The sequence below is a fragment of the Schistocerca nitens genome, chromosome 2, assembly GCF_023898315.1.
Source record: "Schistocerca nitens isolate TAMUIC-IGC-003100 chromosome 2, iqSchNite1.1, whole genome shotgun sequence".
Lineage (NCBI taxonomy): Eukaryota > Metazoa > Arthropoda > Insecta > Orthoptera > Acrididae > Schistocerca > Schistocerca nitens.
The window spans coordinates 1175837911-1176126268 of record NC_064615.1 but is presented as its reverse complement, the minus strand read 5'-3'; the positions used below and the strand labels follow the sequence as shown (position 1 = coordinate 1176126268).

The window sequence follows — 288358 nt, the reverse complement described above, 5'->3', positions numbered from 1 at the left end:
AATCAACTTTTTTTCTGGTTCTTCTTGTTGCTCCAATAGATCTTCATTCTTTTTGAGAAGGCTTGCTTTCGCTCTTCTGACCACTTCGGTCTGTACTGTTTTTGTTTTGGTTGCTCTGGTAAAACTTTCCACTTCTCTACTTTGTGCTTAAAAGTATCTCTGTCTGAAATATCGGTTGCTGTTATATCCGCGTTGGTGAGGTCTTTTCTAACTTCGATCATCCAAGGTGTTGAAGCTTTAAGTGAGGTTACGTAATTTATTAGCTTTCTGGTCAAACGGTTTTCTGGTAATCTGCTAAGATGACCAAAGAATTTCAGTCGCCTTTTCTTAAAATCAATTTCTATGTTTGAAAACTTTTCTGTTGTTTTGATTGTTTGCAGTCTGTAGCCATCTTTAGTCTGTCTCGCTCCTAAAATTTTCCTAATGATTTTTCTCTCTTCTTTTTTGATGTCTTCGAGTTCTCGCTTTCTGTTCAGTACTAGTGTTTCACTTGCATAGAGGACTGTTGGTTTTATGACGGTATTGTAATGCCGAATTTTAGTTTGTCTTGACAAGGATTTCTTGTTGTAGAGGTTGTGGACTAACCAGAATGCTTTTTTGACTTTTTGTAAACGATTTTGCTGTGATACTATTTCTTGGCCTGTTGGTTCAATGTATTCTCCGAGGTACTTAAAATACGGGATTCTATTGATTTTGCCATATTTTGTTTTTAAGCTTGCAATTTCTACTTTTGAACATAGGAATTCAGTTTTTTCAAATGAGATTTGTAGCCCAACTTTCTCAGCACATTCTTTGAGTGTGTCAATCTGTTTAATGGCGGTCTGCTCATCCTCCGCTAGTATTGCTAGATCATCTGCAAAAGCGAGGTATGGAATGTAAAGATTGTTTTTGGAAAAGCCAAGTGAAATTGGTTTCCAACACTCATTTTTCCGTAGTTGTTTCTCCCATTCCTCCATAACTTTGTCAAGAACGATGTTGAACAAAAGAGGAGAGAGTCCATCGCCTTGTCTCACACCTGTCTGAATGCCGAAGGGCTCCGAAATTTCTCCCATGAATTTTATTTTAGACTTCGTGTCAGTTAGTGTTTGTTTTATTAGTTCTCGTGTCTTGTAATCTAATCCCCTTTCTTCTAAAATTTGAAATAATGAGGGTCTATCTATTGAATCGTATGCTTTCTTAAAGTCTACAAATGTGCATACTAATGGCTTTTGTCTGAGAGCTCGCATTTTGACTATGGTTTTGAGGTTAAAAATTTGTTCTGGGCATGACCTGTTTGTTCTAAATCCTGCTTGGTATTCAGATAATTTTGATTCTAGTTGTTCTTGTGTTCTCTTCAGGAGACAGGCTGACAAAATTTTATAGGTGACTGGTAAAAGCGAGATCCCTCTATAGTTGTTCACATCTGATTTGTCACCCTTTTTGTGTAGTGGGTGAATTAGTGCGATCTTCCAGTCATCTGGGATTTTTTCGGTTTGCCAAATATTTTGGATAATGTGTGTGATTTCTCTGAGTGAATTTGGACCTAAATTTTTCAGGAGTTCAGCTACAATTCCATCTTCACCTGATGCTTTGTTATTTTTAAGCTTCTGGATATGTGAATAAATTTCTTCTTTTGTTGGTGGTGCTGAGTTTTCTGATACGGTTTCTGGTTGTATTTTCGGAAACCTCTCCTTAGGTTCTGGACAGTTTAAAAGCTTTGAAAAATATTTCGCTAGTTCTTCACAATTTTCCTTATTTGTTAAGGCCAGTTTACCATTTGATTTTCGGAAGCAGAGGTTCTGTGGACAGTACCCTTTAATGTGGTTTGCAAAGGTTTTATAGAAATCGTGTGTGTTGTAATTTTTAAAGTTGTCTTCTATCGATTTTAGTTGGTCATTTACATATTTCCGTTTGTTTTGCCGTAAAATCTTGGATGCTTGTTTGCGGACTTCAAGGAATTTCTTGTGGGTTTCTTCTGATTTGTTGCAATTGTAATTTTGAAACGCTTTTTTTCTCTCTTCTAGAGCGTCTTCACATTCCTGGTTCCACCATGGGTGTTTTGGTTTTTTACGTAGTGGGATTAGTTCTTTCGCTGTTTTGAGGATTTTAGTTCGAAATTTTGGCCACTCTTCTGCAGGTTGGTCTTCCCATTTTTCTGTGATCCTCGAATCTTTAATTCTGTGTAGGTCGAACTTCGGGATCACGGGTGTTCTCCTGTTACATTTCCTTTTAGGTGTGAATTTAATTTTAATTCTAGTTAAGTAATGGTCTGAATCAACATTTGCGCCTCTGCGCACTTGTACATCATGAATTTCTTTTTGGTACTCATATGATATTGCAATGTGGTCAATCTGGAATTCTCCTAGATGATGGATGGGTGATCGCCATGTTTTTTGTTTTTTGGGTTTTTTTCGTAATGAGGTTGACATAATTTTGAGATTGTTTTGTTGGCATAACTCCACAAATCGTACACCATTTTTATTTGTAAATTTGTGTGCGGGGTAGTCCCCTACTGTCTTCTTATATTTGCGGTCCTTGCCAATTTGTGCATTGAAGTCACCAAGCAAAATTTTCACATCCTCTGTTGGAATTTTTGACATCTCTGTTTCGAGTTCTTCCCAAAATCTTTCCGTTTTTTCGGGCTCTTTTTTGTTGTCCCCATTTGTTGGTGCATGTACATTGATGAAAGTGTAGTTTTTGTTTGCATGTTTAATTCTCATTGTCATAAGACGATTGTTGATGGGTTTTACATCCTTTACTGAATCTAGAACTTTTTTGTCCACAATAAAGGCCATGCCAAATAGTGCTGCTCCTTTACAAATTGTCTTGTTCGTTCCACTTTTGAAAATTCTGTAATTATTATAGTCTACTGTTTCTGAGTCCCTGAAGCGTGTTTCTTGTACGGCGAGGATTTGGATTTTCTGTTTAGTTAATTCTGTCGTGAGGTTGTGCAATTTTCCTGTTTGAATGAGCGTCTGAATGTTAAAGGTGCCAATGTAAGTATGTGTTTTCTGCGGTAGTTTACCAGAGCACTCCGACTTGCTCTCTCGTATAAGTCCAAGCTCCCCAGAATCCGAATGCTTGGTTGCCACTTTGCAGTGGGTGGATTGTCCACCTGGGGTAATTTTGTCTTTACTTGTACGAGTCATGTTTGCTTGTTATTTATTTTCTAGCTTTCGCTAGTGGTTTAGAACCAGGGATTGTAAGTTCCTGGAGCATGTTTCACAAAATAAACATAGTGCGTCCTGACACATGATAACTGTTCTGGAAGGAACCTCGCTGCCGTCCTACCATGCAGCATGAAATAACAACAAAGTCAAAGTGGGGCCACCTCCGGCACCCTAAAGAAAAGTATTTATAGATACGAAAACAAAATTTGAATTACATCCATTTGCTAACTGTGCATGCGTGAGTTTTTCGTAGTTCGTATACTCGCATAGTGTTCTTAGTCGATCACTTTACTTGGTCGGTTTCACAACGAAAGCACCGCCGCTCATCTTTGCGCAACCGGCACACCCCAAGTATATGGCGGGTCCGCAAAAACCGTTACTAGGAAGTTGGCATACCATTCGTTGTACTTTTGTAGCCGTAATAGTTTTGTGTGTCCATCTTGAAAGTATTGCCAGTAATCCAGGACGTTCAGTAAGTTCGTACGTGTGTCTCTATAGATGTAATGGACCGTCATACCTTGATCCACGCCACTGCGTTCGTCTTATGACGCGGAAAATACGTTTCCTCTGGAAAAAATACTATGTGAGAACAGATCGCTGTATAGATAGTGCGCCGCATGAACGCTATTATCTTTCTTGCGAGAGTCCAGACAGCCAATGCCTCGCCGCAGACCAGCCGATGGTCGTCCGTATCCAGCAAGCCGCATTGCTGACACAAGGGCGAATCCGCCAAATGTATTGCGTACTTTTTATCATTTGTAGGGTATTTTCGGTTCATGACAATGTACCATGTTGATCTAACTGTTGTAGGTAGGTGGGGGTGGTGGATCGTGCGCCACAGCACGTGCCAATTAACAGCTGGATGTTTCCGTTCCACCCTATTCCGGGCGACTCTGAGCCACCGAGGACACAGAGGATAGCGCGACTGCAGGGATTTATATCTGGCACGCCCCCCATAAGGGTTCGGGCACTGTTTGTGCATTCGCACAGAAGAAGAAGATGGTCAAGTGGCCGGTGAGCCTTAACTTACGGGAATCGGTTGAAAATGTGGGTTTCGCGAGAGGCGCGCCAGAGATAAATCCCTGCAGTCGCGCTATCCTCTGTGTCCTCGGTGGCCCAGATGGACGCCGGCACGGTAGCTGAGCGAGTTCGGTCAGAGGGTTAGCTGCCCCCTGTAATAAAAAAAAAAAAAAACTGAGTTAATCGATCAACGACGAACTTAAACGGGTGTCTTGCGACGTCCGCCCCGAGCAGATGCAACGAACAAAAGCGAACAAATTGAGATTAAAAAAAAGAAAAGATGAAAAGAAAGATGGATAGAGCGTCTGCCATGTAAGCAGGAGATCCCGGTGTAGGGAAGCAGCCTACTCACGCTGTAGTAAATTCACATCATTGTATGCCAGCCAGTCTGCTGTAACTAGCTCTGACGTCATAAATGTTGCGCAATACCTTAAAAATCAAGCAAATGACCTAAAACTGTTCTATCATGTCAGAACTAATGCTAAATTAATGTGTGTTAAATATCAGTTCGATAACTTAAGCCATTTCCGAGATTTGGACGTTTTTATGCAAAAATAATTGGCGCAACAGAAAAGAGCTAGAGACTTCAAAATTTATATTTAGATTCATCTTTCATAATGATTTAATAAAAACAGTACTTTGGATTTCACAGATTAAGATTTTAGTGGAAATTCATGATTTTGTGGTTTTCGTCTCAAAACTGAAGGAAGCAAGATAGATTAAGTAGGCTAGTAATTAAGGCTAGGATGTTTAGATTTAAATAGGTTGGAGGTCCGCTATGACTATGAAGATGTGTGAAGTTTCTTTTGAATACCTATAAAATTCTAGCAATAGCGGATCTCAAAAGGGACAGTTCAGAGCTCATCTGCTGCGTGCAGTGCAATTAAATTAATTCTCTCGCCCACAATACTTAACTTAGCCACGTCAAAATTTTATTATCAATACTTACTTGCGTGCTGAATGCACATTTAAATTAAGAGCTTATTTGGCCATCAGCAAGAGAAGCTATAATTTATTATGTAACTTGAAGTGGTGCGTTACTAGCCCAGCGGCTAGTCAGGACAGCCGATTTGATCAGGCGTTCCCTCAGCCGTCCGCACCGCGGATTTATATAAAGGAGCGCTGCGCGAGGAAGCAAGGCCCCAGTTCTCTCCAGACGCTGAATGACACGCCATCTGTGTCGGCAGTCGCGTCGCGTCGGTATCACCGCTTCTAACAGCCTCGGATGCCGTATTCAGTTACTCGAGATACGCGTAACCAGGAAATCATTTCATGTGAAGTGTTAATTCTGGGTTGACTTTCATTATCTAGCTTCAGTGTGCGTATTGTCGTATTTTCACGTGCCGTCGCGGGACAGACATTCTACCAATTATTTAGCGTGGCGTTTGATGAAATACTCTCATCAAATTATGGCGAGCATTCTTGTTAACCTTTAATTCGGACATTTGTAGTTGCATCAGCGCATTAGACTCTGAACTGATCTGTTAGGTTGAAAGGATACTTGTGTCAGCCATTTACCAGTGAATTTCAGAATAAATTCAACTATTTTGAAAAATCGTGTTTGATTGGAAATCCCGGACAATCACCTAATTCCTCAGAGCTACAAGCTGCAGCTATAACAGTTTTCTCAGGAGAAGTGGGCACTAGGAACTCTTTTTACAAGCTTCACGTTTTATGAAATCGCTTTCTGGGGGCTAACACGTAAATAGAGAGCCAGTGTTGAGAACGGCGAAAGACAGCTTTAACAAGATTCTAATAGCCAGAAGCTGATTCAACAAACAAACATTTTGTACTGCAATCACATATTTTCCCCATTCTTACTCGGCGCCCCACACCGGGTTCGAGTCCCGGTCGGGGCATACATTTTCATCTGTCCCCATCGACGTATGTCAACGCCTGTAAGCAGCTAAGAGTGTTCATTTCATTGTAATTTCATTCTAACGAGCTGCTTGGTCACCGATGTCTGTTCTTTCGGACATGTCCGAAAGAACAGATACCATCTTAGTAAATACACTCCTGGAAATTGAAATAAGAACACCGTGAATTCATTGTCCCAGGAAGGGGAAACTTTATTGACACATTCCTGGGGTCAGATACATCACATGATCACACTGACAGAACCACAGGCACATAGACACAGGCAACAGAGAATGCACAATGTCGGCACTAGTACAGTGTATATCCACCTTTCGCAGCAATGCAGGCTGCTATTCTCCCATGGAGACGATCGTAGAGATGCTGGATGTAGTCCTGTGGAACGGCTTGCCATGTCATTTCCACCTGGCGCCTCAGTTGGACCAGCGTTCGTGCTGGAAGTGCAGACCGCGTGAGACGACGCTTCATCCAGTCCCAAACATGCTCAATGGGGGACAGATCCGGAGATCTTGCTGGCCAGGGTAGTTGACTTACACCTTCTGAGCACGTTGGGTGGCACGGGATACATGCGGACGTGCATTGTCCTGCTGGAACAGCAAGTTCCCTTGCCGGTCTAGGAATGGTAGAACGATGGGTTCGATGACGGTTTGGATGTACCGTGCACTATTCAGTGTCCCCTCGACGATCACCAGTGGTGTACGGCCAGTGTAGGAGATCGCTCCCCACACCATGATGCCGGGTGTTGGCCCTGTATGCCCACGGTCGTATGCAGTCCTGATTGTGGCGCTCACCTGCACGGCGCCAAACACGCATACGACCATCATTGGCACCAAGGCAGAAGCGACTCTCATCGCTGAAGACGACACGTCTCCATTCGTCCCTCCATTCACGCCTGTCGCGACACCACTGGAGGCGGGCTGCACGATGTTGGGGCGTGAGCGGAAGACGGCCTAACGGTGTGCGGGTCCGTAGCCCAGCTTCATGGAGACGGTTGCGAATGGTCCTCGCCGATACCCCAGGAGCAACAGTGTCCCTAATTTGCTGGGAAGTGGCGGTGCGGTCCCCTACGGCACTGCGTAGGATCCTACGGTCTTGGCGTGCATCCGTGCGTCGCTGCGGTCCGGTCCCAGGTCGACGGGCACGTGCACCTTCCGCCGACCACTGGCGACAACATCGATGTACTGTGGAGACCTCACGCCCCACGTGTTGAGCAATTCGGCGGTACGTCCACCCGGCCTCCCGCATGCCCACTATACGCCCTCGCTCAAAGTCCGTCAACTGCACATACGGTTCACGTCCACGCTGTCGCGGCATGCTACCAGTGTTAAAGACTGCGATGGAGCTCCGTATGCCACGGCAAACTGGCTGACACTGACGGCGGCGGTGCACAAATGCTGCGCAGCTAGCGCAATTCGACGGCCAACACCGCGGTTCCTGGTGTGTCCGCTGTGCCGTGCGTGTGATCATTGCTTGTACAGCCCTCTCGCAGTGTCCGGAGCAAGTATGGTGGGTCTGACACACCGGTGTCAATGTGTTCTTTTTTCCATTTCCAGGAGTGTATATGGTAAATCATTGTTTGTCGGCTGGTGACATTGTTTTAATTCATTCTTATTTCCAGAAACATTCCGATTGTGGACTCAGTTTGAATATCTCGCATTCGGTGTCTAATCTTGGAACTGTTCACTTGAACAGACGTGTTTTACTGTGGAGGAATCAGTTGACCTATGACCCTGCGATCAAATGTTTTCGGTTCCCATTGGAGAGGCACGTCCTTTCGTCTACTAATCGCACGGTTTTGTGGTGCGGTCGCAAAACACAGACACTAAACTTAGTGAACAGAGACGTCAATGAACGAACGGACAGATCGTAACTTTGCGAAAATAAAGAAAGTAAACTTTTCACTCGAGGGAAGACGTGAACCAAGGACCTCTCGTTCCGCTGATACTCACGCTTACCACGGGACCACGGCGCTCCTGAGCTCACATTCTCCTTAATGTTGCCTATATTGCGCATGGACTACTCAGTTCGTATATTTTGCTTATTTTTTTCGTAGTTCCACACAACTTTTTCCTGTTTTTTCGATTGATCTGTGTTCAGTTTTTCAAAGCCTATCCACTGTGCCAACTAATAACTAAATCTGAGGGGGGTGCGATGGGGAGGTTCCCTTGTGAGAGGACGACACGTGGACGACAGCTTCGCAAACAAAATCATCTTCAATGTTGAAGCACACTTCCGCTTAAATGGATTTATGAATAAGTGGAACTGCCATATCTGGGGGCCAGAAAATCCTTGTATGATCGGAGAAAGGAAAACGCATCCACTACCTGTGACAGTTTGGTGCGGCTTTTGTTCGGGCGGCGTCCTCGGCCCTCACGTTTTTGAAGATGAGGCAGGACAAGCTGTGATAGTCAATGGAGATCGAAACCGTATAATGATCGGGGAGTTTTTCTGGGCTCATTTGGATGGAACGGACATTGAAGAGTTGTGGTTTCAGCAAGATTGTGCCACATACCATAATACCCGCGAAAGAGTTCAGTTGCTCTATGAGCAGTTCCCGGATCGCCTCCTGTCGCGCAATGCCGATCATAAGCGGCCACAGATGTTACGCGACTTAACTCCTTGTGACTTTTTTCTCGGGGGTTATCTTAAGTCAATGGTGTGTGGCAATGAACCCCGAAACGTGCATGACTTGGAGGAGGAAAATTTATGAGCAGACAACGAAATGGATGTGGAAACTTCTCGTGCAGTCATACTGAGTTTCATGGACAGAGTTCTTGCATGCCACCGCGGTAGAGGATGTCATATGCCTTATATTTTGTCGTACATGAAATTGGGAGACTAGATGAACATATTTTGTTTGTCTCTTTTGAAAAAATAAGCTTCTTACTTTGATATGTCAAAACCGGCGCTCTGCTTAAACCATCCCATAGAAGCATGAATTATTAATTCAGCACTTCAGTTATCAGTCACAATTAGTGGAATACAGGGTGACAGGGTGAGGCATAATAAAGAGCGATTTTTAAAAGGCTGTTGAGTAAAATCACTTAGTTAAAAATTTTTTAAATTTCATATTCTTAAAATAAGTGAAAAAACATTTTCTGCAGTAGTAAAACATCTGTTATTTTTTGAAGATAACTCCTGTAAGATGGCTTCCGTTTAGTTGCAGACGTTCCTCCAGCCGGACGTTGAAGTAACTCATCATCACATTGCGCAGCACTGCCAGTGGGATTTGAACAACTTCATGTCGGATCTGCTCTTTCAGGTCTTACATTGTTCGAGGAGGGTTATCTTCGTAAACTTTGCTTTTCAGATAACCCTACAAGAAAAAGTCACACGTTGTGAGGTCCGGTGAACGAGAGGATCCCTATTTCGGGAGAGCACATGATTTGGAAACAAACGATTGACTATATTCATGCGTACTCGAGCAGTGTGGGAGGTTGCTCCATCCTGCTGGAAAAACGTCTCACCGTTCACTTTGTTGTGTGCAAGCTGTGGACTAAAAAAGTTTTCCAACATGTCTGCGTATCTCTGGGAAGTCACTGTTACAGCAGTGCCAAGGCCATCTTCAGAAAAGGATGGCCCTATGATCCCTAATGAAGACATGGCGCAGCACACGGTAACTGTTACGGAGTGCAGTGATTGACGATGCAGTTCTCTAGGATTAACGTCACTCCGAAATCGGAAGTTCTGCTTTTTCCCATAACCGGAGATACGTAAGTGAGCTTTATCACTCATCCATAAATTGTTTACATGTCCTCGTGTTGATTAATCGTGTCCAAAAATTCTAAGCAGAACCGGCATCGGCTCACATAATCTGTTTCCTTAAGTGTCTGAACCATTTGCATTTTGCAGGGGTGAAAGTGCAAACCTTGGTGTAAAATTCTTCGTACCGTTCTGTTTGAAATCCCAAGTGTAGCGATGTGCCGACGGGCTGAGCGACGAGGGCTTCTCTCAATGGCGATTCTTACACGTTCGATGTTTTCAGGTGTGCGCACAGTTTTTGGTCTCCAGGTTTCCTTCTTTGTCGATGACGCTGTCTCCTCAATTTGTCAACCCACTTTTTAATCGCATGGTACCGGCCGATTCCGATTAATATTTGAAGTGGTTGCGGAATGTACGACGTGCTAGCTGCTACGGACTACCGTTTTGACAAAATTGCTTTGACAGCGTACGCACGATTCTGTGGAGTCCAGCGTCCCATTGTGACCAAATGCTATTTGGCTCCAAACTGACGCTATCCCCTCTACCTCTCTCCGGCGCAGGCTGATTCGCGTTTTTCAGAATCGCTCGATATTATGCCTCGCCCTGTAACCAAGCAATAAATTTATGTCTTCGGTATTAATAAACCGCTTCAGCTGAATTTAGTTCTTTATTTATAGATCACTACCGGTTCTGTGGCATTAAAAGCCCTATCTTCAGGTGAACATCTGTATAACAATAAATCCAGAAGAAGATCTCCGACATATCCACTGTGATGGTAATTTTCTAAAATTGTTTTAAGATTAAGAAAAGGACTTGAAGCTGTTAATACCGTTTACGTGAGAATATTAAAATATTTGTACTCACACAAGTAAAGCATTAGAAATTAAAAGCTCAGAACTTCGTTCCCAACATTCGTTGTCGGTCAGAGCAACACACCGCTAATAGGCGGTATGTCATTGGAAAGGCAGCCGGACCAATCCAATATGGTGGATGGGTCCTAAGCAAATTATACAATAGTGATCCATTGGTAAACTGAAAATAATGAAAAAGTATTAGGCCCAAATTTGCAGCTAGCGTGAAAAAAGTAGTTGCAACAAAATAGAGGGATATTCTAACTGGACCAAATCCGTCAAGTAAATAGCTGTTGACGGCAAAACTGAACCGGCAGACAGTACTTACCGCTTCTCCGGTCTGTTCGCGGTTGCGTATAGAGCGGTAAGTGCGGTTTTCAGATTCTGCTTTTTCCGTCAATAACTATTTAGTTGACGGATTTGCTTCAGGTACAACATTCTCAAATTTTGTTGCAACCACTTCTTTGTTTTTCATGCTAGCCGCAGATTTCGTCTTAATAATTTTTCATTGATTTTCACCTATGTATGGTATAATTGTTTCGGATCCATCCACCATATTGGGTTGGAATCCGGCTGTAAATTAAAATTAGGTCATGAAGTTGGACTGTTATACCGCTACCCGTCTCTAAATTCACTTGAGATTGACATGCGACACCATCTTTGTATAAAACAGCTGTTCCTTCTTTATTTCTGATCTTGACGAAAGCTTCATAGCCTGTTCTGTCCGCTACTTCAGTTGTTACAATCTCTTGTAACATGGAGTAAAGATAATCTTTCAAACACTGTATCTTTTCCGCGAACATCCGGGAGACATTTACTGTTGCCAGTTTGTAAGTCTACATACAAACGTTTACTTTTGTTCAGTATCTTCCAGCTAAAGCACGCTCAAAACCGGAATTGACGGGGAAGATGCTAACACGGTTGTGTTCATGTGATTGTTTAAGTCCATAGTGATGTCATCATTCTGAATGGGAGCCATTACCCTAATCACATCAGCCACAGCCTGTTCCTTTGTCTGATATTTGTTAAGGATTTCTTTCGTGCGCATCCTTTTCCTGCCTAATTCCTGCCTCTCTTCCTGCCTTTGTATTCCAAGGGGCCGTGTCTTTTGCTTAGGCGAACTTTTTGAATTGCCCTTACTTGACATTGGTCGTTTAATGTTGGGTTGTTTTGGTTTGTGACCTCGTCAACTAGCATGTCGCTGCCTACTGGTAGAACGGGAACATCATCCGTATTGCAGCCTGGCGGTGCCTCAGGATGTTTAACAGTAGTTTCCTTTGCAGGTGTCTTGCTACCATCTAAGGCGTGGGGATTAGTCTACCCTGGGGAATCCTGATTCGAACGTTTTGGTTGGGTAACCACTGCACTCTGTTTGTTCATCAGCAAGCTCCGTGTAGTTGAATCCCGATTCTCTTCATTTTCTTCCTGATGTGATATGTCAGGTCGGTGCCAATTCCCGGTTTCTTGTAATGGGACTGGCAGAGTGAGCAACATGGCGCACTCCTATAGTGAAAACACAATTAAATTAAGTTCGAAGCCGAAATATACATGACGCTGAGCATATGAAGTAGAGAACTTCGTGCGTGATGAACTACATCTAGACCCACAAGACATAGCTGGTATTTACGTAAAGTAAAAAAAAAAAGATCACGGCCAGTGTCGCCAATGTTAAGATGATCAACGAAGAAGCGCGCGCTGCCGGCAAGCTCCAGTTCAGGCACTCATATCGACATACCGGCTCTGTTACTGTTGAACGTGCAGACTTTAGGCATGAGAACCATCCGAGTTTTCGAGCTACCTTCAAATTTTATTGTCAGCTTTTACAAATTGACAGTTGAGACAGTTGGCCAAAGGTGCTATATGAACAAAGTTTCTGTCACAGACAGATATTGTGTTTGGTGTTTAGTTGTACTTTATATGGCTGTTTATGTCTGTAGACTATCTTTGTTTAAGAATTCAATAACATTTTGTGTGAAATGTTTGTTTTAAATCCGTTTGCTCATTTAAAATGTCATTCAGGGCGTTGTACCGTGTGTATGCAGATTTCTGTCTCTTCGTGTGTTCATTGTTAAACCTTTGGTAATATGTGTAAAATTTTCATTCCTAACTTCATTCGTTTTGCAATGTGGTTATCATTCTTTTAGTGATTGGAAACTGTAGAGGGATTATTTTCGCTAATTCTCATGTGCTCTCGGTATCTTATACTGAAGTTACACTCTTTGTGTGCTATGTAAAATTTACTGTAGTTCTAAAGTTCCATTTTCTATATGTCTGGGTTTCTGTATATTAGTAATTTTGTTTTCCCTGATTGAAGTCTATGCTGGACATGATTGTTGGTTCTATACACGAATTGGATATTTGTGTTCTTCGATATTGAGCTTAACTTGTTTGATACTGTACCTAAATATGTTTTAGGTATGTACGTTGGTTAAGTCTTTCTTTGTGTTTCTCTGGAGAATTTTACATCCTTATGAATTTTTGGTTGCGTAGATGTAGTATTTCCTTTGTATATCTGTGTTACTACGTCTGGGTTGAAACATTTGGTTGTGCTGTACATCGCAATGTATCGAGTACTTTTTGTATGCAGCTTCGCTTAATGGTAGGGTTTGTATTTGGAAGTATGTGGGCTTGTGTGCCATTACATAGCATGAACTAGCGTGAATGATGTTGTCTGTTACAATACAAGAGTGACAGAGACCACTGCAGATATATAGAAGTAAGTACCTAATTTGTATATCCGAAAATACGATTAATAAACTAAAGAACATTATGTAACTTTGACAGATGATCTGAAGATGAGAATCTAGTGGAAAGGAATCCACCACAATAAATACATCATTAAACCACCATAGCATCAATCTGGATTCCATTACGTAATGCCTCTAAGAGATATCTTCAACGCTGCTGGCCACTGGATCGTAAATTATCTTAAATATACGAAACAGCTAATTCTACTACATGACAGAAATGAATTAAGCTGTAGTACCAAATGATATCACTGAAACAAGTTTGTCTTTACGTTTGGACGGGTTATGTAATATAGTTTAATTATGAGCGGTAAAAAATGATTGAAGCAGATTTTCTGAAATTGCTTGTAATTACTGACAGTCAAAAAGATCAACAAGAAATTATTGAGAGCTGCACTTCTGTTGATCGACGTATCCACGTAGATACATTTCGGAGTGGAAGTGATGACTTTAGTAACAGATTTTCTTCTCTTCTTTCTCTCAGAGTGGCTGTGGTGATTTAATGTTAAATAATCTATGGTGGTAAATATCATCTCAATACGTCGCCACCACATATTATATCACGCCACATATTTTTCTGCGTGCACCACAACCATACATACTTATCTCCAAAGAACTAGACACCCTCATTGCCAGCAACAGACTGTAACTGTTAGACTCTCTTTCAACTTTGTGTCTTTGGCTTGTTCACTGAACGCTAAGAAAAATCTATGTATATACGAGGGCTATTCCGAAAGTAAGGTCCGATAGGTCGCGAAATGGAAACCACGGTAAAAATCAAAAATGTTTTATTTGCAACAGTTAGATACACCTTGCAGCTACTTATCTCCATAGTCGCCGACCCGACTTAGACGTGTATCGTAGCGTTGTACCAACTTTCCCATACCCTCGCTATAGAAGGCAGCCGCCAGTGCTCTCCGCCAGTTCTCTACGCTGGCCTACGGCTCGTTGTCTTGTGCCGAAATGTTGTCTTCATAACCAGCGATTCATGTGACCAGAGCTGAAACTCAGAGGGAGACAATTACGGGCTGTATTGTGGGTACTCTCACATTTCCATTTGAAAACGATGCAGGAGCATCTTCATTGCCCCTGCAGAATGCGGCTGAGAATTGTCTTGAAGACGAAACAGCACGACAGTTATGTAATGTTAGCTGCATAGCTTCAGGGGAAATTTCTCACCAGGCCCCCGTACTTGGCGGCAGACACTATTTTCTAGACATCTTTACGCACTCACTGCGAGCTCAGAAATGAGAAGAGCGACGTGATGCTAACTGGGGTTATACTAGAGACACTACCCAACACAACTGTGCAAAGCTTTATCGGATTTTCATAGTCGTTTCCATTTCGTGACCGATCGGACCTTACTTTCGGAATAGCCCTCGTATATACTTCATATTATACTATGAATCCTACTGTTCATACGTTATTTAAGCCTTTAAGAAAATGTGTCGTAAAGTTAATAAGAAATAAAACTACAGCTGTGCATAGGCAAAATCAGAGCATTTACACAAAGCGTTCCCCTCGCCACTGACAGGTGGCCCTACTTATTACGTTTACGGAACATCACCGTACATGATAGTTGTTGTGGTCTTTAGTCCAGAGACTGTTTTGATGCAGCTCTCCATGCTACTCTATCCTGTGCAAGCTTCTTCATCTCCCAGTACCAATTGCAACCTACATCCTTCTGAATCTGTTTAGTGTACTCATGCCTTGGTCTCCCTCTACGATTTTTTCCCTCCACTAAATTCGTGATCCCTTGATGCCTCAGAATATGCCCTACCAACCGATCCCTTCTTCTAGTCAAGTTGTGCCACAGATTTCTCTTCTCTCCAATTCTATTCAATACCTCATCATTAGTTATGTGATCTATCCATCTAATCTTCAGCATTCTTCTGTAGCACCACATTTCGAAAGCTTCTATTCTCTTCTTATCCAAACTATTATCGTCCATGTTTCACTTCCATACATGGCTACACTCCATACAAATACTTTCATAAACGACTTCCTGACATTTAAATCTAAACTCGATGTTAACAAATTTCTCTTCTTCAGAAACGCTTTCCTTTCCATTGCCAGCCTACATTTTATATGCTCTCTACTTCGACCATCATCAGTTATTTTGCTCCCCAAATAGCAAAACTCCTTTACTACTTTAAGTGTCTCATTTCCTAATCTAATACCCTCAACATCTCCCGACTTAATTCGACTACATTCCATTATCCTCGTTTTGCTTTTGTTGATGTTCATCTTATATCCTCCTTTCAAGACACTGTTGATTCCGTTCAACTGCTCTTCCAAGTCCTTTGCTGTCTCTGACAGAATTACAATGTCATCGGCGAACCTCAAAGTTTTTATTTCTTCTCCATGGATTTTAATACCTACTCCGAATTTTTCTTTTGTTTCCTTTACTACTTGCTCAATATACAGATTGAATAACATCGGGGAGAGGCTACAACCCTGTCTCACTCCCTTCCCAACCACTGCTTCCCTTTCATGCCCCTCGACTCTTATAACTACCATCTCGTTTCTGTACAAATTGTAAATAGCCTTTCGCTCCCTGTATTTTACCCCTGCCACCTTGAGAATTTGAAAGAGAGTATTCCAGTCAACATTGTCAAAAGCTTTCTCTAAGTCTACAAATGCTAGAAACGTAAGTTTGCCTTTCCTTAATCTTTCTTCTAAGATAAGTCGTGGGGTCAGTATTGCCTCACGTGTTCCAACATTTCTACGGAATCCAAACTGATCTTCCCCGAGGTCGGCTTCTACCAGTTTTTCCATTCGTCTGTAAAGAATTCATGTTAGTATTTTGCAGCCGTGGCTTATTAAACTGATAGTTCGGTAATTTTCACATTTGTCAACACCTGCTTTCTTTGGGATTGGAATTATTATATTCTTCTTGAAGTCTGGGGGTACTTCGCCTGTCTCATACATCTTGCCCACAAAATGGTAGCGATTTGTTAGGTGTACATGATTATACTCACAAAAAAAATAATAAAAGAAAGAAAATTATGTTGCCTATTAATGTCTCGAAACAGAGTGTGTGGCTTGAATGTATGTTAATGTCTTGGATTTACTGTGTCAGAACAATCATTTTAGATCCCCTACCCTAGCAAGGAATGAGGCATTTACTTGCAAAGTGGCGTAGGTTCTGGAAGTGGAATCTTCCAGGGAGGCGGGTTTGCAAGTGATAGCAATGGCGGAATGGATTCGAGCGGGCGGCATCGCGCGTTATTTAGCCATTGCGCTCGCAGGCGAGCGACGTCGTTTCGATGCAGATGTAGCCGCTGCACGATGGTGAATGAGGGCAGACACGCACTGCCGGCGTGGAGCGCCTGGAAGATCCGGAAGGTGTGTCCAGAGGGGCCGTGGAATTATCCGGCAGCCAGTGGACGGACCGAAGTGTTAGTTACACGACGTAACTGAGAACTGTGGGACGCCTGATAAACTGCGAAGAGCCCCCGTGACTGCAGATTTCGAAATCCACATTTTCCTTTGGTATACTTACCTTTTGGCGTCGTTCTTTCCTCCAGAGGGTTCTTTGCATATCTGAGACGTTTTATTTCCATACTGTGTTGCCGATTTTGCCCCAGTAGCTCAATGCAAACGTGTAAATGACACACATAAATACGCTTTGGCTACATTAGTACTGCCATCATAATGTTGTTTCGACTCAAAATGCTCATCTATGACCGATGTCACGCATTGTACGTTAACGTCTCCTTTACGCCCACTCTCGGATACTGCCTACCTTGTTGTCCCTCCTTTCAGCTGTGTCAGCTTCTTTTGAAATGGTGTTATGTTACGTCATTCTTACGAGGTGCTTTCAAGTTATAACATCTCCCACTTTCTTCTCAGGACTGGGAAAGACAGTTTATTTTTCAATGAGCGTACCCTCGTTGTCAGTGTGTGGCTGAGGTGGCAACACTGTGCGGCACACACAACTTTAGCGGTAGTGGCGAGTGTGAGAACTGTTTTTGATACTTGAAATGGCGGCGTTTCTATTACAAGAACGGCGTGAAATCACTTTTTTCTCCACTTGCGTGGTGTAACACTGACTGAATTTCATTTCCAGTTCAGTGAGATATGTGATGATGGTGTCATGGATGTATCTACGATGCGTTTATGGGTGTGACAGATCAAAAACTGTGATAACATACCCAGACAGTCTTAGCTCCTCACGAGTCAGTCTGACGGCGTGATTGAGTGATTGGAGAAAGTTGTTTTGGAGTATCGGCGAATGAGTGTAGAGTACATAACCTCCAAACCTAGAATTTTTGTGGGCTTCTGACGATCCTCCATGACGACGTGAAAACGGGAAAAGTGTTCTCCGGGTGGGTGTCACCAATACTGACGGACGAGCACAAGACCGTGTGTGGTGTGTTGCAGGGCAATGTTGACGTGTAATGACGCCATGAATGGGACATTCTTTTCCTCGATTGTGACAACGGATGAGACATGGATGGCGTTTTCAGTCCTAAAACGAAGGGCCAGTCAGCTCACTGGAGGAACACATGCTCACTGCCACCAAAAGAGTTCCAGGTAAGTGCCAATACTGAAAAAATGGTGGTAGTCATGTTCTGGCTGTGTTCCGAAGGATACTACGGTGGCAAGACGTTCTGAAAAACAAGCTGCTCCCATCATTGCGTGGAAAATGGCCGGAGAAGGCTGCATGCACGATCTTTCAGGAAGACAAAGCACCAGAGTATCAGGCGAACGCGACGCTCCAGTTGCTCTCTGACAACACCTTCGAAGTGATTTCTCGTGCTCCCTATTCACGTGACCTGGCTCCGGCTTTTGGATGCTTTTTAACGATGAAAGACACTCTCCGTGGACGCACATTCACAAGCCGTGCCGCTGTTGTTCCAACGTGTTTCCAGTGGCCAGACTAGATTCCTAAAGAAACGCTCGCACTGACGATATAATAATGGCGTCGCCGTTATGAAAAATATGTACGGCTGCAGGGAGACTACGTTGAAAAGTGACACAGGTTTCACAGTTTTCGTGTGACTGGTTTGTGAGAAAAAAAAAAATTGGTGTAGTAACTTTAATGGGCCTTGTACAGTGTCAACCAGTCATGTTTAATAATGACGACATATTATATAATTCAGTATATATTTTACAGTATTTTAAAGTAAGATGAAGGGCAATATAGTATATGGTTCAGCGCATAATAATAGAAATTGGAGTCCTTACACAAAGAGTCGATTCCATGTGCTTAAAAATCATGTTTACTACACAGTGATTAAAATGAGCTAACATTTAAATAGAAGTATCAAAAACATAAAGCCCAAATTTATAGTTAAACTATCGAAATAAAAATGAAACATAACGATATTTCCATTTATATAAAAGAATAGCATTTGAATTGGAGAATATGAATGTGGCATCTGATTTGGTCAAGTCAGTGCACTTGCAAAGTAATCGAATGTTGTTAATTGGACTTAACTACTAAGGTCATCAGGCCCCTAGAACTTAAGAACTACTTAAACCTAACTAACCTAAGGACATCACACACATCCATGCCCGAAGCAGGGTTCGAACCTGCGACCGTAGCGGTCGCGCGGTTCCAGACTGTAGTGCCTAGAACCGCTCGGCCACCCTGGCCAGCTTTCAAATTATTATCGGGTTCGGGATTTTAAAGTCCAATCTTCAGGTGTACGAAAGAGTAACGTAAGAAGGAGAGGAGAGAAGAAATATAATGCAAAATATATGTGTAAAAACTGCCGAGACTAGGCGACTTACCGGTCGTTGTGGCCGTGCGGTTCTAGGCGCTTGAGTCTGGAACCGCGTGACCGCTACGGTCGCAGGTTCGAATCCTGCCTCGGGCATGGATGTGTGTGATGTCCTTAGGTTAGTTAGGTTTAATTAGTTCTAAGTTCTAGGCGACTAATGACCTCAGAAGTTAAGTCGCATAGTGCTCAGAGCCATTTGAACCATTTTTGAACTAGGCGACTTACTTTTGTATTTGGTAATATATAACATGCGGTCTGGTCAGAGAAAGAGCTCCAATCTCTGCTTGATGGTGGAGCTAGAAAAAAGAAAACAGGGAAAGGCCGAATAATCAAACTGACCAAAAAAGGTAACGTCAGGGATGGTGAGACGAAGTAAGCAGAAGGCGAGAAGAAACAATATCCCCCCACACCGTCCGCCGTCCGGCAACCACACAGCAGGAATGCCAACCACTGGTGCGCGGAGGGCCACCCGGAGGCGCTGACAGTGTACAAGCAGGTAAACTAACGGTATCAGCGATGAGACAGAAAATCCTGACTGCTCCAAGCGCTTAGAGTACTTCATTTAAGAAGATGGAGTATTGTAGTGTTGCGGAACAGTAAAGAGTTGGAAACGTGGAATATCGTCAAAGTTTCGTTGCCTATGCCGAGAGCCAGAGGCAGTAGGTTAGCCAAGAGCTAAGAGGATTGCACATGTATGAAACGTGTCGTCACGCAGGGGCAATGGCCTGGTTACACACAGCAGGCGAGAGAGAATTGCTTAGCACGCGGGTTTGTGTTAGACGGAGACTTTCGTAGAGTGCAAGACAGAGGTGTAGCGTCAGCTGTACTGCATTTCACAACTTCGCGTAAGTCTGTAAGAACACCTAAGGGGCGAGTACGACAGATGAATCAGCAGTATAAGTGGAACGAATGCGGTCATTAGAAATGAGCATGACGTCAGGACGTCGCTCCTGCTTCCTTTAAATACGCCAGCTTTGATAGCAACAAGGCACTTACAGTTAGACTTGCAGTTAGGTGTGTATTGGGTCACTGCGTAGCGCTCAGCTCGGTGATCGACATGTTAATCTTTATTAAGGAGATGTTGCAGTAAGGGCGGCCCATCCAGCAGCAGACGTGAGGGGACAGTACCAGCTCTGGTCCTCTCTGCTGCCATTGTCAATCATCAACCCAGGATCAGCAGACATCGCGGCAGACTCGCTCGCCCCCAATGCTGACCACATCAGTGAGCCGTCGTCGAGATCGTGCGGGGCCTAGGCCCTGTGAATCCGCCGTCACAACCGGGTGAGCCGACGACGCTGGGGCATTGCAGCCCGTTCCGCCCGTCCACCGCAGACGAGCCACCAGGAGGAGCAGGGAAGAAGGCGGGGTGGGATAGAGTACACTCCGCACTACGAGAATGCTTCTGGTGCCGACAGCGCCGGGGACTCCAACCCGGAGCCACCTACTGTTCGCCGTCGAGCCGGCCGGCCAGCCGGGCGCCGCCAACCACGCGCGGCCGAAGTAAGGGCATTGCTCCGCTACGTCACAGCACGCGGCGCTGCGCTAGCAAGACTTCGCGGCCCGGATCTGGTGTCATCGCTATGAGTCAGCGAGGAGTCGGGAAGGCCGTTGATATCACCAAGCCACATTGTACTCGGCAGGAATAAAGGTGTTATGAATTAATAATGTTTCTTTGGCGTTTCTGACGCTTCTGCAGCCATTTCCTAGCATCCTGACAGCTGGAGAGGTCACCGCTCGTCCATCCAGTCCACCGTAGGCGACCGGGACTCCGGGGCGCCTACAGTATGAACGAGCTGTGGTATCCCAATAGGCTAAATAACTCTCAAGCATTTGACAATATATGACGTATTTAGGCAGCAAGGGCATGTGAGTGTAGTAATGTAAGTATCGAAATAAGACACAAAAACAATCGGGCTGGGCGCCTACATTAAACAAAGGAATAATGGTATGTTAATATGGCTAACTGAACTCTAAGCCTAATATCACATGCATCAAAAATTCTCATAAACATAGTTCTGAAGAGAATTGAAGAGAAGGTGGAGGATATGCTGAGTGAAGATCAGTTTGGTTTCAGAAGGGGATTGGGAACAAGAGAGGCGATTCTGGCACTGAGACTCGTTATCTAAAAGCAATTACAGAATAATAAACCAAGTTATATTGCCTTTGTAGACATGGAAAAGGCGTTTGATAACGTTATCTGGCAAGAGATGTTCAGAGTGCTGAGGAAAAGTGGAATAAAGTACAAAGACATCCGTGTGATACTCAGTTTCTATAAGAAAAAGTGATTAAGAACTGTCACCATGAACAAGAAGCAAATATTAGAAAAGGGGTAAGGCAAGGATGTGCTCTCTCTCCTCTTATATTCAATGTTTACGTCCAGGAAGCTATAGACCAAGTTCGAGAAACTACTGAGGTGGGGATCAAAATTAATGGGCAGAAGATAGATATGCTACATTATCCAGATGATATTGCTATAGTCACGGAGACAAAAGAAAATCTAGAGGAAGTCCTCAGGACAATGGAAAAAATTCTATGCAATCGCTATGGAATAAGAATAAACAAGAAAAAGACTAAAGTGATGGTATGCAGTACAGGAGCAGAATATGAACCTCCGAGAATGAGAATTGGAAGAGAGGAGCTGGAAGTGATAGAGGAATTTGCTTACCTGGGAAGCAAAATCACAAGAGATGGTAGAAGCCGGAAAGAAATTGCGACCAGAATACAAAAGGCAAAAATTGCATTTAATCGGAGAAGGAACTTACTCACCAGCAACAACATCAGTCTGAAAATAAGAAAACGTATCGTGAAAGGTTTCGTTTGGAGTGTGGCCCTATACGTATGTGAAACTTGAACAATTGGAAGAGAGAAGACGGCTAGAGGCCCTGGAGATGTGGTGCTATAGAAGGATGATGAAGATCAGTTGGAGAGACAAATGAAGAAGTGCTTAGAAGAGTACAGGAAACCAGATCTCTGTGGAGGCACATTCAAACGAGAAGAGACAAACTTGTAGGGCACACACTACAACACAACAACATCATTGGAACAATAGCAGAAGGAGCTATTGAGGGAAGGAATCGGCGGGGGCGACCAAGGATATCATACATGCAACAGATCATGAGTGACGTTGGATGTAACACATACCTGGAAATGCAGAGGAAGGCAGACAGAAGAGAGGAATGGCGCTCTGCTGCAAACCAACCTCAGGGTTGAACACTATAAAAGAAAAGAAAAAGAATATGGCTAACAGGGGAAGCAACTAAACGAATGGGAGAAACAGTAAGTCTGAACCACAGAGACTAGTAAAAATATGTGCTGTAATACGCAACAAGGCAATGGTAGATAGGCTAAATGAATGAAGAGGTGAGTATACAGTATTGTGTCTGTCTCGGCTTCTGTTTACTTCGTCCAACGCGACCGGACATTGCATTTTTACGTTTGTTTGATCATTGAGCCATCTCCTTTTTTTTCTAGTTCCGCCAACATGCAATGACTGCACTGACTAGACCGATCACGCGTAATGTTTTACCAAATACAATAATTAAATCGCCTTGTTTCGTCAGTCTGCTCTTTAGGTTTCTACACGTATGTTGCATTGTATTTCTTCCCTCCTCTCGTTTGTATGTTATATTTTCATACACCTGAAGATGGGTTTTTAAATCCCGAAGCCCTTTTGAATAAAGATTAGCACAACTGAAGCGGATCTCCCTAAAGTAATTATCATGCCCGTCAGTCGCGGAAGACCTACGCACCAAATCTTGTGAGATATGCTGTTATTGATATCTCAAGAACTTCATATTAATTAAAACTTCATGTGACTCGAGAGATTCCGACCTGCTGCTTGAACTGCGTTAGGTCAGGTGCTTCTGAACGCTGTTTTTAAAAATGGAAATAGACGTTCTTGTCGTAGGGAAGGAACTGAAATAGTTGACATCAAGCCGCCAGGTCTTCAGCTTCGGTTGTTCCTCAGTGTTTCCATCCCACAATCACATTACGAACAGGCGACTATGGAGTTGAAAAGTCCCTAATGGGTCTACTACTGTAGTATCGCGGAATAGTAAAGAGTTGGAAACGTGGAATATTGTCAAAGTTTCGTTGCCTATACCGAGAGCCAGAGGCAGTAGGATTGCACATGTATCGGAATGTTTCGTCACGCAGGGGCAATGGCCTGGTTACACACAACAGGCGAGAGAAAATTGCTTAGCACGCGGGTTTGTGTTAGACGGAGACTTTCGTAGAGTGCAAGACAGAGGTATAGCGTCAGCTGTACTGCATTTCACAACTTCGCGTACGTCTGTCGTAACAACACGTAACTCTGTCGCAAGAACACCTAAGGGGCGAGTACGACAGATAAGTCAGCAGTATAGGTAGCACGAATGCGTTCATCACAAACGAACGTGACGTCAGGACGTCGCTCGTGCTTCCTTTAAATACGCCAGCTTTGATAGCAACAAAGCACTCACGGTTAGGCTTGCAGTTAGATGTGTACTGGGTCACTGCGTGGCGCTCAGCTCGGTGATCGACATGTTAATCTTTATTAAGGAGATGTTGCAGTAAGGGCGGCCCATCTAGCAGCAGACGTGAGGGGACAGTACCAGCTCTGGTCCTCTCTGCTGCTGCTGTCAATCATCAACTCAGGATTAGCAGACATCGCGGCAGACTCGCTCGCCGCCAATGCTGACCACATCAGTGAGCCGTCGTCGAGATCGTGCGGGGCCTAGGCCCTGTGCATCCGCCGTCACAACCGGGTGAGCCGACGACGCTGGGGCATTGCAGCCCGTTCCGCCCGTCCACCGCAGACGAGCCACTAGGAGGAGCAGGGAAGAATACGGGGTGGGAAAGAGCACACTCCGCACTACGAGAATGCTTCTGGTGCCGACAGCGCCGGGGACTCCAACCCGGAGCCACCTGCTGTCCGCCGTCGAGCCGGCCGGCCAGCCGGGCGCCGCCAACCACGCGCGGCCGAAGTAAGGGCATTCCTCCGCTACGTCACAGCACGCGGTGCTGCGCTAGCAAGATTTCGCGGCCCGGATCTGGTGTCATCGCTATGAGTCAGCGAGGAGTCGGGGAAGGCCGTTGATATCACCAAGCCACATTGTACTCGGCAGGAATAAAGGTGTTATGGATCAATAATGTTTCTTTGGCGTTTCTGACGCGTCCACAGTCATATCCTAACATCCTGACAACTGGAGGGGTCACCGTTCGTCCATCCAGTCCACCGTAGGCGACCGGGACCACCGGGTCGCCTACATTACTCATGTGACGTACAATGACTCATTCTCGGAGTCGATCAGCTCTCCCGATCGACCCATTCTCCCGTTATCGCGCCCCTACTGCTAAATAATATTCCTCGCCTCCTTTTACACCGGCGGGTCCGCCCCTCGTGACACGTGTCGGCCAGTTCAGTGTCACACAGTAATGTTGACCAGAGAGTGTACGTCATGCGGCGGTAGAGTGAGTCGAGCACTGCGGTGCTGCGTGACGGGCGCTCACGCTGTGTTCCTTTGTTTATGTATTCGGCAGGTGAGCGTGCAGGCGGGCAGCGCTTCGGTGCGCGGCCGGCTGTCGCTGGCGGCGGTGCGGCCGGAGGACGGCGGCGCCTACGAGTGCGTCGCCAGCAACGCGGTGGGCGCCGCCTCCCACGCCGCCCCCCTGCACGTGCTGGGCCCGCCACACGTGCGCCCCATGCCGGACCGCCGGGTCGTCGCCCACACCGATGCCGCCTTCCACTGCCGCGTCACCGGCTACCCCATCAGCGAGATACGCTGGGAGAAGGAGGGTCAGTTGCTTACACATCTCTGTATACCGTGTAAGAAAAACGCAGGAACACACTTCGAGGGGTTGTACAGCGTGTCCTAAGGAACAAATGAGTATAATTATCGAGGTCCAGGAAGTCACAAATGTACCCAGACCGTCGAAGTTACAAGGTAAAACCTCTACGTCTAGACCATCCTTAGACATTTAGAACCCAGTACGTCATTCCCGACGGCGAATGTCTATCAGAGACAAGAGTATCGTCAGGAATGCCCTTGAGGAGGGTGGAATAGGACTGCTACACTACTGACCATTAAAAATGCTACCCCAAGAAGAAATACAGGTGATAAACGGGTATTCATTGGACAAATATACTAGAACTGACATGTGAGTACATATTCACGCAATTTAGGTGCATAGATCCTGACAAATCAGTATCCAGAACAACCAACTCTGGACGTAATAACGGCCTTGATACGCCTCGCCATTGAGTCAAACAGAGCTTGGATGGCGTGTACAGGGACAGCTGCCCATGCAGCTTCAACACGATACCACAGTTCATCAAGAGTAGTGACTGGAGTATTGTGATGAACCAGTTGCCCGGCCACCATTGACCACACATTTTCAATTGGTGAGAGATCTAGAGAATGTGCTGGCCAGGGCAGCTGTCGAACATTTCTGTATGCAGAAACGCCCGTACAGGACCTGCAACATGCGGTAGTGCATTATCCTGCTGAAATGTAGGGTTTCGCAGGGATCGAATGAAGGGTAGAGCCACGGGTCGCAACACATCTGAAATGTAACGCCCACTGTTCAAAGTGCCATCAATGCGAACAAGAGGTGACCGAGACGTGTAACCAATGACACCCCATACCATCACGCCGGGTGATAGGCCAGTATGGCGATGACGAATACATCCTTCCAATGTGCGTTCACCGCGATGTCGCCAAAAACGGATGCGACCATCATGATACTACAAACAGAACCTGCATTCATCCGAAAAAATGACGTTTTGCCATTCGTCCACCCACGTTCGTCGTTGAGTACACCATCGCAGGCGCTCCAGTCTGTGATACAGCGTCAATGGTAACCGCAGCCTTGGTCTCCGAGCTGATAGTCCATGCTGCTGCAAACGTCGTCGAACTGTTCGTGCAGATGGTTGTTGTCTTGCAAACGTCCCCATCTGTTGACTCAGGGATCGAGACGTGGCTGCACGATCCGTTACAGCCATGCGGATAGGATGCCTGTCATCTCGACTGCTCGTGATACGAGGCCGTTGGGATCCAGCACTGCGTTCCGTATTACCCTCCTGAACCCACCGATTCCATATTCTCCTAACAGTCATTGGATCTCGACCAGCGCGAGCAGCAATGTCGCGATACGATAAACCGCAATCGCGATAGGCTACAATCTGACCTTTATCAAAGTAGGAAACGTGATAGTACGCATTTCTCCTCCTTACACGAGGCATCATAACCAGGCAACGCCGGTCAACTGCTGTTTGTGTATGAGAAATCGTTTGGAAACTTTCCTCATGTCAGCACGTTGTAGGTGTCGCCACCGATGCCAATCTTGTGTAAATGCTCTGAAAAGCTAATCATTTGCATATCACAGCATCTTCTTCCTGTCGGTTAAATTTCGCGTCTGTAGCACGTCATCTTCGCGGTGTAGCAATTTTAATGGCCAGTAGTGTATTATTTTTTATATACGAGGGGCATCCCATAAATAATGCACATTAATTTTTTTCTTATTTACACATTTATTTATTTTCTTCAATATCTCTTTACCGTCCTTCAATATAGTCTCCATGCTTCTCTGTGACTGAATCCCAATGTCTTGGAAGTCCTATCATTGCATCCAGGACGCCACTTCTCTTCACTTGTCCAGTAGCTCGGGCAACAGTGGTAGAAAGCTCCTCCAGAGAAACATAACGAAGTCCATGCATTGGTTGTTTCAACTTCGGGGACAAGTGGAAGTCTGGGGCTGCAGGAAGGATGTGGCAACACTTCCCATCCGTACTCGCGCAGTTTTCGGGTTACAAAATTATCTATATACGGGCGAGCATTGTCGTAGAGAATGAGTGTCCCAGCCTCGAGCATCTGAGGTCGGGTTTTGTGTATTTTTCTGCACAGTTTTTGCATGAAATTGCGATAATACACGTCTGTCATGATGATTCCTTGGCGATCATAAGCAAAAATCATCATTTGCTTGAGATTTGATTAAGCACGTCGAAATTTTTCGGACGTGGAGAATCTGAAGCTCTCCACTCATTGGACTGTGATTTCAACACCGGTTCAAAGTCTCTAACCCATGTTTCATCAATAGAGACAATGTGACACAAGAATCCTTGACCTTCACAGTGAAATCGTTGTTCGAGTAATGTTGCAATCTCCAGGCATCTCTGCTTCTTTTCAGCAGTCAAACAATGTTGGGCCTATCTCGCAGAAATTTTTCTCTTCTTCAAATCAAATTTTCAAAATACGGAATACTGACGTTGGGGGAAATCCCGTAGCTTCAGAGAGTTCCTCACAAGGCGCTCTGAGATTTTCTTCAAGAGCATCTGCCACAAGTTTCGCGCTTCGTTCTTCTGTTGCTGTTTTTGGCCCACCTGGTCTTGGGTTGTCGTCTATGCTCGTAGAGCCACAAAAAAAAAGAACGATTAACCTGACGTGAAACTGTATTACGGTCCACTGTAAAATCACCACCAACTTCATTTAACACACTGTGGATTCCTGTCGGGCTTTTTCCGCATAAAGTTTCGATCTTGATGTAGGACCTCTGGTCTTCAACAGTCACAGTACCTGAGACGCCTCCAGGATCCATTACTACCTCTAGTCAATTTTATGTTACACAGCGAAAAAACAAAAACACGAGTTTCTTCCTCAAGCTCCCAACTATATCTGACGTAATTTTCATTTTGTTGCATCAAAAAATGCACAGTAATACCAACTTGTGCATTATCTGTGAAATGTCCCTGGTACATAAATGATCTGGCGTACAGGGTGGGTAGCAATGTGTGATTGTTCGTACTAGAAGGTGCCGAAATTAAGTGAATGTAGCAGGACAGAAGATGACGGGCAACATTTTTTGTTGGTGTGATGAATGGCAGCTAGTTCTGAATGTAGAAAAGTGTAAGTTGATGAGTATGAAAAAAAAAAACTCGTTATTTTCGGATACAGCACTAGTAACGTCCTGCAGAAGAACGAGGTGCGGAATTTGTGCAGATGCTCTTGAAGAAGATCACGATGCAACTTGTGAGAACTCTGTGGAGCTACAGCAATTCCCCCAACATCAGTATTCCGTATTCTGCAGATGACTGTGTCAAATTGTTTAAATATCTGGGCGTAGCATTGCAAAGAGGTATTAAATGGAACGAACATGTAAATATTGTGATAGGCAAGGCGAACGGTAAACTTCAATTTACTGGAAGAATTTTAGGAAAGTGTAAAGTTTTGTTCATCTGTAAAAGAGACCGATTATAGGATGCTTTTGCGACCTCTTATTGAGTACTGCTCTGGTGTTCGAGATCCGCGCCAGGTGGGATTAAAGGAAGATATCGAAGAAGTTCAAAGGTGGACTGTTAGGTTTCTTACTGGTAGGTTAGTACAACACAAAACTGTTATGAAGATGCTTCGGGAATTAAAATTTGGATCCCTGGAGGAAGGAAATGTTCTTTTCCAGGAACACTACTGAGAAGAGAGAACTGGTGTCTGAAGCTGACTACAGAACGATTCTACTGTCGCCAACATACATTTCACGTAAGGACCATGAAGATAAGATGCGAGACATTAACAGCTTATACGCAGGCATGTATACAATCTTTTTCATCGTTCTCTTTGCAAGTGGAAGAGGAAAGGAAATGATTAGTAGTGCTACAACGTACGCTCTGCCACGCACTGTATGGTGGCTTGTAGAGTATGTATCTAATCACCACCATTCTTGTGTGGCACTACATTTCAGACACATCTGTACTGATTACCATCCCCGTTTCACTTCCAAATACACGATAAGCAGTTTAGACAGGGATAGACTAAAAGTGCATCAAGTCACTGTATTGAAACCATGGCCAACAATAAACACAGGCCTTAGATTACCTCTCTAATGTCAGGAAATGTAGTGTTACTTCCGCCCGACACAAACACATGAAATGCGAGGCCTGTCTTACACCATAAAATTAGACTGTATTTGGGGATTTTTAGATGACTTTTCTGAAAATCAGCAGAATGCGTCAAAATAACTGCCAAACACATAATGGGATAAAAATTTACAACAAAGATTTTCAGGACATTATGAAAACATATAATATAATTGAATCCCCATTTTTCAAAATTTGCTTGAAGTGTTCCAGTTAAATATAAAACAGGTAAAAATGTTTCAGAGGCTTTTGAGAAAAATTGTTACAAGAATTCCAAGAGACTGCCAAAATAACGGTATTTCATGAAAATGTTAGATTTTGTAAGCAAATAAAATGCAAAAGACATGGATGAAGAAAAATACACTTTTTAACAACAATTTTTACTGTTTTTTACACCAAATTAATTAGTTCTTCAAGCAATTTTTACTGTTTCTCAAACATTTTTCTCAGGTTCACCTGAATCTCGTAGTGCCACTATCCCCAGGGGCAGGATTCAAATATGCCACTTGGTGGGTCAAAGCCATGCCTATTATGGATATTTCTGCAGATAAAGTTGCAAGGACTTTCCTGACAACATGGATTTTGACGTTTGGGTGCTGAACAAATGTGACAACAGATCAACGCCAACTATTTGAGTCCTCTTTGTTGAACGAATCAGTTGCTTCTTGTGGGTTCACTCATCATCATTCTATGATCTACTATCCAGCAAGCAATGGCATGACAGAATACTGGCACAGAGAACTCAAGCCAGGATTAATGTGTCACAAGGTTGACAGCATTGCCACTGGTGTTATTCAGGCTGTGGATTGCTCCACTTCAACAGTAAAAATGTTATACAGAAAAATCCCAAAACTCCCGTCAGATATTTTTCCACACAACAAGGAAATGAACCACCTCATTTGATGCTACAAATGAGGTACTGCATCACAATTCAATGGTGTTCATGAAAAACTAGTATGTTGCACATTATTTTTCACAGTTCAGAATAACGTAAAAGACTCGAGATTACTAGTTACTTGAGCAGCACTTTCAACATTTAATAGTTCGCTTTTGACACTGGTCTTTTTCATGGCAATCTATAACTTTACCAAGTTCGTACAGTACATACATGTAAGAAATATATCTATTTCTTGAAAACATTTATATATAGCTATGAATACAGTTCCCCTTTGCAGTAGGTCAGACAAAATTTGGAAGTCCATAGGAAAAGTAGCTGACATCTAGGATCACAGTATCATGTGCCAGAAAATTTTAGCAGAAAACACAAGGACAAAAAAATGGACCATCAAAAGAAGATCCACTGGATTTATTTTGACAGGCATCATGCACCAGCAGACATCAGTTTTGCCAACACCACTGTTATAAAAATTGCAAAATTATTAGGTTCACAAAAAGGTATAACTCGTCTGGTTATGTTGTACCCCAAGCAAGCTTGGTGAAAACATATGCCGACTTGCTACCAGTCTCCTGTAACTTTATGTACCAATCTGCTATGTTTCAAATCTGTGAATAACTGACCTCATTGTATTGCACTACATTGTAATGTTTCTGCCTTAGCAAATACAGAAAAATTATATTTATGGCCAAAAGTGTCAGCCACAAGAATAAACACATAAGACAAACCAATTTCCTGAAGGCAACTGCTCCATATCACTGGAAGTACACTTCCCTATTATACTTTGATTATACAGACATTCACTTATCTTCTTCAGGTTGTTCCAAAGTTCATTTAGGTTTGTTCCCAGTTAAAAAATATGCGATAATCTGCTTCCAGTGCACTGTTAAACCTTACACCACAAAACTAAAGCATGACTGGCAAGCTGTACCACTTAATACAGTTTTCCTTGCACACCTTCAGACAGTGGCTTCACACCTAACCACTTAACAATATCATGCCAAAAACCAAGTGCAAATTTGCAGGCTTCAATCCCCTTCCTCAGTTTTCTTGTTCATGGCATTGGATAATTAGTGCTCATCAGAAATTCATAACCCTTTGTATCAACAGTACCTTTCACTTTTAGAGCAAATCTTACAGTTTCATTTGACCATTTCTAATTCAGAAATTCTTTCCACATACTTTATCTGGTCTGGGTGTAAATATGTCTTAAGCTTGCTCTCCATTGCAGTTATCTTTTACATTGTTCATTTGTGAAGAGAGAATATTTTATATAGGCCTATCAGCCAAACAAATGTGAGTGATAATTACTATAATACATTTCCTATCAGTAGATTTTATTAATGATAAAGTGGCATCAACATAAAATACCTCACCTCTGATTTCATTCTCTTTTTCTGCAATGTACTGCATGTCTCCTGTCCCTGTTAACACATTTCTTCCTCAAAAACTTCAGTGGCTGAAAATATAATTGCGAAACTCCATTATTTCACAACTAAAAATGTTCCAATAAAGGCTATAGTTGAAGCAGCCTTTTCAGTAGCCATTTTACCAATATTAAACCTATGCTGGCTTCAACAAATCTACACATCAGCTGATCTCAAGTGTTACAGTTGAAATTATTTCATTTTATAAATAACAATTTAACAAGGGGTGTACACTCAGCTATGAAACCTAGTTTGCTTTCTACGACATTTCTGATCACAGAATTAAACTTGCAGCTATAGCACTTGCGCATCATTATTACTGTGTCAGGTGTGTCCACAATTTAATTCAGGGCACAATTTGCTCACCCTAACTTGGTACCATGATACACTAGTATCATTGCAGGCTATAGAAGTAGTGGCTTACATTTAACAATCTAAAATAAAGTTAACAATTGTGTTCTGTTGGAAACATGGATACATGAAAACTGGGAAACGTTGATGGATATCTCATCATCATTAACGCCTGCTTTTGTCATTGTTCTTGCTTTGTGATACTTCAGTTTAGAAGAACTGAGCTCCATTTTAAGTCTTTTTCCATCAAGTCCCTTAAACTCAAATAGTGAATCCTCAAAGTGATGCTTAAAGAAATCAGAGACATACAAACGATACTGTGTAGAAAACACATTATATTTCATCTGTAATTCTTTTAACTGGTTAATTTACTTACCTCACACAACTTGGAATATGTTGTTGGTTTCCATTGTCTTTCCTACAGTTCTGTAAGCATTTAGCCCTCTTATCTTTGTCTGTAGGAAATCTGAATAACCTGATCCAACAATTCAGTGCATGATGACAATTCAATTCTAATGACTACCACTTTCTGTTAACAAGCACTATACAAATACAGTCTGCTACAGTCGAGTTACAGACCCAAAATGGCAGCTATTACAAAGGATCATGGTAGCATGACCGGACCTGTCACTTACAGACCCTGGTACACAGATGCAATAGGGGCTTAACTGACGGTGCGCAAATACCTAGAATATATTTATTCAGTATTTTAGAATGAGAGCACTAAGCGACTTCCAAGAAAATTTTCACATTATTTCAAACGTTTAAGAAACGTTCTCCTGATGACATCCCTCATAAAATGATGAACGGAAAAAATTTTACCACTTACTTCCTTTTGCGCTGTTAACAAAAGTTAACTTCAGCATCAGACACAATGTTTTAATTGATTACTTCTTTACTCCTGACTCTCTTCACAACACTGTTTGCAGGCAGTATCCACATATACCTGTGAATGTATCTGCAGAATTTGTCATTGTACTACCCATAACTCAGTAGGTAGGTCATAGGATGAGAGTGGGAACCAATGAAGTTAAAAGAAGGTGTACAACTTTGGATCGATATTCATATACTTCGAGTTGCTACCAAGTTTATCCCAGCATATATGCAGTTTAAGCTGGTACTATCGTCTTCATTCAGTGTTGTCTTCGCTGTGCTGAATGTTGTCTTTGCTGTGCTTAGTTTTATTTCATGTATCGTTAACTCTACGTGTTACATCTACTTTCATCTACAAAATCATAGACCTACAATATATCATCTGCTAATGAATTGAGGCTATGTTGGCAGCGGTGGAAAATTGTTGGTGCCGGTTGAGAGCTAAAAATCGATTTGTGCATTTGCGTCTATTCTGCTTTGTGTCATACTGTGTTTAGTAATGTGTAACTCAGTCTCTCCCATCTACTCAATCTCCCACTTCCAGCTCCACTCCCTCCAAAACCTCAAAATTCCAATCAACACAATCTGGTACCACAACACCCTAATTCAGTAGTTAACCTTTCCTCCAAACCTCTCTCCCAATCCGAAACCTCTGTCCTATCCAAAGGCCTCACCTTCAGCCCCACTCCCGGATTCAACCAAAAAGCCCTCCTCAAAGATTTACTGTCCTACACTCGTGCTCTCTGCTGGAAGTATCACTTTGCCACGAAGAAAAATGATCCTAATCCTACCCCTAATGATCCAACTCCCCAAGACACTATCCAAATTGAACCCTGCCTGGAACAGTTCCGTCCTCCATCACAGCGGGACCCACCTCCTCTTCCTCAAAATCACCCTCTCCAAACCTTCCAGGAATTTCTGACTTCCAGCCTTGCCTCTCAATCCTTCTTAAAAAACCTTAATCCTACTCCCAACATCACCACTGCTGAAGCCCAGACTATCCGTGATCTGAAGACTGACTGGTCCATCGTCATTCTTCCGGCGGACAAGGGTTCCACGACCGTGGTACTTGATCGTCGGGAGTGTGTGGCTGAGGGACTGTGTCAGCTTTCAGACAACACGACATACAAAGTTTGCCAAGGTAATCCCATTCCTGATGTCCAGGCGGAGCTTCAAGGAATCCTCAGAACCTTAGGCCCCCTACAAAACCTTTCACCTGACTCCATCAACCTCCTGACCTCACCGACACCCCGCACCCCTACCTTCTACCTTCTTCCTAAAATTCACAAAACCAATCATCCCGGCCGCCCCATTGTAGCTGGTTACCAAGCCCCCACAGAATGTATCTCTGCCTACGTAGATCAACACCTTCAACCCATTACATGCAGTCTCCCATCCTTCATCAAAGACACCAACCACTTTCTCGAATGCCTGGAATCCTTACCCAATCCGTTATCCCCGGAAACCATCCTTGTAACCATTGATGCCACTTCCTTATACACAAATATTCTGCACGTCCAGGGCCTCGCTGCGATGGAGCACTTCCTTTCACGCCGATCACCTGCCACCCTACCTAAAACCCCTTTCCTCTTTACCTTAGCCAGCTTCATCCTGACCCACAACTTCTTCACTTTTGAAGACCAGACATACCAACAATTAAAGGGAACAGCCATGGGTACCAGGATGGCCCCTTCGTACGCCAACCTATTTATGGGTCGCTTAGAGGAAGCCTTCTTGGTTACCCAGGCCTGCCAACCCAAAGTTTGGTACAGATTTATTGATGACATCTTCATGATCTGGACTCACAGTGAAGAAGAACTCCAGAATTTCCTCCCCAACCTCAACTCCTTTGGTTCCATCAGATTCACCTGGTCCTACTCCAAATCCCATGCCACTTTCCTTGATGTTGAGCTCCACCTGTCCAATGACCAGCTTCACACGTCCGTCCACATCAAACCCACCAACAAGCAACAGTAATTACCTCCATTATGACAGCTGCCACCCATTCCACATCAAACGGTCCCTTCCCTACAGCCTAGGTCTTCGTGGCAAACGAATCTGCTCCAGTCCGGAATCCCTGAACCATTACACCAACAACCTGACAACAGCTTTCGCATCCCGTAACTACCCTCCCGACCTGGCACAGAAGCAAATAACCAGAGCCACTTCCTCATCCCCTCAAACCCAGAACCTCCCACAGAAGAACCACAAAAGTGCCCCACTTTTGACAGGATACTTTCCGGGACTGGATCAGACTCTGAATGTGGCTCTCCAGCAGGGATACAACTTCCTCAAATCCTGCCCTGAAATTAGATCCATCCTTCATGAAATCCTCCCCACTCCACCAAGAGTGTCTTTCCGTCGTCCACCTAACCTTCATAACCTGTTAGTTCATCCCTATGAAATCCCCAAACCACCTTCCCTACCCTCTGGCTCCTACCCTTGTAACCGCCCCCAGTGTAAAACCTGTCCCATGCACCCTCCCACCACCACTTACTCCAGTCCTGTAACCCGTAAGGTGTTCATGATCAAAGGCAGAGCCACGTGTGAAAGCACCCACGTGATCTACCAACTGACCTGCCTACTCTGTGACGCATTCTATGTGGGAATGACCAGCGACAAACTGTCCATTCGCATGAATGGACACAGGCAGACAGTGTTTGTTGGTAATGAGGATCACCCTGTGGCTAAACATGCCTTGGTGCACGGCCAGCACATCTTGGCACAGTGTTACACTGTCTGGGTTATCTGGATACTTCCCACTAACACCAACCCATCCGAACTCCGGAGATGGGAACTTGCTCTTCAATATATCCTCTCTTCCTGTTATCCACCAGGCCTCAATCTCCGCTAATTTCAATTTGCCGCCACTCATACCTCACCTGTCATTCAACAACATCTTTGCCTCTGCACTTCCGCCTTGACTGACATCTCTGCCCAAACTCTTTGCCTCTGTATATGTCTGCTTGTGTCTGTACATGTGTGGATGGATATGTGTGTGTGTGTGCGAGTGTATACCTGTCCTTTTTTCCCCCTAAGGTAAGTCTTTCCGCTTCCGGGATTGGAATGACTCCTTACCCTCTCCCTTAAAACCCAAATCCTTTCATCTTTCCCTCTCCTTCCCTCTTTCCTAACGAGGCAACCGTTGGTTGCGAAAGCTTGAATTTTGTGTGTATGTTTGTGTGTCTATCGACGTGCCAGCACTTTCGTTTGGTAAGTCACATCATCTTTGTTTTTTTATATATATATATATATATATATATATATATATATATATATATATATATATATATATATATGCTGAATAAATGAAAATATGTATGTATAATGATTTTCAATAATATGAAAAAGTAAGTAGTTTACTTTGTGCTATGAAACAATAATTTTCAGGAAGATCGCTACCAGTGAATCATCGCCAACTGGTTTTCCCAAATGGAACATTGGTGATTCAGGAAATTCAGAAACAAGCTGATGAAGGTGGCTATGTTTGTATAGCCACGAATCCAGACGGACACACATCTAGGAGCAAGCTGAATATTCAAATTCTTGGTAAGAACTCTCATTTTATTATTTATGTTTTTAACTTTATGTGTTATATTATGCCCGCAAATAATATATTAAAAGTTTTCCTACTGAAATAAAAGAAAAAATTGCAGGACACATTGAGGTGTGCAAATGACTGAGAATCTACAGAACAAAAAAACTGTTCAATATTTTCTTTTCAATAAACAACTGACATGTGAAGACATCTCTTTCTTTGTGCTTCATAGTTTACTGCAAGATTTTGTTAGTTTTCTTGCAGGAAATTACACTGAGGTGACACAATTCATGGGATACCTTCAAATATCGAGCCAGATCTCCTTTGTCAGGTGTAGCACAGCAACTCGATATGGCATGAACTCAATAAGTCACTGGAAGTCCCCTGCAAAAGTATTGAGCCACACTGCCTCTATTGTGTCCTCAATTGTGAAAGTGTTGACAATGTAGAATTTTGTTCATGAAATCACCTCTCGATCATGTTCAATAAATCTTCAATAGGAGTGATAACAGGCTGTCCAGGTGACCAAACCATTCACTCTAAGAGTTTAGATGATCTTCAAACCAGTCACAAACAACAGAAGCCAGGTAACATCATGCGTAGTCATCCATAAAAATTCCGTGATTGTTTAGGAATATGAAGTTTATGAATGGCTGCAAATGGTCTTCAAGTAGTGGAACATAATCAAGGATGCATGTAAACACAGACCACACTATTATGGAGCCACCACCAGCTTCCACATTGCTGGTTGATAAAAAGAGTCTATGGCTTCATGAGGTCTGCACCACTCTCCAACCCCGCCATCAGCTATTACCAACTGGAATCGGGACTCGTCTGAACAGGCCACAGTTTCCCAGTGGTCTAGGGTCCAACCAATATGGTCACGAGCCCAAGAGAGGGACTGTAGGTGATGATGTGCTGTTAGCAAAGGCACTCGCCTCGGTCATCTGCTGCCATACCCCATTAACACCAGATTTTGCCATACTGTCCTAACCAAAATGTTTCTTGTATTCCCACATTGATTTTTGTGGTTATTTCATGAATAGTTGATTGTCTTTCGGCACTAACAACTCTATACAAATGCCATTGCTCTCGATCATAAAGTGAAGGCCATCAGCCACCGTGCTGCCCATGGTAAGTGACAATGGTTCAAATATGGTATTCTTGGTACACTCTTAGATCTTGAAATATCGAATCCTGTAACGATTTTGGAAATAGAATCTCCCACGTGTCTAGTTCCAACTATCATTCCGTGTTCAAAGTTTGTTAATTCCCATCGTGCAGCCATAATCATGCCAGAAATATTTTCGCATGAATCAGCTGAGTACAAATGACAGCTCCAGATGCTGATGCTCCACTGGCGAGCATTTCCTCGCTCAACATGTTGTCCAGTGTAAGCATAAATATGCTGTTCCTGCTGTTCCTATAGGAAGGAAAGAAAAAAAAAACCTTACCTATACGAAACAGCCTTTGGTGATGTGGTGACGATTTAGTGTGTATGATACGAGAAAAATTATTCTTGCAGCAGGTCAGGCCATGCCCTGCAGGAGCGGGATGCCAGTGTTTCCATGTAGCAGAGGAGTGGAGTATTCCCTCAGAGGAGACGAAGCTATCTTCAGGGCTTGGTTCTCGACCATTTGCAGCGTTGTGATGAGTGTATCTGTGGCGTTTCCCCTCACCACGTCTGCATACTCGAACACTGGTGGAACCAGTGTTAGGTAGTTTGTAACAGTGCAGTGGCAGCATTGACTGTGGGTTGAACCGTGGATACAGAGCTCGAAGGCGCCCTATGGCTCTGGTTCCAATGTCACGAATGTGGGGTACCCAGGAAGTTTTTTTCCTAGGATGACCTCTTCGTACTTCACCATCCTGCTCCCTGGGATGGGTGCTCCCAGGATCTCAACTGGCGGTAGGTCTGGCAGCAGCATTCTTTGGGTGAAGATAATTGTCTGACTCTTTGCTGTGTTGAATTTCAGCTGCACCAGAGATGGTGGTGATTCCTCATCATTTGCACATGCATACTGATGGTAAACACTGGTGTATCGTCGACATAAAGCGCTAACTCGTGTGACACCCACAGAATGTCAGCAGTGTACAAGGAGTATAGCAGGGGGCTGAGTACCGATCTTTGTGGTGCAGAAGGTTCGCTGAGATAGTTACGGTCTGAGAATAACTCCAGGTGACATTGCGAGTACAAATGCTTGCATAGGAGGTCGTTGTTCCAAAGGGAAGTGAAGGGCCTAGACACAATGAGGAACACTGTCCCAAGATATTCCCTAGTTTCCAATGCTCTCGTCAAAGGCTCTACCAGTCACGGAAACTAGCACAGGAAGAAATGAGAGGTTGAATGACCACTTCAAAAGCCGAGCTGCTCGTGGGGTAATGAGACCTTCCTGAGTGTCATGTTCCATCAGCATTTTCACCTAGAGCCTTTCGAAAAATTCTGATAGAGATGGGAGAAGGTGATGGGTCAGTAACTGCTTATCTGCCATGGAACTTTGCCAGTCTTTGGGATAGTCACAATCTCTTCAGGTTTTATATATATATATATATATATATATATATATGTTTGTGTGTTTTTTTGCGTTTTTGTGTGTTTGTTTGTGTTAGTTTGTGTGTCTAGCGACCTGCCAGCACTTCGTTTGGTAAGTCACATCATCTTTGTTTTTGGATATATATCTATCCAATATATATATCCAATTGTCCTACGTGGAATGTTTCCCTCTATATACAAAGATGATGTGACTTACCAAACGAAAGCGCTGGCACGTCAATAGACACACAAACAAACACAAACATACACACAAAATTCAAGCTTTCGCAACAAACTGTTGCCTCATCAGGAAAGAGGGAAGGAGAGGGAAAGGCAAAAGGATGTGGGTTTTAAGGGAGAGGGTAAGGAGTCATTCCAATCCCGGGAGCGGAAAGACTTACCTTAGGGGGAAAAAAAGGATGGGTATACACTCGCACACACACACACATATCCATCCACACATATACAGACACAAGCATGTTCTGTTACTTACTTTTACTCTTTGACATTTGTCGCATTTTGATATTTCATTCGTCACCTTTACCAAGTTATAAAAATAGATGTTTTCTTGTAACTTTTGTTCACATTTCTGTATTCCACAGTGACCATACCTTGCACGGGTGTACTTTATTAACTTGTCTGCCTCACACTCTGGCCAACATAGCTTTCAATTGTCAGAGTCCACATCTGTTCTTCTAAAGAGTGTTCCTTTAAAGACCTTGTAGTATTTGTCAAGCTTATCATACCCTCTTTTGCCTAAACAGTCCTTAACCAATTTCCAATTAGGATCATTATGTTGTCACCTCCTGATGTTATTGCAAAGTGTCCTTATGAGCTTTTCATCTTGGATTCCCTTCATGTATCTTAATTTAAATTCTGTTTCTTCCTCTTGATCAAAGATTTCCTCATCTCCTCCTATTGGTAACCTGGATAAAGCATCAGCTACTACATTTTCTGACCCCTTAATATATTGAATTTCATAGTCAAAATGTTGCATGAATATTACCCACTTGGTTAATCTATTATGATATAGTCTACACTCCTGTAAATAACTGAAAGCTTTGTGGTCTGAATACACTTTTGTCTTGTGTCCTAACAGGTATGTTTTAAATTTTGTAAATGCGCAGTGTACCATGTGTAATTCTTTTTCTGTGACTGTGTAAGTTCTCTCCTGTTTAAGTAATATTCTACTGGCAAATGCAATAGTACAATGAAGATTTTTTCCATTCACAACTTTCTCCTGAAATACACTCCTGGAAATTGAAATAAGAACACCGTGAATTCATTGTCCCAGGAAGGGGAAACTTTATTGACACATTCCTGGGGTCAGATACATCACATGATCACACTGACAGAACCACAGGCACATAGACACAGGCAACAGAGCATGCACAATGTCGGCACTAGTACAGTGTATATCCACCTTTCGCAGCAATGCAGGCTGCTATTCTCCCATGGAGACGATCGTAGAGATGCTGGATGTAGTCCTGTGGAACGGCTTGCCATGCCATTTCCACCTGGCGCCTCAGTTGGACCAGCGTTCGTGCTGGACGTGCAGACCGCGTGAGACGACGCTTCATCCAGTCCCAAACATGCTCAATGGGGGACAGATCCGGAGATCTTGCTGGCCAGGGTAGTTGACTTACACCTTCTAGAGCACGTTGGGTGGCACGGGATACATGCGGACGTGCATTGTCCTGTTGGAACAGCAAGTTCCCTTGCCAGTCTAGGAATGGTAGAACGATGGGTTCGATGACGGTTTGGATGTACTGTGCACTATTCAGTGTCCCCTCGACGATCACCAGTGGTGTACGGCCAGTGTAGGATATCGCTCCCCACACCATGATGGCGGGTGTTGGCCCTGTGTGCCTCGGTCGTATGCAGTCCTGATTGTGGCGCTCACCTGCACAGCGCCAAACACGCATACGACCATCATTGGCACCAAGGCAGAAGCGACTCTCATCGCTGAAGACGACACGTCTCCATTCGTCCCTCCATTCACGCCTGTGGCGACACCACTGGAGGCGGGCTGCACGATGTTGGGGCGTGAGCGGAAGACGGCCTAACGGTGTGCGGGACCGTAGCCCAGCTTCATGGAGACGGTTGCGAATGGTCCTCGCCGATACCCCAGGAGCAACAGTGTCCCTAATTTGCTGGGAAGTGGCGGTGCGGTCCCCTACGGCACTGCGTAGGATCCTACAGTCTTGGCGTGCATCCGTGCGTCGTTGCGGTCCGGTCCCAGGTCGACGGGCACGTGCACCTTCCGCCGACCACTGGCGACAACATCGATGTACTGTGGAGACCTCACGCCCCACGTGTTGAGCAATTCGGCAGTACGTCCACCCGGCCTCCCGCATGCCCACTATACGCCCTCGCTCAAAGTCCGTCAACTGCACATACGGTTCACGTCCACGCTGTCGCGGCATGCTACCAGTGTTAAAGACTGCGATGGAGCTCCGTATGCCACGGCAAACTGGCTGACACTGACGGCGGCGGTGCACAAATGCTGCACAGCTAGCGCCATTCGACGGCCAACACCGCGGTTCCTGGTGTGTCCGCTGTGCCGTGCGTGTGATCATTGCTTGTACAGCCCTCTCGCAGTGTCCGGAGCAAGTATGGTGGGTCTGACACACCGGTGTCAATGTGTTCTTTTTTCCATTTCCAGGAGTGTAATTCTGCTCCTAGTCCATAATCACTACTGTCAGTGTGAAGACAAAATTGCAAATTAAAATCTTGTCTGTGTAAAAGATTGTTCTTACAAAGTTCATTCTTAATTTTCTCGAATGCTTTCTGACACTCTTCAGAGCATTTCCATTTAGTGTTTTTTTTTTAAGTAAGTTGCTTAAACATGTTAACATTAAGGCATTGTCCATTTATATATTTTCGATAGAACCCACAGATTCAGTAGAAAGATTCCAATTGTTTTCAGTTTCTAGGAGATGGAAAGTTTATGATAGATTTTATTTTCTCATGGTCTGCAGTTATCCCTTCCTTAGTAATGACATGACCTAAGAATTTAAGTTCTGACACACCAAATTTACATTTTTCTAGTTTTAATGTCATTCCCCCTCTTCTGAGTTCCTCACACATGTGTTAAAATAACTTCAAATGATCCTCCCAACTTTGATTTGACACTAATATATCATCTACATAAATGGTTAATTATGACACAACTTCTTGGCCAAGTGCTCTTATATATCCTGTGACTGATGAGTTTAATCCGAAAGGAACTACACAATATTGGTAACATCTCCCATTATATAAGAAAGCAGTGTACTTTCGAGAACTAATAGAAAGAGGTACTTGATGGAAACCCGAAGTTAGGTCAAGGCTTGACATAATTTGGATATTTTTAAATTTATATTACAACTCATCAATGCTCTCCAGGTGGTCAGTTTCTCTGTATAAACATTTGTTTAACTGTCTGGAATCTAGTACTAATCTGACTTGTCCATTAGATTTATTTACAATGACCAAGGAATTGTTATAAGGGCTTATACTCCTCTCGATGACTTCACACACATCCACTTTTTGTAATTCTTTCTCCACTGCTACCCTTTTGGAGACTGGAATACCATATGGTTTTACTTGTGCATTCAGCACACATGTAAGTATTGATAATAAAATTTTGACGTGGCTAAGTTAAATATTTTGGGTGAGAGAATTAATTTAATTACACTGCATGCAGTAGATGAGCTCTGAACTGGCCCTTTGGAGATACGCTATCGCTATTGTTTTATAGGTATTCAAATGAAACTTTTCACATCTTCATAGTTATAGCGGATCTCCAACCTATTTAAATCTAAACATCCTAGCCTTATATATTACCCTACTTAATCTATCTTGCTTCCTTAAGTTTTGAGACGAAAACCAGAAAATCATGAATTTCTACTAAAATTTTAATTTGTGAAAGCCAAAGTACTGTTTTTATTAAATTATTATAAAAGATGAATTTAAATATAAATTTTGAAGTCTCTAGCTCTTTTCTGTTGCGCCGATGATTTTTACAGAAAACGTCCAAATTTCGAAAATGGCTTACGTTATCGAACTGATATTCAACACATATTAATTTAGTATTACTCCTGACATGCTAGAAATGTTTTAGGTTATTTGCTTGATTTTTAAAGTATTGCGCAACATTTATGACGTCAGAGCTAGTTACAGCGGACTGGCTGGCACACAATGGAAAGACTGATGTGGATTTACTACAGCGTGAGTAGGCTGCTTCCCTACAAGTGCCTCCCAGTAGCACCTCTTATTTTAATTTCCACTACAGTTTCTCAACATAATCCTTATTATTTTTCAGTTTTTTACTTAATGATTCTGATATCCCAGATACTTGACTTCCCGTGTCCACTAAACACTTTCCTTTCCATGTCCTATCTGTACATCAATAAATGGACTGGTTATTAATATTCTCATGTAATAAGTCATCTTCAGTTTCACTAAATCCATATCCCTTTCTAGTGTCCTTACCTGTATCATTACTACCAGAATTATATGCTGTTATTACCCTAATTGCATTTTCTGTGGCCTGATTACTATTCCTGAACGTTTCATTAATCCAACTACATTCACTTGTGCTATTGTGTGTCTCTCCTTTATATTTATCTCTTAACATTTGTGCAATGTGGTACTCAGTTCTATGCCCCCATTCTGTATACAAAGTTTCACATATATCAAGTGTCACCTTTCTGAAATTTTCATCATTCTTAATGGCACTACTGTTAATCCACAAGTTAAACAAAAATTTCTCCCTATCTGACATTTCGTCTAATCTACTCCCCTAATGCTGCTAAGATTACCTGCTGTCAATTCCCTCTCATTGTTTTTCTTACATGTATTAAGATCAAATAGCTCATTGACTACAATTCTGACATTCTTATCATTCAAATTGTCAATTGAGTTCATGTGTACCTCACTAACTTCTTTACTATCCCCTTTTATGTTAGTAATCCCTAAAGCTTCCAACTCCTCACTTACACCAATAAAACATGTTTCTTCACTACTATCCTCAATCTCCTTTTCTTCTCAATCAACATCACAAAATTTATCCTCTTGATCCTCTGCACCCTTACATTCAGTATGCAGATACACATTTAAATCATCTTTACTTGGTGCAATTTTCATTCCTAGCCCACCAGACTCTTCCATAAGTTCTCTAATTCCTAACACACTTGGATCATTTGAACAACTATTTTCCAGAAAGGTGTCCCTCACAGCCCACTCATAGAATAAATCTAAGTTTAATTCTTCTTCACGGTTCTCTAAGCAATCAGTGTCTTCAAATAACTTACCTTTTGCTTCTGGTTTATTTGTATGACATATATTGTAACAGATACCACATTAATGGGATAACACTTCTCTTTAAAATAATTACTCATTATGTGACTGGTATTTTTCTGTTTATTTTGACAGTTTGGGTTGGCCCTTTCCACTTATGTACAAGTAGCACCTACCTTGCTTACTGTCAGTGGAGCCCTATTCAGTTTTCTAACTCCTGTATAGTTTCCTGTTCAGTCCTCCCCATACCATTATGACTATGCCACTCCTTTCATTTATTTCCAAAGTGTCTGTTACCAAATTGATTATGATTATTTCCATATTGACACTTGTAATGGAAATTGTTTCCTTGTGATCCCTTGAAGTTGTACTGGTGATTTCTCTGATGAGAATCATTACTTCCAAAATTGTATGGTTCCTTTTATTGTGTTGTGTGTTTCCCCAGTTTGCATGTCCTGTCTTTTGAAAATGGTTTTAACTATGATGTGGTGGTTTACCCATTTTCTCAATAATTCTGTCTAGTTTGTCTACATACTTCAAAAACTGATATCTTGGGTCATCAGGTCCATAAGCTAACTCCCACTGTAATTCATACGGTAGCCTTCTTTTTAGTGCATCGATTTGAGGGAGTTCATCAAAAGGTTTGCTTAGGTTAGTGAGTTTCCTTAACTGATTTTTGCAGAATTGCTTCACGCTACCAAACTCAAGTTTATAAACAGGTTCATTCAAGAATTCACTTTTTATTCTAGCTTGTTCATCTCTGACCAGAATTTACTTAATAACCTCTCTTCAAACTCTGCAAAAGTCATTCCCTCAATAGGATAATGATTAGCCCATGACAATGCTTCATCTTCTAGAAATCTTTTTAAAAATTTAATTTTCAAATTATCATTCATATTTGGAAAAAAAGTTATCTTTCCAATGTTGCAGGAAATCTACCAGATGCATACTACTCTCATCTGAAAAGTATTTTACTGGAATGTTGCACCACATAGTGCCAATATTGTTCGCCAAACTATTGGTAACCATATTGCTACTACCACTTTCAAGTTTCTTAGTGATGTCACTAATACTATTTTCTAAACTCTTGACTTCCTCTTTGCTTGTTTGCTTATTTACATAATTTTTTTCAGTAATCATTCATATCTTTTGTTCAAATTTGCCTTCTACTTGAAAAGTTTTATCGTCTACAGTAGAAATACGGTCAGATACTGTATTTTCTACATGTTTGTATCTGCATGCACAACTTTATAAAACACATTATGGATTTTCTCTCTACCTGTGCTAATTTCAAGTTTTCAGATTTTTTACTTTCTCCTGACGTAATTGACCTTACCTGTGATCTTAACCATATTACGATTCAAACTGGAAATTTTTGCTTCTACTTTTTGAAAGTGATCGTCATTTTTCTTTTCATATTCCTTGAACTGTTTTTCAAATCTATCACTGATGTCCTTAAGATTCTGGTCTAACTGAGCTGCATTGTTTTGCTCCATTTAATTAAAACAAATCTCATTATTTTTCTCCATTTGTTCCAAACAAATCTCATTAACAATGAGTTTGTCTTTAATATTTCCTAACCACTCCCCGTTTGGTCTGTTATTGTCATCAAATGCCTTAAATTTTCCCCCCATATAATTCATTATTGTCGATAACATGTCTGTAACTTCATCCTGTCTTTCCGTATGAGTTTCAACTTTCTCTACTAGATCCAGACTATTCCTGTTGCATTCACTTTCGCATGATTAATTTACATCAGTACTAGCATTGGCGATACTGTAGTCAATACTCTCCTCTTTTACAATCATCATCTTTTTACACAGAAATAAACAAACACAATAAATTTATCTTTGCTAAAGGATACTAAATTATCTTACTCACAGTTTACTGATTTTCTTATCTTATAACACCTTCTTTGTTGATATGTGCCTGATGGAATTCACAACACTGAAACACTACACTTATATGAATATTGCTTCTTTCTTGCACAACACTTTACACTTTTTTCTTCTTTCTTGACTTACTGCACCATTATTCTTGCTCCAGTAACTGTATTCCATTGTCTTGAAGGTATCAGCATATGACTTTCTTGAACATTTTCATCCAGGATGTATGAATTCTGTCATTGTCTTCACAATCTCAATGGTAATTTATTTCGATAATTTTTTCAACAATCCCGGATGACGCCACCATATTGTACTGGTTATTATATTATTCGTTTCTTAGATAACTGAAAAACTGTTTGTAGAATGTGACCAGTCGCAGCGCAATTTCAGCACGAATTTTTTTTTAGTAGTTGCTGAAGGATTAAACACCCAATAACTGCAGATTTCATTTCTCTAGGGGGTTTCATGGATTTCTTTGTTTGCAAAATAATCATTCCAACATCAAGCATGGCCTGTGTTTTCTTCTGTTTAAATAAACTCCAACGGGTTGGAAATACTTTCAGCTAAAAATTATATTTATTCATAGTTTTTATTAGGATCTACACCATTTTCACTATCAACATTGCTAATCTAAATCCATTATACTTCACTTGTCACAAAAGCACGTCCATCTTCCTCCAAGAATGAAAAAGAAGTGGTGGGCAAGCCAACGTGTCCGGAAGTTGCAGATATTCTCGCTTCCTAGCTTCTTTGGTCTGCTGACCTTATAAACTCCAAAGATATATAACATCTTTAACAAGTTCATTATTTATTATAAAGGAAACATAATATAATCATGAAATTACCTCAACTCTTAACTATGGGCATCACACTTTTCACTTCAGATAAACCTTATCTCCGACGGTCGATTATTTTACAGCGTTTACCATGGGTTTGAGTGAGGTGTGCTGCACAAGACAAATATCAACATCCTCACCCCATAGGAATTGGCAAAATTCGCCCTGCTGTGGACATACTCCATTTGCACTGAATGTACAGATGCTTAGGCCATGGATATGGGCATCATCCATGGTGAGCTGGTTCTTCACAGATCTGGTCTGGAGGGTTGCCGTAATTGCATCGACAAGTGTAGATAGTTGATGCATAAGCTGACTCAGTGTTGGCAAAACCGTACTGTTTTGCTGGCGTCTTCTCCTGTGGCTGTGACATTACTCCTCAATGCTGGTATGGTTTCCACTGACTGCTGCATGTGTTCTGCACACCGGGAGGCTCTGTTTGATGCCCATGTCCTGCAGCCTGTGGCACAGTTAGCAGTGCAGGCATGGAGGTCTTTACTGTCCCAAGTGGTGCCTTCCCCTTGGCAGCATCGGTGAAACTGCATCCTGGCACTATGTGTCTGGCAACTGTTCTGCAGCAGAGAGCATTGTAGCCCCTGTAGCTTGCCAGATGTGTGTCACTACAGTTACAGCAAGTTGGTGGATCCTCCTCCTCCTTCTAACACTCCTTGGTCTGGTATGAACCAGCACATTTGGCACAAGTGACAGTAGTATGCCACATGGTCCATGCCTTGGCAGGAGTAGCACTGAGCAAGCCTACCTTTCACTCAAAGGAGCTCCATCCTCTCTGAGATGTTGACGACTTTGTCCACCTGGAAAATTTTCTAGTTTCGATTTTGTCAGCAAGGCCAACTAGAAACAAGGCTGTCCCTCTGCATCCTAGGTAACTTTATCAAGCAAACTGGGGCTGTGAGCTGGTGCCGCAGGAACAACCATCTAGCCACCAGATGGTGACTTTTGGTTGGTGAGGCGATTCCTTTACCTGTGGCAGTGTAGTTCCATCCACTTCAACTGCTCCATACTGGTTTGAAGTCTCCAAAGCTACCGGTTGCACTTGCTGGAGCTCAACAACTCTGACCGTGTGCTTCCAATCAGGGACAATGAAGCCATCCTCCTCTGACTTATGCAGAGATGAAGCAGACGTTCTATGCCCTCTCTTCTTTTGTTCCACACTGCACACAGCAGCCTGGGTGGGGGAGGATTACTCTACGGCTGTGGCACATTGCTTCCATGAGGTCTGAATCACCTACATGGCCTCACCCTGAGTGGGTGGGTTAATTCCACCCATCTTCGGTGCATCAGTCATTGTCTCATTGGATGGACTTGTGGTCATTACTGTTGACTCACCATGGACCACATCAGCTGCGACAATCTGCTGAGATGTCTTGTCAGCAAGGATGGCGGCAGTAGTCTGAGGCATAGTGGCAGTGTTTACTGGGGTGTAAACTGAACACATGTACAAAACACTGGTCTCATCCCTCTCATGTGGGTAGATATTTCCACCAGTAACAGTGTAGACCATACTAACCATCATGTCTGCAGACCCCACCGACTGAGTTCAGTCTCAGTGCTGTGTTCTCACTGCTTCTGTGGGATGACCTCATGAGCTATTCGCAGTTTCCATCTCCAGATATGCAGCACTGAGATTTTCTGCCAACAAGTGTTTTCTTCTCCTTTCTAGGGAGTAGATGCAGTGTTAATCTCTGACCAGATGAGAATGTCCATCTCATTGCCCATCTCAAGGTCTGCATCTGTCATAAGTTTGGGGGGCCAGAAGGGGCTGCTGGAAGAAAAACTGCAGCCAGATGGTGACTCAACACTCCCTTTGCCTTAGCACCACAACAAACCCTGGTCAGACGCTCTGATATGCCAAGATTCTGAGCACAACACTTTGCCTCAAAAGCACACTATACCATCCATAAAAATTCTATTGTTGTTTGAGAATGTGAAGTCCGTGAATGGCTACAGGTTGTCTCCAAGTACTCGAGCATGAATGTTTTGGTTAATTATTAGTTCAATTACATGCAAACACAGCACAACATATTATGGAGCCACCACCAGCTTGCCCAGTGCCTTGTTGACTGCTTGAGTCTATGGCTTCATCAGGTCTGTGCCACACTCTAACCATACCATCAGCTATTACCAACTGAAATCGGGACTCGTCTGACCAGGCCATGGTTTCCCAGTCATCTAGGATCCAACCGATGCGATTGTGAGCCCAGGAGAGGTGCTGTAGGTGACACCATGATGTTAGCAAAGGCACATGCATCAGTTGTCTACTGCCATAGCCCATTAATGCAAAATTTCCCAACACTGTCCTAGTAAATATCTTCAGTGTATCCCCCACATTGATTTCTGTGGTTATTTCACACAGTGTTGTTAGCACTGACAACTCTACACATACACTGCTACCATCGGTCACTAAGCAAAAGCTGTTGGCCACTGTCTTGTGCATGATGGGAGGTAATGCCTGAAATCTGGTGTTCTCTGCACACTCTTGACACTGTGAAACTCAGAATATTGAATTCCCTAAGAATTTCCAAATGACATGTCTCATATGTCTAGCTCTATCACTCTGTGTTCAAAATCTGCTAATTCTAATTGTGTGGCCATAGTCACATCAGAAATATTTTCACATGAATCACCTGAGTACAAATGACAGCTCTGTGTATGTGCGTATCACTATCCCATGGCTTTTGTCTCCTCGGTGTAGACTATTTTATGTTCTTTTGTTAGGTTTGGGATTTTTATTAATCTATAATAACTATATGCATGTAAAATATAGGCCTAGGTATAGGAAAATACCTTAGACATGTACATCCTGTGGAGTTTGTTGTTTCTGAACTATTCCTGCATTTTCCTGTACTAATAGCAAATCTTCTTTCTCATTCGAAATTAATTTTTAAAAGTGAGACTTATTTACCTCTCGCCATAGGTGTCCTCAAAAAAGGTCGGGGCGGTGAGGGAGGGGGGGAGGGTTAGAAGAGCAAGGGGGGACTTGAGCACAATACATTTGTGATATACAATATGCTGTTTTGACCAATTATCATGGCAACATGCCAATAAGCATAAATCATTGCACTCCTTCTTATTTATCTTCAACCATTACACTAGTACCTGAACAACACAGCAGAAATATTTGTTCTCAACATAGTACAATCCTCTCTTACTACCGCAAAACACTGTCATGCTCTCTAAATCACTTTGGTATAAAGGGACCTAACTTTTGAACAATATTTCTCAAAATATGAGAGAAATTAAAATCCTTACAAACTTCAAATGGCTCTTCTCCTTTCACAGCAGCCATTTCTTCCACATACTTTTCTGCAGTACCCTTTTGTTAGCCATCCCTCCCCCACCAATTTTCCCTCCCCTTGTGTACAGAGTTCTTTACTGAAATTCTCATCTTCCTTTACAGCCATTGTCACTTTCATTTCAATCTTCTCCTGTTTCATTACCCCTTTCATTTCTCCCAACACCAAACAATGCTTCAAAAGTACTAAGCTAATCAGAATCATCCTCAGTGCCTCCATTTTATTGTTATTATTATTATTTTTATTATTACATTACTGTTATTACTATTACTACCAATTATTAATTTCATTAATCATGCAAATTAGTATTATTGAGTTTGTTACGTAATAACTAATCAGTGCCACTCTTAATGCCTCCATCATTTTATCATCATTATAGTTGTTACTATTATTACTGTTATTATTATTATTGCTAATTATTATTTCTATTAATAAGGAAGATTTTTTTTTAAAAAAGAGTCATTCCTGGTCACATGTAAGAGAGGAATTTAAGGCCCTAATCTAGTCATCCTAAATAAGCAATAAATAAATTATAATTAAAAAAGGTAGGATATCTGTTACTGCATCACTCTAGTTGACAGCTTTTTACACATTGTGAATGATGTTTACATTCATGTTACCTGTGCTATGTCAATTCCCCATTAATCATATGATGTACCACACATTAAATGTATCAGCCGGTATGAAAAATACGAGGGTCACTACAAAAGAAATGCACACAATTTTTTTTAAATCCACTTTTATTCTACATGTTTGAAAGTTTTACAGTGTGTAGATACATCCTTTAGGAACAATATTTTCATTTCTCCACATAATTTCCATCCCTCTCAACTGCCTTACGCCATCTTGGAACCAGTGCCTGTGTGCCCGCATGGTAAAACTCTGGACCAACGTGTTGGAGCCACTGTTTGGCAGCATGCACAATGTAGTCATCATCTTCAAACCTTGTTCCACGAAGAGAGTCTTTCAGATTTCCAAAGAGATGATAGTCACATGGAGCCAGGTCAGGACTGTAATGCGTGTGTTTCAGTGTTGTCCATCCGAGTTTTGTGATCGCTTCCATTGTTTTTTGACTGACAAGTGGCCATGCACTGTCGTGCAACAGCAAACCATCCTGCTTTTTGCCGATGTGGTCGAACACGAACATAGCGTGACAATTCGTTCAGTGTGATGCGTTTGTTAGCAGTCACCAATTCATTAACTCTCTGCACATTGTCTGGAGCATGTGCAGTACGAGGCCTGCCACTGTGAGGACAATCCTCAATATTGCCGTGGCCCCTTTCATCACAAAATCTGCTTGCCCACTGACTAACTGTACTGTGATTGACAGCAGCATCTCCATACACCTTTTTCAACCTTTTGTGGATGTTTCCCACTGCCTCCACAGCACAGGAATTCTATGACAGCACATTGTTTATGATGAATGTCAAGTGTAGCAGCCAACTTGAAGATGTGCTGTGACGGTGCCACTCACGGGAACAGGTTGAACTAAGTTTGAAAACAAGCAGGAAGGATGTATCTACATGCTGTGAAACTTTCACACATGCAGAATGAAAACTGTATTTTTACAAAAATAGTGTGCATTTCTTTGGGAGTGACCCTCGTATTATACTCATAAAATCTTCTTTACATTGAGCTCCACAGCTTTTATAAAATACATTTTTATGTATACCATTACAGATCTGTTAAAATCTTCATTATGCTTCAGGTAGTTTCAGCAAGTTATGTCATCTGCTATAGGTGGATATAATACATAATAAGAGCATATGTTTTTTAAGGAAAAGACGTAAGTAATACTACAGGCTGTTCCAAAATTCCTGTTACAAACTTATAGGGCTTGTAGAGGGGAGTGACTACATAATATTTTGAATAGGAACCCATCTCCAGAAAGGTACCATTTCCATTCTGTGATGGTTTCAGTTCAGATGTTTGTCATCCCCTTCTGCTTGAGGAACTGAATTGGAACTACACAGTATATTTATTAGGTGACAATTTGAAAGAAAACACAATGAAACATACATTTATCACTTAAGCACACTTGTTTGTATTAACACTTGAACATTACTTTCTTTACAGACAGTATGCTGGGTAATTTTTAGTTTTGGAACAGCGTAAACACATCATATTTAAGTGTTAATACAAACAAATATGCTTAAGTGATAAATGAGCATTTTCTTCTGCTTCCTTTCGAATTGTTATTTAATAATTGTACTGTTTCATGCTGCTTCAGTTCATCAACAGAAGTGGATGAGTTAAACATCTGAACTGAAAATATATTAGAATGGAGAAAGTATGTTTCCAGACATGGTTTCCTATTCAAAACAGTATGTACTCACTCCCCTCTAAAAGTTCTAGAGGATTGTAATGAGTATTTCCAGATACCCTCATTAACTACATATGTTAAGAGTTGGTGTACACCACAGGTCCATTATGTTGAAATAGTTAGATAGTCGATGAACCATGAATCCTGCCAAAGTGAAATGTCTTACTTGCCTCAATGATACAGGTAGCCATACCATGTGTGCAACCATGTGATAATGGTTTCTGCGGTGGGGCTAGACACACACATTGTTCCTCAAGAGGGGCTGCAGGCTTTTCAATAGTTACAGGGGGAGCAGTCTCGATAACTGACAGATCTGGCCTTATTATGTTTAGCCAGCAGGGACTTCCTATGTTGGTACTGCTAACAGTTGAAGGTGTGCAGCTGCACTGAATAATAATAATAATAATAATAATAATAATAATAATACAGATCACAAGTATACACAACATTTATTACCAGATACCCAGAATTAAAATTTTTAACAGAACAACGTCTAGCTGATCAGATTCATGTAATAATAAAAAATAACAGGATACCCCAGTCAGAATTAGAAAACATCAAACAACAAGTACAACAAATACTGGAACAAAATAATGTGCAATTAGAAGAAGAAGAAAATACAGTAATGGACTCAAACATCCCAGAGCAAACAAACAAAGAACAACACACATCAATTAAACAATCAGAGGAAAATGAAATTTTAAGACAGCCACCAGCACAAGCACAAATAGAACACGAAGTGACACACATGTTAGATATAGAAGAAAAATTTCAGTTGACATATATAGAATACAAAGACACAAATACAGACATTAGACCATTCTTGCATAGACCACCAAATAGCCCACAAGTCGAAACAACAATAAAAACTATCAACACAATCATACACAACAAAATAAATGAATACACAACTATGGAAGAGTTACAACTACTGGTTTATATAGGAGCACTCACTACACTAAATATACACACTAGACAGAGATCAGAACCAACCAACACACAGAAGAAACCCACAAAACCAGCATGGCAACACAGGCTACAGATCAGAATAGAAAAACTGAGAAAAGACATCGGACAGTTAACACAATTTATAAGAAATGAAATATCAGACAAAAAACGAAAAAGGTTAGGTAAAATCTCACAACAAGAAGCAATAGAGCAATTAGATGAAAAGAAGCAAAAATTACAAGCTTTGGCGAAACGACTTAGAAGATACAAAAAAAGTGAAAATAGAAGGAAACAAAACCAAACATTCAACACAAACCAAAAGAAATTTTACCAGACAATAGATAACACACACATTAAAATAGACAATCCACCAAACATAAGAGACATGGAACACTTCTGGAGCAGCATATGGTCAAACCCGGTACAACATAACAGGCATGCACAGTGGATACAAGCAGAAACAGATACATACAAGATGATACCACAAATGCCTGAAGTGATAATTTTGCAACATGAAGTCACCCGAGCAATTAATTCTATGCACAATTGGAAAGCCCCTGGAAATGATAAAATAGCAAATTTCTGGCTAAAGAAGTTCACCTCAACACATTCACATCTAACTAAATTATTTAACAGTTACATTGCAGACCCATACATATTCCCTGATACACTTACACATGGAATAACTTATCTGAAACCTAAAGATCAAGCAGACACAGCAAACCCAGCTAAATATCGCCCCATAACATGCCTACCAACAATCTACAAAATATTAACTTCAGTCATTACACAGAAATTAATGACACATACAACACAGAACAAAATTATAAATGAAGAACAAAAAGGCTGCTGCAAAGGAGCACGAGGATGTAAAGAGCAACTGATAATAGATGCAGAGGTGACATATCAAGCTAAAACTAAACAAAGGTCTCTACACTACGCATACATTGATTACCAAAAAGCTTTTGATAGTGTACCCCACTCATGGTTACTACAAATATTGGAAATATACAAAGTAGATCCTAAATTGATACAGTTCCTGAATATAGTAATGAAAAACTGGAAAACCACACTTAATATCCAAACAAATTCAGATAATATCACATCACAGCCAATACAGATTAAGCGTGGAATATACCAAGGAGACTCATTAAGTCCTTTCTGGTTCTGCCTTGCTCTGAACCCACTATCCAACATGCTAAATAATACAAATTATGGATACAATATTACTGGAACATACCCACACAAAATCACACATTTGCTATACATGGATGATCTAAAACTACTGGCAGCAACAAATCAACAACTCAACCAATTACTAAAGATAACAGAAGTATTCAGCAATGATATAAGTATGGCGTTTGGAACAGACAAATGTAAGAAAAATAGCATAGTCAAGGGAAAACACACTAAACAAGAAGATTACATATTGGTTAACCACAGCGACTGCATAGAAGCGATGGAAAAAACAGATGTCTATAAATATCTAGGATACAGACAAAAAATAGGAATAGATAATACAAATATTAAAGAAGAACTAAAAGAAAAATATAGACAAAGACTAACAAAAATACTGAAAACAGAATTGACAGCAAGAAACAAGACAAAAGCTATAAATACTTATGCCATACCAATATTGACCTACTCATTTGGAGTAGTGAAATGGAGTAACACAGACCTAGAAGCACTCAATACACTTACACGATCACAATGCCACAAATATAGAATACATCACATACATTCAGCAACAGAAAGATTCACATTAAGCAGAAAGGAAGGAGGAAGGGGATTTATCGACATAAAAAACCTACACTATGGACAGGTAGACAATTTAAGAAAATTCTTTCTAGAACGAGCAGAAACTAGCAAAATACACAAGGCAATCACTCATATAAATACATCGGCTACACCACTGCAACTTCATAACCACTTCTACAACCCTTTAGATCACATAACATCAACAAATACGAAGAAAGTAAATTGGAAAAAGAAAACACTACATGGCAAGCACCCGTATCATCTAACACAGCCACACATCGATCAAGACGCATCCAACACATGGCTAAGAAAAGGCAATATATACAGTGAGACAGAAGGATTCATGATTGCAATACAGGATCAAACAATAAACACCAGGTATTACAGCAAGCATATTATTAAAGATCCCAATACCACAACAGATAAATGCAGACTTTGTAAACAACAAATAGAAACAGTAGATCACATCACAAGCGGATGTACAATACTAGCAAATACAGAATACCCCAGAAGACATGACAATGTCGCAAAAATAATACATCAACAGCTTGCCTTACAACATAAACTTATAAAACAACACGTTCCTACATACAAGTATGCACCACAAAATGTACTGGAGAATGATGAATACAAATTATACTGGAACAGAACCATTATAACAGATAAAACAACGCCACATAACAAACCTGACATCATACTCACCAATAAAAAGAAGAAATTAACACAATTAATCGAAATATCCATACCCAATACAACAAATATACAAAAGAAAACAGGAGAAAAAATTGAAAAATACATCCAACTGGCTGAGGAAGTCAAAGACATGTGGCATCAGGATAAAGTTGACATCATACCAATTATACTATCAACTACAGGAGTCATACCACACAATATCCACCAATACATCAATGCAATACAGCTACATCCAAACATATGTATACAATTACAGAAATCCGTAATTATTGATACATGTTCAATTACCCGAAAGTTCCTAAATGCAATATAACATGTACCGTACAGCAAAAAGGAAGTGACGCTTGATAAAGGTCCGCGTCACTCCATTCTTAACCAGACTTTTAAAAAGTCTGAGAAAGTAAAGAAATAATAATAATTTTATTGTCTTTAAGCCATTACAGCAATAGACAAAGTCATACATATAATACAATACAGTACAGTACATGCTCTAGAAGGACAGAATTGTTAAGAACTTTACAGTTTAATATCACAGGTCATGAAATCCTTTACATTGTAGAATGGGTTTACAACTAACCAGTCATAAAGTGTTTGTTTGTATTGTTTCTCTGGTAAATTTTGTATACCTTGTGGAAGTTTGTTAAATAATTTGTGGCCCATAAGTTCATAGCTGTTAACTGATTTTGACAGTCTGTGGTAGGGCGTATAGATAGAGCTGTTTGTCTTAGTGCTGTAACAATGTATATTTGCCCTGCGTTTTACTTTACGTAAGTTCTTTTTTGTGTAGATTAAAACATAATAAATATATAGGTTTATTACTGTCATGATTATTTGTTGAGTAGACAAAGGTTTACAATGAGGCTTGTATGGTGAGCCTGTAATTATCCTAATAGCTTTCTTTTGCAGCAATAGTATATCATGCACACAAGTGGAGTTTCCCCATAAAATAATGCCATAGGACATGATGCTTTGGAAAAATGAGTAGTAAGATACTCTAACATAATTTTTAGGTACACAGTGCATTAATCGCCTTAACAAATAGATTACCCTAGACAATTTACCGCTAATATACTTAATATGTGGATTCCAAGAAAGTTTATCATCCAAATATACCCCCAAAAATTTAACACAACTAGGATCATCTGATGGAAACTTGTCTTTTAAACTAAATACCATCTGCTGGGTTTTGCATTCATTAAGCAAGAACCCATTTGCTTTAAACCAGAGTGAAGCTTGCTCAATTGTCTCTGTAACACATGTTTTAAGGCTATTAAGATCATTACTGCTGTTCAGAAATGTTGTATCATCAGCATAGAGTACTGTTCTGGATTTGATAAATGATGGCAGGTCATTTATCATTATTAGGAAAAGGAAAGGGCCCAGCACGGATCCCTGCGGAACACCTACCTCAACTTGTTCTATACTGGACATTTCTTTCCCAACACAGACGGCTTGCTTACGGTTTTGTAAATATGATCTTAATAGCTTAAGGCTGTTACCTTTAACACCATAAAAGTCCATTTTTTCGAGTAGTAGTGTATGTTCTACACACTCAAAGGCTTTGCTTAGGTCACAAAAAGTCACTTGGGCAAAGCATTTATCTTCAAATACTTGATGGATGTATTTAACAACATTGTCTGTGGCATCAATGGTTGACAGGTTTTTCCTAAAGCCATACTGTGATCCACTTATTAATCCTATGTTATCAAAGTAAACAGATAATTGTTGGTAAATTATGCATTCTAGAACTTTTGAGAAAACTGGGACTATGGATATTGGCCTGTAACTTGAGACAGAATTTTTATCTCCTTTTTTATGTACTGGAACTACCCTAGACAGTTTAAGCTCATCAGGGAAAATCCCTCTAGTATACACTTGTTTATACAATATGTTAGAGGGTACACTATACAGTCTATTACTTTCTTAAGCATGTTACAAGACAGGTCATATATGTCTACACTGTCTGATGATTTTAACTGCTTCACTATTCTTAACACAAAACCAGGTGAGACCTCAGAAAAATTGAAGGTACTTGTGTTTGTTGATGACCTAGCAATATTTTTTGACAGTAACTGTGATGAACTGATTTCAGGTTTAATTATAGCACTTCCTACTTCCTCAACTGATATAATAATAAAAAAGTCATTAAATTCCTGGGGAGAGATACTAATTTTGTCACTTCTTTTATCTTTGGCGACACTATTTATTAGAGTCCATGCTGCTTTGCACTTATTGGTGGATTTCTCAATACTTCTGAGATTGTGTGCTTGTTTGGCTTCCACAATTGCTTTTTTGTGCTCATTCCTAGATCTAACATAGGCTAGTTTAGCATGGTTGGTTTTCAGATTTTTATAAATATTGTACAACAACATAACTTGATTTTTCATAGTAGACATGATGATGATATCCTCTTGTGTAAAATATTCCAGAGGTAAAATGATCCCTTATTAGGATCTCCAGGCTGAGAATATTTCAAAGGAAATCATCATAAAGATGAACAGAATCAGTATAAAAGTTGCAGAATGCAATGTTAGATCCCTTAATCAGTTAATTGTCCAACAGATGTTTGTTCTCTTACTGTTTGTGGTTAAACTTATCACATTCAGTGTACATTTTGTACTTCAATCAGGAAGTCATTCCGTTGCTTTTTTGCTTATGGCTTGTTTATTCTATAAATGAAAGTTTTGTTAACTATTTGGAACATACCAATACCAGGAAGCCAGATTTGCTTAGAACTACCTGTACTATCTACTACCCAACTAATCCAGATATTTGATAACTATTTTACTATGTTTTTAAAATAACTGTTCCTAGTGAACAAGGATCTCTATTCGTCACATTATTTTTAGACTATCCTGTTGTTTGTAGATTGATAGTGTGTCATCATGATTGTGTGTAAAATAACTAACTCAATACTTCCGCAGACATAACTGATTCTTGATCAGACACAATATTTTTTAATCTTGTCTCCTACCTTTTTTACTGAAATTAATAAACCAGTTAGTAATTTATATCAAAGGCTGTGCTTCTATTTCTGGAAAGTTCATTACATTTATTTTTCATTGGTTTCAAATTTTGAATTCAAGAAGCTGGAAAAAGGCCAATTTTGTGAGGAATATCACCAGTTGCAAAACAGTGAAGAAAATAAAAAGGCATTTAATGAAGATATCAGGTCTCAATCTTTTCCATTAATTTAATTAGTTTGTTACTTTTTGAAACACATACAATTAGAGAACATTTGGTTAAGGTATGCAAATATGAATATTCACCAATGGGTTAATCATTTTTTTTCTGTTTGTAGAAGCACCTGAAATTGAACCAATAGCTGTGAAATCAGATTTACAACAGGGAATGAGAATGCACCTTACTTGTGTTGTGAGAAAGGGTGATCTTCCAATCAGCATTCATTGGATGAAAGATGGCAGTGCTATCCCTCAGGATCAGGACATGTCTGCAAAGCCATATGATGAGTACTCCAACATCCTCAGCTTCACCAGTCTTGCTGTCAGACATACTGGGAACTATACCTGTCAGGCAGCTAACTCTGCTGCTATAACAAATTATACAGTAGAGATAATTGTGAATGGTAACTATTTTAAGTAAATAAGTCTTAGCATATATTTTATAAATTAATACACATGCCTCCTGGTACATAAATCGAAGAAAAAGTTTATACTGTAACACTGTAATGGGATTTGGTAAATTGAACATAAAAATATTGCATATTTGATATTCCACTGAATATTTGTATGCTGTACTGTGAGAGAGTACAAAAGGACAAGGGATATCTGGAAAGTAAGGTTACAAGATTTTTTACACAAACACAGATGTGTACATTTCAGTGAAACATACAGGACCAGTATCCCAGTATCATTAGTATTAGAGTACTGTGCTTCAGTCTGTAAAAACAAAACCCTCGTAGGATCATCTGTCTGACTGACTCTTAAGAACTCTATTTCCCAGGAACAGGTAGATGTATCAAGTTCAAGTATGTGTCACATATTAAGGTCTATGGTCCCTTGGTAGTATAAAAATTTTAAGCTTCTAAGTAATTCAGTCAAAAGACATGGCCATTTATGTCACATATTCCAGAAAAAACTCGAAAACTCACTCATCAAAATGTGTTACGTACTTCCTGTTTTCCAAGAACCATGAAATTTGGCAAGAAACAAGGTATCATAGCAAAGGTAAAGGGAAACAGAAAATTGTTAATTTATAATCACATGACACGAAAAAATATTTTTTTGTCATTTTTCATCTGTTACGACCTCTTTTTCTTTTGAAAAACAAGGCATATAAAGTTCAAATTTATAATACATAATAAGGACTGTGGCCCATTGACCATGTAAAAAGTTTAGTCTCCGAAGTCGACGCAGTGAATAGATATGGCCATTGATGTCACATATTTTGATAGTCAAAAACACTCACATTGAAATCTATAGGGTGCTTGCTGTTGGCTTAAAATTATTAAATTTGGTTTGAATCAACGTTTCACAGTACAAGTAAGATAAAAAATATCAGCAGATTGTTAAATTATAATTATGTCATGGAAAAAATTACTTTTTGCCATTAGAACAAACACTGCATTCATTGTCAGCCAAAATCATTATACACAAATATTAGACTACTGCATGCAAACATAAAATGTACGTCATAGTCATATTTTAGTAACAAAATAAAAAATGTTGTATTAAATTTTCTGTATCACATATATAATCTGAAGTTCCCTGTTACCTTCTTTTTGTATGTCCACGCTTGTGTGTCACATTACTGTAGAGATTTTGAAATGGTCTTGGAATTTCTGGCAGTGATATCTTGCTAGTATTCACAACAAAAACAGGCAAAAATCATTGAGATTCTCAAGTCCCAGCCGGGATGGTGTGTGTGTGCACGCGTGGCACCACATCTGCACACCTGCTTCTGGTAAATTTCAGGGAAGGGGGCAATGAGCTCTGATACTACATTAAATCACATCCCAGAGGTTTTAGACTGGTTTCAGATGTGGTGAGTTGGAGGAGCAATCACATCAATTGGAACTCACAACTGTGTTCCTTGAACCACTCTATCACACTTCGGGCCTTGTGACATGGTGCATTATCTTGCTGAAAAATGCTACTGTCTTTGTGACACGTGGTTGCCATGAAGGGGTGTATTAAGTTTGCAAGAACTCACAGTGCACAAGCCCTGCTTGCACTTGGCCACATTTTCCTCATCATCATGATTTACTGCACTGCATTTTATGAGTGAAAACACACACAACATTCGTGTAATAAAGTAGAATATCACACCAATGTTGTGATTGTTTTCATTCACAATGTATAAAATATTCTACCAAGAACCAATGGAACAATCAGTCAATCAATCAATGCATTTTGTCAACCATGGGATGAGTTTTTTAATTTCCGCATCACAGTTGTCTCCTGCTAGCTACTTAAACCACTTCTCCACTTTGATTTTCACCTTCTCATCATCATAAAGGCTTTTTCACTCACATATTCCTTCAATTTAGGAAAGTTGACAACTCTTGCATTTATCATGTGGAGTGTGTCCTAGCATTGTCACGAACGAGGCACTCTCTCTTTGTCAGTATTCCACAACATTTGTCCTGTGTCGCACTGCAGAGTTTCTTGAGGATTCGCAGTGTCATGAACAGTTGACTGTTTCACCTCTTGGCAAGAATTTGACCAGCAGGACCCCTTTCCTGTCCCAGAAAACAGCTGCCATGACTTTTTGAGCTCATGTCTAGGTCTTCAAGTTTTTGTTGAAAAGTCTTTGTGTCACTCACAAAACTATTAAGAAACTTTTACACAGCCTTGAAACTTTTGTGTTAGCAGACGAGCCAACACCATGTTACGAGTGGAGGCCGAAATGCACGCGTTTTAGCTCACGCAGGCTGGCATGAGGAGGGAAGAACTATACTGACGTGAGGTCTGGAACATGACAAGGAATGAGAATTCAGAAAGGGGACGTAATTAGTTTGATACTTAACTTTAACCCATTAATGATGAATGTTGCTCTTGATGGTACATGAGTCACAATATTATATGTTCAGAATACATTCTTGAAGATATTGCTTATAGTAACTGAATATGGCGCCTTGCTAGATCATAGTAAATGATGTAGTTGAAGGCTATGCTAAACTGTCGTCTCTGCAAATGAGAGTGTATGTAGACAGTGAACCATCGCTAGCAAAGTTAGCTGTACAACTGGGGTGAGTGCTAGGGAGTCTCTCTAGACTATACCTACCGTGTGGCAGTCCTCGGTCTGCAATCACTGATAGTGGTGACACGCGGGTCCGACATATACTAACAGACTGCGGCCGATTTAAAGGCTACCAACTAGCAAATGTGGTGTCTGATGGTGACACCACAGAAACTATTGATTTTGTGTTCTGCAATAAGCATCTGTGGAATACATCATGCACACAACTTGTGATATCCTAGTTGGTGACTCGTGATTTCATGAACAACAGTTCAAGAAACTTCAGGACACAGTCCATGCAGGTCATTAATGATCCCATGGTGATCAAAAAGAATATGCTCTTCAAGTTTTTGTGCTGTATCATCAGTCTGCATAGACAGGCATCCATTTCACTCTTCACTGTGGATTTCCATTCTTCTAAAGGCGAAATTCTGCACCCATTTTTTCACATGTTGCTATGACATAACCTTCTCCCCAAAAACTAAGCACACTGGACTCACATTCGGGAGGACGACGGTTCAATCCCGTCTCCAGCCATCCTGATTTAGGTTTTCCGTGATTTCCCTAAATCGTTTCAGGCAAATGCCGGGATGGTTCCTTTGAAAGGGCACGGCCGATTTCCTTCCCAAACCTTCCCTAACCCGAGCTTGCGCTCCGTCTCTAATGACCTCACTGTCAACGGGACGTTAAACACTAACCACCACCACCACCCAAAAACTAACATAGTTTTGTGATGAAATGTGGTGGCACTCATGCCCCTGGAATTAAGGGAGCATGTTACAGTGTGCACTTTGCACTAGTCAGGAAACAGAATGGGAGTGTTCATCTTTAATGGTCACTACACTGGGATATTACTGATGGCAGTTACCACTCATTCGTTTCTGTGTGCATTACCATACACAACAGTGGTACTAAATATGAAAAAATCAGTTACTTGGTAGAACTAAGGGTCTTAATAGCTTACTTTCCAGATATTCCTCATACTTATATTAAACAAAAACCATGAGAAATCTTGAAACCAGAAATCCATAGCAAACTTTTGAAACTGATGTACATATAATTATGTAGTTGTAATACTTTTCACAAGCATTTGCTAGAGGTTGATCAGATGTGGTTATTAAATTTATGTACAAATATGGAAGTGGACCCTATTACCCTCCAAAATTATGCATTAGGAATCCTACAACTACTAAATGAGGAAAAGATTGCAATTACTTTGATATATTCTGATAAAGCTTTGCATAAACAATTGACAAACAATAAAAATACTAATATAAACCACCTTGGTGTATCTGAAAAATGGGGTGGTGGGAAGGTTCTAATAATCATTCAATTGAACTAACTGCAATTGAAAATTGCACAATGACTGACAAGATTTTAATTAAAATGCAAATAGTACTACAGAATTGAATATATCATACTTATGTTCAGAGTTGAGAGCTGACTGTTCATTAAAAGTCTTCAAAGTGCAATTTGAAGTGGATGAAATCTTATAAAGTGACTTTAATTTTGCCACACATTGTCTCAAAGTTGCAGCTCAATCTCACCATAGTGTTGTAGGTGGAGACTGAAGTGGCTGCAGAATCATTCATTGGCAGCACCAATGACCATCACCAATGGCAAAATGCAGATCAGCCAGAATTTTCTCTAAATCCCTACATCAGCTGTGATGGCAGTGTCTCTTGGAAGATGAAGATGCCGATGATGTAGATGCAGATGGAGAAGATGAAATAATTTCTGATTGAATGTTTTCTATCAGGAAACCTCACTTTGCTGTGTTTCGCATGTCATGCTTTATTCAGACTGGCTGTGCTTTGGATCTTCCAAATGCTAACTGATCAAATTACTCCTTAGAACATGCTAGTTCCCTTCCCTGGACTATCCTCTCTTTGGTTAACCAGTAACATGCATTCTAACATCTTACACATAAGAACTCATCTGACTCTCTCTCTCTCTCTCTCTCTCTCTCTTTAACCAATGAGGTGATCCCCATTGGCAAAGCCAAACTTCTCTGTCCAGCCTCTTGTTTGTTTACATGAACCAACCCCTGTGATTCTCATATCAAGTGAACATTCAGTTTTTGTTTTGTCAACATGTCCAGTGGTGTCTGTTTCAAAAGCTCAAAGCTGCTAGTCTCATTCCATTTTTGAGACTTCAATCTGCAGAATCTGATACTTGGCAGAGAAAAATGTGGCTTTCTAGTTTTGTGTACAATAGTGCCTTCTGCCAAAATGTTTCTCCTCCTCCCACTCTCTGGGGTTGTAAACAGTTTCACAGCAGGGGGCTCCTGTACCACAGGAGATGCTATCTGTGTTCATACATGATGCTTGGATGTGCCAGTGCAACAAATACAAAGAGCTGTCCAACCCATGGACTATTGACCTGCACCTCCCTCAGGTGTCCTTCCACAAAACTTCTTGGAGTTAGGTGGCCTACTTTTCCAGCTCTGGCAGCCTGTGAACTTCTGCATTGTTTGGAGTGCTTTCAATGTCCTGTCATTTATGTAAGGCACACAAATCTGAATCAAGAGTAACTGAAGAGTGAGCTTACATTAATCTGTTGCCGACAATCACTAGTACTGTTGTTTATCATAGTCTTTAATGTTGATTAAATCATCTAATGAAATGTGTCTTTCATTGTGAATTTACAAACTTTACATGACTGTTTTCAAAAAACAGTCACATAACACAATGAGAATGCCTTTAATTTCAATATAAATGTGAGTGTGCAACTACTGACAACAACAAATGAAAGGATAGTCATATTAAACAATAGTATCAGATCAGTATACATTCAACTTATTTTTTTAAATTTTGCTTCACAATTCATTAGTGCTCAAGTATGGATATCACATTGAGAATTATTGCACCAGATTCCGATCTGCATCATAGCTTCATACAATGATACTAAGTTGATGTGACTGCTGTTCTTATAATTGATATTGTAGTATACTTAATTCAATTTTTTTATTATCCACAAATGTCAATTAATAGTAAATTTACTGTCACATATGTGTTAAAATACAAAGGTGTTTGGTGGTCTTCAACATAAAGCCAGACAATTAGAGAAAGTTTGACCAAACACTTAAAAAAGTTTCGTAGTTCACAACCAATAACTTCTTTAATACTTCGTTATTACAACCAGTTTCAGTCTTCAGATTATCATTAGGTATCCTGTATGCCAAAGGAGAGAATACATGAAATGCATTTCATATTTAACTCCCAATATAATATGACAGTATCTAGTGTAGGTGCAAATGAAAACTCGCATAATAAAGTACCACATCCTCACATAAGACTTTTTAAACAGCTTACATGGTGACATAAAACTTGTGGCATCAAATAGCATAAAATCCATTATAAGTCACTGAAGATAAAAGTATGGCATATGAAGTAATTGGACTAACTGTGTTCATACATATAATGAAATACTGAAGTGTGATGCATTGATGCAGTGATATCTGGTGTCATGAACTAAAATGTATTAAATTACCGATAATAAAATTACCAAATACTGACAGTCTTCCTTCGTTATATACAGTTTGGTTCTAATATTTTGTGTGGAAGCACTTAGCATACCAACAACTCATTAATTTTTACAAGTTGAACTAAATATGCATATGTATACATTGATATTTACACTACAATTCCAGTAATGTCATTATGATTGCAGATATTGTGTAAAATATGAACTAAGAGTATTTTTGACAGTCATATATAAAAATTCAGCTATGTACACATTGTATGCAATCACTTATTATGCAAATTAGAATAATATTACCAGTGACAGTAATGAAGTGCAAATCAGTCACAACTTGCGCCATAGGGTGGTGGGGTTTCGGGTTCCGCTGGATAGGTCAGGAGTCCACTACACGCAGCAAGCGGCTACACGGGTAGCAGGGGTTGTGTGGCGTGGACTGGTCGGTTTTTTAGGTTAGATGGCCTCGGGCAAGTACAGAAAGGGCAACAGCCTCAAAGGGTGCGGAGCAAAGTCAGGGCATGTGGGGACCAAGCAGCAATCGGTATTGTAATTGTAAACTGTCGAAGCTGCGTTGGTAAAGTACCGGAACTTCAAGCGCTGATAGAAAGCACCAAAGCTGAAATCGTTATAGGTACAGAGAGCTGGCTTAAGCCAGAGATAAATTCTGCCGAAATTTTTACAAAGGTACAGACGGTGTTTAGGAAGGATAGATTGCATGCAACCGGTGGTGGAGTGTTTGTCGCTGTTAGTAGTAGTTTATCCTGTAGTGAAGTAGAAGTGGATAGTTCCTGTGAATTATTATGGGTGGAGGTTACACTCAACAACCGAGCTGGGTTAATAATTGGCTCCTTTTACCGACCTCCCGACTCAGCAGCGTTAGTGGCAGAACAACTGAGAGAAAATTTGGAATACATTTCACATAAATTTCCTCAGCATGTTATAGTCTTAGGTGGAGATTTCAATTTACCAGATATAGACTGGGACACTCAGATGTTTAGGACGGGTGGTAGGGACAGAGCATCGAGTGACATTATACTGAGTGCACTATCCGAAAATTACCTCGAGCAATTAAACAGAGAACCGACTCGTAGAGATAACATCTTGGACCTACTGATAACAAACAGACCCGAACTTTTCGACTCTGTAAGTGCAGAACAGGGAATCAGTGATCATAAGGCCGTTGTAGCATCCCTGAATATGGAAGTTAATAGGAATATAAAAAAAGGGAGGAAGGTTTATCTGTTTAGCAAGAGTAATAGAAGGCAGATTTCAGACTACCTAACAGCTCAAAACGAAAATTTCTGTTCCGACACTGACAATGTTGAGTGTTTATGGAAAAAGTTCAAGGCAATCGTAAAATGCGTTTTAGACAGGTACGTGCCGAGTAAAACTGTGAGGGACGGGAAAAACCCACCGTGGTACAACAACAAAGTTAGGAAACTACTGCGAAAGCAAAGAGAGCTTCACTCCAAGTTTAAACGCAGCCAAAACCTCTCAGACAAACAGAAGCTAAGCGATGTCAAAGTTAGCGTAAGGAGGGCTATGCGAGAAGCGTTCAGTGAATTCAAAAGTAAAATTCTATGTACAGACTTGACAGAAAATCCTAGGAAGTTCTGGTCTTACGTTAAATCAGTAAGTGGCTCGAAACAGCATATCCAGACACTCCGGGATGATGATGGCATTGAAACAGAGGATGACACGCGTAAAGCTGAAATACTAAACACCTTTTTCCAAAGCTGTTTCACAGAGGAAGACCGCACTGCAGTTCCTTCTCTAAATCCTCGCACAAACGAAAAAATGGCTGACATCGAAATAAGTGTCCAAGGAATAGAAAAGCAACGGGAATCACTCAACAGAGGAAAGTCCACTGGACCTGACGGGATACCAATTCGATTCTACACAGAGTACGCGAAAGAACTTGCCCCCCTTCTAACAGCCGTGTACCGCAAGTCTCTAGAGGAACGGAGGGTTCCAAATGATTGGAAAAGAGCACAGGTAGTCCCAGTCTTCAAGAAGGGTCATCGAGCAGATGCGCAAAACTATAGACCTATATCTCTGACGTCGATCTGTTGTAGAATTTTAGAACATGTTTTTTGCTCGAGTATCATGTCGTTTTTGGAAACCCAGAATCTACTATGTAGGAATCAACATGGATTCCGGAAACAGCGATCGTGTGAGACCCAACTCGCGTTATTTGTTCATGAGACCCAGAAAATATTAGATACAGGCTCCCAGGTAGATGCTATATTTCTTGACTTCCGGAAGGCGTTCGATACAGTTCTGCACTGTCGCCTGATAAACAAAGTAAGAGCCTACGGAATATCAGACCAGCTGTGTGGCTGGATTGAAGAGTTTTTAGCAAACAGAACACAGCATGTTGTTATCAATGGAGAGACGTCTACAGACGTTAAGGTAACCTCTGGCGTGCCACAGGGGAGTGTTATGGGACCATTGCTTTTCACAATATATATAAATGACCTAGTAGATAGTGTCAGAAGTTCCATGCGGCTTTTCATGGTATACAGAGAAGTTGCAGCATTAGAAAATTGTAGCGAAATGCAAGAAGATCTGCAGCGGATAGGCACTTGGTGCAGGGAGTGGCAACTGTCCCTTAACATAGACAAATGTAATGTATTGCGAATACATAGAAAGAAGGATCCTTTATTGTATGATTATATGATAGCGGAACAAACACTGGTAGCAGTTACTTCTGTAAAATATCTGGGAGTAAGTGTGCGGAACGATTTGAAGTGGAATGATCATATAAAATTAATTGTTGGTAAGGCGGGTACCAGGTTGAGATTCATTGGGAGAGTGCTTAGAAAATGTGGTCCAGCAACAAAGGAGGTGGCTTACAAAACACTCGTTCGACCTATACTTGAGTATTGCTCATCAGTGTGGGATCCGTACCAGATCGGGTTGACGGAGGAGATAGAGAAGATCCAAAGAAGAGCGGCGCGTTTTGTCACAGGGTTATTTGGTAACCGTGATAGCGTTACGGAGATGTTTAATAAACTCAAGTGGCAGACTCTGCAAGAGAGGCGCTCTGCATCGCGGTGTAGCTTGCTCGCCAGGTTTCGAGAGGGTGCGTTTCTGGATGAGGTATCGAGTATATTGCTTCCCCCTACTTATACCTCCCGAGGAGATCATGAATGTAAAATTAGAGAGATTAGAGCGCGCACGGAGGCTTTCAGACAGTCGTTCTTCCCGCGAACCATACGCAACTGGAACAGGAAAGGGAGGTAATGACAGTGGCGCGTAAGGTGCCCTCCGCCACACACCGTTGGGTGGCTTGCGAAGTATGAATGTAGATGTAGATGTAGAACTTATATTTATGCATTTTTGTGTTTATGAAATAATCTAAACCTAGCATTTTGTATGGATTCATTTTACAGCAACTTTTGAGGGATACAGTACAGTACAGTTCAGTTTTAATGCAAGTGAAGTACAAAAAAGTGCATTTATGTGTATGAGATGTTGCTGGCTTGATGTAATATGGAGCTGCATTAACTGTTAGATTTTAATTCCTTAAGGGAAATATTAACCATTGTGAACCTGTAATATGTAAGCTCATGAAATGTACGAATATAGTTACATGCATAGTATGTTATTAATGACAATAGGCTGATAATAGACACAAACCTAGGAAATTACTACAATAAGTGAGATCTCAAGAGGTGACTTTGTGTGTGTGTGTGTGTGTGTGTGTGTGCGTGTGTGTGTGTGTGTGTGTGTGTGTGTGTGCGCATGTGTGCGCACATTCAGAAATACATACATTGGTTAAGTTTTCCCATTTCCTTATTGACAGATCCTCCTTCATGGAGAGTACAGCCTGATGATACAGAAACAGTAGCAGGCAAATCTGTTGTGTTACCATGTGCTGCTGAAGGATCCCCCTCACCAAGGATATTGTGGAAGAAAAATACTGGTGCTGTGCCTCCTCTTTATCAAGAACTAAGCAGTTTGATGGAGAACTACAAGTAAGTTACTCAAAGCACATAAAAACTGTTTGAAAAGAATTGCAGCTTCAGTGTAATGTACACATGTATGATCAGGTATGTCTATGATACACCTGCAAAGAATCCATTACTTGTTCTCAGATGGCACAAATGTGAAGGAGTTACAACGTGCTGTGTGCACAGTGCAGCAATCCTCCCTTATCATCATCAGATGTAGATTACGGGAACCTTGACAACAAGCATGCCTGTTCTCATGTACCCGAGCAGTCCAACATCAGGCCACTGTCACATCTGAAAGCTTTGCAAATCTGGATAATATACAGTTTGACCAACTGGCCAAATGGAGACCCACAACAAAGAGGCTCCTTCCCAATTCTGTCAGGTCCTGATAGTGCTGTCTCACATGGGCAACTGGTATCTCCATGTCCTTCACACTGGTCATTCGGCTTCTGACACAGCTGATGACCCTTATACACCCTACCATGCCTGGTAACAAGACTAAACATGAACAACACTAATGGTCTCTAGTGGCCGTTGTACCTGTTGCAGAGAATCTCATCCATAATCATTTACATACATCCCCTCGCTACTTCATATTCCAGTCCAGTCAGAGATATCACTTATCCCATCAAAGTATAGGCTACCTGTGAGAGAAGTCATGTGATCTACAAACCAAGCTGAAACCACTGTGCTATTTTCTACCGAGCGAGACAACCAACAAGCCGTTTTTCATCCACATGAATGCCCACTGACAAACTGTGGCCAAGAGACAGCTGGACCTTCCAGTTGCTAAACATGCTGCCCAACAATGAACTTCACTTCCTTGACTACTTCACAGCCTATGCCATCTGCATCCTTTCTAGCAACATCAGCTTTTCTAAACTGCACACTTTCTGGAATTTATCATATGTTTCTGTTAACCCACTGGCCTGAGCCTTCACTAGACCCTGTTCTTCACCTGGCTATCCCCTTCCCTGCTCCCACTCTGGCAGTACACAACTTCCTATGCCATCAACACACCCACTTCTCTCCTTTTCTTCCCCCCCCCCCCCTCCCCCCAAACCTCCCAACTGCACATATCAGCCCTAGCCTATCCTATCCACACCACATCCTTGAATCTTTCCATAGAAAGCATTGCACCTCCATCCATCCCTACCCTGCCTTCCCTCCTCCTCTCCACCCCAGCCTCCTGCTTATCCCCACCACCCACAGATTGCTTCTCCCATCAGACACAGTCACCGTTCACAGTCCAGTCTCAGTGGCCAGAGACAGTGATCATGTGGGTGTGAGTTGTGCTTGTGTGAATGTTGCATGTTATCTATGTCAGTAAAAGGCCTCTTTGCCAAAAGCTCAGATGTACAGCAGTCCTCTTGCTGTGCCCCTCTACAACTCAACATCTTCTCAATACGGTGATTAGCAATTGATCCTTTCAATAATATTGTTGATAAATATAATACATTTTTCATCCAACCTTAGATTATAGTAGCAGTTCTAGAGCCAATACTTATTTATAACATCTGTAAGGAAATTGGTTCATATTGACTGACTACATCAGTCAGTAGTCATAGTGGATAATATCAATGATTGGTGGTTCACTGTTTACTGTTGACCCTTTAATTCACAGTATGCTTAATTATAACACTTCTGTTGATATACATGGTGGTCAGAAACAGTCTGGAAAGGTTGCAAAGGTCTTGGAGGGTAGGTTGTGCTGAGAAATAAACATTAAGAAAAAAGTTCGACATGTTGTGCCATTACTGAGTTAAATAGCATTGAAGTTCGCCAATCAGGCCATTGTGCATGCAAATTAATGCTGCCTGCCAGAGATGGTGTTGCCACATGTGTTCTTCATTTCATTTTCTGAAACAGAACAAGAGAGCAGTACAAGAATTGGAGATGGGTCAGTAGTATGGATGGAACCCAAGCTAAAGGCTGAGCAGTCTCAAGCACTGTCATCTACACTATGAGAACAACTGACATTATTGTATCTAGAGGACCACTCAAATCTATGCATGCAATAGCCTGATGGCTAACTTCACTGCTAATTCATTCTGAAATGACACAAAGTATCATACTTCTTCTTAACAGTTATTTAACAGTACAACCTTTGCTGCAACACCCTTATAAGCAATCCAGATTATTTCTGACCATCCTCTATAACAGTAAACATAAGATAAAGTATAAGGAATGTTTTTTATCTGTCTAACTGAACCACTGACTAGATAACCACAAATTGTGTAGTTCATTTAATCTCACATCCACTAGTGGAGTACATTTTGCAATAGCATAACTGCAATTGGAAAAAATTTGAAAATGAGATATAAAATGAATCCTTGAAAAGATCATTTTTCAGAGACATCAGCAGATGCACAATTGACAGTCACCAACTAAAAATATAATAAAAATAAAAACAAATCTCATTTATTCAATAATAATCAATAATGCAAAATATCTGTTTTAACTACCAAAATGTTAACAGAGGAGATAGAGGGTTACAAATGTATCTAAACTTTATAATTACTAAAATTGCCATACTTTTTATTGTCCATATAATAATTCACTTAACCTGCACAGCTTTTTAACATCACTTTACTGTACTCAGTAGGTTTTTACTTGAAATACGAGAAAAATTTATAGATGTATTCACTTGTTAAGTAGTTGACAGTCTTGAAAAAATTCCATAGCTAAATCATTTTCAAAAAGTTGGTGGAAAAAAAGAAAAAACAACGTAGTTACAGATGACGTTGTGTGAAGAAGGAATACTGTTCAATGTTTTCTACATGATGGAGCCAAGATACTCACATGATTTATTGGCAGGAAAGTGAATAGCTGTGCTACATCAGATTTATTCATCCATTTGCAATGGAGCAGGCATTGTGATGACTACAGCCCTTATGAAATCCATAAAATTTATTCATAGTTCCAAATAAGAACAACCATCAGCTCTATGATAACAGTGACAATTTGTGCCAGACTGGTAACCTGAATTTCCCATTTTATGTGTGTGACTGCCTTAACTGCTTTTGTTACCATGGCCAGGTCCTTATGTCTGTATGCCATCATTCCTGGTCACAACATGTAATACACATTTTATGTAATTCTTGTACAGAGGAGGACGACTTAATTGAAAGTCACTACCTGGTATCAACAGACATGAATGTACTTAAAGGCTCATACAAGGTAGTGAATTTCAATTAAAAAGTCCTCCCCTATTTGGTGATTACATAATATGTGTGTAAATACAGGCTGTGATGCAGGAATAATGACATATGTGAGTTTGGGTTTCACGGTGAATTGCACATGGATAGCCAAAGCAGTTAAGACAATTCCTTTTGTAGAGTGGGAAATACAGGTTTGAGTCCCAGTCTGGCTCAAATCATTATCATTCCCTTATACAGCTGGTGGTTGTTCATATTTGCAACTATGAATACATTTTATGTGTTTTATAAAGGCTGTAGTTACTGCAGTGATGTAGCACAGTTATTCATTTTCGTGCCAATAAATCATGTGAGCGTTTTGGCTCCAGTGTATAGAAAGCATTGAACAGTATTCCTTCTTTATGCTACACCATTTTTCATACACCACACACTAATGTCTCCCTGTAGTCCACATTTTAGGTCCATTCACTTTGTCCTACTTTTTTTCAATGAATAGATTCCACCTCTGAAATGTGATTACAAAAAGTCGATGCACTACCCATCTATAGTCCCAGTATACTTTGGCATCAAAACATTTCCCAGCCATAATTTTTAAATAAGTGAGAACAAGCAAACAGCTGTGAGCAGCAAGTAAGGTGAATAAGTTAGATGCTGAAGTTCCTTTCTACTTATTATTTTTTTTTAAATCTACATATGCCAGAAGTCTTCTATGGTATAACACCTTTTACCAGGTAATCAGTCAAAGAAATCCTTTTCATATCCCAACTGTAAACCACAATAACTGTGAATGGAGGCATTCAATTGGAAAAGATTTGAAAAAATGTTTGAAACAAAAGTTATTAACATTTTATTAATAATGCAACTAGTGTTTACTGTACAGTGCTTGAAGCATGCAAATCAAATGAAAAATAATAAAAACTTTAAATTAATGATGTACAGATGTTTATACACTCCTGGAAATTGAAATAAGAACACCGTGAATTCATTGTCCCAGGAAGAGGAAACTTTATTGACAGAACCACAGGCACATAGACACAGGCAACAGAGCATGCACAATGTCGGCACTAGTACAGTGTATATCCACCTTTCGCAGCAATGCAGGCTGCTATTCTCCCATGGAGACGATCGTAGAGATGCTGGATGTAGTCCTGTGGAACGGCTTGCCATGCCATTTCCACCTGGCACCTCAGTTGGACCAGCGTTCGTGCTGGACGTGCAGACCGCGTGAGACGACGCTTCATCCAGTCCCAAACATGCTCAATGGGGGACAGATCCGGAGATCTTGCTGGCCAGGGTAGTTGACTTACACCTTCTAGAGCACGTTGGGTGGCACGGGGTACATGCGGACGTGCATTGTCCTGTTGGAACAGCAAGTTCCCTTGCCGGTCTAGGAATGGTAGAACGATGGGTTCGATGACGGTTTGGATGTACTGTGCACTATTCAGTGTCCCCTCGACGATCACCAGTGGTGTACGGCCAGTGTAGGAGATCGCTCCCCACACCATGATGCCGGGTGTTGGCCCTGTGTGCCTCGGTCGTATGCAGTCCTGATTGTGGCGCTCACCTGCACGGCGCCAAACACGCATACGACCATCATTGGCACCAAGGCAGAAGCGACTCTCATCGCTGAAGACGACACGTCTCCATTCGTCCCTCCATTCACGCCTGTCGCGACACCACTGGAGGCGGGCTGCACGATGTTGGGGCATGAGCGGAAGACGGCCTAACGGTGTGCGGGACCGTACCCCAGCTTCATGGAGACGGTTGCGAATGGTCCTCGCCGATACCCCAGGAGCAACAGTGTCCCTAATTTGCTGGGAAGTGGCGGTGCGGTCCCCTACGGCACTGCGTAGGATCCTACGGTCTTGGCGTGCATCCGTGCGTCGCTGCGGTCCGGTCCCAGGTCGACGGGCACGTGCACCTTCCGCCGACCACTGGCGACAACATCGATGTACTGTGGAGACCTCACGCCCCACGTGTTGAGCAATTCGGCGGTACGTCCACCCGGCCTCCCGCATGCCCACTATACGCCCTCGCTCAAAGTCCGTCAACTGCACATACGGTTCACGTCCACGCTGTCGCGCCATGCTACCAGTGTTAAAGACTACGATGGAGCTCTGTATGCCACGGCAAACTGGCTGACACTGACGGCGGCGGTGCACAAATGCTGCGCAGCGAGCGCCATTCGACGGCCAACACCGCGGTTCCTGGTGTGTCCGCTGTGCCGTGCGTGTGATCATTGCTTGTACAGCCCTCTCGCAGTGTCCGGAGCAAGTATGGTGGGTCTGACACACTGGTGTCAATGTGTTCTTTTTTCCATTTCCAGGAGTGTATTTTCCTAGGAATGGTGAACATATTTTGTGGCGAGCATCTGTTTTCCTGCAACTGATACAAAAATGCCAAATGTTCTCACAACTTGTCTGCAGATGCATCTACATACTTATCATCAGATGTAGATGCCTATTTAGTTTTATAGTCCTGTAGGAGTTGTAATAAGTAGGAGGTATCCACTTCAGTACAGAATTGAAGCCTTGTTTCTTCATTGGAAGTGACCTGTAAAACTTCTTTCAAAGACCTTGTAAGATTTAAGCATGGCCTCGTTTGTAAATTTCTTTTCTGCCAACTTTCCCCATGAAAAGTATTCGATACTAACATGATCTCTGGCTCACCTGCAGTGAAGATGTACCATACAGCATCTTGCAGTAACACCTTGAGCCTTTCTTCTAAAATATTTGTCTGAATAAATTCAGATCTCTTGTCACTGCAGCATACAAAATGTTATCATGACATAACATGGAAAAAATTGTCTCATTTGGCCACACTTCTTCAAGATGTCCATCGAGTCATTAGAGGCATATACAAACCACACATGTTGGTGAACATACTTCTCCACAACACTGAAGTCTTGATCACTTGGCAACATGGAATGTCCGGGGATTGGGGAGTGGCACTCAACAGTGAAAAATCTTCCTTTTGCCATAAGCAGCATCCAAGCACACACTAAGTTCCAGCTCCTGTTTTGCCCAGAGCAGTTGCCTGAAATTGCAATCAACTGATTCCCCTGTACACTGAAGTGACGAAAGTCATGGGATAGCAATTTACAGATTTACAGATGGTGGTAGTATAGAATACACATGGTATAAAAGAGCAGTGCATTAACAGATCTGTCATTTGTATGCAGGTGATTCATGAAAGGGTTTCCAATGCAATTATGTCTGCAAGACAGGAATTAACACACCTTGAATGCAAGATGGTAGTTGGGGCTGGATGCATGCGACATACCATTTCATAAATTATTGGGGAATTCAGTATTGTGAGATCCACAGTATCAGAGTGTACTGAGAACACCAGATTTCTGGCATTACCTCTCACCATGGAAAAGGCAGTAGCTGATGATCTTCACTTAATGACTGAGAGCAGTAGTATTTGTTTAGAGTTGTCTGTGCTAACAAACAAGCAACACTCTGTGAAATAACCACTGAAATCAATGTGGGATGTACAAGGAATGTATCAGATAGGACAGTGTAGCAAAATTTGGCATTAATGGACTACGACAGCAGACATCTGACACAAGTGCCTTTGCTGGCAGCACAACATTGTCTGCAGTGCCTCTCCTGGGCTTGTGACCATATCGGTAGGACCCTAGACAACTGGATAACAATGGCCTTGTCAGATGAGTCCTGATTTCAGCTGGTAAGAGCTCATGGTATAGTTCAAGTATGGTGCAGCTCCCATGAAGCCATGGACTCAAGTTGTCAAGGCACTATAAAGCTGTGGTATATTTTCCTATACCTTTTTACATATTCTATAAAATCAGTATCTGCACACTCCCTCAACTCTGAATTGAGTTTTTTTTCTTCATGTTTTCACATGATTTCTTAATGCCAAGAGTCATCCAAGAACTTGACTTTGTGTCCAGTAGACTTGATTCTGGTCAGTTTCTTTGGAAAACACATCTCAAAGTTCATCATATAAATCGATGCAAATACACTATATGCCTCATCTGTACTTGTTTGTTTCATAACATCTAACCAAATTTCATTTTCTAAGATGCTTATGAACTGATGACAGCTGTCCACAGAGAAGTTTCTTTTGTAAATATTGTTTACACCTTTATCTTCCTTTGACCTTAAAGGGATTTTGATGGTGAGAGCATTGTGGTCAGACCATCCTAAATCTATGTTTGTTACCTACATGTCAGTTGTAGACATATTTGAGAAAATGTTATCTATGAGACTATTGGAGGGGTTTGTTATTCGAGTTGAATTGTTTGTGTGTGGTGACATGTTGAAACTCTTTAATATGTCCAAAAATTGCCTTTTTTGTTGACTTTCAACTAGAAGATTAATATTGAAATCACAGCAAAGAATAATAAGAGTTTATTTTTTGTAAAAGTGTTAAGCAACAATTCTAATTTATCAAAAAAAAAAAAAAAAAAAGACGCCTATGTTTCCACATGGTGACCTATACACTGTTATAACTATGACTTTTTTCATCAGGCCATATAGCTGGACAGCACCTGCCTCAAAGAATTTTTCAATACTTAAGTTCTCTGCTTCACATCTCTTTTTAAATTCTAACTCTTGTCTAAGGTAAATACCGACTCCGCCACCTTTTCCAATTTTCCTACTATAATGATTTGCCAGTTTAACTGGATTAATATGAATACTACTAATTTCATGGTCCTTACACCAGTGTTCAGTAATACACAAGACATCAGGTTGGGTGTTACTTACTGCTATTTCAAGTTCACAATATTTGTTCTTGAGGCACTGCACATTTAGAGTCATAATCTTTAGAACCGGGGAGTGAGCATTGATGGTATTTCTCCTTTTGTTTAACACTGTTAACTTGGAGTTTTCATTAAGACCGGATACCAAAAACCCTGTTGTACCACAGGTTTCTTGTTTCTGTTGCTTTTCCTACTTGAAATGGATGATGCTGATTGATTGTTTATACTAGCTGCGGCAGCTGATGACATTTTAATATTAACTATAGCAGATGTTGATGTTTTTAGTGCTTCAGCAAATATTGCTCTTGTTAAGGTTTTCATTTCTTCTGCTTCTGCCCTCATTTGGAGTGGGATTTTAGGGAACTTTTCTATTGATATACAGCTTATTTCTTCTAGTATCTTTTCACCCATCATCTTTTTCCATAATAGTTCCTGTGCTGTCCTTGCCTCATGAAATGATTTCTCTCTGAGCTGTTTGCATCCACAAAAGTTGCACACTTAAAAGCACAGCAGATCTTCCTAAATTTATTATTTGCTGACTTTATTTCTTTGTTTGCACATGAATCCTCAATTAGATCATGTCTATGTGGCACACATACAACGAGAACCTTTAAATTTGGATCTGACAGCTTTTTTAGAGTTGTTTGAAGTGCCCTTATCGCTAGTTGGTTTTCATTTTTGTATATGTCATTTTCTCCACCTATTAGAATACAGCATGTTCCAGTCTTAACTAAGTTTTCACAATTATTTACTACTTCATTAAAGGGAGTGCCAGGTTTGACAATGCCTGTTAATCTAAATTGGGACTGCCGATCATTTATTATTTGTGCCACACCCTTTGCATGACTATCACCTAATACTCAGACTTGATATTAGTTGCTATCCAAGTGCCCTCATTCCGTTGGTTTTACAGTACACTTTGAAGAAACATTTCTCTTGTTAGAACACTGTTGATCTAGTTTCTCTTGTCTTGTTTTTTGAGTTCACATTTCATCCTGTCATGTCTTTATCACCCGTTTTTCTTTGCACTCTATTTATTGTGGATTTCATACTGTCAGAAAGATTTTGTTCACTACAAGCAGAAGTTTTGTTTGAATTGAAAATTGCCGGTATCTTTTCATTACATTCATTTTTTAAATGGCCACCTTTCCTTTGGTTCATCAGTTCCTCTAACTTATTTATGTGTAACGATTTGCCGGCTGGTGTGGTCAAGCGGTTCTAGGCACTTCAGGTCGCAGGTTCGAATCCTGCCTTGGGCATGGATGTGTGTGTTGTCCTTAGGTTAATTATGTTTAAGTAGTTCTAAGTTCTAGGGGACTGATGACCTCAGAAGTTAAGTCCCATAGTGCTCAGAGCCATTTTTGTAACGATTTGCAAGCACAAGGTCTTGCTGAAGCAATGTATAACACTTTCTTATATGCAGTTATCGTATCCTGACAAAGCTGCCATTAGTAGATCATAACATTCCATGCCACAGTCACATTTCGCGTCCCATTCTTCTGTTCCCACGAAAAACTTTGCATGAATCCATTTTTGTGACACTGCACATAACCTGATACCTTTCGCGATGTAATTATTGCACTTCATACAATTTATACTCGATATGTAGCCGTTTTCCATGGAACTATTTATACACACTTCTATACGCGATGCCATCTTTACATTCAGAAACTGTGAGCCCTGAAAGCTTTTCCCTTTTGCGGATTGTGAAGAGGATTTGTAAGCGAAATTCCGAAATCAGTCTGAAAGTGATAGGCATGACTGAATCCCTCGAAAATAAGCGGAAAATTATGAACGGAAAATCTTTCTTTATAGCAATATATATTTAAAGCACTAACATGGCAGACGAGCATAAAATCGAATTCATGCACAACTGTCATTACCGTACTAACACATGTCTGCTGAACACACAAAATAAAAATTTATAATATTGAAAACAACTGTAACTTCTCAAAATCAATAAACTACCTGGCCCTGACAGAATTCCCATTACATTTTGCATTCAATAAACTGGGAAATTGGCGTTTTTAGCTTTTCTTTATTGAGAACACATTGTTGACAGAATACATGTAGCAGAGAAGACATCTTTTTATTAGAAGACGAAATGATCAGATGCATAGACTTAGAGACAAAGTTCTATGAGATCCATGTGCTGCAAGATCTTAGAGCATGTTCTAAGCTCAGACATAATGACACTTCTAATTGGGTAGTCAGCCAAATCTCTCCACCTCCATTCCTATTCCTGTAGTGATAATCTCTGTGTACCAGCATGTAGCATATAGGAGGGAACAGTGAATGACACTGAGAAGTTGAGTTGGGCCAGGAGATCTGCTTGGTTAGTCTGAAATGACAGCTTGTAGAAAACAAAAAACTCTGGTTCAAGCTGAGGTCTTGGCATAAATTTTCAATCATCACTTCAGTTGCATTAATTTGTCTACCATAAACATTATGGTGCTCATGTGAATCTTCAATTTTCTGTTTCATACCTTTATACAGGGTGTTACAAAAAGGTACGGCCAAACTTTCAGGAAACATTCCTCACACACAAATAAAGAAAAGATGTTATGTGGACATGTGTCCGGAAACGCTTAATTTCCATGTTAGAGCTCATTTTAGTTTCGTTCCTCCACCTACGCTCAATGGAGCACGTTATCATGATTTCATACGGGATACTCTACCTGTGCTGCTAGAACATGTGCCTTTACAAGTACGACACAACATGTGGTTCATGCACGATGGAGCTCCTGCACATTTCAGTCGAAGTGTTCGTACGCTTCTCAACAACAGATTCGGTGACTGATGGATTGGTAGAGGCTGACCAATTCCATGGCCTCCACGCTCTCCTGACCTCAACCCTCTTGACTTTCGTTTATGGGGGCATTTGACAGCTCTTGTCTACGCAACCCCGCTACGAAATGTAGAGACTCTTCATGGCCGTATTGTGGATGGCTGTGATACAATATGCCATTCTCCAGGGCTGCATCAGCGCATCAGGGATTTCATGCGATGGAGGGTGGATGCATGTATCCTTGCTAACGGAGCACATTTTGAACACTTCCTGTAACAAAGTGTTTGAAGTCACATTGGTACGTTCTGTTGCTGTGTGTTTCCATTCCATGATTAATGTGATTTGAAGAGAAGTAATAAAATGAGCTCCAACATGGAAAGTAAGCGTTTCCGGACACATGTCCACATAACATATTTTCTTTCTTTGTGTGTGAGGAATGTTTCCTGAAAGTTTGGCCGTACCTTTTTGTAACACCCTGTATATGTAGAATTTGTTACTTATTATTGTGTACTCTGGTTTTCAAATAATGTTAAAGTTGTATGTATAGTAAAGGGAAGGCAACCACTCACCTATGGTTGACTGACAACTGACGACACCCACATCCATGGGTTGAGTGTGTGTGAATGTGTGTACACTTGCTATACAAGGAACAAGAGCTGAAAAGCTAGTGTGAATACTTTTTTCTGTTGCATGTTTCTATGTGCCACACATCAGTTGACTGTAGACAGATGGTTGCAATTTCTTTATTTTTATCTATTATTCTAATCAGGAACTTCTATTGCTTTTGTACATTGTTAAAACAGTGATGGTCTCTAAAGTCTTTAGTTGCTGTGACTACTTTCATTGTCCAGTTCTCTTCTGTTCAGTAACATGTTCACTTTTTGTGACTTTCCTCTACTTTTATTGATGATTTTATTTTTTTATTGCATTAAACCAATCAATACATGTCAGAACATTGTTCATTCACTCATATGAATTTGTGGATATTGCATCTCACTACTCATATTGTCTTATTAATGTTTCCTATAAAGCTTAGCTTGTGGTTAATAAATCCACTGTGGTACAGCTGTATATGGATGTAGGTAGTACTAGAGGTATACCTACTGGAGGTATTTCTTCAACAACTGGTGTGGTTCCTAACTGTTATGAAGATGCCTTTTTCTTTACCTTTCCTATGGTAGATATATATAAATAACCCAGACCTGCAATATTTTACATTCATGAGTAACATTATTGTTTCAGAATTATGCAAAACGGAAGCCTTGTTATTTACAACACTCGTCCAGAAGATTCTGGATATTATATGTGCCAAGCATCCAATGGTGTTGGTGTGGCTCTCAGCAAAGTCATCTACCTCACAGTTCATGGCGAGTATTTACATGATGTTTAATCATCTTAAAGTCTCATTTATACAGATGTAGCTAAGAAATTCACTACTTCTTAAGGGAACAGTAAAGAAGATGATAAGAAAAAGAAGAGAAGACAGCAGCAAGAAATATTTATCTCTGTTGTTGTTTTTGTTGATGCTGAAGCTGTTGTTCATGTAAAAAAATGAAGTATCTGAACCAGAAAGTTTTAAATTTTCAGACTTAGCGTTAAAATATTAGAAAATGGCCATTCTTATATACACTGTTATGCTACTCAATAAGTACTGCACGTAGGTGGGTCCTCCCACTGTAGAGGGAATCAACATGTATTTTGGACAATATTCAGTTTGAAAGCATGTTTTGATGATTTAGTCTCACTTAAGTGGGCAGAAGTATAGTTCAGCAACAAATTATTCATTACTTTCAGACACTTCCTCCCATCAACACATGATCACGTGCCTCAACAGTAATTTGATGTATGAGGGTTGGCTGAAAAGTAATGCCTCCACCTTCGTAGCTCTTCAACTGTTGGCAACATTGGTATGCAGCAGGTACTGGCTTGTTCCGTAGCCTCTTCTCTACAGCTCCAGTTGGCGGGAAGCCTCAGCATTGAACAGTTGTGTTGTTACAGTGTAAAGTATGGAACCCTATGCAAATGGTCAGTCAATGCAATTTAAGCAGGTACTGGCTTGTTCCGCAGCCTCTTCTCTACAGCTCCAGTTGGCAGGAAGCCTTAGCATTGAACGGTTGTGTTGTTACAGTGTGTAAAGTATGGAACCCTGTGCAAACAGTCAGTCAGTGCGATTTCAGCAACGTGTAATCATTGAATTCTTGACAGCAGAAGGTGCCACCCCAAAGGAGATTCATCACAGAATGAAAGCAGTTTATGGCGATTGTGTTGATGTGACTACTGTGCGTTGTTGGGCAAGTAAGTTTAATGATGTTGTGGCGGAAACATCTGACCTGCATGACAAACAAAGAGTTGGACATCCTGTGACAGCAACCACCAAGTTGCACATGCAAAATGTTGACAGAATGATTTGGAATGATTGTCGTATCACTCAGAGTGAAATTGAAAGCACGATCAGCATTTCACAAGAACATGTGGGTCACATTATTGCTTTGCTTGGCTATTGGAAGATCTGTGCATGATGGGTACCTCAGATGCTGACTCCTGAAATGAAAGCGCACAGACTGAAATTTGCCAGGAACTTCTCTCATGGTACAAGAATGAAGGTGACACCTTTCTCCATTCAATTGTGACAGGAGATGAAACATGGGTACACCATCACAACATGGAGACATAACGTCAGTCTATGAAATATTGATATAAAGACTCGTCCCACAAAAGGAAATTCAAGATGCAGACCTCAGCTGGAAAACTCACGGCCACTGTGTTCTGGGATGCAGATGGTGTCATCCATGTTGATTTCCTTGATCATGGAACAACAATAAATTCAGAGCATTATGTCACAATGCTGCGAACTCTGAAATGACGGCTAACAAGTGTCCGAAAGGAAAAGGGAAATGTTTTCCTGCAGCATGACAATGCAAACCCACACACTTCATGTGCCACGACAGCAGAACTTCAGAGATGAATCTCATCACTGTACGGCATCCTCCAGACAGTCCAGATTTAGCACCATCTGACTTCCATCTGTTTCCGATTATGAAAGATGAACAGCGGGGACATCATTGTGCTTCTGATGAAGACGCTGAGAGAACTGTGAGACTGTGGTTGCGGAAACAGTGTGCCAACATGTTCTGTGATGGCTTAAAAAAACTTTTTCGTCGTTGGCAGAAATGTATCTAATTGGCTGGTGATTATGTGAAAAAGTGAATACTGGTAATTAAAGATCACATTCTAAGGATTATTTCTGCATTTGATTTATTAAAATATTCCAGTACAAACTCAATTAATAAAAGTGGAGGCATTATTTTTCACTCAAGCCTCGTATATTAAAAGAAGAAGAAGAGGATGAAATCCTGGATGTTTGGTGTTTGTTTTCTATTGGGTACATATGTTGAACAGCTTGAAGGTTGCTCAGGGAGTTAGAGTAGATGAGTAATTTCTTCCCAGAGTTGTCTCACCTGCCCCAGCATTCTCAAGGTCACATTCAGTTCAGTATCACAGATTATAAAATATTTTGGTAACTGAATGTTGAGGAATAACACAGTATGTATATGACAGTGGAAACAATCAATTATTGATAAAATTATTTAATTGGATAGATAAAAAAACCTACTTACCAAGTGGCGGCAGAATACACTCGTAAAAGGCTGTTGTGATTGTCAAGTTTTTGGAGCCAGTGGCTCCTTCTTCAGGCAGAAGGGTTGAAGGGGAAGGAAGAAGGATGAAGAGAAAGCACTGGAGGTCTAGGAAAAGGGGTAATATGTATTGTATGGTAAGTCTCCCCTACCCATGCTTCTGAATGACTTCCCCAAAATCTACCCCTTTTTCTAGACCTCTCCAGTCCTTTTCCTTCACCTTCTGCCTCAAGAAGGAACCACTGGCTCCAAAAGCTTACCAATCACAACAGTCTTTTATGTGTGTGTTCTACTGCCACTTGGAGAGTAGATTTTTTTTCCTATCCAATTAAATAACATTATGTACATGATGACATAGTTACAATTCTTAGTTGAAATATGGATGAAAAATGATCAGAAACATATTCTGGTGTATTTTTCTTTCTTGTTAGTTTGATATCAACATGGGCCTCCTCACCAGTGAAAATGGTGAACAGTTGTTCACTCAATTATGAACAGGCACTTTATTCAAACCTAACACCATTAATTCATGCATTGCATGTATCCTAACAACCTCGCTGACCTTGCATGACTCTTAACAAAGTTGCTTCATTGGAAGGTGGTAAATGACATGGAAATCTGAAACTTCCTGGCAGATTAAAACTGTGTGCCCAACCGAGACTCGAACTCGGGACCTTTGCCTTTCGCAGGCAAGTGCTCTACCAACTGAGCTACCGAAGCACGACACACGCCTGGTACTCACAGCTTTACTTCTGCCAGTACCTCGTCTCCTACCTTCCAAACTTTACAGAAGCTCTCCTGCAGGAGACTAATTCACCAGGTGTGAGTCGTGCTTCGGTAGCTCAGTTGGTAGAGCACTTGCCCGCGAAAGGCAAAGGTCCCGAGTTCGAGTCTCGGTCGGGCACACAGTTTTAATCTGCCAGGAAGTTTCATATCAGTGCACACTCCGCTGCAGAGTGAAAATCTCATTCTGGAGACATGGAAATCTGGTGAAATGGGATGATAGGATGCTGCATGGTTGACACACTACAAATAGGCTTTGCTTTACAATAAATGGCGATTGACTAATGTAAGAGACTGGGAGTAAGGTTGCTCCTAAAAGCTCATGGTGCTAGCCTGATCTCCACATGCCCAATAGCACCAATAATTATGAGGTATTATTGTCCCAGACTCTGTGTAAAATTGCATCAGACATGCTTTATATACAGTTGAGGCTTTTTTGGATGTTTATTGCCTTGCGGAATTTTACTTTGAGGTGTCTCAGGCGAAGTAACCATGTGAAATTTTCATCACAAGTTATGGGCAGGTACCTTGATGAATATTTGAAACTGGAAACATTACCTCTCACCTGTACTTCAACAGGACTGGAAACATCATACAAATGGCATAAGTCAACCCACACATTTTCTTTGATGAGAGTTTTAGACCTCTATGTTCAACCCATTTGTCAAAACCATAAATCATCAGATAAAAGTAACATGTTATGGTCATTAGGATGAAGAAATAATGGAGAGGGCAAAACTCATCCATAAAAGGTGAAGGTAGAAGTAGATCCTGTGTGATGAATGATAAACTATTAACAACTGTTGTGACCATAGTTACACTTAGAATGGTTCATTGTAGGATGAATTCTCTTGCTCAAAATAGCCAAATACAGTGTGACAAACATGGTACCTAAAGAAGCTACAGAAAGATGTTAAGAGAGTAGGGGCCCATCCTACAAAGTACCATTCATGGATATGTCAGAGGATATTATATCTCTGAGTTGTATCAAGCAGTTTCCATATTTTGAAAGAATCACATTAGGTGTTGTCTGATTAGGAGAGCATTCAGTTGGGTCAGGTTGTCATTCAGTGAAATTATACACTGTGTGATCAAAATTATTCGGAAACCCCCAAAAATGTATGTTATTTGTATTAGGTACATTGTGCTGCCACCTACTGCCAGGTACTCCATACCACCTACCTCAGTAGTCATTAGACATAGTGAGAGAGCAGAATGGGATGCTCTGCGGAACTTACAGACTTCAAACGTGGTCAGGTGATAGGGTGTCACTTGTGTCATATGTCTGTATGCAAGATTTCCACACCCCTAAACATCCCTACGTCCAATGTTTCTGATGTAATAGTGAAGTGGAAATGTGAAGTTATTCATACAGAACAAAAGCATACAGGCCGACCTCGTCTGTTGACTGATTGAGACCGCCAACAGTTGAAGAGGGTTGTAATGTGTAATAGGCAGACATCTATCCAGAACATCACACAGTAATTCCAAACTGCATCAGGATCCACTCCAAGTACTATGACAGTAAGGAAGGAGGTGAGAAAGCCTGGATTTGATGGTTGAGTGGCTGCTCATAAGCCACTCATAATGCTGGTAAATGCCAATTGACGCCTCACTTGGTGTAAGGAGTGTAAACATTGGATGATTGAACAGTCGAAAACATTGTGTGGAGTGATGAATGACGGTACACAATGTGTTGATCTGATGGCAGGGTCTGGGTATTGGAAATGCTTGGTGAACGTCATCTGCATTGTTTTGCAAGACACTATCACAGCACAGGCCTACATTGATGTTTTAAGCACCTTCTTGCTTCCCACTGTTGAAGAGCTATCCGGGATGGCGATTGTATCTTTCAACACGATGGAGCACCTGTTCATAATGCACGGCCTGTGGTGGAGTGGCTACACAACAATAACATCCCTGTAATGGACTCGACTGTGCAGAGTCCTTACTGGAATTCTAGAGAACACCTTTGGGATGTTTTTGAATACTGAGTTTGTGCCAGGTCTCACCAGGTGTCAAGCGATACCTCTCCTCAGTGCAGCACTACCTGGAGAATGGGCTGCCATTCCCCAAGAAACCTTCCAGCACCTGACTGATCATATGCCTGTGAGAGTGGAAGCTGTCATCAAGGCTAAGGGTGGCCAAACACCATATTGAATTCCAGCGGTACTGATGGAGCACACCATGAACTTGTAAGTCATTTTCAGCCAGGTGTCCAAATAGTTTTGATCACATAGTGTATCTTCTGAGCCCATACTGGGAGCAAATCAAGAGATTGTTGATCTCAAGAAGCCATGTTAACAGACAGTTCACTACACATTAGGAAGTCTCTTCCCCCTTTCATGAGGGAAATTAAGATTGTCATCATCCTAAGATACTGTTTTGTCAGCCACAGTTCATTAAATAAGTAGTACCAGGTTCTCTTTGCCCATCTACCAAGGCGCTGCAACATGACACTTTTTCTGGTATTTGTTTTCCTTCTTTTTTGGGGGTGTGGAGGGGGGGGTGGAAGGTGGGGGAGGGGGGTTGCAGCAATCAGTATTCTGACTGATATGATGCAACCCACCATGAATTCCTCTCCTGTACCACCCTCATCATCTCAGAGTAGCACCTGAATCCCAGTGATCTCAATTATTTGTTGGATGCATTCCAATCTATCTTCCTTTATGGTTTTTACCCACCACATCTACCTCAAGTACCACTGAAGCTATTTCCCTAAATCTTAACACATTTCCCATAATCTTGTCTCTTCTCTTGTTTGTCTTTCCCAAGTGTTTCTTTCCTCACCAATTCTGTGGAGAACCTCATCATTCATCTTATGTTATCGGTTTACCTGGTTTTCAACACCCTTTTATAGCACCACATCTCAAATGCTCAGAGCATTTTTCTTTTGCAGTTCTCCCACAATCCATGATACACTTCAATACAGTGCTGTGCTCGAGGTGCATTCCTTGGAAATTTCTTCCTCAAATTAAAGATAATGGTTGGTACTAGCAGTCTTTTCTCTTTGGATATACTTGTCTGCTTTTTATATCCTCCTTGTTTTGACTATGGTACATTGTTTCCCTTCCAAGATATCAGAATTCTTTCACTTCATCTACTGCATGATCCCCAATTTTGACATTAAGTTTCTCATTAATTTTGTTCCTGCTACTCATAACTTTCATCTTTGTTCAGTTCACTCTCAATCCATATTCTGTCCTCAGTAGGCTGTTCATTCCACTTAGCTTATCCCTTAATTCTACCAGGCTTGCACTGAGGCTAACAGTGCCATATGTGAATCTTATCATTGATACTGTTTCAACTTAAATTTGAATCCCTCTCCTGAACCTCTCTTTCACTTCCATCATTGATTCTTCACTGTACAGATTAAATAGTAGAGGAGAAGGACTGCATCCTTGTCGTACACTTTTTTTTCAATCCAAGACCGCTGTTGGTTGTCCATTGTTATTGATCACCCTTGGTTCTTTTACGTATTGTATATCACTCATTTTTACCCGTAACTTAATCTCATTTATCTCAGGTCAACAAATATAATGTAATGTCTTGATTTTCCTTAAGTCTTACTTCCATTATAAAGCACAATCACAGAACTGTATCTGTGGTTCCTATCCCTTTCTGAAAGCCAAACTCACTGTCATCTAATAAATGTCCCCGTAACTTAATCTCATTTATCTCAGGTCAACAAATATAATGTAATGTCTTGATTTTCCTTAAGTCTTACTTCCATTATAAAGCACAATCACAGAACTGTATCTGTGGTTCCTATCCCTTTCTGAAAGCCAAACTCACTGTCATCTAATAAATGTCAGTTTTCTTTTCCATTATTCTGTATATTATTCTTATCAGCAACTTGTATGCATGAGATGTTAAGCTGATTGTGCAATAATTCTCACATTTATCTGCTCTCACTATCTTTGGGATTATGTGGATGATATTTTCCTGAAACTCTGATGGCATGTCTCCAGTCTTACAGTGTCTGCACGCGAACTTGAATAGTCATTTGTCTATCACTTTGTTGAATGATTTCAGAAATTCCAAAGGATTGTCACCTATCCTTGCCTAATTTGACTATATGTCTTCCATAGGTCTGTAATTCTGACTCTACTACTGGATAACCAAAGACTCTCATTTCCTCTTCTGTCACATCACTGAACAAGTCTTCCCCCTCATAGAGCATTTCAGTGTATACTTGCCACTTACCTGCTCTCTCCCCTGCTTTAAACAGTGGAATCCCTGTTGCACACTTCATGACTTTTCTCTCATTTTTAATTTCACTGATGCTTCTTTTGACTTTCATGTATGCTGAATTAGTCTTTTTTGATTCCTCCACATTTTTCGTGCAACAGTATTTATTTCATTCCTAAATGACGTATACTGTTGTATTCCTGTCTTTCCCTAAGCATTTTTGTACCTTCTTCTTCCATCAAACAATTGTGTATTTCTTCTGTTATCCAAGGTTTTTTTTCCATAGTCACCTTCTTTTACCTATGTTTGTCTGTCCAATTTTGTGGTTTCCCTTTTTAGATATATCCATTCTTGTTCAACTGAACTGCCTGCTGCAATATTCTTCACCAGAGTATCTACATCCTTTGGAAATTTCAAATGCTTCTCATTAATTCAGTATCACACTTTTTGTAATGAACCAGTTCATAATGAACCAGTTCATTATGAGGGGCAGTGTCTCGGGGCACTATCAGAGTTGATTCCATCTCACAGCTGTATTGTTCATTATTATTAGAAATGAAATGCCAACTACCTGTCTTGGATATCTCTCAATAGCAACAAACACCTAAAGCTATGAGGCACTAGTGTTTGCATAATCCTCTGTAATTGCCCTAATCATGTCTTCAAAAGCTACATATTTAAATATGTCTGCTTGTGAGATGTCTGCTTGTGTCTGTATATGTGTGGAGGGATATGTGTGTGTGTGCGAGTGTATACCCGTCCTTTTTTCCCCCTAAGGTAAGTCTTTCCACTCCCAGAATTGGAATGACTCCTTACCCTCTCCCTTAAAACCCACATCCTTTCGTCTTTCCCTCTCCTTCCCCCTTTCCTGATGAGGCAACAGTTTGTTGCGAAAGCTTGAATTTTGTGTTTGTGTTTGTTTGTGTGTCTATCGACCTGCCAGCACTTTCGTTCGGTAAGTCACATCATCTTTTTTTTTAGATATATTTTTCCCACGTGGAATGTTTCCCTCTATATATAGAGGGAAAACATTCCACGTTGGAAAAATATATCTAAAAACAAAGATGATGTGACCAAATGAAAGTGCTGGCAGGTCGACAGACACACAAACAAACACAAACATACACACAAAATTCAAGCTTTCGCAACAAACTGTTGCCTCATCAGGAAATAGGGAAGGAGAGGGAAAGACAGGGAGAGGGAAAGACGAAACGATGTGGGTTTTAAGGGAGAGGGTAAGGAGTCATTCCAATCCCGGGAGCGGAAAGACTTACCTTAGGGGGAAAAAAGGACGGGTATACACTCGCACACACACACATATCCATCCACACATATACAGACACAAGCAGACATATTTAAAGACAAAGAATTTGAGCAGAGATGTCAGTCGAGGCGGAAGTGCAGAGGCAAAGATGTTGTTGAATGACAGGTATGAGTGGCGGCAACTTGAAATTAGCGGAGATTGAGGCCTGGTGGGTAATGGGAAGAGAGGATATATTGAAGAGCAAGTTCCCATCTCCGGAGTTCGGATAGGTTGGTGTTGGTGGGAAGTATCCAGATAACCCGGACGGTGTAACACTGTGCCAAGATGTGCTGGCCGTGCACCAAGGCATGTTTAGCCACAGGGTGATCCTCATTACCAACAAACACTGTCTGCCTGTGTCCATTCATGCGAATGGACAGTTTGTTGCTGGTCATTCCCACATAGAATGCATCACAGTGTAGGCAGGTCAGTTGGTAAATCACGTGGGTGCTTTCACACGTGGCTCTGCCTTTGATCGTGTACACCTTCCGGGTTACAGGACTGGAGTAGGTGGTGGTGGGAGGGTGCATGGGACAGATTTTACACCGGGGGCGGTTACAAGGATAGGAGCCAGAGGGTAGGGAAGGTGGTTTGGGGATTTCATAGGGATGAACTAACAGGTTATGAAGGTTAGGTGGACGACGGAAAGACACTCTTGGTGGAGTGGGGAGGATTTCATGAAGGATGGATCTAATTTCAGGGCAGGATTTGAAGAAGTTGTATCCCTGCTGGAGAGCCACATTCAGAGTCTGATCCAGTCCCGGAAAGTATCCTGTCAAAAGTGGGGCACTTTTGTGGTTCTTCTGTGGGAGGTTCTGGGTTTGAGGGGATGAGGAAGTGGCTCTGGTTATTTGCTTCTGTGCCAGGTCGGGAGGGTAGTTACGGGATGCGAAAGCTGTTGTCAAGTTGTTGGCGTAATGGTTCAGGGATTCCGGACTGGAGCAGATTAGTTTGCCACGAAGACCTAGGCTGTAGGGAAGGGTCCGTTTGATGTGGAATGGGTGGCAGCTGTCATAATGCAGGTACTGTTGCTTGTTGGTGGGTTTGATGTGGACGGACGTGTGAAGCTGGCCATTGGGAAGGTGGAGGTCAACGTCAATGAAAGTGGTGTGGGATTGGGAGTAGGACCAGTTGAATCTGATGGAACCAAAGGAGTTGAAGTTGGAGAGGAAATTCTGGAGTCCTTCTTCACTGTGAGTCCAGATCATGAAGATGTCATCAATAAATCTGTACCAAACTTTGGGTTGGCAGGCCTTGGTATCCAAGAAGGATTCCTCTAGGCGACCCATGAATAGGTTGGCATACGAGGGGGCCATCCTGGTACCCATGGCTGTTCCCTTTAATTGTTGGTATGTCTGGCCTTCAAAAGTGAAGAAGTTGTTTGTCAGGATGCAGCTGGCTAAGGTAATGAGGAAAGAGGTTTTAGGTAGGGTGGCAGGTGATCGGCGTGAAAGGAAGTGCTCCATCGCAGCGAGGCCCTGGACGTGCAGAATATTTGTGTAAAAGGAAGTGTCATCAATGGTTACAAGGATGGTTTCCGGGGGTAACAGATTGGGTAAGGATTCCAGGCGTTCGAGAAAGTGGTTGGTGTCTTTGCTGAAGGATGGGAGACTGCATGTAATGGGTTGAAGGTGTTGATCTACGTAGGCAGAGATACGCTCTGTGGGGGCTTGGTAGCCAGCTACAATGGGGCGGCCAGGATGGTTGGGTTTATGAATTTTGGGAAGAAGGTAGAAGGTAGGGGTGCGGGGTCTCGGTGGGGTCAGGAGGTTGATGGAGTCAGGTGAAAGGTTTTGTAGGGGGCCTAAGGTTCTGAGGATTCCTTGAAGCTCTGCCTGGACATCGGGAATGGGATTACCTTGGTAAACTTTGTATGTGGTGGTGTCTGAAAGCTGACGCAGTCCCTCAGCCACATACTCCCGACGATCAAGTACCACGGTCGTGGAACCCTTGTCCGCCGGAAGAATGACGATGGATTGGTCAGCCTTCAGATCACGGATAGCTTGGGCTTCAGCAGTGGTGATGTTGGGAGTAGGAGTAAGGTTTTTTAAGAAGGATTGAGAGGCAATGCTGGAAGTCAGATATTCCTGGAAGGTTTGGAGAGGGTGATTTTGAGGAAGAGGAGGTGGGTCCCGCTGTAACGGAGGACGAAACTGTTCCAGGCAGGGTTCAATTTGGATAGTGTCTTGGGGAGTTGGATCATTAGGTGTTGGATTAGGATCATTTTTCTTCGTGGCAAAGTGATACTTCCAGCAGAGAGTACGAGTGTAGGACAGTAAATCTTTGAGGAGGGCTTTTTGGTTGAATCTGGGAGTGGGGCTGAAGGTAAGGCCTTTGGATAGGACAGAGGTTTCGGATTGGGAGAGAGGTTTGGAGGAAAGGTTAACTACTGAATTAGGGTGTTGTGGTACCAGATTGCGTTGATTGGAATTTTGAGGTTTTGGAGGGAGTGGAGCTGGAAGTGGGAGATTGAGTAGATGGGAGTGACTGGGTTTGTGTGCAATGAGAGGAGGTTGAGGTTTGCTGGAAAGGTTGTGAATGGTGAGTGAGTTGCCTTTCCGGAGGTGGGAAACCAGGATATTGGATAGTTTTTAGAGGTGGTGGGTGGCATGGTGTTCTAATTTGCGGTTGGCATGTAGGAGGATGCTCTGAACAGCCGGTGTGGATGTGGGAGAGGAAAGATTAAGGACTTTTATTAAGGATAGGAGTTGATGTGTAGGTGAAGGATTAGGTGGGTGAGGGCAATGGATTGTTCAGTTTGGAACTGGTATAGGGACTGATGGAAAGAAGGGTTGCAGCCAGAGATGGGAACTTTAAGTGTGAGGCCTTTGGGGGTAATGCCAAATGTCAGACAAGCCTGAGAAAATAGAATATGGGAGCGTAATCTGGCTAGTGCGAGGGCATGTTTGTGGAGGGAATGTAAATAAAACTTAATGTGGTCGTTGTGGGGGTGTTGTGAGGGTGACATGGTATTAGAAGTTGGAAAGTGTAACATGAGGTTGAAATGAAAATGAAAGATAAAAATATATCTCCTTCCCTCTTTCCTGATGAGGCAACAGTTTGTTGCGAAAGCTTGAATTTTGTGTGTATCTTTGTGTGTCTGTCGGCCTGCCAGCACTTTCGTTTGGTAAGTCACATCATCTTTGTTTTTAGATATATTTTTTCCCACGTGGAATGTTGCCTTCTATTATATATGGCAACGTGGGAAAAAATATATCTAAAAACAAAGATGATGTGACTTACCAAACGTAAGTGCTGGCAGGCCGACAGACACACAAAGATACACACAAAATTCAAGCTTTCACAACAAACTGTTGCCTCATCAGGAAAGAGGGAAGGATATATATATAACGAAAGTGCTGGCAGGTCGATAGACACACAAACATACACACGAAATTCAAGCTTTCGCAACAAACTGTTGCCTCATCAGGAAAGAGGGAAGGAGAGGGAAAGATGAAAGGGTGTGGGTTTTAAGGGAGAGGGTAAGGAGTCATTCCAATCCCGGGAGCGGAAAGACTTACCTTAGGGGGAAAAAAGGACAGGTATACACTCACACACACACACACACATATCCATCTGCACCTACACAGACACAAGCAGACATTTGGAAAGGCAAAGAGTTTGGGCAGGGATGTCAGTCGAGGTGGAAGTGCCTTGGTGCACAGCCAGCATATCTTGGCACAGTGTTACACTGTCCGGGTTATCTGGATACTTCCCACTATCACCAACCTGTCAGAACTCCAGAGATGGGAACTTGCCCTGCAGTATATCCTCTCTTCTCGTTATCCGCCAGGCCTCAATCTCCGCTAATTTCAATTTGCCGCCGCTCATACCTCACCTGTCTTTCAACAACATCTTTGCCTCTGTACTTCCGCCTCGACTGGCATCTCTGCCCAAACTCTTTGCCTTTACAAATGTCTGCTTGTGTCTGTGTAGGTGTGGATGGATATGTGTGTGTGTGTGTGTGTGAGTGTATACCTGTCCCTTTTTCCCCCTAAGGTAAGTCTTTCATATATATAAACAAAGATGATGTGACTTACCGAACAAAAGCGCTGGCAGGTCGAAGGTCGATAGACACACAAACAAACACAAACACACACACAAAATTCAAGCTTTCGCAACAAACTGTTGCCTCATCAGGAAAGAGGGAAGGAGAGGGAAAGACGAAAGGGTGTGGGTTTTAAGGGAGAGGGTAAGGAGTCATTCCAATCCCGGGAGCGGAAAGGCTTACCTTAGGGGGAAAAAGGATGGGTATACACTCGCACACACACACATATCCATCCACACATATACAGACACAAGCAGACATCTCACAAGCATATATATATATATATATATATATATATATATATATAAAAACAGAGATGATGTGACTTACCAAACGAAAGCGCTGGCACGCTCTGTTTTTATCTCTGTTTTTAGATATATTTTTCCCACGTGGAATGTTTCCCATATATATATATATATATATATATATATATATATATATATATATATATATATATATATATATATACGCAATTCTAATCAAAGAAAAAAATTGAATTGTTGTTAGAAATAAAGTCTCAAAGGAAGGACAGATTTTTTTAATTGGAATTATTAACTTTTAAGAGGAGGATAGTACTCTCTTTTGTCAGAATCAAGTTTTGGGTGAGTAGGTAGTGGCTGGCATTCGAATACACTTCTCAAAGTGTTCATCAATCAGTCTGTCTCTGTACTCCTTTTTTTCCATACTGGGAAAAGAAACCTCTTACAGATATGAAGAGCAGAACATGGCATCGAGTTTGAAAATAACATTGAAAAAAAAAAAAAGAGTTATTTTTCTTTAAGAGCAATAGGTCAAATATTTTCAGAGCTTGAAGACAGCAATATTAAAGATAAATGACATTGAAAATCAATTAGTTCCTACTCCATGTCAGCATTGTCTTCTTGAAAATCAAAATACTCCATAACAGAAGTAGAGAACTCTTCAGCATCAACTCTATAAAAGGTGACTTGAAAAACAGTGCAACATTCAAAAATCATGAAAGCATTTGTTGAACTAACTTCTCAGACCTGAAAGAATTGTATACTGTTGTAAGGATTTGCTGAAGAGCCTTGCCTGTCTAGAGCTTGTTTCAAACAGGCAAGGTGTTTCTGTTCACCTTGGATGAGATTTTTTGCCACAGTCACAACTTTTTTGAGAATGAACCAACTTCTGAAACTGTTCACTCATATCTTTATCCTTACCTTGTAGCTCTAAGTGAAGGATATTTCACTTTTCGGTGATGTCTGTGAGAAAAGCAAAATCCTGCATCCAAACCAGATCTTGTAATTCACAGAAGCATTCACCTCATTCTTTCACAAATTCTACTAATGCTGAAGCAGCTCTTTAAAACATTCTATGTTTCTGCCTCTACAAAGCAAAAGAACCTCCATATGATGCAGGAGATTACCTTACTGACAACCTAGTTCATCAGTCAGCACTCGGAAAATGTATGAGAATTGCATGGGCTCTAACTTCGTTCATTACTTTTATGTCTGTTTTTATCACAGTGTTCATACTTAAAAGTTTCCCATGCAGTGACTGCTGCTGTATTACACAAAGGTAAGACAGAAATTTGGGAAAGCTGTTGCATTTACAACACAAGGCTATGAACCCCTTCTCTCTGCCTACCATCACAGGAGTTCCATCAGTTGCTAAGGCCACCAACTTGTTTATACAAACATTTTCAGAGTTGATCAGATCTATAACTGCTCCTTTCCTGTACTGCATCCTGTTAGTGGTGTAATCTTTACCAGCTCGTCTCTTATTTCGAAATGATCAAAAGCCTTTCTTGCAAAAATGGCCATCTGAGCTCATCAGCCATATCAGTCAATTTATCAAGTCATATAAAAAGATGGTTGTAGTGATGAAAGTAAGTTTTAAGTTATTAAGTAATGTCAGAACACTTAACCTTACCCCTCCCAATTACTGTATTTGTGGAAAGCTGTGCAGATTTAATAGCAGACATCTCCGTTTTATTGTTGGAACTATCAAATAATTAACGTCCAACTTTTGAAAATGCAGATTTGATTAATTCACCATCTTCATATGGTTTCTTATTCTATGCAATAATTTTTAAACTCTGGATAATGCCTCTGTTGCTGTTTTATTCTTATCTGAAGGTTTAAAACACACGATTGTGTATCATTCACTTTGGATGTTAGCTGCCTTACGTTTTCTTTCCTTGGAGCAGAGTCCAGTGGGATATCTTTCTCAACCCCTGAGTGAATGGTTCTGAAGTCACATTCAACTTTCCATTTTCTCTCAACTGACACACTTGCGTAGCACAATAAATGCACACATTTGCCCTTTGCCTGATTAAAGAAGTAATCAGGTTTCCATTCCAAACAAAAGTGTTAAGTTGTTTGCTTTTCATTAGAATAAGCCTAACTTAGTATCAGTGTTAGCAAAAACTATGTATATTAGCAAATGTTTGATATGCACGCAACAAACAAAGTGCACAACCTCGTACATACACAGTGAACTGTGAGACTGATAATGTAGTATTCCTGACTGAAAATATCAATTGCATGGGAGAAACAACCAGTTGTCTTGAGCAATGTCTGAACTCAGTGCAGCAAACCAGTTTAGCAAACTTGAGCATTACTGTAGCTCTCAGTCAGAGTGCTCAGTGGTTTATGCTTACTGCCCTTCTTTGCCAATTTTCAATATGACTTGTTTGACCTATTTAGGATTGGTTTGAAAAACCAATATTCTAAGACGGGTCACTGAGTGTTTTGCAAGCTACCTCCTTTATAAACCAATGTCATTTTCTCTGTAAAAATCTACTAAAAAGTGCATATTTTCCCGTATTTCCTCCTATCTTATTTCTTTTCTTTTCTTTTTTCTTGTGTTCTCCACAATTTTTTTAATATTATTCAGTTAATTCTGCTTGATTATAGTGAATACAAGTACTTGAGCATATTGAGACAACAGTTCTCGTAACCATCTGACACAGGCGATCACTGCATGATTAGCTGATTATTAATTACTGACCATATATTTTCAGTGCTGCAAAAGGAACCATGGCTACAAAAATTATTGAAAAATTTGCAGTTTCTTACCTCACAGTGAGTTTGACCCCCTGGCATCATAAACCAGTACTATAGTCCACACAAGTGGAAGCAAGTTTTGTGGGAACTGACTCAGATACTCTACTCCACATCCTCTAGGCTGGCTGACTTACAACACAAGTGCAGTCTGTAATGTCAACTCAGAATGAGATGTGATTACATGCTGTAGGGGAGGATGCTATCAGCAGTATGAAGGTAACACATAGTAACATTGTATAACCATGCGGTATTACACTATCACACCTTGAATGCCTATCCAATAAGGCAGATTCTGTAACTATACAACTGAGTGAGGTGTTAGGTCACAACCGTGCAAACCACCTTACAGAAGCAACTGCCAATGTTCTCATATTCATTCAGAAGTAAACTTGTAGATATCCACTGATATGGCTCTATGGCTCAATCATCTGTGGCTTTTTGCTTCCTCAGAAAGTTGGAGCTCAAGCAAGGGAATGTATGTTACATTGTACATACCCAAAAGCCAACATCCACAACCTGACATAGGACATCCACTTGCCAAGCAGCCTCTCAGCGTCTGCATGTAACTGACAGAAGATCCAGACAGAAATCCCTTCTGCACACAGATGCAGATTTCCTGCTCAGTGTCAGCTTGTGGCATGCTTTCAATTGGGATCTGACCATCACAGACAAAGCAGAGTTCATCACTGGAGCCAACCACTTGTTGTGTAAACAGGTAATACTGGACATTGCTGAGTTACAAATGATTGGCAGTGTTACTGGGCTCACTGCACAGAATCATGACATTGCTGTCCGCAGTGTCAAACTTATTCAAGTTCTCTGAAAGTAGACAAAATTAATGGACCACTATCTGACAATCAGTCAGCCCCCAGCATACCATGAGAGATAAACCAGAGTGCATTACATTAAAACATATGGTCCGCATGCCTCAGGGCCTTTCACCAGACCTTTCAGCTGTAGTGAAGGCTAAATTTGGCTGAATGGTACACAAAGGATTGATCTGGCTATCCGGTAGCCCTTGGCTGTCACCTGTTCATTTTGTTCCAAAAAAGGATGATGTACAATGCCTATGTGGCAATTATCATATCCTAAATACATGGACTCTTGAGAGACTACAACCATCCACTCAGTGTTTGGTGTTCTGGATTGTGCTAATGTGTTTACTCAGATCCCAATGACAGAGGGATATGATTTCAAAAATAGCCATCATCAGCACAACATTTGGGCTTTTTGAGAGCTTATGTGTGACAATTCAGCTCACAAAATGCTGCACAGCTTGGCAATAGTTTAATGACTTCATTTTCCAAGGACTTCCCTTTTGTTTTGTCTATTTGGACAACATTCTCATCTTCTCAGGAACTGTAGAGCAACACCAGAAGCACCTGACACAAGTTTTCCAACACTAAACATTTCAGTGTGATAATCAATCCAGCTATGATGCATTTTCAGTGAACCATTGGTCACATTCCTAGGACATCCCTTTTTTTCACCAGAATTGTCATCTTTACCTTAAAAGTAGAGGCCCTCACTCAAATTCATGGACCAGAAACAATTAAAGAGTTATGCTGTTTCCTTGAAATGTTGAATTTTTGCTGTCACCATGTACCTCATATAGCAGCACTGCAGGATCCACTGGGTGCTGTGCTTGTAGGTTCCAAGGGGTAAAAATGTTGCAGTATGCTCTGTCAATGAGCACAATAAATGAACATGGCTTTCACCACTGAAAAGAAGAGTATTGATGATGCAGCACTGCTTGTTCACCCTGTGCAAGGTGCACCATTTGCTCTGGTGGTGGATGCCGTCAGTTTACCATAAGAGCTGTCTTGCGACAACAAGTTAATGATGCATGTCAGCTGCTCACATTGTTTTGATGTAAACTCCCCTCCTCACACTTTACTGGAGGACTGTGCACTGTTGTCCATGTACGAATCAGTCTGGTACTTCTATCCTCAGTTTGAAGCCAAAGACTTTGTTATTTTCATGAACCCATTTACATAGTCATTCTGGCAGAAAAATGATATTTGTCTTGCCATTACAGTAAATTTAATAAGACATTCACCATTTATCCAGAATAAGCAATGTAATAGATTTTCTGGCCCATGTTAGCAGCATCTCAAGTAGCACTGAATTTTCAATGTTTGCTGAGGTGCAGATTACTGGCAAAAAACAAAAACAAAAAAAAAATTCTTGAACAACACCTTCACAGGCTTACAACTGCAACTCGTCAATGTTCCTGAATCATTCATTTGACACTATTGGGTCATCTATAAAGGAAAGCCTTGACCGTTACTTCAAGTTGCATTTTGACACCATGGCTTTGACAAGTTACTTAATATTAGTCACCCTGGGATCATCATATCAACATGATTGGTCACAGACTATTCTGTCTGACCTGATATTGAAAATTATTGCCCTGAGTGGCCCATGCATGTCTTGCCTATCAATGCTACATGGTGTGCCATGTAAATGCACCAGTATGTGATTTTCCAAATACAATGGGTTTTGCTTATTCACACACAGATATGATCAGTCCACTGCCACTTGTAACAGGCAACACTGTTTACTGAGAATGACTGACCACTCACATGCTAACCAGAAACAATACCAGCCCTAGACTTACAGCAGAGGCACTAGCCCTATCTTTTATTTCAAATTGTGTTTCCCACTTTGGCCCCCCCTCTTCATGATAATGGACCATGTTCAGCAATTTGGATTAGAGCTATTTCAAAAACTGAGTAAGTTTTGTGGTGTCAATCATCTTTGGACACTAGCTACTATCAAGCTAACAAGTGTATGATTGAGCAGTGGCATCATACACTCAAGGCTACTTTGAAATGTCATTTGATAATTCACTAGACCTTCACTTCTGACAGTTCTACTCAGCCTCCATATGACATACAAGATCAATCTTGATGCTTCATCAGCTGAACTGTGCCTGTCTCATGAAGTTGTTGACAACTATCACACATCCACCAGACATTAATCTACCAGATTTTGCTTCAGGTCTGTGTCACATCGGTCACATTCACCTGCAGCCAGTCTGAAGACATGATTCCACATTTCCTTTCATCCATCAGGACTTGCAAAACCATACACGTATGGCATTATGAGCAGATGGTAAAGAGCAAATGAAGCACTCAGTCTATGAAACTTCCTGGCACATTAAAACTGTGTGCCCGACCGGGACTCGAACTCGGGACCTTTGCCTTTTGCAGGCAAGTGCTCTACTATCTGAGCTACAGAAGACTCACGCCCGGTCCTCAGAGCTTTACTTCTGCCAGTATCTCGTCTCCTACCTTCCAAACTTTACAGAAGCTCTCCTGCGAACCTTGCAGAACTAGCACTCCTGAAAGAAAGGATACTGCGGAGACATGGCTTACCCGCAGCCTGGGGTGAAAATCTCATTCTGGAAACATCCCCCAGGCTGTGGCTAAGCCATGTCGCCGCAGTATCCTTTCTTTCAGGAGTGCTAGTTCTGTAAGGTTCACAGGAGAGCTTCTGTAAAGTTTGGAAGGTAGGAGATGAGATACTGGCAGATGTAAAGCTGTGAGGACCGGGCGCGAGTCGTGCTTCGGTAGCCCAGATAGTAGAGCACTTGCCCACGAAAGGCAAAGGTCCCCAGTTCGAGTCTCGGTCAGGCTCACTGTTTTAATCTGCCAGGAAGTTTCATATCAGCGCGCACTCCGCTACAGAGTGAAAATTCTCATTCTCATTCACTCAGTCTATTATTAACTGGCAATACTGCAACAGTGTCTTTACACAGGGTCAAACAGTATATCATTTGATCATACAATGTAAACTTTCACGGCCGGTATTGACTTCACTTAAAACTTCTGGGCTGATAGGCCGTGGTCGAAGTATAAAACTGTCTCCTAACGTTTCGTCTCCGACTGCGGGAGACATCATCGGAGGTAATGCGGCGAACTCCGATGATGTCTCCCGCAGTCGGAGACGATACGTTAGGAGACAGTTTTATACTTCGACCACGGCTATCAGCCGGGAAGTTTTAAGTGAAGTATATCATTTCCCAGAAATGCTCAGCCTTGTGCCTCAACCTACTACAAGAGCAGTCATCACTAGATCCCATTTCTGAAATCACCTTTGACTGATGGAAATGTTATGGTCAGCATGTCTGCTTTCCAGTAAGATGTTTGGTGATGCTCTGCTATTAGAAGGGGAGGGAGAGGAGGTGAGGGGGCTGATGTAGTGCAATTCAAAATTGATAGCTATTTCATACAGTGCTCATGGCCTTTGCACCAGAGATGTTGAGATATTCTGTTTCAAGTATTGTTCTCAACACTTGACATAAGACAGACCTCTCCTTGAGGAACAATATGTATGATTATGGTTCCAAAAACCTTTACTGGGACTTTTAACACCCACAACTTGTCTATTGTGTGACATAATCATTACATTTCCATGAACAATACGAGACTGGAATAGAAGGGAGAACCAATAGAGGTACTCAAGGTACCCTCCACCACATACCGTCAGGTGGCTTGTGGAGTATGGATGTAGATGTAGATAGTCATAAAATGTGCTTAATTGCCGCTGTGGCCAAGTGGTTCTAGGCACTTCTGCCCGGAACCACGCTGCTGCTACGGTCACAGCTCCAAATCCTGCCTCGGACATGCATGTGTGTGAAGTCCTTAGGTTATTTAGGTTTAAGTAGTTCTAAGTCTAAGGGACTGATGACCTCAGATGTTAAATCCCATAGTGTTTAGAGTCATTTGAACCATTTTGTGCTTAATTATAATTAACAAATGACAGATAGTATGTTCAGACAGCTGCAGCTGTTCTCATAACTGTCTGACAACATGTATTTCTTTTCTGTATTCTTCCCTTTGGCATTACAACATGTGTCAGTTAAATGTATGACCTGGAGCTATAACTCTGCTCTCTTCCAGTCCCAGCAAGATTTTCTAAACAGTTTCAGAATGTGACAGCTCCAAAAGGAAGTTCTGCAATCATTAACTGTACAGCTGAAGGAGATACACCTGTCTCCATCAAATGGTATCATGGAGGTGAGGAGATTACCACAGAACTTGACTCCAGAATGACTATATCTGAGGATCATATAGAGAAAGGTTCTTCTTCGATTCTGATATTTAAGAATGTTGACAGAGAGGACACCTCATTATTTGTTTGTGTTGCAAAAAATAAATATGGAACAGATCACTCTGAGATGTGGCTAGTTGTACAGGAACCCCCTGAAGCACCACTCAATGTACATGTCAGCAACTATTCAAGTCGTACAATAAATTTGACGTGGGAGCAACCACACACCGGCAACAGTCCAATTATTTCATACATAATTCAGTACAAAAACTCATCAGGTATGCTATTTTTTTGTACACAATTATCAAATGACCAATTGTTATTGCATTGAAAAATGCTGTATAATTCTTAGAGCAGTGTGCGTGTTTGTTGATAGTCAGCTGGCAGAAAAATGTACCTCAGATTGTGGTTAATGGAGAAATGATGAATGGTTCCATTAAGGATCTAATGCCTGCTCATGTGTACCATATCAGAATCTTTGCTGAAAATTCAATTGGTATCTCCAACTCAAGTGAAGTATTAACTGTAACTACACTGGAGGAAGTTCCAGAAGCCCCACCCAGAGATGTGAGAGTTACAACAAAAAATTCTGAGGTGCTCATTGTAACATGGGAGGTAAGTAAATGAAATGTTATAACTTTTTTAAAGTCTTTCTAAAATTAAGTTAATAGAAAATTTAGTTTTGTTTAGTCATTTATGTATCCCATGTGGAATGAGTCATTTAGCTCATAATACAATAAATTTTCTCAGTGAAAGTAAATCTTTGTGCTAATCACTTAAATTATTGACTTTTACTTTAATCCATATTGAATTTCAGTACATGGGTTTATTCAGAAATTCGAGCAGAAGGAGTTGTCAAGAAAAACAAAAACAGTACAATGCTCATCAGTCCTAACATTTAGGAATGTTTATAGAGATAATACCTCATAATAATATACTATAAATGTAAACACCATACATGGCCTTAAGCATGTTGTGACTGGCTGAATGCTCCCTACAAGGCAGTACAAGGAATTAATTATGATCATGCGATACATATACATATACATCTAAACTGTGCAAACCACTGTAAGGTGGCAGAGAGTATGACTCAATGTACCGGTTGTTAGGATTTCTTCCCATTCCATTCACATATGGAGCACAGGAAGAACAATTCTCTGAATGCCTCTGTGTACAATAATTATTCTAATCTTATCCTCATGATCTCTATGTGAGCAATACATAGGGGATTTTAGTATATTCCTAGAGCCATCATTTAAAGCCAGTTCTTGAAACTTTGTTAATAGACTTTCTCAGGATAGTTTATGTCTATTTTCAAGAGTCTTCCAGTTCAGCTCCTTCAGCATCTCTGTAACACTCTCTCATGGGTGCAAAAAGCCTGTGACCTTTGTGTAGCCCTTCTCTGTATTTGTTTAATCTCCCCTGTTAGTCCTATTTGATACGGGTCCCATGCACTTGAGCAATATTGTAGAATTGGTCACACAAGTGATTTGTAAGCAATCTCCTTTGTAGACTGATTGCAGTTCTCCAGTATTCTACCAATAAACTGATGTCCACCATCTCCTTTACCCATGACTGATCCTATGTGATTATTCCATTACATATCCCTACAGAGTTGGCTGATTCCAACTGTGACGCATTGATATTATAGTCATAGGATACTACAATTTTTATTTATTTATTTATTTTGTGTGTGTGTGGTGCACAGTTTTACATTTCTGAATCTTTAAAGTACGTTGCCAATATTTGCACCATTTTGAAATCTTATCAAGATTTGACTGAATATTTATGCAGCTTCTTTCAGACAGTACTTCATTATAGATAACTGCATCATTTGCAAAACGTCTGAGATCGTTATTAATATCAGTTGTACGGTCATTAATATACAACAAGAACAGCAAGTGTCCCAACACACTTTTCTAGGGCACACCTGAAATTACTTACCGTATTTACTCGAATCCAAGCCGCACTTTTTTTCCAGTTTTTGTAATCCAAAAAACCGCCTGCGGCTTAGAATCGAGTGCAAAGCAAGCGGAAGTTCTGAAAAATGTTGGTAGGTGCTGCCACAACTAACATCTGCCGTCGAATATATGTAGCACTACACAAGCATGCTTTGTGGGCACAAAGATAAATACTGGCGCCAAAACCTCTGCATCAGTAAATAAATTAAAAAAAAAGAAAGGTAGAAGACGAGTTTTTTTTTTTTCTCCGCCCCGAGTTTCGACCACTGCATTTTCATACATTATCCAACGAAGTAAATACAAATTCCGTATTGTTCACCTTCGAATGTAGCAGAATTTCAATGTACTACGAAAATCCGACTGGCAAGACTGTTAGGGATGTTTGTCAATATGGCCAACTCTACGTTCCGAGTTTTTTCCTACCTGTGAGAAGAGATGGCTGCTAATAGGAACCTGATGAAATGTGAATCACATGCACTATTCTCTTCACCATAAGAATAATACGGAAATAAACATTTTACCATGTATTCTTTCGTGTTTGCTGCTATCTCATTTAAATCATGTCTGCCTAATAAACTACGAAACTAGAGTGAGACAACAGCAAACGCGGAATACAGTCAGAAATGAAGCATGGCAACTGACTAGATTTTAAATGTAAGATGACTAATTTCTGTGCAGAATTTGATGTACTAAAGAAGCGGCTGCAAAGATTTTCAAACGGAGAAAAATTTTCGCTAAACTCTCGTTCAGAACATGTTCTATCATACGCAGTCTATTATTTGGTTCTTGTTGATCATTATCAAAGAAAGCAGCAGTGTAAGTAACAACAAATAGCAGTCTCTTGCCATTGTTTCGCTAATGAGACGATTCCTCTTTTTTTTTAAGTGGCGGTAGCCCGCACAAAAGCAAGTCATGCCGCGAGCTGCGACAGGCCGTAAACACGCACTATCAAAATGCGACAAACAATGCATGACACAGTACAGTAATGCATTTTCAGCTTAGAGTGACAAACACCTATAACAAAGAAAATGGCTCTTATCAGATCAAAGCAAAATAAGCAATCGATTCAAACCAGACGAAGCACGTGAAAAAGGAAGGGTACCCGTATAAATACGGACGGAGCACCTGACGCATAGCAATGGCTACCTGGTAAAGCTTAACTGCTAAGCTTACGACTCGAACCAAACTACTGTAGCTGTATCGTCTTTCATTCGACCTAAATTGTGTCTCATATTACAATGGACCAACTTTGTTTCGATTTGGAGGTGCGGCCTAAAACTTTTCTCTCCCCTTGAATTTCGAGTCTCAAATTTCAGGTGCGGCTTAGATTCGGGAAATTTTTTTTTCCTTTATTTCGAGTCTCATTTTTCAGGTGCGGCTTAGATTCTAGTGCGGCTTAGATTCGAGTAAATACGGTATACATCTGATGATGAACCTCCCCCCATCCAAGACAACATGCAGCATCCTCCCTACCAAAAAAGTTCTCAATCCAGTCACAAATTTCACCTGATATCCCATATTATCATATTCTTGGTAGTAAGTGTAGGTGTGGTACTGAGTCCAATGCTTTTTGGAAATCAAGAAATATGGCTCCTACCTGACTGTCTTGGTCCAAAGCTTTCAGCATGTCATGTGAGAAAAGTGCGAACTGGGTTTCACATGATCGATGTTTTTGGAATTCACGATGGTTGGCATTGATGAGGTGATTCTGTTCAAGATATGTTGTTATGTTTGAGCTCAGAATATGTACTAAGATTCTACAAGAAATTTATGTCAAGGATACTGGACAGTAGTTTAGTGGATCACCTGTACTACCCTTCTTGTCGACAGGTATGACCTGTGCTTTTTTTCTTTTTATTTTTTAAAGAAATGGGAATGGGTTTTGGTTTGAGGGATATATGATAGATTATCTTTGAAAGAGGGGCTAACTCAGTCACAAATTTAGAATAGAATCTGACAGGGATTCTATCAAGCCATGGAGCTTTGTTCAGTTTTAATGATTTCAGCTGCTTCTTGACACCACTGACACTAATACTTATTTCATTCATCTTTTCATTCATACAATGATTAAACTGGGGAAATTTTCTTTGTAAAGGAACATTTGGAAATGGAGTTAAACATTCCAGCTTTTGCTTTGCCACCTTCAATTTAGTTTCCTGTCTCATTTGCTAGGGACTGGACTCTAGCTTTGATGCCACTACCAGCCTTTACATACAAACAGGTTTCTATGGTTTTTTGTGAAATATCATTTGACAATATTTTGCTGTGGTAGTTATTGAAGGCATCATGTATTGCTCTCTTGACAGCCAAATGTGTTTCACTCAGTATTTCTCTGTTTATAGCCCTACACTTTGTTTTACACCTGTTATGCAGTAATCTCATTTGCTTCAGAAGTTTCTTTACAGTGACTTTCTGCCGTGAATTCCCACCTATTATAAATTGTTCTAATAGATATATATGTATTGGTGCATGGTCAACTATTCTTTTCAACTTGAGCCGTAGTTCCTCCACATGCTCCTGCCCTGCGCAGAAAGTTTCAAGTTCTTCTCTTAGATATCTTATTATTGGTTTTTTTTAATCTAGTTTACTGATGATCAAATGGTCACCAATCCATCCTGTGGTTATTTCCAGTGGATAACCCTTGCTGATGCTACTGCTTTGTTCTTCAAGCAGCTCCTCATATACTCTCACGAGGTTTAGTGGATCCCATTCCACACCTCCACACCTCAGAAAACTCTGAGCCATATTGGGAGCTGAACACAGGTCTTTCGACACCAAAGGAAGTAACACTAACCATTTGACTGTGGAGATGATCCACAATGAACAATATACAAAGGTATTTTGAAGCATTACTGTTTTAACTTGCCACATAAATGGTAGTGAAGCAAGTCAGTTAACTGATGTATTTTACAGTTAAAGTTTCATACAAGCACCACAAATGTACATAGTACATTGCCTGAAAGAACAAGTCACAAAAATAATGCATTATAACAGAAAATAGTTTCTTATGCAGAGAACGTCCCAGCATCATATTGCGAGTGAAGATGAAAGACACTGAGTGGTCTGTGCAGAGTGTATGCGACTCGGGACATCGGGAGATCCGGGAAAAACATGGGAATTTTTTCATCCAGGAGAAAACCGGGAAAAACCCGGGAATATTTTTAGAATTCAGGGAATTTTTCATTGTTGTAGTTTTCAGTTAAATTTTTGTGATTTTGGCTGGTAAGAACCGATACTCTAACAAAGGATATTACTGTATCTTGCTATGTTGTTGTTGTTGTGGTCTTCAGTCCTGAGACTGGTTTGATGCAGCTCTCCATGCTACCCTATCCTGTCCAAGTTTCTTCATCTCCCAGTACCTACTGCAACCTACATCCTTCTGAATCTGCTTAGTGTATTCATCTATTGGTCTCCCTCTACGATTTTTACCCTCCACACTGCCCTCCAATGCTAAATTTGTGATCCCTTGATGCCTCAGAACATGTCCTACCAACCGGTCCCTTATTCTCGTCAACTTGTGCCACAAACTCCTCTTCTCCCCAATTCTATTCAATACCTCCTCATTAGTTATGTGATCTACCCATCTAATCTACAGCATTCTTCTGTAGCACCACATTTTGAAAGCTTCTATTCTCTTCCTGTCCAAACTATTTATTGTCCATGTTTCACTTCCATACATGGCTACACTCCATACAAATACTTTCAGAAACGACTTCCTGACACTTAAATCTATACTCGATGTTAACAAATTTCTCTTCTTCAGAAACGATTTCCTTGCCATTGCCAGTCTACATTTTATATCTTCTCTACTTCCACCATCATCATTGATTTTGCTCCCCAAATAGCAAAACTCCTTTACTACTTTAAGTGTCTCATTTCCTAATCTAATTCCCTCTGCATCACCCTACTTAATTCGACTACATTCCATTATCCTCATTTTGCTTTTGTTGATGTTCATCTTATATCCTCCTTTCAAGACACTGTCAATTCCGTTCAACTCCTCCTCCAAGTCCTTTGCTGTCTCTGACAGAAGTACAATGTCATCAGCGATCCTCAAAGTTTTTATTTCTTCTCCATGGATTTTAATACCTACTCCGAATTTTTCTTTTGTTTCCTTTACTGCTTGCTCAATATACAGATTGAATAACATTGGGGAGAGGCTACAACCCTGTCTCACTCCCTTCCCAACCACTGCTTGCCTTTCATGCCCCTCGACTCTTATAACTGCCATCTGGTTACTATACAAATTGTAAATAGCCTTTCGCTCCCTGTATTTTACCCCTGCCACCTTTAGAATTTGAAAGAGAGTATTCCAGTCAACATTGTCAAAAGCTTTGTCTAAGTGTACAAATGCTAGAAACGTAGGTTTGCCTTTCCTTAATCTTTCTTCTAAGATAAGTCGTAAGGTCAGTATTGCCTCACGTGTTCCAATATTTCTACGGAATCCAAACTGATCTTCCCCGAGGTTGGGTTTTACCTGTTTTTCCATTCGTCTGTAAAGAATTCGCGTTAGTATTTTGCAGCTGTGACTTATTAAACTGATAGTTCGGTAATTTTCACATCTGTCAACACCTGCTTTCTTTGGGATTGGAATTATTATATTCTTCTTGAAGTCTGACGGTACTTCGCCTGTCTCATACATCTTGCTTACCAGATGGTAGAGTTTTGTCAGGACTGGCTCTCCCAAGACTGTCAGTAGTTCTAATGGAATATTGTCTACTCCCGGGGCCTTGTTTCGGCTCAGGTCTTTAATTGCTCTGTCAAACTCTTCACGCAGTATCGTATCTCCCATTTCATCTTCATCTACATTCTCTTCCATTTCTATAATATTGTCCTCAAGTACATTGCCCTTGTATAGACCCTCTATATACTCCTTCCACCTTTCTGCTTTCCCTTCTTTGGTTAGGATTGGGTTTCCATCTGAGCTCTTGATATTCATACAAGTGGTTCTCTTTTCTCCAAAGGTCTCTTTAATTTTCCTGTAGGAAGTATCTATCTGACCCCTAGTGAGATAAGCCTCTATATCCTTACATTTGTCCTCTAGTCATCCCTGTTTAGCCATTTTGAACTGTCAATCTCATTATTGAGACGTTTGTATTCCTTTTTGCCTGCTTCATTTACTGCGTTGTTATGTTTCCTCCTTTCATCAATTAAATTCAATATTTCTTCTGTTACCCTAGGATTTCCACTAGCCCTTGTCTTTTTACCTACTTGATCCTCTGCTGCCTTCACTACTTCATCCTTCAGAGCTACCCATTCTTCTTCTACTGTACTTCTTTCCCCCACTGCTGTCAATTGTTCCCTTATGCTCTCCCTGAAACTCTGCGCAACCTCTGGTTTAGTCAGTTTATCCAGGTCCCATCTCCTTAAATTCCCACCTTTTTGCAGTTTCTTCAATTTTAATCTGCAGTTCATAACCAATAGATTGTGGTCAGAGTCCACATCTGCCCCTGGAAATGTCTTACAATTTAAAACCTGGTTCCTAAGTCTCTGTCTTACCATTATATAATCTATCTGATACCTTTTAGTATCTCCAGGATTCTTCCATGTATACAACCTTCTTTTATGATTCTTGAACCAAGTGTTAGCTATGATTAAGTTATGCTCTGTCCAAAATTCTAACAGACGGCTTCCTCTTTCATTTCTTACCCCCCAATCCATATTCACCTACTACGTTTCCTTTTCTCCCTTTTCCTACACTCGAATTCCAGTCACACATGACTATTAAATTTTCGTCTCCCTTCACTATCTGAATAATTTCTTTTATCTCATCATACATTTCATCAATTTCTTCATCATCTGCAGAGCTAGTTGGCATATAAACTTGTACTACTGTAGTAGGCGTGGGCTTCGTGTCTATCTTGGCCACAATAATGCGTTCACTATGGTGTTTGTAGTAGCTTACCCACACTCCTATTTTTTTATTCGTTATTAAACCCACTCCTGCATTACCCCTATTTGATTTTGAATTTATAACCCGGTACTCACCTGACCAAAAGTCTTGTTCCTCCTGCCACCGAACTTCACTAATTCCCACTATATCTAACTTTAACCTATCCATTTCCCTTTTTAAATTTTCTACCTGCTCGATTAAGGGATCTGACATTCCACGCTCCGATCTGTAGAACGCCAGTTTCCTTTCTCCTGATAACAACGTCCTCTTGAGTAGTCCCCGCCCAGAGATCCGAATTGGGGACTATTTTACCTCCGGAATATTTTACCCAAGAGGACGCCATCATCATTTAACAATACAGTAAAGCTGCATGCCCTCAGGAAAAATTACGGGTGTAGTTTCCCCTTGCTTTCAGCCGTTTGCAGTACCAGCACAGCAAGGCCGTTTTGGTTATTGTTACAAGGCCAGATCAGTCAATCATCCAGACTGTTGCCCCTGCAACTACTGAAAAGGCTGCTGCCCCTCTTCAGGAACCACACGTTTGTCTGGCTTCTCAACAGATACCCCTCCGTTGTGGTTGCACCTACGGTACGGCCATCTGTATCGCTGAGGCACGCATGCCTCCCCACCAGCGGCAGGGTCCATGGTTCATGGGGGTGGGGGGTGTATCCTGCTACTGCAGAGTAATTCTGCAGCAACAAAACATGAACCAGAAAAAAAAATGAAACAGAAATTAAATTTAAGTTGCAAAGGAAATGCACCATATACAGCAACAAAACACAGTGCTCAGACGAGCGTCTGCCAACAGCGAAGTGTGTCAAAGGCTTTAGAAAGACAATGCTTCATAACAACAAATTGCCTCCGATTAGCGTGACGTGACAACTGTTTAAATTAGATTTATTTGAGCAGTTACGGGCGGGCTCTTAGGCATGCACAGTTGCTTCTGGTTACAGAAGTGTGCCACTATCTAGTATTTTCCCGGTTCAGAAATATCGTAGATCCGGAGCTGATGCACAGAGCAGTCTGAGTTGTGGTGGGGAGGTGAGTCGTCTCCAAGTGACCTGTGTTTACATTCAGTCATTTTGCTGTTTCCTCTTCATTTATTGCTATCACATTATTTTTGTTGCCAGGAGCTACCAAATGAATTAAAATACATTTGCATAGTTACGGAAGGCTGAAATATGTTATTTGTTTCAGATTTTATTTCCACCTTTCTGACAGTCCAGCATTAATCACCTTGCAGACCAATGAAGTTAATTTTGTCAGTTTGCTAAAGAGATTTGGCTTTTGTTAATTCTTTTCCGCTGAGGCAATCAATTTATTTGAAACAAAGTGTTTAATTTCACTCTGTTGGCTAGTTCCAACTGTTCACTGCATTTCAAGTGCACGCATGGCATTATGCCATAATAAAGAACCAAACATGAGATGATACAGTACTGGTACACCAAGAAAATTTGCATCCGAATCTGGACATACGAATGTGCACTTTAAGCCGAATTATGCATTTTAGTATTGTTCACGAAATTCCGATGCTCTTGAAGTATCCTCTGATGTCTAGTTTCTTTTATGTCATAATGTAAGATCTTTTAATGGTTCACACATAGGAATATTGGGTTTCCTGCGTCATCGTAGCTGCGCAAGCATGGTGACACCTGTTATCTGGTGCTCTCAGGCAACTGCTGAAACAAACCTACACTCCTGGAAATTGAAATAAGAACACCGTGAATTCATTGTCCCAGGAAGGGGAAACTTTATTGACACATTCCTGGGGTCAGATACATCACATGATCACACTGACAGAACCATAGGCACATAGACACAGGCAACAGAGCATGCACAATGTCGGCACTAGTACAGTGTATATCCACCTTTCGCAGCAATGCAGGCTGCTATTCTCCCATGGAGACGATCGTAGAGATGCTGGAAGTAGTCCTGTGGAACGGCTTGCCATGCCATTTCCACCTGGCGCCTCAGTTGGACCAGCGTTCGTGCTGGACGTGCAGACCGCGTGAGACGGCGCTTCATCCAGTCCCAAACAAGCTCAATCGGGGACAGATCCGGAGATCTTGCTGGCCAGGGTAGTTGACTTACACCTTCTAGAGCACGTTGGGTGGCACGGGATACATGCGGACGTGCATTGTCCTGTTGGAACAGCAAGTTCCCTTGCCGGTCTAGGAATGGTAGAACGATGGGTTCGATGATGGTTTGGATGTACCGTGCACTATTCAGTGTCCCCTCGACGATCACCAGTGGTGTACGGCCAGTGTAGGAGATCGCTCCCCACACCATGATGCCGGGTGTTGGCCCTGTGTGCCTCGGTCGTATGCAGTCCTGATTGTGGCGCTCACCTGCACGGCGCCAAACACGCATACGACCATCATTGGCACCAAGGCAGAAGCGACTCTCATCGCTGAAGACGACACGTCTCCATTCGTCCCTCCATTCACGCCTGTCGCGACACCACTGGAGGCGGGCTGCACGATGTTGGGGCGTGAGCGGAAGACGGCCTAACGGTGTGCGGGACCGTAGCCCAGCTTCATGGAGACGGTTGCGAATGGTCCTCGCCGATACCCCAGGAGCAACAGTGTCCCTAATTTGCTGGGAAGTGGCGGTGCGGTCCCCTACGGCACTGCGTAGGATCCTACGGTCTTGGCGTGCATCCGTGCGTCGCTGTGGTCCGGTCCCAGGTCGACGGGCACGTGCACCTTCTGCCGACCACTGGCTACAACATCGATGTACTGTGGAGACCTCACGCCCCACGTGTTGAGCAATTCGGCGGTACGTCCACCCGGCCTCCCACATGCCCACTATACGCGCTCGCTCAAAGTCCGTCAACTGCACATACGGTTCACGTCCACGCTGTCGCGGCATGCTACCAGTGTTAAAGACTGCGATGGAGCTCCGTATGCCACGGCAAACTGGCTGACACTGACGGCGGCGGTGCACAAATGCTGCGCAGCTAGCGCCATTCGACGGCCAACACCGCAGTTCCTGGTGTGTCCGCTGTGCCGTGCGTGTGATCATTGCTTGTACAGCCCTCTCGCAGTGTCCGGAGCAAGTATGGTGGGTCTGACACACCGGTGTCAATGTGTTCTTTTTTCCATTTCCAGGAGTGTATTTCTAACAGGTCACGGGGAAATGTTACGATTGGTGATTTGAAAAGTGTTACATTACAAGTAAATTTCCCTTTATGCAAGATGAACTATGTGCGAGAATGTATGATGAATTTCTTAAATCACAAAGCATTTGACTCATTTAAAAATCATCTCTTTGAGGATGACCATTTAGAAGAATTTCGAGCCCAGAAGATCAGACATTTACATCGTTATTAAAAATTTACTGGCACATTTGTGTGATGTATCTTAAAGTCTAACATGAGCAAAAAAGATCAACATTATTTGTGGAAGCTTAGCTTCTCTTCCAACTTATTAACCTTGTTATGTGAATGCTATGTATATTAATTTAAACCATTAACCTTCCTTATTAGTGTGTTCGCACTACCTAAGAGTGATCTTGCTACTGACTGACTGCATCACGTGTCTTATGCTGTCATCAGCTGGCGAGATCTCGTGAGGTGAGCTATGACTGGCTTACAAAAGCGCATCGCACTCTCGATTTCAATGCTTCGGAAAGTGACATGCGGTGTTTGTTTGAATTCTGATTTATACCTTCGTAATATGAAAATATGCAGCGTACGTGTTGCTGCACATTAAAGGTCTTTCAAAACGTGTTCCCCCCCCCCCCCCTCAACCGCCCCCACCCCCCCCCCCCCCACCCCCAGAGTTTCGTTTTCTAAAGTGCTGGGAAATACAGTCATGTGGGGATGGCATTCTTTGGCAAAAATTCTGGTGATCACCTCAACAGGGGCCTCTGAATTGGTGAAATGGCAGTTGACAGTGTAGGGAAATGTGGAGTAAGCATTGATAACTATCAACCAGGCAGCATCCAAAAAGGGATCAGCAAAATCGAATATTCTCCCAAGACTGCTAGGGCACCAACCAGATCGAGAAGGGGTGGCAAGGCTGTGCTTCACATTTTTGACGATTCCAGATGAGGTTGTCAATCAGCCTGTCAATTCCATGCCAGTGGACATAATGCCTGACTAGCATCATGGTATGAGATCCAACCCAATGTTCTTGGTGCAGGAGATGCATTGTATCCAGCCAAAGAGGCTCCAGCAGGACTGTTCATTGAGAGTTTTGGCGTTTTTGTAACAAAATGACACCGTCCATGGTGGCATTTAGCATATGACAGAGATGAAAATACTGCTGTACTAGGGTTAGTAACTGGGTATCCAGGCCAGCCATCTGTGCAGGATGTAATGATATATTGGCTGCAATATTGTATCCTCCCAATGAGCCCTGCAAATCAGGAGCTGGTGAGAGAAAAGTAGTTCACGGCTTGCGTGGCCTCATCATCTGTGTGGAAACAAAGGCCCTCATCTCGATCAAATGATGGATTAGGGCTCATCGGCAGGCATAACAGGACATCAGTGTTTGCATACTGAGTAGTGTTGTGGAAATGTATCTCATAGTTACATCTGCTGAGAAAAACTGCCCATCGCTGGTGTCGGTGGACCATTGAATTTGATAGTTGATAGTTGTGCTGAAGAGTGATATCAAAGGCTCTTAATTAGTGATTAAGTGCAGCTTAGCTCTGTAGAGGAAAACGTGTAATGATAATGAATGCTTCCTTTTCAATCTGGTAAAACTTCTGGGTGGCACTAAGCACTTCCGAAGCATAAGCAACTGACTGTTCTGAATCATCTGTTATACTTTATCTGGTAACGGTGCAGAAGGACTCAATAAGGAAACCAATGGTTTGTGATCATTGACCAGGTGGAATTTGGTACCGTAGAGAAAAACATGGAATTTCTTCACAGCATATACAATGTCCAAAACTTTATTGGATAGTAACTAGTTTGAACAGGCATCAGTATTTTTGAGGCATAAGCAATAGGCCACTCGGAGCCATTGGGATATCTGTGAGCCAGTGCCACCCCCAACCCATACTGTGAAGCATCTTATGCAAGGACCAAGTGGAGGCCTGATTGGTACATCACTTAGCAGGGTGCAGACTGCAACGTGGTGGAAAATGTGGTGCCACAAGCTGGTGACAGTGAAACTGAGTCCCTTCACCCAGCAACGCATGGAATGGCTGCATGATTGTTGCTGCCCCAGGCAAAAATTTATGGTAGTAGATGACTTTACCTAGAAAAACCTGAAGTTCTTCGACAGACATAGTGCATGGAAGCAACACAACAGCAGAAAGATGTTGATGCAAGAGTTTGAGACCATTCCAAACTCAGGATAAACAATGGAAGGTTGGAAAAACTGACATTTTTCTAAGTTATACTTTAACCTTGCCACTTGGAGGACAGAAAAAAAGAGTGTGGAGATTGTGTAAATTACCATCAGTGGAGGCACTGGAAACTGTAGTGTCATCCAAATAGTTTGCACAGCCTGGCACAGATAAAGTAAGTTATTTAAAAAAAAAAAAAAAAAAAAAAAAAAAAAAAAAAAAAAAAAACACTGAAAAATAGCGGGAGCACTGGTGACTCCAAAATGTAACTGCAAATATTGGTACAGTCCAATAGGGGAACTGAAAACTAATATACATTGTGACTCTGTATCTGAAGGGAGTTGTAAATAGGCATCCAACAAGTCAATTTTTGAGAAATATTGATCAACTGATAACTTAGCAAAGAGTTCATCCAGACACAGTATCAAATATGTATCCACTATGGATTGCACATTCACAGAAACTTTTAATTCACTAGAAAGGCTTAACCAGCCTGACGGTAATGGGGCCGACTGTTCATTTGATGCAATAGGCTGAATAATTCTAGTTTCTGTGAGGCAATCTAATTCATCTTTGACTACCCCCCTGAGTGCCACTGCAACCGGACGGGCCCATAAAAAACGACACCAATCAGAAGGTTTTACAGCCATATGTGCGGGAAAATTGTTGGCAAACCCCAATCCAGGAGACAATATAGAGGAAAACTCAGAACATAATGCATCTATGTTCTGTAGAACTTGTTCAGACACTAAATTCACTTCATCTGAAATGGTAAAACCTAACAACTTAAAAGCATTTAGTGCAAAAAGATTCTCTATACTCACGCTATCTACAACAAGAAATGTAAGCACCTAGTCTATTAACTTGTAGGTCACTGGAGCAAAGAATTCGCTGAAAATGGGAATACTCTGCTTATTGTAATTTACTAACTTTTGTGACACAGGGAGAAGCAGAGGGGAACCCAAATCATTATAAGTTTGTGAGTTTAACAAGGTTACCGCAGCTCCTGTATTCACTTGCATGTGCTCAACTTTATGAAAAACCATAACACCAATGAAAAGTTTATTTGGTGGAACAGAAGTTGCCCATACAATGTTTATGTCCATATCCACATCAGGAATGTTGTGCTGAGTTTTTGCAGTACAAACAGAAGCAATGTGATCTTTCTTGTTGAAACTGTGGCAGGTAGCCCAGCGTTTTGGACAGTCTGGGCACTCGTGATTAATGAAACAATAAGGGTAGGATGGGAGCATCGAATGCATACATTGCTGTTTACAGGCATCATGGTATGGCTGCTGCTTGACGCAGTGATCAATTGAGGACTGCCGCATCACATCTCTCCCCTGCAAACTATCTGAAGCTTGGTGTGCGGAAGAGGGTTGGATAGTCAATACCTTACACCATGAACCATGGCTCAATTTTTATTTCCTGCAGCTCATGACACATTGAACGACTGTGTTGTAGTTAAAATCTCAGAGAGGGATGGATTTTCACACTGGAGGGCATGCTCTCACATTTCACAATCTGGAGCTAAGCAAATGATAACATCTCTCACCATCTGGTCAGCATACAGCTCTTTATGCGCTTTGGACACAAAATGACAATGATGACTTAATTCGTGAAGGTCAGCTGCCCATTCTCAATAGAAATGATGTGGTTACTTCCTACAGTGGTAAAATTCAACCTGGGATGCAATGACATGGGTGCGGTTACAGTAGTATTTTAAAAAAGGTTCATACATGTGGTCAGATATTAAAGAAGACAAATCCTGCAAAGGTGCAAGTTGGCGTAGGACTTGATACTTCTTGGGTGACATCCATGAAAGAAACAAGGCACAACATAAAATAGCATCAGTCAACCAAAAATCTTGAAAGTGTTGTTGTAGAAGTTTCTCATGTGCATCCCATTCCTCAGTGGACTCGTCACATGTGGAAAAAGGAAAGTGCATAAACCATGGGGGCCACGGAGGGCAGAACAACATGTAACACAGGCTAAGGAGTATGATGACTAGACAAAACAGAAGTCAGTGACTGAAGTACCTGAGATTAATTGACCAGCACCTGTGATTGCTGGTGCAGTGCCGTGGAAAATGCTGTTCAACCAACCAACGTAAAATATCTTCCATAACACAGTGAGCTATTGTGAGAATAATGGAGGACCAACCGGAGTAGAAATTTGCGTGGAGAACAGGACCACACTCATTGTCAATCATGTTGTAGTTCGGTATAAGTACAACACTACCAGTAGACTGAACACAACTTTATTCCACAGAAACATTAACAACATAAGCACAGTACTTAAGTAACATTCAGTAGGAACCAATTACACATGCAAAGAACTGTATCATTACACCTAGAGAACTGAGGCCGGTCGTACCTCGGCTAGCCTTAAATAGACTGGGCACTGTGGTGGGCTCTGACAGTGATCTCTCTCTCTCTCTCTCTCTCTCTCTCTCTCACACACACACACACAAATAAACAAACAAGTCTGAGGTGCCCTTTGTGGACGATATAGCATTGCCACATGGGCAATCTTTTGAAAGTATGTGCAAGCATCACTGCATGAGCAATTCATTTTGTGTGTAATGTCATGCAGTTAAGAGCTTGTCATTGACCACCCAATAATATCCTCCCTTTAGCTGCATTCAACTTGACACAATGATGCAACATCAACACCCGCTTTATCCAAACAGAGCACTGAGGACATGTCAGCTATTTTAAGAGATTATCATTAGTGGTCCAACATACCACTGAAAGTGTTTATTATACCACTTTGTGGAATAACAGCTCTCTCAAGGGACTGCAGACCGAGTAGTATAATATTTGTTGATTTCTCTTGGGCGTAGACCTTGCGACCATTCAGATATGTCTTATACTGCATGCTATTAATAAAGTATTATTACACCAAAACCATGTTGATAATGTGAATTTTACAATGTGGTATGGCTTACATGGGTCAAACCACACGCACCATGAAAGAATGCTGCACTGAACATCAACGTTACACCCGCCTTTTGCAGCCAAGCAAGTCCGCTGTTGCTGAACATTGTATTTCTACTGGACATTCAATGGAGTATGAGAAAACAATGATTTTGTCCACAGCAACATCTTTCTGGGACTCCATTATTAAAGAATCCGTAGAAATATGACTGGCAGAAAACCTGTTAAACCGTGACAGCGGCTACCAGCTGGACAGTGCATCGAATCCCATCATCTCCACGGTTTGCTCAAATTGAAGACATCAGAGTGCGTCGACAGCCGTGGCAAACAGCAACGCAGAGGGTGACTGAGTTCCGCTATTCCACCAGCGAGGGTGCTGCCAGCAGGCAGTGTGGTTCATCTATCAAGTTTTCGACGCATGCGCAGAATAGTTACAGTATGCTATATATTGCAGAACGGAGGACATTTTCGCCAGTCTGCGACAGCTCATGTGAAGATGACTGGCAGGTGCCCAGTTGAAATATTGTGCGAAGTATTGAACGACGACCGGCTGCAAGCCCAAAATTTGTTTGAACATGTTGATGCTATTGGTAGAGCTACCCTTACATCTCACTAGAAAAAGTATCTGTATAAACCATATTTATTATTATTTCCTTCTCTTTTTCAGTTGTGGATGCAATGTGAATTTATCACTGTTTTGGGATGGCAGATTTACTATTTATAAGAATAACTTTTTCAGTAGTCTTTTATGTCATAGCAGAATGACAGCAATTGTATTTAACAGTATAACTGAAAAATGCAGTGCAGGTTGAAATAATTATTTATTTATCAGTTCCAGTGTTCAGTTTCAGTCAGAGTGGCCATCTTTAGATCAGAAGCTAGTATTTCAAGTGATGGGATGTTGTTTGAATGTTTTGAAACTCTCTCTGTATACTGCAGGGGCCTATGGTACAGATAAAACTTGCTGTGGAGATGAGTAAGGGAAAGTTGTATTTACAATACAGTTAATATGAGTTACAGGGAGAGTTTCAAAGCATTCAAATGACATCCCCTCACATCAAATACTAGCTTGGTCTTACACTGAAACCAGTTTTCAGAATTTACAAGTAAATAATTATTGTGATTGGGACAGTTCTCTCAGTAGTAATTTCTTCAATTAAAATTCTACTGAGACTCAAAAACAAATGGTTGGTCTTGTCTCTTATATACAGCGGTTGTTCTGTTCCCATTCCACTTCACTATGAAATAGGAAACTGCAGATCTGCTTATGTTTAGGATAGCTGCTAGACAATGGATAAAGGCTTTGAATTTCAGGAAGTAGAAGGACAAGAATAAGCAAAATAATTTTAAAGCTGAAACAAACACTTGATTAGTTGGGAAGGTCTTTCCAGTACAGTAATTAAAAAATGCCCAAATTTTGTGGTTAAACCAGGGGTTCCCAAACTTTTCTTCTGATGAAACACTTTGAGAATCCTGATACTCTGATGCCCACCTTGTTTATTTTGAAAGTTAATGAAATTTTTAAAAAATGAGAAAAACTTGTTTTATTCAGTGATTACTTCAATTTTAAATCATAACATAGTGTCATCAAAAGTCAAGAAAAAGCCATGTTAAGAATTTCCCATGGACCACTTATTCACTTCCAGTGAAACACAGTTTGGGAAACCCTGTGCTGAACCAATTAAATAAGTCATCAATAGTAGCATCAAAGAAGGTATGTTTCCTACGCTGAAAAGGGGTCTTGGCAGACCAATACATAAAATAAGACCAAAGAAGAGTCATCAAAATACAGACCAATATAACTGATTCATACATTTAGTGAGATTTTTGAATCAGTGATGCTGGCAAAGCTTAGTGCCTTTTTCAGTCTTCACAGAAACCCAACACGGAATTCCAAAAGATAGCAATACAGCAACAGCTGTCACAGAATTTTTGCTTGAAGTCTATAGCCATGCCATCGAGATGACAGAAAGCATACTGTGGCATATTTTTAGATCTTATGAAGGCTACTGACATGGTCAACTGTGTGCTTCTCTTACAGAAACTATGGGTATGCAATATCACACAGACATCTCTCAAACTCCTGTCTCCTTGCCTAAAAAACCATAGACAATATACAAATATAAATGATCAAAATGGGGTTAGAAATAATAACATTCAGTATACGACTGAAACAATAATGCAGTGTGGATCAATATTCTTGTATATGTAAATGATATTATACACTCTTCAATTTCCCATATCATTACTTAAGCTGATGACACCTCTCTACTGTTTTATGGTGACAATAATGAGAACATAACATTTTTCAGAATATGGGATATCTGGAGTGACAACACACTTTAGCAACTAAGGCCTAACAGTGAATAGTGCAAAATGGCAGATGTGTAAGAAATATTTGTGGAAGTTTGTATGCAGATTGAGAACTGTTAATTCCTTGGTCTGCTCTTAGATGGCATTCTTCAGCAGTAAAAATCATGCTAACTGTGTATGCAGGAAAACAAGCAATGCATTGTGTTTGCTTAGCCAACTGTCCAAAACTGTATATAATAAAACATTAAAAACAGTGAACTCTGGGACAGTTTTCCCATTTATAAGTTATGGGATAGATAGAGATGTGGGGATGAGCACTTTCACAGAATACTGTTGCTACAAAAGAGAGTTGTTAGGTTGATACGTGGTCTGGGATACAGGGAAACTTGTCACGAAGGACTTATCAAAAATAAGTATCTCACTTACCCACTTTCTATAGACTTACTTGAATCACATTTTCTGTAAGCCTTCATGTTGACTCACCCAAATATGATGTACATAATCACAACACAAGAAAGAAGCACAGTTATTACAGACAAAGAATACAATTAAAAGTAACAGACCACATTACATATACCAGTGTCTAAAAGTCATACAACAAATTGCCAAAATTAATAAGAGCATGTACTGGTGATTCATTTAAAAGAAAATTAAAAACTTTTCTTTTAAACGAATGTCTCTATTCCCTGAGAGAAAGCTGTATGAACTATGTATTAACTTTTGTATTTAAATACGTTGCATATTAAGCTTTTGTACACTTTTATAACAATATGATTGCAAAACCCATCATTTGATGACCACACATGGAGAGAAACATAAACAAAGTGCCGAAATCGAAGTTACCAACTTGAGCAATATGATCTTGGATATTTGTGGTTTGCACATAAACTCTAGAGAAATTAAAAGTTTTTTTAAATTTTAACAATAACCAGAGCACAAATGTAATCCATATTTAGAATGTAAAAAATTTTACATACACAAATTAAATCTAAGATGAAACTGCTTTATTACAGCCTCCAGAACGTTACCTCCAGCATGGTGATGTAATGGGATACTACATTGGCTACAGACTTGCAAATTCAACAGATCCATTTCACTATGAAACACATGAAGTGCTCCCTGGAATGCCACTGCGACATATACTGACAAATCTTAAGAAGTATACACAGTACACTATTCTTGTTCAGGCATATAATAGAGTTGGTGCTGGTCCCAGAAGCCAAGAGGTCTCAGCAACAACAGATGAAGACAGTAAGTACTGCCTTAAGTATCTTTCTAATTGAGAAGCAAGTGGAAGAGGTAATTAGTTAGTTTGTTAGTTGACTGTTCTGTGTATCAAAATTGTGATCTCTTGCTGTTACATGAAATGAGTCAGCAGTTGTTTTCTCAGTGGAGAATATGGCAACATGATCTCTCTCTCTCTCTCTCTCTCTCTCTCTCTCTCTCTCTCTCTTCCTCCCTCTCCCCCCTGCCTCCCTCTCCCCTCCCTCCCTCCCTCTAACATGCCCACACACACACACACACACACACATACATAAATTCTTCTATGGAGAAAAGGAGTTGTCAAGCAAATTTGATTTCAGTTTGTGTTTGAAGTTAATTTTATCATCCATTAAATTCTTTACATCACTGGGTAGGTGGTAAAAGGTTTTTATGACTGAATATCCCACTCATTTTTCTAAACATAACATAACTGGATAGATTCTACTCACCAAGCAGTGACAGGAGAAAACATGTATAAAGGTTAAATAAATTTACTAGTTTTCAGAGCCAGTGAACCTTTCTTCTGGCAGATAGATTAAAGGAGAAGGAAGAGGGTTGTAAGTCTATCCTGACCTGGTATTCTGGGTAACTTTTCTGAACACTCCACACTTCCTAACCTCACCAATTCTGTTTTGAAATATGCTATCCAGTGATACTGATGTGATCCCCCTGCGCCATCCACCAGGACTGGGGTGGCGGCAGCTTTGAAATCTTATATAGGAACGTCCCACTTTTATTGTAGAATTTGTCTCTGAGGAGGGGGGGAATGTAACTTTTGTATTTAGTACTTTTCTCATTATATGATAGATGACTCTGTAATCAACAAACAACACATGTGAATTCCAGAATGGTATTATCTCAAGAAAAATGTATCGGATCAAAAACATTAACACAGACATGTGTGGCAAATGACTCAGTGTTTTTTAGTTTTTTCCATGTAGCTGTTTCAAACTACCCTTCATAATATGACTGTAGTACTAATTAAAATGATAGAAGATTAATTTGAAATGATGTACTTTCGTGGAGAAAGTGGCAGGGATATTGATAATGCTGTAACCCTTTGTACTCAAAATTTTCAAACAGTGTGAGGCTATGTGCTTCTTATTGTTGGGTTATTCGACAGTTATCCACCAAGAAAAGTGTACAGCAAAGGAAAAGGAACAATTGAAGAACAGTTGCTGGAGAGAATAATGAAACTGCAACATTAGCTGCAGTGAATCATAACACCACAATAGCACTTGACAAGTATGTCATGAATCAGGAATTAGTAAGACTACTATCTGCCAAATTATGAAACTTAGAAATATTATCTGTTTCATATTTCCCTCCATCAGGAAGTTCATGGTAATGATTTCCATAAATGAGTAACAGTTTGTCAGTGGTCACTTCAGCAAACAATGTCTTTGAGTATTTTTCTCTGACATATCTCCCCTCATGGACCATATGATTGATCAACATAACATGCATCGCTGAAATGTGGAAAACCAACATTTGTTATAATAAGTCAAAGATTAGAGTCCTTGGAATATGAATCTTTGGTTGGAATAATTGGTTACAAACTCATTGGTCCATTCATTATCGATGGCATGTTGAACTGTGATAAATATCAAACATTTCTGAAGTACGATCTCTCAGTATTGCTTGCAGATGTTTCCTTAATGTCACAACAAACAATGTAGTTTTAGCATGACTGTCATCCAGCACATTATTCTGTAGCAGCATGAGACATATTAAATCATGTGTACAATCCCCTGGTGGATCGAAGGAGGTGGTCCAGTGTTTTGGCCTGCAAGATCACTAGACGTTACTTCAACTGACTTTCATTTGTGGTATTACTTGAAGAATGAAGTTTATAATGAACTGCCAACAACCACTGACAACGATTCAGCATATGACCGATGAAGGTCATAATTTTACAACAGAAACACTTGTAAGTTTTGTTGAATCATTCCATGTGCAGACAAATATGTGCATCAAACCAAACAGTGCCATTTTTGAGCACTTCCTGTGAAGCAATTCTTACGAACAAGCACCCAATGGGTGAGAAGTGAGAGGACACACCTCAAACGAGCACTTCATTGGTGGAAGGTGAGAGGACACACCTGAAACAAGTTTTCTTCACAATTACTGAAAACATCTGGTTTTTGTTTTTCAATTCAATGCATTTTTCTCAAGATAATACAATTTTTGAACTCAATTTTGTTTTTTGTCAATTGCAGAACCATCTATCATGTAATGAAAGAAGTGCTACATACAAGAGTTTATTTTTTTCTCCTAGAATTCAAATATACAATAAAAATCAAAAGTGAAATGTTCCTACTTAAGGTTTCAAAGTTACCTCCTTCACAAAAGAAGACGAAGTAAATATTCCAGAATTAGAATCAAGAACAGCTGCCAGCATGAGAAACACAGAAGTAAATATCCTTGGAGAAGTGAAGCAACTTAAATGACTTAATAAAAGCAAGTCTTCTGGTCCAGACTGTATACCAATTAGGTTCCTTTCAGAGTATGCTGTTGCATTAACTCCATACTTAACAACCATATACAAGCGGTTGCTTGACGAAAGATTCGTACCCAAAGACTGAAAAGTTGCACAGGTCACACCAATATCCAAGAAAGGTAGTAGGAATAATCTACTAAATTACAGCCCCAGATCATTAACGTTGATATGCAACAGGATTTTGGAACATATATTGTGTTCAAACATGAGTTACCTCAAAGAAAATGGTTGATTGGCACACAGTCAGCATGGGTTTAGAAAACATCATTCTTGTGAAACACAACTAGCTTGATTCCGTATTTCTGGATTTCCATCAGGCTTTTGACACTGTACCACACATGGGGCTTTTAGTGAAATTGCATGCTTATGGAATATCATCTCAGTTATGTGACTGGATTTGTGATTTCCTGTCAGAGAGGTCACAGTTTGTAGTAACTGACAGAAAGTTATCAAGTAAAACGGAAGTGATTTCTGGCATTCCCCAAGGTAGTGTTAAAGGCCCTTTGCTGTTCCTTTTCTATATAAATGATTTGGCAGACAATCTGAGCATCTGTCTTAGGTTGTTTGCCGATGACGCTGTCATTTATCTACTAATAAAGTCATAGAAGCTCAAAACAAATTGCAAAATGATTTAGAAAAGATATCTGTATGGTGTGAAAATTGGCAGGTGACCCTAAATAACAAAAAGTGTGAGGTCATCCACATGACTGTGAAAAGGAATTCATTAAACTTCAGTCACATGATAAATCAGTCAAATCTAAAGGTGTAAATTCAACTAAATATCTAGGAATTACAATTACAAACAACTTAAATTGGAAGGAACACATAGAATATGTTGTGGGGAAGGCTAACCAAAGACTGCATTTTATTGGCAGGATGCTTAGAAAATGTAACAGATCTACTAAGGAGACTGCCTACACTACACTTGTCCATCCTCTTTTAGAATACTGCTGCGCAATTTGGGATCCTTATCAGAAAGGACTGACGGAGTACATCGAAAAAGTTCAAAGAAGGGCAGCACATTTTGTATTATCACAAAATATGGGAGGGAGTGCCTTGGAAATGATACGGGATTTGGGCTGGACATCATTAAAAGGAAGGCGCTTTTCATTGTGATGTAATCTTCTCACGAAATTCCAATCACCAACTTTCCCCTCTGAATGCGAAAATATTTTGTTGACACCAACCTACATAGGGAGAAATGCTCACTATGATAAAATAAGGGAAACCAGAGCTCGTATGGAAAGATATAGGTGTTCATTCTTTCCATGCACTATATGAGATTGGAATAATAGAGAATCGTGAAGGTGGTTCGATGAACCCTCTGCCAGGCACTTAAATGTGATTTTCAGATCATCTATTTAGATGTAGATGTAAGAAAATTTACATCAGATTGGGATTTGAACCTGGATTTCTCACTTATCACAAGTGGTCACCTGACCACTTTGGCTATCCATTCACGCTGCCTGGACCAATCGAAACTTTCTTAGCAGATTACAATATAAGGATATAGACAGTGTGACGTGAAAGTTTGGGATAGTCTGAGGAGTGTGCATGAATAGACAAAGTGATTAAAGTGACCCTCATGGTAAGCAAGAAATCAAAATTAAGAGTCCTATGTAGCACAAATCTTCATATGTCACTGTTCAGTGAATTAATTTCGAAAATAGTAGTATACTTTATTGGATAAGTGATCCTTTTTGCTTGGTTATTCTAGCTTCAACATCTATTTCACTGTGTTACAACTTCTGAGATGCCTAAATGTAGTCACTTATACCAGCTAGTTGTTTTCAAGGTGTACAACTGTGTTCTGTTTTCCATCTCTTGTGGTTGTTTTGCTTCTGCTGATCTTCATCTCACACTTCTCTGTTATGATTTGATTCATGTGTTGATGCACCTTGTGTAGCTCCCCCAAGATTATTTTGAAGCATTCTCCATTAATTATTACCCAATTAGTATTGGTTTCTACCTCTGCATCTACATGTATACTGTGAAAATCACCACTGGTTTCTGAGAATTCCTTCATAGCATACACTGTTTACAAATTATACAGTATGTCACAGGTATAAGTGCAGAATCTCAATTGGTGACTGAGGACAATGTACTCAATAGCAATACATCAGTATTTACATCATTTGCAGACCAATAATAATAGTCATTACAAGTTGTATGTTCCTAGGGTGGTTAGTTCCAGCAAATACATCTGACAAGAGCAAACCATCAGTGCTTATTTTCTCCTGGGAAGCAGATCAGTTGTTGAAGGGTGAACATGAGGATGCAAAATGGTTAGCATATACTGACAGGTGTCCACTACTACAACCCTCTACATATTGCTCTCATAGCAACTGTGAGGGCAAGATTAGACTAATTACCTCTCACACAGAGGTATTTCTATCATGCTTGCTCTGCTTCACACATGAACGAGATGGGATGAAGCCCTAATAACTGGTACAATGGGATATACCCCCTGCTGTGCTCTGGTTTGCTGGCAGTGGTTTGCAGACTATGGTTATAGAGATAAATAATTATTTTGTTCCTGAATTATGCTGCTTTATTCATCATTTCTTTGAACAATTTTTTCCATTTAACGTTATCAGTTGCTTTCTCTACAGTATGTCTATGAAGGCAATCAGTATCGACGTGATACACTTGCCACAGTATGGGAACCCATTGTCTGGTGTTTTGGATCCATGTGTTTGCATCTATCAGGCAATTTGCACATTCAGCTAAACAATCTACTAACCTATTCTCCAGGAATTGTGTTGGAGTAGATTCAGGAACATTGTGTGAGCAGGGATTGTGGAGCTGCTTTCTAGCAGCCTCGTATTGAACTGCTCATGAATGTAGATCCAAAACTTTCATTTTGATATTTTTGGAGTTTCAGAAGCAGACTAGAATGAGTACATATGTTATACAAAAATAGATAGCCAAAAAATTCACTGAATGGCACAATAAATGATTTTACAGACTTTATGGAAAAGTTTCCTACTTAGAAGATCAGTAGCAGAAGATCAGCTAAAAATTCTCACAGTTAAGTTCACACAAATATTTCTTTAAAAATGCTGGAATTAGACCTCTTTAAAAAATATCCTTCATGAAAATCAATGTGGAACTGAATCCATTAGTCAGTACAATGTGACTCTGGGTCCTGCCATTAGGAAGTCTCTGAAATACTATTGAAAAGAAAATCGAAGGGCAGAGATGTCCTGAGTTTGGATCGTATGCACTTCTGCCTGCTTTTGTACATTAGTACCAGTACATTCAGTACACTACAGCTTATCAAGGAAGATATCAATATTTGTTTAATTGACAGGTAAAAAGATAAATAACTGACTCTTCAAAATTTTAATTTGGCTCATATTATTTTACATTCAAAATAATTGGAGCTTTTTGTAATCAGATTAGAAATTGCATGCATGACACTAATTTTAATGGATAATATCTGCAATTTTTTTAAGTTGCGTGGGTGAAACTGGTTGGTGTGGACTCTTGTTCACATGTTTACAGAAAGAAATATTGAACAAATTCTATGGAAGCTTTTTTACAGATTAATTAATTTTTTCTCAGTAACAGAAATCTCACAAGTTTTTCTTGGTCTTGTTTTGTACATCTGTTGTTAGATACTCAGAATCATAATAATGATTAAACATCCTAATTTTGCTCCAGTCCCTTTCAGTTACCTTTTTTACAAGGTGTCCTACTTTGCAAACAGGTGTTGCCAGACAGCACTGACAAACATCTCTCTCTCTCTCTCTCTCTCTCTCTCTCTCTCTCTCACACACACACACACACACACACACACACACACACACACATGTGCAAATGCAACTCATACACGCGACTGCAGTCTCAGGCAAATGAAACCACATTGCGAGCAGCAGCACCAATGCATGATGGGAGTGGTGACTGGGTAGGGTAATGAGGAGGCTGGGGCAAGGAAGGGGAGGGATAGTACGGTGAGGGTGGCGGAAAGTGAAGTGTTACAGTTTAGACAGAGGGCAGAGGAGAGGGGGGGGGGGAGCAACAGAAAAGGAGAGATATAAAAAGACTGGGTGTGGTGGTGAAATGATGGATGTGTAGTGCTGGAATAGGAACAGGAAGGGGCTGGATGGGTGAGGACAGAGACTATTGAAGGTTGAGGCGAGGAGGGTTACAGGAACATAGGATGTATTGCAAGGAAAGTTCCCACCTGCACAATTTAGAAAAGCTGGTGTTGGTGGGAAGGATCCATGTCGCACAGGCTGTGAAGCAGTCATTGAAATGAAGGATATGAAGTTTGGCAGAGTGTTCAACAACAGGGAGGTCCACTTGTTTCTTGGCCACAGTTTGTCAGTGGCCATTCATGCGGACAGACAGCAGTCATTGAAATCAAGGATATCAAGTTTGGCAGAGTGTTCAACAACAGGGTGGTCCACTTGTTTCTTGGCCACAGTTTGTCAGTGGCCATTCATGTGGACAGACAGCTTATTGGTTGTCATGCCTACATAGAATGCAGCACAGTGGTTGCAGCTTAGCTTGTAAATTACATGACTGGTTTCACAGGTAGCCCTGCCTTTGATGGGATAGGTGATGTTTGTTACTGGACTGGAGTTGGTGGTGGTAGGAGGATGTATGGAGCAGGTCTTGCATCTAGGTCTATTACAGGGGTATGAGCATGAGGTAAGGGGATGAGAGCAGGGTTGTGTAAGGATGGATGAGTATACTGTGTAGGTTCAGTGGAAAGCGGAATACCAATGTAGGAGGGGTGGGAAGGATAGTGGGCAGCAAATTTCTCATTTCAGGACACAATGAGAGGTAATAAAAACTCTGGTATAGAATGTAATACAGTTGCTCCAGTCCTGGGTGGTAGTGGGTGGTTACGAGGGGAATGCCCCTCTGTGGCTGGACGGTGGGACTTTGGAAGGTGGTTGGAGACCAGAACGATAAGGCACGGGAGATTTGTTTTTGTACGAGGTTGGGAGGATAATTACGGTCAGTGAAGGCTTCAGTGAAACCCTTGGTACATTCTGAGAGGGATGCTCATCACTGCAGATGCAATGACCATGGGTGGCAAGGCAGTACGGAAGGGACTTCTTGGTATGGAATGGGTGGCAGCTGTCAGAGTGGAGGTATTGCTGGTGGTTAGTATGTTTGATATGGTCGGAGGTATTGATGTAGCCATCTTTGAGGTGGAGGTCAACATCCAGGAAGATGGCTTGTTGGTTCGATCCAGATAGCAAAGATGTCATCAATAAATCTGAACCAGGTGAGGAGTTTAAGATTCTGGGTTTTTAGGAAGGATTGCTCTAGATGGCCCACGAGTAGGTTGGCATAGGATGGTGCCATACGGGTGCACTTAGCTTTACCCTGCATTTGTTTGTAGGTAATGCTGTTAGAGGAGAAGTAATTGTGGGTGAGGTTATTGTTGGTTATGGTGTAGTGCTTCGAGAATTTCAGGGTAAATTCTAGAAACACTTGGCTCTCCACCCTCTTGAACACCTGATATTTTAATGACAATGGTGAGAGAGCCTTTTTACTGTGCCACACATGTCTGTGTGTGCAGGAAGGACAGCTGTGAGGAGGAGCCAGGAGCTGTGTCAGATGAACAGCCCCGACAAGTGGTTACCAACAGTGCCTTGGAAGTCGTATCAAAAAGTCAAAGAATGTTTTCATCATGTTTCTTGGTGTGTGGTGTCATGAGGATTGTTACAGAGACAAATGAAGTGTGTATTAGAGAGAGACTCTTACGTCTTGGCTCTGAATGAGGCAGAACGTATGTAACTGTATGAATTTATAGTAGATTCTAACATTTATCTTGGAACCAGTTGGCTTGCTGGAATTTGTACGTAATAATTGCTACTTTGGGACGAGAGTTGGAAATATGTTGTCATTTAACTGATAGGAGGCAATGAGTACAGAATTTATTGCAGGAATGTAGAGCTGGTTAATAATATTCCCCTTAACCTGATGCAGACTTTGGAGAAGAATTAAATGGCAAGAGCATTGTAACTGATAACCCAAAGAAGAGGATCGGATGCACACACAATGTGTAATTCAACTGGAAGAGACGTGTGAGTCATGCAACCCAACAACACAGTCTCTTGTCATCCAAGAAAGCATTAGAATGGTGACTAGGAAGGAGGTTGTTGGTTTGGAATACAAAGGGCATTGGGAAATGTAGTGTTCAATAGCAGTAAGGCCATGGGCATTAGGAATGTTAGTGTACACAGAGGTGGCATGAACAGTGACGAGTAGGGCACCATGTGGTAAAGGGGCAGGAACTGTGGAAAGTCAGTGGAGGAACTGTGCGTAGCGGTCTGAGAGTGGATAAGTGTGAAGAAGGGGGATGGCAGATGTGACTGGATGAGGTGGAATTAGTGGGTGCAAACTAGGATAGAACAGAGAAAGTGTGGGGGGTGGGGACAGGTTCATAGGTTGAGGCACAAGATCATGTGGCACAGGAAAGGTGCAGGAGTTACCACATACAAATTTATTTCTCTCCCTTTCCCCTATTTCTGCTCCCCCCCCCCTCCCCCCCATATCTCCCATGGTCACTGTCTAAACTGCAGCTCTTCACTGTCCGCCAACCCCACCATACTATTCCTCCACATCCCTGTCCCATCCTCCTCCTTACTCCCACGCAGTCTCCACTTCCATCATTCACTGGTGCTGCTGCTCGCAGTATGGTTTCAGTTGCCTGAGACAGCAGTTTTGTGTGAGTTGTGTTTGTGTTCTGCTGATTTGTATCCATTTTAGACACAATATTTCTACAACTGTCTCAGCTAACTACTTCAGGTGCTCCAAGTTTTACTGTTATGTGCACTTGCTGCCTGGAAAAACAATCAGCAGAACATCTGGAAGCACACCATTAATCATAGACACCAAGAAAACCTGAGAGATCACATCTTTAAGAGACACCACCAGTAGTTTTATCATTTTCTGAGAGGTGATACCCATTAGCTTATTTTTGTTTCTGAAACTATTAATATTACAGCCTATAAGAGTGGTAGACACTACACTTTGGAATATCCCTTTCTGCACTCAACATGTGTGTGTTTCTGTTTGAAAATTGGAGATAGTTATACAGTATTTTGAGTATGAGAATTAATAAAACTGAATGACTGTCCAAAAGCCATGATCTCAGATAAATACAGTATACTTGAATTAAGTTACATCTCCAACTGCCCAAATTTCTCAAAAACTATAACAGAATCAAATGTCATTGTATAGACATCTACCTCAATTTTGATGCCTTCCTTCAACATAATCCGTAGCTATGATGTGCACGGTGTTCAAATGTGCAAGAGTGAAGACACCAAGTCTGCAATCAGCCTATCAATTTAGTCCAGAGCTACTAAGAATTAACATATTTTATTTGAATTGGCCTAATGTTTTTATCAACGAATCAAACAATGGAAAAACCAGGAAGGAATATAAAAATATTATGAGAAGGAAAGTTGCTACTCACCATATATCAGAGATGTGAGTCGGAGATAGGCACAACAAAGAGATTCTCACAATTCAAGCTTTTGGCCATTGGCCTTCAACAATAAACACACACACACACGCACACACACACACACACACACACACAAAACTGCAGTCTCAGGTATCTGAAACCACATTGCGAGCAGCATCTCCAGTGCATGATAGGAGTGGTGATTGGGTGGGGGTGAGGAGGAGGCTGGGGTTGGGAGGGGGAGGGATAGTATGGTTGGAAGTGGCAGCCAGTGAAGTGCTGCAGGTTAGATGGACGGCAGGGGAGAGGTGGGGAGGGGGTGAGTAGCGGAAGAGGAGAGAAATAAAAAGGCTGCATGTGGTGGTGAAATTATGGCTGAGTAGGGCTGGAATGGGAACACAGAAGGGCCTGGATGGGTGAGAACAGTGACTAATGAAGATTGAGGCCAGGAGGGTTGCAGGAACATAGGATGCATTGCAGAGAAAGTTCCCACCTGCACAATTCAGAAAAGCTGGTGTTGGTGGGAAGGATCCATATGGCACTGGCTGTGAAGTAGTCATTGAAATGAAGGCAGAGTGTCCAGCAACAGGGTGGTCCACTTCTTTCTTGGCCTAGTTTTCCAGTGGCCATTCATGTTGGCAGACAGCTTATTGGTTGTCATGCCCAAATAGAATTCAGCACAGTGGTTGCAGCTTAGCTTGTAGACCATGACAGGTTTCACAGGTAGCCCTGCCTTTGATTGGATAGGTGATGTTAGTGACCAGACTGAAGTAGGTGGTGGTGGGAGGATGTATGGGACAGGTCTCACATCTAGATATATTACAATGGTATGAGCCATGAGGTAAGGGATTGAGAGCGGGGGTTGTGTAGGGATGGACAAGTATATTGTGTAGGTTCAGTGGACAGTGGGATACCACTGTGGAAGGTGTGGGAGGGTAGTGGGCAGGACATTTCAGGGCACAATGAGAGGTAATCGAAACCCTGTTGGAGAATTTCAGTTGCTCCAGTCATGGGTGGTTATGAGGGGAATGCTCCTCTGTGGCTGGACAGTGGGACTTTGGAAGGTGGTGGGAGACTGGGAAGATAAGGCATGGGAGATTTGATTTTGTACAAGGTTTGGAGGATAATTATCTTATTAATGAAGATTATAGGCCCATGTAGTCCTGGTCATCAGAAGCAGAATTCAAGCTTTATATGATCAACTGTGATAAAAATAAAAATTATTGTTTCAGAATCGCTAACTAGTGCTTACCTTCAGAGAACAAAATGTTTAGTACTGCCAACAGATAAATATGAAAGTAAAAAATATGATACTATCGTAGCTTTTGGAAGTACTAGTTCCTTCCTCAGGAGTAGAGAGGGATGGAATGGGGAATGTTGAAAAGGAAATGCAGGCCAGTCAGAGCCTAGGACAAAAAGGATCCACCTCTGGTGCTGACCTCAGCAGACAAAAATGAACGGAGGGACACTCAGAGAGAGTAACGCAGAGGTGGTATGTTGGTAAACACTGTGCAGCTTCAGTGTACATATGACAGGAACAGAGTGAAGAGTAAAGGTAGTTTAGGACAGCAGAAAAAAATTACTGCACTATTCATTTGTCTTCCCATAATTTCACTTTGCTTTTCACTCTGTTCTGTCATATCTGTGAAGTTACGTTGTGTTGTTGTTGTTGTTGTTGTGGTCTTCAGTCCAGAGGCTGGTTTGATGCAGCTCTCCATACTACTCAATCCTGTGCAAGCTTCTTCATCTCCCAGTACCTACTGCAACCTACATCCTTCTGAATCTGTTTAGTGTTTTCATCTCTTGGTCTCCCTCTACAATTTTTACCCTCCACACTGCCCTCCAATACTAAACTGGTGATCCCTTGATGCCTCAGAACATGTCCTACCAACCGATCCCTTCTTCTAGTCAAGCTGTGCCACAAACTTCTCTTCTCCCCAATCGTATTCAACACTTCCTCATTAGTTATGTGATCTACCCATCTAATCTTCAGCATTCTTCTGTAGCACCACATTTAAAAGTAAAGTACTGGGAAGAAATTCTGTCTCATAATTTATTTATTTTCTCAACAGAATTTTTGTTGACAAGCCTACTTTTTTCTGCCCATTATAGATGTTTACCAACATAAAACGCACCATTGCATTAAATTGGAGAGTTACCCAGTCTCATTTTATTTTAAGAACTACAGCAGGCATTCCACTTTTTATGTATTTTTATTTATACCAATATGCATTTCAGGCTTTCACCCATCTCTAATTGGCATAATACATGTCTTACAGTCTTGAGGTGTACATTGTTAAAACATTGACAGCAAAATCTGGATGCCGCTGTCTATTTATTAATGATGCACAGCTGAAGATTGCAACATGTATTACACCAATTGAAAATGGATCAAAGTCTGATATATGTTGACATAAATAATAATACGTAAAAAAGTAGCTGGTTGCTTATTTCTTAAAATAATATAATCCACAGCCACAGAGCTCAACAATGAATAAGGTAGATAAATTATTTGTTGAGTCTCATCTTGTAGCATTCACCATTTACTTCAATTTCAACCATTATTATAGGCAATTAAAATTTCATAGCCTTCCATCAATTAAATGTTCAAAGCCTTCCAACAGTAGCTGTCAAATGAAGTCAGCACCATCATAGACGGTAATTTCTAAGAAGTGCAGCAATTGTTTCAATGGACAGCTTCATATTTTTGTGGTTCATTAAGTGATTCATCATATTTTGGGCATGCAGCCACGGAAACATCATTTTTTCTACTTCAACCATTTTCTGAGTTAGATGACAGACTCAGGCAAAGCACTCATGTCCATTATTTTAAACACAAGAGCCACATCACTGTGCATTTTCGTGTAGCCATAGTGCAGTGTTGTGGCTCTTGTATTTCAAACAATGGATGGGGGTGAGCTAAATGAATCTGTCAGCTGTCTTGAAGATGGATGAAAGGTATACAATCAAAATATCAGTTGAAGGGATGGAATTTTTGGGGATACAGATCCAAAATCTATTGGATCAACATTTCTGTACTTTGGGCTATATTACTATACTCTAATTGTAACTCAAGGTGACTTAAAAAGTATCATGTTTATTTTCCATATTCTTTTGTAAAGTTAACTATTTATTTGTATCTAAAAACAAAGATGATGTAACTTACCAAACAAAAGCATGTTGATAGACACACAAACAAACACAAACATACACACAAAATTCAAGCTTTCACAACCAACAGTTGCTTCATCAGGAAAGAGGGAAGGAGAGGGAAAGACAAATGGATGTGCATTTTAAGGGAGAGGGTAAGGAGTCATTCCAATCCCGGGAGCAGAAAGACTTACCTTAGGGGGAAAAAAGGACAGGTATACAATCACACACACACATATCCATCCGCACGTACACAGACACAAGTAGTCATTTGTAAAGGCAAAGAGTTTGGGCAGAGATGTCAGTCGAGGCGGAAGTACAGAGGCAAAGATGTTGTTGAATGACAGGTGAGGTATGAGCGGCGGCAACTTGAAATTAGCAGAGGTTGAGCCCTGGTGGGTAATGGGAAGAGAGGATATACTGAAGAGCAAGTTCCCATCTCCGGAGTTCTGATAGCTTGGTGTTAGTGGGAAGTATCCAGATAACCCGAACGGTGTAACACTGTGCCAAGATGTGCTGACCGTGTACCAAGGCATGTTTAGCCACAGGGTGATCCTCATTACCAACAAACACTGTCTGCCTGTGTCCATTCATGCAAATGGACAGTTTGTTGCTGTTCATTCCCACATAGAAAGCTTCACAGTGTAGGCAGGTCAGTTGGTAAATCACGTGGATGCTTTCACACGTGGCTCTGCCTTTGATCGTGTACTCCTTCCGGGTTACAGGACTGGAGTAGGTGGTGGTGGGAGGGTGCATGGGATAGGTCTTACACCAGGGGCAGTTACAAGGATAGGAGCCAGAGGGTAGGGAAGGTGGTTTGGGGATTTCATAGGGATGAACCAAGAGGTTACGAAGGTATGGTGGACAGCGGAAAGACACTCTTGGTGGAGTGGGGAGGATTTCATGAAGGATGGATCTCATTTCAGGGCAGGATTGAGGAAGTCGTATCCCTGCTGGAGAGCCACATTCAGAGTCTGATCCAGTCCCGGAAAGTATCCTGTCACAAGTGGGGCACTTTTGGGGTTCTTCTGTGGGAGGTTCTGGGTTTGAGGGGATGAGGAAGTGGCTCTGGTAATTTGCTTCTGTACCAGGTCAGGAGGGTAGATGCGGGATGCAAATGCTGTTTTCAAGTTGTTCGTGTAATGGTTCAGGGATTCCGGACTGGAGCAGATTCGTTTGCCATGAAGACCTAGGCTGTAGGGAAGGGGCCGTTTGATGTGGAATGGGTGGCAGCTGTCATAATGGAGGTACTGTTGCTTGTTGGTGGGTTTGATGTGGACAGATGTGTGAAGCTGACCATTGGACAGATGGAGGTCAATGTCAAGGAAAGTGGCAAGGGATTTGGAGTAGGACCAGGTGAATCTGATGGTTGAGGTTGGAGAGGAAATTCTGGAGTTGTTCTTCACTGTGAGTCCAGATCATGAAGATGACATCAATAAATCTGTACCAAACTTTGGGTTGGCAGGCCTGGGTAACCAAGAAGGCTTCCTCTAAGTGACCCATAAATAGGTTGGCATACGAAGGGGCCATCCTGGTACCCATGGCTGTTCCCTTTAATTGTTGGTATGTCTGGCCTTCGAAAGTGAAGAAGTTGTGCGTCAGGATGAAGCTGGCTAAGGTAATGAGGAAAGAGGTTTTAGGTAGGGTGGCAGGTGATTGGCGGGAAAGGAAGCGCTCCATCGGAGCGAGGCCCTGGACGTGCGGAATATTTGTGTATTTAAACATTTTCCTCATTACCTTAGCCAGCTTCATCCTGACTCACAACTTCTTCACTTTCGAAGACCAGACATACCAACAATTAAAGGGAACAGCCGTGGGTACCAGGATGGCCCCCTCGTACGCCAAACTATTTATGGGTCGCTTAGAGGAAGCCTTCTTGGTTACCCAGGCCTGCCAACCCAAAGTTTGGTACAGATTTATTGATGACGTCTTCATGATCTGGACTCCCAGTGAAGAACAACTCCATAATTTCCTCTCCAACCTCAACTCCTTTGGTTCCATCAGATTCACCTGGTCCTACTCCATATCCTATGCTACTTTCCTTGACGTTGACCTCCATCTGTCCGATGGTCAGCTTCACACATCTGTCCACATCACACCCACCAACAAGCAACAGTACCTACATTCTGACAGGTGCCACCCATTCCACATCAAACAGTCCCTTCCCTACAGCATAGGTCTTCATGGCAAACGAATCTGCTCCAGTCCAGAATCCCTGAACCATTACACCAACAACTTGAAAATAGCTTTCGCATCCCGTAACTACCCTCCCGACCTGGTACAGAAGCAAATTACCAGAGCCTCATCCCCTCAAACCCAGAACCTCCCACAGAAGAAGATCCATCCTTCATGAAATCCTCCCCACTCCACCAAGAGTGTCTTTCCACTGTCCACCTAAACTTCGTAACCTCTTGGTTCATCCGTATGAAATCCTCAAACCACCTTCCCTACCCTCTGGCTCTTACCGTTGTAACTGCCCCTGGTGTAAGACCTGTCCCATGCACCCTCCCACCACCACCTACTCCAGTCCTGTAACACGGAAGGTGTACACGATCAAAGGCAGAGCCACGTGTGAAAGCACCCACGTGATTTACCAACTGACCTGCCTACACTGTGAAGCTTTCTATGTGGGAATGACCAGCAACAAACTGTCCATTTGCATGAATGGACACAGGCCGACAGTGTTTGTTTGGTAAGTTACGTCATCTTTGTTTTTCGATATAATTTTCCCATGTGGAATGTTTCCCTCTATTATATTCATAACTATTTATTTGAATATAATAGAGGGAAACATTCCACATGGGAAAAATATATCTAAAAACAAAGATGATGTGACTTACCAAACGAAAGTGCTGGCAGGTCGATAGACACACAAACAAACACAAACATACACACAAAATTCAAGCTTTCGCAACAAACAGTTGCTTCATCAGGAAAGAGGGAAGGACAGGGAAAGACGAAAGGATGTGGGTTTTAAGGGAGAGGATAGGGAGTCATTCCAATCCTGGGAGCGGAAAGACTTACCTTAGGGGGAAAAAAGGACAGGTATACACTCGCGCGCACACACACTCACACACATATCCATCCGCACATACACAGACACAAGCAGACATTTGTAAAGGCAGATGTCTGCTTGTGTCTGTGTATGTGCGGATGGATGTACCCACATCCTTTTGTCTTTCCCTGTCCTGCCCTCTTTCCTGATGAAGCAACCGTTTGTTGTGAAAGCTTGAATATTGTGTGTATGTTTGTGTTTGTTTGTGTGTCTATCGACCTGACAGCACTTTCGTTTGGTAAGTCACATCATCTTTGTTTTTAGATATAACTATTTATTTGTATATATATGATCCATGTGGAGACATAAAATTCAGATATCTCCTTTAAATTCATGATAGGCACCAATTAAATTCGATAAGTTATATTCGTGGATGTTTGTCGATAAATTTATCAAGATAGCATATTGTTTGAACATAACAATAATGACCAGTCCACATAATTTATTTGTGTTGCCAAACTTGGGAGCAATTCTGAACAATGTACATGTATCTCAGTTCCAGACGCACCACCTACAGATGTACAGTGTAGTTCTATTTCATCACAAAGTCTTCTAGTGATGTGGACGCCTCCACCACAACCACAGATCAATGGAATACTATTAGGATACAAAGTCATCTACAGAGCTCTCTGTAATCTTAATGGTAACTGCTTCCTTCTGTATTTCAATAATTAATTGTTTTAATTATACAATAGAAAACACTATGTAATAGGCATGATTATTATACTACTTCTAGTGAAAATGAAAGATAGAGCTGTACACACTAAAATCTATAGAGAAAAACAGAAATTGGAATCTATCCAACAAATAATTGGGTATATTTAGTGCAATTGCTACTCTTAGATGAAGAGGATGACATGAGGCTGAAGATACGAATTTCTGGCAGTTCAGGTGAAACCAATCAGAAGATTGATGGAGTGGGCTGGAAGGGGGGGATAAAAAAAGCACTATCTTACAACAGGTGATGTGTGTCTCAGTGTTTCAGGGTCTGTTCAGTTTCAGCGAGAGAAAGCAATGTGAAGTTGTTGATTAAGGGGTAGGTGTGATACCCTGACTTCTGCCTGAGTTCTCCCTGGTCCTTGTTTCCTCCCAGGGCCCTTACACATACCAGTTATGTGCCATTCACTGTCAAGTTGACGAGTGGTGATAGATCCTGTACTACTTTTACAGGAGACAGTATCCACAAGAGAGAGTAGTACTTGGGGTACCTTCAGTCTTTCTGGTACATGGTCTTGATAGCCCTTCTAACACCCATTCTCAGCAGCTTCCATTTGCTTGAGAGTAGTCAGGGTGATTTTCAGCTATTCACAGACAGCAACCCCCACATCCAGGAACAAGAGTCAGATCTGGCTTCATTATGGATGGTGCAGTTTTTCAGATCAGGAAACAAATTACAAGAAAATAAGTTTGTTGGTTTTCTTTTAATATCTTGATCTGTTATGGTATTATGTGCAATACAATGAATTAGCACCATGTAGCACTATTCTATTACAGTGCTGATATTAATTATATTGCTGTCTAACATATAAAACAATGGAAAATCCAGGGTGGAATGTAAAACACACACACACACACACACACACACACACACACACACACACACGCATAACTGCAGCCTCTGGCAGCTGAAGCCACACTGTGGAAAACAGCTACATTGCATGATGGGAGTGGCAACTGGGTGGTACGTTAAGAGCAATGAGCACTTTTTCATTTTTGGTACTTTGAAAATAACTCTTCTAATGAAAAAATGCTCATACCTTTCAAGGTATGCATTTTAGAGCAGGGTTACTGGACATTTTTTTCTTGTTTTGGTCCATCCTGCCACTTCCCAAAATATGGAAGGCAAAGAGCTTGCAGTAGAGGAGATTTGTTTCATAGGATCAAGAGCAAGAATTGCCAATAGCTCTTAAGATATGTGTTTTAGACTCCATGTTTACTCGATTTTTTTGTTTCAAATGGTCATTACAGTCATATCCCTGAATATTGACTATCACTTCTGAAACACCTGTACAGTATGCATATATGTATTTACCAAGTATATTAAAATATATAGACTATATGTGACCAAAAGTTTACTAGATTATTATGTAAAAATGTAAACAAAATCAATGAAGAATTTTTTAAGATTTTTGATAAAAACGGTAAACTAGCACCTGTATTTATATACAGTAAAACACTATTTTTACATTTCTGCATTTTACATTTTCCCAACTTTTTACATTTTTTGTGTCATCTCATTGCCACTGTTGAGTTTTGTACCTTGGGAAGCAAGGAGAGGATGTTGTTTGGTGGCCAATATCCTCTTTCTACAACCCAACTGCGCATTTGTGTTAACAGGGTTATTAATTCATAAGAACAAGAAGCTACTTATCTTTAAGCAATCTGTTTTTGTACAATCTCTTCTTTAATTGTCCACATTAGCCTCACTGCTGGTTAAGAACAAGTTCTGCTGTAAACTCTACACTCTCACAGCCAGTGATGTGAACTGACAGATTCTAACTAGAATAGTGACTGAGCTAGTAACTGAGCTGACTGCAATTGAAACTGATTCTGTCTGCGACTTGCTGACTGTCTGTGACTGACCGGACCCTCCAGTCTGTGGTGGTGATCTAAATCCTTGCAGTCAAGAGGGCGTTGACGGTGCGGCGTGTTGCTTGCAGGTCTGTCTTTGGCCTCTCTCCTCATAGGCACACTTGATGCAGCACCTATTATCGGTCTTCTTGCAACCTCTTTGCCAACTGGTGTGCAAGCGGTAGCTTATGACAGCACTTTGCCCCCGCCTCCCCCCGTCACCCTGCCACGTAATGCTGCCTCATTTTATGTAGGCATGTAAGGAGGCTGCGAAAAACAATGGGCAGGGAGGCAGGACACTTGATGTGGAGATGAGCTAGGTACTGTAGCTGTGGAGTACAGCATACTCCCTGCTGTACACCATCTGGCTTGCTGATTTGCAAGGCATCCGGAATATCCTCTGGAAAACTGCTGCCAGGGCACACGTCCAGACCTGAGGGCATGACCTGCGGCACTGAAGGAGACTTCGATGGCAGTGGCAGGTCCAGGTCCATAGGATCGGCAAGTGGAGATGGTGGGAGTGAGGGGGCATCGCCCATTTGCACCTCCATGGCTGCCCCCAGCAGGTGGCTTCAAAGGCCGTGTAGTCCCATGACGCTGTGAATCTGGGAGAAGAAAAGCAGCAGGATTATGGGACAAATGACACGCACAAATTTGGTTCTGGTGGCAGCACTGCAAACCATCGGGGCCTACAATTAAGTAAATATACGAGTCAATGCATTCCTGGATTATGCCTCTTTTCCAGCACCCATGTCTGCCATAAACCCTGAAAAGAACAAGATCACATGGGGCATAGTAATACTTGTGGACTAACCTTTGTAACCTCTTGGTTCATCCCTATGAAATCCCCAAACCACCTTCCCTACCCTCTGACTCCTACCCTTGTAACCGCCCCCAGTGTAAAACCTGTCCCATGCACCCTCCCACCACCACCTACTCCAGTCCTGTAACCCAGAAGGTGTACACGATCAAAGTCAGAGCCACGTGTGACAGCACCCATGTGATTTACCAACTGACATGCCTACACTATGAAGCTTTCTATGTGGGAATGACCAGTAACAAACTGTCCATTCACATGAACAGACACAGGCAGACAGTGTTTGTTGGTAATGAGGATCACACTGTGGCTAAACATGCCTTGGTGCACAGCCAGCACCTCTTGGCACAGTGTTATACCATATGAGTTATCTGGATACTTCCCACTGACACCAGCCTATCAGAACTCCAGAGATGGGAACTTGCCCTTCAATATATTCTCTCTTCCCGTTACCCACCAGGCGTCAACCTCCGCTAATTTCAAGTTGCCGCCGCTCCTACCTCACCTGTCATTTAATAACATCTTTGCCTCTGTACTTCCACCTCGACTGACATCTCTACCTAAACTCTTTGCCTTTACATATGTCTGCTTGTGTCTGTGTATGTGCGGATGGATATGTGTGTGTGTGCGAGTGTATACCTGTCCTTTTTTCCCCCCTAAGGTAAGTCTTTCCGCTCCTGGGATTGGAATGACTCCTTACCCTATCCCTTAAAACCCACATCCTTTCGTCTTTCCCTCTCCTTCCCTCTTTCCTGATGAGGCAACAGTTTGTTGCGAAAGCTTGAATTTTGTGTGTATGTTTGTGTTTGTTTGTGTGTCTATCGACCTGCCAGCACTTTCGTTCGGTAAGTCACATCATCTGTGTTTTTTGATATATATATTTTTAGCCTCATGTTACACTTTCCACCTTCTAATACCATGTCACCCTCACAACATCCCCACAACGACCCCATTAAGTTTTATTTACATTCCCTGCACAAACATGCCTTCGCCCTAGCCAGATTACGCTCCCATATTTTATTTACTCAGGCTTGTCTGTCATTTGGCATTACCCCCAAAGGCCTCACACTTAAAGTTCCCATCTCTGGCTGTAACCCTTCTTTCCATCAGTCCCTACACCAGTTCCAAACTGTACAATCCATAGCCTTCACCCGCCTAATCCTTCACCTACACATCAACTCAGCCAATGAACACACCCGTCAACTCCTATCCCTAATAAAAGTCCTCAATCTTTCCTATCCCACATCCACACCGGTTGTTCAGAGCATCCTCCTACAGGCCAACTGCAAATTAGAACAGCATGCCACCCACCACCTCAAAAACTATCCAATCTCCTGGTTTTCCACCCCCGGAAAGGCAACTCACTCACCCTCCACAACCTTTCCAACAAACCTCAACCTCCTCTCATTGCACACAGACCCAGTCTCTCCCATCTACTCAATCTCCCACTTCCAGCTCCACTCCTCTCAAAATTCTAATCAACCCAATCTGGAACCACAACACCCCAATTCAGTAGTTAACCTTTCCTCCAAACCTCTCTCCCAATCTGAAACCTCTGTCCTATCCAATGGCCTCACCTTCAGCCCTACTCCCAGATTCAACCAAACAGTCCTTGTCAAAGATTTACTGTCCTACACTCGTACTCTCTGCTGGAAATATCACTTTGGCATGAAGAAAAATAATCCTAATCCTACTCCTACTCCTAATGATCCAAGTCCCCAAGACACTATACAAACTGAACCCTGCCTGGAACAGTTCTGTCCTCCGTCACAGCGGGACCCACCTCCTCTTCCTCAAAATCACCCTCTCCAAACCTTCCAGGAATTTCTCACTTCCAGCCTTGCCTCTCAATCCTTCTTGAAAAACCTTAATCCTTCTCCCAACATCACCACAGCTGAAGCCCAGGTTATCCGTGATCTGTAGGCTGACCGATGCATTGTCATTCATCCGGCTGACAAGGGTTCCACGACTGTGGTACTTGATCATCGGGAGTATGTGGCTGAGGGACTGCATCAGCTTTCAGGCAACCCTACATACAAAGTTTGCCAAGGTAATCCCATTCCTGATGTCCAGGCAGAGCTTCAAGGAATCCTCAGAACCTTAGGCCCCCTACAAATCCTTTCACCTGACTCCATCTACCTCCTGACCCCACCGACACCCCGCACCCCTACCTTCTACCTACGTCCTAAAATTCACAACCCAATCATCCCGGCCTCCCCATTGTAGCTGGATGCCAAGCCCCCACAGAACATATCTCTGCCTACGTAGATCACACCTTCAACCCATTACATGCAGTCTCCCATCCTTCATCAAAGACACCAACCACTTTCTCGAACACCTGGAATCCTTACCCAGTCTGTTACCCCCAGAAACCATTCTTGTAACCATTGATGCCACTTCCTTATACACAAACATCCCGCACATCCAGGGCCTCACTGTGATGGAGCACTTCCTTTCACGCCAATCACCTCCTACCCTACCTAAAACCTCTTTCCTCATTACCTTAGCCAGCTTCATCCTAACCCACAACTTCTTCACTTTTGAAGGCCAGACATACCAACAATTGAAAGGAACACCATGGGTACCAGGATGGCCCCCTCATATGCCAACCTATTTATGGGTTGCTTAGAGGAAGCCTTCTTGGTTACCCATGCCTGCCAACCTGAAGTTTGGTACAGATTTATTGATGACATCTTCATGATCTGGACTCACAGTGAAGAACAACTCCAGAATGTCCTCTCCAACCTCAACCATCAGATTCACCTGGTCCTACTCCAAATCCCTTGCCACTTTCTGTGACGTTGACCTCCATATGTCCAATGGCCAGCTTCACACATCTGTCCACATCAAACCCACCAACAAGCAACAGTACCTCCATTATGACAGCTGCCACCCATTCCACATCAAACGGTCCCTTCCCTACAGCCTAGGTCTTCATGGCAAACGAATCTGCTCCAGTCCGGAATCCCTGAACCATTACACCAACAACCTGAAAACAGCTTTCGCATCCCGCAACTACCCTCCTGACCTGGTACAGAAGCAAATAACCAGAGCCACTTCCCCATCTCCTCAAACCCAGAACCTCCCACAGAAGAACCCCAAAAGTGCCCCATTTGTGACAGGATGCTTTCTAGGACTGGATCAGACTCTGAATGTGGCTCTCCAGCAGGGATACAACTTCCTTAACTCCTGCCCTGAAATGAGAACCATCCTTCATGAAATCCTCCCCACTCCACCAAGAGTGTCTTTCCGCCATCCACCTAACCTTCGTAACCTATTGGTTCATCCCTATGAAATCCCCAAACCACCTTCCCTACCCTCTGGCTCCTATCCTTGTAACTGCCCCTGGTGTAAGACCTGTCCCATGCACCCTCCCACCATCACCTACTCCAGTCCTGTAACCCGGAAGGAGTACACAATCAAAGGCAGAGCCACGTGTGAAAGCACCCACGTGATTTACCAACTGACATGCCTACACTGTGAAGCTTTCTATGTGGGAATGACCAGCAACAAACTGTCCATTCACATGAATGGACACAGGCAGACAGTGTTTGTTGGTAATGAGGATCACCCTGTGGCTAAACATGCCTTGGTGCACGGCCAGCACAACTTGGCACAGTGTTACACCGTCCGGATTATCTGGATACTTCCCACTGACACCAACCTATCAGAACACCGGAGATGGGAACTTGCCCTTCAATATATCCTCTCTTCCCGTTACCCACCAAGCCTAAACCTCCGCTAATTTCAAGTTGCCGCCCCTCGTACATTACTTGTCACTCAACAACATCTTTGCCTCTGTACTTGTGCCTCGACTGACATCTCTGCCTAAACTCTTTGCCTTTACTATGTCTGCTTGTATCTGTATATGTGTGTGTGTGTGTGTGTGTGTGTGTGTGTGTGTGTGTGTGTGCGCGTGCTCGCAAGTGTGCACCTCTCCCTTTTTCCCCCTAAGCTAAGTCTTTCCGCTCCCGGGATTGGAATGACTCCTTACCCTCTCCCTTAAAACCCACATCCTTTCGCCTTTCCCTTTCCTTCCCTCTTTCCTGACGAAGCAACCGTTGGATGTGAAACCTTGAATTTTGTGTGTGTGTTTGTGTTTGTTTGTGTGTCTATCAACATGCCAGCACTTTCGTTAGGTAAGTCACATCATCTTTGTTTCTTGATATATTTTTCCCACGTGGAATGTTTCCCTCTATTATATTCATATATATATAAACAAAGATGATGTGACTTACCAAACAAGAGCGTTGGTACATTGATAGATACAATAACAAACACAAACACACACACAAATTTCAAGCTTTCGCTACCCACAGTTGCTTCATCAGAAAAGAGGGAAGGAGAGGGAAAGACGGAAGGATGTGTGTTTTACGGGAGAGGGTAAGGAGTCATTCGAATCCCGGGATTGGAAAGACTTACCTTAGGGGGAAAAAGGGACAGGTATACACACATATCCATCCGCACATATACAGACACAAGCAGATATATGGAAAGGCAAAGAGTTTGAGCAGAGATGTCACTCGAGGTGGAAGTACAGAGGCAAAGATATTGTTGAGTGACAAGTGATGTACGAGGGGCGGCAACTTGAAATTAGCGGAGGTTGAGGGCAGGTGGGTAACAGGAAGAGAGCATATATTGAAGGGCAAGTTCCCATCTCCAGAGTTCTGATAGGTTGGTGACAGTGGGAAGTATCCAGATAACCCGAACGGTGTAACACTGTGACAAGATGTGCTGGCTGTGCACCAAGGCATGTTTAGCCACAGGGTGATCCTCATTACCAACAAACAGTGTCTGCCTGTGTCCGTTCATGTGATTGGACAGTTTGTTGCTGGTCATTCCCACATAGAACGCTTCACAGTGTTGGAATGTCAGTCGGTAAATCACGTGGGTGCTTTCACACATGGCTCTGCCTTTGATCGTGTATACCTTCTGGGTTACAGGACTGGAGTAGGTGGTAGTGGGAGGGTGCATGGGACAGGTTTTACGCGGGGGGCAGTTACAAGGGTAGGAGCCAGAGGGTAGGGAAGGTGGTTTGGGGATTTCATAGGGATGAACCAAGATGTTACGAAGATTAGGTGGATTGCGGAAAGAGACTCTTGGTGGAGTGGGGAGGATTTCATGAAAAGTGTCTGTTCTTTCTCACTTTTTCATTAATTTTGTGCATCAAATTGCCAGGAATGACTGTAGGTTATTCACTTGGTTCCTGATCATGCACATTCTTACTCTTTATTTATTTATTCATTCATTCTTCTGTAGTCAGTTTTCATTGTATGGATGTGGCCATTTTACACACACACACACACACACACACACACACACACAAAGTACATAAGATAATGGAAAAAATAGGGTATACATAAGAAATTCCATACGTATCCACAATTTATCACTTCATTACGAAGTACAAGGTATTGTGGTCTTCATAAGCATACTCCATCCTCCTTATCCACTTTGAGATTGGTCTTTCTTATTTGTGTGTAATAATGTTACCATCTTTAGAAGCTTTCACCCATTTCACAACTGACAGACAGGATTCTCAGTCATAGGAAACATTTCAAATACTCACAAACAAACATAAGCATGCCAAATATTGAGGAAAATTTTGTAAAAAGAGTAGGTTAAAGCATAGGCTTTCACATAAAAATATAATAGCTAAGAGAATTCTACGTGTTTTATTTTTATTTCAAAATAGTTCTCATTTAAAATATATAAGCCATATTTGTCAACTTGTTGTTTTAAATTGTGATGCGTGGGTTCCATGTTTTACAGATTAAGCTGACTTGTCCTACAGTACAAGTATGCATCCTTCACATAATGTAAGGAAATGGGATATTTTATTGGGTGAGGAAGGACTAGTTTATGATGCTTCGTATGACATTTATTACATCAATTATAGTTGTAATGATGCTGACATTGTTGAGCTGTTGTTGTTATCCAGATATAGATTTCTCAATCTTTATTCACAGAGGTATTTATGCCTTCAGAACATATTACAAGAGATCAAAAGGTGGAACTGAGTAAACTTGATCACTTCTGCAACTACAGCATAGAAGTTCGAGCCTTCACAAGTAAAGGTGATGGTGTGGGCAGCCAACCTATCATCTGTGCAACACAAGAGGATGGTATGACACATGTTAGTTTCATCCAATTAATTATTTAATCTATGATGGTGATACTGAATTGCTTGAAACCATTTACTCAACATTATCTCCATTTTATCCTTTTAATCAGATTTCATAAATTAAAAGTACCAAAACATATATGTGTTAAAAGGAAGTTCACTTTAGAAAATCATTTATTTGAAAACTTAAAGAATATCAGAAAATCCTGAGTTGAATTCAAACAGTAGAATGAGAAAAGATGACCATTCACAATGCATTGGAGACTTTCAGTGTGTACAGTTAGAAAAGAACAATCTAGGGATAGCAGCTTTGCTTATGAACTTGCATTCTTTTTCAGGCAACACCAGACACACCCAGTTACTTTTTATATGCTTTCTATCGGTTCAATTTAGAGTGTTATAAGGGGAGTATTGCACATAAACCCATACTGCGAAAAACAATGGGATGAAGAGAATTAATGCAAAGAAAGCAACCTGTCCCTGCCATGAAGTGATCCTTGCTCTTTGTTCTGTGTGTGGCTCAGTGCAAGGATGTAGCCAAGGGAGGAGACCAGAGGCTCTGGAAATTGAAAGACATTCTGATTATCAATTGTATGATGAAAAAGCGATACACAATATCGATAGTTAGCAAGGCCAACATTAGATTTAAACTTTCTAAACATTTACAGCAATATTAGCTATTGCCATTACTATCTTAGCCAAGACCATTTGTTGGCCTTTCTTGGACTCATTGTTTTGTTAACCAGTTCAGTTCTTACTTGCAGCTGTATTTAATGCAAGTGCTACCATTTATTGTTTTTGTGCTGTGTACTGTTGTGATAGTTTCTAGTACGGATAAGTTTGTAACAAGAAAGAAGAAGAAAAGTGATCCTGATTCATTTGCTAGTGCTATGGGAAGTTAAAAATATGTACACTCTACTACAACTGCCTATTTACCTGTCTATAGTAGTTAGTCCATATTTGGAGACTGGTAGAACTTTGGAGTTGCAGTATTTCACATGACACTGAAGCAGTAAATAACATTACAAATAACATTAAATTAAAATCATTGGATAAAAATACACCTGGATTTGTCTTTGTCATACAAAAATTGTGTTGATCAACAAAAATATCAATATGGTTGCATTTCTTTACAAATTTTGCTCAATATTCTACCATTAGTAATCCAAATGGCAAACATTGCTGAATCTGGTAACGTGGACAATACTCAGTTATGAGAACCATTTCTGATTTGGAATGAGGTGGAGGAGTTAGTGGAGAGCGAAAGGGGTATGTGATGACAGTGCTTTCTATAATGGATCCATTTCCAAAATATTTTTTCAGTGGGCTGCTTGAATTCACCTGAGCTGACTGTGCCATGCATCCCTCCCTCCCCCCTTTTGTCCAAAATCTATTTACACTCCTGTAATACTATAAGAAGTCAACCTCATTAGCCAGTGGTCTTGTCAAAGAGGGCAGAGGAGCAGACAGATGTTCAGGGCACTCGGCAGTTGGGCTGCAGTAGCAGGACATTGTAGCTATGTGTGTTTTGTGCTTTCAAGATGGATACAAGTTTGTAAGTTAAGATCCTATGCTTGAGTTGTTTGTTTTGTGCTTCTTCACTGTTCAATGTCTCCTGTGTATGGGAAATGGGACTTGTTAATCACATCATTATTAATGAACCTTAAAATTCTTCAAACTTTTTGAGCACCAATTCACTGAAGTTTAGTGAAAAGAAATGATCATATGGCATTATTGTCCAGGAGACCCTTTCTGGGGTTGTTCGGCTGCCTGGTGAAATATTGGTAATAATGGTAGGGTACTTTTATTGGAACAGTTAAGGTATTAGTATTCCTTTCAGTCTCTGATACATAGCTTAGCTTCAAAAATGTGTTTCAGATTGTAGTTCAACACATGATTTGAAATGTGATACAATCTATTTAAATCTATAAATGTTCAAATTCTTATCTGCAAATTGTGCTTTGCAAATATAAATTCTTTGAGCATTGACAGATTCAGCTGCTCCTTTATGCATTTTCAAATGTATGTCAAACACATATCCAGTATTACTTTTGTTGCTTTATGATAAAAGTAAATTATTGTAGCAATGTATTTATTTTGTTGCTTATTAGATTGACACTTTTAAAATGCTTTTGGATAGTATAAGAGAGAGTAATTATATTTTACAGTACCAGGTGAACCGGAAAATATGAAGGTATTGGTGGCAGACTTAAGAACAATGCTTGTCTCGTGGTTACCACCACTATACCCTAATGGAAAAATCAAGCAGTACAGAATATACATGAGATCATTAGATGGAATGGCTCTGGTAAGTAAAGAACCTTATTTCATTTTTATTATATTTGTACCACAGTCTCTCGGTTTATGTACATACAGAAAGAGAGGAACAAGAAACTCTAGCATTATTCATACAGGGGAGAAAAGATGCAACAAGCTGAATTTGCGAGTCTGCCCATGAAATATCCAATGGCTGCAAAAAGAACCAAGTGAGTTCCAATCCAAACACAATTTTAATGTTATTAATAGACCCTAAGATGTGGGTTGTGTGTGACTATAACTTCTAGACTATGGATATTTTTTATTAATACTACAAACAATGGAAAATCCACGATGGAATGTAACAGTGTTATGAAAAGGAAAGTTGCTACTCGCCATATAGTGGAGATGCTGAGTCACAGATAGGCATGACAAAAAGACTGTCACAATATAAATGTTCAGCCATCAAGGCCTTTGTTGAAAATAGATGACCGACACATATACAAGCACACACGGAAATGCAGTTCACACACACGACTGCACCCTCTGCTAGGTAAAGCATTTATTTTCTTGGAATAACCCTTTTTAGGTTCAAACAAACTATTTTAGCATTCATGGAGTATTTTAATACAAAATATAGTGAACAGTAATATTAACTTGGATTTTTTTTTTGTAATTTTGACACAGTTATTCTAGTTTCCTTTAGAAAATAAACATTCAACTATTCCTTATATTAGGGGGGGGGGGGGGGGGGGGGAAGAGGTGCACAAACAGCCATGCTACAATGGCTTTAAGTCCTTTACTGAAAAATTCTTTTCATATGTCACTCACATAAAAATACACACTTGAGATGCATACCCATGTATGTCCACAGGCTATGGCCTATCACTACAACCAACAAGAAATTTTAAATTATATTGTGTTATTGCAGTCCTAAGTTAATCAAATTTCTAAGTTTTGTAAAATGAAACTTTTTCTGTTGCCTCTCATTGCAGTTTTGTAGGCTGAGAAACAACTCTCTACAGCACAAAAGGCCAATGATGCATATTTCATCAACACAATTGCTCGCAGCCTCCAATACAGTCCACCTTCAAACTTCTCCCCCGAATAATGGTGGACGCTTCCTCTGTATCTTCATATCCAAGATTCATCACAAAAATTTTCCTTAATTTAATAATGCATGCTGTATCAACTGAACGACATTTTCTTGCAGACACATCTGGAGCTTGGAGATCATGTCTACAGCATCTTTCAGTAGTAGAGATGTGTCCTCTAGTTGTTGGATTGCAACAGGTTGATGTTGAAAGTGAGCTCTTAAAAATGCCAACATTCTTGTCGTTCTTAAGGGCCATCTTGGCTTTTTCAGTAAAACTTGATTTACTCTTTGACCTTTTGGAAGTGTTCAGCATAATATAAAGGTGCCTTAGAGCCAGTTGCACCAACGTGTAAGTTTGGGTTCATGTGGGAGAGGTATGTTTCGAGCTATTTACGTAAAGGACAGAATATGGATTAGAACTTTGCGATATACTTTCTTAACTGAGAGTATGATTCTATTTACTTCAGGAAAATTATTTCTGACTTCCTGCACTAGATGTTGTAGGTCACGGGCAAGGCGGGTATAATGGAACATACCAGGATACAATTATTTCACTGTTGCTCCCTCTTTTAAGAAATTGGCAGCACATTCTGTCACCAACAGTAAAAATTTATCATCTCTATTTTTTACTGAACGTAGGATGCATTTGACATTCCTGACTTTGTGCACACTACAGTACTGAGATTCAACTTCTCCAGTTCTTTACACAGGTGTATGGATTTCGTGGTGCTGTGCAATTTCCCCACCATGACATTAACTATAAATCTGCCACAACTGTCAGCGGTCTCATTAACTGAAAGCCAAATGTAGTGGTCACCAACGTTTGTGTTAATATTGGCAATAGCCTTTCTAAAACCTTTTTCAAATCATTTTTGCACAATGGCATCTCATCTACTACACTGTGACTGCTCATACTATCCAGGAAGGCATTGAAATTGGGGCTCTTTAGCATGTTCCATTGCACATAAGCCAACACTGAAGCCTCATGCAAGTCTAGATTTACATGTCATAGAAAAAATTAATGGTTGAATAATTTCTTTGTTCTTCTTCCTAGTGGTGCTCATAATGTGAGCTGCAGAATGTTTCTGTTGAAGGAAATGTGGCTTTTTATCATGGCTTGTCTAAAATTAAAACAAACACTAAGAACATGGCATTAACTAAAAAGTAAAAATGTGATCATGTAAAACATCACTTTAATTGCATCATATATCTAAAAACAAAGATTCTGTAACTTACCAAACAAAAGCATTGGTACATTGATAGGGACAATAACAAACACAAACACACATACAAATTTCAAGCTTTCGCAACCCACGGTTGCTTCATCAGTAAAGAGGGAAGGAGAGGGAAAGATGGAAGGATGTGGGTTTTAAGGGAGAGGGTAAGGAGTCATTCCAATCCTGGGAGCAGAAATACTTACCTTGGGGGGAAAAAGGGACAAGTATACACTCGCACACACACACATATCCATCCGCACGTATACAGACACAAGGAGACACCGTCTCTAATGACCTCGTTGTCGACGGGACGTTAAACACTAACCACCACCACCACCACCACCACCACCACACAAGGAGACATATGTAAAGGCCTTTACATATCTACTACACTGTGACTGCTCATACTATCCAGGAAGGCATTAAAATTGGGGCTCTTTCCATATGTCTGCTTGTGTCTGTATATGTGCGGATGGATATGTGTGTGTGTGCGAGTATATAACTGTCCCTTTTCCCCCCCAAAGTAAGTCTTTCCGCTCTCAGGATTGGAATGACTCCTTTCCCTCTCCCTTAAAACCCACATCCTTTCATCTTTCCCTCTCCTTCCCTCTTTCCTGATGAAGCAACTGTGGGTTGCGAAAGCTTGAAATTTGTGTGCGTGTGTTTGTGTTTGTTATTGTCTCTATCAACGTACCAACGCTTTCGTTTGGTAAGTTACAGAATCTTTGTTTTTAGATATATTTTTCCCACGTGGAATGTTTCCCTCTATTATATTCACATCTTTAATTGAATCACATAGACATGTCAGTAAACTAAGTTTAAATTTTGATTTTAAAATCCAAGGGAAGATGACTAACAAGAAGACTGGTAGATAAAATGAATGATAAAAATAACTTGGGTTTACTTATCTGTTTTTGACAGGCTTGGTAAAAATTTACTTGGCTGTCAGTTATGAGATAAGTCTCTTCCCCAATCCAGTGATGGAAAATACCAGTGTTTGACAATTTCTGTTTGGGCAGAAAAAAACTAAACTTAGAGCACACAATTCAGAGTAAGTCAACACATCAAGCAACTTTACTTTGTAACTACAAAAATAAACATACTCAAGTGTCACTGATTTGTTCCTTTAATATACCTTTCTATTGCTTGACAGCATTTAAGTAAAGGCTGATTGAAGATATCCCAATGCAGCAGTGAGTGGACATTTTCTCAAAGTGATGACGTGGCAACTATGTGTCATACACAGTACTGATTTCAATTTGGGCTTTACTGTTATACCTTCAGAACTACAAAAATAAGAAGATTTAAGTGGCACTGATGCAGCAGTGTGCTGACACATTATTGAACTATAAGGACAAGCAGTACTGCACCTTACACATTCTTGATTTCAGTGCATTGTATAAATTTGTTTATCATGACTTTTCTTAAAATGTGAACTTCACATTATTGGTTTTCTTTAGCATTAATTCAGAAAATCTATTACAAAATTTTTTTTCTAAAAGAATCCTCTTTAGTGTCTACTTTTTTCTGTGAAGGAGCTGTTCAGCTCCATTAAGCCTTTAAGTATGATTTAGCCCTTTTTAGGTTAAAACCTTCAAATTTAGACCCTGTTAATGACATCTGATTTGGAACAGCATCTGTTGTTCAGTTTATGTCAGAGGTTTGTAAAAGTAGGAAACATTAAGTTCCAAGATCAAGCACTAAATAGGGATTTAAGCATGACAGGTGGAAATATGCAAAGCCATTCTTTATTACTCAGTACTAGGAACAGTAAAGGTATACCTGAGGGAGCAAATACATATATAAGAATCCACATCAAACTTAGTAACACTGCTTATTTTTACACATGAATTTCTTTATCATAAAATTTCAAAAATTAGTTTTCTGCAGTTCATTATCAATTTTTAAACCATGCATAAATGGCACACATTTGAAATTTGGCAAGCTTTTTGGTAACAAGGGCATTCCTGAAGTGCTTGACCTGGCATATAGGTACAGGTTCTTGTATGGTAGAAAGTACGAACTTTATAAAGCTTAAATTTGAAGTTTGACAATGCTACATTGTTTAGTATTTATCTGGCAGCCATCAATAGTGAATGCTCTTCACAGATTTCTAAATGTAGATAAAACCAGTAATTCTTACATGATGCAATACTTCCATTTGAAAGGTCCTAGTCCAACTAATATTAAAGCTGAGGTAGATTCTACTTTGGAGGAGTCTGCTCCTTAGTTTACAACAGTAAAACATTGGGCGACAGAATTTAAGTGAGACTGCAAGAGTTGCCAAAATTAACATGATAGTGATTAACTTAAGTCGGTGACCATGTCAGAAATTGTGAAGAAAATCCACAAAATGAAAGATGTCATAGATATTTCAGAAAGCATTGTGCATTGCACACTGACTGAAAATTTTCGTACATCCGTAGTTGAAATGGAGGACAGTGGGACGTCAGCCGGTATAAATTTATATTAAAAATGAAGAAATTCCTCCAGTTGTATTTCAGGTGTCGATTTTATTTTGGCAACTAGTTTCAACGTTGTAACAACGTCATCTTCAGGCCCATATACTTGTTGACATCAACTGCGTGCAGCTGATACTAGAAGTCAGTGGTGAGATACGGATGTGCTCTGTGTGGAAGATAGTTAGTAACCACCTTCCACATGGAACACGTCCATATCTCACCACTGACTTCTAGTATCAGCCATGCGCAGTTGACGTCAACAAGTGTATGGGCCTGAAGATGACGTGGTTACAACATTGAAACTAGTTGCCAAAATAAAATTGAAACCTTAAATACAGCTGGAGGAATTTCTTCATTTTTAATATATACTGAAGATTTGGACAAAAGAAAGCTGTACACAACATGGGTGCCATGTTTACTCACAATGGAACAAGAGAAGTGTCATTAGGATGTTTCAGTCCAATAAAGTTGAGTTTTTGTATCAATTCATAACCATAGATGAAACCTAGGTCCATCACTGTTCTGGTAGGTTTGTTGGTAGAGGAAGTGTAAACACTGAGTTTTTCACATAATCTCACACAAGAGTCACAGATGGTTAGGTTGGGAGAGTGTGGAGGTCATGACTTGAAATTCAACATCTGACTTTGCCATCAGAAGTCATGACTTACAGCAATTGCAAGCAGTAAGTCTTCAGCTTGTCATTTCTTTAAGATCTTCCAAATGGTTAGCTACGATATGCTCAGCTCTCTTCTTGTTCTGTTCATTGAGTTCTGTGGGGTAAGTACAAAACTCACCAGCATATGCCAACCATTCCTTCATTCACCGCATGTTGACCCACTGATTTCCTCTTGCAGTGGCATCTTCAAGCTTTTAACTGTGCATACCATCACCACAAATGGAATTGGCAATTGGTGGATCTTTGTTGAACTTTATTGTTAAGTGTCATTACACTCTTAAGCAGATGGATGTGAATGCCTTTCAAGCACAACATATGCTTTTTCAGTGTCTGTCACCATCTTGCCTGACTGCTTACCACTGTCCTCTCATGGCGGACATCTGAAGTGCAGCTGAACAGTACAAAACTTCCTGAGTTTTTCTGTATGAGTGTTGAGTTTTGTGATAATATGTTAGTTATGTAGTTACAGTGAATTTATGAAATTGCTCCAATCATTTATACTAACTTTGTACTATAAGGGACTAGTTTGTTATTCTAGTGGGAAGCTTATCCCAGCCCTCGGATTTTTAATTTTTTTTAGAGAAATTATGGTTTTCATAACATCAGAGCTTGGAAACAGGGAAGATTTAAAACTTGAGCAATTTCTCTCTGTCACACAAGGATTTATGAAAAATTCACTGAAGGATTCACATGTTGTTGTTGTAGTCTTCAGTCCTGAGACTGGTTTGATGCATCTCTCCATGCTACTCTATCTTGTGCATGCCTCTTCATCTCCCAGTATCTACTGCAACCTACATCCTTCTGAATCTCCTAAGTGTATTCGTCTCTTGGTCTCCTTCTACGATTTTTACCCTCCACACTGACCTCCAATACTAAACTGGTGATCCCTTGATGCCTCAGAACATGTCCTACCAACCGATCCCTTCTTCTAGTCAAGCTGTACCACAAACTTCTCTTTTCCCAATCCTATTCAACACTTCCTCATTAGTTATGTGATCTACCCATCTAATCTTCAGCATTCTTCTGTAGCACCACATTTCAAAAGATTCTGTTCTCCTCTTGTCCAAAATATTTATTGTCCATGTTTCACTTCCATACATGGCTACACTCCATACAAATACTTTCAGAAACCTCTTCCTGACATTTAAATCTATACTCGATGTTAACAAATTTCTCTTCTTCAGAAACGCTTTCCTTGCCATTGCCAGTCTACATTTTATATCCTCTCTACTTCGACCATCATCAGTTATTTTGCTCCCCAAATAGCAAAACTAATTTACTACTTTAAGTGTCTCATTTCCTAATCTAATTCCATCAGCATCACCCGACTTAATTCGACAACATTCCATTATCCTAATTTTGTTTTTGTTGATGTTCATCTTATATCCTCCTTTCAAGACACTATCCATTCCGTTCAACTGCTCTTCCAAGCCCTTTGCTGTCTCTGACAGAATTACAATGTCATCGGCGAACCTCAAAGTTTTTATTTCTTCTCCATGGATTTTAATTCCTACTCTGAATTTTTCTTTTGTTTCCTTCACTGCTTGCTCAATATACAGATTGAATAACACCGGGGAGAGGCTACAACCCTGTCTCAATCCCTTCCCAACCACTGCTTCCCTTTCATGTCCCTCGATTCTTATAACTGCAATATGTTTTCTGTACAAATTGTAATTAGCTTTTCGCTCCCTGTATTTTACCCCTGCCATCTTCAGAATTTGAAAGAGAGTATTCCAGTCAATATTGTCAAAAGCTTTCTCTAACTCTACAAATGCTAGAAACATAGGTTTGCCTTTCCTTAATCTATTTTCTAAGATAAGTCGTAGGGTCAGTATTGCCTCATGTGTTCCGATATTTCTACGGAATCCAAACTGATCTTCCCCGAGGTCAGCTTCTACTAGTTTTTCCATTCGTCTGTAAAGAATTCGCGTTAGTATTTTGCAGCTGTGACTTATTAAACTGATAGTTCAGCAATTTTCACATCTGTCAACACCTGCTTTCTTCGGGATTGGAATTATTATATTCTTCTTGAAGTCTGAGGGTATTTTGCCTGTCTCATACATCTTGCTCAGCAGATGGTAGAGTTTTGTCAGGACTGGCTCTCCCAAGACTGTCAGTAGTTCTAATGGAATGTTGTCTACTCCCGGGGCTTTGTTGTGACTCAGGTCTTTCAGTGCTCTGTCGAACTCTTCACACAGTATCATATCTCCCATTTCATCTTCATCTATTCATTCTCTTCCATTTCCAAAATATTGTCCTCAAGTACATCGCCCTTGTATAGACCCTCAATATACTGCTTCCACCTTTCTGCTTTCCCTTCTTTGCTTAGAACTGGGTTTCCATCTGAGCTCTTGATACTGATACAAGTGGTTCTCTTTTCTCCAAAGCTCTCTCTAATTTTCCTGTAGGCAGTATCTATCTGACCCCTAGTGAGATAAGCCTCTACATCCTTACATTTGTCCTCTAGCCATCCCTGCTTAGCCATTTTGCACTTCCTGTCAATCTCATTTTTGAGACGTTTGTATTCCTTTTTGTCTGCTTCATTTACTGCATTTTTATATTTTCTCCTTTCATAAATTAAATTCAATATTTATTCTGTCACCCAAGGTTTTCTACTAGCCCTCGTCTTTTTTCCTACTTGATCCTCTGCTGCCTTCACTACTTCATCCCTCAAAGCTACCCATTCTTCTTCTACTGTATTTCATTCCCCCATTCCTGTCAATTGTTCCCTTATGCTCTCCCTGAAACTCTGTACAACCTCTGGTTCTTTCAGTTTATCCAGGTCCCATCTCCTTAAATTCCCACCTTTTTGCAGTTTCTTCAGTTTCAATCTGCAGTTCATAACCAATAGATTGTGGTCACAATCCACATCTGCCCCTGGAAATGACTTACAATTTAAAACCTGGTTCCTAAATCTCTGTCTTACCATTATATAATCTATCTGATACCTGTCAGTATCTCCAGGCTTCTTCAAAGTATACAGTCTTCCTATATGATTCTTGAACCAAGTGTTAGCTATGATTAAGTTGTGCTCTGTGCAAAATTCTACCAGGCAGCTTCCTCTTTCGTTTCTTACCCCCAATCCATATTCACCTACTACGTTTCCTTCTCTCCCTTTTCCTACTGATGAATTCCAGTCACCCATGACTATTAAATTTTCATCTCCCTTCACTATCTGAATAATTTCTTTTATTTCATCATACATTTCTTCAATTTGTTCATCATCTGCAGAGCTAGTTGGCATATAAACTTGTACTACTGTGGTAGGCGTGGGCTTCGTATCTATCTTGGCCACAATAATGCGGTCACTGTGCTGTTTGTAGTAGCTTACCCGCATTCCTATTTTCCTATTCGTTATTAAACCTACTCCTGCATTACCCCTATTTGGTTTTGTGTTTATAACCCTGTAGTCACCTGACCAGAAGTCTTGCTTCTCCTGCCACCGAACTTCACTAGTTCCCACTATATCTAACATTGACCTATCCATTTCCCTTTTTAAATTTTCTAACCTACCTGCCCGATTAAGGGATCTGACATTCCACGCTCCGATCTGTAGAACGCCAGTTTTCTTTCTCCTGATAACGACATCCTCTTGAGTAGTCCCCGCCTGGAGATCCGAATGGGGGACTGTTTTTATCTCCAGAATATTTTACCCAAGAGGACGCCATCATCATTTAACCATACAGTAAAGCTGCATGCCCTTGGGAAAAATTAGGGCTGTAGTTTCCCCTTGCTTTCAGCCGTTCGCAGTACAAGCACAGCAAGGCCGTTTTGGTTATTGTTGCAAGGCCAGATGAGTCAATCATCCAGACTGTTGCCCCTGCAACTACTGAAAAGGCTGCTGCCCCTCTTCAGGAACTACATGTTTGTCTGGCCTCTCAACAGATACCCCTCCGTTGTGGTTGCACCTACGGTACGGCTATCTGCATCACTGAGGCACACAAGCCTCCCCACCAACGGCAAGGTCAGGTCCATGGTTCATGGGGGGGGGGGGGGGTTCACATATGGCACTGGAATCAGTAACAGCTCTGCCGTTGATCATTAGCATACAGTGGCATCAAACAGCTTTCTTATTAATTTTTTTGCAGTTAAAATTAATTTGTTATTTGAGTATGTTTTTCTAGTTTAACTATGGTGTCAAATGTTTTTCTGTATGTGCTCACATATTTAAGAAATTCTGGCTTTCAAATAACTTTGGCACCTCTATATGCAGTTTCTTCTTCCTAATACTAGACACTCTAATTCCTTTTGTTTCCCATGACGTACTTCTGTGGGACTCAGTCCACACTGTTACAAAAGCGAAGCATTAATAGAATATTCTCATGAATTCAGTTGAAAAGTTATTGTAGTAGTCATTTGTTGAAGTGTGTGCTGACTGACCACATTCTGAGGCTTATTTGTTTTTTAATAAACACCCCCACATTTTCTTGGCTGATGCAGATTGAATTTAATTTTGATAGCTGGCTCCATAAAAGTCTCTGTGCATCATAGATGCATCTACCACCAACAGTACCTCCATTTGCCTGCTGTGACATGTTCCACATTACAAAGTGCCTACCCTATAGTCTTGGCATGTGTTGGCACTGCATTTGCAAAGTAAAGTAGGGTAATGAATAACTCCTACATGTTTTAGGATGTATATTTAGTACAAGTCCTTTCATTTGATTTGAGTCCCTATATCTTCATCCTGTTGGTTTGTATTTATACAATGTTTTGGTGGTCTGTCGGCCTCTATGTTACTGATGTGTTCTTTCCATTTTCTTCCTAATTATTCTAGTTATTTTTTAATTTTAATACCAGAGAGAGTTAGCTAAATGTATCTACATTTCCAGAGTCTCCGAAGACTAACAGTATCATGCCAGCTGGCTCAGAAAGTCATTTCCCAAGGCATATTTCTCTGTGACACCAACAAATCTATAGCCACAGTGAGCCAGTCACTGACCAGTGCTTCTCTTATCACACAGGTCTTGAAAAATTCAACTGCACCTTTTTAGCATGTTTTAAATACCTCTTGCCATGCGCTGAAATGATGGATAATTCCACCATCATCAGCCAAAGCAGTAGTCCATCTCCCCACCCAATCTACTCAACATTCTAGTCCATCCTTATGCCAGAATTGCTCATTCCCCTGCTGATGACACAGGCTTTAGACTTGAGCTATAAACCCACCCTTCACAACTTGCAAATTCCAGTCAAACATTTCCTATCTTTTAAAAGGGAAGGCTATGTGTGAAATTAGCCACATCATATACCAGCTAAGTAACAATTATTATGGAGTGTCCAGGAAGGAATAAAAACAATATGGAAAGGCTAGATTCCTAGTCATCACATAGAGGATGCGTTAAGTTGCAGAAAGGCAAAATGAAAAAAAAGGGCTAGAAATGTTCAGCTATGTCCACCATCAGAAGTAGCAAACACACAATATTCACACAAGCACAACTCTCGCATGTGTGTGTGTGTGTGTGTGTGTGTGTGTGTGTGTTGGAGGGGGAGGGATGGGACACGCACACACACACACACACACACACCCATACTGATACCCATACCCATACTCACACTAAAGAAAGATCAGTAACCTGAATGCTAATGACATCACAGTTCTGTGACATAGTTCTGTACATCAATCAACTACTGGTGAATAATTGGCTTTCTACAATCATGTGTGCTACAAGCACAAATATATTTCACTTCTGATTCGTGTATAAGCTGGTGCTTCTCCAAATCTTCCATGTCCTACTTAGGTTCCATGGCTGTGGCCAACTGTGCAGTCCTGGTAATAACTCTTTCATATCTTATGGTGTGTACAGCCATTTGTAAAACTCTCTCTTGAACTTTTCCCAACTCCAAAAGACTTCCACTGCTTTCTGCAATAATTTTAAATTCTTCAGTGGATCTGTTCCTTTGTATGGTCTGACTCTAATATGTTGTCTGTAGTACACTTTCTCACTGGAGGGAAACTCATTTCATCATCACTTTGCATCATAAGCCTAGACCTGAAGTAAGTTCTATGTTTACAAGTAAGGTTTCCTGTATGTTTGTATTTATGCCTGAGTACATCACCAATGCATCATTTCAGGAGCAAATCATTCTCACCCATCAATATATATATGACACTGTTAATTTCCACATTATTCTCTTGTGTATGGTGTATTGGTGGTTCCTCATAGCAATGATAATGATCTGTATGTCAGCAGCCTCTATATTGGCTGTGTGTAATGTTGCGTGTGGAATGGTACAAGCATTGTTGATCTTTGTAAGGATAGTAAAACTTGATCCATTGTTGAGTTGGTATCAAACTCTTAAGGGAACAGTTATATTGATAAAGTTATGAGAGAGAATTGGTGGCCAGTATTGGCTTAAGAATGAGAAATATTAGTACTAATATAAAAGCACTTGATGCCATTTTAGAACTACTAGTTGGTTCCTCAGGAAAAAAGGAGGGATAGGTTCAGTAAAATTAAACAGGAAGGGCATAGATGAATGAGACTGTATGGCCTCTGTTTGCACAATGGACTAGTTCAGAATTGACAATTGTCAATGCTGGGCATGATATTGCATGGGAGGCAGCAATGTGTGATCCCTTTGACAGCATGACAGGCAAGTATTATACACAAAGATGCTGGGTGCTCCAGAAGGAAATTTCAGATAACAAAGTACTGCAGCTGGAAAAACAACTGAGAAGGCTCAGAAGTTGCATGAGTTGATAATTTCATAATAGATACAACATTAAAACTAAATATGAACAACTTACTAGAGGCTTGTTGAAAAACAGAAAACATTCATTATCATATACTGCCTAACCATTTTACTTACATTCTCATGTAACTGATTATAAATATATCTAAAAACAAAGATGATGTGACTTACCAAACGAAAGCACTGGCAGGTCGATAGACACACAAACAAACACAAATATACACATAAAATTCAAGCTTTCACAACCAACGGTTGCTTCATCAGGAAAGAGGGAAGGAGAGGGAAAGACGAAAGGATGTGGGTTTTATGGGAGAGGGTAAGGAGTCATAAGGAGTCATTCCAATCCCGGGAGTGGAAAGAAAGGTAAGTCTTTCCGCTCCCGGGATTGGAATGACTCCTTACCCTCTCCCATAAAACCGACATCCTTTCGTCTTTCCCTTTCCTTCCCTCTTTCCTGATGAAGCAACCGTTGGTTGTGAAAGCTTGAATTTTGTGTGTATGTTTGTGTTTGTTTGTGTGTCTATCGACCTGCCAGCGCTTTCGTTTGGTAAGTCACATCATCTTTGTTTTTAGATATATTTTTCCCACGTGGAATGTTTCCCTCTATTATATCCATATCATTGATTATAAATATACCTAAATAAAATAGAAAGAAACATTCCACATGGGAAAAATATATTAAAAACAGAGATTCCATGACTTACCAAACAGGAAAGCGCTGGTAGATAGGCACAATAAAAAACACACAAACACACACACAAAATTTCGAGCTTTCGCAACCCCCGGTTGCTTCGTCAGGAAAGAGGGAAGGAGAGGGAAAGATGAAAGGATGTGGGTTTTAAGGGAGAGGGTAAGGAGTCATTCCAATCCCGGGAGCGGAAAGACTTACCTTTCTTTCCCTCCCGGGATTGGAATGACTCCTTATGACTCCTTACCCTCTCCCATAAAACCCACATCCTTTCGTCTTTCCCTCTCCTTCCCTCTTTCCAGACCAAGCAACTGGGGGTTGTGAAAGCTCGAAATTTTGTGTGTGTGTTTGTGTGTTTTTTATTGTGCCTATCTACCAGCGCTTTCCCGTTTGGTAAGTCATGGAATCTCTGTTTTTAATATATTATAAATATACCTATATATTATATATACCTATATATTATAAATATACCTATATATATATCTACTAATTTAAAGTGATAATTACTCTTCAATGTTGTAAAATTCCTTTTTCACCAGATAGTATTTGAGTTTCTTTGTAAAATTAGTGTCATGTACACTGTCATGCAAGTTTCTAGGTAGACTTCTTAGCAATTTGATATCTGAGTACTGAGGTCCTTTCTCAGCCGTTGTCAATTTGTGGGGTATAATTCATTCATTTTTCTCGTGTGTGTTGGTAGTTGGTACGGATGCTTTTGGTCCTGTTATCAGTGTACTGTGTCATCTGTAAACATTACAGTTTTCAAAGAGTCAATTTATTATCTGCTTGTACCACACAATTTATATGCATGGCATTGTTAACAATGTATAATTTTTTTAAAATTACAAATACTTTACAATATGCAACAATTACTGTACTTGTTTCTGGAACAAAATTAATTGTTGCGTTATTATTCATGTTAAGGCCAAGTTACATGGGCATTTGTGGACAAGCCACTGACTGAGTCACTTTTTAAAAGTATCCATGTCAATATTTTAATTTTATTCAGTAAAAAATTATCAAAAACAGCTCCTTTGACATAGGGGATTTCTGCTATTGAAGTTAATCATATGTTAACCATGTGAAATTTTTTTTTGTGGCTTGTATCATGTTTGTAAATTTCTGTGTTCTTATTTGTGGCCTTAGTATCTATTTTCAGTAGCAAAATGACTCACAGCGTATGAATAACATAAACTGTGAGAGTATTGACACATGTGAACAGGCTTTTTCAAGATGTTCTTTGTTTTACTTTTGCTACAATCCTCAAGGCACTTTTCTATATTATGGACACTGTTTTCGTATTAGTGTGGCAAGTCTCATTCCTCAGTACTATTCCATAAGACAAGAAAGGGCATACTAATCCAAACTATGTTGTCCTTGATGTTTCAGAATTAAGGAATGGTGATAATCTCCCTAGTAAATGTAGGCTGGGTGCTGTATTTTTGCAGACTTGGTCAACATTTGTGTATAAACCCAAAACATTACATTGCAGACAGGTTTTTGACAGAATTTCATCAATTGCAATATTTTGTTTATTTGAATCATTTTTTAAATGAATAATATTGGTTTTTCCTATGTTTACTTTTGTCCCTTTCAAAGTGAGCTCTAGCCTTATCAGTAATGTTTTGAATCTCTTCAAATGGGCTGAGCTCACTGTCTGCATGATAGACACCAGATGTGTGAATAGTATACATGGTGATTAAATCTTTACTATCTACAGAACTTGGGAAATCATTTACATAACATATAAAGAGAAGCAGCCCTAAGATGGAGCCCTGAGTAACTCTAAAATGCATAAGGGGCAGTCAAATAACACCAAACACCCACCACAACAGGAACATCGAATGGTTCCATTCAAAAGTAATCCCACTGGGGGACAAGATAATCAGTTCGTGGTTCATAGAATGGTGTTGGCTGCTGACATACCCAATCTTGCACTTCCTCATCCTGCTCAAACTGACAACCATGCATGTCTTACTTCAGGTTGCGAGGGATGTGAAAATCACATGGCGAAGGATCTGAGCTGTACGGAGAGTGTTGCAATCTTTCCCAACCAAATCACTGAAGTGTAGTCTTCGTCCAACTGGCAGTGTAGGGATGGGTGTTATTGTGCAACAGGATTCTTCCGTTTGGGAGCATTCCTTGGCATTTTGACTTTATGGTGCTTTGCAGATTCCTAGCAGTGTTCTCAAAGCACTGCAGAATGAATATGGTTCCATGATCGAGGAACTCGATGAGCAAAGGGCCCCTACAGTTGAAGAAGAAAGTCACAAGGCCTTATGTGGTATTGCCATTTAGAGCCCAAGGGCAGATATCAAAGTCTACAGTGAAAACATTTCACATGTCCCCTGCCAAAGAAATCCAGAGCTCTTCATACAAGTTCTGGTAATGTCAAGATGACCTCCTTCTTCAACTGTAGGGGTTGTCGGCTTGTTGAGTTCCTTGAATGTAGAACCACAATCAGTCATTAGCACTGTGGAGACACTTTGCAGAAACCACAGTGCACCATAAAGTCAAAACATCCAGGAATGTTGTCAGTCAGAAGCATCCTGGTGCACAATAAAACCCACCTGCACACTGTGGGTTGGAAGAAGGCTACACTTCATCAGTTTGGGTGGGAAATGTCCCGGTCTTTCACTGTGTGATTGTCACATCTTTGGAAACCTGAAGAAAGACAAGCAAAGACGTCATTTTAAATCAGATGAAGAGTTTCAAGAGTCAGTGTGGTTGTGGGTCTGTCTGTGACTGACCGTGTTCCATGAACCAGTAATTGATTGTCTCATCTCCCACTGAGATATATATCTTAATACGTGTGGTTGTTACTTTTGGATGGAACCCATCATTGGTCCCATTTTGGTGTGTGTTTGGTTTGCATTTGACTGCCCCTCATGCATTTCTTATTCCTGGCCATCTCCTCTCCAGTATTCCTCCAAATAATTTCTCTACACTATTGTCTACCTTTTAAATACATTTCCAGCAATTGCATGAGTTTTACTGATGTTCGCTATCAAAAACTTTCGAGAGATCCAGGAACACTTCTGCTGTTTGGGGCTTTTCATTTATTTTTTCAATTACATAATGGAAAAATTGTACTGTTGCTCACATTGTACTTTGATCTCTTGTGAAACCATTCTGGACATCACCTAATATATCAGCACTGTAGTAACATTAGCCTTATGTTGTCCATCAGTTTGTTAAATGTGTTGAGGTTAGGGCAATGGATCTGTAGTTCTGGACACACTTTCTTTCCTCTTTTTTGTCTAAGGGTTTGGCTACAGCCAGTTTCAACTTGTCAGGGAAAATACTGTTTTCAGAAACACAGCTTATTAGATGAACTAACAGTTCAACTAGTTCGGTTAATTTTTTTACGCGGTCAATAAGCTGCAGAATGTCACCTGTGCTTACTGCAGGTAGTGTACTGCAATTCTGTTCATTAGTTGCCTCAAGTGTATGCTATGCATCTGGTTTTGTGTAGGCATGTTTTTGACAGTATCTATAAAGTAATTATTACAAATATTGCTAACTGGAAGGGGATTGGAAATGTCATCACTAGGGAATAGATTTTTATGTACAAAAAAATCTTTCAAATATTTTATTTTTATGTTGGAAGAACACAAAAAATATGTATAAAAGTGCAGAAATATTTTGTGTACATGTTACAAACCATAAATATGTATGTTAAAATATCAGTCATGCTGACACAGTGGTGGATTGAAACAATTAGCTGTTACAGTGAATCACAAAAACTATCTCCAAGTTTTCCACCACAAATCGATGTCAGTTGCCTCAAAACACTGTATGATGCTTGGAGAAGAAGCTTTCAACACTGCATGATGATAATCTTACATATTTCATCAACAGAATGACATTGGCATACACATTTTCAATTTCACTAACGTTTACTTCCCCTTCTACCGTGGCAGTTTTAAACGTAGAGTGAAATACACCATTTTACAGAAAGGACTTCAGCTAACTTCATCATGTATGCAGCAGTATTCATAAGTAAGAGTAAAAAACTATCAAATATCACACCATTTGGCCATAACAGCTGCAGAGATTAATTGAATATGCTATGTATTGTTACATGATTTGATACCGATATTTCTTTACATGCTCATTGGATAAATCTGCATAATATTCTGAACTTGTTGAAACTAGGGTGTGTGAAGAGGAAGCTGATTCACATAAAAGAAATTGTCTAGGAGTTGTACTTGAAGCAGCCAGTCTATGTTTACGGTACTACCTGCTAAATGTTGCAAGACTTAGGTCACTGGGGTGCATTGACTGATATGCCACATTTTCAACAGAGCAGAATTCTTCCAGCACTTTTAAAGATGTCACTAAATTCAGCAACATATTGTTGCAAACAATAGTAAATGGTTCACCTTACCTTTGGCGTCATATTGCCAATCACTTCACTTAAGATACCATACCGTATAAACATCTGCTTTATACAATATGAGGGCAATGACTGAAGACTGTTTTGTACATTGTGTCAGCCACCCACTTCATAAGCAATGGAATTCCCTTCCAGATAGCGAGGCAGTATGTGTAGTGGATGTCACTGACTCCTTAGAACATTTATGAATGAAATTCATTCAAACTGCATTCTCATAACATGAAAATGCCCAATATTTTTGTTAAATTTAGATATTATAACAAAGAAAAGTGAGAACTTATATGTCCTAGCAAAATTATTTAAAATATTTACTTACATAAAATATTAGCAATATATGCATTTTTATGTGAAACAGAATTTCACATATGATAAAAGCATTAAAGCAGAGGTGGATTGTTTTCCATCTACAAACAGAAGATAAAAATTATTTAGGTAAAAATTCATTCTCCAGTCATGGTTATTTACAGTTAATTCTACATTATTAATTTCAGTTTTTGTTGCATTGTGTCTAATTTTATTTACTATTGGCCAGCAAGACTTTGACACACTGTCTGAACTTCATATCTGTTAGCTAACTCTTCGACCGAGTGAGGTGGCGCAGTGGTTAGCACACTGGACTCGCATTCGGGAGGACGACGGTTCAATCCCGTCTCCGGCCATCCTGATTGAGGTTTTCCGTGATTTCCCTAAATCGTTTCAGGCAAATGCCGGGATGGTTCCTTTGAAAGGGCACGGCCGATTTCCTTCTCAATCCTTCCCTAACTCGAGCTTGCGCTCCGTCTCTAATGACCTCGTTGTCGACGGGACGTTAAACACTAACCACAACCACCAGCTAACTCTTCCCGCTTTTAATCTCAGGTGCTACTGGTATTTGAACCATTTGTAGAGTTCTTCTTGTAGCTAAGAGTTAATCAGTCTGTGCAAAGTATGCATGTTTTCCATTTTTTTCTTAAACAATTTTTTTGGTTTAACATCTAACAGTACAGGTTTTGATTTCAGAGGTGGTTTTTTTCAATACTCATATTTTTTAATGAGATGCTGCTATTATGTGCCCAGTCAGAAGTTATAAGAACATGTTCCATTTATTGTTGATACCAATGATACTAATAACTGATTCTCAAGATTTCTGACTTACACTATGTCTTAGCTTAGCAATGTTGTTTGCAGATAGTATGCTCTTGTGCTTGTCTGAGAAGTTACCACTTATGATGTCTGCTGAAATGATATGGTCATAATTCATTATAACATGATCTATTGAACTGCCATGTGTGTTGTCTATTCTAGTGGGTGCTAGTTCAAGCAGATCTCTAACCCCATAAGACAGAATACAATCTGTAAAATGTTTGCCTTCCTGGCGGTCACGTAAAGTGTTAATGTTCACATCTGCAAGTGTGACAAGATTTATATTACTACCTGATATTAATTTATTCAAAACTCCATCAGGAAAGTGTCAAAATTTCCAATAGGTGATCTATGTATACCTATAACAAAGAAAGAGACAATGCAAAAATGTGAATGTGAGAATTGTAATTTGGAAATCTTTGTCAACACAAAACTCGTTCACCCAAAGCAATTTTTCTGTGGAGATTATGCACTTATATTTTCTCAAGTAAATGGTAACACCACCACCTTTATTATGTCCTCTGCTGTCCCTGGTAAATAATTTATGAAGACCATGAACAGGAGCAGACCAAGCACCAAACCTTGCAGCACACCATATTTAATGTTTCCTCCACTTGGAACTTAAACTTATTCATGGCTTGTCATTTGCCAATGTGACATTCTGTTACCTATTGTAAGATTTACTCCATCCATGCAAGAGGAAGACATTTAGTACCATACCATTTTAGTTTCCTCAGCAGAATTTTATGGTGTACACAGTCAAAGACTGGCAATATCACAGAACAGACCAAAGGGTAACTTTTTTGTTTAGTTCTGCTAGAATTGAGTTTATGAATAATATATATCGCATTCTAAGTAAAAAGATCTTTATAAAAGCTAAACTGAGCTGTTGTTAAACGGTTATTTTCAGAAATATGGTTCAATGTTACGCTGTAAGCTACTTTTAAAGTAAAACGCTTGAGAACTCAGGAGAAGGGTAGATCAGTATGTAATTACAGATCAATGGCTTATCTCTCTCTTTGTATATTTGTGTTACTATTGTGTACTTCAGTCTTTCAGGAAATACCCCTTGGCTCATCAAATGATAACATTTTTTTAGTCACCTGATGATTTCTGTGATCTCTATAACAGATGATTTGGAAAACTTTGTGTCTATTCACACTGTGTGTATTGCCTGTCTAAGGCAGTTTATTGAGCATGCTTTCGGTGGATGGTTTTCTGTCTATGCTTTCAGCCACCATTAGGGTGATTCCATTGAGCTTAGTAGCCAGTGATTTGAGTTTCATGTCATATGTCTCACTGCTACTGTCATTTGGGACTTCAGTGTCATTTACTTCACCAAGCTTTTTCATTTCATGTCAAATAAAGCTCCAAACTGTCATTGCCTTTTAATTGAAGTTTCAATTTTTTGTGCATAATACATGGATTTTGCCTTTCACATGCTGAGGAATTTTTCAGTACTGTTTATAATGAATATTTAAGTCTTGATTAGAGCTAGTCCCTTGTGTTAAATAATGCTATCTCTTCATAGTACAAGATTTCTGATCCACATGAAATTTTAGGGTTACAGAACCATAACATTAAGTTGACTACCTTTGGCTGCTTCATTAGCCTCTTGTAACTGACAGATAACTGTTCTGTGTCGGCACATTAAGATTGAAAATAATGATAATTATCTAAGGCTCCATCAGTGGACCTTTTAAATTGGTAAAAAGATTGAATCTGTTAGTGCTCTCAGTTATGATCATTCACATACATATGTATGCCAAATATCCTCTCAGTGTACTGTTTTCCACTAAGTGATCTTTGTCACTTGTAATGGCACAAGTATGTTTGTATGACTAGATGCTGTCCATTATATTATTATTATTATTATTTGTTGTTGTTGTTGTTGTCCAATGGAATGGAATATTTTCATTAAACTGTGCTGTTCATTCCTTTAGTTCCATCCCTCACTGAACCACCGTGATGAGGTGAAAGAGGAAGTGTGATGAGCAGCAGATTTTATTTACTGATGTTTCCCAGTCCTTAATGGTCATAGCTGACAATCTGGTTCCAACAATGGTTTTAAACTATGCTGTGAATTCTGTATGATAACAGTCTAGCTGGATCAGTATGATGTTGTCGTCTGGAGACAGCCTGTGCACCGTCTGACAACTGTGTGACATACAAGCAACATCTTTTACACAAATTATTGTCAAATTCTTCAAAAGAACATTTCATCTTGTTTTTAAGTCCAAAATATGTCTGCATTGAAGTTCAGTTAACTGTAACACTTTTCTGTACCCATTCCATTCTGGCATATCTGCAGTGTCTCTGAACTTCGTATGATGCTCAAAACAACAGGCCATGTTTTCAGCAAGTGAAACACAATCTAAGGGCTGAGCATTCAGTTCAAAAAGTCATTCTTCCTCCAACCATAATGAGTTGAATAATTGCATGGACTGCACTCCACTAGTGCTCTGTTCAAATATAATGTTCCTTTCCCACATTTTTGGATACATTTATTTTCCATTATCATTTAGTCTTTGAGCAACTATCATATCCAAAGGAAAGTTGTTAAACTGAGGAGATTCAGTGACAAACAGTCTTTTATCAGTTATAAACTCTAGCGGTAGAAATACTTTAACATTCAGTTTATGCTAGTATTCAAAGTTGAACTACGGACCACCCATTCGTACAATGAAAGACTTCTGGTCTGTAAATGGAGCTTTTTACATGGTGACAATTCTGATTCTTTTCTAGCAGCAGTGATCTGTTGTTGTTGTTGTTGTGGTCTTCAGTCCTGAGACTGCTTTGATGCAGCTCTCCATGCTACTCTATCCTGTGCAAGCTTCTTCATCTCCCAGTACCTACTGCAACCTACATCCTTCTGAATCTGCTTAGTGTATGCATCTCTTGGTCTCCCCCTACGATTTTTACCCTCCATGCTGCCCTCCAATACTAAATTGGTGATCCCTTGATGCCTCAGAACATGTCCTACCAACCGATCCCTTCTTCTGGTCAAGTTGTGCCACAAACTCCTCTTCTCCCCAATCCTATTCAGTACCTCCTCATTAGTTATGTGATATACCCATCTAATCTTCAGCATTCTTCTATAGCACCACATTTCGAAAGCTTCTATTCTCTTCTTGTCCAAACTATTTATCGTCCATGTTTCACTTCCATACATGGCTACACTCCATACAAATACTTTCAGAAAAGACTTCCTGACACTTAAATCTATACTCGATGTTAACAAATTTCTCTTCTTCAGAACGCTTTCCTTGCCATTGCCAGTCTACATTTTATATCCTCTCTACTTCGACCATCATCAGTTATTTTGCTCCCCAAATAGCAAAACTCCTTTACTGCTTTAAGTGTCTCATTTCCTAATCTAATACCCTCAACGTCACCCGACTTAATTCGACTACATTCCATTATCCTCGTTTTGCTTTTCTTGATGTACATCTTATATCCCCCTTTCAAGACACCATCCATTCCATTCAACTGCTCTTCCAAGTCCTTTGCTGTCTCTGACAGAATTACAATGTCATCGGCGAACCTCAAAGTTTTTATTTCTTCTCCATGGATTTTAATACCTACTCCGAACTTTTCTTTTGTTTCCTTTACTGCTTGCTCAATATACAGATTGAATAACATCGGGGAGAGGCTACAACCCTGTCTTACTCCCTTCCCAACCACTGCTTCCCTTTCATGTCCCTCGATTCTTATAACTGCCATCTGGTTTCTGTACAAATTGTAAATAGCCTTTCGCTCCCTGTATTTTACCCCTGCCACCTTTAGAATTTGAAAGAGAGTATTCCAGTCAACATTGTCAAAAGCTTTCTCTAAGTCTACAAATGCTAGATGATCTGCTAGATGATCTGTTAACTGATTATAATTTCATTCTGCCCTTTCTCACATCTACATCGTTAACAACACAAATGAAACACTACAATTTCTAAACAGTCATTTTCACTACAGAGATGCAAAAGAGGGCCTTAATCAGCAGAGCTCATTCCAGACCGTGAAAGGGAGTACTGTGTTACGTATGAAACTCCTTTAAGGTGTCCTTGACAGTGAAGCTGTGTTCTAAAACAGTGTATTTTGATTTAATAATAAGGTTTTCATTGAATGTTTACTACTGTGTAAACTGCAGTAATTCATTTGATTCAGAAATATATTTTATAGGATTTGTCTTTCTTTTCGTGGTGGACACTTTTTTCCCAAATAAGTCAGAACACTTATTATGACAATAAATAAAAAATTAAGCAGTTAGCATTTTTGTCAGCTATATATGAATATGATGTAGTAGTTCTGTTATACTATTTTGCAAATTAGCTTGCATTCTTCCTTTGTAAAGATGATTTGTATTGCTTTTTTGTATAAGTGGAAATGATCTTATGACTATGATTCAGAGAAATTTTTCATTATACTTATTGTAGGTGTATAAATACGGCAGTAATGTGTGGTGTTGTGTTGTAATTAATTATGATTCCTCCAGGACACAGATCAATTTGATATACCCAGTGAGCAGACATACTATACTATTTCATACTTGGAGACGCACAACCGATATGAGTTCTGGGTAACAGCCTTCACAGCAGTAGGAGAAGGAGCAGAATCAAGGCATGTGGTGCAAGCAACAACTGACAATGCCCCAGCACAAATTGCTCCATTTAGCCAGCATGTTGTTGGAGTTCTACATGAAGATTTAAAACTGTCATGTCTGGCTGTTGGTCAGCCTGCTCCACAATACTATTGGAGGAAAAAGTAAGTATGCTGTTACATATTGTTGTGTTACTGAATTAGGTATAAAGAACAAAAAATTATGTTGAGACACAAAATAAAAATTCGCTGTTGAAATCACACTCATGAGATATTAGTTGGCTAGGATAAATCATATGTGGTGCTATAGAAGTCTACACTGGTGTATATATACTCTTGAGAATAATTTACTCAATTACTACCGAATACTAGATGTTGAAATCTGCCACCTTAATTACAACCGTCACTGGGGTTTCGTTGTTATTTTGATACAAGATATATGTGCCCTTTCCCAAATTTGCAAAATGGCATCTATTCAGTTTTTTTTTTAAATTTAGCATTAAGCTACTCATATTCTAAACCCTATTATCCATTGGTCATACCCCAAAGTCAGACAAAAAACCTTTCCACAGCATTCACTCACCACATAGTATTTCTGTCAGCAGAATATTATATTCTATTATTAAAGATACACAGATGTACTTTTTGTTTCATAGATTCATTATAAACATACTCAAGTATGTTAGAAAACCAAAAAAAGGTACATATTTACAAAAAAATTAATGCACTAATTTCCCTTCAACAGATCCTCATGGATTGTGTGACAGAAACAAATTTTTTGAATGAAAATTGACTCTTAGTTGAAATGATATGAATACACATAGATATTAGAAACAGAATGTCATCAATATGTAACAGCCAGTGTCATTTAGTTTAGTTATGCCTACAATTCTCAGCCACGGAATTCTTTTTTGGGGAAGAAATGCACAAAATATGAATACAGCTTTTGAAGTATAGAAAAGGGCCTTAAGAATATCAACCAAAAATAGTAATCAAACTATAGAAAATCCTTGATGGAATAATAGTAATCAGGCTCACTGTAAAGATCTGTTCAAACATTTGAGATTGCAAGTTTTTCAGGTGAGTAGTCTTTGCACACAAACTTGGTCATCACTGCACAAACAGCTCTGCCATACAGACTGAATTTTCATTTAGCACAAAATAATGAACATAAAACTCAAAAGAATGTATGAAAAGTTCTGGTTGAGAATTGCGAATTATTTAGGAATAAAGGAGACGACTCACTGAAAGGCAGAAATGTTGCATCATCAATAAGTACACAAACAAAAGGTACAGATCTTGGCTAGCTTTTGGAACATACTTCCTTTTTCAAGTTTGTGGGAAAAACATGCACAAAAACACACCCACACTTGCTCAGTCACATGCACATGCCTGTCTCTCTTCATTGTGCTCAGTTGACTGCCAGCTCTTTCCTGGCCCCCAGTGGGTGTACTGGAGTGAGGTGGGGTTTTGGGGTGGGGTGTGGTGGGGTGGGGTGAGAGATAGAGAGAGGCAGGAGGCAGGAAATGAGGGGCAGCATGTAGTGGCTTTTAGGAGAGTTGGGAGCCATCTGTGGGATAGCTATGGGTGCAGATAGAGGGGTAGCTGGCAGATGGCTGGGCACGTGATTTCATAGACTAGGGCATGAGGTAACAGCACACACTTAGCTACTTAGCTTTGGGCAGATGTACTGGGGCAGGGGGTAGGATATTTGTGTGTACACACACACACACACACACACACACACACACACACACACACACACACACACATACAAAATGTGGGGTGGAGGTGGGGACCGGTAGGCTTAGACCAGGAAGGTTATTATAATGAAAAATATTCTGCAGAGATAGCTTCCCATCTTTGTAGCTCAGAAAAGCTGGTGATGGTGGGGTAGATCCAGATGGCACAGATTGTCACACAGCCATTGAAATCTCCTATGTTGTGCTTTGTTGTATGTTGTGCCACTGAGTGGTCCACCTTGTTTTTTGCAACAGTTTGACAGTGGCCATTTATTCTAGTTGACAGCTGGTTGCTTGTCATACCAATGTAAAATGCTGTGCAGTGGTTGCAGTAGAGCTGGTATATAACTTGGCTGCTTTCACAGGTGGCCCAGCCCCTGATGGGGTAGGATAAGCCTGTGACAGTACCAGATTAAGTGATGCTGGGTGGGTGGATTGGGCATGTCTTCCACATGGGAATGATCCCTGTGGCAGGGGATTGAGGGAGGGAGTGGCATAGGGATGGACTAAAATTTTGTGGAGGTTGAGTGGGCAGCAGGATGGAAGTATCTTGAGTAGGTTGTCACTCCTTTCAGGCATGATGATAGATAATCAAAGCCCTGATGAAGGACATTGTTCAGTTGTTCCAGATTGGTGTGACACTGGGTACCAAGCAGGGCACTTCTTTGTGGATGATTCTTGGGATGGATGTGAGGATCAGGTCTATACGAGGATATGGCATTGAAGATCTGTTTGTGAATAAGGTCTGAGTGGTATTACCTGTGTGCAAAGGCCTTTATGAGCCCATCAGCATACTGTGCGAGGAAATTCTTATCGCTGCAGATGCATCTGTCACAGATGACCACGTGGTCATGGAATGGATTTTTTGGTGTGGAAGGGGTGACAGTTGTCAAAGTGCATGAACTGTTGGTGATTGTTGGGTCTGATGAGAACTGAGGTGTGGATGGAGCCATCTGAGAGGAGGAGATCAACATCTAGGAAGGTGGTGCAGTGGGTGGAGGAGGACCAGGTGAAGTGAATAGGAGAGAAGGTGTTGAGATTGTGGAGGAATGAGGGTAAAGTGTCCTGGCCTTGGGTCCAGATTATAAAGATGTCATCAGTAATCCTAAACCAGCCCAGGAGTTTGGGGTTTTGGAAAACTAGGAATGTTTCCTCTAGGTTGCCCATGTAGAGGTTGGCATAGGAGGGTGCTACGTGTATTCCAATGACTGTACCATGAATTTGTCTCTGTACCTTTCCATCAAAGCTGAAGTAAATTAAGAGTTAGCATTTACTTGGTTAAGTGTATGAGAAATGATGTGGTGGGTTTGGAATGTGCAGGGTCTTGGGAAAGGTAGTGTTCAATCATGGCAAGGCCACAGGCATGAGGGATGTTGTTCTGTAGTAAGGTTTCATTGACAGTGATGAGCACTGGGAGATGCATCAGATACTACAGTGAGATACATCAGCTAGGAAAACTCCACAAAATTAATGTGAAGTCCTCCCATGGCTCTCAAAACCATTCCTAAATGTAATGGGCCTTTGCTGGTATGTTACCAAACCCATAACATCCATTGCAAACAGAGTCTCTTTCTGTATTTTTTTTTTTTTTTCAGTCCAGGCCACCATACAAATCTTCGAGCAATAGACTTGGTTTAAGTGATACCCAAATGGCCTGTGCATATTTCTTTTAAAATCTGATGTCTTAGCAATGGCAGATAGATATGGGGGTGCGCCCCCCCCCCCCCCTCCCCAAATGCGGGACTGCCCGCATTGCCACCAGCACCACCCCCACCAGTCAGCCCTCACGCTAATTGTTCGTTTCTTTCGTCAGTCAACTTGACTCAATTGAGTTATCAAGTAGTTGTAGCACGTGTGTATGTGTCATCATGTTTTATACATTTCTGTCTGGCACGTAGATAGCTAAAACATACTTAAAAGAAAAGTCGCGGCCATTCTAGTGATCTTGATACGCTATTCTGTCTGGCATTTGTTCGAGAAAACTCATGAATATTCTACTGTTTTCTTGTAAAGAGAACCTTCAATATGTAGCATTATAAATATGGACTATTTGCCAAATAGGAAGCTAGTTTACATTCAGAAGCTGAAATATTAAGACTGAAGAATGAATAAGTAAAACGTCCTAGTTGCAGCGAGTGCAAGTGTGAAGATTAGTCAAGAGTGAGAATGATCTGTTAATTGTGAAGTATTAATAATAGTAATTCATAGTAATTTCTCAGTTAAAATATTTGTAACAATATATTGTAATGAGTCTTGTAACAGACTTGTAACAATATTTTTACTAATAACGTAACAATAGTTTCCCATACCTAACTCATAATATGAGTTATGTATGGAAACTATTGATGCATATATCTATGGTAATAGTGGCTTTTGAGAAGATTCCTAAAAAGGCACTGGTACTATATAGGTCCTCTATTGAATGCACTAGAAAGGAATGGAATTGACAATAAAAGTTCTACAAACATCACCATTGGAAACTTGTCCTTATATTATACGTTGTAAGGTACATATTGGCTTGTCACTTTCACAGTAGGTATTTGTTCACACTTTCTTATATCATAAGGTGGCATTGTCTTGTATATGTGTATCAAGTAAAGGTAGCTCAAGATACCTTTGAGATCCCCTCCTTGAGGTTTTTTTGTATCCGCCACTGGGTCTTAGACTATTTGAAATTGCAATTCTCTGCTTTTTAACAGTATATTTGTGATCAGCAGAGTCATCATTACAATGCATTGAATACTCTTTAAGAATGTCTGGCATATTGTTTGATCATTGGTTATTTTTGACATAAATCATGAAAACAGATAACATACTATCTGTGGCAGTCCCTTTGGAAATTTCTTTTGCTGTAATAAGGGCCCTATAAGCCATGAGAAAATTTACATATACAGCACAGTTGGTTCAATCTGTCTAGGTCATAACAATCTTGATAAAATGCCAGCATTACCACGATTATCAGTTTTACCATATTTAAAATCACTATCACATGGAGATTAAAATTCAAGCCCACATTTGCAGTCTGCTATTACAAATGGAAGGCAGCAAAACTCTGTAACTGAAATTATAGATGAATGGTTTATGATGTACTATGAAAGTAAGTTGATGCCTCTTGGAGCACAGCATACTTTTTAGACTTCATACAGTGGCTATATCATTCTTATTCAAGATATATAATTTTATTCTTCTTTGCTCCAGGTGGAAGTAGCAAACATTGAATGTCTTACAGTTCTAACATGAAAAACACGAGAAAGACATGCACCTATGTCTGACTTAGCAGCATCACAAGCTAAAACTAGTGGAAAATTTGGATCACAATAACACGATATGTTTTGTGACAGAAACATACTTTTGGCTTCTTTGAAAGCTTTGTTGCATTTTGCACACCATTCATGAATACAGAAACTGAAGTTCTTAGACAGGTGTGGTAATAAAATTCCCACAGAAATTCATGGTACTATGAAATGACAAATGTATGAATTTGGATTGTTGGCTTTATGTCTTTCTGTAAAACTACTTCTTTTCCATTGGTAGTGTTCAACTCATTTTATCAATGTGATCACGACATTCCACCTTATTTTGAAAAACTAACTTTTTACAATTTTCAAATATTAATTCTACTTTATAATACCTTTCAGTTATACAGCTAAATGGAACAACTGCTCTGCTAGGGAGATGCTTATGATGATAGCATCATGAAGATACCAAAATGTTTTCTTAACAACATGAATAGTGTTCTGACCCTGAACACAATTCAATATGGTAGTACAATACAGTTTAATGACATGTTCAGGATTACTGGCTGGAGCCAGTGCATGGTGATATAAAGAGCATTTGCCAGTGAGGGGTTGCTGGCTATCAGTTGCTGAAGTGATGTCCACTGCCAGCAGCCTCTGCTAGGGGCCTGGACCAGCCGAAGAGCACAATACTCAGATGTGTTATGCACACTGCAGTAGTGGCACCAAGGTGTAGTAATGTGCAGGTTACTACAAATATTATCCATGTTTGCTTACACATGCAATTCCAGAATCAAGTCTAGTTAGGTTATACAAGCCTGAAGGAGCTACAATGGTTTGGAAATCTTGAGATGGCTCATCCATTCCTCGTTGTTACGAGGCACTCTGTAGGACACATTTAGAGAATTCTTTTCTCCTCCTAGCTTATCAAAAATCTCATCTGTCTTTGGTAAGGGATAAATCAAACAATGGATAATCCAGGATGGAATGTAACAACCTTATGAGAAGGAAAGTTGCTTCTCACCATATAGCAGAGGTGCTGAGTTGCAGATAGGCACAAAAAGAAGACTCTCACAGCTATAGCTTTTTAGTTTTGACTAAATCATCATCTGATAACTTTGCATTTTTTCTTTTCCACACCCAAATTTTGTATTTTATTTTCTACAGTAGTTTGGTGATCTAGGGAAAATGACTTGGCGTGAAGGGCATTAGGATGTGCTCCATCTCTTATCGATAGGGTCCAAATGGATCTTTTTAAAGTTTCCTAGATACTGTATGTGTGAAACTGTGGTCTGATGTAAGAGAGGACCTGATGATCATTATCAGTTCAGGTCAAATAAATAAACTAAAAAATTTTTTGGTAAAAATCTCATTATATACCCACACAAGTTATCCCAATGAATCTGTTTATGGGTAGCAAACTTCTAATTGTTTTGCCTGATGTATTTTTGCAGTATTGTCACAGTTATGTGGAATGGGTCTGTGCCAGTTTCTTCCCAGTAAAGTGGAGCTAGTCAAAGACAATTACAGAGGCAGTGAACAGTTTTCTTTCACAACTTTGACAGCAATGTTAACCAAATATGCAAGTGTTTCATCATAATGAATTTGAAATATGCTCACTATTTTTTATTTACTTAAATTTGGCATATTTTGTGAAGTACCTTTTCCGTAAAATGTTGACAAGGCGATATTTGTCTTGGCTTAAGTTGTCTAGTGGAAGTATGATTCCACAATGCAGTTTTGTTGGCTGCAGAAATGACCTGGTTTAATGCGTTTACCTCATTTTTGGTGCTTCAAATACCATTTCTTTGAATGTGGTTTCTTCTTAAAGTTTATATAAAAAAAATAGTAACATAATTCATTTTTTTCTGTTCACTTCAAAATTATTATGTCGGCGACCTGCACATTGTTCTACCATCAATACACACCAAGAGTTCACTGCCGACTGATTACAGTCAAAGACGACTCCAGCGTCAAAGGCATTTTACACAACACACAAGCTTCCACTTGTAATCAGTCTCTTTCATATTCTTCGTCACATTTACTAATAGTAATCAGTATGCTTTCACTCCCAAAAATATAAGTAAATTACCATATAATAAGGCAAATTACAATTAAAAAAATATTCTGACAAAAATATAAGAAAACATTTACAATTTGGTATCGACAAATAACACATCTACCTGATCCATTACAACTGCTCCCCAGGGCTTTTGTTGTTATGAACATATACAACAAAATCCCGACCACACTCAGTAATGGATCTGTATTACACAATTAGTACATTAATGATGTAGTCTGATAACCTCTTCCAAATTTGGACTCTTTGAATCTGTGGACTTGTTACTGGCTGTTGTTACAATGATCCTTCCCCATCAATCTCATACACAAAAAATTCAAGTAAAGAAATTATGTAACACGACAAATATACACGGTATAAAACATACATGAGAAATATTCTAACATACAGCATACAGATTGAAAGTAATAGTAAGATAAAACTCATTTGCTAGAATAAGATATCTACAACCACTTCTTTGGTCACACTGTGCCAACTGGTTCTCATAATTAAATTTTTTTCTATATTAATGTTAATTTCATTTTTCTTACATATTGTACAATAAAAAATGATACTGGACATATATATAGTGTAGTGTTTTTTTTTCTCTATATATTTGCCTTTTATATATTTTTACTTCTGATTTTCTTTTTGAATTTTTTCTTACTCATGTTTTTTGTTTTGCATATTTTTTTGCTTATGATTTTCTTTTTAAATTTTTTTATTTTTTTACTTTTTTTACTCATGTTTTTTTTATTTTCTATTTTTTTGCTTATGATTTTCTTTTTTTAGTACAGCTAAAGATACATCAGTATTATCTAAATTTTTTGCAATTATTTATGTACACTTGCCTCTCTACTACAATATTACTACAAGTCACATTCTTGTGAAGAGTAATTTCGCTCCCCACAACATCAGTATAAAGGATAATAAATTGCTCATATATCATGAGGCTTTATCTAAAATTGGTTTTGAAACTTATACCTTTCCATGCATGTCCTCACATGTATGCCTTCACCCACAGGGAAGACTTAGCTTCCAAAAATTAGAAAAATTCAGAAATGCTCACTATGGAGACTTTTTTTTTTTTTTAATAAAGTAAAAATAAATCTTTCTCTCATTCTTTGTTACAACAGTGTTTTTTCATCAGTTTCAATTAACATGTGACTCCAAATTATTAATTTATACATGCAAATACACATACTTGGTTGTACAGGTAGTTTTTGTTCCAGCAAGCATATTCCAGTGGAGGACTTTTGTTTTAGATGATAATAGGTTATTTAAATTTTTGAAATTATGATTTCTGTTTATACAGTTTCAAAGAGACAACATTCCTGAGACCAAATAATTTCTTTGACTTAGGGTGCACCAAACAATAAGCATTAGGGTGTGGATTTTCTATGACTTCAAAAGGCCCAATATAGATATCAAAGAATTTTTTAATTTCTGAAGTTAACATTTTTGATTTTTCATGAGATTTGACCAGAACAAGATCCCCAATTTTGAAAGTGGTTAATTTTACCCTATTGTTGTATCTTTTATTCCTCTTTTGCCCTTGTTTCCTCATAGTTTCCCTGACAATATCTTCTCTCTCTTGCATGGTTAAATGTGTACATTTAGGAAATTCAGTAAGTTCTGATATAAGATTTGGAGGTCTAATATTAAACATAATCTCATATGGTGAAAATCCTGTGGAATTATGTTGTAGGCTATTTAGGGTTGCCATAATCTCGGAATCCAAAACCAGGACAAAACTTACGGTCACCGTAGCCGATCGAAGGAAATAAGAGGAATAAGGAGTCCTCATGCCCATAAGCTAAGGGAAATGTGCATTTAATTAATGATCCAGAGTTTAGGAAGGACTGCTTCATTAAGAAAGCATTTATTACAAAAAATAAGAATATGCATTGCATTATTCAGTACACGAAGTTCTATTGTCATCATTTGAGCTTTTCTTATACCAATCGTATTTCTCAGAACCTTGAATAGATGAAAGGAACTTAATCTGGTTCTCAATCAGTTTATGAAATTCACTGCAACTTACATTTTTCATATTGTACTGTATTTGCATCATTGCATTAACTGATTTTACTGTTAACCTATTCCTTTCTTCTGTCCACTGGGAATTCATGAGGGAAAAGACTCTCTCTACATTGGCTTTATGACTGGGAATGGAGAAATAAAATTCCACAATTTTCAGCAACTCTGAATACTGCTCACTAGAAATACAATTATGAATAAAGAACACCCATTTCTTATCTGACATCATATTCTCACACTTTCATCTTTGACCTCCCCCAAAACACACTTTAATTTCAGTACTTGGTCAAAGAGAAGGGACTCATTCAATTTACAGCTTGTGTTTTCATGCATCCACTTGAATGTCTTTTCAACATTTTCCCATGAAGGTACAGTCTTTAGCAAAATCCAGTCAAAATGTTTAATATCAGACAAGGGCTTACTCCATTTTATCAAGTAATCAATAACAGTTTGATAGAAAAGAGAGACTTCCCCTAGAAATGTAGACTGCTGATATTGTGTGAGGTCAGACATTAATTATTTAACTTTAGATGTAACAAAAACACAGTGTTTTCTCTCTCCTAAAATTTGCCGTATATTTTCTAGCTCCAGTCTTACCTCATTCACTGATATGTCTTCCCTCTCAATGCTGCTAACTGCCCTCTGGAAAGGATTCATTTGTGCATACAAGAAGAGCAGATACATTTCACCAACAGAATCAGAAAAGAATTTCTGGAGAAGGGAAGGACATGTATCAAGTGAAAGAAAGTGCCTTAAACATGTGGATGAACCTCTCTATAGCAGGAAACATGGTGAGCCACCTGGTTCAACATGTCTAAGTAGGTTCTTATGTGTCACATCAACAAATACTGAAAATTCGTTTAGTGATGCTACATGAACAGTATATATGGAGAAATAATTAAAAACCTTTATGATAATGCTCTCAATATCATAAGAGAGGACATCTGCATCAGTATGAATTGCATTATGCAAAATATGAGCTGGACAACCTACTCCTAAAATTTCCCTATTCAGTTTCTTCTGAAGTTTCTTGAACACATTGTTTTCTCCTTTTCTCGCAACACCCCCAAAGTTAGTATTTGTATTATCTCCACCAAAAGCAGATACCTTATCACTAAGTCCATGTTGTAAAATGGCACTGTATACACACTCAGTTATTGTACTAGAATCCTCACTGTCACATTCATTTAAATTTAACAATCTAGTTTGGACACCTTCGTCATAATCAAAATACTGCACAAGAACAGGAAATATTTTCAAATACTTGTGGTTGCTAGCATCAGTGCTAATACTAACATAATTGGCCTTCGATTGACTGTTCCTTGTTCTGTCTTCAATGAATGGTGATATCACTTTATTAACGATGTCTACTGTTTTAGTTTTGCTGCTGGAGAAGTTTACTGCAACTTTCGAGTCACTAAAAATGTGAGAGATAATTTTTGATGTGCAAGAACTTGAGTTGTATGAATGATGGTGCTTGACACAGTGAAATGCAAATGCACCTTCTGCTGCAGCTACTTTATTACCATCTGTCTGTGTTTTGAAAAAGCTGGTGAGCTGTTTGGAAGATGATGAACCCACTGCCGTCTTATGGTTTTTCGATTGCACGTGGTCATTAATATCACATCTACCTCCATTACTGATTGAAATGTAGGAACTGTGAAGAGGAAAAACTTATAATAGAATAATTTTTCTAGGAAAACAACAATTTCAATGGGTCTGTGTATAATCGTAATGTTACTCACCCGCAAATTTTGCAGAAAGCTTCGTATTCAGTTCTTCCTCGCTTTATACTTGTAAACTGTTCAGTATATTCCTCCCTGTACTTAACCTTCCGTCTAGCCAACATTATTAAACCACCAGGCAAATAATAATAACTATTTAATACAATATAACAAAACGAAATCGCAAGCACAACAAACCATGCGAACATTCAACAAGCTAATCAAAGAGGATAATACTGTTCATTGCCAGAGATGACTGACTGCCCACTGTATCGACAACTCGCAATCTTGCAAATTGAAGAGGATGTACCGTACGCCTGAGCCTGACTGCCCATTGTTTCCATATCTCGAAAGCTGTTCTGTTCTGTTTGGATTTTATATAATGTGAAGGCAGCGAGATAACATATTGATGCTTCTTTGACAGCAATTTTTGAAATTACCGGAAGTTGACTTCAAATCCAGCGAATATCGTGGACATTTGCCTTTTCGGCCCGGACGTTTTCATTTACCCTAAAATCGCGGACTGTCCGTGAAATCCATGGCGTATGGCAACCCTAAGGCTATTCATAATATCTTCAAAATTTTGAATGTGCTCAAACCAGGTTGGATGTTTATGGCCTCAATAGGTTCTACAAAGTCTCCCAATTTCCCTCATATATCTTGCTGCAGGATCGGTGGATGGAGAATAAACAGATATAAGTATATGCTTCAATTTTGATCTTTCAATAAACTTTTTTCACTGGATATAGTTTAATAAATTTGGAAATACATCTACCATAACAAATATGTAACAGTGACCACCTTTACTCTTTGGTTACATTCCATATAAGTCCACTGCGATAAGATCTAAAGGTTTTTCCGGAATAATGTTTTGCATCTCTCCACCACGTCTTTGATTGCTCACTTTAACTCTCTGATATTTGTTACAGGTTGCCAATTCTTTTCTTACCTTCTTTCCAATATTGTAAAAATAAACATTTTCTTGTATCTTTTGAATGCACTTCTGTATCCCACAATGACCAAAACTTTCATGTATGTAAATGATCAGCTTTTCAGCATCTGCCTCTGGCCAACACAGTTTCCAATTATCAGAATCTACATCGGTTCTCCGAAATAAAATCCCCTTATGTAATTTGTAAAATTTATCAAGTTTCTCTTACCCCTTCTTGCCTAAACATTCTTTGATTAATTTCCAACTTTGATCTAAATTTTGATTTTTGCTAATTTTGTTACACATAGCTCTAATTGTTTTCTCATTTTCCACCCCTTTCAAGTATCTAATTTTAAATTGCTTTTCCTCCTCTTTTTCAAAAATCTCCTTTTCTCCCCAAATTGGTAACCTTGAAAGTGAATCAGCTACTACATTCTCAGAACCTTTTATGTGCTTGATTTCAAAGTCAAACTGTTGCAGAAATATTGCCCATCTGGTCAATCTACTGTGGTATAATTTGAACTCTTGCAAGTAACTCAAAGCTTTGTGATCCGAAAATACTACGGTTTTATGTCCAATAAGGTAAATTCTAAATTTTGTAAAAGCCCAATGAACTGCCAAAAGTTCCTTCTCTGTGACTGTATAATTTTTTTCATGCTTGAGCAACATTCTGCTTGCAAATGCTATGGTACAATGTATCTTAACTCCATTCTCTACTCTTTCTTCAAATAACTCTGCTCCAAGCCCATAATTACTGCTATCAGTGTTCAAACAAAATGGTAAATTAAAATCAGGTCTGTGTAATAACTGTTGCTTCCTCAACTCTTGCTTAATTTTATCAAACTCTTCCTGACAACTTTTATCCCAAACCCAAACAGTGTTTTTCTTAAGTAACTGACTTAAACATGGTGCATTCAGACTCTGATCACTTATATGTTTTCGGTAATAACCGCATAACCCAAAGAACAACTTTAATTGTTTTTTAGTCTTAGGAATAGGAGTTTCTGAAATTGCTTAAATTTTTTCAGGATCTGCCAAAATTCCCTTGTCTGTGACATGAAACAAAAATTTTAATTCAGAAACTGCAAATTTACATTTCTTTAATTTCAATGTCATCCCCCCTTTTCTAAGTTTTTCACAAACTGACTGCAAAATCGAAAAATGTTCCTCCCAATTTTGCCCTGTAACCAAAATGTCATCTACATAAATTATCAGTTTAGACGCAAGTTCTTGCCCCAGTACATGATCCAAAGCTCTTATAAATTCAGAAACAGAAGAATTTAACCCAAATGGCACAACGCAATATTGGTAACTCTTACCATTGTACAAGAAAGCAGTATATTTTCTAGAATTAACCGAAAGTGGTACCTGATGAAAACCCGAGGTTAGATCCAAACTTGACATATATTTTATATCTGTAAATTTATAGAGTAACTCATCAATATTTTCGGGATGGTCTGTCTGTCTGAACAAAATTTTGTTTAAGTGTCTAGAGTCGAAAACAAATCTTACTACATCATCTTTTTTCAAAACAACTACTAAAGGATTATTATATGCACTGATACTCCTTTCTATTATGTTACACCCTTCCATCTTTTCCAGCTCTTTCTCAACAGCAGGTCTTTTTGATATTGCAATACTGTATGGTTTTATGAAAAATGGTTCATGAGGTTTTACATGAAGCTCACACTGATAACCCTTTACCCTACCAGGTATGTCACTGAAAACATCACTGTATTCCCACAGCAGATTTTCTAACAGTTGTTTTTGCTCCCCAGATAAATTTTGTGTTTCTGAAATTTTCAAGTTTACAAAATGTAGTGGACTGACAAGGCAGCCAGTCCACAGTGAAGTAGCCGAAAGGGCACGCGTACACACACGCCGTCTGGCGTTAAGTCTGGAACAGGATTCGTAATGAATGTGATAAAGAAAAGAACGTAGCTACTAGAACACTTAACTTTTATATTGTCCTTTGGTATACAGCATTCTGGATGATACAAGTGAGACTATCTTGAGGTACATGCAACGTTACAAATGGTTAATGGCGCCTTGCTAGGTCGTAGCCATTAACTTAGCTGAAGGCTATTCTAACTGTCTCTCGACAAATGAGAGAAAGGCTTCGTCAGTGTAGTCGCTAGCAACGTCGTCGTACAACCGGGGCGAGTGCTAGTACGTCTCTCGAGACCTGCCTTGTGGTGGCGCTCGGTCTGCGATCCTGACAGTGGCGACTCGCGGGTCCGACATGTACTAATGGACCGCGGCCGATTTAAAGCTACCACCTAGCAAGTGTGGTGTCTAGCGGTGACACCACATTCCTCCCCCGCAAATCGGCGAACGGTCGTGTGATAAGGCTTCCGCCCGCCGTGGGGAGGACCCCATGTTGACGTATGCGATGAGGTGGGGAGCCTAACAACAGGCGATGCTGTGCCACCCGCACCCGGCCATTCGGTCCGAGGGGAGCTAGGAAACGCCTGGAAACCTAGTCCAGGGTGCACGTCAACATGCGGTGTATGCGCCCGTAATGAGACAGGAGGGGCCGAAGGGTCGACCTCCATGTGGTCGGGGCACCCGACGGGCGAAGACGACATCTGGTCCGGAGCGGGCAAGAGTTCCATGGCGGAGGACAGCTGGGCATGGGAAGCGAGCGGCGGCGCGTGACCCAGGGAGGCACTTGGCGGCTGCCGCGAAGCGTCTACTGCGGGCGGCGGCGGCGGCGGCTGCGGCGGCGGCGCAACGCCATTCGGCAAAATGGAAGGCATCGTCGGTAACACCTGGGGATGAGGCGAGCCAGTAGATGGGTCCCCAGGGCGCTGACCAGACGGCACCGTCGCTGAAATCAGACGGGGAGCGGCAGAACCCGTGCGACGACAGAGGCGCAGCTGATTGAGATGCCGACGCACCTCACCAGAGGCCCCCAAAACCAAATACATCGCGCGGCCGAGGCAGCGAAGAATGCGCCCTGCGAGCCAACGCCGTGAACCGCAATAGTTGCGATAGAAGACAATGTCGCCAGGAGCAAAAGCAGGAGTCTGCCGCTGCACAGGAACCTGATGCGGCGGATGCAGCAAAGACAGCAAGGGTCGATGAGGACGACCGTGGAGCAACTCAGCCGGCGAGCGACCATCGCGGGGCTGAGAGCGATACGAGGACAAAAAGAGCAATAACGCATCCTCCCGAGAATGCGACTCTTTCAACTTCAACATCTGTGACTTGAAAGTCCTGACCAATCGTTCAGCGGCACCGTTCGACTGAGGCGAAAACGGCGCGGATGTCAGATGTTGAATACCATTGGCCTTGCAGAATGACTGAAATTCTGCAGACATGAATTGTGGGCCATTGTCGGAAACAATAGTCTGCGGAAGACCTCCAATGCAAAAAATAGCAGACAACGCTTGGACGGTGGCAGCAGACGTCGTGGAAGACATCCGGACAACAAATGGAAAATTACTGAAGGAATCGACAACAACCAACCATCGAGCATTCCAGAATGGACCAGCAAAATCGATATGTAAGCGTTGCCAAGGGGAAGTGGCGTGCGGCCATGCAAAGAATTTCCGCGGCGGTGCCGATTGTTGTTCGGCACACGCCATGCAAGAAGAGCACATATTCGTAATCGCAGCATCGATTCCGAACCAAGTACAGTGCTGACGAGCAAGTTGTTTCGTGCGCACTATACCCCAATGTCCTTGGTGAAGAAGCAGTAAGACAGAGGACTGTAATGAACGTGGGACCACGACTCTGGACTGATCATTATCAGAACGCCACAACAAAACACCACGTCGTACAAAAAGTCTCTCCTTGTGAGCAAAAAATCGGCGAACCAACGGATCCTTGATCCGTGACTTCGACATGGGCCATTGCGTAGCAACAAAACGCAAAACAGTAGCAAGGACAGGGTCAGCAGCTGTGGCTGTAGCTACACGACGAAAATCAATCGGAAACAATTCGACCACGTCATCGGTTTCCGAATCAATGAACATGCAAGTTCGGATGAATCGAATGCTTTAGCCGCAGCAACAGGCAAACGGGACAATGCAGCAGCATTGCCGTGCTTAGCAGCGGACCGATACGAGATATCGTAGCGATTGGCAACCTCATAACGCAATGCGTAGGGAACATTGCGCGCTCGGAAAAATTTCGGTTGCGCGTCGACTTCCAGTTCCAAATGTGCTGTATAGTTCGTAGCGCAACCAAGGCCCGGTGCAAAAATGTCTGCAAATTCTTCACATTGACTAGAAACACTGGCGGAAGGCACAGTCTGATTCACTGATAGTACCTGATTTACTATAGACATGTTAAGCAACTGAAATAAATCTAAACCAAACAAGTTCACTGCCAAAGAAGAACGAAGAACGTAAAAAGACACAAGTTTTGTTTGTCCCTTGTATGTTGCAAGAAGACTGCACTGTCCTAACACAGGGAGAGCGTGTCCGGAATAACTATTTAACTGAACACGTGCAGCACGCAACGGTGGTGCGCCCAGTTGTTTGTACATGGCGTGATTGAGCAATGAAACTGCAGCTCCGGTATCGAGCTGGAACGGTATCACTTGTCCGGCAAAGTCCAAATCTACAAAAAGTTTATTGTCCTGCTGACGACAAGAGCGACTGTTTTGTGCAACTTGAACAGACACTGGTACAGAATCACGTGCGACGTGACGGGACTTCCGTCGACGTCGACGCACACTTGTTGTGGGACGAACACAGTCACTGTTAGCGAGAGGAACACTGGACGGAGTGGCAGTAACTACATGAATGTCCATGGGCGAAGGTTCCCGAGCCCGAGTGTCCTTGGTTCGATTCCGGTGCGAAGCAAAGGGCCTGGAATGGTTGTGATTGTCTGATCTGAGCTTTTTCTGGGAAACACTTTGAACATGTCCTTTCTTATGACAGTAAAAGCAAATAGCTTGGCGTGACGGGCAATTCTCACGCGAATGTCTAGTTGCACACTGCGGGCATGATTTCACTGCAGTTGCTTGCTTGCGCGGGACACGTGGCTGCGCGGACGTGCGCGAGGGCAGGTTAGCATCCCATGCTGCGCGCCCGGCGGGCCGGTTAATATGACACATGGCTGGCGAAGTTGCAAATGATTCCTGAGCAAAGTCAAGTGTGTCTTGCCTATCCAATATGTCTATCACTTGTTGAAGGGAGGGATTAACTAGTTTCAAAATCTGTTCCCGTATGCGAACATCAGAAATGTTCTGTGCTATTGCATCACGCACCATAGTATCTGAATAAGGGAGGCCACAGTCACATTCAAATGCACACTCCCTAGTAAGTCCTTGCAAAGTTGCAACCCACTCCCAATTAGTCTGACCGGCCGTACGTTTTGTACGAAAGAACGTATACCGTTTTGCAACGACATTGACTGATTCCTTGAAATAGGCATCTAAAGCAGACAAAATTTCTTCGTAGGACAGAGTTGCTACGTCATGTCGGGGAAACAATTTCACTATCACACGGTAGGTGGACACACCTACACACGAAAGCAAAAATGGCTTCCGCTCATTACCTTGAATTCTGTAGGCGGTGAGATGAAATCCAAATTGTCGGGACCATTCTGTCCACGTTTCAATAGCTGCATCAAAGCTACGAAACGAAGGTGCAACGGCATGTTGTGGCTGCGGTAGCGATGAAGCGGCGGCTGCCACATCGTTATGCAGCGCACGTTGACCCTGGACGAGCTGTCCAAGGGCATCCAATAAGGCCTGCGTCTGCTGATTCTGCAAGCGATAAAATTCGGACACTACATCTTGAGAATGTGGCGAAGCCATGACACAAGTAAATGTAAGCAATGAGAAAGAACAAGATCCTGATTAATTCGCGTCGCCAATGTAGTGGACTGACAAGGCAGCCAGTCCACAGTGAAGTAGCCGAAAGGGCACGCGTACACACACGCCGTCTGGCGTTAGGTCTGGAACAGGATTCGTAATGAATGTGATAAAGAAAAGAATGTAGCTACTAGAACACTTAACTTTTATATTGTCCTTTGGTATACAGCATTCTGGATGATACAAGTGAGACTATCTTGAGGTACATGCAACGTTACAAATGGTTAATGGTGCCTTGCTAGGTCGTAGCCATTAACTTAGCTGAAGGCTATTCTAACTGTCTCTCGGCAAATGAGAGAAAGGCTTCGTTAGTGTAGTCGCTAGCAACATCGTCGTACAACTGGGGCGAGTGCTAGTACGTCTCTCGAGACCTGCCTTGTGGTGGCGCTCGGTCTGCGATCCTGACAGTGGCGACACGCGGGTCCGACATGTACTAATGGACCGCGGCCGATTTAAAGCTACCACCTAGCAAGTGTGGTGTCTAGCGGTGACACCACACTAAATTCCCAAATTCAACTTCATCAGTACCAAATCTATGAATTTCAATATTCTCCAATCTATTTTATTTTAGTAAATTGATAGTGTCAAAATTTCCATTACTCTGATCACCAAGTGTGTTCACAAGTTTTGTCTGAATGTATTCCCTTTCACTAGTTTCTATCAAAAGTTTTCTTCCAACCCAATCAAATGCTGTATTTACTTTTACTATCCAATTCATACCCAAAAGAAAATCTTCGTTAAATTTCTGAATTACAAAACATCCATGTGTGAACAACTTGCCTTCAATTAAAAATGTCACTAAAGCCTGGCTTTTTACCAATTTACTGCTCTTCCCAGTAGCACCTTTTATCTTTACCCCAATATCTGGCATTTCAACATAATCTTTCCCCGCTTTCAATTTCTTGCTTAACCTTTCAGATATTCCTGCAATCTCACTTCCTGTATCAATTAAACATTTACCAATCCATGACCCAATTTGAACTTTTGTATAAGGACTGCAAAACTGATCACTTTTCTCAGAACCTGTATCCTCATGTAATAAATCACTTTCAATTTCCCCAAACCTATACTTATCAGAATCATATGATATACCATTACATGTATCATTTGTCACAGTTATAAAATTTGCACGAGATACAAAATTGTCATTAGTACTCTCTATTTCCTCAAATAGCCAAGAATTTTCATCCAAATCACATTGTATACTATTTAAGTTCTTATCCTTCAGCTTTTAAAAAATAAAATATCTCAGCTTTTTCAACCACTCAGGACATACAGTTTCACATACATTAATAAGCACCTTTCTAAAGTTCTTGTCAAAAGAAATAGTTTGACTGTTCAGCCATAGATTCATAAGAAATGTGTGTGTGTCATTAGTATCTGTAAATGTTTCACTTAGGCTAGAAGTTATACATGTGTCATCATTATTTGTGTAGTCAGATTCTTTACCAACAACATCAAAATTCACACTTTCACATACACCCTGCTTGCGAGCCTTATTCATCCTGGTAACATCCCTGGGAATTTCTATAATATTCTCACTATTTAATCCATTTTCAGCCATGTGTATACCCAACTCCCTATTTAAACTAATGAAACACCTTTCCTCAACATCATCATCAATACCATTACCATCATTATCAACTTTTTCATCAGCATCATTATCATTATACATATTCAGGTCATACACATTCAAATTATCCCCTAAAATATTACTTCCCCTTTCTAAGGTTACCAGATCCCTTTCACCAATATTTTCATTCTCACAGCATGCATTCTCTCTTTCATTCACACACGTCTCTGAACTACTACAAATTACATCATCTGACAAAGTGTTGTTCTTTTCTGCCCAAGTGTAAAACTCTGTTAAATTAAATGAATCACAATTACTTTTATCTACTGTATGTTCTTGTTTACTGAAAATTTTATCTTTATCAATATCATCATTATTTTCCTCTTGAAATTTTTTGAATAAGTAACAACTAATAACCTCATGTGATAGCTTAGGTTTGGAACTGTCATGTTTGGGTTTATGATAGTCACATCCATTGGTCCTTTCATCATGCTCACCTTCTGCCTCAACCTTGCGGACCTTCAAGGGGGCGTCTACTCGTTTTTTATTTCCTGAATTACAACTGGTTTCTGTTTGAACTGCTGATTGTGGTTCTGCCAATGTCTCTGATCAACATTTCTGTTCCCATTCCTATGCCAAACATTACCTGATTGTTGGTAGTTTCTATTGTACTGATCTCTATCAAAATTTCTGTGATTTTGATCCCTAAAATGTTCTCTATTTTCTTGATTATTTCTGCGAAAATCTTGTTCTTGTTTTGGATGAAAATTATGGTCCTTCTTTTGAAAATTGTTATATCCCCCTGAATTTTGACCGACACCACGATAATGGTTTTGTTCCCTTTTTTGAAAGTTATCATTTCCCCAATTTTGATCATTACCTTTCTGAGTAAACCCACTGTGTGTTCTTGTTGTTACCCTATCCAACTTTTCAATATAATTGAGAAACTGCTCAACATTACTATCAGGACAATGAACTAAACTCAACTGCATTGCTGATGGCAATCTTCTCTTTAAGGTATCAATTTTGATCAAGTCATCCAAAGGTTTTTTTAAATGAATAAGTTTTTGAAGTTCACTTTTGCAAAATTGTTTCATGCTCCCATCTGATTCTCTATAGTTTCTCCCATTCAAAAATTCACTTTTGATTCTAGTTTGTTTAAGATCATCCCAAAAATTTTCCAGAAATTTTGATTCAAATTCTGAAAATGTCATCCCCATAGTTACAATCTGGTTTGCCCAAGTCAAAGCATCCCCTTCTAAGAATTTTTTCACAAATTTAATTTTCATATCATCTGGTGAGTGAGATAAAAACCAATCCTTACAATACTGTATAAAATCAACAGGATGTAAGGGTCCATCTACCGAAAAGAGCTTCACTGGAATATTAGATACAAGATTGCATGTGTTGACATTGTGATTTTTGCTTTGAAATTCAATGTCAAAACTTTCAATTTTCTCGCTAAGTTCTTTGACAGATTTTTTGTTTTCTAAATCATTGCATTCTACTTTTTTTTCTAGAGAAACCAAACGATTGTCAGTTTCTTGTTCTATATTTTTTACTAAAACTTTTGTGTTCTCATCCAAATTTTTAATTTCCCCTTTTATCTCATTAAAATCAATTAAATTTCTTTCCCTATCTGCCAGTAACTCATTTTTTACAGTATTAATTTCATCGCTCAATTTAGCATCAATTTCATTTACTATTGCTACCACAGATTAAATTTTTTTCCTCAACACTGCCAACTCTGTTCGAAAGATCACCCACTTGGGTATTGACTGCTTGGACTTGCAACAAAATATTATCAATTTTTTCATCCCAGTAAGTCTTATTGTCGTCATCTGATTGTTTAATTTTATTCGTGAAATTTTATTATTCTCTACTTTAGGCACAATACTCTCGAAAATCTCATAAGTCATTGTGAAGAAAAAAAAATTAATACACAACAATACAAAACAAGATAAAAATATTGTTTTAACAAAATACGAGGGTTTTGTGACTTAACCTGGAACACTCTTCTACTGTTGCAAATCCACCTTTTCCATCCATGTGATTATGGCCAAAATTCTTGAAATTACTTCTTCTGTCGAAAATTATATTTTTTGCCGAAACATTTCTTCTCCAAAACTTTTACTTCCCAATGAACACAAATACTGTAACACACATTCTGAAAAAAAAAACTGGTATTAACACACAAAAATTTTCTTCCTCGTAGCACTGTTGAAGGTCTCGCGAACACAATATCCCAGCTACAGTCCCCAGTTGAAATATGCCCACTATTTTTTATTTACTTAAATTTGGCATATTTCGTGACAGTACCTTTTCCGCAAAATGCTGACAAGGCGATATTTGTCTTGGCTTAAGTTGTCTAGTGGAAGTATGATTCCACAATGCAGTTTCGTCGGCTGCAGAAATGACCTGGTTCAATGCGTTTGCCTCATTTTTGGTGCTTCAAATACCATTTCTTTGAATGTGGCTTCTTCTTAAAGTTTATATAAAAAATAGTAACATAATTCATTTTTTTCTGTCCACTTCAAAATTATTATGACGGCGACCTGCACATTGTTCTACCGTCAACACACACCAAGAGTTCACTGCCGACTGATCACAGTCAAAGATGACTCCACCGTCAAAGACATTTTACACAACACACAAGCTTCCACTTGTCATCAGTCTCTTTCATATTCTTCATCACATTTACTAATAGTAAACATATGCTTTCACTCTCAAAAATATAAGTAAATTAGATAGAAACTGTGTGCCCGACCGAGATTCGACCTCGGGACTATTGCCTTTCGTGGGCAAGTGCTCTACCATCTGAGCTACCGAAGCACAACTCACACCCAGTACTCTTAGCTTTACTTCTGCCAGTATCTCGTCTCCTACCTTCCAAACTTTACAGAAGCTCACCTGCGAACCTTGCAGATCTAGCACTCCTGAAAGAAAGGATAATGCGGAGACATGGCTTAGCCACAGCCTGGAGATGTTTCCAGAATGAGATGTTCACTCTGCAGTGGAGTGTGCCCTGATATGAAACTTCCTGGCAGATTAAAACTGTGTGCCCGACCGAGACTCAAACACGGAACCTTTGCCTTTCGCGGGCAAGTGCTCTACCATCTGGGCTACCGAAGCACGACTCATGCCCGGTACTCACAGCTTTACTTCTGCCAGTATCTCGTCTCCTACCTTCCAAACTTTACAGAAGCTCTCCTACGAACCTTGAAGAACTAGCACTCCTGAAACAAAGGATAATGTGGAGATGTGGCTTAGGCACAGCCTGGGGGATGTTTCCAGAATGAGATGTTCACTCTGCAGCGGAGTGTGCGCTGATATGAAACTTCCTGGCAGATTAAAACTGTGTGCCCGACCGAAACTCAAACACGGGACCTTTGCCTTTCGCGGGCAAGTGCTCTACCATCTGAACTACCGAAGCACGACTCACGTCCGGTACTCACAGCTTTACTTCTGCCAGTATCTCGTCTCCTACCTTCCAAACTTCACAGAAGCTCTCCTGCGAACCTTGCAGAACTAGCACTCCTGAAAGAAAGGATAATGCGGAGACATGGCTTAGCCACAGCCTGGGGGATGTTTCCAGAATGAGATTTTCACTCTGCAGTGGAGTGTGCGCTGATATGAAACTTCCTGGTAGATTAAAACTGTGTGCCTGACCGAGACTCGAACTCGGGACCTTGGCCTTTCGTGGGCAAGTGCTCTACCATCTGAGCTACCAAAGCACGACTCACGCCCGGTACTCACAGCTTTACTTCTGCCACTATCTCGTCTCCTACCTTCCAAACTTTACAGAAGCTCTCCTGCGAACCTTGCAGAACTAGCATTCCCGAAAGAAAGGATAATGCAGAGACATGGCTTAGCCACAGCCTGGGGGATGTTTCTAGAATGAGATGTTCACTCTGCAGGGGAGTGTGCGCTGATATGAAACTTCCTGGCAGATTAAACCTTTGTGCCTGACTGAGACTTGAACTCGGGACATTTACCTTTCGCGGGCAAGTGCTCTACCATCTGAGCTACCGAAGCACGACTCACGTCCGGTACTCACAGCTTTACTTTTGCCAGTATCCCGTCTCCTACCTTCCAAACTTTACAGAAGCTCTCCTGGGAACCTTGCAGAACTAGCACTTCTGAACACTCTGCTGCAGAGTGAACATCTCATTCTGGAAACATCCCCCAGGCTGTGGCTAAGCCATGTCTCTGCATTATCCTTCCCTTCAGGAGTTCTAGTTCTGCAAGGTTCGCAGGAGAGCTTCTGTAAAGTTTGGATGGTAGGAGATGAGATACTGGCAGAAGTAAAGCTATGAGTACCGGGCGTGTGTCGTGCTTCGGTAGCTCAGATGGTAGAGCACTTGGCCACGAAAGGCTAAGGTCCCGATTTCGAGTCTCGGTCGGGCACACAGTTTTAATCTGCCAGGGAGTTTCATATCAGCGCACACTCCGCTACAGAGTGAGCATCTCATTCTGGAAACATCCCCCAGGCTGTGGCTAAGCCATGTCTCCGCATTATCCTTTCTTTCAGGGGCGTTAGTTCTGCAAGGTTCGCAGGAGAGCTGCTGTAAAGTTTGGAAGGTAGGAGACGAGATACTGACAGAAGTAAAGCTGTGAGTACCAGGTGTGAGTCGTGCTTCGGTAGTTCAGATTGTAGAGCACTTGACCGCGAAAGGCAAAGGTCCCGAGTTCGAGTCTCGGTCGGGCACACAGTTTTAATCTGCCAGGAAGTTTCATATCAGCACACACTCCGCTGCAGAGTGAACATCTCATTCTGATAAGTAAATTAGCATATAATAAGGCAAATTACAATTAAAAAATTATTCTGACAAAAATCTAAGAAAACATTTATGATTTGGTATCGACAAATCCGGTAGAAAATAACACATCTCCCTGATCCATTACAAATTGACTCTGCACGACTTGTCTTTACGGGAATATTTGCACCAATCCTGATATGTGGCATGTGCCCCTGCATCCAACTCAAAAGAGATTTTCTTTCCATCCTTAACAAGCCCTAAAATCCAGGCATCATTATCTGACAGTGGAAGTCAGTTGTAGGGACAGATATCGGTTGACATTGGTTTTCTGAGGGAACTCTTGGAAAGTGTAACTCATCTATAAATGCCACCACTTACGGAACGCTATCGTGACCCATGGTTGAGTACTGCTCAAATGTTCGGTATCCCACCAGGTAGGATAGGAAGACAATGAATTAATTCAGAGGCATACTGCTGGATTTGTTGCTGGTAGCTTTGTTCAGCATACAACTGTTACGGAAATTCCCCATGAACATTTTTTGCCTGGAGGTAAGACAACATTCTTTTTGTGAAACATTATTGAGAAAGTTTAGAGAACCTGCATTTACAACTAATTGCTGAAAAATTCTATTTCCACTGATGTAGATCTCTCATAAGGACCACAGAGACAAGATAAGAACAATCAGGGCTCATATAGAGGCATATAAACATTCATTTTTCCCTTACTACATTAATGAGTGGAACAGGAAAGAGAATGGGTAGCAGTGGTACTAGGCACACTCTGCTATTCAGTGCTTGGGGCTTGCAGAGTATGTGTGTAGATGTAGATGCCATCCTAGGTGCACTTACCATTCCTGCAAACACTTCATCCACATTTAATACCTTTCCTTCTTTCATATTGTACTCTGCTGATTGTAGCTTTGCTTAGATCAGATCCTTCCCAGTTTCTTTTCCTTGGTTGCTATTCATTTCTTTGTTGGGCCTCTCCTCATCAGCTGCTTAATCTGGATTAAAACGGCTTCAAAGTTTGCTTTCCATCTTATTCTCAGTTTTTGTTTTCATTTTTCCATTTACATCCAGAATAGTGAAGTTTTCAGTTACACCTTTTGTCTTTCCCTTCACCATCCCATTCATTGCTTTCCTACTGCTCATCTGTCTCCCTCCTTCATTTTCATCCATTTGTCCATTCATTCCCTCATTATCTCTGGTACTATCGTGTTGGTCTGTTTTTTCTAGGTATCACAATCCATCTCTTGCACCTAATGTCCTTTGCTGAAACCATATCCTGCTCTGTTCTTTTCTTGTACTGCTCTTTTAATTCTCTCATTCCACCAGGATATTTGTATTTGCTTCCATCTTTTAATTTTGTATATTCTTCCACAAACTAATACTAGAATTCCACAAGTGTTGTCTTAAACTTGTCCCATTCCTTCTCCTCTTTTATGGGTTTACCTTCAGGTATCTTGATACTTTCCTCTGGTTTCTTCCTCTCTTACTTTCCAGTTTTTCTACTTCCTTTTTGTTCCTCCTTGTTTCCATCATGGCACTGAGACTCATCAATAAGGCCAGTGGTCACTGTCTAAGTATTCTGTATATTGGTAACATGCCACTTCAGTTCCCCATCAAAGGTATTGTAATCCTCAATGGACTTCTTTTTTCAGTCACAGCTGTACCATATTATCTTATTTAACTTCAGTGGTGCATTACACCTCATAAGTTACCTTTCATGTGGTTCATTATTGTTTGTTTGTATATTTGAAGACCAGAAATCATACACTGTGTAACCACAAAGATATGGGGCTGATGTTAATTGCATTGTTACTATATTTGCAAACAATAGCAGATATTCAGTAATGACAGCAATAACTTAACATTTTTTTAACAGTTAAACAGATTAAAATATACATGAAAATTCAGCACACATATTGTGGAAAATACAATAGTGACTACAATAGTATGAATGAAAAAAGACTGTGTTTATTTTAATGTACCTAAAATAGAGGATACATGGTAATATTTTAACAGATCCTGTTACATATGGATGGAATAATATTATTTCTACGCAGCTTTACAAAACAGTGACAAAGAAATCCTGCCATAAGTGGGAGACAAGCATAAAAAGTAATGATAAGCACTGTTGCACACTGTGAGCGAGAGGATGAGGTCAGGAAGTCAGTGCAAATTTGCCTTCTGGTACTCATCAACAGAATAAAAAGTATGTTTCATTAGAAAATCTTTAACTTTCTTCCTGAAGGTATTGCTTTTGTTTCTTATTGGTAGGGGTAGTTTGTTGAAAAGTAGGCTGCCCGTATATGTCACCTCATTGTGACGACTGCTTAATTTTTCTGTCACCATAAAAATGTTTGCTTTTGTTCTTGTCATGGCTGTGGATTTCTCCATTAGTTGTAAAGAGATCAAGGGTGTTTTTGACAGATTGCTACTTACCATAAAGAAGATTCGTTAATTTGCAGACAGAAACAATTAAAAGGCACCTACATAAAGCTTTTGGCAGTTGAGCCTGTCTGTAACTTAACGTGTCTTCTTTATGGTATGTAGCAATCTGTCTATTCTTACGTTGTTGATATTCCTACTTAGAGGTTCCATTGTTTGGTACTGTCTCTGAATATAAATAAAGGAGGCTGGCAATATGTTAAACTCCCTGAAGATGGGTTTGTTGGCAGCTTGTATTGGTGCTCTCTTCATCATTTTATTATTCTTTTTTTGCTCATTGAAAAGTATTGTGCGAGAATCTCCCCCCCCCCCCCCCCCCCTTGCACACACACACACACACACAAAGATACAATGTGCTATTATTGATTGCACAAGCCCATCATAAACAGTTTTTAGTGTTTGTTATGTCAACGCAGCAAGAGAAGGCATTTATTATTTACAAGGCAATTATTTCTGTACTGCAGAGGATGGCCATGCAAATAGACTCATTAGTTTTTAGTGTGTTTATATCTCATGATTGCCCAAGAATTCTGAAAGCATAGCAGAGACTACCAAGCTTATTTAACAATTTTTCCATTTAGGGGTCCCACTGGTCTGAACTGTCAATCCAGACTCCCTAAAACTTTGTTTTTATTACTAGTTCAGTTTCTTTGCCACAAATCTGCAAGGGTTCCATGTGGGCAGGATGGTTTCAGGAAGGGTAGAAGAGCATATGAGCTATCTTGTTTGTGTTTAAAAATAATTTACTGTAGTGGAGCCATGAGAGGAGTCTTTCAGTTGTATCATTAATTTTGAGTTCCAATTTCAGAACTGAGTCTGAACAGAAAAGTTTATGTGATCTGCAAACAACACAAGGGAAGTGTTAGGGAGATTTATAGGAAGGTCATTGAAAAGGACGACGAAGAGAAGAGGGCTCAGTACCGAGCCTTGTGGGACTCCACAGCTTGTCAGGGCATTGTCAGAATAAATTTTTATAGATTCAGGGCTTGTGAGTTCTACCATTTGCTTCATATGGTGAAATAGGATTTAAACCATTATTTTCTGTACCTCTGATGCCATATGATTCTAGCTTCTTAAGGAACAGTGAGTGATTAATGAGATCAAAAGCTTTACTATTGTCAATGAAAAGTCAAGAAAAAATTCATATTGATCAATGGTTTTAAGAATTTGGTTAGTGAAATTAATACCAGTCCTGGTTTCACTAAATTCAAGTTGGTGTTTGGTCAATGATTTCATTTTTTCTAGAAATGCTATGATTCTATTGTATATGACTTTCTGAAATATCTTGGATATAGCTGGAAGTATGGCAGTAAGATCATAATTGTTTACATCATAACAGTCCCCTTTTGAAGATTGGAATCACATTCGAGGCCTTTAATACTTCTGTGAAACATCCTCTGCTAATTGAGCTATTGATCACATTACATAGTGGTGTGACATGTGGAAATGATGATTATGTGGCTCTTACAATGTTTAATACGCCTTGCTTGGTTACTGGGATTATAGCCTTGTGTGATACTGCTGGCATAGTGATTCCTGACACTAGATTATTGGTAACCTTTGAAAAATGGAAGTTAAAATGTTCAACAACCTATTTTCAATCAGAGATATTTGTTTATTTTGGTTGGAGGTATTCAGCTGAGACACATTCAGTTTAGGTTCCTATGGTACCATTGACAACTTTCCAATGTGCTTTACTCATGTTACCTGAGTTCACAATAAACTAGTGGTTATAGATCTGATTTGCATTAGTAATGACCTTCTTGAGGATTTTTTTGTAGTTTCATAAGTATCTTTAGAAGTTTGTATCACTGTTTGTCTTACTTTCTGTGTAAAATGTTTTCTTGGTTGCACGGGAGGCAATTATTCCCTTGTTGATCCATCCTTTGTATCCATTGCTTCTCAGTAGGTTCTCTGTAGATTTTCTGAGGGAAAAGGCTATGTTAAAACTATGACACAAATTATCAACTAATATTTTTAGTTTCTTTTCAGTGTTTTCCTAGAGATAAACATTTTCCCAGGTCTTGTGCTTTAGCAGGTGCTCAATTAACATTCAGTTGTTGATATCTTTACACGACTGTTAGTAATAAGTGTTTTTTCACACCCATTTGTTTAAGCTTAAGTAAGTGGCCCTCATGGTCAGAAAGCCCATTGAGTAAGTTTTGGAAACTGAGTGCAGGAGTAGAATTAGTGTTTATTAATCTGGCATCTACTGAGGTGCAGGATGTGGGTGTTATTCATGTAGGCAACTTTACTATGTTATTGTACTGTATGGAACTGGGGACCTAGAAATGATGGAAAGGCTTCATCCTCGCCATAGCCCTCAGTGGTTCACAACCCTACAACAGCTTACAGCAGTCCACTTACTCCACCACCACCCCCTGCCGAACCCAGGTTTATTGTGCAATTTGGCCCCTAGGGGACCTCCTCAGGAATGTCTTGAACCAGATGAGTGTAACCTGAATGTTTGCATGGTAAAGTAATTACGGTGTATGCGTTGGTGGAGAAAGTGTTTGCGCAGCAATCGCCGACATAGTTTAACTGAGGTGGAATAAGGGGAACCAGCCTGCATTCGCCGAGGCAGATGGAAAACCACCTTAAATACCATCACAGACTGGCCAGCACACCACACCTTGACACTAAGCCGCCTGGCAGATTTGTGCCTGGGACCGGCATGCCTTCCTGCCTGGAAATCAGTGCGTTAGATCACATGGCTAACTACATGGGCTATGTTAGTCATAGCCAGTAGGTTGTTCATGTTGGTTGATCCATGTGACTCATTGGCAAAGTTTATATTAAAATCCACTCATGTTGTGTAGGAATTTATAACTTGTGCCAATTTCTCTTGGAATATTGAACATGGTGCTTGAAATGATTCTCATTGTAGAACCAGGTTACATTTTCTGACTAATTTCAAGCAAACACACCTATTTTGGAAGTTCTGCAGTAGTATGAGCCAGTATCACAGTTTATAATATGAATTCACACCAACTTGCTATTTAAAATTGCTTATGATGTCATTCATTTATCAGCAACATGCTTACTTTTAAATAAGGCAAATAAGACTGTGATAAAAATGCACATTTTTGAAACAAGTCCAGAATTTACCTCTGGTCTCACAAAACAAGTCTTGCTTCTCTTAATTATAGTGCTGAAGTCTTTTTAAAATGCTGTATATTTCTATAATAATAATAATAATAATAATAATAATAACAATAATGGAATAATTTTTGTTATTAAGCAATTTGTATATTTAATAAAGTCTATACGACTAGGGAAATACATCAAGTGAAGTTTTTAGTCTATTACCTTATGTGAAATTTCTGCTTAAGGCACAATCTAAATAACAGAAAAGAACTATCGCCAACCTCTTCAAGGTGTTTTATAATGCCATGGCTGGCATGAACCTATTAGCCTTCTGTTTAGACACATAAGGGTTAATTTTATTAACTGCTGAGTTACACTTAATGTCACTTTTGGAAAAGTCTGCAATAAACACAACTCATACATGACACATTCAGTTAGTTTTACTTCCTTTAGACTATATTCCAGCTATATTTCTTATTTCATCCTGTCTTTCTTTTCTCAGTGGGAATTCGATACTAGAAGACAGCCGTCTCCAGATTATCCAGGGAAAGCTGCTTGTCATCAGTCCCCTTGAAAGAGCTGATGCTGGGAATTACTCCTGTTTAGCAGAAAACATATTTGGGAGAGACCAAATTGCCTATTTTGTTACAATCCATGGTATATGTATATTTACTGATGATTTAAATGTAAATAAATACTTTTAATGTCATTATCATTATATTTTATATTAATTCATCTTGTTTCTTTAATCGCATGCTCCATTAGAGAGTCAAAATAAAGGAAGTAAGTATGTCAGTAATGCTACTTACATTTTTAAATATAAATGTAAACCTGTAAGGTAGTCATTCCAGTGTCACTACCTTACAATTCTGCAATAGAAAATAACATTCAACAGTTATCGGTCTCTGAATAATATGAGCTGCTGTACCGCAGTTCCTTAGCCTTAATCACATTACATGCTCCACCCTCCAGCCTTTCCAATTAATCTCCATCAAAAGCGGTAGTCATAAAGTTTTAAATGTTACCTTGAAAAATCAAGCTATGACTATGATGATTGGAGATGTTACTCTTCCTTACATATTCACACTTCAATAAAACACATTTTTTCCAATGACAGATGACTTCCTAGAGACCTTGGTTGTAGAAATCTGTCTTTTGGCTGTTCAGGAAACATTCTATCTTAAACTATCCTTGTTGCCATTCTGGAAATTTGTGCCAAACAATGTCTTCATCTGGTTGAAGTCACTAGGCACCATGACAGGTGAACTGATGCGGGAGTCAACTTTTTTTCTTAAAAAAAAAAAAAAAAAAAAAAAAAAAGGTGCTACATGAAGTTGTGTAGGATGATTGCAACCATCGTCAAACAAAATTTTGTAAAACTTGTATCATTGCTGGTTACATTGCTCAAAAAATTTTATCACCGGGTGTTTGGTAATTCACATTTATTGATGTATTAAGAGATTAATTCATCAACAGAAGACATGTCAAAAGATTACAAAAGTCATAAGCTACACAATCATAAAGATTTTCTGAGTCATGATTAACAACTTTTTTAAAACATACTGGGCAAACCTATGAACATACCAAAGAAGAATGGTGGGGTTCATCATACACAGTACAGTGCCATGTATGAGCTAACTGCTCCAAAGTAAAACTAAGTGTGAAGCATATCACAAGCTATGAAGTTAGCAGAAATGACCTCCAGATAGTGTGAGTACATGACTGAAGTGACACTAAGAGTGACTAATGGAGGTATGAAAAAACAAGTTGTTAATTATTAAAATAAGATGTAAAATAACAAATACTTAAAGATATACAAAATGGAGAAGGAATAGATTAGTGTTTTATATCCTGTCAACAACAAGGTCATTAGAGAAGGAGCACAAGCTTGGGTCAGGCAAGGATGGGTAAGGAAATCGGCTGTGTCCTTTCAGACGAACCATCCTGGCATCTGTCTGAAGAATTTTAGGTGAATCACAGGAAACCTAAATCAGGTTTGAACTATTTTCCTCCCAAATGCAGATCCAATGTGCTATCCATTGTGCCACCTCACTTGTTAAGATATACAAAATATAAAACTGAACAAAATAATGTTAAAAATATCATATATGTGAATAACAGTCATCTTTAAAAATCATAAACAGGATCATAAGAGGTGGTAAAAACAAAATACTGGATAAATAATAATGGAAAAAATACAAAAAGATTACAAGTAAAATTGATGGACATCATTACAGACATTTGTTAAACAAAGCCGGCCGAAGTGGCCGTGCGGTTAAAGGCGCTGCAGTCTGGAACCGCAAGACCGCTACGGTCGCAGGTTCGAATCCTGCCTCGGGCATGGATGTTTGTGATGTCCTTAGGTTAGTTAGGTTTAAGTAGTTCTAAGTTCTAGGGGACTAATGACCTCAGCAGTTGAGTCCCATAGTGCTCAGAGCCATTTGAACCATTTTTGTTAAACAAAAAACAGGAAGTAGACAATGGGATAACAGGAAGAATACTATTTTTAATGATATGAAATTACGCACATTAGCTGATATAATACTACCCATAATAAAAAACAATATATACAATATGATCTTAGAGCAGTGTACCAAATATCACTATTTAATTTTTAAATTTATTTTGTTAAAGTAAATGCAAGAGAAGGGGTAAAGACAAAAGGAAGAATTCAGTTGGTACGAAGAGATTAAAACATGTAACACACAATGAAATCATAATGTGCAAAATGAAAGAGCTAACGAGTGTATGAAAATAAATGGGCACTTAAAAAAGCAATAGAAATTTGTATGCAGTCATTGCACCATTCTGAATAGGCATAGGCTATGCCACCAATAATACCTTTAAGTGTTTATTCTTTTTCATTTTACTTTATTAGCACACTTCTTTCTTTATACTCCAATTAGCTACTCTTAGCCACATCACTTATGTTCTCATGCTACCTCGAGGTCATTTCTCTTAACCTGCCAGCTTGTTATGCACTTCATGCTCATTTGTACTCTGCAGCAGTTAGCACACACATGACACCATATTTTGTAGGAAGATACTTTTCTTCTGTATGTTCTTAGGTTTGTCCAGCATGTTTTAAAGAAAAGAATTTGTTAATCATGATTCAGAAAATCTTTACTATTTTGTTTCTTATGACATTTGTAATCTTTTGACAGATGTTCTGATGATGAGTTAATGTCAAAATATGACAATAAATGTGAATTACTCAACAGCAAGTGCTACAGTTTTTCTAGAGCCCTAATCAGCAGTGTAACATGTTGAGTCAACATTTGATATCCTGAAGAAGTAGCTTGTAGGCTGTGTTCTTTGCAGAATGAGTTGAGGCATTGTCTGGAGCAAAACCAACCACATGGACAGCTTCTTGCAGTGCTCAGGCTTACTATGAGTATACTCTGTTAGCACCACACCATGGCAGTCCCAAAAAACGCTGAGCATCATCTTGCCTGATTATGTTTGGGTCTTCGCCTTCCTTGGTGGTAGTGAGTACACATGTTTCTATTGCTTTTTTTTCCTCCTTTATTTCAGGATCACTGTGAAACCCCCAGCATTTTTACATCATGATTAGGTGGACTTGAAAATCATGTTGATTGGCCTGACACAACTACAACATTTCAACTGCTGCTTCTGTTTGGTGAGATTTTTGAACTGGTGTGATTAGTTGTGGAATTAAGGGAATGGCAACTTCTGTCATATTGAAAATGTTCTGGAAAGTTCTGAAAAATTATCCATGACTGATTTTTCACTTTGTCTAGTACCATACACCAGCCTTTAAAAATATGATGGTGCATTGTTGCCATGCACTACTACCAACTCAGCATGGATTGTTGACAATGTTCTTTCCCTTCAAATGCAGAAAATGAATTCCCATCTGATACTCCACTTCATAAATGGTCTGTGGCATTTTGTTTCAGTTCCCACAGAGGTGTTTCAGATATTTCATTGTGCAGCTGAACTGTAAACAAACAGAACATTGTTTATGTGACTTTAGTTTGTGTAAATCAAACAATGGGAAATCTAGGATAGAATGTAACAATATAAGAGAAGGAAAGTTGCTACTCACCATATAGCGGAGATGCTGAGCCGCGATAGGCACAATAAAAAGGTTCGTGCATCATAGCTTTTGGCCATTAAGGCCTTTGTCAGCAATAGACACACACACACACACACACACACACACACACACACACACACAAGCGCAACTTGCACACACATTTGCAGTCTCAGAGAGCTGAAACTACAGTTGTGCTTGCGTGAGTGTGAGTGTGAGTGTGTGCATGCACGTGTGTGTGTATGTGTGTCTACTGCTGACAAAGGCCGTAATGGCCGAAAGCTATGATGTGTGAATCTTTTATTGTGCCTATCGTGGCTCAGCATCTCCGCTATTTAGTTTGTGTAAGTGATACTTAAAATTTCTGATGCCTTCTCTCTCCTTTTCCTTGAAACATAATGGCTTCAAAATATTTATTCACATTTCTAGTTCCCTCTTTATCTCACTTCTCAACTCCCTCTATGTTACACTTTTTAGTCACATTACTTACAACTATTTACTGAAGTGTCTGTCCCTATATCTTTGTCATTTTTCTAGTTAGTCAATTGGATAGAACGTGTTTAAATATTATTTTATTGCCATTTTGTGTAGATACAATGCAGTGAGCATTACATGACATAAGTAGCACATCTGATGATTACAGAATATTTATGGTAGTAAATACAGAGCACACAGTTGCTGATAATTCTCTGTGTAGGTTACAATCTCAAAAAGTCAGCAACTATTTTGTAAGATTTTGAATTTTATGGTATGAGGATATTGGTTATATTAGTAGGAGATCAGTATTTCAGTTTGTTAGTCTCTGCCAGAAAGTTAACTGCTGACTGGCATATCCCAAACGTGAAAAGAATATGTGGTTTAAATCCACAAAAAGTAAGAGAACAGCTGTGCTGTGGAAATGACTGGGGAGATTTCCTTGATTGGAGGACATTCTTGTGGTGGACGTTGCATATTGCGTACTGCATGTCCACACCATAAACCATGTTCTTCAGGAGGATGGGAGGGGGAGGCGGGCAGAGTGTTTCATATTATAGTGTTGCAATGCTGCAGGCATATCATCACGTTTCTTCTCTTTTGTTATTCCATGTGCTAAACACCGTCACAATAAGTTCCATTATATGGGTAGAAGCATTCAGTTTGATACTTGTGCCCATTGTGCACTGTGTCTTCTGTGTGCAGGGCCAGAGAAAGTATATATGTTTATTACTCAGTTTGCATGCAGGTCTTAAAAATGTTGTGTTGTATATATCATATACTTGTTAAATGAATTTATGTTCTGTGTGAAATTTCTAACTGAAATTTAATGTATAACTATAATATTTTCAGTTCCACTTATACCAAGCAAGATAGAAGTATCTTCAACAACTGCATCAAGCATTGCACTTCAGTGGCAGCTTCCACCAGATGCTGGCCATGTTCTTGAAGGTAATACATTGCATATAGTAACACCATGATTTCGAAGCTCAATCACACACATTATAAGATTCTTTGATCACTAATATTATAAGATTCTTCACTGAAATGTGTTCTTGCACTGTTTGTGCACCAATAATCTGTGTTAAGTGTTATATCTCCTGAGCCTTTACAGTTTTTCATTGAGTGCGGTACTGTGACACTTAGTGATGGTCCATCCATTGGGTAGGTACATTAAGACTGGTGGTTCTCTAGGTACTATTCAAGAGGATCAAACTGTGTCAACAAGGAAGTTACTTTCTACCTTTCTTGTGTGTCACATCATCTATTACAACACTATTCAGCAAGCATGCCCTGCTGTCACAAGTTGGGACAGAAAGATTGTGGAAAGAAAAACCCCTGTTAAGCTTGCAATAGCCTTTCACTTGATACAGATGCACGTTTGACATTGAATACTGAGAAAATAAGAGGTATCTGCAATGACCCACCTCAGTTTTGCATTGTTGTTGTTGTTGTGGTCTTCAGTCCTGAGACTGGTTTGATGCAGCTCTCCATGCTACTCTATCCTGTGCAAGCTTCTTCATCTCCCAGTACCTACTGTAGCCTACATCCTTCTGAATCTGCTTAGTGTATTCATCTCTTGGTCTCCCTCTACGATTTTTACCCTCCATGCTGCCCTCCAATACTAAATTGGTGATCCCTCGATGTCTCAGAACATGTCCTACCAACCGATCCCTTCTTCTAGTCAAGTAGTGGCACAAGCTCCTTTTCTCCGAAATTCTGTCCAATTTGCATTATGAACCATAAAAAACAAGAAAATCAGGTTTGAATTAAAGAACAGGATTACAATAACATCCAGGCTTTACAAGTGTTTCAGTTCTTTTATGAAACCAAGAGAAATGTCACAGATGCGTATGGAAATTATTTTTAAATTGGCATTTTACTCCTGTTTCTACATTTCATTCAAACTTATGCCCTTGAATACTATGTAATTATAACTTCTTTCCTGAGAGCTTTGTAAGGATGTTAATCCGCCGGCCGCGGTGGTCTAGCGGTTCTGGCGCTGCAGTCCGGAGCCGCGGGACTGCTACGGTCGCGGGTTCGAATCCCGCCTCGGGCATGGGTGTGTGTGATGTCCTTAGGTTAGTTAGGTTTAAGTAGTTCTAAGTTCTAGGGGACTTATGACCTAAGATGTTGAGTCCCATAGTGCTCAGAGCCATTTGAACCATTTTTGATGTTAATCCAAAGTTGGAGGAATTTTATACAGGAGCTGCTCCTTCATTCTCAGTGATCAAGAAATGTATGGCAGATTTCAAATTTACAATAATTTCTTGAAGACAGTCAATGTGCAACACCTGCAATCACTCACGGAAACACTGAAAAAGGCAGACTATGATGCAGAACCATAAGGAATTGAAGTTGTATTGAATGGTTGATTTCAGAGGCATATCAAAGAGAGAAGTACGATACATTTCAAATAAACAATTAACTAAGAGAGAGATTTCTGCGAAACAAGTATGTTGAACAGTGACCAAAAACAGCTGTGAATTCATATTTACTACCAATGTCTGTATCATTTAAAAAATAATCCAACTGATTTTGTCCACTCATTTCTTCCAATGGATTTGGTATGGGTCCTTCACTCCATGTCATAAATGAAACAAGAACGAAATCAATAGGCATAAGTCAAGAACCAGTTCAAGAATCATAAAAAAAGGTTGTATACCTGGAAGAATCCTGGAGATACTAAAATGTATCAGATAGATTATATAATGGTAAGACAGAGATTTAGGAACCAGGTTTTAAATTGTAAGACATTTCCAGGGGCAGATGTGGATTCTGACCACAATCTATTGGTTATGAACTGCAGATTGAAACTGAAGAAACTGCAAAAAGGTGGGAATTTAAGGAGATGGGACCTGGATAAACTGACTAAACCAGAGGTTGTACAGAGTTTCAGGGAGAGCATAAGGGAACAATTGACAAGAATGGGGGAAAGAAATACAGCAGAAGAAGAATGGGGAGCTTTGAGGGATGAAGTAGTGAAGGCAGCGGAAGATCAAGTAAGTAAAAAGACGAGGGCTAGTAAAATCCTCGGGTAACAGAAGAAATATTGAATTTAATTGATGAAAGGAGAAAATATAAAAATGCAGTAAATGAAGCAGGCAAAAAGGAATACAAACGTCTCAAAAATGAGATCGACAGGAAGTGCAAAATTGCTAAGCAGGGATGGCTAGAGGACAAATGTAAGGATGTAGAGGCTTGTCTCACTAGGGGTAAGATAGATACTGCCTACAGGAAAATTAAAGAGACCTTTGGAGATAAAAGAACCACTTGTATGAATATCAAGAGCTCAGATGGAAACCCAGTTCTAAGCAAAGAAGGGAAGGCAGAAAGGTGGAAGGAGTATATAGAGGGTTTATACAAGGGCGATGTACTTGAGGACAATATTATGGAAATGGAAGAGGATGTAGATGAAGACGAAATGGGAGATAAGATACTGCGTGAAGAGTTTGACAGAGCATTGAAAGACCTGAGTCGAAACAAGGCCCCGGGAGTAGACAACATTCCATTAGAACTACTGATGGCCTTGGGAGAGCCAGTCATGACAAAACTCTACCATCTGGTGAGCAAGACGTATCAGACAGGCGAAATACCCTCAGACTTCAAGAAGAATATAATAATTCCAATCCCAAAGAAAGCAGGTGTTGATAGATGTGAAAATTACCGAACTATCAGTTTAATAAGTCACAGCTGCAAAATACTAACGCGAATTCTTTACAGACGAATGGAAAAACTAGTAGAAGCCAACCTTGGGGAAGATCAGTTGGATTCCGTAGAAATATTGGAACACGTGAGGCAATACTGACCTTAAGACTTATCTTAGAAGAAAGAATAAGGAAAGGCAAACCTACGTTTCTAGCATTTGTAGACTTAGAGAAAGCTTTTGACAATGTTAACTGGAATACTCTCTTTCAAATTCTGAAGGTGGCAGGGGTAAGATACAGGGAGCGAAAGGCTATTTACAATTTGTACAGAAACCAGATGGCAGTTATAAGAGTCGACGGGCATGAAAGGCAAGCAGTGGTTGGGAAAGGAGTGAGACAGGGTTGTAGCCTCTCCCCAATGTTATTCAATATGTATATTGAGCAAGCAGTAAAGGAAACAAAAGAAAAATTCGGAGTAGGTATTAAAATTCATGGAGAAGAAGTAAAAACTTTGAGGTTCGTCGATGACATTGTAATTCTGTCAGAGACAACAAAGGACTTGGAAGAACAGTTGAACGGAATGGACATTGTCTGGAAAGGAGGATATAAGATGAACATCAACAAAAGCAAAACGAGGGTAATGGAATGTAGTTAAATCGGGTGATACTGAGGGAATTAGATTAGGAAATGAGACACTTAAAGTAGTAAAGGAGTTTTGCTATTTAGGGAGTAAAATAACTGATGATGGTCGAAGTAGAGAGGATATAAAATGTAGACTGGCAATGGCAAGGAAATCGTTTCTGAAGAAGAGAAATTTGTTAACATCGAGTATAGATTTAAGTGTCAGGAAGTCATTTCTGAAAGTATTTGTATGGAGTGTAGTCATGTATGGCAGTGTTCCAGTGTTTCTACGGAATCCAAACTGATCTTCCCCGAGATTGGCTTCTGTTAGTTTTTCCATTCGTCTGTAAAGAATTTGTGTTAGTATTTTGCAGCTGTGACTTATTAAACTGATAGTTTGGTAATTTTCACATCTGTCAACACCTGCTTTCTTTGGGATTGGAATTATTATATTCTTCTTGAAGTCTGAGGGTATTTCGCCTGTTTCATACATCTTGCTCACCAGATGGTAGAGTTTTGTCAGGACTGGCTCTCCCAAGGCCGTCAGTAGTTCTAATGGAATGTTGTCTACACCGGGGGCCTTGTTTCAACTCAGGTCTTTCAGTGCTCTGTCAAACTCTTCACCCAGTATCGTATCTCCCATTTCATCTTCATCTACATCCTCTTCCATTTCCATAATATTGTCCTCAAGTACATCGCCCTTGTATAGACCCTCTATATACTCCTTCCACCTTTCTGCTTTCCCTTCCTTTCTTAGAACTGGGTTTCCATCTGAGCTCTTGATATTCACACAAGTCGTTCTCTTATCTCCAAGGTCTCTTTAATTTTCCTGTAGGCAATATCTATCTTACCTCTAGTGAGATAAGCCTCTACATCCTTACATTTGTCCTCTAGCCATCCCTGCTTAGCCATTTTGCACTTCCTGTTAATCTCATTTTTGAGATGTTTGTATTCCTTTTTGTCTGCTTCATTTACTGCATTTTTATATTTTCTCCTTTCATCAATTAAATTCAATATTTCTTCTGTTACCCAAGGATTTCTACTAGACCTCGTCTTTTTACCTACTTGATCCTCTGCTGCCTTCACTACTTCATCCCTCAAAGCTACCCATTCTTCTTCTACTGTATTTCTTTCCCCCATTCCTGTCAATTGTTCCCTTATGCTCTCCCTGAAACTCTGTACAACCTCTGGTTCTTTCAGTTTATCCAGGTCCCATCTCCTTAAATTCCCACCTTTTTGCAGTTTCTTCAGTTTTAATCTACAGGTCATAACCAATAGATTGTGGTCAGAGTCCACATCTGCCCCTGGAAATGTCTTACAATTTAAAACCTGGTTCCTAAATCTCTGTCTTACCATTATATAATCTATCTGATACCTTTTAGTATCTCCAGGGTTCTTCCATGTATACAACCTTCTTTCATGATTCTTAAACCAATTGTTAGCTATGATTAAGTTATGCTCTGTGCAAAATTCTACCAGGCGGCTTCCTCTTTCATTTCTTAGCCCCAATCCATATTCACCTACTATGTTTCCTTCTCTCCCTTTTCCTACACTCGAATTCCAGTCACTCATGATTATTAAATTTTCATCTCCCTTCACTATCTGAATAATTTCTTTTATTTCATCATACATTTCTTCAATTTCTTCATCATCTGCAGAGCTAGTTGGCATATAAACTTGTACTACTGTAGTAGGTGTGGGCTTCGTATCTATCTTGGCCACAATAATGCGTTCACTATGCTGTTTGTAGTACTTACCCGCATTCCTATTTTCCTATTCATTATTAAACCTACTCCTGCATTACCCCTATTTGATTTTGTGTTTATAATCCTGTAGTCACCTGACCAGAAGTCTTGTTCCTCCTGCCACCGAACTTCACTAATTCCCACTATATCTAACTTTAACCTATCCATTTCCCTTTTTAAATTTTCTAACCTACCTGCCCGATTAAGCGATCTGAAATTACACGCTCCGATCTGTAGAATGCCAGTTTTCTTTCTCCTGATAACGACATCCTCTCGAGTAGTCCCCACCCGGAGATCCGAATGGGGGACTATTTTACCTCCGGAATATTTTACCCAAGAGGACGCCATCATCATTTAATCATACAGTAAAGCTGCATGCCCTCGGGAAAAATTATGGCTGTAGTTTCCCCTTGCTTTCAGCCGTTCGCAGTACCAGCACAGCAAGGCCGTTTTGGTTAATGTTACAAGGCCAGATCAGTCAATCATCCAGACTGTTGCCCTTGCAACTACTGAAAAGGCCGCTGCCCCTCTTCAGGAACCACACATTTGTCTGGCCTCTCAACAGATACCCCTCCGTTGTGGTTGCACCTACGGTACGGCTATCTGTATCGCTGAGGCGCGCAAGCCTCCCCACCAACAGCAAGGTCCTTGGTTCATGGGGGGAGGGGGGGGGTGTAGCCATGTATGGAAGTGAAACATGGACGATAACTAGTTTGTACAAGAAGAGAATAGAAGCTTTCGAAATGTGGTGCTACAGAAGAATGCTGAAGATAAGGTGGGTAGATCACATAACTAATCAGGAGGTATTGAATAGGATTGGGGAGAAGAGAAATCTGTGGCACAACTTGACTAGAAGAAGGGATCGGTTGGTAGGACATGTTTTGAGGCATCAAGGAATCACAAATTTAGCATTGGAGGGCAGCGTGGAGGGTAAAAATCGTAGAGGGAGACCAAGAGATGAATACACTAAGCAGATTTAGAAGGATGTAGGTTGCAGTAAGTACTGGGAGATGAAGAAGCTTGCACAGGATAGAGTAGCATGGAGAGCTGCATCAAACCAGTCTCAGGACTGAAGACCACAACAACAACGACAGGCATAAGTCAATGGTGCACCAAGCAAAGGTAACTTTGATTTTATGTGCAGGGAGGACCATGGCGTTTTCTGTATCTTCAAGCCAGCATCTGTCAGCATAGATGATTTGGATACAAGGTATCTGAAAGATATAAAATTGTTTCACCATTCATTACATCATAATATTTGGTATCTGGAGTGTCACACCTACCTTTCAGTACTTTTTTCAGTAAGCTATACAGTATTTCACTTCACACATGGAATATACTCTCTAAAAATGTCGGATAAAGTGCATTGATCTAAAACAGTAGCTGTCAAACTGCAGCCCATAGGCTGCATGTGACCCGAATCAAGCATTCATGTGGCTCATGGTTCTCAGCCATATTTTATAATAATGCTAACGGGCTTCTCACAGGTATCACTAAGTACCTACTGCCAGATGACTTGTCTGCCATAGTGGTTATTTTAATTGCAGGGAACTGTGTAGAATTGTGATTTAAAAAACCAGAGAAGAATTTTAGGTAACTGAATGTTATTCACTGATGCTGAATTAGTGAAGCAATGTATGATAATTGTTTCTCAAACTTTGTTTCAGCATTTCTCAATCAGTAAACAAATATTAGCTGAAATAAATAAGCTTATGTTTTCAGAATCTACCTTTTGCCACCACATAGAAGATGTCTCAATATATATGGTTGATGTAGTAATAAATAAAGTAAAAATACGCAAATATTTTAGCCTTGCATCTGATTCCAGTGCAGATGTAGCTTCGATGGCTCAATCTACATTATTTGTGCATAACTGCACAGATGAAGGGGTAATAGGAGGAGACTTTATGGCAATTATAATCATGAGAGGTCACACAAAAGATTGTGATTTTATGAATGCAATAAAGATTTTGTTATCTACAAGCAATGTAATATCAGTGTGTACAAATTGCTGTCCGTCAGTGACAGACAAAAACAGTACTTTGATAGAATTCATTAAGAATGGATGGAAATTATCAATTACTGCCCATTCATTGCTTACTGTGTGAAGAAATTTTGATGTGTCAGATTTCAAATATAAAATTAAAGGACATTATTTCATTCGTGCATGTGAATTTAATCACTGAAAAAGTAAAGAACTACAGTAGGAATTGCAAGTTTGTTACACTGATGATATCAAAAATACTGCATTCAGATGGCTAAGCAAAGGAAAAGTGCTGGAGTGTTTGGTCAGTTTGAAATCTGAAATTATTTTATTCTTACAAAAAAAAGTGGAATAAATTATGCTGAACTTAATAATGAATGGTGGGCACTTCCTGCTGTTTTGTCCAATATTATACAAAATGTCAGCAAATTTCATTTTGAATTGCAAGAATCAAACAAGATAATTGAACAAATGACCAACAAAATATTTGCATTTGAAGCCACACTGGAATTGTAAGTAAATGAACTAGAAAAAAAAGATTTGTCTAATTTTCCAACCATTTCTATGCTCAAAACAACCTTAACTATCACCAAAATTATTTACTAAGTCATATGGTGTACCATTTGAGAGAACATTTGCAAGAAATAAAAAACAGATTTGCAGCTGTATGGATACAGAGTCTTGCGGCGATAACATTGAATAAAATATTCTCAGGTTTCCAACTGCGTCAATTGCTTAAAACTATATGAGCTTTCGGCCAAGCACCCCTTGGCCATTGTCAAGTGGTATGACTGCCAGTGGGCTGTTGGTGCGTTGGTGCGCCCTTATATATGCTAGCTGCTAGCTGGTGCCTGTGACAATGCCATATATGGGTATGTTTTGAGTCAGTGTTCGATGTGCCCTGTTCAACCATGTGATCGCTGGATCCAACTCAGCACTGAGCTGCAAGCCAACATCTCTATTCAGGGTGTTTGCGGTAATTTTTATTTCAATAGCTTCCTTTATTAGACTGTCCCAGAAGCTGTTAGTGTGACCCACGACAGAGGTATCGTCAAATTTTATGTGGTGACCATTTTCTAGAGCATGCTCAGCTAACGCAGATTTCTCTGGATAGCGTAGGCGATAATACCTCTCATATTCTTTCCTGTGTTGTTCCACAGTGCTCACTGTCTGTCCGATGTACTTCTGGCCACACTTACAAGGTATTTCGTAGACTCCAGGTGTTCTGAGACCTACTGTGTCTTTAACTGGTCTGAGTAATTGACGGATTTTCATTGGAGGCCTGAAGATTGATTTGATCTTGTGTCTTTTCAACAGGTGGCTTATCTTGCCTGACACATAGCTACAGAATGGCAGCAAAGAAAGTTTCCTTTCCTACTCTTCGTCGGTGGTCTTATTCTGATATATCCCAGAAATCACTTCTTTCATTTGTTCTGTGCTGTAGCCATTATTCCTGAAAACCTTGCGTAGGTGGCTGAGTTCATGGGGCAGGTTATCGTCGTCTGATATTGCTCTTGCATGATGCACCAATGTTTGTAATACTGTGTGCTTCTGTGCTGGATGGTGATGGCTGGTAGCATGCACAAACAGGTATGTGTGGGTGGGTTTTCTGTAGACGCTGCGGCCAAGGCACCCATTTTGTTGACAGTGGACAAGGACGTTGAGGAAGTGCAATGCATTATCTTTTTCCACTTCCATGGTGAACTGGGAATTACTGTTGATGCCATTGAGGTGTTCCAAAAACTCGTCTAGTTTCTCACGTGCGTGTGGCCAAATGATGAATGTATCGTCAACGTATAGAAAGAAACACTTCAGCTTCAGTGGCCAGTATCTATGGCAATATCCTCAAAATTCTCCATGAAGAGGTTTGCAACAGCTGGAGCCAATGGGCTACCCATTGCTACGGCATCTATCTGATTGTAATACTGGCTGCTGTACACGAAATAGGAGGACATAAGAGCATGCCTAAATAGCTCAACCACGTCACTTACAAAGTACTGGGAAATTAGGTCCAAAGCGTCTTTGATAGGCACATTCGTAAGCAGCACCACAACATCAAAACTGACCATAATATCATCCTCACTAAGGCATAGATAGTGGATTCTGCTGATAAATTCTGCTGACTTTTTTATATGATGTTCACAGTGTCTCACTTGTGAAGCGAGGAGCTTGGCCAAGTACTTCACCAGCTTGTATGTTGGAGAACCTATTGTGGACACAATAAGGCGAAATGGCGTCCCGTCCTTGTGTGCCTTCGGTAAACCATAAGCAGTAGGTGGTCTAGGCATCTGTGGGTGAAGATTCTTAACCACACTGTCTTCCACTGAAGGTTGCTTAAGAAGTTCTGATGTTTTTCTTACTATTCTTGATGTCGGGTCATGTAGGAGCTTTCGATAAGTATCTTCATTAGTAGCGCATAGATCTTTGTATCATAGTCCTCAAACTCCATAATTATGGTGGCATTGCCCTTGTCAGCAGGAAGTACCACAATGCTTTCATCATTACATAGTGCACCCATCAAGTGAAAGAAGTGATTTCTGGGATATATCAGAATAAGACCACCGACGAAGAGTAGGAATAAAAAAGTTTCTTTGCTGCCATTCTGTGGCTCTGTGTTGGTCAAGATAAGCCGCCTGTTGAAAAGACCCAAGATCAAATCAATTTTCAAACCTGCAACGAAAATCCGTCAATTACTGAGAGCAGTTAAAGACACAGTAGGTCTCAGAACACCTGGAGTCTACAAAATACCTTGTGAGTGTGGCCAGAAGTACTTTGGACAAACAGTGCACACTGTGGAACAATGCAGGAAAGAACACGAGAGGTATTATCGCCTATGCTATCGAGAGAAATCTGCATTAGAAAACGGTCACCACATAAAATTTGAAGATACCTTTGTCGTGGCTTGCACTAATGGCTTCTGGGACAGTTTAATAAAGGTAGTTATTGAAATAATAATTACCACAAACACCGTGAATAGAGACGGTGGCTTGCAGCTCAGCACTGCGTGGGATCCAGCGATCACACGGTTGAAGAGGGCAAGATCGAATGCCGACTCAAAACATGCCCATATATGGCAATGTCACAGGCACCAGTAATGTCACAGCTGGCAGATAACGTATATAATGGCACACCAACAGCCCACTGGCAGTCATACCACTTGACAATGGCCAAGGAGTGCTTGGCTGAAAGCTCATGTAGTTTTAAGCAATTGACACGATTGGAAACCCAAGAACATTTTATTCAGATTTGCAGCTATTTGAAATATTTGATGCTGTTTCATTTTCATAGAGAATCCTTGGCATGTTGAATGTGCTGATCTCAAATTATTCTGCCAGTTTGGGTTTCATGAAATTCATTTCATAAATAATGAAACTTCAACATGACACACTGCTTAAAGCTCTACTTATACAGGGTGTATATGACCCGGGACAACCGGGAGATCCGGAAAAAAACTGGGAATTTTTTCATCTGAGAGAAAACCGGGAAAAACCCGGGAATTGTTTAGAATTCTGGGAATTATTCATTGTATTGGTTTTCAGTTAAATTTTTGTGATTTTGACTGGTAACAACCAATACTCTAACAAAAGATATTACTGTATCCCACTACTGCAGAATGATACTGCAGCAACAAAACATGAACGAGAAAAAGAAAAATGAAAATAAAACTTAAGTTGCAAAGGAAATGCGCCGTATACAGCAACACAACACAGTGCTCATACAAGCGTCTGCCAACAGCAAAGTGAGTCAAAGGCATTAGGAAGACTATGCAATGCTTCATAACAACAGATTGCCTCTGATGAGCGTGACATGACAACTGTTTAAATTTGATTCACGTGAGCAGTTGCAGGCGGGCTCTGGCGCATGCACAGTTGAGTCTCATATGAGCAGTAGCTTCTTTCGCTTGTGGTTACAGAAGTGTGGCTGGGGGCCACTATCTAATATTGCCTCAGTTCGGAAATATAGTAAATCTGGGGGTGATGACCAGAGCAGTCTGAGTTGTGGGGGAGAGGTGGGTCATCGCCACATGTCATGTGTTTACGTTTAGTGATTTTGTTGCTTCCTCTTCATTTATTGCTCTCACATTAAATGATAACAAATGGATGTTTGCAGCAGGGAGCTATCAAATGAAGTAAAATACCTTCTGACACCTACTGAAACGAACCTATTTCTAACAGGTTGCCGGAAAATATTGTGAATGGTGGTTTGAAAAGCGTTACATTCAAAACCAAATTGTGAGGACTTTATGTGATGTAAATATTGATGAGATAGCCAAAGAATACAACACCACATAAGTAAACAATTTTATTTTTGTACTTCAAAATTTTTTTTCCTGTTAGAATGAATAAAAGCTGAGAATACAGAGTCAAGAACAAACCTTTAGCTTTCTAATTCTTATATAGCCTTTGACATGTGAAAGATATCAGAAATGAAGGAGGGCATTGGCTTTTTGTCATTCTGACAGTTTGAGATTAAAGACAATAGAATAAAATTGATATGCACATTAAATAATGTAAAATAATTTTTTAATAATACATCTGTCACATCTTGCATAAAATAAGGAACAAAATATGCTGATTCCAGACTCATTTTTGATAGTGACTCGAAATGATCAGATTACTGATATGTCCCTTCCTTTCATGCACTTGCAAGAGACATGAGCATTATAAGATTACACAAATCAAGTGAATGTTATTTTCACAGGGTTAAGGAAGACTGGACTCAATTAGACCAGCACACTGGAGTCTTTCTTCTTGTTTACTGAAATTGATCAGCAGCACTTTGCTATTTTCTACATGTGCAAACATGATGGCACTCATTCTGTAATATTCTGTCAGTGACGAATTCCATAACTGGCTCATGGTGCCATAACAATTATTGTATTCAGTGCCAACATCTGACTCCCTTGAATACTCATTAAAAATCTAATTGTTGTCAAAATGGCACATGCCAACTATTGACTGCCATGAATATGAATATGCCCCACAAAATCTAACTGTTGTCAGACTGGTGCCCAGAAATTTAGAATTCTTATTCCCCATATTACAGTATTTTAATACAAACATGGCTGATGATGATTGTCAGAAACTCCACAATAATTTAACAAGTCAGGTACAGCCAACAGTTGCAAATGGTAAGTATTTATTCTTTACCGGTTTCAAAAATACATTTCCATTTGTTACAGGTGTTAACATTTAATATCTTCTAATGAAGGGTAACTGATTTACATCCAAATCTGGTAATGAATAAATACTTTCATTTGCAGCTGCCTACTGTACCTCACTTTTTTGTCGAATAAAAAATATGGCTGATCACTGCCAGTAACTGCACAATATTTTAGTCAATGAACGAGTCAGGTAGAGGCAACAGTTGCAAATGGGAAGTATTTATTCTTTACCAGTTTCAAAAATACATTTCCTTTTGTTACAATGTTAACATTTAATATCTTCTAACAAAGGATAAGTGATTTATATGCAAATCTGGTAATGAATAAACACATTTGCAGCTGCGTACTGTATCTCTCTTCTTTGTCTAAGTAAATATTTGCTGAAGGAATTATAGTAGGCGTGATAAAAGCCAGTTGATGACCTTGGGGCGATGCTTGGTACAGGAACACAGATAGACTTGTCACTGTGGGATGAAGGGACATGATAGGGCAAATGTTTTTCTGTTTATCTTCCCAGTGCTGACATTTCATGGGCATGTGTGCCTCGTACCAATCTCCCACTTCAAACGTGGTACATATTCGTAGCTAGTAATATGAAATATAGTTAATGCTGTTGTAGTACAGGACAATGAGTATAAGAAAAATAACATTCAAAACATTTAGTAAACATTTGTGAGCATGTCTCTTCTTGCATAATGGATTTAAAAATAAGTTCACTTACTGTTATTAATCACTTAATCATCCACTCTTAAAGACAGCATGAAAACACCTAGTCAAGAAATAACTGTGTCACAATTTTGAGTTTGTTTAGGGAAGCAGCAGTATTAAACAGAGAACAGTCAGCAGGAAGTGTTCTGAATGGTGTCAGCTTAATGATTAGTATTCGGAGGTCAGTCTATTGGGAGCTCATAACATACTAATTTATGTAGGTTACCTATTAATAATAAGGTCATTACACGTGCAAACTGAGGTGCCACCCCACAATGTAAGTATTGGATCTTCAGCAAATACATTTGACAACCACTGACCTATAAGAAGGCTATGTGGAAAAATAAGTGAATTTTTGACACACTGTTTTATTTCCACCTTGCTGTCATACTTATTGTATCTATTTATACAGAAGTAATTTTTTATGAGTTATGCTATTTGTTATCAGTCACCAAGTCAGGTGGCAGTGTTTAGCACACTGGACTGGCATTTAGGATAACGGTTCAAATCTTTGTACATCCATCCAGACTTAGGTTTCCCACGATTTCCCTAAATCAATCTAGGCAAATTCTGGGATAGTTCATGTGAAATGGCATGGCCAATTTCCTTCCCTATCCTTGACACAATCCAAGCTAGTGCTCCATATCTAATGACGTCAATGTCGATGGGAAGTTAAACCCAATCTTCTTTCCTCCCTGCCTTCCTTCCTTGTTATCAGTCCATTATCAGTGCTCTTTTGTTAATAAAATGGAGCTCTGCATCTACATATCTATTATGTAAGCCACTGTATGATATGTCGTGGATGGTATGTACTGTACAAGTCTCATTATTCTCCTTCATATTCCATTTATGCATGTTATATGAGAAGAAAGATTATTGGTACCCCTAGATATGGGACCAAATTTTGCCAAATTTAGCATCATACTCATTAGGAGAGATGTTTATTATCACTACTTCAATGTACCCATACTGTCAGGCAGAATGAAAAGGCAGATAATGAGAAGCATCAGTAACATACATCTAGTTAGAAAATCAAAAGTAGAAGCAAATGGTGAAGAATAAGAGATCAATGTGCCAAACAGCCATATGAAAGCTGTGTGCTGGGGACCTTGGACAGACAAATGTGATAGTTGTACACTCTATGTTAGAGTGTGCACAATGTACTTCTTGGTGAACTGTGTTTATACCAGATACTACTTCACTCAATGTCTTAGTATAGTTCTGCATTTGTAAATGGAGCAAAAGTGGGTTACTTGGAATTCTTATATTGTGTTTGTGCAACATTACAATGTTTTGATGACTTATATGGTGTTCTACTCCATGTGTTCCATTTCTTGGTTCATTATGGTCAATATGTCAGTGGAAGAAATTCTTCAGTCTCTTGTTGAACAGCAGAGTTTAAAATATGCTACCTCAATATTCAGGGTATGGCAGACAAAAACTTAATAGTCAATGAATTTTCAAATGAAAACATGGTAGATATTCTATGTTTAAGTGAACATTGGCATAAAGAGGATGAGCTTGGGTACAAAGTATCGGATGATTACACACTACTTAGTTGCTATTGCAGAAAACAGCTCTTACGTGGTGGGGTAGCAATATATGCAAAAACACCTCTTGCACCAAACTGTGACAGGATTGATCTCAATACCCTTTGTGATGAAATGCATTTTGAAATATCAGGTCTAGTAATTGAGGGCCTTAAGCTAATGATAGTAGTAGTGTACAGGCCACCTAGTGCTGACCCCCATATCTTTCTGGAGAAACTTAAGGAACTCTTTAATGTACATACGTATACCGAAATGGAAAAAATACAATACTGTCATTGGAGGGGATATCAATTCAAGTTTTCATGTCCTGCAGGACAGAAAAACTGTGACAGAGCTCAAAAATGTGCTTTGACAATTTAACCTGTATTACGTTAACTGCAAACCTACCAGAGGCTCCTCCTCTCTAGACAATATATTTACAAATATTAAGAAAACTTGTGCGGTTAAAGGCGCTGCAGTCTGGAACCGCAAGACCGCTACGGTCACAGGTTCGAATCCTGCCTCGGGCATGGATGTTTGTGATGTCCTTAGGTTAGTTAGGTTTAACTAGTTCTAAGTTCTAGGGGACTAATGACCTCAGAAGTTGAGTCACACAGTGCTCAGAGCCATTTGAACCATTAAGAAAACTTGTATGTCCACTGATGTAATTAGTTTATCTTTCTCAGGCGATGATGCAGTATATCTTAGTCTTAATAATGTAACTTCAGACTGCGTCAAACCAGAATCTAAAATTGTGATTACTGGACCAGTGAGTAGAGAGAGGATGGATAGGTTTAGACATGCCCTCACTTATTTCAGTTGGGACGCATATTTTATTAGCTTTCAACACTGTTCAGCTGATATTGTTTTCACAAAGTTTTTCTCCATATTTTTAAATATATTTCAAAATAACATCCCTCTGTACAGTGAATATTAGTAGTTATCACAAGAAAAGGAAAACAAAGGAATGGTATACTCCACAGTTAGGGCAACTGAAAAATACTGTTATGCGGTGTTCTAGTCTGTACAAAACCAGTAAATCAGAACTGTATAAGAACTGTATGCTAAAGCTAAATACAAGTATAGGAAGGCAATAAATGAAGCAAAGAAACTGCATAACATAGTAAACATTTAAAAATCCATCAATAAATGCAAAAAGGCCTGGAGTGTAATAAACTCCATTGCTCATAGTGAACACAAAGAGGACATCGCCATTACCCCAGAAGAATTTAATAAATAATGCATTCAGTCAGTTGAAGAAATTAGTAGCTCAATAAACAAACCCCTGAAAATGCACTTAGTATTATGGACAGCTGCTTTGAAAAGCTTCCCCCAAGCACCTTCGCTTTCACAGAAGTGAGCCCAAATAATATCCTAAAAATAGCGAAAAAATTTCAAACCTTCAGTTAATGTTGATTACTATGATATGTCATGTAATTTGCTGAAAGATGTTATTGATTGTGTGATTTATCCCTTAACTTTTTGTATTAACAAATGCCAATTGAAAGTAAGTTCCCCAACATACTAAAAATTTCTAGAGCTGTGCCCATATATAAAAAAGGGGAAAAGAACTGTCCCACTGGTTACAGACCTATATCCATAACACCAGTTTTTTCAAAAATTTTAGAAACAATTATGTATGAGCAAGTTAGTGTCTGCTTGGGTATGTGGGAGTGACAAGTCGATAGTCGACAAGACACTGAGAGATTCTCTTTACGAGCGGGGTTCTTTGGAGGACACAACCAGTGTTCATTTCCCGCGTTAACGTATGTATCTATTGTGTTTGTGCGGTACAATAAAGGTGGCCATTCACAGTATAAATTCCACACAAGTGTTTTCCTTTATGTAGTGAAATAACTCCTACATAAGTGGTGACCCCGTAACTAAACAGTGTGATAGTAGGCAAGTTTCTTTAGATATTTTCCGCGACGTCTCGTATCGACATGTCGTCCGCACAGAACCTCTTCGGCGACATTGACGGTGTCATCCAAAATATCAAGAAGGAGCTATACACGATGCAGCAAAACCCTCAGTTCACAGTGCCACGGACACCTACATCGCAAACCGTCTTCGCCCACGACGTTACGTTTCCAACCGCTCCGCGTGTGCCGGCGGGTCCCGCACCGCCGCCACAGGATATTGCCTCGCACAACCAGCGCACAGGACACGCCGATATGAGACCAAAAGTGCTCCCATTTTCATCACCGGCATCGGTACCGCTCCCACGAGTTTCGCACTTTCCGTTCGCCAGTGATCGTGGCCCACCCGCGTCGCGGTTGCAAATTCGGCCCCCACCGTTAGTTCCCGATCGTCCAGAAATTTGGTTCGCTATTATGGAGAACATTTTCGTGCAGCAACAAATAGTCGACGATTTTGAACAGTTCACGCTAGTGATATGAAACCTGGACCAATGTGCGTCGTCAGTGGTAACGGATATAATTATGCAACCCCCACTACAACAAGCCTACGCCACTCTCAAGACAGCTTTAATTTCGCGTTGTACAAAACCTGTGGACTAGCGGATAACACAGCTCCTGTACCATGAGAAACAAGGTGACAGGTCACCTTCAGACTTTTACCGGCATTTACGTGCTATGATGGAACCTTCCGTGCTCTCAGACACATTACTTTTGCACATATGGCAACAGCAGTTACCTCTGCAGGTGGACTTAACCTTAATTGCTTACGAGGGCTGGCCATTAAGCGAGTTGCTGCAAGTGGCCAATAGAGCGCACTCCCTGTTCGACTCGTGTGCCACAGTGGCCGTCGCCGCAACCACCTCGGCCAACGACACCAGCCGAGCACGGCCGGAGCCGATCGATGCGGCGCCTCCAGCTTGTGCTGCCACGACCGCACGAGGAGCGCTGGACACGACCGAAGATTTCCACACTGCCATCGATCAGCTGACTGCCCAGCTGCAGCAGCTAGAGCCATGTGACGTTGCGGCGGCTGACACACACACGCGTCGGCGCCAGCTGATGCGATCGCCACGTCATGCAAACAACGGCACCGGTTATTGCTGGTTCCACCGGCGCTTCGGCGCCCAAGCTACCAAGTGTAAGGCGCCGTGTTCGCAGCCAAATGCATCCCACGGCCTGCTTTAGGTGCAGCCGACCGTGACAACAAGCAACTGTGCCTAAACTCACAGACGCATGGAAGGAGAACACCCCCATTTCAGCACGAGCCTACGTTATGCAGATCGACTTCTCCCACAGCTGTAAGGTATGCTGCTTCACAAAGACTTTTCGTTCCTGATCGCTCCACAGGATGGATGTTCTTGGTTGACACCGGCTCAGATGTCAGCACTCTGCCTGTAAATTTCTTCCCTTCAGACAAACACACTGAAGAGACCACTTTGAAAGCAGTCAACGATTCAGTCATCCACACATATCGACACAAAACACTGCCAGTGGACATTGGGCTACCAGAAAAATGCGACTGGACCTTCGTTATGGCCGATATCGACCAACCTATACTAGGTGCTGATTTCCTGGCAAAACATGCATTGTCCGTGGATTTACACAAGTCACAACTCGTCCATTCTGCCAAGGGATTTGTTATTCTGGGAATACAAGGACGTCCGACCTCTCATGCATGCCAAAGGGTAGATAACCTCAGTGCACCCACCTGGGAGGACACCATAGCAATGAAGGAATGTGACCGGCAGATGGCTCAAACAACATCAAAATAGTTGACGACACAACAACAGGCTCCTGCTGTTTCAACCACAAAGGCGACACTCAAACCACAACAGGGAACAAGAAAGAGCAGGGCAAAGCATGAGACGGTGCTCCACATCCGTACAACTCCATGCCCACCAGTCTCCTCACGTGTTCGCAGGCTTGCACCTGATCGCTTGCGGGAAACCAAGGCCATTTTCAACGAGATGCTACAGGAAGGAACTATACCGCCATCCAACAGTCCGTGGTCCTCTCCCCTGCATCTCGCCCATAAAAAGAATGGGTCGTGGTGCCCGTGCGGTGATTATCGAGCTTTGAATGCCCAAACTGTTCCAGACAGATACCCTGTGCCACATATACAGGATTTCACCCATTCACTGGCTGGGGCAACCATATTCGGTGTTTTGGATTGCCGTAAGGCTTATAATCAGATCCCAATGGCTGAGCAAGACATACCAAAGACTGCAGTGACAACCCCATTCAAGCTGTTTGAATTTTTGGTGATGCCATTTGGGCTGAAAAATGCTGCCCAGACATGGCAACACTTCCTAGACAGCGTGCTAAGAGGACTACCATATTGTTTCGCCTATTTAGACGATATTCTGGTGTTTTCGGGGAATGTTTCTGACCATCAGAAACACATAAGTGAGGTGCAAAGCAGGCTTAGTGCTCATGGAATAACACCTAACAAGGGCAAGTGCATGGTTGGGGAACCCGTGGTAACTTTCCTGGGTTATAAAATGTCAGCTCAGGGCATTTTCCCACTGCCAGTGAAGCTGGAGTTGTTGCGTACCCTACCATGGCCTCAAACCTACCATGATCTCCGACGATTCCTAGGGATGATAAGCAGTCCAGACGCCACTGAACAATGCCTTGGCCGGACAACAAAATTGGCAAGCTCCCACTCCCATGGACACCCGAGATACCTTTCAAGGCACTGCAAAACAGCCTTCACAACGCAGTGGGGCTTGCACACCTTGCACCAGGAGCTCAGCTAGCCCTAGTAGTGGACGCAAGCCAAGTTGCAATCGGGGCAGCACTGCACCAGAGAGTGAAAGGTCATTGGCAGCCATTAAGTTTTTTCACACAGAAACTACAGATGAGTCAAACTCGTTGGAGTACATATGACTGGGAACTCCTTGCAGTGTATGAAAGCATCAGGCACTTCCACCCCTTTCTTGAGGGCAGGCAATTCACCATATACACTGACCACAAACCTCTCGTGGCAGCTTTCTACAAAGTCAGCGATTCATGTTCCCCCCGCCAGGCCCGCCATATAGAGTTTATATGCCAGTTTTCGACAGATGTGCATCACATCCATGGTGCCGACAACATTGTGGCAGACTATTTCTCATGTATTAATGGGATAAGTCCAATGTTGGATTATTCTGAATTGGCAAGGGCTCAGGCTTCAGACGCACAGTTGCAGTCCTTGCTGGTGGACCCGTCCACTGGCCTACGTTTACAACTTGTGGACGTTCCCTGCAGCCCATGTAAGGTATGGTGCGACACCTCCACGGTTAGACCATGCCCGTACATCACCCCCCAGTTCCGACGAAAGGTATTCGACAGCATTCACAACCTGGCACACCCGGGAACGAATGCCTCAGTGAAATTAGTGATGGACCGTTTCGTGTGGCCCTCAATCAAGAAAGATACACGGAAGTGGGCCCGCAGCTGCTATCAGTGTCAACGTAGCAAAGTGGGACGCCATGTTCACACTCCAGTAGGACAATTCCCAAACCCAACGGCATGTTTTGGGCATGTACACATTGACTTGGTTGGACCCCTCCCCCCTTCAGGAGGTTACAGGTACTTGTTTACGGCAGTGGATCGTTGCACATGGTGGGCAGAGACTACACCAGTCAGGGACATTTCTGCAGAGGCTACTGCATGGGCATTCTTGGAAACTTGGGTGGCTCGTTTTGGGTGCCCATTTTTCGTTACCACCGACCAAGGACGCCAATTCGAGTCGACACTGATCCAACAACTGTCAAAACTTTGCGGCTACCAACGAAACCGTACTACTAGCTACCACCCGGCCAGCAACGGGTTGGTGGAAAGGTGGCACCGGACCTTAAAGGATGCCCTGATGTGCCACAAGGACTCATGGACTCAAGCGTTGCCATTGGTTTTGTTGGGTTTATGGACCGCATTAAAAACAGACATCAATTGTTCCTCGGCAGAGTTGGTATATGGAGAACCACTCTGTGTTCCAGCAGAATTCCTTGCACCAGTTCCTCTCCCAGATGACACACAACTACCCCACCTCTTGCACCAAATGAGGAAGCAGGCAGAGACGCTATGTGCAGCCCTGACGTCTCAGCACGGCACGCATCCAGTGTTCATACACAAGTCCCTCAATACTTGTTCCCACATCATGCTCCACACAGACCTGGTACGTCATTCGTTACAGCCACCGTGCGCTGGACCATACCAAGTGCTAGGACGGGACACACACACAATGGATATCCTCCTCCAGGGAAAGTCGACCAAGGTTTCCATTGAGCGAGTAAAACCCGCTTGGACAATGACAGCACTGACTACAGCCTCACAGACGACTTCAGACACAACTTGCAATGAACCCACACCTTCCGCTGAACCAGACAGCTGTGACCCCACAGGAGCTCCACACCAGGGGACCTAATGCAGCAACGGAATCATCAAGCAGCACCCACACCCGCACTATCCGCACTCAGGCAGGCCGGGACACTGAGAGATTCTCTTTACGAGCAGGGTTCTTTGGAGGACACAACCAGTGTTCATTTCCCGCGTTAACGTATGTATCTATTGTGTTTGTGCGGTACAATAAAGGTGGTCGTTCACAGTATAAATTCCACACAAGTGTTTTCGTTTATGTAGTGAAATAACTCCTACAGGTAAACTAAATATAATTAGCGATAAACAGTTTGGATTTAGGAAAGGTAAATCCACAATGGATGCAATGGACTCCCTCATAAAATTGGTACTAGATGTGTTCGAGGCTAGGGACTATGCCCATGCTAAATTTTGTGACCTGAGCAGAGCCTTTGACAGTGTAGAACATGACTCTGTGCTGAATAAGCTAGTTTACTATGGTTTTGATGACAACAGTATAAATATGTTCAGGTCTTTTCTAGAGAACCGTCAACAAGTTGTGTGCATTGGTAGGGAGAAATTAAATTTGTTTAATGTTAGGTACGGAGTGCCTCAAGGGTTGGTGCTTGGACCTTTACTGTTTATACTAAGGATTAATGACCTGTCCTTGTTCATTAATTCTCACACAATATTGTATGCTGATGACACAACTTTTATACATAAAAGCTCTGATCTAGGTACACTGAAAACACTGACCAAAAATACCCTTGCTCAGTCCTCATTACAGTTCAAAGCTACTGGCTTCTTACTAAATGAAAACAAAACCCAGATGCTTTACTTTAGCCTAACTACCAAGAACTAGAAACTGTCAAATTTTTAGGTGTTACTATTGACAATAAATTGACATGGGAACCACACATTAAAAATATATTGCCTAGGCTTTCAAGAGTTATTTATCTAATTAGAAATTTAGAAAGACATGTTCCCATTGACTACGTGAGATCAGCATATTTTGCCTTCTTCCAAAAGCATCATCTCTTATGGAACTTACTGTGGGGTAGTAGCTGTCATGTAAATGACATTTTACTTTTACAGAAGAAAGTAATAAGAATAATAATGGATTCTGATTAAACAGAACATTGTCAACCTCTGTTTATTAAATTGCAGTGTCTTACAGTAGTAAACTTATTCATCTACAATTTTTTATTGTACATTAGAAACAATGTCTCTAATTTTGTGTGTTCTAATACTAGAAACAGAACATCTGTAGACGTGCCACATCACAGATTATCAAAATCACAGAACTCCCACCTATTTCTTGGACTAAGGATGTTTGATAGACTAAGTTCTGACTTTAAAGAACTGCCTGTAAATTTTTTTAGAGCTAAATTATACAAGCTACTAGTGAACAATCCATTTTACATCACTGATGAATTTTTTGAAGATGAAAATACTGTATTCTAACATGTGCCTATTTTATGTAAACCAATTTACATCGATATAGTAGTTTATGTACAAGTATATGCTCTTGACTTTGTCTTTTGCTGTAATCAGCCAAATGACAATAAAATTTTATTATTATTATTATTATTATTAGCAGTGAGCTCTCGCCAACCTGCAGCAGGCTCTGTCCATGGTACTGAATAATTTGACGGCATTGATAACATGACAGGGTTCACTGCCACTGCCACAATCCACACAATTTCCTCTGTATGATGATACTGTGGATGATTGGGATGCATGCAAAAAATGCCTTCAGCAACATTTTGAAGCTTTTGTTGTCCCTGACCTCAGCATGTGCAAGGCTTTCTTTCTGTCATGGATTTCACCTTGTGTTTATCACCTTTTTGTCAGCTGGCTCCTCTTCAGGAACCTTCCAGTCTCTATCTTGATTAAATGTGTCAGCTGCTCTCTACTTATCATTCTACTTATCCTTGAAAATGTGCCCATTTTATTGCTGCTCATGTTGAGTTCTAATGTTGTCAAAAGTGACCATATCAATCATACAGATCCTGGACAATGGAACTTCATGGGTTTAGCTGTCATTGCCAGTTCATTACTGAAGCTGATTTGATGGTTTGTGTTGCTATAATATACCTGATCCTGATAGAGAAGTTCATGAAAGTGCTTTACAGTGTGAATATTCCTCTTTCATAGAGGTTTTGAACATTTCATGGTCTTTTGAAGTACCTAAGGAAGCAGGAAATCAGAAGATTTTTGTGATGTAGCAGCCTCTGATTCTCCTCCTTAGCCACCACACCATCGATTGCGACATCACGGACATGTAACCGTGGTCTCCACAGTGCATGGGGCAGCTCCATGCTAAACAGCAACAACAGCCCGTTAGACAACAGTAGCCCAATACTCCTCTCCCATCATGGTCTTATTGTTTTGTTCAATATGAGTGGGCTGCATGCCCAAACATTGGGCAAGATACAACCATTCTGAGAGAGAGAGAGAGAGAGATTGCATCTGTGTGTAGCTCTCAACTTTGTTCATCAGACATGAACATGGATGTGAACAGTGTTTCTCAAGTGATGGTTGCCCAAAACCAACTCTATATTAAAGTCTGTGCTATGGACAAAATGTTAAAAATGCAAGTAGACACAAGTGCAACAGTCCCATCATTACGATCTTGGATCACAACAACGAATAGTAAAACTGGAAAGTTTCCTACTACTGTAGTGTATTAAGCAATTGCTCAGGATTTAACCTTTCTAGTGGTGGTTGATGCCAACATTGAAAACTTAATTTGGTTGGATACCTTCAAAAATTTTGACTTCTCTATTTCTGAAAAAGTGCATCTGGTATTAGATCAGGTTTCATACTAGCAACTGCTTGGGATATTCATCCCTGTTTTCAAAAGATCTAGGGTGTGCTACCAATTTCAAGACTTACATCATACTGAAATCAACAGCATGTCTCCATTCTTTTCATGCCTGACCAATCCAAATAGCTTTACAGAAGGAGGTCAAATTAGAACTAGACTGACTTGTATCTTTGGGTGTTATCATGCCTTTCTCCTCTAGTGAGCAGTCTATTATGCTGGTAGTTGTAGCAAAACCTAATGGTAACCTTCAGCACTATGGTGGTTTTAAAAATTTTGTAAATTCATATTCTACAACTGATACCTATCCCTTACACCATCAGGATGAACTCAGTGCAGCTTTACCAACATAGACTTGTCTGAGGCCTACATGCAACTGACTCTGGAAGATGATTCCAAACATATCCTCATAGAGAATACCCCATTTGGGTATACAATACCATCACCTGCCATCTGGTGCAGCTAGTGACCCTTCTATTTTCCTATTATTTTTGGAGCAAGTAATGGCCTCTATGCCGGGGTGCATTCCTCAACAGAAGAACGCTTATGGATCATTCACGTATTGTTCATGGTGCTGCATGACACTGGATTGAAATGTAATTTGTACAAACTGCAATTTTTTCAACTGTTCATCTCAGTTTTGAAGTGCTGCATGCTGGCATCAAGCCTTTGTGCCAATACGTCAATGATATTATAGCTTCGCTGTATCATACCAATGTCGAAGAGCTGCAGACCTTTCTTGGAAAGATTGCGTTTTACCATAAATTTCTTCCTGATGCAGTCCCAGTGGTTCACCCCCTTCATGCTCTCTTACGGGAAGGTGTTCCTTTTCACTGATCACCTGCCTGCAGGCGTGCTTTTACTCTGCTGAAGTCAGAATTACACTCCGACACCTTGCTTGGTTACCTTCCAACTGGGCCAACATCTGGTTTGGCCACAGAAGCATCCCAGTATGGCCTTGGGTCCATTCTCATACGCAAATACATGGACAGTTTGATATGCCCTATTGTGTATGCTTCCAAAACTCTGAATCCGGCTCAATAGCACTACTCACAGATTTTTTTTTTAAAGAAGAAGAAGAAGAAATGCTCTTGCTATTGTATATGCACCCCAAAAAACAAAAATCTTGTTTTTCTGTACTATTCTAAATTTCATTTGATTACTGATCATAAACATCTGGTCCCTCTTTTCTATCCTTCGGCACCTTTACCAGACAAAATGGTCCATAGCCTGCAGTGCTGGGCTCTGATTTTGTTGCATTATACTGCAAGGTTCCTTTCTGCCCTACGGCCCAATACGCTAATGAAGATGCTTTTTCTCAATTGCAAATTGGCCATGATCCAGTATTTAATCTGGATGAACTTTCGTGTTCCACTTAGATGTTGAAGTGCAAAACACCATGGATGGTTTTCTCATTATCAATTCTCAGATTTTGATAGCTTTTACGGTTGATCCTATTTTACTGGGTCGAGTGTCAGATCCTTTGCATAATTATTACACTCCCTGTCACTGCCTCTCAGTTCTTGATGGTGTGTTAATTCTGACAAAGACATGGGCATCTCCACTATGAACATTTTTCCCCAAGGGAGAAGGGGTGTTGCAACCCCATACACAGTGAGTGCACATAATCAAACAGTGTGTGACTCCACAGTCAGCCCAAAAAAAAATAGGCTGCCACACATCATGAGAGATGGTACAGCAGGCACTGTGTTGTGTGGTAAACAAAGACAGTGTGTCAGGGCCCTCGTAGACAAATTTTTTCAGATGTTGTGTTTGTGCAATGTTACAATACAAGATAATCATGTATAGTGTGTGTTTTTCTTCCTTTATCTCCTGAAGGTTGCGCTGAAAGCTTATATGTAGGTGTCTTTTAACTGTGCCTGTCTGCAGCTTAACATGTCATTTTACAGTAAGTAGCAATCTTCCTTTTCCTACATTGTTAAAAGTTTCAGTTCACTGTATACTCTGCTAAAATAGAGTACTGTATGGCAGACATAAGTTTGTTGAGGAGGATAAGATGAAAGACTAATTTTCTCATCTTCATTTACATGTGGCAATTGTTGTCTGGTAAACAGATGTAATTTTATTGAGTAATTGTGTGAATCAACTCCTCATCATAACACACTTTCCTTTTCTTATGAAAAGGATTGTTGTTACTCACCATGTAGAGGAGATGTTGGGTCGCAGATAGTTACAACAGAAAGACTGTCATGAAATAAGCTTTCAGCCAACAAGGCCTCTGTCAAAAATAGGCAACAGACACACACACAAACACACTCAAATGCAACTCACATACACATGACCACTGTCTCTGGCAGCTGAAGCCATACTACAAGCAGCAGCAGCACATGATGGGAGAGGCACCTGGGTGGGGCTAAGAAAGAGGCTGGGGCAGGTAGGGGAAGGGGGAGTGATAGCAAGGTAGGGGTGGGGGATGGTGAAATGCTGCTGAGGAGTGTGCAGGGATGAGGTGGAGAGACGGTAGGACAACTAGGCACAGTAGGGAGGTTAGACAGATTTTCTATTGCTTGATTTTGTTTCCTTTTCTTACACTAGTTTAAGTAATTTTCTTCTATTTTTGTTCAGTGTGAGTCATATTTTTGCCTTTGTGAATTCGTTGCCTGAAAAAATACCTTTGTAATTCATCTTTTGTTCTATCTCAGTCGCCTTTACATATACTGTTATGTGTAGGAAATATATATTGACATAATACTGAAATAAATTTAAATGTGAATTCTGCTTTTGTCTTCAATTCCTGTTCATCTACTCCCTCAGGAATCAGAGAGTCTGAAGTTAATGCCATGCTTTACTTAGGCCCTCCTTTCATTCTGCATTGTCATTCTTCAATTTTTGCTCCCTGTGCAAACAGTATTGATCTGCATTCCTATTAGTGTCACTATGTTAAACTCGTCTCTGCTTAGTATATTACAGTGCAATGATAAATTTCGAGAAGTTGACACCAAGTGTACAAGAAGTAGAACAGGGTATTTTGTTGAATGAATATTTTCTTTTCAAGTGACTTTGTGTTACAGTTTGATGGAAAAACTTCTACACTTCATGACTTAAATTTTTATGGTTCCTATTTGTGCTTTTCTAACATTATTTGTGTTGTGTCTAGACCAGACAGCCTAGACACAATGAGAGGAAGCCGAAAGGCACGCGCTTACACTCACGCAGGCTGGCGTGAGGTCTGAAACAGGATACGTAATGAATGCTATAAAGAAAAGTACGTAGCTTCTGGAATACTTAACTTTAATCCACATTTGTAGAACATCACTCTTGATGATACATGTTATAACCACAATATATATAGCAAAGGATTATGGCGCCTTGCTAGGTCATAGCAATTGTAGCTGAAGGCTAGGCTAACTACTGTCTTGGCAAATGAGAGCATAGTTGTCAGTGATCCATCTCTGGCTAAGTCGGCTGTATAACTGGGGCGAGTGCCAGGACGTCTCTCTAGACCTGCCGTGTGGTGGCGCTCGGTCTGCTATCACTGACAGTGGCGACACGCGGGTCCGCCGTATACTAACGGACCGCGGCCGATTTAAAGGCTACCACCTAGCAAGTGTGGTGTCTGGCGGTGACACCACATTCCTCCCCCGCAAATCGGCGAACGGTGGTGTTATAAGGCTTCCGCCCGCCGTGGGGAGGACCCCATGTTGACGTATGCAATGAGGTGGGAAGCCTAACAACAGGCGAGGCTGTGCCACCTGCACCCAGCCATTCGGTCCGAGGGGAGCTAGGAAACGCCTGAAAACCTAGTCCATGGTGCACGCCAACATGCGGTGTATGCGCCCGTAAAGAGACAGGAGGGGCCGAAGATTCGACCTCCATCGCGTCGGGGTACCCGACGGGCGAAGACGACATCTGGTCCGGATCGGGCAAGAGTTCCATGTCGGAGGACAGCTGGTCACGGGAAGCGATCGTCGGCGCGTGACCCAGGGAGGCGCTTGGTGGCTGCAACGAAGCGTCCACTGCGGGCGTTGCCAGCAGGAGAACAGGCGGCGGCGGCAGCGGCACGTCGCCATGGGGCAAAATGGAAGGCAGCGTCGGTAACACCTGGGGATGAGGCGAGCCAGTAGATGGGTCCCCAGGGCGCTGACTGGACGGCACCGTCGCTGAAAGCAGACGGGGAGCGGCAGAACCCGTGCGACGACAGAGGCGCAGCTGATTGAGATGCCGACGCACCTCACCAGAGGCCCCCAAAACCAAATACTTAGCGCGGACGAGGCAGCGAAGAATGCGCCCGGCGAGCCAACGCCGTGAACCGTGATAGTTGCGATAGTATACACCGTCGCCCGGAGCAAAAACAGGTGGCTGCCGCTGCACAGGAACCTGATGCGGCGGATGCAGCAAAGACATCAAGGTTCGATGAGGACGACCGTGGAGCAACTCAGCCGGCGAGCGACCATCTCGGGGCTGAGAGCGATACGAGGTCAAGAAGAGCAACAACGCGTCCTCCCAAGAATGCGACTCTTTCAACCTCAACATCTGTGACTTGAAAGTCCGGACCAATCGTTCAGCGGCACCGTTTTACTGAGGCGAAAACGGCGCGGATATCAGATGTTGAACAACATTGGCCTTGCAGAATGACTGAAATTCTGCGGACATGAATTGTGGGCCATTGTCGGAAACAATAGTCTGTGGAAGACCTTCAATGCAAAAGATAGCAGATAACGCTTGGATGGTGGCAGAAGATGTCGTGGAAGACATCCGGACAACAAAAGGAAAATTACTGAATGAATCTACCACAACCAACCATCGAGCATTCCAGAATGGACCAGCAAAATCGATGAGCAAGCGATGCCAAGGGGAAGTGGCTTTTGGCCATGCAAAGAATTTCCGCGGCGGAGCAGATTGTTGTTCGGCACACGTCATGCAAGAAGAGCACATATTCGTAATCGCAGCATCGATTCCGAACCAAGTACAGTGCTGACGAGCAAGTTGTTTCATTCGCACTATACCCCAATGTCCTTGGTGGAGAAGCCGTAAGACAGAGGACTGTAACAAACATGGGACCACGACCCTGGACTGATCATTATCAGAACGCAACAGCAAAACACCATGTCGAACAAAAAGTCTCTCCTTGTGAGCAAAAAATCGGCGAACCAATGGATCCTGGAGCCGTGACTTTGACAAGGGCCATTGCGTAACAACAAAACGCAAAACGGTAGCAAGGACAGGGTCAGCAGCTGTGGCTGTAGCTACACGACGAAAATCAATCGGAAATGATGCGACCACGTCATCGGTTTCCGAATCAATGAACATGCAAGCAAGTTCGGAAGAATCGAATGCTCTATCCTCAGCAACAGGCAAACGGGACAACGCATCAGCGTTTCCATGCTTAGCAGTGGACCAATACAAGATCTCGTAGCGGTACTGCGAGAGGAAAATAGACCAGCGAATGAATTTCTGCGCTGTACGTGGAGGTACAGGCTTGTTCGGATGAAAAAGCGATGTCAATGGTTTGTGGTCTTTGAGGATGGTAAAGCGACGACCATACAAGAAATCATGAAACTTAGTAACACCAAATACGAGAGCCAAAGCTTCTTTCTCAATCTGTGAATAATTTCGTTGCGCAGACGAGAGCAATTTGGACGCAAAGGCAATAGGGCGATCATGCGATCCATCTTTGTGCGCAAGCACAGCACCGATCCCGAAATCCGATGCATCTACCATCAACAAAAGGGGTTTCTGGGGATCGAATGGCGTAAGGCAAGTATTTGAAAGCAATGCCAATTTCAACTGGCGAAAGGCGCGTTCGCAATCCGTCGTCCAGACGAACGGAACACCTTTACGGCGTAAGCGATGAAGCGGAGCTGAAATGGAAGAGGCATGTGGTATATATTTATGGTAATAATTAATTTTTTCCAACACACTCTGTAGCTGCTTCAAATTCCGCGGCGAAGGCAAGTCTTGTATGGCACGGAGGTGCTCTGGACTAGGATGTATTCCTTGGGCATTGATTACATGTCCCAGATAGGGTAAGTCGCGAGCAAAAAACACACATTTGTCCTTCCGCAAGCGAAGACCATTTTGTCGCAAGACCTGAAATAATGTTCGGAGGTTGGCTCAAAGTTCTTCCGTCTTTCCGGAGATCACAATATCGTCCAGATAGTTTGCTGCAGTAGGGACCGACGCACAAACAGTTTGCAGATATTGCTGAAACAATGCAGGGGTGGATGCACACCCGAACGGCAGTCTTTTGAATCGGTACAAACCAAGATGCGTGTTAACCACCAAAACACGCTGGGATTCTTCGTCCACTGGTATTTGCAAGTACGCATCTGCTAGGTCCAACTTCGAAAAATATTTACCCGGGCACAGTTTGTCAAAAAGATCTTCCGGGCGGGGTAAAGGAAAAGTTGCAATCACTAGTTGTGGATTCACTGTAGCCTTGAAGTCCACACAAAGTCTCAATTTTCCGGAAGGCTTTGGCAAAATTACTAAGGGTGATGCCCAGAGAGAAGCCTGCACATGTTCAATCACACCTTGTGATTCCAATTCGTGTAATGTTCTTGCGACCTCATCACGCAATGCGTGGGGAACATTGCGCGCTCTGAAAAATTTCGGTTGCGCATTTACTTTCAGTTCCAAATGTGCTTTATAGTTCTTAGCGCAACCAAGACCCAGTGCAAAAATGTCTGCAAATTCTTCACACAGACGAGAAACACTGGCTGAAGGCACAGTCTGGTTCACTGATAGGACCTGATTGACTATAGACAAGTTAAACAACTGAAATAAATCTAAACCAAACAAGTTCACTGCAGCAGAAGAACGAAGTACGTAAAATGACACAAGTTTTGTTTGTCCCTTGTATGTTGCAAGAAGGCTGCACTGTCCTAACACAGGGATATGCTGTCCTGAATAACTAGTTAGCTTAACAGTTTCGGCACGCAACGGAGGTGTGCCCAGTTGTTTGTACATTTCTGTATTGATCAATGAAACTGCAGCTCCGGTATCGAGCTGGAATGGGATCACGTTACCATTTATGACCAAGTCTACAAAAAGTTTATTGTCCTGCTGACGACAAGAGTGACCGTCTCGTGCAACTTGAACTGACACTGGCACAGAAGCACTTGCGACTTGACGTGATTTCCGTCGACGTCGACGCACACTGTTTGTGGGACGAACATAGTCACTGTTAGAGAGAGTGGCACTGGGCGGAGTGGAATTAACGACATGAATTTCCATGGGCGAAGGTTCACGAGCCTGAGTATTTTTGGTTCGATTCCGATTCCGGCGCGAAGCAAAGGGCCTGGAATGGTTGTTAGTGTCCGATCTGAGCTTTTTCTGGCAAACACTCTGAACATGTCCTTTTTTATTACAATAAAAGCAAATAGCTTAGCGTGACGGGCAATTCTCATGCGAATGCCTAGTAGCGCACCGCGGACAGGATTTGAGCACTGTATTTGCTAGCCGGCGTGGCACATGTGGCTGAGAGCCTGGCGGCAGCGGCGCCGCCGGGCGCGAGGGCTGTTTACTGCTCCGTGCAGCTCGCCCGGCGGGCCAGTTAATGTGACACACAGCTGGCGAAGTTTCAAATGATTCCTGAGCAAAGTCAAGTGTGTCTTGCCTATCCAATATGTCTATCACTTGTTGAAGGGAGGGATTGACTAGTTTCAAAATTTGCTCCCGTGTACGAACATCAGAAACGTTCTGTGCAATTGCATCACGCACCATAGTATCTGAATAAGGGAGTCCACATACACACTCAAAAGCACAATCCCTTGTAAGGCCTTGCAATGTTGCAACCCACTCCCGATTAGTGTGACCGGCCGTACGTTTTGTACGAAAGAACGTATACCTTTTTGCAACGACATTGACTGATTCTTTGAAATATGCGTCTAATGCCGACAAAATTTCGTCATAGGACAGAGTTGCTACTTAGCGTTGGGGAAATAATTTCACTATCACACGGTACGTCTGGACGCCGACACATGACAGTAAGTGAGGCTGCCGCTCATTACCTTGAATTCTGTAGGCGGCGAGATGGAATCCAAATTGGCGTGACCACTCTGTCCAGCTTTCCATCGCCGCATCGAACTGACGAAAAGGTGGTGCAACTGCATGTTGTAGCTGCGGTAGCGGTGGGGCGGCGGCGGCTGCATCATTTTGCATTGCACGTTGACCCTGGACGAGCTGTCCAAGGGCATCCAATAACGCCTGCGTCTGCTGATTCTGCAAGCGATAAAATTCGGACAGTACATCTGGAGATTGTGGTGAAGCCATGACACAAGTAAATTAGAGCAATACGACCGTTTGTATCCTCGTCGCCAAATATGTTGTGTCTAGACCAGACAGCCTAGACACAATGAAAGGAAGCCGAAAGGCACGCGCTTAAACTCACGCAGGCTGGCGTGAGGTCTGAAACAGGATACGTAATGAATGCTATAAAGAAAAGTACGTAGCTTCTGGAATACTTAACTTTAATCCACATTTGTAGAACATCGCTCTTGATGATACATGTTATAACCACAATATATATAGCAAAGGATTATGGCGCCTTGCTAGGTCGTAGCAATTGTAGCTGAAGGCTAGGCTAACTATCGTCTCGGCAAATGAGAGCGTAGTTGTCAGTGAACCATTGCTATGAACGTCGGCTGTACAACTGGGGCGAGTGCCAGGACGTCTCTCTAGACCTTCCGTGTGGTGGCGCTCGGTCTGCTATCACTGACAGTGGTGACACGCGGGTCCGCCGTATACTAACGGACCGCGGCCGATTTAAAGGCTACCACCTAGCAAGTGTGGTGTCTGGCAGTGACACCACAATTTGATTCTGTCTTTCTGTGGTTTATATATGTAGTTAACTCTCTACTATCATTTTACCTGTATTTGGTGAGATTTAGTTCTTTATGTCTGACTTACCACTATAACATTAATAAAACATCATCAATTCATTTTGGTCTAAATATACTATGGTCACAAATTGTCTAGCTTAACAATTTCATTAATTTTCACAGGTCTCTATCTCTACCACAAGAGAGAATTTGGCGAATGGGAAAAGACAAAATTAAGAGCTCAAGACTCCAGTTTCATCCTCAATAACCTGCAGTGTGGCACAAAGTATTACTTCTACTTACAAACATTTAATCAACTAGGGCAAAGTGAACCAACTTCCACTCTTACTGCATGCACACAAGGTTCAGGTAAGTGTTACATTATTTCCAGAGAACTTCCATAACATTAAACATATTTTTGATTTTCTATTGTGTTGCTCAAGAAAGTAAATGCTACTTAATTTGTAAAGTCATGTATATGGATTACTAGGCATCAGATCTGAAAACAAGTTCTCGGGTTTGATTCCCAGTTCAACCCATGATCTTTTTGGCCACCAGAGCTGTTCTGAGACGATCCTGCACATCAACAAAACTGCCAATGCCTCACCAAGAAAAACTACATTTCTGCATTTTTTCTACATGCATAAAGCTATTTTTTCAGTTAAAAATATTACTTAACTGAACTACAAATATTTATATAGTATAATGCACACAACAAATTAAATTTGTCATTGTAGTAGAAAAATCATAAGTAGCGTAAATGTTCTACAAGAAATTGAAGTAAAACGGTAATGTAATGTTTATAGATCTATTTTACATTGGTTTTAGAATTATGTATAATAAAGAATCAATTTAAGAATCCTACAAGGTCATGGCACAACTTGGCAGAGATAAAGTATACAATGTGTAAAGTAAAGTTTAGGTGCAAAATATCAGAAACCTTTTTAACGAAAACAGATGTTCTCGAAATAAAGATGACATTAATATTCCTTGCTTAGTTTTTGCAGATGATGTAGCAGTATTAGCAGACAGTGAAATCACAGAAATAAGATAGAAGTTCTGAAAGGATGCAATGAAAAGGCTGGCCTACAAACCCGACAGTAAAGGAAGCACTGAGAATCCATTTACAAAAGCTCAATCGAAACTGAATATTGACACAAACAAAGATTAGACATTACAAAATGGTGATCAATCCAGAAGCTCTGCAGGTGGGCAAAGTTTCATTTACTGACAGAAGAGGCAACCTGGAAAACCTCCTACATGAAGAACGAGGAGTTATAAGGAAAATTCTTGACCTAGACAAAACAGAGAACTGACAGAGGTTGAAGTCCTGTAAGGCAACACAGAAATTCTCAAACCTGACAGCAGACACTGGAAAACAAGGATTTAAATTTTGTGGACATGTTCATAGACTCCCAACAATAAAGCTTATGTATAAGATTATGGCATACATCAAAAAATTAACAATCTAATCATGGATCAAACAAGTGAAAAAGGAAATCAGGAAAGCAGAAGTAGTAGATAGATTCAGTCAAAAGGGATTAACTGTTGGGTAGAATGAGATTCCTAAAAAAGCAGAAACCAAGTAAACTGAGGAAGGAAAAATAGCATATGGAGAGAGAGAGAGAGAGAGAGAGAGAGAGAGAGAGAGAATAAAAGCTGTATGGAAGATCAAGAAAATGAATCTAAAAGCACTGTGACATCCAGCATGATCCACATGCAAACAACAATGACCAAAAACAATAATAATTATTATTATTTTGAGCTTTTCCTCATTACAGAGGCTTACCTCCAACATAATAATTTACTTGGAAATTACAATACAAACAATAAACGTTCTTAAACTATAATCTCAAAATATTTCTCCAGGTGTTTCGATCTTGTGTGTCTTCTTCCTCTGCGCCCATTCTCCTCATTGTGTGCTGTACATTTTGGAGCCAGGTGGTCATAGGTCGTCTTCTTCTTCTCCCCTCCGGTTCCCACTCCAGTATCAGTTTTGGTATTCTGGTTTTCTCCATTTGTCGTACATGCCCGTACCACTGTAATTTCTTCCTATCCATTACGTCATATATTCTTTCTTTTATTTCCATTCTACTTATTACTTCAGTGTTCCTTATCTTTTCTTTCCAGGAGATTCTTGCCAATCTTCTCCAAAAGTCCATCTCTAGAGCTTGTAATTTTTTAATGTGCTTCATGTTAATTGTCCAGGTCTCCGTTCCATGCAGAACCACAGTCTCTAATATGGATTTGTATATTAATTTTTTAGTTCTGCTCATTACATTCCTGCTCCATCAGACTGAGTTAAGCATCCCAATGACCCTCCGTCCGCTACTAATTCTTTTATTGATTTCTGACTCTGATTTTCCCTCAATTTCTAAAATGGATCCCAAATAACAGAAAGTGTTTATCTTTTTGATTTTCTTTCCTTCAATGTATAGCTCATCTGAATCATTAGTCAAGTATTCTGTTTTTTGGTAATTAATCTTCAAACCCCAAGTTTTGTATGGTACTGCTAGTTGATTGCACATATAGTTAGCATCCTCCCCATCTTGTGCTACGACTACTTGATCATCAGCAAATAATAAATGATGTAGGTAAACTCCATCTCTTATTCCTAATCCCATACTATTAAATTTACGAGACCATGTTCTAAGGCTAATATCTATATAGATTTTAAATAATGATGGTGACATGGGACAGCCCTGTAAAAGGCCTTTGCTTGTTCCAAATTTCTGTGAAAGTTTATTACCAACTTTCACTTGGCAAATGTTATCTTTATACATCTGTTGTATTATTTTAATCAAGGGAGAGTTTATGTTTGCCATATGTAGTGCTCTCCAAAGTAATTTTCTTGGAACAGTATCATACGCTTTTTCTAGATCTATGAAAATTAATCCTATATTTTTTGATTTTTCCCTATGTTTCTCCAAAATCTGTCGTAATGTGAAAATATGGTCTACACATGATCTCCCAGCCATGAATCCACATTGTTCTTCTTGGGTACTAAAATTTTTTTCGAGTTTGTTTTTAATTACTTTCGCAAAAATTCTCATTAATGTGTTTGTAACACAAATTCCTCGATAGTTTGAACAAATTTTGCGATCCCCTTTCTTAAATATTGTATTAATGTAACCTAGCTTCATCTAGTTGGGTATTGAATCTCCATGTATCATTTTGTTGAAGAGCTGTGTTATCAGTTTCACAGTTTTGTCACCACCATATTTCAGACCCTCCAGATTGATATTCCCTGGTCCCGGTGATTTACCATTCTTTCCTGTTCTCAATGCCTGAAGTACTTCGCTTTCTAAAATCTGGATCTCATCATCTTCATGTCCTTTATCTTCCCCTGTTCCTTCTTCTAGATATTCTTCTCTGTCCTCATTTAATAATTTTTGGAAATACTCTTCCCATTCCTTTTGTGTTATCAGTTGGAGATTAGTTTTGCTTTTTGTATCCTGTTGAAGCCCTTTCAATACTGACCATGCTTCTTTTGCTCTCCCAAATCCTAATTTGCTATTCACCTTGGCACATGTTCTTTCCCATGCTTCATTTTTTGCCATCCTTATTTTTTTCATCACTTCATTCTTCTTTTCCTTGTATAATGATCTTGTTTCTTCTGATTTATCATTCAACCACTGAAGGAACGCATTTCGTTTTTCTCTAACGAGGACCTCTAGTTCCTCTGACCACCACTCTGCTGCGCGGTTGTGGTTGCTATCTTTTTTACCCAACACTTCTGTTGCTATAATTTTCACATTAGCTTTTATATAGTCATATATTTCCTCTGTACTTCCTTCAAATGATTCAACCAGTTTCCTTTCCATCCTGGCCGCAAAGAGTGTTCTGATACTTTCGTCTTGTAGGCTGTCAATATTAAAAGGTAAATTTTCATCTTTCTCATTTCTCAGTCTGGTTCGTTTTATTTATGTTACTTGTATCACTCCTTGCATTCTTCCATGGCGAGAAAGACTTCATTTTAACTAGATAGTGGTCTGATCCACACTGGGCTCCTCTATAAGATCTGACGTCTACTGCTTTGAAACTACTTGCTTGCCTAATGATGATATAATCTATTATAGAACGAAGTTCTTTGGTGTTCTGTTGCCAAGTATATTTATGAATGTCCTTATGTTTGAAAAATGTGTTGGTAATTTTTAGATCAAATTGTTCACAAATTGCAATCAATCGTTCCCCATTGTCATTATATTCGTCCTCTCCATGTTTTCCTACTATTCTACAACATTCTCTAATTCCTACCCTTCCATTCAGATCTCCCATGATAATCAGTTCCTTTCTTCTTGGGATTTTTTCAATAGTCTCCCTGAGGGTGTCCCAAAATGTACATTTCTCCTTATCTTTTGTGTCGTTCGTGGGTGCATATACGCCAATAATCACAACTTCCCTAGCAAATAATGTCATTTCAACAGTTATAATACGTTGATTGATGAATGTCCGATTTGTGATTCTTTCTTTCCATGATTTCTTTATCATAATGGAGACTCCTGCTTTGGCTCTTACTGCTTTTGATACACCACTCCAGATATGTCCATAATTATCCAGTTCTTCTTCTCCTTCGCCTTTCTTCTTTGTTTCAGAGAGTATGACAACATCCATGTTGAACATGTCAAGTTCTGCAGGTAGTAAATTTATTTTAGTGGAAATACCTTGCACATTCCAGCATCCAAACATAATTTTCCGTTTCTCATCGCCAGTTCGTCGTCCAAAGTTCCAATTTTTCCGAGGCATATTATTAGGTTTTTTAGCATTTTTATGTTTTTATGTGAGTGAGGAACTGGCCCACTGCACAACCCCCAACCCGGAGGACCAGGTAATTTTTACTCAAGGGTTTCTTCCTTTAGCCTTTGATAAGCCAATATCATACTACAAGGCAACAGTTGCTAGTTTTGGTCCACCCCGGGTATTTTATTTCCCCGGTACCCACCATATCTGGTGAGCATTCCCCTATCCGCCACCTCCACATATAAAACTCCACATATAATAATAATAGAAATAAAGAAGAGATCTTTATAAATTACCAATAGTGCACACACTAGATATAGAAGAAAAAAGGCCTAATTAAGAGTTGAGGCAATATCCCTTTCAAGAAATATGTTTCATTATAATGTTACCTTTCATTTATTTGTCTTAACTCACTGAAGTCAAGTTTAACAGCTGTGTTGTGTCCTATCAACAAGATTTTAGATTTAATAGTCTGCTTTCACATGAGATGCTGCAGTCTCTGGCAAACAAATTTTGACATTGGAATACCGTCTCTTAACCTATACCTTGAAAAACCTTCAAAATACCTAGATGGTAATCTGTTTCAGTGCTCTTAATATGCTTCTTCACCTAGAACTTAAAAACAATTGCTACTTTATGGTGTATCAATATCTCTGCTACATTTGGCACCAAAATCAGCTGCACATTCTTCAAGACAAGACACAGAGCTTGCATTTAAGGCATTTCCTGACAGGAAATTAAAGTTAGATGAAATACTTTTATATGTTCTATTGCACTTATTATTCTGTTAAAGACTTTAAAGCATCTTAGCTCGAACAGTTTTGCTCCAGTTTCCAGTTGGCAAAAGTAGGATAGCTTCGGTCAAATACCATATTTGCTTCAGCATCAGTTTGTCAACATTTGAAATCCCACAATACTATAATGCAGTTGCAGCAAGAGCTCCAGTGTTGTATATGAGCGAATCTTGCAGCAGTTGTGTGAACCGAGTGCACTGTTGCCACATGAACCACGTTACTGATAGACACCTGTTTGATAGTAGTCATTTCTTCATCATTCTGTTTGGATTAAATGACACTGTAGTAATGGCACTGTGACAACAGCTGAATTTACAGTTGCCAGCTGAGGAGGTAGGTTTCTTCTTCTAGGCATAAGATAGAAACCCGAGGGGTGGGAGAACTCATGGACCTTCCCTGCTTAATTTTTAAAACGCATTTTTTTAAGTCATCAGATTTCGTGGCCCCTCAGTGCCTGTACCCATGGTGGAGGCTTATCCTGCCTTGCTCCAGGTATGGTCGTGTCTGTTACTTGCCTCATCTTTCGCATTTGGCAATGATAAATTAATGTGAAAAATTCAAAGTTATGGTGAGGTTATGAGTACACATTAAACTGTAGGCCCTGCTAATGGGGTGTGTAAGTCAAAAGGTCACACAACAACAAGGGCATACGACTTCCAGCAGTACCATACCCAGTAAAGCATTGCAGTGTTCAAATCAACCAGTCAGTTTAGAGCAGATTTGGTATTATGAGAAGATCAGTACTTTAAAAAGGTATCCATGGATCAAAATCTTTTTCTTTTTGTACATTAATCCAGTGGACATGCATAGTCTTTAAGGCCATCCTAAGCAAGTTATCGACATACTGTGGATAGTTTAAATGATCTCACACAGTCTCATAATTTTACTTACCTACAGCCAGTCTTAATGATCTAACTTAAATGCTGTGCTGACATATGATCTGATCTACAGGTTGAATATTAGCATTATTAATGTACTAAGTACTGATAATAATTCATTGTGCAGTGAAGGAAATGAGCAACTGCAAGACAAACAAACAATAATTTGACTGAAAGGCACATAAACAATAATGTGACTTAACTATTCAATGGTAAAGGGGGATGCACAATTAAAACATGTATTGCAAATGGTGAGCACACTTTGAGAACATAATAAATTGTTGGTATTACAACGTGATGACAAGTGTGGTGATCTGTTAGTGTGGCTGCCACTTACCACTAACAGAAAAAGCAGATGTACCACTGAGGCTGCAAAGCTGTCATCTAACAAACTGTGAAGAGGGCTACAGTCTCCCACCATTATAGGTGCCAGTTGTCACACACTAGCTAATTAAAAAACCACAAAATGATTTAGAAAACTCATATGAGATAGTCTATAACTGAACGTTTGATAGATGTGCTAAGCAACTTAAGTACTAGATGATTTTTCTTGCCGAAAAAATTCTTGAGTAACACCTGAATATGAGCTGTTTGCTTATCTTTACCAGAAATACTTGTAGTGAAACATTATTTTACAACAGACAGGTACTTCACACAACTGATCACTCAATGTGTAGTGTGTGTTGGATGCATTGTTTCCAGTTCAGTCTGTATGAAGAGATGTCCTGATAGGTCAGTTTTCAGGGTCACCTGACATTAAGAAGTTAGTCTTTTTTTTTTTTTGTGAGGATATTCTTAGTATAGAATTAAGGTAAGTACCCTGAGAAACCTTCAGAACCCTTGTGACTGGTTTGTAGTATTTTCTTCTTTTCTTAAACATATTCTTGTGTTAACTGGTCATTTGTTTCTGGTCATTTGCACCAAGTATAGAGTTGTTTTAGGTCTATATTTTTATAACCTAGAAAATTTCTATTTGACAGTGATCTGGACTAAAGTAAAATTTGTTCCTAAAAAGTTGGTGATATCTTTTAAGTGAAAAAGGAAAAACATCACAGGTAGGCCAGAAATCTCATGCCTAGTCTTCTAACTACCATGTAATTTGAGGAATTTACTATTATTTTTCAGTTACCTTTTTATGAAGTACAGTACAGTTGTTTATGTTCAAATTATTTTTCTTTATTATAGATTTTTTAACATGTGTAATGTTTTGTTGTTGGGTACATATTGGATGACTCTTCATCCCATCATGGGAAATAAAAGATGCCCAGGATTTGTTGTACCTTTAGTGTTTTGAGTACAAGTGAAGTAATTCTTTGTAGGCTATCTCTGGCATAAATGGTTGCAGATATATTTTCATGTGTTTTATTACAAGCTTAATTTTCCAAGTGCTAATTAATGACATTTTACTTTCAGCACCAGTTGCTCCAAAAAATTCTGATCTCATAAAAGTTAATTCCAGTTTCATATTGTTAAATTTAACATCATGGGATGATGGTGGTTGCCACATAACGTCTATTGTGATTGAATACAAAGTAAAGGATGAAACCATGTGGACACTTGTATCAAACAATGTCAAAACAGAGCAACTTCAATTTATTGTCCTGGATTTAAATCCAGGAACTTGGTATAATTTACGAGTTACAGCTCATAACAGTGCTGGCTCAACTGTGGAACACTATGACTTTGTTACCCTCACACATTTAGGAGGTATGATAATCAGTTTTTAATTGAGTTAATGTAACAAAACTTAAGAGCATGTTGCCATAATTCCTGATGCAAGAGTATGTGTAGTTTGGAAAGCCAACATTTACTCATCTGTGGATATTTGTGTTGTAGAATCCATTTATAAAAAAATTATGCAAGACAAGGTGGCCTTCTTGAACTGTTTGGCAAAGAACGTGGCCATCCTGAGTGTGTTGTAAAAAAAAACTTATATCATGTTGTGAAATTTAAAATTTTCCTGATGAATTAAATGTTTGAAGAAATTTCGGGATTTTATATGGTTGTCGTAAACTTCATTCCACAATATTTCAACTGGACACCTGCCAGTCATCTTCAGGCAAGCCATAGAAGACTGACAAAGACATTCTCTGCTCCGCCTTATATAGTGCGCTGATAGTATTGCTGCACATGCATCAGAGTCACGGTGACAGAAGGATCACACCACCCAATGGCAGCGCCCTCACTTGTGGAACTGCAAGGATCAGCTTTCTTCAGTGTTGCCACTCATTCCGGTTATCGGAGTATTCTGGCTCCTTCATCTGGAGAAAATCTTGGAGATGACGGGATTCCACACATTATCCAACTGGTAGCCGCTGTCGATATTCATGAGATTTTCGATGGATTCTTTTATAACAGAGTCCCAAAAAAAATGTTGCTGTGGCCAAAATTAATTTTTGTTATAATCCATTGAATGTCTGTTGGAGATACAATTTTCCGCAACTGCAGACTTACTGGGTTTCAGAAGGCGAGTGCAACGCTTATGTTATGTGCAACATTCTTTCAATATGCACGTTGTTTGTCCTATATAGGCAGTACCACACTTACTGCCTTCCACAACAATGAATAATTCTTTACTGATCCCGGAAGGTCCAAAATCTTACATGGTGTGTGGAAAATCACTTTCACCTGAAAATTATTAAGGCTTCTTGCTATTTTGAAGGAAATATTTCCAATGATGGAAATAAAAGCTAGGGACTTTGCTGGCACTTTCTCCTCTTTATCCACTTCCCGGTTCTTGGTTTTAGGTGAGGATGCCCTGTTAATTTGCCAGGTGGAGTATCTATTGTCTCTTAACAATGTCCTTAAATGTGCAAGCTCTTTAGGTAAACTATTTGCATCTGACACTGTATGGGCCCTGTGTACAAGGTTTTTAAGCATACTCATGGTTTGGGATGGGTTGTTGCAATTTGAGGAGTGCTAGTACAAATCAGTGTGATTGAGCTTTGCGGTAAACAAGATGTCCCAAAGAGCCGTCACTCTTTAATCAAACCGAAACATCCAGGAATGGGAAACAGCCATATTTCTGTAATTCCATAGTAAATCGAATGTTCTCGTGAATGGAGTTAAGATGATGTAAAAACTACATTAACTTATCTTCTCCATGGAGCCACACCATGAAAGTGCCATCCAAGTATCGCCAAAAAACAGTTGTTTTACAAACCACTGATTCAAGTCCTCTTTCCTAAAAATTCGCCATAAAAAAATGTAGTCACTAGGGGAGATAAGGGGCTGCCCATGGTGATACTGTCAGTCTGTTCAAAATATTCTTGGATTAACATAAAATAGGTTGAGGAAAGAGCATGTCAAAACAAAGCAGTGACATCTGACTGAAAATGTTTATCCATTAGCACCAACGAATCAGCAAGAGGCCCATTTGCAAAAAGAGATAGTATGTTAAAACTCACTAGAAGATCTGAGCTACTTAGGTGGACAGCCTCCAGTCTTTTGATAAAATCAGCAGATTTCCATGTATGACATAGACCTTTGCCAACCAATGGTCTCAGCAAGAAAGCAAGATGTTAGATGAAATCATATGTGGGGGTGTAATAATACCCACTATGGGCCGTAAAGGAAGACGACCTTTGTGCACTTCAGGAAGACCACACAGCCAGGAAGAATTCAGGACTGTACACGTCTTCCATTGCACCCAAGCTGTAGGGTCATGATCAAACTTCCTGTACCACCAGGTAGACCATACATCTTCTTCAAATACAAACTATGAGGTAACAGAGCAATTGAGTTACTTTTATCAGCCTCCAGCGCCACTATGTCCACAGCAAAACTTTTAAGTTCTTTAAGTTTTTAGTGAGATGTCAAGACCATGGCATAATACCAAAATCTGTCAGAGTGATACAGTTTATTAAGACGGCCACTGCACTGAAGATAATGGAGAAGGTGTGTCATGCTATTGTGAAGGAGAGAATTTGTTATGCAAGATGAAGGTTCGATGCCATTTCAGAAGAACTCTTCCACCTACATCTGAAGAGTGCAGCTCATCTTTCTCCCGTATCATGGGACTGGGTTGATGGAGTGACTTCAGCAAAGTTTGATTGAGTGTATGAGAATGCAAGGGTTGGGGTTTTTGGGGGAGGAGACCAGACAGCGAGGTCATCAGTCTCATCGAATTAGGCAAGGATGGGGAAGGAATTCGGCCGTGCCCTTTCAAAGGAACCATCCCGGCATTTGCCTGGAGCGATTTAGTGAAATCACAGAAAACCTAAATCAGGATGGCTGGACATGGGATTGAACCGTTGTCCTCCAAAATGCAAGTTCAGTGTGCTAGCCACTGCGCCACCTCACTCGGCATGAGGATGCAAGTTCTCAGCAGATGTCAAAATTTGATTGCTTTGTGCCACAACAGCCATCACCACGGGGAATAACTGCATGACATTCCAATGTTAAATTCACCAACAGGAATTTCAAAGATGTGATGCTATCTGTTTTGGGTAAGGGATTCAATTTTGCACTTACACCAAATGCAGCAGCTCTGACAAGTTTTGTCAGTGGTGTTGAAGAAACTGTACAATGCCTTCCTATGGACACTGCCAAAGAAATAAGAAGGTAAACTTGCCGTGCTCTCTTGAAAGCTCCTTCTCAATGCAGTAATATAACCTCTGAAGAAAGGGATGCACTACAAAATCTCTGAGAGGCTCCAGACATAGTGGTGCTGAAGGCTGATAACGGTAACTCAACTGTTCTGTTACCTCGTAGTTTGTATTTGGAAATGACGTATCATCTACTTCATGTACAGGAAGACTGATCACAACCCTACAGCATGTGTGCAAAGAAATTTTAGATGGAAGAGCGATGGCTCTTTGGGACTTTCTGTTTACCATAAGCCCAATCACACTGATTTGTACTTGCACTCCTCAAGTTGCAATCACCCATCCCAAACCATGTGTATGCTTAAAACCCTTGTACACAGGGACCATACAGTGTTGGATGGAAACAGTTTACCTAAAGAGCTTGCACATTTAAGGACATTGTTCAGAGACAATAGATAGTCAACCCGGCAAATTAACAGGGCATCCTCAGCTTAAACCAAGAACAGGGAAGTGGATAAAGAGGAGAACGTGCTAGCAAAGTCCCTCGCTTGTATTTCCATCATTGGAAATACTTCCTTCAAAATAGCAAGAAGCCTTAATAATTTTCAGGTGAAAGTGATTTTCCACCCACCATCTATGATTTTGGACCTGCTGGGCAAGTCTGCAGTTACGGAACATTGTATCTGCAATGGACATTCAATGGAGTCTGATAAACATTCATTTTGGGCACAGCAACATCTTTTTGGGATTCTGCTATGAGAGAATCTGTTGAAAAATGCAGCCAGAATACTCTGATAACTGCAGCAAGCGGATGTGACAGATACAGTTAATCCTTGCAGCTCCACAAGCTAGGGTTTCTGCCACTGGGCAGTTTGGTCTTTCTGTCACCGTGACTCTGACGCATACATGGCATCAGCACACTATATAAGGCAGAGGAGAGAATGTCTTTGTCAGTCTTCTATGACTGACCTGAAGGTGACTGGCAGGTGTCCAGTTGAAATATTGTGGAAGGAAGTTTATGATGACCAGCTGCAATCCTGATATCATGTTGATACATCTTTTGTAACTTTAATGCAGTAGTTCTGCTGTCTTCTGCAGCCTCCTGATATTATGCCATTGATAACTATTGATTGTAAAGGGCAGATTATCATGACAGTGAGAAGAGAATATGATATGACGAACCTCTATATCCAATATGCAGCCCTCTTTTGGAACAGGTATTGGCTGACAGAGGGTGACTTCATGTAGAACAATTCTTTGGTTGGTGTAACTGGTGATTGTTATTCAGTATGTAAACACAGGGTTTTATCAAATATGAGATGTTTAGATCACTACCCAGAAATGTTAAACATTTGACTGCTGTGTCTGCAAGGCAGAGAAATGTAACTTTTAATGTGTGTTAGACACCATCATTTATGAAAATTGCAACACCAAGAAGGACATCTGTGTTTCAAGTGGACCATCAAACAAACAACAAGAATATGGGAAGGATAGATAGCTATCACCACATAGAAGATGTGTTGAGTTGCAGACAAGCACGGTGAAAGAGTATCTTAGAAATGTTCATCGTATGGACTACGCAAGGCAACAATATATTTCCTAAGCTGAACATTTTTTCATTGTGCCTGTCGGTGACTCAACAAACCTCTACCTGGTGGTAGTATTATGCTGTTACCTAATATGTCACCAGTGTTCACGAATTTTCCTTCCTGGACTTTGTTACTAAACAATGTGGAAAGACAGTGTAGTGCCACAGAAGACACTGAACCCAACAGTACAACATAATCAAAATTTTCATAATGTATAACGGGTGCTCACCAAGTTCAGATTGCTGTTTTAAATTGTTTGTTCAATGCAGTTACTGTGATTTTCAGCAGTGGCATCTAAATTATGAGCACACTCAACAATACAGCCCAAGAATAACATTATCTGTTAAAGTGAGGTTATTCTTCAGTATTTTGGATGACACATTTTACACAATTTCTCTTTATGATATCTTTTTGCTTTTGTTGCAGTTACTAAAATTTTCTTTTTCTTTAAGAACTATTTTCATTTACCAATGTATATTCTAACCACTCAGTAGCCACTTCAGTTTCTGCACTTCAACCTCACCTCCCTCACTATTTCCACATGCCTTACCATGTAAGGTAATGTGGCAGCATAGCAGAATTTTCCACTGCATGGGTGAGTGAGATGGAGAATGAGCTGCCGCATCATCAAGATCTCCCTGTCAGCAGCTTCAAAAATAAGTACCTCAACCATTTCAGTGACACAGCAACAAGTGATCATTGTAGCCATAACTTTTCAGTCTGTTACATTTATACAGACAAGATGGAACAGCTGCTTCGCAATGGTCATATTACATGATCCACTTTCTGGTATGACCCTTTTGTGCCCAATTAGTCCACACTTGAATCACTGCCATAACAGCGAACAAGCCAAACATCTTGAATCTGGCAGTTCCATTGTTCATTTTCCCTGTTCAATATCATTCATATACTAATACTGCACTCTTTGAAACTGACAAGCCATTCTTGCCTTTTCATTTTTACTTCATTTGATGGATGTTCATTGATTGAGTACAGCATAACACCCTTTTTTCTATTCAGTCATATGAGAGAAGACATAAACTACATACATTTTTCTCAAGCAGTCATACAGTGCAAGACAGAGAACTGAGTATACTTTCTATATGCAGTTTTAATCATTTATTCCTACACAGTCTTTAAGACTGGATTCATTCTGTTTTTTTTTTTTTTTTTTTTTTTCCATGTACCTTAAGTTTGTGCCTTTATTAAATACATCAAAAGTACATGATATTTTAATGATAGTCACCATGGTAAATTTTCTCATACAGCATAATTTTCAACCCATGTTTATTTTTTGTTTCCAGCTACAGTAGCTCCAGAACTCATAGTATATTATGGATATGGAAGAAAATCTTTTTATAGTGAGATGGCAGTAATAGTTCCTGCTGCCACTGGGATTACAATTACAATTGCTGCTGCTGCTATCCTATTCGCCTACTTGAAGAAAAGTCATACCATAATGTCTTCTAATACATACAGAGGTAAAATACAGCTAGAAAATGAAAGAGAAAAAGAAGTACAAATGAATATAATGGCAGCACTTATGGACTTAGCTGTACTATATCCTTCCCAATATGTCTGATTTCATTGAACAGTTTCTCTCCTATAGAATAATATTTCTTTCTCCCATTGCACATACTACTTTACTGTGGTAAGTTCTAAACAAAAATCCGGTTCTACAAGAGTAATTGTTAATTACACTCCTGGAAATGGAAAAAAGAACACATTGACACCGGTGTGTCAGACCCACCATACTTGCTCCGGACACTGCGAGAGGGCTGTACAAGCAATGATCACACGCACGGCACAGCGGACACACCAGGAACCGCGGTGTTGGCCGTCGAATGGCGCTAGCTGCGCAGCATTTGTGCACCGCCGCCGTCAGTGTCAGCCAGTTTGCTGGGGCATACGGAGCTCCATCGCAGTCTTTAACACTGGTAGCATGCCGCGACAGCGTGGACATGAACCGTATGTGAAGTTGACGGACTTTGAGCGAGGGCGTATAGTGGGCATGCGGGAGGCCGGGTGGACGTACCGCCGAATTGCTCAACACGTGGGGCGTGAGGTCTCCACAGTACATCGATGTTGTCGCCAGTGGTCGGCGGAAGGTGCACGTGCCCGTCGACCTGGGACCGGACCGCAGCGACGCACGGATGCACACCAAGACTGTAGGATCCTACGCAGTGCCGTAGGGGACCGCACCGCCACTTCCCAGCAAATTAGGGACACTGTTGCTCCTGGGGTATCGGCGAGGACCATTCGCAATCGTCTCCATGAAGCTGGGCTACGGTCCCGCACACCATTAGGCCGTCTGCCGTTCACGCCCCAACATCGTGCAGCCCGCCTCCAGTGGTGTCGCGACAGGCGTGAATGGAGGGACGAATGGAGACGTGTTGTCTTCAGCGATGAGAGTCACTTCTGCCTTGGTGCCAATGATGGTCGTATGCGTGTTTGGCGCTGTGCAGGTGAGCGCCACAATCAGGACTGCATACGACCGAGGCACACAGGGCCAACACCCGGCATCATGGTGTGGGGAGCGATCTCCTACACTGGCCGTACACCACTGGTGATCGTCGAGGGGACACTGAATAGTGCACGGTACATCCAAACCGTCATCGAACCCATCGTTCTACCATTCCTAGACCGGCAAGGGAACTTGCTGTTCCAACAGGACAATGCACGTCCGCATGTATCCCGTGCCACCCAACGTGCTCTAGAAGGTGTAAGTCAACTACCCTGGCCAGCAAGATCTCCGGATCTGTCCCCCATTGAGCATGTTTGGGACTGGATGAAGCGTCGTCTCACGCGGTCTGCACGTCCAGCACGAACGCAGGTCCAACTGAGGCGCCAGGTGGAAATGGCATGGCAAGCCGTTCCACAGGACTACATCCAGCATCTCTACGATCGTCTCCATGGGAGAATAGCAGCCTGCATTGCTGCGAAAGGTGGATATACACTGTACTAGTGCCGACATTGTGCATGCTCTGTTGCCTGTGTCTATGTGCCTGTGGTTCTGTCAGTGTGATCATGTGATGTATCTGACCCCAGGAATGTGTCAATAAAGTTTCCCCTTCCTGGGACAATGAATTCACGGTGTTCTTATTTCAGTTTCCAGGAGTGTATATTAACCTTACACTCTCTCTAAGTGAACATAGTGCCGCTAAAGTTCATTAATTTTAAACTGATGTTTACTGACTGTAGCTCCTGTCTACTCAAGCCAATGTAAACTCAGTCATACCTCTGGGCTTTGTGTTACAGTAATGATATTTGCTCTTTTAGCATTCTGTATGTTAGCTGGTAAGAATAGAACCCTCATAGAATCTCCGGGAGGGGACTTCCAAGGGGGAGGTTACCATGAGAAAAAGATTGAATAATCAACGAGAGAATAACGTTCTATGAGTCGGGGCGTGGAATGTCAGAAGCTTGAACGTGGTAGGGAAACTAGAGAAACTGAAAAGGGAAATGCAAAGGCTCAATCTAGATATAGTAGGGGTCAGTGAAGTGAAGTGGAAGAAAGACAAGGATTTCTGGTCAGATGAGTATCGGGTAATATCAACAGCAGCAGGAAATGGTATAACAGGTGTAGGATTCGTTACGAATAGGAAGGTAGGGCAGAGGGTGTGTTACTGTTAACAGTTCAGTGACCGGGTTGTTCTAATCATGCCAACGTCGCAAGCTGAAGATCAACAGATAGAGAAAGTGTATGAGGATATTGAAAGGGTAATACAGTATGTAAAGGGGGACGAAAATCTAATAGTCATGGGTGAGTGGAATGCAGTTGTAGGGGAAGGAGTAGAAGAAAAGGTTACAGGAGAATATGGGCTTGGGACAAGGAATGAAAGAGGAGAAAGACTAATTGAGTTCTGTAACAAGTTTCAGCTAGTAATAGCGAATACCCTGTTCAAGAATCACAAGAGGAGGAGGTATACTTGGAAAAGGCCGGGAGATATGGAAAGATTTCAATTATTTATTTATTTATTTATTCCATGTGATCTGTTGGTACACAGTGTGTTGCAGATGTCGGAAAATGTCATTTAACATTGTTAACATGTATTAATGTAAGCCTATAGTATTCTAATGTATTATATTGCTCAATGTTTTCAATTTAGCACAAACAGCAAGATTACTTGTCTAAGTATTCATTTACAGAGTAAAAACAGTGACACAACAAATATGACTTCACGGCTTTGCTAAATTCTATGTTATCTTCAATGGACTTAATATTAGTGGGAAGATTGTCGAACAGTTGGAGGCCCATGTGGAAAACTCCCTTTTGACACAGTTGAGTATTTGTTCGTATAACATGCAGGTTTGCGTTTTTACTGGTGTTGTGTTCATGTATTTGATTATTTTTTACGACTCTGGGGTCAGTTGGCACTATATGTTTTCTGAAGAATTTTAGAGTCTCAAGAATGTAGAGGCAAGGCAGTGTTAGGATTTCTAACTTTCTGAAGATGGGTTTGCAGGAGTCTCTGGGTTTGCTCCCATTAATAATCCTTAATGCTCTCTTCTGGATTCTGAATGTGCTCAGAGCAGTTGGAGCATTTCCCCAGAATATTACACCATATTTTAGGTGGGCTTGTATATAAGCGTAGTATGCACTGGTTAATGTTTTCAGGCTAGTACATGTTTTCAGCACACTCAATGCATAACAGCCAGTACAGATCCTGGCATTTACCTTTCCTGTATGTGTATTCCATTTCAAGTTATGTTGAACCCACAGACCTAGGAATTTGAAAACAGTGTTGGTATCTATTGACTGGTTATTTATAGTGACAGATGGCTGAGAGTAATTTGCATTTTGTGTTGTGTGGAAATTCATGGAAGCTGTCTTTTTGGTGTTGATGGTTAATCTGTTGATTTTTGCCCAATTGCTGAGTTGATCAGTAGCCACGTTCACAGCTTTTTGCACCGCCTCTGTATTCTCCCCTTTGAGGAGTACAGTTGTGTCATCAGCAAAAATTATTGTTTTGTGTGCATCAACATTCAGGCTCAAGTCATTAATATACAGGAGGAAAAGTAGGGGTCCCAATACTGAGCCCTGTGGAACACCTTGCTTTACAGTTTTATTACTTGATAGTATTTCGGTTATTGAGTTGCTTTGTCTATTAGTATATTTCATGCTGACTCTCTGCGTCCGATTGGTTAGGAATGTAGCAATCCAGTTGTTTGCAATTCCTCTGATACCGTAGTGTTCTAATTTTTCCAGTAATATTTTGTGGTCAACAGTGTCAAAAGCCTTTGACAGATCCAGAAATATGCCTGTTGTGGGTTGTTTTCTATCTAACAGTTCTAAAAGCGTATTTATGCAATCATATACTGCAGTTTCTGTAGATTTGTTGCTTCTGAACCCATGTTGAGCTAAACTTAGTAAACCTTTTTTTTCAATGAAGTCCATCATTTTTTTGGACATTATTTTTTCAAAAACTTTAGAAAAGCAGGATGAGATTGAGATAGGCCTGTGGTTATTCATATCTTTATTATCACCTTTTTTGAAGATAGGAATTACTTTAGAAAGTTTCAGAGCTTCAGGGAAGATACCTGCCTGGAAAGAACAGTCACAGAGGTGAGTTAATGGTTCAGCAATTGTGTGTTCACAATTTTTGATTACAACTGCTGGGATACCATCAATTCCAGCTGAATATGAATTTTTTAACTCTCTGAGGGCTTTTGCAACATCATTTTCAGTGACTTTGGTAATGAAAATTGACTCTGCACATGTGTGATATTTTTTGTTTGCTGGTTGGTAATTTGTGTTAGGATTATTTTGGACCAGTTTTTCAGCTATGCTTGTAAAGAAATTGTTGAATGAGTTCACCACTACTTCGGGATTAGGTATATATTCATTGTGGAGTTTGATTTCTATGTTCGTATGTGAAGCTTTCATTTCCCCTCTTTCCCTTTTTATGATATTCCACATTGCTATTACTTTATTGCTCGATTTGTCAATGTACTCATCATTCTGCATCCTTTTTGCTTGTCTTATCACTCTTCTTAGGATACATGTGTAGTTTTTATAGTATTCTGTTAGTTGGGGGGAGTCACTACTTTGTTTACATAACATGTGGAGTATTCTTTTATGTTTGCAAGAGATTTTTATAGCTGGTGTAATCCAACTCTTGTTTCTATTATTATTTATTCTTACTGGTTTTTGCGGAAAGGCCTCTTCAAAGTGGTGGATCATTTTGTCAAGAAATATGTTGAATTTCGTGTTGACATCTTTGACTGTGTACATCTCTGTCCACTTTTCTTTACTAAGGAGGGCATTTAGCTTGTTCAAGTTCTCTTGGGTGAAAAACCTTCGTAAAGTTTTAGGTGGGGCTGGGTTTGAGGTATCTTTGCTAACATCGACCTTTAGAATGACAGCTTGGTGGTCACTGAATCCTGCATTGTATACTTCTAGAGTTGGGTTAAGTTTATTTCTATTTGCAAAAATTTGATCTAGAGCTGTCTTGGATGTAGGTGTTATTCTAGTGGGCTCGTTTACAAGGCCATGCAGATTATAAGTTTTTGCAATGTTAATCAATGTTTCCCTGTTTCTGTTGTGGGTGAGAAAGTCTATATTAAAGTCACCACATATAATCACCTCCTGTTTCCACTGACTTATTTTGGATAAAAACAAGTCCATTTTTAACAGAAAATCATTAATACTATTGGAGGGGGGAGGGTAGATTGTAGCTACAATTAGATTTAGATCTGTAAGCTTTATGGCTGCACATTCAAAGATCTTATCTGTTCCTATTTCCTTTAGGGTAGGAAGTGGGCTATATTCAATGTGTTGTTTGATGAAGATGGCAACCCCACCATGTCCATCGTTTGATCTGGAGTAGTGTTCACACAATTTGAAGTTGGGTAGTGAGATTAGCTTAACCACATCAGTGCAGAGCCAATGCTCTGCTAGGCATACTACTGAGATATCACTGAGTTCACTGGTCAGCAAAATGCTTAAGTCATCAGTTTTGTTGCTCAAGGATTGGACATTGTGATAATAGATTTTCAGGTCTGAGTGTGGTTTACTCAGGGGGCTCGAAGTCATATTTACTGTGTCACTGACCTTTAGTTTAAATTGTGCTGTATTCCAGGTATGCAGACTTCTGAGCAGTTGTGCTGGTTCTGTTGGTCGTCCTTGGGTGCCATCTCATCTTCCAGGTGGGCCTGAAAAGTATCCACATGCACTTCACACTGTTGAGGCATCACATTGACGTTTTGGAGGGATGTCTCGATAATGTTCACCATCCCATTTTTGATCCTTTCAGGTTCCTGACCTTTTTGAGGGGTCAGGGGGTTTGTGTTTCGTCTCTGTGACTTCTTGACCCATTTGTCTAGTGTAGTTTGCACAGTATGGCCACTATTACTCTTTTTATTTCCCATCCTGTTTGTCTTTATCCAATTGCTTATTAGCGTCTGTTTATGGTTTCTGACTTTTGGTTTCTTATTGTCACTCATAGTTGTCAAGAAGGCCAGTCTACTGCAGATAATCTCCTTGCCACATTTGTTTAGGTGTAGGCCATGTGTTGTGAAATGGTTTCTGGCTAGTCTCTCTATTTCAAAGTTCACAGCAATTCTTTTTTTGTACGCGTGTTTAGCTAAATTCAGAGCCTGAATCAGGTGGAGGTTTGCAGTATTAATTTTACTATTTAAATTTTGAACATCATATCTCCTGGGTATAGGATGGATAATGATATTCATTTTGTGACTTAGAGCGATTATTGGATCCAATGGTTCTACCACATGCTTCAACATTAGATCGAGAGGTTTGTCTATGTCGTTAGAACCCCCTATTACAATCAAAGTATCACGTGTACCGAAGCTTCTTGTCAAATATTCTGCGTTTTTTATCACTTCTTTTAGTGGGGCGCCAGGTTTTACTATGCTTTTTACCTGGTATGAGGGCCCTAGTTTGTCTTGCAGTATTTGAGCACAGTCTCTTCCATGACTGTCACTTAATATTAGTACTTTCATTTTTTCCGAGATTTTCTTGCTATGTAACGTTCTGGAATTTCTGTCGTTTTTGTCCTGCACATATATTGGTGCTTGAGAGATTATGTTCGTCGCCGGATTATTCATACACTTTGTGGGGGATAGTTCACTTTGGGTTGATCTTTGCGTAAGATATTGAGCAAAGTTAGACTGCAAATTGACCTTGCTAGCATCTTGGACCCGGCGGTTATCAGTAGTTACACTTTTAAAATCACTTTCTTGATCCATTTCACGTAGGCGTACCCCCACATTAGCTTTGTTTTCAGTTGCAGTTTGTTTACATTCAGATTTTACAGGGCTACGATCACACGTGGCGCTAGACAACACACGATTTCTGAGCATTGCATTCTGAGCACGATTTACACCTTGACTATTTCTCGTAGTACGTTGTCCCGTCAAACGCCAGTTTTTGTTACCGATATTTACGTTCGGTGTGCGGATAAAGAGTTCATTGTTCGTGGTTTTATTGGTTACTGCCACTTCAAGTTCATTACACTTCACTAATAGTTCATGATACTTCACCAGTAGGCTTTCAAGCTTCAGGTTGAGGTCCATTATTTCTTGTTTCAATGACGTAATTATGTGATCCTGCGTTTTTAGAGTATTGTTTACTTTGGATTCAGCTGCTTGTATGATGCACTGGCGGCATGTCCACTGTTCTTCACTGTTAAAGTATTTCAGGTTAACTTTGACGCATTTTTCGTGATACCAGTAATTACAGTTAATACACAGAATACCTCGTATAACTCTTTTCGAACATATTTTGCACTTATTATGGTCGAAATTCGTTGGAACTGCGGGATCGGCAATTTGTACACTTTTACCCGGCGCCATCTTACATCATGGTCAGACAGAGATTCTGAAATCAGATACTGGATTGTAAGGCGTACCCAGGAGCAGATATAGACTCAGATCACAATATAGTAGTGATGAAAAGTAGGCTGAAGTTCAAGACATTAGTCAAGAAGAATCAATACGCAAAGAAGCGGGATACGGAAGTACTAACGAATGACAAGATATGTTTGAAGTTCTCTAACGCTATAGATACAGCAATAAGGAATAGCGCAGTAGGCAGTACAGTTGAAGAGGAATGGACATCTCTAAAAAGGGCCATCACAGAAGTTGGGAAGGAAAACATAGGTACAAAGAAGGTAGCTGCGAAGAAACCATGGGTAACAGAAGAAATACTTCAGTTGATTGATGAAAGGGGGAAGTACAAACATGTTCTGGGAAAATCAGGAATACAGAAATACAAGTCGCTGAGGAATGAAATAAATAGGAAGTGCAGGGAAGCTAAGACGAAATGGCTGCAGGAAAAATGTGAAGACATCGAAAAAGGTATGATTGTCGGAAGGACAGACTCGGCATACAGGAAAGTCAAAACAACCTTTGGAATTCCACTGTTAAATGCAGAGGAGAGAGCAGATAGGTGGAAAGAATACATTGAAAGCCTCTATGAGGGTGAAGATTTGTCTGATGTGATAGAAGAAGAAACAGGAGTCAATTTAGAAGAGATAGGGGATCCAGTATTAGAATCGGAATTTAAAAGAGCTTTGGAGGACTTATGGTCAAATAAGGCAGAAGGGATAGATAACATTCCATCAGAATTTCTAAAATCATTGGGGGAAGTGGCAACAAAATGACTAGTCACGTTGGTGTGTAGAATATATGAGTCTGGCGACATACCATCTGACTTTCTGAAAAGCATCATCCACACAATTCCGAAGACGGCAAGAGCTGACAAGTGCGAAAATTATCACACATTCAGCTTAACAGCTCATGCATTGAAGCTGCTTACAAGAATAATATACAGAAGAATGGAAAAGAAAATTGAGAATGCGCTAGGTGACGATCAGTTTGGCTTGAGGAAAAGTAAAGGGACGAGAGAGGCAATTCTGACGTTACGGCTAATAAGGGAAGCAAGGCTAAAGAAAAATCAGGACACTTTCATAGGATTTGTCGACCTGGAAAAAGCGTTCGACAATATAAAATGGTGCAAGCTGTTCAAGATTCTGAAAAAAGTAGGGGTAAGCTATAGGGAGAGACGGGTCATATATACAATATGTACAACAACCAAGGGGGAATAATAAGAATCGACGATCAAGAACGAAGTGCTCGTATTAAGAAGGGTGTTAGATAAGGCTGCAGCCTTTCACCCCTACTCTTCAATCTGTACATCAAGGAAGCAATGACGGAAATAAAAGAAGGGTTCAGGAGTGGAATTAAAATACAAGGTGAAAGGATATCAATGATACATTTCGCTGATGACATTGCTATCCTGAGTGAAAGTGAAGAAGAATTAAATGATCTGCTGAACGGAGTGAACAGTCTAATGAGTACACAGTATGGTTTGAGAGTAAATCGGAGAAAGACGAAGGTAATGAGAAGTAGTAGAAATGAGAACAGCGAGAAACTTAACATCAGGATTGATGGTCACGAAGTCAATGAAGTTAAGGAATTCTGCTACCTAGGCAGTAAAATAACCAATGATGGACAGAGTAAGGAGGACATCAAAAGCAGACTCGCTATGGCAAAAAAGGCATTTCTGGCCAAGAGAAGTCTACTAATATCAAATACCAGCCTTAATTTAAGGAAAAAATTTCTGAGGATGTACGTCTGGAGTACAGCATTGTATGGTAGTGAAACATGGACTGTGGGAAAACCGGAACAGAAGAGAATCGAAGAATTTGAGATGTGGTGCTATAGACGAATGTTGAAAATTAGGTGGACTGATAAGGTAAGGAATGAGGAGGTTCTACGCAGAATCGGAGAGGAAAGGAATAAGTGGAAAACACTGATAAGGAGAAGGGACAGGATGATAGGACATCTGCTAAGACATGAGGGAATGACTTACATGGTACTAGAGGGAGCTGTAGAGGGCAAAAACTGTAGAGGAAGACAGAGATTAGAATACGTCAAGCAAATAATTGAGGATGTAGGTTGCAAGTGCTACTCTGAGATGAAGAGGTTAGCACAGGAAAGGAATTCGTGGCGGGCCGCATCAAACCAGTCAGTAGACTGACTGATGACCCAAAAAAAAAAAAAAGGATCACTATGCTGTCTGTCTGCCTGACTGTTAAGATCCCTTTTTCTCAGAAGTGGGTATAGAGCTATGAAGCTAAAATTTGTGTCACACACTAAGGTCTATGGTCCCTTGGAAGGGTAAACTTCTCAGTCAATGCAATCAAAGGATACTGTCATTTTTTTGTTACTCACAAACTCACTCATCAAAGCCTATAGGGTACTTTACATTGACCTAGAATCATGAAATTTGGCAAGAAGCAGGATTTCACAGTACAAATAAAAGAAAAAATCCAAAAATTATTAATTTGTAACTATATCACATAAGAAAAATTTTTACTTTTAAATACTTACATTGCATTCATAATCTGTTGAAAGTCTCAGGAACTGCTGTAGGGATTTTGATCTGGTTTTCAATAATAGGTAGTGTGATTCACGAGGAAGGTTTGTGTGAATAATTTAAAAATATTTCATGCTAATTGACTGAGTTGTGAGGAAGTGAAGTCTCCTGGCCCTGTGAAAATGATGTCTTTACCATCTAGTGGTGATAGGTAAAAGACCACAAAACTACTGTGCTAAGAAATCTGTGACATGTACAGCATCTGTAATATTTCCAGAGCAAAGTAATGCTGGTAATTGATGCAGGATTGCACTTCCATTGTTTGGGATTACATTTTGACATCCCATAAAGTATCAACTGAAACGTTCCACAGAGAAATTCTGCATTTTCATGACTACAATAACACCATGGCTCGCTGAACCATTTTCTTCTGCCATATCTTACCAATAATCGCAACAGGGATGAGAGCAGACAATGCATCTACAATAGCCAGTTAGCATAGCATCTTAATATAACTCCAAAAGTAATAAAATAAATGAAAATTACAACAGTGAATAAAAATTACAGAAACATTTAACCATAAAATTAAAACATTCTTGAACATCTTGGAATTCCTAGCACCAGTATCTTGCCAGTATCAATATTGATAGCAGGAAATTGTCAAGATTCTCGATCCCCAGGATGGATTAACTTTCTACTCACGTAATTAAGTTTGAATATGTAACCCTGAGTGCCTGAGGTGCATTTGTCTAGATTTTTATAGGTATTTACATGTAATACTAAAGTCAGTACATATCTCTGTAATCACTGGTAACAGAATGAAAGTGGCTGTAACTTCATATTAGCAGAGTGTTATAGAACAGTTATAGAACATTATTTTACAGCAATATTTTTATATAGCTGTTTCAGACATGCTACAATACTGTGAAATATAAATTATCCAAATATTTTCCTATGTTAGGGTTTATTATTTCAGAAAGAATTTATGTCACATGTTTCTTCAAATTCACATTGTTATGAAGTACTACTATAGTAAGTTGCAGACCATTATTGACACTGATATTAAAATAATAATATTTATTCTCCATAATGGAATAATGACATTGTGACACTCAATATTTGGTGATTTCATTTTCACTTAAATTCACAGACCTGAACTGCTTCTTGCTATATTTTCTTCCATATCTATGTAGAAGTGTATGTTACACTTTTAAGGGACACAAAAGAATTACTGATGGCACTGATGGTATTCATAGATAAACATGAAGATCCTGAGCAGCTGTCAGACTTGGGCAAGAAAGTGTTGCAGGACAGAGCTGACAGCTCAGACTGTGGAAAAATGTCTCCAAGCTTGCAAGAACCAGTTTACCTGCCGACTCCAGTGCGTGTCTCTCTTGGATACAGGCAGGACATCAGTCCCTATGCCACCTTTCAGGTTCCAGCACCTGGAGGTCCTGACTGTTCTGACTGTGAAGAGGATTTAGAGCCACATGACCGGAATCATAAGCTTGCAGACAAGGTGAATCTTTAGAAAAACAAAAACATTGTCATATATTTGTAGTCATACTGTGAATTTAGAAATTTACCCAGTGAAGTGGATATTCAGATAAATTTCAGGGATGCAGCCAGAGATTCTGACATACACTTACATCTACTGGGATAATGTTACTAAGGAGGCAGTTGAGATTAAATAGAAAGTGACTTTTTAAATAGAGACAAGGCTTTAAATTATGCTTGGAATCCTGCTCTCTACTTGATTGTACTCAGAAGGACATAGTTAATGCTGGGTGCTCACTTGCTGGTAATTTATATTAACTATTATCAATAATTTCTGATGTTGATCATTTTTGGTTCTGTATTGGTGATGGTGGTGGTAGTGTTTACAGAGAGAGAGAGAGAGAGAGAGAGAGAGAGAGAGAGAGAGAGAGAGAGTGTGTGTGTGTGTGTGTGAGGGAAAGAGAGAGAGAGTCTTTATCTTCCTGCCTGATTATGCCCCAAGGTTTTAAATTTTATTGCACACTGCTCACTTGCTGCATTTGTACCTTGAAAAATTGGCACATGTTAAAGACATCCTCCAAGTTGTTTGAACATTTTATGTGCTGGAAGAAACTCTAGTGTCACATAGTAGATCTGTTTCTAGACGAGCATGCAAGGTAGTTTCAGATGGTGGAAGCTTCGGCAAGTTTGTCAGTGAACTTGGAGAGTGATTGTTTGTCACTGCAAGCTACCTGACAGTAGCAGCCCCTTAAATGACGAATACTCTCTTCAATGCCAGTGTGATAATTTATTTGATAAATTTGGATTCTCAGAGAAATTGAATTTCCCTGGAAACCTCAGGGAAGAGACTCATATTTCTACTGTTTCTACTCTTTGTTGACTGAAACATCTATTGAGACATTTTGGTAAAAATAAGTGTGTGAGATTGTGCTTTGGAAAGCAATCATTTATTAAATCATCACAGGAGGGAAGTCAAAACAGTGTCCTGAGTTGTTATAGAGCTGGTTGCTCAGATTTGATTGTCCCCTGCCTACAGCTACATAATGTAGAAGTCTTTGCCACTGGCTGGTGTTTCATAGCCTTCCATGCCCATTTCCCAATGCTTTATTACAGCACATATGATTATTATTTTTTTTTTTTTACTTGTTCACACTAAAGCAAAGGCTAGTTTTCAATTCTACAGCTATTTTTCATTCAACACATATATTTTACACAAATACTGTGTACTTCACAAAATGAAGAATTTACTATCCTGTAACTGCAATATGAATGAGTCACAGAGGCAGTGAACTCATACAAATAACTGAAAGCAACAATTTGCATGGATATGAAATTAATAAGCAGATTTTTGTTCACGGGTAGTGTACTAGAAAAATGCAGTCTGTAAAGGAGACTGCTTACAAAAACTTGTGTGATCCATCCTAGAATATTGTCCAAGTGTGTCGGACAATACTAAATGGAACTAACAGTAGATATAGAATGGTCACAGGTTTATCAGATGCAGGCGAGAGTTATAACATGGATGCTGGAAAAACTGCTTGGAAATATACACCAAAAAACTTGCAAAAGGCTTCTTATAAGATTTCAAGAGGTAATATTAAGTAAGGAATTTAGGTATGTACTATATATAACTCCCATAGGCACTGTAGAGACAGAATGAGACTAATTACAGCGACACAGAGGCATTTAAATAGCCATGCTTCCTGTGCTCTCTATGCAGGTCCAGTGGGATGGATTGCTAATATGTGGTACAATGGCAAGTACCCTCAGCCAGGCACTTTGAAGTATTCACAACCTGTTTGTGTGCCTCTACAGTCTCCTGGATGTTCAGCTTCACAAGTCTTCCTCCTGTCATTATGTAGTGTTACAAAACATTGTTAAATAAATGTGAACAACCACTTTGAATTTACCTTTTCATTCTCTTCACCGTTCTTGACACAATACTGGTTTCAATGTTCAGCTTTCTTGAAATGCACTAATAGAAGTTTGGTAATACAGATCTGTAAGCAACACATACTATTCAGAGGTTCCGCAAATTTGCAAGTAGATAGATAGATATACAGATACATAGAAGTTGAGATATTGAATGCATGGTAACAACATAGTGACTGCATAACTTAATGTCCACCTCCGACTGACTGTATAAATAATGCATTAGTTTGCCAACTGATTGAATAGTCTTCTCTGATTGACTGCACTTTTGTGTGCAGTGCCTATACAGAGAAGCATGTGATATAGTAATCACAATTGCATTTTGAGTATTAACATTAAAGACAGGAAAAATGAAACATACAAAAATAAATTAGACACTGAAGTTATTGTGATTAACTATAAGCTGTACAATCAAAACACGGTGAACTGATAAGCAGTAATGTACGAAGTGAAGGTTTTTCTGTGTGCTGAAAATTTTAAACTCTCCTGAGAATTTTCAGGAAAGATACATTTTATGTTTTGGATATTTCATAAACTAATATGTTATTTTAAGAAATTTATGAATTTTCAAAAACAGAAAATGCCTGGCTACATAGCTATGGCAGTAGAATTTTGACAGGATTGCATTTTTTCTGAAATACAAAAATTTTGAATACCTACAAGTAACTTCTGAAATATGTGGTTTTTGGAAAAGCCTAATGCTTTTGTGAGAGAGGTAAGTGTGCGCTTGCAAATAAGCTTTGTGTGGTTTACATGACACTAAAATTGTAAATATTTCCTTAAATAAAATGCTTCCACATAAAATGAATATACCATTATCATCAGTAGTCTCAAATCCATACTGTTAGTAATAAGGTTTTGTTAAATGCTTCATGAATAAGAATTTAGTAATTTTAAGTACCTTTGTGTGTAGATTATGTGTATAATGCAGAACAAAACAAATATTTAGGGAGCAGAATTGTAGCGAGTGGAACCATTCCACATTGATGTGTCTCAACTTGACAAAGGCCTTCACAAATTTAGGTGAAGTTGACTTATAAGACATATGATAAGTTGTTGCACAAATCTATTGGAAGGAAGTATGAGATCCTAGTGAAGGAAAGTGCAACCAAGAAGAAGAAATAATTTTATAGACTCTATAAAACAGGGATGCACTGATGCAGAAATAAAAGACTGTCCCTGAAAAGAATATTTATGATAAGTAGATGTCAATACATGCTACTCACCAATCTGTTGACTGAGAAAATTAATGAAGAATGGAACAAGTATTTCATTTAAATTTTTGGCTTATTTCAGGTACATATAAAACTCTATCTTCTCTCAAATTGTGTCGTATATTGTTATATTAAATACAACAAATTTTTACATTATGTTGCAGCAATCTGAGGTTCTTTAGGTGAAATGACAGAAATTCACTTGTTTCCAACCTCAAAAAATTATGTCTCAGCTAATTGCCTTGTGCAATGTTATTGTGCATGCCTGCTTCATCAGTTTTGTCTGTGGTGCACAGTTATGCCCCTTTGAAGAAACCAATCTAGAGCAGGAGGCCTCATGCATTTGAGGAAATTACAAAACAACATCTTTTACTCACAAATGTGAAGAAAACTACTTGTTATTCATGTTCTTATTGCCAATAAGGTTTTTTTTTCTTTGTTGTTGTTGTGGTCTTCAGTCCTGAGACTGGTTTGATGCAGCTCTCCATGCTACTCTATCCTGTGCAAGCTTCTTCATCTCCCAGTACCTACTGCAACCTACATCCTTCTGAATCTGCTTAGTGTATTCATCTCTTGGTCTCCCTCTACGATTTTTACCCTCCACGCTGCCCTCCAATGCTAAATTTGTGATTCCTTGATGCCTCAAAACATGTCCTGCAAACTGATCCCTTCTTCTAGTCAAGTTGTGTCACAAACTTCTCTTCTCCCCAATCCTATTCAATATCTCCTCATTAGTTACGTGAACTACCCACCTTATCTTCAGCATTACTCTTTACTACCTGCTATTATGCACAAAGAATGACTTGGAACTTCTCAGATTGGCTGCTGGGAGTAGAGGAATCAGGAAACATAGGTTTACAGGACTTGTTTCTGTACAGTACAAATGTTAGTTGGCAAAAACTAATTTACGTGATAGCACTGTTTAGAAGTATTTCGTAATATATAGCAAAAAAATTTGAGTTTCCAATTCACAAAACATTAAAATGATTGCTACACCAAAGTCTAACTTCCATTTTTGTTTCTGGTGCATGTTTGTTCTCTTCATGTGATGCCTGCCTTTGAGGCTAGTGTATGTGCATGGCACAGACCATATACAGTTACACTCAGCACGTACCTCATGAAACGCTGTGTTACCGTGTATGCTTACTGTTTGTAACTTTCAGCTGGTTTTGCATTGTGTTAAAACTGATTTATCAATACTTTATCACTTCATATGTGTTTTTAAACTTTATTGTAGGATGGAAGCAGCACAGATTCAACATACTCCAAAATTCACAGGAAACTTCAACATGGAAACGAAACACCTGAGTGGATACCCTTACATAATTTGTACCAAGCACATAGGTATTAATAACACCTGCAACTTTTCAGGCAGCCACTATCAAGTGTTGTGGAGAAAGTTTTCAGTGTAAGCAAGATGTTAACAGACAGTGGTAAAGATGATGAAGCAAGTTAAACTTACCAAGTGCCTTTTGACTAAAGAAAACACTATTTATTAGCTCCAGTGTAATTGTCAGTTTTTATACATTTATATAAATGATTTCATGTTTCAAAGAGGAGCTGATTGTATTCACATGTGACAATAATGCCTCTGCTAGTGATGTAAACTCATGGATTAAATACAAAATATACTTCTTCAAATTCCCTATTTTTAAGTTATTTCTTTTGTAATTTATTGTAAATAGCCTTTCTAGCAAATCTGAACTAATGCTTACAAGTTTTGAAACTACAGTGCTCCTGATGCCTCCCAAAATGCTCTGCATTATAAACACAAATAGTGATGTCCTGTTAGTAGTAGTAGTAGTAGCTTTATTCATCTGTAGATCTCTTTTTACAAGGATATGTGACATGTCACAGTATTTACAAGTTTAGATCAATTTAAAATAAGCTAATTCGTATACACATATATTTACAGACTTCTAGTTAGAGACAATGATTAGATTTACTCCTGGTTACAATAATTTTTTACAAATAACTTATTAAATAATGGAATGCCACACTGTTCGCTCATATCTCACTATCAGACACTGCTCACACTATAGACACATTGTTTCATAACACTTCACTCACTACACACACACACACACACACACTCACTCACTCACTGGTAATCTCTGGGCCATTTTCTGTACCACAGCTAACCATTTGCTATCCTGAAAAACTGATTCAGCATCCCTCCTTAATGAGTGAGATGTAGAGCTCAGAAAGAGGAAGAGGTGTTAGTATTGTGCTATGCATAGCTTGGGGTTAAGTATTTCTAGAAAGGAAAAAAAAACAAAGTGAAGGTGTTATGTGGACTGTTGGATATTTTATAATCATTGTTATTTATTTGTATAACATTTTTACCTTCAAACAGCAGAGCATACAGCTATGACACAGAACTTTATTGGATCTTGTATTTTAGTAATAATTTTGTGGCTTCAGTGGTCTTTGTAAATTATGCTGGCAATGTTTAATTGCTCAGAATCATAAACCACAACAATACACTATATTTTTCAGCGCTTTTGCCCATTTCTATTACAATAAGGCCTAGGAGAGAGACTTCAACAAGCGAAAATGGAGATAAAATTTTCTTAAAAATTAATAATTGGTTCTCCGCAACTTGACAGCTGCTGAACATGGATAATACACAATACTGCTGGTACTGCACAAGACCTGACCACAACTTTAGAAACATGCATGAAGATAAATTGATAAATGAAACACAATATTCTAAATTTTTAAGTCCTTATATTGATACGAATTAAAACTGAAAGCCACATGTTACACATCCCATAAAATATTTAAGCTCTGCAACTTTTTTGCAATGGATAATACCAGAATTTGGAAATGAAAATGTCAAAATGTTGACTTGCTTTTCCTATTTTCATTCACCATTGTCTTACGGTATCGTATTCTGGGATAACATGTCACTGGCAAAGAAAAAATTTGTTCCAAATCAGGATACTGTAAAGTGAGCACTGCACAACCTTTCATAGAAAGCACTAAGCACAGATGTGCTTACTGACTACAGCCTCACAATACACTGACCCCCTTGTAAAGTTTATTAATAAGAAATAAAGCAAAATTCATGAATGACAGTCACAGTCTTACGTACAGGTAACAGGTATCTGTTTGTTCCATCTTCACAAAATTTATGTCTATCATTTCCTTGGTTGACCCATCTCTCTCGTTCCTTTCATGTTGCAGTTTGGGATCTTCTTGGGCAGTCTTTCATTTCTCATTCTATTCAAATTTTGTTTCCTCCTCTCCATATTCAGTTATTTCCTCATTAATAGATAGCCTGTATGTTCAATTCATTCCTCACTTTTTCGTTTTTTATTAAATCTCTTCTTGTGCAGAACTTCACTTTCCCCAAGAACTTCTTCTCTGTTGCTTGTATTTTGCCAGCATCTTTTTATTCATCCAATTCTTGCTTCCCTGCAACAGCAATAGTATTGTGGCAGTGAGATTATTCCAAGTGTAAAACATAGTCACTGACAGAGACAGTACATTCTCTATAGCTACTGTTTACTGCTATCTGCGCTTCCACCCTGCTCTGACATAATCACACTCCATGCTTTTTTTATGTATACTAACTGAGTGTCAATTGTATCTTGTTTTTTTCCCTTGGATCATTATATGCATAATTTTCATTGTGGTTAATGTACCTACAAGCTAAGAAGATGAATGCCAAGCAGGCCATTAAATGTGAGGTGACAAAGCCAGCAAGAACTGACAAAGTCATGGACAGTGCACATGGTGACCTCCGCACTCAATTTGGAGCTTCCTATAAAAATTTAGCCCACCATTAGCATTGCATCAATTGCACCATGGAACAAAGTCAAAGTGCCACCTTACCTGTCACAACAACTCAACCTGTGGCGTAGAATGTTGAAACTGTCATCTGCTGCACTCAGTGTGTGTAGTGCTAAAATGCAATTAATGCTTACCATCATCACTTTGGACACTCAAATATTAACGTTAGTGTCAGATATTTTTATGCCATCCCAGTAAAGTATAAATATCAACAATCCTTGGTTACAGTATTTTCAAAAATTATCGGGACAGTAATGTACTCAAGAGTGGTTAGCCATCCCAGCAGAAATGGGATACTTAGTAAATCACAGTTGGGATTTCAAAATTGCCATTCTACTGACACAGCAATATACAATTTCACTGCCCACATAATAGAGTCTTTAAATAGTAAAATGTCACCAATGGGAATTTTGTATGACTTACCCAAAGCATTTGATTAGGTGAACCATGACATCATGTTACAGAAATTACAATTCTATGGTATAAATGGAATGGCATATGAGCGGTTTAAGTCATACCTATAGAACAGGAAGCAAAAAGTTTCTTTATATGGTTTAAGTGATTTAAAGAAGTTTGCCACTTCATCTAACTGGGGTGAACTTACATTAAATGTTCCACAGGGTTCGATCATAGGTTCCCTTCTGTTCTTTATATATGCGAATGACCTCCCTTCTTATATGAAAAAAGAAGCTAAACTGGTGCTGTTTTTGATTATACAAGCATAATTATTAATCTAGTAAAAGAAACTTGAGTAGAAAATGGTACAAATAATGTCGTTGAAAAGGTTATTAATTGGTTTCCTGTGAGTGGGCTTGCTCTGAACTTTGAAAAAACACAGTACATCTAATTTTCTGCTGCAAGGAGTACAGTTCCTTCAATAAATATAACACATTAACGAAAGTCAGAAGCCAAGGTAGAGCATACTAAGTTTTTGGGTGTACATATAGATGAGAATCTTAATTGGGAAATTCATATTTTGGATCTCCTAAAGTGACTAGGTTCAGCCAATTTAGAAGATATAGAAATTAGTAAGCTAACCTAAGATACTTTGCTTACTTTCATACTTTGCTAACTTTCATTCTCTGATGTCATACAGAATAATATTTTGGGGTAACTCAACACTTAAGCAAAAAGTATTCACTACTCAAAAGATAGTGGTTAGAATAATGTGAGGGGCCCATAGTCGCACATCTTGTAGGCATCTGTTTAAAACATTAGGAATCCTTACAACAGCCTCACAATACATTTACTCAGTAATGAAAGTTGTTCTCAACAACATTGACCAGTTTAAAAACAACAGTGACAGTCATGACTATAATACCAGCAGAAAGAAAGACTTACACTATCCGCTACCTAACCTGTCTTTGGCACAGAAAGGGGTAAAATATGCTGCTGTAAAACTTTTCGATACATTACCCGATGAAATAAAATGTCTGACAGACAGTAGCAATAGTTCCAAAAGTACATTGAAATAATATCTATATTATGAGAAGGAAAGTTGCTACTCACCATATAGTGGACAAGAGCTGAGTCGCAAATAGACACGACAAAAAGATTTTCGCATTTAAAGCTTTTGGCCAATGGCCTTTGTGAACAGCACCCCCCCCCCCCGCCCCCCCCCACACACAAATGCAACTCACACACACGACTGTAGTCTCAGGACACAAATGCAACTCACACACAGAAATGCAGTCTCAGGCAACTGCAAGCAGCAGCACCAGTGCATGATGGGAGTGGCGACGGTGGGAGAAAGGAGGAGGCTGGGGCGGGGAAGGGGAGGGATAGTATGGTGGGGATGGTGGACAGTGAAGTGCTCCAGGTTGGGTGGAGGGCAGGGGAGAGGTGGGGAGGGGGGGGGAAGTAGCTGAGAAGGAGGGAAATACAGACAGAAATAAATAAATAAATAAAATATAATAAAATAAAATAAATAAATAAAATGGATGTGGTGGAGAAATGTCGGCTGTGTAGTCCTGGAATGGGAGCAGGGAAAGGGCTGGATGGGTGAGGACAGCGACTAACGAAGGTTAAGGCCAGGTGGATTATTGGAATGTAGGATGTATTGCAGGGAAAGTTCCCACCTGCACAGTTCAGAAAAGCTGGTGTTGGTGGGAAGGATCCATATGGCACAAGCTGTGAAGCAGTCATTGAAATGAGGGATATCATTTTTGACAGCATGTTCAGCAACAGGGTGGTCCACCTGTTTCCTGGCCACTGTTTGTCTATGGCCATTCATGAGGGTAAACAGCTTGTTGATTGTCATGCCTACATAGAATGCAGCACAGTGGTTGCAGCTTAGCTTGTAGACCATATGACTGGTTTCACTGTGATAGACCACGACTGGTTTCACTGTGAAAGTGCATGTACGTAGAATTATTATCACAATGAACAATATCCACAGTGAGCCATACTCAGATGGAAAGCCTTGCACCAAGAAGGTAATCACGTTGAAATGTAAGCTGAATTTGTGCATGAGCCAAGGAGGCAGTGAGCTGAATCAGTTAGTAAGCCAAGTGTGTAAAAAGTGTGATGGTCTATGTATCACCTTGTGATCCATTCTGTGTGTAGCTGGGAGTGATAGGGGAGCAGTGAGTGGCTGACAAGAGCTAGCTCACCTGTGATCTGTTCCGTACTGAATCAGGAATGGTGAGCACTGCTCTAGCCTGACAGCTCACCTGCTTTCACAGGTTAATTACTTGTAGCTATCTCACTTCCACACAACATTATCTTTCACTGTGAAATGTTAAATGGGCTGGCATGACAGCTCCTTGCAAGCTGTCTTTTCAAATCACGAGCAGAAATGAAAACCAAAGTTTTTTCTGCATTAATGCAACATTCAAATGACCTGAACTTTCTCTGATTGCTGACTAAAAGCTGCTCTCGGCAATAAATTACATAAACATATACATAGACGTTGTCTACAGCATGTTTTGTTTTGCAGATTGGGTGATGATTGTTACTACAGTAGTCTATGCAATAGGAGTAATTCAGCATTTAGCATGGGAGTTTGTTGCAGCAGCCTGCCATAGAATCTTCATTCCATTCACTGATGTCACTGGAGAGATATTTTCAATGTGACGTGCTACATCTCATTTTCTTCAAACCACTGACTGCACATTCAGTAGAAGGATTTAGCTCTTTGAATGAGTTCAGGAAAAGATTGCCCATCTGCAAATAACATAATGACTTTGTCCATGATATCATTGTATAACTGTCTGCACGATAATGCGACAGTGCAGTCATAATAACTGGAATGTACAAATAATTAAACTAAACTGTTTAACTCTCTCTATTTTTCCATACAAAAATCAGGAGTCAGTTGTGCTACCGATGAGTGTGACCAAACAAAAGGTAAAGTAAAGGGAAAGAAACCAAGCAGCCAAATGAAAGAGCAGGGTTATTACCACAACAGGTCGATTCTTACCACATTGGGGTCTGAGTGACGTGCCATCCCTTTTTAAACATACACAATCTATCTTTCTATCTTCAACGAGGAAGAAACTATTATTCTACTCTTGTTTTGTATCTGTCAGCAGTACTTACAATATTGGCACAGGAAGGTAAGTACTACCCAGAAATTTTGAGACATAACTTTATACATTTGACAAGAATTAAATTCTTCAGTCACTTATCAGACTAAATTTACTCATCGTTATCTTTCCATTTTGTTGAGTGAGTCTGTACAGATGCAGTATTTTAAATGCTGTTATGTGAAAAATATACAACAGAACTCCAGTTATCCAAACTCCAACCGTCTGGATCACCAATTATCCAGATTGCTGTCAGAAAATTAAATCTGAACTGTATGACTAAAACTGCTGACTTCATTCAATAGTTATTACTTTGTGCAGTACATTGTATGTTTTTTTTTTTTTTTTTGCATTCTAAAATCAGTCCACAGCAAACATACTAAATTTTCCAGTGAACAATGAATACATTATGTGCATTGCTGTATGTGCAATATGTGCAATGTTGTGTTTGTGGTTCAAATGGCTCTGAGCACTATGGGACTAAACTTCTGAGGTCATGAGTCCCCTAGAACTTAGAACTACTTAAACCTAACTAACCTAAGGACATCACACACATCCATGCCTGAGGCAGAATTCGAACCTGCGACCGTAACGGTCTCGCGGTTCCAGACTGTAGCGCCTAGAACCGCTCAGCCACCCCGGCCGGCTGTGTTTGTGGTGCCTGACTACATCAGTTTGTGTCATTACCTTACTGGTTATATCAATTTGTTGCTACACATTCTGTCTTTCATGTCTTGTTTTTGTTTTGTTTAGTTTCATAGATGTGTTTTAATTATTGAGTAGCATACATCTTCTAAAAGGAAATGTGCTGTCTCATCATTGGTAGACAAAATGAAAATCCTTGAACAATTAGATAAAATTTTGAGTGGTAAGCAAGTAGCTGAGGCATTTCATGTGGGAACTCAACAGTTTCAGACACAAAAAACTTCTAAGTTTTAAACTTTGAGTCTGTCCTTGAGAATGAAGGTGGGAGTTCTTTGAGTCAAGCAATGAAAACAGCAAAAAACAAAAGCTCAAAGAGGCCACATTTAAGTGGTTTTTGCAGCAGCAAGCATTGTGAAACACTCTTTCAGGGCCAGTAGTTTGACAAAAAGTAAAACTTTCAGGCAATCAAATCAACAGTTTGCCTTCATTTGAAGTGAGCAATTGTTGGCTACAGTCGTTCAAGGCAAGGCATTGTATTCATGAGTTGGATTTAAGTAGTGAAAAACTATCAGCAGATCAAAAAGCAGCAGAAAATTTTATTAAAAAATTCAGAACTGAAGCAGAATCTTATGACCCTGAATTTTTATGCAACAAAGATGAGACAGGCCTTATTTGGAAGACTTTGTATGAAACAACATAGCTCCTAAAAGGGAAACTAGAGCTTGTTGCCTTAAGGTTAGTAAAGACCTTGTTACTGTACTGAGCTGTTCCAACTCTACAGGTAACCACAAAGTATTCCTTCAGTTGATAGGAAAATTGAAAAAGCACCAGGCTTTCAAAAATGTGAAAAATCTTAAATCTTTTACAAGAATCAGCCAAAGCCTTCGATGACTGCTACTATTCAATTTTCATCCCTGAAGAAAAAAAGGGGGGGGGGGAGTAAGGTGACATTAATTCTGGACACTGCAACCACATCGCGTACAGAAGTATTTCTTGATAGAGAAGATGAGGAGATGAACATTTCAAAACAGTCTTGCTGCCACTGAATGTAGCGATTTTGCTGCAGCCAATGGACCAATTAGCCAATGGCCATGCCACAGTGGTAACATCAGTTCCTGTCAGATCACCAAAGTTAAGCACTGTCGGACTTTGCTAGCACTTGGATAGCTGCCCGTTCCGTCTGCTGTGCACTGTTGACAAGTGGGGTGCACTCAGCCCTTGTGATGCAAATTGAGGAGCTACTTAACTGACAACAGTGGGGAGAGCAGTGTGCTGACCGCACGCCCATCCATATCCTCATCCAGTGATGCCTATAGGCTGAGGATGACACGGTGGTCGGTCAATACCGTTATGATCTTTGAAGGCCTGTTTGGACGGAGTTTAGTTTAGTTTAGTTAATGGACCAACTAGTTATGAAACTATGAAATGACATGACAGAAGACAGCTGTTGAGGAAGCTTTAGATAAAAGATGGAAATGAAGAATGCACTGTGGCAATTTAAAAGAATTCTCATACACAATGACAGAACTGTGGAATCCGGTGAAGACAATCACATTAAAAAGACATTGGAATAAATTGAAAGCTATTTCAACCAAAGATGAGGCACAGAAAGATGAAAAGAAGAATCATGAAAAGAAAGAGGAAGAAAGAGAAACAGCAGGGGACAAAATATCACTTGAAGACATAAGAAAGATCCTTTTGAAAATTCTTAAATGTTCTGACTGCATTGCAGTGCAGTGACTGGCTTGTTGTGACTCTTCACACCCTGGATTTCAAATTCTCAATGACAATTAAATCATTTAAAGTGTGAGAGAAGAAACTGATGGCCAGGAGGATGACAATGTCACTGAACCAGATGTAGTAGCATCAGGCATTTGTGTGACTTGACACTGGGCGAATATGGATGGAGCAGCAGCCTGAGTCTGACCATATACAGCTGCTCACTACCAAGTGGATGTGAGATTTGGGTGCATGAAAATGACTGTAGGCAGTAAAACAACTGACTCTGATGTCTATGTAACTACAAGGAGACAGAATATGTGGGCAGTACATATCTGCAGGAGGTGAAATTCTAGTACTGCCAAAACACACAAGTACAAGTGGAAGACAGATGAGACTCTCTCATCCCAAAGTCCTCACTACCAGTCTTCCAAAATCAATGCTTCTTTCTTACCTGAGGAAGAAATTAACAGTTCCAAAAGCTACAAAAAGATTTTTCTACTCTAAATGTGTCTATTGCCAGTTCTAAAATTCACATCCATCTCTTTGGAAATTAACAGTTTTCTCAAATGAATTCTCCTTATACACCCATGGCAGATATTATTATTATTATTATTATTATTATTATTACTACTACTACTGCTACTTGTGTTTGCTGTACACTGATGGAGATAACATGTGTCATATGAACAGCAATTTCTCAATATATTCTGAGGCAGGCCTCCACCACACCATCCCACTCTTTCAAATTTATTCAGGAAAAGCTGGTGTGTTTGCCCTTCTAAAGTTTAGTAACCCTTGTTAATGGGTTTAAATTCAAATCAGACATATTTCCTTTTGTAATTAAAATAAAATCTCAGACAAAAAAAATTGAGTTTAGTAACATATCCCTGTTTAATGGAAAAAAAGATTAGTTCACTGACATGACAATAAAAGTTGTTCAGTTTTATGCTATCTATGACTTAATGAGTTATATGGAAGGATGTTTTAACTACCATTACCTCTGAAAAAATGCTGCTAGACTGATTCATAAGTAAAAAAACTGCTGGTTGTGCAAATGAAAACATTATCAACACAGCTTCACAAATTTTATATTCTTTCCTTATTTCACAGCATTGTGATGCTTGTTGTTGAGCCCTCCTTGCTTTCAATCAAGTTGCACCTTGTCTTCTGTTAGGCAACACAGTGTCTCCAATGGGCTAATCTATGTTTCATTTCACATTTTACAAAATGACCACAGTCTGTACCACAAATTCTGTTCATTTTTATTTCTGTCCATCCAGCTGTTAACTACCCAAAATACAAAAAAATGTTCAATGGGTTCTATAATTCCATTGTTAAATTATACAATTTTCTTTAAAATTTGTTAATTATACATTTTTTTAGTCTGAGCAGTAGTTGTCCTGCTAGCAGACTTCCTCTGTTATATGTGGGTCTGATCTTTGTTTTACATCTTAATCTCCAAGCAAAACCCACATACTCCCATATTAGAACACACCACTGTTTACAGTAGAAATAGTGGTTGGTGTGCAAGCTCACCAGTTCAGTTGGCTACTTAGTCTGAACAACAGCTAGGCAATACCTGACCCTTTAGGTGTGCTATCAACTCTCAGTGCCCCTTCAGTCTGGAAGGGCAACAGTATTCATCTTATACACATAAGGCATAGCTACAGTTATACAAAAGTATGTGAATTTTCTATGATTCCTAGTGAACCATGGCACCAAACAGAAGGCATAATGCTCCATGTGCACTAGGCTTATCTCTGAATCTCACAACATTCATGAACATGAAGTGAGGGTATATAGAAAGAAAACACGAAGGAATGTGACGAGTTATGTGCAGTCTGCTTCTCTAGAAGATCATGATTTAAAAATTCGACATTAGGCTCACCTAATGTCTTCATAAGTTGGGCTTCAATTATAGAAACTGCCAATCAACTCCACAGGAAATGGATTAGAATGTGTACAACTTGTTCATGTGAATTAACACTGAAGGTTTGAAATGACACTAACAAGGATAGATCACAGTGCTGTGAGTTGAAAAGATTAGCCCAGCAACAGCAACATAATTCACAGTTTGCTTTACAACAAACATTTATTCATATAACTTTTATTGGTTACTACATGGACATGAATTAAACAATTTTCTTTCAGAGTGAAACTTAACAGAAACCCTCTTTGCCATGACAAGTACCCCAAATACCTTGGTGTCACCCTTGACCACACCCTTTCATATAGAAAAATCTTGAAAATGCTGCTGCCAAGATAAAAACTCATAACAATATTAATCAAAAATTGTGTAGACTGATGTGTGGAGCTTCAGCAGATATCTTGTGCACATAATCCATTGTGCTGGTCTTCTCAGCAGCCGAGTATTGTGCCCCAGTGTGGCTAAACAGCTGCCACACTAACTTGATCAACATCCAGCTGAACCACACTGTGCGGTTAATAACTGGGAAAATCTGATGATCACTGATTTATTGGCTTCCTCTGCTGAGTAACATCCATCCACCCACAATCCGCAGAGGTGAGGCCTTTCTTAGGGGATACAGCAAGACACAGGAGAACCTGGAATTACCCATACCAAAAGACATACCAAGTTTATGATGAAATAAACTCCGTTCAAGAAACCCACCATTATGGTAAGCAGAAGAACTAGATGCCAGTAATACTGGTATGAGAGACCTGTGGAACCAAAGCTGTCAACTTACTGAAAATCCTGAAGAGCATGAGTGGTTCCTAAAGTACAATTATGATACTGCTGGCACAGAAATCGATGGGAAACTATTGGTCAAAGTGAACATACCTCACACTGGGCATGGATGATGTGCAGACTCTCTTTACAAATGGGGTGCTACAGATTCTCCGGTTTGTGACTGTGGGACTCCGAAACAGACAATCAAGCACAGCAGAGATGACTGCCACTTGCGTTCCTACCAGGAGCATTGGAGCAACCTCATGAAAGCTGATGATCTAGATATTGACATTTAGTTAGTTTTACATGTAGCTTTGTATTTTCATATTCCTGTTATCTGTAATTTTAAACTGCATGTGAGCCATATGAATAAATAAATAAAAATTCTTTCTTTTGAAATGGCTAAAAAAAAGAGTCATATAGGAAATTACAAAATGAGAAATTATTTTAAATACTTGAATGAAGAGTGTATATTTGAGAACTGCAGTATCAAGCTAAGGGACTTAAATGCCATAATAGTTTCTACTTATGGAGTACTAGTGACACAACAATGGAACTTTTGTCAAATTCCAGTGCCTTCTTATAAATCTGTCAAGAAAAAGGAGAAGGACAGTAATAGCTGGTAACTTCAACATTAATATTATAGTGGAAGGCAATGATACATCAAAATTCCTTGACAGAAAGTTATATTATGGCTCCAAGTAATTTTTTTCTTAAGCTACTAGAGTAAATACAAAATCAGAAAACTTGTATTGATAACATTTAAGTAATTACATATTTGAAGATTTTAGAATCACTGACCACTCTGCATTGCTGACTGAACTACCAATACTTATGGGAAAATTTCATTCAATGAAAGCAATGAAAAAATTTAAGCGTATTTAGTACTAATGTAAGAGAGGTATAATGTCCTTTTAACAACCATATTTCAAGTAGTAGTAACTAAATGTATTTCAACCAGTAGTAACTTTGTGAAACATTAAATGAAAGCATTTCATTTAGAACCATAGGTAACAAAATAACTAGTAGACTTAAATTTATCACTGAAAGTATAAAAATTACTGACTCTGAAAAAAGTCAAGTCCACAGCAAACAAAAAAGTAATAATAACAAGCATATTACTCTATCAAACAATAGAAACTCCAGGTTGGAATATCATCAATACAAAGAAAAAGATCACCTAAGCAAACAAACGTCACACACACATGGCCACCATATACAGCAGCTCGGCCCAACCTGCTGGAGATGGTGGTAATGTGTCTGTGTTAGGTGTGGATGTTTGTGTGAATAAATGTGTGTGTGGGAAATGGAGTACCAGCGGTTTGACAGCAGAATACTGACATAGCATGGTGATGTGATTTCCATACTATTTATTGGTGAGCACAATATACGTAACTCATGTAATCATTATTAGCATACAGAGCATACTAACTACCAGTGTCTCATGGGACAGCGATCCTTCTTTTACTGAGTCAGATATGTTATGCTACCACAGAGGTGTGTCCCCCTCCCCGGAGTGTGGGAGCACATGAGGAGAGACTGAGTTGGGGCATCACCTGTCGGAGGTGATGTAGGCAGCTGTAAAATGGTGGATGCAATGTGTGATGGAAGACACATCATAGTCAGCAAGGTGTACCAGAGGTGCAGGGAATGCCCAGAGCACAACATTGCTGGTGCGACTAATGGGTTGCTGCCAGCAGTGTTAGCAGACAAGGATGTAGTCTCGGCAGCATTTTTAATTGTTGTTGGCTTGGTGGTGGTATTTGAAGAGGAGGGTGTATTAGAAACATTGTCTTGCATTGTTGCATTAACAGGAGGCATTGCAGGGCCTATAGCAGTGTAAGCTGGAGAGGTGACAGTGAGTGTACCATCTGCTGAAAGGCAGGAGGTGAATTGTGCCTCATCAACATCTGGTAGGACAGGAATGGTGAACACGAAACTGTGTGTGTGACAGTGCTTGCACCTGACTGCGTGTCCATGCAGGTCGGTAATGCATAATGTTACGGATATGTCATCATCAGAAAATCGTGGAGATTCACATGCACTTGGAAACTGACAGGAGGCAGTGGAGTGGGGAGTGTCTCCTGTGACGGGCCTGCTTAAGTCCATGCTGGTTTAAGTCAGTTCACCAACACTATTGTTTGTTTTTCACCAGTTTCAATGGCACGAGTGTTTGTATCATGAGTGACACATCATGGTCATCTTTATGTGCTGTGTGAATGTCTAGGATAACTCATGGAAAGGCCTCCACCCACAATTCTGAGTGTCACATGACAGCAGCTTTCACTGTCCAATGCCTCCATCTGATGAGGTCATTGGATTGGGTGTGCTTGGCAGATGTGTGGAACTGGTGGCATCGGCATAGGTGGCATAGATCACTGAACAGTTGGTATTCGAATTGTTGACCCTGGTCCAACGTTAAGAAGGCTGGGCAGCCAAATATGGCAACCCAACTGTTGATGAAATTCTTTGCTACTGTCTCTGCTGATATGTCGGAAAAGGGCATGGCCTCCACACACTATGTCAACCAATCTATCACTGACAGAATGTAACTGTAACTCTGTGATTCGGACAGTGGACCTATGATCTCAATGTGGGTGTGCTGGAACTGCCCATTTGGAATAAGGACTTTACGAAATTAGGCCTGTGCGTGATGGCCAGTTTTTGTTTGCTGACATGGAATGCAAGTCCTGGCCCACATGGCATAATCCTTTTGAATGCTTGGTCAGGCAAACCATTCTGTGATGAGGTGTACGGTATGTGCATACCTAGATGTGCAAGATTGTGGGGAAGATCAAACATTGTCCTGTGATACAGCTCTGGGATGACTGGTTGGACCTGTCTGTTTGAAACGTCACACCAAATTTGTTTGGTTGCACTGGATAGCATGTGTTGTCGCAATTGGAGTCCAGCGTCTGGTTTGTTAAACAAACTGTGGAGATCGGCATCTGTTGCTTGTGCATCTGAGATCCTATTGAAGTCCCACTAGGTGCAGGTAGCTTTGATATGGGAAAGATAGTCTGCCACTATATTATTGGCACCTTTAATGTACTGCACATCAGTAATCAACTGTGCTATCAAATATAGGTGGTGGAATCTCCTTGCTGCACAACACTGACGGGTTTTGGAATGTGTCAGCCAATGGGCAATGGTCTATATATACATGGTAAGCTGTCTCCCCTCAACTCCACTTTGAAAATGACAAACTGCTTTATTATGGCTATTAGTTTGCAGTCAAATGTGGACCATTTTTTCTGGGTGTCAGCAAGTTTATGCAAGAAAAACCTGAGCCACTGAGTGATTTCACAAATCTCTTGCTGTAAAGCAGCCCCAATCATGTGATTGCTAGCATCAGATATGATAATTAAACGTGTGTTGGGAGATGGGTGGACAAGGATTATGGTATGTAACAGGTGTTCTTTTATTTTGTAGAAGGCCATTTGCAGTGCCCAATTGAGGCACTGCTTACCAGATGTGTTCTTAACACGCAGTGGTTGGGTGAGTGGTAGCAAAGTCTCAGTGACGTGTGGCAGTTGTTTCCTGTAGAAATTTGTAACGCACAAAAGGCTACGCAGTTCTGGGTAGTTGTTGGGACGTAGGAAGAGGCATATATGGTCAGTTTTTTCAGGAGTAGCATGCACTCCAGATGCGCTGACGTGGTGTCTGACAAAGGTCACATGGGGTTGCTGAAATTGGCACTTGTCATCGTTTATCATGGTCCCGTGAGAGGCCAGTTTATAAAGGATGATACACATGTGGTGGTCATAGTCTTACTCATTTTGCGAAAAGATAGGCATAAGAAAAAGGCAAACTGATCAATACTCTATCAATAAATTTTTGCCATGTCTGTGCTGCATTTTTTAGTTCATATGGCATGTAGAGGAACTCAAAGAGACCAAATGGTGTGATTATCACAGTTTCTGGTATGTTTTCGGCTGCCATTGGAATTTGCAGGTATGCTGTTTTGCAGTCGATGACGCTGAAAATTTTCGCCCTGGCCAAGATGTGGGAAAAATCAGTCAAGGTCAGAACAGGGTAGCTGTACAGGCGCCAAATAACATTCTTTTTAGGAACTATTTTAACTTTGGAGGCCCAAGCACTGTCTGATGGCGGACTACACCAGCTCACAAAAATTCGTCCACCACAGCTTTTAACTGCTTTAAGTTTTTGGGGAGCTAGACGGCGGAGGTGATGACAGACAGGTGGACTTGGTGTGGTTGTAATGTGGTGGACTTTATCATCCCACATGGCCCCACTCAAGTGGGGGTTGTGATGCTTCACTAACCTGAGAAGCGTCAATAGTAGTAGTGCCAGCGTAGTGATCAGTGTCGAGATGACGAAGGTCAGTGACATGCTGCTGAGCTGCATGTAGTGATGCAGTGGAGTTCACAATTCATCTCTGTAGTTGTTCATTGTTCAGGCACATGACCTCGTTATCATGATATAATGACGAGTACCTGGCTGCCTTTAATCATAGCTGGTTGAAAAGCACTTTGAAGCTTCAGACTGAGCAGTGTGTCCAGTGGCAGCAGTGTGACCGAAGCCTCTACAGTGCCGACAGGTAGTGTATTGCTTACCACACCACAGATCAGCTGCTGGCCATCCAGCAGTAATTGGTAGTACCAGAGGAAATGAGCTCCCAGGGCTGGGTCAATTATTCCTGCCCCTAGGACTGTCCAAGGTATTTATGTGTGTGTGTGTGTGTGTGTGTGTGTGTGTGTGTGTGTGTGTGTGTGTGTGTGTGTGTGTGCAGTTCCAGCAACTTCGATTTCAGTGTCAATGGCTGTTTGCAGTTGCAGCAGCTATGGTGACAGTGTAGAAGGCATGTGAGCAGGCAATAGAGTACTCACTTCAGCCCACATATTAGTGAGGAAATATGTATGCAGGTGCCTGTCACGGACAAATAGAGCGAAGAGAAGATAGCGTTCTGTTGCCAAAAGCAGTCTCTTTGAGATGAGATGTAGCTGTTGCTCGGGTGTTTAATCGTTGTAACAGTGCTGTCATGGCAGTTTTGTATTTATGAGAAGCTGGAACATACAAAAGCAAGTTGCTAATAAGTTCTGCACTGTCTCTGAGGTGGTTAAAAGGAGTGGTGAACTCTCATCATCCCCAATAATTCCACTAGCTGACATCAAATGCCTGCTGAGGGAAAACCCAGTGCAAGGAGAATCCAGGCAGGCAGAACAATGGTAGTTGTGGATGGCGGTGGATGGTATGATGGTCATCAGTGGTTTGACTGTAAGGCACCATCACAAGGTGTGAGTAGCACGGTGCACGGGGAGTGGGAGTGTTGGTGTGTGGGACAGGCAGGAAATGCGACTTGGCATAGGGTGAGGTGGGTTATGATGTGGCATGGGAGGCATCAGCATCATGCAACAATGTGTGTAGAACCAACACCTGTAGGACTTGAGTGGCTATTCAAAGAATGGCCGTGTGTGTGAGTGCTGTTCTGGGGCTGACGCAGTAGGTATGTCTTTCCCCATGCCAGATGTCCGAGATGGTGGAAAATGTATGTGAGAGTGTGCAATAGGTTTTGGAAGTGTAAAAAAGTAAAGTGTGGTTCAATTATTATCGAGTGTCACTGTCTGTGTCTCATGGAGTTTGTGCAGATGTCTACACCTTTGCAACGCTGCTGACGCATGTGTGATGTCACTTGAACTAGGAGGCAGTGGCATCTGACCTTGCTGAGGCGAGGTTGTGACAAAAGTGTTCTCCAAGTTAATAGTTGTATTTTGGTGCTGGGTGCAGGTGTTGCAAATGTGAAGCATGGTGCTGGATGGGAAATGAGCCAGTTGTGATGCCCGGTGAAGCTGGGATATGAGTGACATAATAATGTGTCTTGCGGGACTGACATTTAGTCGCTTTGGTCGGAACCATATTTGGAAAATCCCAATGCACAGGTGCTAAAACATGAGGTAAACCTTGATCCCGCAGTCCACTGGCAGATGAATGACAAAACAGAATGAGTGGTATGGTGGGGGCCATTGTTGTTCAACTGTAACAGCACTGTGAGAGGCATCCATATGATTCAGGTCAGTAACACGAGTGTCATGTAATGTTCATGATGACTAGCACTGGAACACATGATGTTTTGTTCTGTGCAAAAGTAGAAGGCACGTAGATCAATGTTTGTTATGCTGGCATGTGGCCATTGTTTACTGTGATCTTATGCTTCACCTTTGTCTGAAGTACCAGGAATAGATGTGCTTGGTGTCAAATCTGGAGTGTATATCATGAAGTCACTTGGTAAATTTAACACTCATCATGCCCCCACCCTCCCCCCCCCCCCCTGCATATCAGCGGTGGTGATGCGAGTATGGTCCAAAGATGTGGTAAACAATGTAGACATTGTCACTATGTCATTCTGTGTTGTAGTATCATCCAAGGCTTGGCAGATATTTAGCAATTTTCCACACGAAATGTTCGTGGAATCCACAAGCACATGTTGTCAACATTGGCAAAGAAACAGTGACGTTGTGCTATTAGTAACAGCAGCATTCTCAGTGCCATAACTGATGTGGCATATTTTCAGCTTAACAGCAAAATCATGGCATGACACAGATATTTGGGGTCACCACTGTGAGAAATGAGTTACAGGTGGTGTGATAGCAGAACAGTGACACAGCCTAGAGATAGGATTTCCACATTATTTATTAGTAAGTGTAATATACGTAACTTGTGTAATCATTACTAGGGTACATACTAACTCCCACTGCCTAACAGGGCAGTAATCCTCCTTTTACCATGTCAGAGATGTATGTGTTTCCTTTTCTGAAGAAGGCTTTAGCTGAAGTTAAACGTGTAACAGACTTTCTGTTGTGCCTGTCTGCAACTCAGTGTGTCATCTTTATGGTGAGTAGCAATGTATTTCTTCTTTATATTACTGAATATGTCAGATAGTATAAAGCTCTGTTTTTTTTTTAAATGTGAAGGCAGACAAACAAATGACAAATAATAAGTTAACTTTAAAATATAAATGAATGACAAAGGCAATGAGGTCAATTGGTAAGGTAGAATTAGGCATCAGAGTTAGTAACCAAATACCAAAGGTCTTATAAAAACTTCACAAATTTGGTATAGATAGTGGATGATAAAGCAAGCATAAGTTATACCAGTATTCAATAAAAGCGGAAACATAACATGGAAACTAACATTATATTTCTATTCTTCCAACACTGTGGAAAGTGTTAAAGAAAGATTACAGATTTTGCTGAAAAATATGATATTACTGTAAGTAACCAGATCAGAATGCAACAAGGAAATAACACTGGATTCATTGCACAGATTTGTTGCAAATACAACCAAAGGCAAAGAGTACTTGTCATCTCAGCTGCAATGAATTTTTACTCTAAATGAATTAGCCCACAGTAGTGCAAGGTATGTCTCAAGCTCCACTGCAGCCAACCCTATTACTAATACACAAAGACTTACTCATTAATATTGATTATCCTATCACAACTGTTTAAAGATGACAATTTCTTAAAAGTTTTACCTGATTGTGCAAAAATAATTGTGAGCTTTATTGTGGGTGCCCCCAATGCTATACAATAAAAAACTAGAACCAGTTAAACAGGTTTACACTGCACATGTGGACTTTTCTACACAGTTAGTTAGTTGCACCAATCTCACGGTAACCATTATGATTTGGAACATGTCTAGTGCATAAGAAATGCACATGTGAATGACAGTTTAAAAAAAGAG

At 40.4% G+C, this 288358-nt stretch overlaps 1 protein-coding gene across 1 annotated transcript; it reads left to right on the top strand.

The window, feature by feature from the left end:
- The first annotated feature begins 101983 nt into the window (after positions 1 to 101983).
- Positions 101984 to 269764, top strand: LOC126235639 (Down syndrome cell adhesion molecule-like protein Dscam2). Its single transcript, XM_049944352.1, has 14 exons — positions 101984 to 102263; positions 102362 to 102600; positions 121406 to 121643; positions 147156 to 147311; positions 149479 to 149618; positions 172409 to 172677; positions 202448 to 202602; positions 202711 to 202728; positions 207329 to 207427; positions 239925 to 240110; positions 247567 to 247860; positions 253594 to 253770; positions 264887 to 265149; positions 269511 to 269764. Exons 1-14 carry the CDS (start codon positions 101984 to 101986, stop codon positions 269622 to 269624), a joined length of 2628 nt encoding a protein of 875 aa, XP_049800309.1. The 3' UTR covers positions 269625 to 269764.
- The last annotated feature ends 18594 nt before the right edge of the window (positions 269765 to 288358 follow it).

What these genes read in the sequence shown, in the direction of transcription:
- LOC126235639 (XM_049944352.1), top strand. Translation starts at nt 101,984, where the DNA reads ATGACTATATCTGAGGATCATATAGAGAAAGGTTCTTCTTCGATTCTG. An exon ending in TGCTGGCCATGTTCTTGAAG is followed by an intron (nt 207,428 to 239,924) that starts GTAATACATTGC and finishes TAATTTTCACAG; the next exon opens with GTCTCTATCTCTACCACAAG. An exon ending in GTCTTCTAATACATACAGAG is followed by an intron (nt 253,771 to 264,886) that starts GTAAAATACAGC and finishes TGGTATTCATAG; the next exon opens with ATAAACATGAAGATCCTGAG.